This window comes from Cololabis saira, chromosome 2 (genome assembly GCF_033807715.1).
Source record: "Cololabis saira isolate AMF1-May2022 chromosome 2, fColSai1.1, whole genome shotgun sequence".
In the NCBI taxonomy this organism is placed as follows: Eukaryota; Metazoa; Chordata; class Actinopteri; order Beloniformes; family Belonidae; genus Cololabis; species Cololabis saira.
Genome location: NC_084588.1, coordinates 39,591,737 through 39,880,094, shown reverse-complemented (window position 1 = coordinate 39,880,094; position 288,358 = coordinate 39,591,737). Strand labels below are relative to the sequence as shown.

General features: G+C 39.6%; 13 protein-coding genes across 15 annotated transcripts in view; 6 read left to right on the top strand and 7 right to left on the bottom strand.

Moving 5' to 3' along the window:
- Positions 1-16,076: 16,076 nt before the first annotated feature.
- Positions 16,077-32,241, bottom strand: kcnk2a (potassium channel, subfamily K, member 2a). The gene is made up of 9 exons (XM_061710998.1): positions 31,934-32,241; positions 26,859-26,965; positions 26,636-26,748; positions 25,432-25,522; positions 24,244-24,361; positions 23,446-23,606; positions 20,752-20,938; positions 20,529-20,668; positions 16,077-18,644 (listed from the first exon to the last, which is right to left on the bottom strand). Coding segments are annotated over exons 1-9 (1,257 nt in total). The 5' UTR covers positions 31,935-32,241; the 3' UTR covers positions 16,077-18,305.
- Positions 32,242-47,361: 15,120 nt separating this feature from the next.
- Positions 47,362-53,002, top strand: cgref1 (cell growth regulator with EF-hand domain 1). 2 transcript variants are annotated; one of them, XM_061745376.1, is made up of 7 exons: positions 47,362-47,460; positions 48,709-48,808; positions 49,089-49,163; positions 51,233-51,306; positions 51,830-51,954; positions 52,087-52,188; positions 52,335-53,002. In XM_061745376.1, the coding sequence occupies exons 2-7, from the start codon at positions 48,717-48,719 to the stop codon at positions 52,539-52,541; spliced, it is 675 nt and encodes a 224-aa protein (XP_061601360.1). In that variant the 5' UTR covers positions 47,362-47,460; positions 48,709-48,716; the 3' UTR covers positions 52,542-53,002. The 2 variants fall into 2 exon arrangements, with proteins under 2 accessions (XP_061601360.1, XP_061601370.1); XM_061745386.1 differs by lacking the exon at positions 47,362-47,460 and adding an exon at positions 47,502-47,648.
- Positions 53,003-55,353: 2,351 nt separating this feature from the next.
- On the top strand, positions 55,354-62,391 carry efcab2 (EF-hand calcium binding domain 2). The gene is made up of 7 exons (XM_061735084.1): positions 55,354-55,360; positions 57,422-57,500; positions 57,614-57,686; positions 57,909-57,985; positions 61,805-61,847; positions 62,082-62,148; positions 62,239-62,391. Exons 1-7 carry the CDS (start codon positions 55,354-55,356, stop codon positions 62,358-62,360), a joined length of 468 nt encoding a protein of 155 aa, XP_061591068.1. The 3' UTR covers positions 62,361-62,391.
- A 2,244-nt stretch (positions 62,392-64,635) lies between these two features.
- On the bottom strand, positions 64,636-75,300 carry adpgk2 (ADP-dependent glucokinase 2). The gene is made up of 7 exons (XM_061745366.1): positions 75,062-75,300; positions 73,020-73,179; positions 70,549-70,739; positions 70,286-70,382; positions 69,988-70,124; positions 67,545-67,681; positions 64,636-66,843 (listed from the first exon to the last, which is right to left on the bottom strand). The coding sequence occupies exons 1-7, from the start codon at positions 75,255-75,257 to the stop codon at positions 66,286-66,288; spliced, it is 1,476 nt and encodes a 491-aa protein (XP_061601350.1). The 5' UTR covers positions 75,258-75,300; the 3' UTR covers positions 64,636-66,285.
- A 1,465-nt stretch (positions 75,301-76,765) lies between these two features.
- ctsba (cathepsin Ba) lies at positions 76,766-83,665 on the bottom strand. Its single transcript, XM_061745356.1, has 11 exons — positions 83,565-83,665; positions 81,045-81,172; positions 80,874-80,959; positions 80,535-80,649; positions 79,814-79,929; positions 79,486-79,571; positions 78,933-79,079; positions 78,488-78,604; positions 78,170-78,298; positions 77,707-77,788; positions 76,766-77,386 (listed from the first exon to the last, which is right to left on the bottom strand). Exons 2-10 carry the CDS (start codon positions 81,165-81,167, stop codon positions 77,715-77,717), a joined length of 993 nt encoding a protein of 330 aa, XP_061601340.1. The 5' UTR covers positions 81,168-81,172; positions 83,565-83,665; the 3' UTR covers positions 76,766-77,386; positions 77,707-77,714.
- A 10,415-nt stretch (positions 83,666-94,080) lies between these two features.
- Positions 94,081-103,109, bottom strand: xkr5b (XK related 5b). The gene is made up of 13 exons (XM_061710987.1): positions 102,880-103,109; positions 101,411-101,500; positions 101,229-101,334; positions 100,967-101,133; positions 98,614-98,747; positions 98,375-98,453; positions 97,430-97,599; positions 96,535-96,646; positions 96,194-96,358; positions 95,911-96,101; positions 95,659-95,754; positions 95,128-95,311; positions 94,081-94,799 (listed from the first exon to the last, which is right to left on the bottom strand). Exons 1-13 carry the CDS (start codon positions 102,986-102,988, stop codon positions 94,081-94,083), a joined length of 2,322 nt encoding a protein of 773 aa, XP_061566971.1. The 5' UTR covers positions 102,989-103,109.
- Positions 103,110-113,061: 9,952 nt separating this feature from the next.
- Positions 113,062-124,326, bottom strand: eva1a (eva-1 homolog A (C. elegans)). The gene is made up of 4 exons (XM_061710973.1): positions 123,722-124,326; positions 118,430-118,626; positions 116,625-116,981; positions 113,062-113,829 (listed from the first exon to the last, which is right to left on the bottom strand). The coding sequence occupies exons 2-4, from the start codon at positions 118,530-118,532 to the stop codon at positions 113,717-113,719; spliced, it is 573 nt and encodes a 190-aa protein (XP_061566957.1). The 5' UTR covers positions 118,533-118,626; positions 123,722-124,326; the 3' UTR covers positions 113,062-113,716.
- A 6,040-nt stretch (positions 124,327-130,366) lies between these two features.
- Positions 130,367-170,701, bottom strand: itsn2b (intersectin 2b). The gene is made up of 40 exons (XM_061745344.1): positions 170,496-170,701; positions 159,281-159,342; positions 158,397-158,489; positions 158,151-158,214; positions 157,823-158,010; positions 157,390-157,635; positions 155,751-155,850; positions 155,478-155,614; positions 154,451-154,514; positions 153,787-153,924; positions 153,183-153,271; positions 152,682-152,944; positions 152,393-152,542; positions 151,755-151,895; positions 151,495-151,582; positions 151,140-151,279; positions 149,778-149,959; positions 148,856-149,640; positions 146,595-146,716; positions 146,248-146,502; positions 145,941-146,137; positions 142,950-143,005; positions 142,583-142,749; positions 142,358-142,388; positions 141,521-141,642; positions 140,748-140,844; positions 140,445-140,639; positions 137,484-137,605; positions 136,874-136,980; positions 136,605-136,788; positions 135,576-135,674; positions 135,384-135,467; positions 135,191-135,274; positions 135,022-135,084; positions 134,525-134,674; positions 134,314-134,432; positions 134,150-134,232; positions 133,978-134,061; positions 132,914-133,087; positions 130,367-132,513 (listed from the first exon to the last, which is right to left on the bottom strand). Exons 2-40 carry the CDS (start codon positions 159,285-159,287, stop codon positions 132,365-132,367), a joined length of 5,619 nt encoding a protein of 1,872 aa, XP_061601328.1. The 5' UTR covers positions 159,288-159,342; positions 170,496-170,701; the 3' UTR covers positions 130,367-132,364.
- Positions 170,702-173,473: 2,772 nt separating this feature from the next.
- Positions 173,474-182,534, top strand: gcfc2 (GC-rich sequence DNA-binding factor 2). Its single transcript, XM_061745316.1, has 18 exons — positions 173,474-173,831; positions 175,315-175,416; positions 175,663-175,857; positions 176,045-176,293; positions 176,599-176,699; positions 176,923-177,074; positions 178,061-178,244; positions 178,863-178,986; positions 179,093-179,144; positions 179,303-179,400; positions 179,682-179,881; positions 179,968-180,112; positions 180,675-180,796; positions 180,995-181,071; positions 181,358-181,424; positions 181,556-181,702; positions 181,811-181,947; positions 182,218-182,534. The coding sequence occupies exons 1-18, from the start codon at positions 173,513-173,515 to the stop codon at positions 182,348-182,350; spliced, it is 2,604 nt and encodes an 867-aa protein (XP_061601300.1). The 5' UTR covers positions 173,474-173,512; the 3' UTR covers positions 182,351-182,534.
- A 1,551-nt stretch (positions 182,535-184,085) lies between these two features.
- Positions 184,086-194,103, bottom strand: LOC133463650 (saccharopine dehydrogenase-like oxidoreductase). Its single transcript, XM_061745304.1, has 12 exons — positions 193,825-194,103; positions 191,505-191,617; positions 189,768-189,848; positions 188,597-188,726; positions 188,458-188,507; positions 188,106-188,236; positions 186,038-186,155; positions 185,421-185,540; positions 185,248-185,304; positions 185,032-185,143; positions 184,838-184,919; positions 184,086-184,723 (listed from the first exon to the last, which is right to left on the bottom strand). Exons 1-12 carry the CDS (start codon positions 194,021-194,023, stop codon positions 184,633-184,635), a joined length of 1,284 nt encoding a protein of 427 aa, XP_061601288.1. The 5' UTR covers positions 194,024-194,103; the 3' UTR covers positions 184,086-184,632.
- A 1,344-nt stretch (positions 194,104-195,447) lies between these two features.
- On the top strand, positions 195,448-202,202 carry tfb2m (transcription factor B2, mitochondrial). 2 transcript variants are annotated; one of them, XM_061710952.1, is made up of 10 exons: positions 195,448-195,564; positions 196,821-197,155; positions 199,471-199,660; positions 199,791-199,882; positions 200,024-200,177; positions 200,524-200,672; positions 201,118-201,207; positions 201,374-201,433; positions 201,514-201,662; positions 201,816-202,202. In XM_061710952.1, exons 2-10 carry the CDS (start codon positions 196,889-196,891, stop codon positions 202,003-202,005), a joined length of 1,341 nt encoding a protein of 446 aa, XP_061566936.1. In that variant the 5' UTR covers positions 195,448-195,564; positions 196,821-196,888; the 3' UTR covers positions 202,006-202,202. The 2 variants fall into 2 exon arrangements, with proteins under 2 accessions (XP_061566936.1, XP_061566944.1); XM_061710960.1 differs by having other exon boundaries at positions 195,454-195,564; positions 196,825-197,155.
- A 968-nt stretch (positions 202,203-203,170) lies between these two features.
- On the top strand, positions 203,171-223,565 carry cnsta (consortin, connexin sorting protein a). The gene is made up of 13 exons (XM_061745331.1): positions 203,171-203,264; positions 207,161-207,225; positions 207,420-207,809; positions 209,182-209,840; positions 214,325-214,355; positions 215,799-215,885; positions 216,110-216,194; positions 217,181-217,202; positions 217,421-217,487; positions 218,369-218,934; positions 219,282-219,464; positions 219,685-219,838; positions 220,645-223,565. The coding sequence occupies exons 2-13, from the start codon at positions 207,216-207,218 to the stop codon at positions 220,851-220,853; spliced, it is 2,463 nt and encodes an 820-aa protein (XP_061601315.1). The 5' UTR covers positions 203,171-203,264; positions 207,161-207,215; the 3' UTR covers positions 220,854-223,565.
- Positions 223,566-228,335: 4,770 nt separating this feature from the next.
- The window catches only part of smyd3 (SET and MYND domain containing 3), an 84,964-nt gene continuing 24,941 nt past the window's right edge, over positions 228,336-288,358 (top strand). Inside the window, exons 1-5 of the mRNA XM_061710938.1 lie at positions 228,336-228,559; positions 248,056-248,119; positions 248,385-248,492; positions 248,781-248,838; positions 250,840-250,994. Coding sequence (XP_061566922.1) covers positions 228,363-228,559; positions 248,056-248,119; positions 248,385-248,492; positions 248,781-248,838; positions 250,840-250,994 — 582 coding nt within the window. The 5' untranslated portion in view covers positions 228,336-228,362. The remainder of the gene's footprint in view (positions 228,560-248,055; positions 248,120-248,384; positions 248,493-248,780; positions 248,839-250,839; positions 250,995-288,358) is intronic.

Here is a 288,358-nt window from a genome sequence, read left to right as displayed (position 1 = left end):
GCCATTAAATTTTCCTAAACCTAACCAAATTGTCTTTTATTGTAATTTTGAAGCAAAAATGCTCTTATTTTCTTGCCATTACATTGATTATAACATAACATTTTGTAGATTTAACTTCTGCTAAGTTAAGTTCAAAAAGTGCTAAATTTAACTTTTTAAGTAATAATGACAATAGCCTTGTCGCTCATTCATATGAGTAAACTGGAAATATTTTTTATTTTCAATTCAATTTTATTTATATAGCGTCTATTACAACACAATTTGTCTATAGGAGCTCTCCAGAGACCCAAAACATGACCCCCCGAGCAATTATTACAACACTGGTAGGTAAAAACTCCCCTAGTGGGAGAAAAAGCTTAAGCCACACAGTGGCAAGAAGAATTCCCCTTTAGGAGGGAAAAAAACCTTGAGCAGGACCTGGATCATAAAGGGGGGGACCCTCCTGCTGAAGGCCAGCTGGGCAGAGCAGGAAAAGGGAGATAAGAAAGAGAGAATGAAGAACAGAGGGAGGAGGGACACAGATATTTTGTCAAAGGTACAAAAGACAAGATATATTAGTATTAATTATCTGTGAGCAGGACAACAAATAGTTCTGTGTACATGTTACTGATACATGGTGGTTAGTTGATGTATTACTATATAAACAGGTGTAGACAGCAGACACTGAGCTGGTCAGAGGGGGGGACTGCAGGGCAGCAAGCAGCTCTGGAGGCTCGGGTCTGCATACATGCACAGAAGAGAAAAGGAGGGGGCAGACCAGCACAACAATCTACAAGAACAATGGAGAACAATTATGGTTATGAGCAGTACTCGAGTTGTAAAAGAAAATCAGGGGGGATGGTGGATTTTATCATACGGGGACAAATAATTTGTGCTGATTACAAATAATTTAATATATTACAAATAATAGCACTGACCAAAACAGCTGCAGAAATACTGCAGGAATGACATAGCAGCAGTTAAATGCAGCCTTCTGTAAGCTTTAAATATCCACTGGGCTTACATCAAATACATCAAAACACAAAAATAAAAAACAGTTTTATGAACTTATCAATATGCCTCTGTCCTTCACAGGATAAGTAAAATGGATCACTGCAAAAACTCAAAATCTTAACAAGAATATTTGTCTTATTTCTAGTTAAAATGTCTCATTTTAGTAAAAATGTCTAATTTTAGTAAAAATCTCATTACACTTAAAACGAGACTCATCACTGGAAAAAACAACAATTTTCTGTTCCAAGTAGATTTTCACTTGAAATAAGTAGTGGAACAAATTTTTTTTGCTTGTAATAAGAAGATACATCTTGTCCCACTGGCAGATTTTCCTACTTATTTCAAGTGAAAATTTACCTGAAGAGGTGAAAATTGTCACATTGTTCTGGTGTTATTTTTCTGGTGATGACTCTAAATGTTGAAATAGCAGTAAAACCACATTCATTGATGAAATGACATAAGGGATGGAAAGGGGGGATGGCAGTTTTACAGGGGGAATGATTTTGACCGTTTTTATTTCAGGGGGGATGCCATTCCCCCTCATCCCCCCTCAACTCGAGTACTGGTTATGAGATACTTGTTATTACTAACTGTGGATCGAGCTGAAGAAAGGAAAGAGAAGGAGAGGAGTGAAGGAGGGGTGATGGACCCGCTCAGTGGATCATGTTGGTGTCCCCCTGCAGCGCAGCTCTATAGCCGCTTATCTACAATGAAGCTATGTTTAAGACAAGCTGCTCTAGTCTTGTCCTGCAGCTGCAGCTGTGACTACTGGCTCTAACACACTAGAGTTTACACTAACTACAGGTTTTACTAAACAGAAACATTTTAAGTTTGGTTTTAAAGGTGGAGGTGGTGTCAGCCTCCTTAACTCAAACTGGAAGTTGGTTCTATAGTAACGGTGCCTGGTAGCAGAATACTGTCCTCCAAATCTACATTTGGAAACTCTAGGAACTACAAGTAAACCTGCACTCTGAGAACGGAGGGCTCTATTAGGAACATAAGCTACTGAATGAATCAGAGTTTAACGGGGAGTTATGACTGGAGAGACGTGGTCTCTCATGGTGATTCCTGTCAGCACTCGCGCTGCTGCATTTTGGATCATCTGGGGATATTTAGCAAATTACTTGAACAGCCTGGTAATATTACATAACAGTAATCTGGTCTGGAAGATACAAACACATGAATTAGTTTTTCTGCGTCACTCTGGGAGAGGATGCTTCTAATCTTTGTGATATTACAGGGATGGAAAAACGCTGTCTTACAAACCTGATAACTTATGATGTTTAAATGGCAAATCCTGATAAAAATAACACCAAGGTTTTGCACATTAGTACTGGAGGCTATCGCATGTCGAAGGTGAGCTCATGAGAATCAGTGTTGGACAATGGCTTTCTGACAGACTGCATCAAACTTTGTTACCACTCTGTGTAAAAGGTGAAAATGGATCCAAATTTCATCCAGTCTGTCTGGATTGGTGGAGTCCAAACTCTTAAGAGATTGTTTTCTAAACTTTTCCAAGCCTAATAAACCTAATAAACACTGCAACTCTTCAGACAGGAACGCGGTGCATGGAGTGCTGCTTGGGTATTTGCAAAAATAGTATCCCTCAGGTGCCATCAACCCTAAAGTTTCTGAAGAGTTGGTTTGAAGCCAGTTTTTTAGGCCAATGGAGGTGACATGTTGGCAGGAAGTAACTCAACCAAGCCCTGGTTAATCCAAAAATCATCAAATTGGCAGAAGAAAACAAGCCTGGCAATCAGATAGAGCACACCCAACTAAACTCGGTTACCACAAGATACCCATGTTAATTTCATTTGCCACATGTCAACCTATGACGCTAATTAGAGGTGCCTTACATTGATTCTGACTGAATCAGGCCTTGCTTCAGGTGTCTGGACCAAAACAACATCTGTCAGAGCGGAAATGTTGATGCTGGAGTCCCAGCTGGACTCTGCTGGAGTGACAGCGGCCCTCTGCCACTAGTCTAGCCTTGGCTGCAGCAGAAAAATCAAAAAGAGCAGCAGATCTTTGCAGGTTGGCCTTGAATGGGGCAAAGAAGCCTGCACTAATTCACAAGTGCATACATTTGTGGTTTAATATCTATTAAAATCCCACCACCCCAAAGCTTTCAGTTGTCGGGAATGGGAACTCTACCTATGGAGACCAAAACTGTTTTGTAGGCTATATTTTTAAGGTAAAGCTGGACATTTTAACATAGGAGTCAATGGAGATGAATGCACGATTGGCTATTTGTGCTCAGTTGATCAACTGCAGGTTTTTCAACATTTGTGGCAGACTATCAAGCTGGATGTAGCCCCTTGTTAGCAATGTGGTCTGTGCTCGACCATGAAGTGACATAGTCCAGTTCTGGGTCCACCAGAAATGGGCTGGAAGTCTATGGAACTATTATTTTAAGATGAACATTAGTATTGCAACGCAGTAAAAGTGCTGCAAATTTGTGTTTAAGCTCAATTTAAAATGCACGTGCAAAACACAAACAACAAGTACAGTTTTTCTTAGCCTTTAATTTCTGAGCTTACTGTCCTTGAAAATAGTAAACAAAACAACAAAAAGAAACAGCAATAGAGAACAAGGCAATATGTCCTCACTTAAAATCTTTTGCAAATAAAATGAAGCACATGTGCAATAAAGGTGGTGAAAGTGGGAAAAGTCCCTGTGATTCGGTTCCATTGTCTGTCACCAAGTGTGACTTATTCATACGACTCATTCCTTCATGAGAATATTCAGTTGGGTGGAAGACCAACAATAAAGAGAGAGGCTTTAAAAAGATTTGTTTTAAATATCCACACTAGCACACTGAGGATTTTAGGTTATTTTCATAGCTTCGTCTTAAATGATAGTTGATGACGATGATGATGATGACGATGACGATGATGATGATGATGATGATGATGATGATGATGATGATGATGATGATGATGATGATGATATGTTCACATTATTAAGAACAAGAAAACCCCACCTTTTCTTCTATACACATATTTTCTAAAATTAGAAATGCTTGAATTGACTCAATCTTGAAGATTTAACTTGGTATCCTTACACTAAATGTATGGTTTGTGAAGAACTTTTCAATAAATGCAAAAATAATGGGTAAATTGGGTTTATGTACAGGTTCTCCCTAATGTTTTCGTGTGGCGGTTGCTCCGGGGGTCAATGAGGTTGTTCCACACTCAGAGGCAATGGAGTTTGATCTTTTAATAGGTCTGCTATAGCTGCTCTGATCAACAGCAACAAGAACCTCCAAAGCTCACTGCAATGCTTCACTTTGGCTTTTCTCAAGAAAATCTGAAGCTGCATTTTGACTGAAGATTGTTTCTCAAACTTGAAAGATATGATGGGCTTTTCCATCGGAGGAAATATGGTGAGCCAGTGTACTGTATCTGTGTGGTGTTGATTCTAAGCTGTACTTCCTGCTTTCATAACTTCACCTCACGCATCATAAGATCTGCTGCCTTTGGATTCTCGCACTCCATGGTTGAGGAAGTTTAAACACTAAAAACTACTGAGGGGATCAGTGGCTGTGAACCCCATGAGAGAAGTGAACGTGCCGGTCAGTGTTGCTCCAAACGTGAGGGTATATACAGTAATAAAGGCAGGGTCATTTCAAGCCACATAGTTCATTTCATTTGATGTATAATGTGCTGAATATTCCAGGGTCACTTCTGAAATAAAATGGAAATGTTTAGGAACAACAACCGTTCAGCCATGAAGAGCACATGAAACCGCTAAGCTAAGGTGCATGGTGATCGTCAAAGGTCATCAATGTTGATTGATTCTACTGATGTGCATGTCCAAAAACTGTGCGGCGAGAGCTTTATGGGATGGGTTTCCATGGCAGGGCAGCTGCATACGAGCTTCCCATCACCAATTAAAGCAGCACAATGTAACTTTTAGCTTTTGTTGAGTTTGGCGGCTCCTTTGGACAAAAGCGGTAGTGCTGTACCAGAAAGAACACTACATTTCCCATGAGCACCAGCGCGTACTGCCGGAAAAATCCTGTCCCCGCCGCGTACATTTGTTTTAATGAGAGAAGACGGGACGGACTTTCAAAACTACTTTTCTGTTTTCAGCGGTTGTTTGCAGGATGGATAGCGAAGAGGTAATGTATCTATTTTTGGCTAAACAATATAATATGACGATGTTGAAAATCACTAAGTTCAACATGGTTTTATTAAGTTGTTTCAGCGAGATAATGCGCCCTACAAACTCATATGCTCTGCACCTTTTTCCTGTCACGTTTTTTAGAGGGACTTCTTCATAAATTAGTAGTCCAACATACTTACTGACAAAATTAAAAAATACTTTATAACCTGTGAATAACTGAATGCCCTTTCCTTATATTTTGCAGATCAGCCCTGCACAATTTTATACTCACTCACTCATCTTCTCCCGCTTTATCCGTTACCGGGTCGCGGGGGCAGCAGCCTCAGCAGGGATGCCCAGACTTCCCTCACCCCAGACACTTCCTCCAGCTCTTCCGGGGGGAGCCCGAGGCGTTCCCAGGCCAGCCGAGAGACATAGTCTCTCCAGCGTGTCCTGGGTCTTCCCCGGGGTCTCCTCCCGGTGGGACATGCCTGGTACAGATGCCCAAGCCACCTCAGCTGACTCCTCTCAATGTGGAGGAGCAGCGGCTCAACTCCGAGCTCCTCCCGGGTGACCGAACTCCTCACCCTATCTCTAAGGGAGCGTCCAGCCACCCTGCGGAGGAAACTCATCTCGGCCGCTTGTATCCGCGATCTTGTCCTTTCGGTCACTACCGAAGTTCATGACCATAGGTGAGGGTAGGGGCGTAGATTGACCGGTAAATCGAGAGCTTCGCCTTTCGACTCAGCTCCCTCTTCACCACGACGGTCCAGTACATCGACCGCATTACTGCGGACGCTGCACCGATCCGTCTGTCAATCTCACGCTCCATTGTTCCCTCACTCGTGAACAAGATCCCGAGATACTTGAACTCCTCCACCTGAGGCAGGACTTCTCCACCCACCCGGAGAAGGCACGCCACCCTTTTCCGGTCAAGAACCATGGCCTCGGTCTTGGAGGTGCTGATTCTCATCCCTGCCGCGTCGCACTCGGCCGCAAACCGCCCCAGCACATGCTGGAGGTCCCGGTCTGATGAAGCCAACAGGACAACATCATCTGCAAAAAGTAGAGATGAAATCCTGAGGTTCCCAAACCGGATCCCCTCCGGCCCCTGGCTGCGCCTAGAAATCCTGTCCATAAAAATTATGAACAGGACCGGTGACAAAGGGCAGCCCTGCCGGAGTCCAACATGCACTGGGAACAAGTCTGACTTACTGCCGGCAATGCGAACCAGACTCCTGCTTCGATCATACAGAGACCGGACAGCCCTTAGTAGAGGGCCCCGGACTCCATACTCACTCAGCACCCCCCACAGAATGGCACGAGGGACACGGTCAAATGCCTTCTCCAGATCCACAAAGCACATGTAGACTGGTTGGGCAAATTCCCATGAACCCTCGAGCACCCTGCGGAGGGTGTAGAGCTGGTCCAGTGTTCCACGACCGGGACGAAAACCGCATTGTTCCTCCTGAAGGTTCGAGGTTCGACTATCGGCCGTAATCTCCTCTCCAGTACCCTGGCGTAGACTTTCCCCGGGAGCCTGAGAAGTGTGATCCCCCTGTAGTTGGAACACACTCTCCGGTCCCCCTTTTTAAACAGAGGGACCACCACCCCGGTTTGCCACCCCAGCGGTACTGTCCCCTTCCTCCATGCAATGTCGCAGAGGCGTGTCAACCAAGACAGCCCTACGACATCCAGAGACTTGAGGTACTCAGGGCGAATCTCATCCACCCCCGGTGCCCGGCCCCCGAGGAGCTTACGAACCACCTCGGTGACCTCGGCTTGGGTGATGGATGAGCACGCCTCCGAGCCCCAACCCTCTGCTTCCTCAGTGGAAGGCATGTCAGTCGGGTTAAGGAGATCCTCAAAGTATTCCTTCCACCGTCCGACAATGTCCCCAGTCGAGGTCAACAGCTCCCCACCAGCACCATAAACGGTGCCGGCAGAGTACTGCTTCCCCCTTCTGAGGCGCCGAACGGTCCTCCAGAATTTCCTCGAGGCCGACCGAAAGTCCTCCTCCATGGCCTCCCCGAACTCCTCCCAGACCCGAGTTTTTGCCTCCAAGACTGCCCGAGCCGCGGCCCGCTTGGCCTGCCGGTACCTATCTACTGCGTCAGGAGTCCCACCGGCCAACATAGCCCGGTAGGACTCCTTCTTCAGTCTGACGGCATCCTGTACTTCCGGTGTCCACCACCGGGTTCTAGGATTGCCGCCACGACAGGCACCGGAGACCTTGCGTCCACAGCTTCGAGCCGCCGCGTTGACAATGGAGGCAGAGAACATGGTCCACTCGGACTCGATGTCCCCCGCCTCCCCCGGGATCCGAGAGAAGCTCTCCCGGAGGTGGGAGTTGAAGATGTCCCTGACAGAGGGCTCGGCCAGACGTTCCCAACAGACCCTCACAATCCGTTTGGGTCTGCCCGGTCTGTCCAACCTCTCCCTCCGCCAGCGCATCCAACTCACCACCAGGTGGTGATCAGTTGACAGCTCAGCCCCTCTCTTCACCCGAGTGTCCAAGACATGCGGCCGCAGGTCAGCTGAAACGACAACAAAGTCGATCATTGACCTCCGGCCTAGGGTGTCCTGGTGCCATGTGCACTGATGGACACCCTTATGCCTGAACATGGTGTTCGTGATGGACAAACTGTGACTCGCACAGAAGTCCAACAACAAAACACCGCTCGGGTTCAGATCGGGGAGGCCGTTCCTCCCAATCACGCCTCTCCAGGTATCACTGTCATTGCCCACGTGAGCGTTGAAGTCCCCCAGTAGAACAATGGAGTCCCCAGTTGGAGCACTATCAAGTACTCCTCCCAGGGACTCCAAGAAGGCCGGGTACTCCCCACTGCTGTTCGGCCCGTAGGCACAAACAACAGTGAGAGACCTTTTCCCGACCCGAAGGCGCAAGGAAGCGACCCTCTCGTTCACCGGGGTGAACTCCAACACATGGCGGCTGAGCTGGGGGGCTATAACCAAACCCACACCAGCCCGCCGCCTCTCACCCTGGGCAACTCCAGAGTAGTGGAGGGTCCAGCCCCCTTCAAGGAGCTGGGTTCCAGAGCCCAAGCTATGTGTGGAGGTGAGCCCGACTATCTCTAGCCGGTATCTCTCAACCTCACGCACAAGCTGCGGCTCCTTCCCCCCCAGCGAGGTGACATTTCATGTCCCCACTGTGAGGGTTTTGGTCCAGGGATTGGGTCGTCGAGGCACCCCGCCACGACTGCTACCCAACCCACATTGCACCGGCCTGCCATGATCCTTCCTGCGGGTGGTGGGCCTACTGGAAGGCGGACCCACGTGTTCGTTTCGGGCTGAGCCCGGCCGGGTCCCACGGGCAAAGACCCGGCCACCAGGCGCTCGCCTACGAGCCCCAACCCCAGGCCTGGCTCCAGGGCGGGGCCCCGGTGACGCCGATCCGGGCGACGTAACGGTCCTCCGATGTTTCCTCTTCATAACAAGCTTGTGAACCGCTCTTAGTCTGGCTCGTCACCCAGGACCTGTTTGCCATGGGAGTCCCTACCAGGGGCGAAAGTGCCCCGGACAACATAGCTCCTAGGATCACTCGGGCACACAAACCCCTCCACCACAGTAAGGTGGCGGTTCAATTTTATAGTTCTCAGGAAAAATACTAGAACCCAAGACGAATCCCCTGTATGTGAAAACATGATTCTTATTGAACATAGAACTCTACATTTACATTTGTATCATAACAATTCTGTCTCTCTTGTCGGACATCCCTCCTCGTCTTTCAGCTCATGTCAGCGAGTGAACGCCGGGCCAATGTTTATTCTTGTCCGGGCATTTGTTTTTATTTTTAATTTTTTTGTCCGGGCATTTAGCTTGTTACTCTCCCGCTTTCTTTTTTTTCGCCTCCTCCGATAAAACTTTTATTTTCTTCATTCTTTTCGCTGCTTCAGCCATGATACCAGCTCCTGCTGAGCTCTGCGCTCCACGCCCCGCCCAGCTTTCGTCTCGACTACGAATCGGGAAGGAGGGGGAAGTGACGTATGCCGTAAAGCAGTCAAAGCCGTAAAAAATTGTAGTTTTTTAGTGTGGAAGGGTTCCTACCATGCTCCTCAAAGTCACATAGTGCCAGTGAAGGCGATACAGACCCCTCAGACCATGACAGAGGTGTCATTAAACCTGTTGTAAGTTGATGTACCATCACAATGACTCTGGAAATATTATATTAAGGTGGACAAGTTACATAGTGCTGCTTTGAATGGACTGTTGTAAAGCATATAAACACTGGACTTTAGAGCAGTGGAAGCATGTCCTTTGGAGTGATGAAATATGTTTCTCCAAAGGAATATGGCATCCCATGAGTCCTTGCACCATCCCACCTGACAGTGCCCCTGCATGGACAGTCTCCACTACAATAATATGTGGCTTGTATTGGTAGTTGCACAATTAAAGCAATTGAGATTAATGACTAAACACTTCTCATAGCAAACAAGGAGATTAAGTAGCCAAACATATCAAATTAGATGTTTCACTTGCTGGAAGCCATGTTGAACTGAATGAAATTCACATGCATATAGTGGTTTGAATGGATTATTGGGATTGGTTTATGACTAAATTGTCCCCCATGTGGGGTGTGTTCTTATGATTGGCCGAAACAAGAAAGATATCTGATTGGTTGCAGGTGTTTAGAAAAAGACAGTTGTGGATTGATGCAAGTTAGGGGAGTCTCAAAATTCGCACACAAATGCAGTGAAGTCCACCGACCAGAAACCGTTGGTAAATCAGGTTATATTTGTGTGTGCATCAGAAATACATTTGCACTCTCTTTGGTCCCCGATTATTGGCTTCGTTACCTAGTGGGGGCGGGGGGGTTGTGATCTCGTAGCCCTTGGGGTTGGGGGTCGTCTTGGGGGGTCTGGGGCGCGGGCCTCCGGTGGCCCCTGGGGGGCGGTGGGGGGGACCGCGGGGCCCTGTCCCTAGCCGGTGGGGGCCTTGGGGGCCTATGGGGGGGTTGCCTCATGGCGATGGGGGGGGTGGCTGGGGGGGCTCGGGCGGGGGGCTGTGGCTTGGGCGTCTCCGGGTCTCCCGGGGGGGGCTGGGCCGTGGACGGGGGGGGTCCCACTCGGAGGGCCCGGCCCTGCCTGGGTGGGGGGTGGCTGTCTGCGCTGGGGGGGCATTGCTGCCTTGGTCCTCCGTCGCTGGGCGGGGGCCGAGTGCCCCTGCGGATGTGGGGACTCCGTGACCCTTGGGGTGTCCGCCGGGGTGGCCTCGGGGGGGGGTGGGGCCGGGTCCGGGGATCGGGCCTCCCCTGACCGGGGGGTGCACGGGCGGGCACGGCGGCGGGGTGGCACCATTCCCAGGTGTCTATGTCTTATGTTGTCAGTATGAATGGGAGGATGTTGGACCGTTTCCCCCTCCGTCTGGGGGCTCCGGCGGCGCCGGGGGCGCCCGTGGAGGTACGGTGGGGCCCTGGCCCGGCTCGGAGGGCCGGCCCCCGTCTACTGGATGGCCGGTGGGGGGACGCGGGTGTCTTATCAGGTGCGTGATTGTGTGTCTGTGTCGGTGAGAATGCGGTATGGAAGGGTCCTGCCATGGAGGATTCGGGCCTCCATTGGCAGGACATCAAAACTTAATAATTTATCATTATTATATTATACAAAGATGGTTATTATTATTATTATTATTATTATTATTATTATTATTATTATTATTATTATTATTATTAGTATTATTAGTATTATTAGTATTATTAGTAGGGGTGTAACGATACACTAATCTCATGATACGGTACGATACACGATATTGAGGTCACGATAACGATACGATATTATAGCAGTATTTTTTTAACAACCTTGAATGAGGAACATATGACTGGAAAAAATTCTCTTTTATTTGAAAGACACAAAATACAAAACAATGCTGTACGTTTGCCCTATTGTTACAGTTTGTAATGCTTTATAACTGTTTAAGTTTTAAAGAGAAAGCCAGGCCAACCATTTTCCACAAACTGAACTAAAAGTAAATGTCAGGTTTGCATTATGCATCTTCAGTAAACATATTTTGCCACAAACTGAATAGTTTCTCTCATGTATGATTTGACTTTTTTTATTTCTAATTTAACAACTAAAATTAAATAAATAAATAAATAAAAGTAAATAAATACATACAATTTTGCATCATAAAAAAGATTGATTCATGCTCACCTTAGAAGTGAAAGAGGAGATTTATTTTTGTTAAGAAGTTTATTTTGGTAATTCAGGGTTCATTATTTTATAAATATATTCTTTATATTCTGATGTAAATCAGGGACTATAATGACACTAGTCAGTTTATCTGTAGTTGTTAATATGTTTTAGATTGGGCGGAGTGATACAGCACTATGTTCTGTGTTGACGTTCTAAAATCCTACACTGTTGAGGGACATTAAAGTACACTGGAGCTCAGCAGAAGTTGCCCGCGTGTTTATCCTATTCACGACCCAAAAAAGGTTTAATTTAATAAGGTAAGGCTTAACTCTACACCAGCCTTACATAAGTAAAAGTTCAGAGCTCAAAACGGGACCACAAAACGGGACTAGTTTCTCCTGAGCGGAGTAAGATTTTGGTCCGCGGGTCGAGGTGCGGTCGCGTTCTGATGCACGTTTGTAGTCAACACAATAGATTAATATTAATAACCCAATATCGCGATACACTTTGTCATCTCCACGACACGTATTGTGACGTTTTTGTATCGCGAAATTTCGTGGCACGATATATTGTTACACCCCTAATTATTAGTATTATTATTATGTATAGTATATCATATTATTATTAGTATAGATATCGGATAGGTGAATGGATGAATGAATGGGATGCCTGGGTCTGGGGCCCTCCGTTGTCGGGCCTGCACGGGTGTCGCCTTGTTGGGGGGTTCCCTCTCTCCGGGCCCGTCCCCGGTCCCCCCCGCTGCCTCTGCGGCGGGGCGCCCCTCTGGTCTTGGAGGGCCACTTCGTGGGGGGCGCGTGCGCCTGCCCGCGTCGGCGGCCGGGGCGGCTCTGTCTCTCCGGGCAGGCTGGCCCCCTGCCGGGTGGGGGTCGTTGGCCTGAAGGGTGAGGGCCTCCTGGCCGCGTGTCCGGCCCGGACCGGGTGGCCGGGGATTGCCTGGGTCGCGGTCCGCCGCCGCGGGATCCCTGGCTGCTTCTTCCCGCGCCGTGGGGGCCCCGCCCGCGGGCCCCCTCGGCCGCCGCCGGGGGGGGGGGGGGGGGTCCTCGCAGGCGGTGGGTTGCCTCCCTCCTACTTCTCCCCTCTGTGGGGTTGCTGGTGGCCTGGGTTCCGGGCTCTTCCACACACACACACACACACACACACACACACACACACACACACACACACACACACACACACACACACACACACACACACACACACACACACCCACACACACACACACAAACACACACACACACACACACACACACACACACACACACACACACACACACACACACACACACACATAGTCACTTAGTCATACGCATATACACACACACACACACACACACACACACACACACACACACACACACACACACACACACATAGACATACACACTGGCTTGTTCACCTGCATGCTGGCTCTCTAGTTTTTGGGTTTAGGTAGCGGTAGCGATAGCTTAGCTCAGACTGCAATCAGATCTCAAGATTTAGGTCGATTGCTGTTATTGTTTTGGTTGGCTCCGTGCCGGTTTCGTGCTTTGTTTGTGGTCTTTTGTTGCAGATTTCCAGTGCTTGACGTGTGTTTCCGTGTGTTCCTGCTTCCTGGATTGGCAGTGGATGTCGTCACCGCCCCCCCCTCCCCCCCCCCCCCAAAAAAAAAAAAAAAAAAAAAAAAAAATCACTGGGTTTGTATGTGTATATTTATGTATGTGTACGCATATGTATGCGTATATATATGTATATATATTAAATATAGTAATAATGCACATATATATACTTTTGGTTTCTACCATCATGGTATCAATCATTAATATGTGTGCAGACAAGGGAAAAAAAACAACAAAAAAAAAGAAATACATTTGTATATCATGTTCTACGCACGTGTGAATTTTCCTTGCATTTGCAAATCACCTGTGCCTTTGTGAATCTTTTCCTGTGCATTTGTGAATCGCCCACACAGAACCCTGACTACACACCATCCAACTTCAGTACCTGATTTCCTCTCAGAATTAGTCGGCAGAAATGACCACAGAAACTATCCAAAAACTTGTGGTGAGACCCCCAAGAAGAATGGCAGCTGTTATAGCTGTAAAAGAGGGACCAAATCGTATTAAAGTATGTAATCATTGCACTCCCTGTTCATATAAAGGTCAGGCATCTGATTATTGTCGATATAGTGTATTTTAGTTCCATCAATTTCTGCTGCTGCTACCTGCTGTCTGGCACCTGCCACATGCACACTTACATATGAAAACATGTATGCAAATAGCTACATAGTTTAACTTACTTTTTCAACCGTATACTTATTTATTAATCTTTTAACCTTATGTATATTTATTCTTGAACTTTTTTCACAGTAGCGCAGAAAAAACTGTTCAATTACCATGTATGTCTGGAACAGCAGGAATTTCACTTTTATATTTAAAATGCTGCTAAGTTACATGACTTAGATAAATATTACATGTTCAAATTGGCAAGCTGTGGCCATAAAATGTTCTGGGAAGTGAATGTGGAAAATGATCCTTGAATGAACAAAAGACTGATGATGCTCAAGTTTGCAGGTTCAGGAGTATTTGTTTATTTGTTTTGTTGTTTCCAGGTGTGTTTATTCACCTTCATTTAGAGCTGACGCTGAGGATAATTATTGAGATAATAATATAATATGGCTGCATGGTCGTGTGGTGATTGGGATTGTTGTCTTGCAGTGCCAATCCCACCTGGAGCCTTTCTGCGTGGGGTTTAAATGTTCTCCCGGTCAGTATGATTTGTTTTGTGGGTTTTCATATTTCCTCCCACAGTCCAAAACATGCATGTCAGAATGGATCCATATTGTCTGGTACAGGATTGACAACCTTGTGTGCCCACATTGTGTTCATGATTCATAATTTTTCAACCTGTTAAATACAACAGCTATAGAAATAGAAAATTATCTTACTTCAATAGAGGATGCTGCTGCCTAATCAGAGGTGTCAAGTAACAAAGTACAAATACTTTGTTACCTTACTTAAGTAGAAATTTTGGTTATCTATACTTCACTGGAGTATTTATTTTTCAGACAACTTTTTACTTTTACTCCTTACATTTTCACGCAATTATCTATACTTTTTACTCCTTACATTTTAAAAACAGCCTTGTTACTCTATTTCATTTCGGCCTTTAGAAAAAAACTATCCATTTAAATTGCATCATCCGGATAGAGTGAATTTGGTTGTGGTTGTTTCAGATGTTCTTGTCCAGTTTTGTTCTTACATCCGTTGCCCTCAGATTCCTGCAACTAAACTTGGATGTACATTCCAATAAAGGTTAGGATAAATGATAACATGCCTCTGAAGTTTGACTTTTTGCACCATTACAATACTTATAGGCAACTAGTCATATCTCCTGCTCTCTGAAACACATGTTAATGCTCAATAGTACACATATATGGTTCTTTAATATATTTGCATTATACTAAGATGCATTTATTTTCAATGGCTTTTGTCCTTAATGGCTTTTTCTCCCTTACATTACTTTACTTTAATACTTTAAGTAGTTTTGAAACCAGTACTTTTATACTTTTACTTGAGTAAAAAGCTTGAGTTGATACTTCAACTTCTACAGGAGTATTTTTAAACCCTAGTATCTATACTTCTACCTGAGTAATGAATGTGAATACTTTTGACACCTCTGTGCCTAATGGACTGAGGCTTGGTTAGCAGTTTGGGCTTTTATTCCTTATAAGTTCCGTAATGGCGGTCTTATGATTAGTCTTTCTATTCAGTCATCTACTTTATATTCAATTATCAAATAATAACAAAGAAAAGACTGGACATTTTGCAAGACAGTTTTATATGATTATGGAAAACAATGCTTCAGGTAAAGTACTCTTGACACTAGTGTTTGTTATGGTTTGATTTGGTCAGGCTTAATTTTATATTTAGGTTTAAGCTTGGGTTTACTGCTGCTCTTTTACTTTTGGACTCTTGTGCCTAGATTTCCTGTTTTTTATTTTGAAAGTGTTTTCTCCTGGTATGTCATTTCCTTTGGTGTTCTATTCTGTCTTGATTGTCTTCCTTTGTGTCTTCCTACAGCTTGTCTGTGTGTGTTTGTATGTGTGTAGGTATATATGTATATATATACATACAGTATATATGTTGTGGTACCTGGGTTCCCAGTTTGTGTTCTCGTGCTCTTACGTTTCCTTGTCAGTTTTTGAGTTTTATTGGAGTTTTTGACTATCCTGCTTTGGCAGCCCCTTTTCTTCTTCAGTTTTTGTCAAAATAAAAGGACAGTATTATTATTATTATTATTATTATTATTATTATTATTATTATTATTATTATTATTATTATTATTATTATTATTATTATTATTGTTACAATTATTACGATTATTATTATTATTATTACACTTTTTATTAGTCTTGCAGTCTACATCATTTGGTTGCTTTACTCAGCACTAGTGGAGCAAAAGTTGCTCACTAAGAACTTTTTTCGAATGCCTAAATGGTTTAAATCCAAAACACTCCAGTCATAATAAATGTACATGCTACTTCATAATGGTACACGTTTAGTTTTGTGTTATTGCTGAAAAACGAGGACCACCAATGCACATTGATGGAAAACTCCCTATGGCAGCACTATGGACTAATTGATCACATGACACATATCCTACTATGTAGATCAACTAGAAAAGCAGAGGACTTTGAATTAAAGGAAACACAGAAAACACTCAAAGCCCTTAAGTTGGTTTATTTTAAAATGATACATTGTTTTAAAGTCTTTTCTATATCTGACATTAGCCGTACCAATATGATTATAATCACAATGTGACTCATGTTGTATAGTTTATTGAAAAAAAGACTACAAAAACATTAACATATGGAACAAAGAATAACATGAAAAAAACAAAAAACAGTTTAGTTATAGAAAAAATAAGAAAGATTGTTTCGTGACAAAGGCATTTTAATAGTGAAGAAGGCCACAGCTGTTCAACATAAAGGGGTTACTTATATTCAGTGTTAGTGCACAAAGCAGATATAATAAGAACTCTTCTACAGTTATGTGAAAACCTCTACTTCCCCTCAGTCTTCCCATGTCTTTATTTGTCAGTTAGCATGCTCAGAGGGAATATGTTGAAATAGTACATCCATAGATATTAAACAGTACGAGGCAAATATTAGTCTGAAATGATTAAATACTTTACATGGAGTGGATTTTAGCAGCAGGTTTTCTACGTCATTCTGACATCAGCCTTTCTCCTGCTGATCTCAGTATTCGGTATTTCACCTCCACTCTGTAATGTTCCCATATCATTGTTTTGATGTAAAATATTTTTTCCTCAATGCTTGTACATAAAGAAGGGAGTTGTGAAATTAATTGTCGTTGTCATGAATACCATATCACGACTAAAATCAAAGACTCCTGACTGAAAGAAACAATCATGTCACACTCAAAGGCTGTTTACACAAAGTGCATTTCCAATGGCAGGTGCATTAAAACCCTTGTCACGTATGTGTGTGTGTGTGTGTGTGTGTGTGTGTGTGTGTGTGTGTGTGTGTGTGTGTGTGTGTGTGTGTGTGTGTGTGTGTGTTCAGATTTTAATAATATTGTGACAATAATTTAACATTCATAATCTGTCAATGTTCATGACTTTTTTACCATCATAATCCATCATCAATGTTTTTTTTTGTTTTTTGTTTTAAACAGAATAACTTCCATAACATGTAAACAAGCCACACATAAATGCTTTGTCTTACATATCCATAAACACTTGATTATATCCTTTTTATCACACAATTACAGAAGCAATGTCTTCCAGCGTTCCTGGTATGTGGCAATGGGTAAAGAGTGAATTTATATTTGACTAAGTTTCCTATTGCTAGAAATGAAATGAAGAAAATTTGATCTTCAAGTCCATGTTCAGTTTCTCAGGAACATCTGAAGTATTCGAAACATTATGTTTGACATACCTGCAAAAAGTAATGGCTGAAACAGTATGTCTTGATAATGATGACAAAGATTTTAACTAAATGACTGAATTACACGTATGATTTTTTTAATTTAAAAAATAAAACAAAAATTCTGCCCTTAATACCACATAGTTTGTTGTAGTTGTACGTGTTAGTTACTTTACTGTAATATGCAAAAGATAACTTACAGAATAGAAACCTCACTTATATGTGCTAATTGATTCAAAAGAAATAAGCAAAAAAGTTTCAGATAAAAAACATGAAACAAAACGTGCTTTTAAATTTGTACACGATTGAAATTGCAAATCTGTTTTCATCCAGTGAATCACAGAAACAATACAAATGGGAGCTCAGTCCAGAGATTCTCCCTGTCAGAGACGTATAAACTCTCATTATCATCATTACACCCTACAATATAACCAACACCCCCTAAACAGTCTCAGTGGACAGTGATACATTGATTGTTATCAACAATCAGATAAAAAACAGTATGTGGGTTGAATCCCTAGTTTGATGCTCAGTTGCAGGTCATACTCATCTTTCTCTATAATAACCCCGTCTATTTCTAAAATGGCTGAAAGAACAGGTTTTCAAGCTCTAAAGATGTGCAGTAAAAACCATCTCCACACTCATAAGAATATAAAACGGTGAATTTCTGCAAACACAGACAGGCACTGTGACACACCGTCCAACTTGTCAATATCAGGTCCTGAATACTTCAATCTCTTATAAAATATGCTCAAAATACATGCTTTGTTGTATTTTTACAGGTGATCCCATTATCAATTAAAAATTTTGGCTGATGTAGGAGATTTTGGTTAATAAAACCAGATTTAAAAAAAGCTCTGCTTTCTATGTTCTACGGGATTTTTGTCTTTCTCATGATGGCGAGATGGTGAAGTGATAAATCCATTGCCAAAAATCCATTGAAGAGCTTCTGAGCATGGCTTTAACTCCTCTGACATCCTTGTAGAGGGATAGATATGTCTGTCATGGAGTGACAAACACTGGAGTGTCATTAAGTAATTTGAGAGTGTAAACACTCGAACGCTGATACCACAGATGACGACAGTTGGAAGGGCCACAGAAGGATTTTTCTACTTCAAATGTTCAATGATCGATATGTCCCCTTGTTCTGGATCCAGCCCATTTAGGAGAAAACTGCCATTTCTAGCCATAGGTGATGTCGAGCCTTGCATCCCAAGCTCCCTGTCGTTTTTCTCGCGTTCGTCATTGACACTGACCGACGTGTCGCGCCGGGGCAGAGTGAGCTCAGGTGCTGAGCTGAAACCCAGCTCTGAGGACAGTTTACGTTTAATCGATGCAGCACGCTGGAACTTATCATAGATCTCCACGCTGACACGGCGGCGGGTCTCTTTGAACTCTGCCGAGACATTAGCCGTCCACTCTGCAGCGTGTGCTCGGATCTCCCCCACCTGCAAGGAGATGGAGACGGAGCGGTGATTAGAGCTGCAGTAAGGCTGATGAATGGTGACTGGTTACAGCGGTCTGTGACAACTGTTATGCAAAACCAACAACTGTTTTGATGAAATAATAGACATTAAATAGACCAGAGTAAACCTTTTCACCTTTAGGGCTACTAAAGTAGCAAAATGACCTTTATATCGGGCAGAATATTAAAGTTGCATCTGTCTTAGCTTGGCTCTCTACTAAATCTTCCACCTGACTTAAATCCTGCTGAGGACATGTGTGCCCTTCACAAGCATGGCATTTACAAGTGAGAGATGAGAACACATCTCTATGCATAACAATAAAGAAAACGTAGTCACTGCATCAATAAAAAGAAAAAAATAAACTGATAAACTCTGCCACCGGAAAAACATATTCTCTACTAAAGCCTGAATATTGATATTTTTGAAAGGCAAATGTTGTTTACATGTCCCTGAAAATATCAATCCATAGGAGAGGAAATGAATCACGGTGTGAGTGCAATACGACAGATCAGGAAGTCAACTCAATTACATTAAAACTATGTATCTTTATTTAAACAGGACTGCACATGGGATGCATTCCCTCAACCACGGTAAATTTGAGATATGCACGCATTACGTTGCAGAAAGAAATCTGACACATTACTTTTATTGCACCTTTAGACCAAAAGTAATACAATTATAACAGTATTTTTTTTGTAAGATTCACAGCACAGACATGTATTTAAGGTGCTCGCTTTGGTTTGTTGATATCATCAAGGCGTAAATGATACCTGTGCACCAAATTACCATTGTCTCTGTTTTTAACTATATTAAGCTGACCAACAATAAGAAAATAAACACATATTTACAAGCTGGTGAGCTCTCAGCAGGACTTCAGCATGAGAAACCATGAGGAGTCGACACACACACACACACACACACACACACACACACACACACACACACACACACACACACACACACACACACACACACACACACACACACACACACACACACACACACACACACACACACACACACACACACACAGCTGTCCTTATAAGGACATTATATTGAATTCCTTCCTCCAATTCTATGTCAAGAGGTTTGGGGATTTTTGCTTAAGCTGTTGCTCCTGTGACTTGTTAGCTGGATGGATGGATGGAATTATTGATTGATGGATCTGACTTTCAATTACTGTGTACAGTGTAACAGAGACCCCAACCCTAATGCCTTAACGTTTATACCTTACCATAACTGTAATCTCAATTAAAACTTTAGATCTATCCCTAACCAGAACACCATAAATGGTATTCTGCCTCAATAGGACTGGGTCTTTTTTTTTCATTTAAACTACTGGTACCACTAAAATCCCTCATTAGGACAGAAAAGATCCTAATGAGGAAACAAAAACAAGAACACATACACAAAGTCTCTCAAACATCCCCCCAGCTGCAGATGAAACCTTGTATCACGCCAATATCACTCATTTATGACTAACTAAGGGGAGCATTTGTCGTCTCATTGTCTCATCATGTTCTTGCTAAAAATGCATGTCCCCTGACTCTTAAGGTTAACAACCACCTGTGATGTATCTCGTATCTCAAAATCTTCATTCATGCTCATCAGTGAAATCAAATTATCAAACAACATAAGCTCTATCTTTGTAAAGGAAAACCTCAGGGCTTTTTTCTTTCTTAATAAAGGGCTGAAAACCTCCAAATATTAACAAGTTAATTATTTTCCACAACTTTTGCTATATTTATACCTGCAACAGATCTATAATAGTTGATGAAGAGCTATACATCCAAAATGTAAAAAAGGTTACAGAAACAAGCTGTAAATGATGGAAAACAAAGTCACTGAGGGGGGATGAGTTCTTACCTCTTCTTTTGTCCGCTTAGAGATGACCCTGAGCCAGTCTCCTATCATGCTGAGGATAGCAGCAAAGTAGGCCAGGCCCACCAGAATCCAGAACCACACGACTGGTTTATAGTAGTCCAGGTACTCAATTTCTGACCCACCTAGAAACGGAGTGATGGTGAGATGCAGCGACAGGATGCAGAGAAACTCACGTGTACAAAAAAATGTGTATTTGATAATTCACCTGCCACAAAGTCTCCAAACCCAATGGTAGTCAAGGTGATGACCACAAAGTAAAGGGACTCCAGCGCAGACCAGCCCTCAATGTGTTTGAAGATGGCTGCCGGGAGCGCCACAAACAGCAGACAGCCAAACAGCACAAACAGGAGAGTAGAAATAACCCGCACCTTCGTCTGGCTGATGTCCCAGTGCTGCAGGGGAGACACAACAACAGACGCTCTGCTACTTGAATAGTTTAGTCCTAACTAAACTAGTCTTAATAACATGATACAACTTTTTTTTTGTTCAGGTCATGATTTAAAAACTCTTGCTAAATGTATAGAAAAGGAAATGGTGAAATTAAAAAAATGGTTTGATGAGTTGAAGTTGTCTTTAAATTAAAAAAACCATTGGCCATTCAAGAAGAGAGACAAAATTATCACTTACTTTAGAAGGAGTTTTAATTGATAGAGTATCACAATTTAAGTTTTTAGGCGTTATTATAGATGAGAAATTGACATGGAAAGCTCATATAGCTCATGTTAAAAAAAAAGTGTGCAAAAATATTTTTGTTTTGAATAAAGCTAAGTTTGTGTTAAATCATACAGTAATGAGAATTTTATATTGTTCATTAATTTTGCCTTATTTAACTTATTGTGTTGCAATCTGGGGCAACACATACCCAACTACTATGAATCCTTTATTTTTGTTACAGAAAAGAGCACTTCGAGTTATTTACGATACGCATTTCAGAGAACACACCAACAGATTATTTTTTGAATCAAGATTACTGAAACTCGATGATTTGGTTAAGTTACAGACACTCACAATCATGTACACAGCTAAATGTAAAGCATTGCCAGAAGGCTCTTACAATACTTGTTTACTTTCAGTTCAAATAATGAAGAAAGTCATAGAAAATTTAATTTTAAACATTTATTTGCCCGAACAACATTAAAGCAGATGAGCGTTTCAATTGTTGGAATTAAGTTATGGAATTCATTACATTATGATTTAAAGGGCTGTATAAGGAAATTTAAAGAGAAAAAAATAGCAATGTATGTATGAAATAGTAGATTTATAATATATGCGTATGGAGACAGACAAGTTATCTTTGATTTTTTTGTTTTTCTTTCCTTGTGATATTAACTAAGTAATTGTGCAGACCATCTGTTATTATTGTTCAATTTTGTTTTGAGGGAAGGGCAGGTATAATAAGATTTTCTTCTTCCTGCTCCTTTCTGGTTATGGAATATGGTTTTGATTGTGTTGTCATTTTGATTGTGTTGTCATTTTACTTGTTTGTTTCTTTTGTTTGCATATTTCCATGATCGGAATAAATAAAAATGAAATGAAATGAAATTAAATGAAATAAGTGAAACATTCAAATTAAGGCAAGATGAGCTTGTGTAGAAGTGAGTAAGAGAGTGGAGGGGGAAATACCACTGGTGGTGATGTTTTACACCACTTTTAAATTAAATGTTAAGCTTTGATGGGTGTATTGATATGGTATTAAAGTCAATTAGCAGCTTTAGAATGCATAACCTTGTGATCAATACAGTTTAAAACATTTCTGGTTTGTGGAGGCATATCATAATTGAGGACCAGCTGTAAATCACAAAGCATCCAAAGGAAGACAAAGCAACCTGAAAGTATAAGCTCGAACTGCATTATTCAAAGAAACGGCCCCTTGGGTGCTGCATAAACAAAAAGACTTCCACCGAGGATAAGACTTCAGTCTTACACAATCTGTGCAGACCACTGAGGCTTTTTGTAAATACACAGCGATTTTTTTTCTTTCCACAATCATGGTATCCATTAGTGACTCCCCCAGGAGCTCTCGGAGCAGCAGAAGGAGAAAATCATTCTTAACTACATTTCTGCATTCAGATTTCTGGCTTCAGATTTTGCATCAAATGGTTCAAAACTACAAAACAAAGTAGTCAGCTATGTGAAGTTTGAAAAGCTGACCACAAATTGAGTTAGTTTTGATGTTTTTGATATTTTCTGGGTTCTGATGGCTGGATGCAACACAAACAGCATCTTAAATTCTGTATTGGCTTCTAAACAAAGTCTTAACCCAGGAATATTGCATTTCTACATTGTTTTTCTTTATTAATTTTCCAACAACGAAATTACTCTTCAAGAACATTGGTTTTAAGCATTCTACAGTATTTCCCATTTAGATGGTTTAACTATTTTAGAAAAATGTTAAAAAAAACAAAACTCATGTGTGATGGCCAGTGATGTCATTCACTGCCCCTAAAGTGGCTCAGCCTGCAGAATCTTCTGCTATTTTAAACTGCTACAAACTCATTAATTTGTGGTCTGGACTTATTAGTCCTGTTGAACAGTTTCACAAACTCATGCTACACAGTAATCATTTTTAACCACTAAGGCTTTGTACAACTCATTGATGAGCTGAAAGTTTATCAAGAAACACAACAAAACCAGGATGATAGAGTACTTGAACTGACTTAGACTATATATGTATAGTGTAATGTAAGTATGCTATAATGTAAGATTTATTTAGTGTCTCACAAGTGGGTCGGTAATTAGATAATGTTGGAGCATTTTTGTAAACATGAACTGATAGAAATGGATTGATGTGACTCAGTCACATTTGATGACAAAAATCTTGTAAAGCGGTTTGTGTAGCAGTTTGTGATAAATACCTGTGTTTGTGCACATGTACATATATGTGTTACTTCAAACTCACCATAAACATTTTCTCCACTTTGGCAATGCCCTTGCCAAAGATGGTGCCGAGCTGATCCCCTACACCAGCCAACAGGAAGCCAAACAGAGGTATTCCCAGCAGGGCATAGATGATGCAGAAGATTCTTCCACCTTCAGTGTGGGGAGATATATTTCCAAAGCCTCCAGAGGTAAAAGAAAATGAGAGAGGGTAATGTATAAAAACATCTGAATGATTATGGCTTTTAAATGACTATAACAACAGATGGGATCCTGCTGACTGATGTAACATTGTGGTAAAAGACACCAAGTGCTCCACATGAAGATATTTTTGTTACATAAAAAAGGAAAAGCCAACTGCATTTATTTATATTCAAGGAGCCCAACACCTGCACTTGTTGAATTAACTACTGCTCAATACCCTTTGTTAATGTGTTTTGAAGAAATACAATCAAGGTAATCAAACCAACAGAAACTGATTCATTAAAAGTGATCAATAATGAGATACTGACAGGATACACAACTATTCAAAGATACAAGCACATTGTAATTGTAAGGAGATGGTATGTTTGCAAATTAGATTTTTTTACAACAGAAATTCAACTTCCCACTGCTTCAGGTCAACATCACTGTTGTGTAATCAAATATCTGCATTCAGAGGACTCCGTAGACTAAAGCAAGAACAACTAATTCACTACACTAGACAGGTGAGTCTAATGTTTTGAATACATAAGGATATACGTAATAAGAAGCACACAGGGCAAGCTTGTTTACAATGACATTTATACAATGTTTTCTCAATTAAAACTGTGTTTTGTACCAATGGTGGTGATGACAGTCCCAGCAAAGAAAAAGGCAGAGCTCAGGTCCCACAGACTGCTGTGGTTACCAAGTGTTCCTGCAGGATTCACCCCAGAACGGATAGCAGACACAACTTGCTGAAGATGAAAAAAGAAAGACAAGGAGAGAAGTTACCGCATGGACACTTTTGAATTTAGTTGAACAACATGAAGTGCATGAGTGTTTTCCTGTAGATACATAGATAGAGGTAAATAATTTATAACTGTATATGGTAGAGGAGCAGCACAATATGTTTTTTATGAAATATGGAAATAGTTGATGTGAGGCTTGAGGTGGATGTGATTGTGACAGAGCAAGAAAACCTGAGCTGTTAATGAGAATGCCTTATAGAAACATGGTGTTCGTGATGACCCAGTAGAGCTTCTTGGTTCAGAAATGAGAGTAAGACCAACAACTGTGGTGTAACCAACAAGTGAAACATACTTCCCTTGCTGTTCTTAATGTATGCCTGTCAAGCTGAAGGAGCTGTCCATGGTGCTGAAACCTCTGCCACTACGTTTCAATCCAGTTTCTCTAAAACATGCAGAATTGTCAACGCTTCAAACTTAAGTTCATAAATGGTCCAGCCAGAGACCTCTGTAATCAGGTCACAAGTTAATGTGATCTGGAATATGATCTTTGTTAGTCCTCATAAATGTTCACGTATGTTCTTTAGTCCACCAAAGAGGTGAGAGAGTACCATACCAGTTACATTTATTACAAATGCTTAATAAGGATCTAAATTAATGTGTTAAATCAAAAATGTAAGTCAAGAAAGTCTAGATTGAAAATGTTATCCTTTTAAAATGTGGGTAACGTTGTGAAAGTGTCTCTTTTCATCCAAAGCTACAGCATGATCTTTCAACGAATCAAAACAAGATTGGTTTCAGTGAAAATATTGAAAGGAAATTAAATTAAGTTAAAATTAATGAAAAAAGTTGTAGTAATTTATTTTGTTCAGCTCATGTCGCTTGTTCAGAACCTTAAACTTCAATTATCTAAAAAGCTTATTTATGCTGGTTAACATTCATCCATACATGAAATCATTTGTTCTTGACTTTGTAAGCTATAAGGACTGGCTCACCAATCTGAATCTGATATATAGTGAATGTGCATCTGTATTTTGTGCTCAATATTACGATTATTTATAATGTGAGGTCGGGCTCACCTTGACCAGCTCCTCCAGCTGGCTCTGATTGACACAGGAGTGTCTAGACAGGAACTCCAGCTTCTGGGACAGGATAGTGAAACGCTGGGCACTAAAACAGAGAGAAGTATTTGCTGCTCTATGTTTTAAAAACCCACATTTTGTCAGAGTGGATGAAGAGATGGCTGCAGTTGGAGAATGATGAGGCTGGCATCTTTTAAACTAGGCTATGCTGATTTGGTTTAAAGGTGTGTTATTAATTCTTGAGTAACATTTTCAACCACAACATTAAAACCAGCACCATAAAAGTGTGTTAGTTGGGGAAATCTGTGTATGTTCTCCAACAGAATGCTGCATTGTAACAAATCAATCAGTGTTAGTAAATGTTCATCTGTCAGCAGTTTAATGTTGTTGTTGATCAGTGTGTCATACTCAACCACTGTTAAAATATCAAAATGGGTGATCATGATATATTTATGTTCTCTAATGGAGCTAGTGTTTAGATTTTTCCACCTGGTTAATTAAAATAATCTAAGTAAAATAGTCTCATCTGTCATTTAATAAAGAGAAACTTATTCATATGAATGACTTGGTTCACCTAGGAGATCACCTGCTGCCACACACCTTGCTATCCTGCAGTAAAGAGATTGAATTTTAGAGGCCAAATAACTGAGAACTGTGGGACTTCAGAGGTTCCTGTACTTTACCTGGATTCATAATCAGAATTTGCAGCATCGTGCAGTCTTGTTTTTCATTCAAGTGTCATAAGGTTTTAATACCTTTATTCGTTAATCAGTATTCACAATATTAGTGAAACAGTAGTAAAGACTAAAATAACATCCATATTGTGTTAAAGATAATTATGTTCCAGTTAGGATTTATTAAAAAAAAAGAAGAAAAAAGCTGGACTCTTGAGTTACAGTTGAATGTAATTTAATACACGATTAGTTTCATATTTCATTTATGTTGATAGGTTTGGTTAAATGTTCTGCTACCTTAAATAAACATTCTGAGTAAAAGATATTATCAGAACATATCAGTGTGAACAAAAGTAGCACATGGAATATCACAGCTTGAATGCAACACACTGTACTTTTTGGTGCTGTATTGCATTCATGAATTGTTGGTGCAACAGTTTTCAGTTGAACTCTGAACTGCCTGAATGGTGTTATCTACTTCAGGTGGACAGAATAACAGAAGGGCAGATGCCTTTAACCTTCCCTACCTCTCGTGAGGCTGCTCCAGGGCTCTGAAGACTGCTGCTCCCATCACCAGATACATAACCACCAAAAGAAAGATGGCTGTCACTGTCTTCCACTTCATCACTGTGGCAACCATCTGCAACTCAACCATATACAAACATAGAATATCCTAAATTAACTACACAAAACTTTTAAATGGATATTAAAAATCCCATTGGTGACTTTGGCATTTATTTAATTACTCACCTCACTTTCCTCCCGAGGAGTCAGCGTGATTGGCTTTGTGGAGAAGGAGAGGCGGGGCTTGGTGTTGTGAGTGGCGGATTTAGGGTCCAATAAGTCTGGAGCTGCCACTGTCAATGAATATGATAGAAAATAGAGTTTTTTCCTTTATTGTTCTCCCATGAACTTTTGCCCTGCCTCCCTCTGCATACATACTGACCCGGTCAACACATTTGAGTTATCAACTTAAGAAATCCTTATAAATAAATCACCAACACAACTTTTAAGTGCGCACTGAGTGGTGCCCACTTAGTAAGACATTGTGTGCAATATGTGTGTGTTCATGTGTGTGTGTGTGTGTGTGTGTGTGTGTTCTCTTACATAAAAACCACACTGAGAGCAAAATGAAAGAGGAATGTGAAAGAGAGCAAAGTGACTTCCAAACATTGGAAATTATGAAAATATAAATGTTTGGCCTGAAAAATAAGTACAGTATGCAGGGTTAGATGTTTCAAAAGACATAGTACTGTGACCTGTTTAGTCTCAGAATGAATACATTATTTTGAACATAACCCTCAGTCACAGTTGCATGTCAAACAATAAACTGAAGAAACTGAAACCCCAACTGCCACCGTAACACACAGCAGAATAAGAATTTAGTAATCTAAGTGACACAACAGTCATTTTAAACCGAACACACTCCCATGAGTACTTAGACTCAGTTCTATTCCTTTTCTGCAGGGTATTTGAAGATTAAATTGAAATGTTGAAACAACTGAATAACTCACTTCACTTATGGACACCATAAACTTTTTCACATCCTATTCAAAGTAAATTCAAATCAAGCTGAAGAGTACAGGCCACACAGTCACTGAAAACAAGTGACAATTTGATTGTTTTAAACTTAATTATTGTATTAGTTGGTAAATATACTGGACGCTAAGGTATATGCAATAGAGAAATGGGCGGCATGTCATGATGAAGCTCAATGGTCAAACAAATAACCCAAGCAAGGAAGAAACAAAAATATCTGTTCAATATGACACAAATGATTTGAAAAACAGCATGCGCGATGAAATTGAGTTTGTGTTGTTATGTTTCAAGAAAATTAAACTTTTTGCTCTTAGGAATACCTATTCCACCTATTGCACCCCCGTCCATCATAACAACACTATAGTGAAGTTTTCTGACGACACCACAGTGGTGGCTCATCTCGGGGGGGGATGAGTCTGCATACAGAGACGAGCTGGTACGGCTGTCGTCGTGGTGACGAGAGACAATAACCTCCTCCTGAACAGCTCCAAGACCAAAAGCTGGTAATTGACTATAGGCGGAAAAAGACAGAGATTCCTCCGCTCATCATCAGCGGGGATTGTGTAGAGAGGGTAGCCAACTGGTACCTGGGAGTCCACATCGAGGAGAACGTGACCTGGACTGTGAACACCTCTGAGCTGCAGAAGAAAGCCCAGCAGAGACTGTACCTCCTCAGGATCCTCAGGAAGGAGAACATCACACAGAGGCTGCTGGTGTCCTTCTACCGAGCCTCCATCGAGAGCATTATGACGTACTGTATCTGCATCTGGTACAGCAGCTGTACAGCAGCTCAGAGGAAAGACCTCCAGAGGGTCATCACCACCGGCTGCCCTCTCTCCACACTGGAACACCTCCACCACTCCCGTTGCCAGAAAAAGGCCCAAAATATAATAGAAGACACTTCACACCCCGGACACTCGCTGTTTGAACTGCTGCCATCTGGGAAACGATACAGACTCATGAAAACAAGGACAAACAGAATCAAACACAGCTTTTACCCAACAGCAATAACCACTTTCAACAAAAACAGGAGCTAATGTGCAATAACAAAAATGATTGTATGCTGATGAAGGTTCTTGTGGGGTCTGTGTGTTGATGTGTGTGTGGAAGGGTGAATGTGTCTAGAGATATATATATTCATTTTTCTTTGTTTATATTTTATATTACATTTTATTGATTTATTTTTCAGTTATATTGATATATTCTATTCCAAAGCTGCATGTAAAGTCAGACAGGAATTATTAGAGCAAAACAAAGAAAAACCTGTTTGTGGGTCAGATCAGCCGGAAACTAAATCATACTGTTGATAAAATCAGAAACATTATGGCAACAAAACAATCTGTTAAAAAAGGAAAATGGTAGACAGTCTGGCCCATCTGTGACACAAGAGCACACAGATGCGCTGCAGGGCCAATTTAGTTCCTGATGGCTTTTAATTGTTGTTACACTCTGATTTTGGCTGTCTGGTTAGAGTAGAGTAGTGAGTATGTTTATTGCAGCTGCACGATATTAGGAAAACACACAATATTCAATATCACAGTTGGAAATTGCAATTATGACTTGAGACATTTACACCAATATTTCAGTGTATGGTATTAATGTCTGTCTGCTTTGAAGCTAAAGTTGACCCCTGACACTAAATATCCAATAAAGATATGTCATGGTTATAAGAGTTAAAAAAGAGATTCATAATTAATTGTTTTCATGTGTTAAAATAAGAGAGTTAAAAAAAGAGATTAATAATGAATTGTTTTTATGTTTTAAAAGGAGTTAAAAAGGTTAAAACAATGATTGATCATCGGTTCTGTGTTCAACTGTTTTGCCTGGCCGACAACAAACAGTATCAGTGCTGCACAGTGAATTATTGAAAATGCCTGTTTGACGTGTTGGATGAGAATCAGTGTAATGTGATGGTGAACGGATGAACAATACACACTGGCTGCAACGTGTTGTTTTCGCGTCTTTTTTTTTTACTTTTATCTTTTCCCCGGCAACGGGGCGTAACAGATACACACACACTTAAAAGTATTAATTCTAGTCCAGCAATATGGCTTTATTAAAGATAAATAAATATGAAAGAACACTCTTCAGTCTTTAAACACACCGTTTCACACTTGCTTTTCCTCTAACTTGAGCACTATAACCTGGTTTTTATTTTATATTGCATATATATCAATAATATTTTATATTTTCTTTGTGTTTTATCTCTTAATGTTAGTACTGTTGGTCTAACAATTTTAGTAGATGTTGTTTCGCTGGATTATGTTAATGTGCAGCCCTTTTGGTTATTGTCAAGGACTGTATTTGGATTTCTGCCGCCTGCTTCCACTACTGCGATCCGAGCATTTAGGTCCAACACGACAAATTTGACATTCAGCTGTTTTGTCTTTGTTTTGTTTGTTTTTTAATGTGTGGATATTTCTTTTTGTGGTTAAATGCTATCTTCTGTTTCAGTTTCAGAGCTTTCTCTGTTAGAGTGGTTTGTTTGTGAGCTCTCGGTCTCTTTATTCCTGCCACAATGTAAACATTTTCAGCCTGATAAAGTACTAATACTGGATAGGATGCATAAGAATTCACCCCCCTGTTCAGTTGTCATGGGCCTGAAATCTATATTTGGAGACAAAACCCATGCAGCAGGCTGTGAATATACTTCATTCTGTTGTGAAGTTGAAGATTTTCATTTACTGTAGGGGTCAGACTGACTCACTTTTATATCCAGCCTCTAGTGGTAATTTGGGGGACTTTACATTCTTGTGCATAAACAAGAACGTGCACTTGTAAACAAAAATCAGAAGTTACCTTTTAAGCAAAATGGCTTTCAGCACTTTTAGTTTCCATTATGACTAATTTGTATATTGCTGTGTGTTGGTTCTCTGTTTGTGTGCTATGTTAAATGTTTTCATACCACAAATGTAAGAGAACAGATCTCATGGCCGTGTTGCACCTACTAGAGTGTCTGTGTATGCATGCATAAACAATCATTCTCCACTTTAGATATACCACGTGTACGTAATAAAGCGGCCAGCGAGTGTATAAACTGTAGTTTAGGTGTAAAAGGTGTGAAAGTAAAAAAAAGTAAAAGTTATGACAACTCAGCTCCAATAGTAGCATGTCAAGTGATCTGTGATGTCATCCCATGGGAATCTTATAAAGTGAGAAATGGCCAAAAGTAGGCCAGGTTCTCCTTGTTGAAACGTTGAATGGTGTCTGTAACTAAAGCTATGCACAATGCAAAATTTGAAGAGGGTTTAAACATTTCTCCAAAAAGGTGAAGAATATATCAAAATGTGATCTGCAATCTTCTTAATGAGTTTAACAAGTTCAAAACTGAATGGGTTTCAGTACTCAAAGTATGTGGGAGGCGTTAGGGACCAATAATCTACATAGGATTTTGAAAAGGTGTTAAAGCAACAAAATATGATATCACTTCTGGTCAACAGAAATAAAAGCAAGGCTGAGTTTTTTTTAACCATCTGTCAGTAAGATGTGTGAGAGCCATAAATAACAGGTGAAGTGTCAGAGGATCAAGGAACAGGAATCATTTCAGAGGCGAGGAAAAAAGGAGGACAACAGATGAGACCCCTGTTAGAGTTAAACTTTAAATGTATCCCAATATTGTATGTATATCCATATGTATCCATATTTATCTGTGTTTCTTTTTTCAGATCTTGATCTTTATGCCCAGTTTACAAAATTACATGACGAAAAAAAAATTCAAGCTGATGTGACTTCCACACTACGTTTGACTGAACTACACATGCAGTTTTGCAATTGCACATCTAAATCTGAACTTGGTACACTGTTAACTCGAATAAGTTCACAGAACTCAAACATTTTTGTGTAACTGATTACACCAAAATATTTTTTAAATGTTTTAAGTTTCCACAATTTAAAATGTTCTATTTTCCTCAACTCATAGTCTGTGGGAAATACACAATTTTTTTTTTTTACAAACAACAGTTAGGGAAAACAGTGTATCTGGCGTGGATGTTGTTTTTTTAAGGAAAGGGTTCAGCAAATGATCATACAAACACAAAGTCTTGGAGCAGTGAGGAGCTACTGGATCACACAATCTGATGGATGATTGTGTGAGATCATAGATTAAAACTTAAGTAAGCATCTTCAGAGATGCGTTGAAAAAGTAGATTCCGGTGATAACAAGTGGAAGAGTTTCCACATACAGCCACCTGTTTGCTTCTGACTGCAAAGTGCATCAGGGTGTGCGTTTCCTGTTCCACCCCTCCAACACAAAGTGCAATCCCAACTTGGAGAAAATGTGCACTTACTCGTTGCTGCTGGCTATCCGATGCCCTCGGCTCTCCTGTTCTCCTCATCCGAGTCTCTCTCTGCGTTGAGGGGAATGTTTCCTCCTCTGCGTGTCTCCTCCCTGCGGCGCTGCGACGCGGGGACGGACGGGCGCTCCGTCTTCGCTCCGCTTCTCTTCTCGGCTCTCACCGCGGACAGGACACCGGCACTGCGCCTGCAAACTTTCCTCTTTTGTTTCTGTTTGTTTGTTTTATTTTCAACTTGCCACAGCAAATAGTTTTCTACGGTGTGTTTTCTCTTTGCCCTCCTGTCCTCTGTCAGCTCTCCAGCATCCGTCCGCGCTCCGTCCGCGCTCCGTCTGCGCCCTGGGCTTTTGAGAGGTGGAATATCCCGGAGAGGAGGAGGAGGGGAAAGGATGGAGGAGGAGGAGGAGGAGGAGGAGGTGGAGGAACACAGGGGGGTCCCCGGTTTGAAAAGCCCTGCACTGTCTTGCAATGTATACTTAACAAGTTACCAGCATTACACTGAAAAAATAAATCTAAGCGCATGTCAATATAACATATTTAAATCTGTGATATTAACAATTAAAAATGAAGTTTGGTGCTTTACATGAATACATCTACTTTTGAACTTAATCTGCATTTGTTCAAAAAGCAAGACATTGTGCATTTTTTCCTTAACAAGCAGTATTTATGTAATCCCAATCTTTTCATTTACACACAAACAACAAGCAATGATCTTGTTGTATTTACTTTTCCTTTAACAATTTTAATCTATTGTGCATATCTTTCTTGATCTACTTTAAAAAAATGAAGGCAGCTTTTTCGCATGAGATTTTTATGTAGATCAAGAAAGACTAGTCTTTGCAAGTAAAGTCAACTCAATTGTTGCAAGTAAAGTCAACTTAATTTTTTTTTTCCTTTTTTTAATTTTTTTTCTCTTTTTTCCTTTTTTCCCTTTTTTCTCTTTTTTCTTCTTTTTTTCTTTTTTTCTTTTTTCTTTTTCTTTCTTTTTTTCTTTTTAAAGTCAAGTTAATTTTGATACATAAAGTAAAATTAACACAATTAAGTTGACTGTAGTTGCGAAATGTATTATTTACATACATAAAATTAAGTAGTTTATACAAAGACTAATCTTTCTTGATCTACATAATAATCTCATGCAAAAAGTTGACTTTTTTTTTTTTAAGTAGATCAATATTTGTATCAGTGTAGGCTACATCACTCCAAACAATCCCCCAGCATCAAATCTGGAGGTCTTAGGAAAATGCTTTACTTTGAGCACTATTAACATTGTTTTGTTTGAAATATTTCAAGGGAAGAAGACATTAAACTAGAGCAAATGGGAAAACACACTTGAAAACATCCTACCTTATATTAAACATAAACTTTGAATTCCTTTATAATTATCTCCATGATGTTTATTGTGGATAGCAGATTCGCATACTTACAAGCAGTTATTTGATGGTACTGTTTTGTAAAAAAAAAAAAAAGAATAAAAACAAAATAAACTAAAAAAAACTAACCCAAAACAAAACAAAAAAACAAAGACAAACAAAAAAAAAGAAGATGACCCAAGTCTTTATACTGTATGCCAAGGGAATGTTCTCTAAAGGGTGAAAATAGACGAGGATCTCACTATATATATTTAAATCAAACACAAAAATGGTCACAAATAACATTCAAACTCAAATAACCCTAACCCTATTTATTTACTTTTAGCACATTGATCTAAAAGTTTAAGGTTTTAATATTTTTTCTTTATATATTAAGATTTAAATGAAGTTTAGGTGAGACAGCATTGAACCAGGATAAATAGTAAGTTTGAAGCCATGGAGGTCAACAATAGGATGTCAAAATATGCTCAGTTAATCAGGAATACATTTAGCTGAGCTGTTTGTGTCATGGTGTGTATAAAAAAAGCTTCTGTTTAAAGACTAATTAGGGTCCCGAAGGTGCAGCAGTAGAAAGTAGCTGCATATATGGAGTGTTCAATAGCTAATAATAAGTTTCAGCTGCTTTCTGATGTATTGCAATTGTTATGTTTTCCAAAAACATGTTGTCTTTTAAGTATACACTTATCATGTCTCTGTCTCCCATTTTGTCTCTGGTTCAGACACCGGTGAGAGATGCTGATTGATCTGTGCACACAAAGGTTTCTGTTCAGAAATGATCAGTTCGGATTATATTTGCAGAATCAAGTACTATATTTGTGCATCGCCTTAAAAAGAGATGTACAGAACCGTGTTTTAAATTAATTCAATCCAAACAGATATTCACATGTGTTTTAACGTTTTGGCAGTGAAATGAATGCTATAAATCACTGTTGCCTCACAGTGCAATTCCTGGAGATATTTGAACCACATGCTGTTCAAGTTCCTTGAAAATTAAAGAAGAAACTACAATTGTTTTTCAGTCCAGTGGTTTTACCATTTTATATTTTTATTTCTTAAAATTGCCCCCATACATTTGATAAATGAGGATCAAGTGTGGTCAAAGGTAGATGAAAAGTAACCCATGTGGTCATGTCTCTCAAATGTACTGGTTGTCATCCTTTCTCTGCCACTTTAGGTCACCTGATCACCTGCCCGCTGAGCTCTCCTTAATCAATTTGTTTACTTCAATCACTGACCTTCAGGTTTACACCAAGAACTGCATCACCCCCAGTTTGGTACGGTGTATCGGTTTATTCATTTATGGTTGTTAAGGACTCAATTTCCTATGTTTGGAGACATTTTCTTCCAATAAAACCATTAAACTTGCTACTTCAGCTCAAATGTACTGAACGTTTCATTTCAAATGTCTTCCTGATCTCAATAACTTAAAATTTTCAGTCTTGAAATTGCTCAGTTGCAATAAAAAATACCAATAAAAAATTTTTATGGACATATTTCCATATTCTCTCCTTGCCTGCTCCTCACAGGATTGTTTTGATGACTACCAATCAGTAGAAATATTATTTCAGTTGCAGTTTTCATGCTGGCGTGTCTGTGTATGTGTGAGGAGTGATTCATGCTGCTGCAGGTCATTTACAAATGAATTCCTTAATGATTGCAGTCAGTCTGCTGTGTGATAATCAGTGTTGCCGATATTTAGTTCTGGTCAATTTACACAGCTGTGACCAGATTTAGAACTCTATTTTGAGCTTATTTTCCTGCCATTTGTTATTAGTGATATATAGTTTTGTCTGGAGGGCAAAATGGATATAAATACAAAATAGTCTCCTGCTATGGAGGAATGTGTTGTTACAGTAAATATTGAAAAAAAAAATTCTGCTGATGATAAAGTAAATTTGGAAAAAATAGGCATATTTTGATGATATGTTAGTTTTACAATTTCTGGATCATAAAATCGGAGGTATCGTGCAGACTTTTAATTATGAAATTACAAAGGAAAAACAACAGCACGCAACCATAGTGTTTTTTGTTAATTATGTGCAGCTGTGTTTATATTTATTTTCAAACATAATTGACTTAATCAAATAAAAGCATGCAGTGTCTTTCTCCACTCAGTCTATAATTAATTGAAAAAGTCAACTGTCACACACATACACATCCTTAAAATAGATAAAGAGAACCCAATTAAGCATCCGTTCATTTTCTATACCCACTTCATCATGTTCAAGGTCACAACTGGCTGAAGCCAATCCCAGCTGTCAGGCGAGCGCCATGAATTAGACAGGACAAAAATATTACACTTCATCATTGAGGGGAAAGGTCTAATATTACAGACCTGTGAGTGGAAAAGTATCTAAGCTGTTGCTTTCACTCTGATAGTTTTGCACTCAAAACAAGGGCTTATTGCTTCCACTGACTGCTCAGTTTTGCACATCATCCTGAAAGAAGTTTGGTCCATTCGTCTAAACAAAAAGATTTTGACTCAGTGATGCTGGTAGGTTTCCTCACATGAACCAGCTTCAGGTCCTTCCACAATATTTCTAGTGAATTAAAGGAGCATGAGGCAGGATTTATGAAAAAAATTCGTATACGTTTTAAGTTTTCTACTAATAATGTCAGATGAAGTGTTCCAAACCAAAAAGAATGAGCCCTCTAGCGTATCTGTCCGTTGCCTTGAACAGGCTGCGTGCTGCAAAATGCGCTGCAATTGTGACCGGAATTTCCCGCGCTGTCCTGCGGATGTGACGTCACATGACGCTGCATGCGCGTTCTCCCCGTTCTCCCCGTTCTCCCGTGCCGGCTTCGCTGTTGGTTGCAGTACCCCCGACGGCCGTCGTGGCGAAGGGTGGCGCTAATGAGTCTCATTTCTTAAAAAGAGCCTCATGCTCCTTTAAGTTCAGGACGTAGACTTGCCCACAACACTAACTTTGTTCTTTAAAAAAAAAACAAAAAAAAAACGTTTCTACAGTTGAATGAGTTGAGATCTTGGGCTTGTTATCTCGGTGCCTAAACCAGTATACATATATGTATATATATACAGAGATACACAGAAGATTGTATCACAAGTCCAGCACCATGAGACTCTACACAAAGTGAAAAGGGGGATGCAACCATCCAGGATGAAACAACAATCATCCATTAATACAAAAGATGGCCCCTAAGGATAAGATGCTAAGTGAATGTCTCAGACAACAGAAATCCTGAGCAGAAGAAGATGTGGAGGAGAATTCGTCATCATGGGCAGAGAAGCCCTTGTACAGCACGTAACATCGAGAGATTGAAGAAGCAGCTGACATTGAAAAATCCTACCAGTGGCTGGAAAAGGCTGGACTGAAGGACAGGAAGGAGGCATTAATCATAGCAGCACAAGAACAGGCCTTGAGCACAAGAGTAATAGAGGGCCACACCAGAGCTGAACCCCAGCTGCAGACTATGCAAAAATGCCCAAGAAACAATACAGCACATAATAGCGGGATGCAAGATGCTGGCAGGCAAAGCATACATGGAACGACACAACCAGGTGGATATAGTGTACAGAAACATCTGCACTGAATATGGGCTGGAAGTCCAAAAGCCAAGGCGGGAACGAAGAATGAAAGGCCGATAGATGGCTAACAAATGGTACATTATGGTGGTTAACAAACTCCAGAAGAGAGCAGTGGTGATTGACGTGGCAATTTCAAGTGACAGCAAAATCAAGAAGAAGGACTACAAGAAACTGGAGAAGCATCAACTTTTGAAAGAGAAGATAGGGAAGATCAGGAAGGTGAAGCAGCAGTGGTGCCGATAGTAGAGCTGAATCCTCCAAGCTGTCCAGCAGATCCCAGCAACAAGGTCAGAAGATGGCAGTCCAAAAATACTGTGCAGAACCCCCAAGCTCCCAGGGAGGACCTGAGCTGGAAGAGGACGACCACCCACAGATGAATGGGCAAGGGAGGAGTTCATATGTCAGGGGTATTCAACTATGTTTTCAAAGAGGGTCAAATTCCTCAACTCTCTCCCCGTGTGGAGTCTGTAACCACTGTATTGCACAAAGCTACGATTCATGGGAAAACTTCAACATTTTACAGGTTAATTTTCAAACAGATATTTTATCAAATCTATAACATGTACCTTCAAAACTTCACTTCCAGTTCCTTAAAGAACCTTTTTTTTTTAAGTCTTGTACATTCTCATGTAGATAACATGACATATTTGGCAAAATTGAGCAGCTCATTCTTCTCTTAGCTCCTTTCCGTGGGAGAAATTAGCTTTTCCTTTTCCTGCCAGCATTTTGAACCTCGTGAGCAATGGAGTCTGTGATTCTCAAGTGGACATGCAAGTGCTCATCGGTCATTTTGGATATGTATTTAGTTTTAATGATGTTCTTTGTTGAGAGTGCTGACTCACAACTGTAGGTAAATCCAAACATGGTTAAAGTGCACCTTGCTACTCTGACAAGTCCAGGAAAAACAGTCTCAATAATACCTTGGCTTGCAGATTAATCAGTTCCATCTGTAGTGATGCAACTTGTGCCCACTTGAAGGTTTTTTTTAGACTTCTCAGAAGGCGATTCTGGATGAAGTGGATGAGTTGCTTTCCAAGGTTGAAGGTGTCAAAATGGTCACTGAAAGTTTCAATAAGTTTCTTAATGAGTTCAACAAAAGAGGAAATATTTCTCTCTCCAGGAGTTCGATGTTTTGCTGATGGGACGTGTGTCATCATTTTGGACATAAATCTTGAAAATATTCCGTTTCCTCTGGAGAAACTGCAGAGCTGAAGTCAAATCACACACTGAATTGTAAATGGATCCCAAGTGGGTTTATATGTTGGTTCCATCTTAGCCTTGCCTTTGTCTTCCCCTTTTCTCACTTAATGCTCATTCAGGTCCATAATCACTTGTATTCCTTGTATAGCCTACCATATAATTGGCCCACTTAGGCTCTCCATTTGGGGTACATGATGTAGAAACCATAAGGGATTTACACCATTTTCCCAAATCTAGCCCAGATCCATTCGGTACCCAAGAAGTGCACTTTTAACATGGATGAATGTGACATTGTCATGCTGCTTGGTGATGCTTACAATGTCGGTCATTATGATTATTTTTTATAGTTATTTGTGTCTATAGCACAAAAGAAACATGAGAGAAAATGGCAATCTATTTCAGTTATGTACTGATTGTTCTTTCATGTTACCACATTGAATATTTTTAACTTTTCAAAGTGGGAATTGAGTAAATGTGAGTAAATTATCTCCTACATCAATCGTATTCACGAAACATTTCTCCAGCCTCTATTAAGCACATCAATATACTTTAAAAAAGAAGAAAATAGAAAGGTAAAAACCACCTCAAGTGAGCGTAAAAAATGTTTCCAGCTGTTTAAATTGTCCCACTTTAAACTGGGAGAAAAAAAAAGATAACGAAAAAAATGCATGCATCTATCTGCGTTAAAAATAGTTTCTGATGAATTCCAGTAATTGTGGCAATGAATTAGTATCGCCCCACTTCTTATGAACACTTTGGTCTAACATGGCTTAGCAACAAGCTTTAGCTTCAAGAAATAAAAACAGACTCATTGATGGGCTTAAAATAGTTCCAGATTGTGCCGTGGCAAAGCTTTGAGTCGTTTCCATGAACTGACAATGGCTGTTTGTGTTGTTATGGGAGGCCCCAATGATGAATATGTCAGGACGCCATGTCCACATGAGCAGCGCAGACTATCGATGTACCCGTTATTGCGGTAAGCACATGTTGAAATTACACTAGGGTCCAGAGGTCAAAAATAGCTCGCACAGTTTTGACTGTTGGGGGCCGCAAAACAGCGGAACCTAATCCCTGTTACATAACCTAATGGAGGAAAAGCCCCTGTTTGGTAGCTGTGTGTGTCTGTCAGTGCGCATACTTGTGTGAGTATGAGTGTGAATGCACTTGGGCTATGCAAAAGACAAACAGGGCCGCGCAGTTGCGTGACATAGTGCTGGGAAGGAGGGAGCGCAGCCAGAAAACGGCAGGTAACGCTGATGTGACATCTTGCTGCTGCCGCACTGTGTTGTATATTCAGTTATCAGGAAGAAGGTTCACAACTAATGCTGTTCTTTACAGTGCACAGCATTAGCATCAGCATCAATGTTGCATGCAGAATATCTGGACCTATGTGTAACACTCTTTGGACTACAACTGATGTCAGTACTTTCATGCTGCTCTTCAGTTACTATGGCAAAAATGTGTCACAAGGTTAATTGGACATTTTTACTAAGTGAGAGTGATATGACATCTGTAAGGAGGATGTTTAATGGGTTTATGCTATATATTTTTTTAATTTTAATTTTAATTTCACTCTGAGAATGCAAAACATCTGCAATGTCACATTAATAAGAGTCCATCAATAAGATGTACGGTATTATTTACCACAGAAGACACAAGCAGCTATCACTCCTTTTTATCTTCACTTCCCCACTGGAAACTTAATTTGTATTACAGTGGAGACTGGTTGTATCATAATGAAGCATGTTCTCTTAAGGAAGAAAAGAATAGAAAATATATGAATGAATAAACTTGACTTAAACTGGAACAAAGGGCAAAAAGTTGAGTGATTCAGCTTTGAGATGGGAGTTCAGGGAGAAGAAATGTGGACAGGAGGATGGAGAAGACAGACCTAGAAAATGGCTTCAGTTTGCTCTTCATTAACTAAAGATCTTGCTCTGTTGGGTTGAGATCAGACAACTGACTGGGCCATTTGAAGAATAATCAATTTATTTGCCTTCCAAAAGTCTTGAACTCTATTGGTTTGGCAGCATGTGGTTGAACGTGAGCAGCAAGTATAGCTGTGTAGACCTCAGAATTAATTTCTCTACGTCCATCAGAAGTCACATGATCATTAAACACTAATGAGCTCCTTCCACTGGCAGCAATAAATGTCCATATCGTCATGCTCCCTTGACCATATTTGACACATGATGTGTGACATTATGTGTCAAATATGGTTGATGCGTTTATATTCATGAGGACGTTTCTTTGTCATAGATTTTGATAATGACACGCTTATACCTTCACCATGATCATTTTGACTTCTATTGATCTAGTAAATGGGTTTTCTTTATCAAGGAAATGATTCTGTTATCATCCACTTCATTTGTCCACCGGTCTTTCAATGGGTTTGGATGTTGTTAAGCTCACCAGTGCTTTATTTCTTTATAAGAAGGTACCACACCAGAGGTTTTTGCTACCTTTTTTGATAGCGTTATGGTAATTTCAGAGTAATGACGTCTTCCTTCATTTGCATCGAGACAATCTTGGACTTAATATTGGGAACTCCAGTCAAAAAGCTGCCCAATGCCCACTCAATACCTGATTTCAACTACAGGCCTTTTATCTGCTTGATTAGTCTTGAATTAATGAGGGAATAACCCAAACCTGGCCAGTTAACTTCTTTTCAGTCAACTGTCTACATATCTTTGAGTCCCTGTAAGTGAAGGTACTTTTTTTGAATGGATGTAATTCCTGCATGGTAAATCCCACATTTTTTGTGAAACCTCTTAAATGAGCGCTAGATGTCAACACTTTGTATTCACAAAGTGGACACTAGAGGTGGGTATGCACAGAAGAAAATTACACTTTGAGAATACGTTTTATGAGACTGTATCCACAAAATACTATTAAACACATATGAGCCCTGCTAGTATTTGTGATAAATTTGACACTTTATTGCAGTGTTTTTACATTTTTATTTATTTTTTTTATTTAACCTTTATTTAACCAGGCAAGCAAATTAAGAACAAATTTCTTATTTACAAGTGCAGCCTAGGGGGGTAAGGGGAGGGAGCTAAAGAAAAAACAAAGTTATATAAATACACAAAAAGACATTAAAACACAATACAAAAGATAAAACAAATAATCAAGTAAAAACAGTCAGTATGCATGAAGGAGGACTAAAGGCAAGTGCAGGAGTCGGTTGTACTTAATAAAAGATGTAGTTTGAAGGTGGAGATGGAAGTGAGAACAGAAAGTTTAAGGGTTTTTTGTAAGGTGTTCCAATCAGAGGCTGCAGAGAACCGGAAGGCATTGCGCCCAAAGGTGGTGCGGACTTTGGGGATGGAGAGATTGATGAAGGCGCTGGACCTTAGAGTGCGGGCAGGTTGTGAGAGGTGCAGAAGAGAGGAGAGGTAGGGAGGAGTAATGCCGAGGATAGATTTAAAGATGAGCAGAAACCAGTGATGGAGCCGTCTGGTGTGAAGGGAGGTCCAGTCTACCAGGTTATAGAGGTCGCAGTGGTGAGTGGTGAAAGGAGCCCCAGTTGCAAAACGGATGGCGGAATGATGGAGTGGGTCCAGTTTACTGAGAGTAGAGTGAGGTGCGATTCTGTAAATGGTGTCACCGTAATCGAAAATGGGCAGAATGGTCATTTTGACGAGTGTGTGTTTGGCTGCACAGGTGAAGGAGGCCTTGTTCCGGTAGAGAAAGCTCAGACGAGCTTTGACTTTGGACTGTAGGTGTTTGATGTGGGTGGAGAAAGAGAGGGACGAGTCCAACCAGAGGCCAAGGTATTTGTAGCTGGATACGAACTCTAGCTCAGAGCCGTCGGCGCAGAACAATTTAGGAACAGTGGTGGGAGTGTGTTTCCGGACAAAGACAATGCATTTAGTTTTTTTGGTGTTGAGGAGGAGCTGGAGACTATGGAAGTGTTGTTCAACGGAAGTGAGGCTGTGTTGTAGTGTGGCTGCAGCGGACTGGAGGGACGGGCCCTCAGAGTAAAGGATGGTGTCATCGGCATATAGATGGATTTTTGAGTTGCCGGCAAACATGTTTTACATGTTTTACACGTATGTGCTGTGCACATTCATGGATGGTGAACTGTTTGTATACATGGTCAGTCAACAAAATAACAGAAATGTGAAGACAAATCTACCAAACACTGGTCAACAAAATAAGTAAACGTATGAAAAACAACATGAACGTTCTCAGCCTCAGGGTTCTTACTGTTTGGACCAGCTTCCCCTCTTCCACCTCATCCTCAGCCAGGTGAAGGCTCCAGTACTGTGGACAAATTCTTGTTGGAATAATTTGCCCTCACATCCCGCATCATCATAAAAGTCCTGGAGAAACAGGGATCGGCTCACTCACAGTTGTGTAGTGAGCGATTCTCCTGAAGACATGAGTGGATGCCTCCACAGTCAGCCCGATTACTGACTCCCTGACAAACAGACCCAAGGTTGTCCAACTGAAGCACCGCGTGTCTGTGTGGGTGGTCAGCGGCACAGGAGCATAGGAGACTGTACTCTAAATCTTTTTCTTAATGTTCTACACCTGAGACTTCCAGTACAATGACCAGCCCTTTCGTCTGCAGAAAGACTCAGATACGTCTCACAGCTGTGGAGTGTGTCAGTGATAGATACTGAAAGAACGAATGGACCTCTTTGTGGTTTGTGTTGTGGGCACAATTACCTTATACTGAATGACTGAAGGCCAAGGAATTACCAAATCAGTATGATCCGGTGTGCAGGTGTTCTCTGGGACTGGAAATGCAACATTGATATCTTTAATAAGAAGGGGTCAAGCAGACCTATTGGAAGCTTCTGTCCTTCAGTTTTTTGAAATAACATCCATGTTTCATCCCAAGCTTTCTGGCACTACAGTGACTTACCGCAGTAGACCACAGGGAGCTTCTCCCAAAGCACACCACCATCAGCTTGATAATCTTAGTCACCCTGATGCTTCTATTTATCCAGAGAGGGCATACAGAAACAGCAATACGAAATCTGTACTCTGAAGGAAGGAATATTCAATTCAGTTTATTCATATAATAACACTCATTTGAATAAACATTTATCTCAACACACTTTACACCAGCCTGCTCAGCCATCCAAAATCTCTCACCCTAATTTTCCTTTTTGATACAAATAATTAGTCGGGTTCCCCAGGATTGGATTTTGATTTCCAGGCGGCAGTATAAACAGATGCAGAACTACATTTGATGCCACTGGATTGGCATACAACCAATCAGAGAAATGAAATGTGTGATGTAGACATAATAACAACCAGACAGGTATCAATAAAAGACATCCAAAAAAAGCATTGCAAGAACTGTTGTCGGTCAAAACTTGTGTTGTTAGCAATTCTGCAGCCAGCTTGGTTGCTTCTAATCGTGGCTCTGGAAAGGTCCCGTATAAATCATTGCATAAAGCCCAAACCTGCCTCACTACTATCGGTTCAGTACATTTTGTACTGCTGGAAATAACTGTGAATAGGAGGAGTATCTCATTTCATGAGAGATTATTTTGTGAAGAAAATTAGTATGACTGACCAGGCTGCTTTCCACAGGAAGGAAACACATTCATAACAGTCTAGTTAAATATCGTTCATTATTATCCCATTATATTTCAGTTAAATTCAATGTATTGTTATCCATTTATAACCAATTCATTCCTATGTATTCCATTTCAGATGCATGTAATACCAGTTCAGAAAAACAGTCTTGTTAAGGAACCCAACAGTTTCATCAAATATTCACTTTTGATTCCTGTACATGATCGAGGTGACAGAGGAGAGAAAGAGTGAAGTGGAGACTTCCCATGAACAGGGGGAACCCTCCAGCATATCCCATATGATCTGTAAGAACAACCCTGGAGCCTTACACACACTTGAAAAAACTCAGGCACAAGGCCTAGACACTAACTCATGTTAACAATTACAGTGTAATAATCCCCCTTCCTGCGAGCGACTGTCAGCGGGATGCTTGTACACCAACCAGCTGGGAATTAATGAGCTAACATGACGTGAAGCCACTCATGTTGTACGTCCGTATGTGACGTTAAGTCACATACGGAGATGAGTGAATACTATTTTTGGCCTGAATACAACCTGAGGAAAATCTTATCGATCTTATGATGTCAAAAGCAGCGTGATTGTGAAGGTTAACCTGGCACTGTCCTGTCATCCTGCGATGACTCAAAATCTTTCTCATTTAGTAAAGAGAGACATCTTGACCAATACATTTTCAAACAAATGTTTCATTCTTTTTTCTTTTGGCAGTCACATGCTATCAACTCAATACTCACAAGCTACTCAGTGAGTGAGGTTTTAAAGTACTGGGAGGTAGCATGAGTAGATGTGAAATCACAAAAAGATGGAATTCTGCTTCAGGAGAGCTTGACAGTTTTGCGGGATTCGAAAACACAAAATAAGTCTGAGTCCAAAATCAAATGAACACAAGTAAAATCTAAAAATAAAACGATAACAGGCTAAAACCTAAAAAACAAGACTCAAATAAACTCAAAATCATAATAACATGACAGAAATTAATCGTATAAAACCATAGAACCAAAAAGGGGCACTACTGTTGTTTTAACTGTTGTTAAAAAGGTCACACATGCTGTTGTGGGGATGTAAACAGCAGGGTCAATTCCTGACATAAACACAGAATTTATTAATACAACAGTCAGTTTATTCAGTTCTATGCAGTCTTTGTGTGAGTGTTTTTGAGGCCAGAAAGAAAATCTTGTTTAGGGCCACCAAAAAGCTTGGACCGGCTCTGGACTTAGAAAGAGTATTTACTGAACATTTGTTATGAAAAGATATTTTCCTGCAAATCCAGGGACTAAAAGATGAAAATAGGGTAGATAGAGGATCTAGATATATTCTGCGGGTCCTTGGGGACTGGTCTGTTCAAGAAAAAAAGGGAGATCAATAGAAAAATCTTTGTCGGATCAATAAAATAATCTCAAATGTGTCAAGGAAAATGACTGGTGATTAGTGTTGTGTGATTTACAGAAGACATAGATCTCACACACACTCCTAGAGCTCCACAGGATAATTATGCAGCCATGATTAAAAACGCACCTTACTTTGACCTGTGTGTATGCATGTGTGTGTCTGTGTTTATGTGTTTGTGCATGTGTGAACATTAAGTGTACAGTCCAAACAAATGTGAAGTTCTAAGAGTAACATAAGCCCTATGCTAATTAGACAAACAGTCCTTTTAGTGGCCATGGTTGGGGTTGAATGGAAACGGTGTGATCTGAGGTTTGGTTACATTTGGACTAATATGCCCATGATGAATAAGATTGGCCATAATGTCAAAATATAGATATAGTTTATGCAGAAGGGGCTGACCATACAAAACAAAAAACAATTAAGAAACATATATTTACTTATGAATATATTCACACAAGCCATAAGGGTTGAAGGATTTTCTTCAGCTGGTAATAATAGGGATAATAATAATAACACAATGTTGATTTTACAAAAAGATTAAACACTAAAAACAAATTATTGAGTTTTTCCTTATTAAGAAATTGGTTGTAAACATAACATTTGCAAATACAAATGTAGACAGAATATGAAATCAACTTTAATGTAATATCCATAAAGATTATGGTGGCGCTTGACCTAAAACAACCTGAAAATCAACAAAAATATAAAGTTACAGGGACATCTTGTGGTTAAATATTAGTACTGCAATGCATCGGCTATTTATGTCTTTTACTGCCAACCAGCTGCTCTATGACAGTAAAAGAAGCCCTAGTTTTTTTTAAACATAATACTTGTTATCAATTTGTCTTATTACTTGGATTTATGGCATTTATGTATGTGACGGTGTGGACAGTTTGTTAAAGACCTAGAGTGGTCCATTAGCCATTCTTTAATTTGGATTAATTCGGGCCTCTCCCTTGTGGACTTCTGATCTCTCGGGTGGCGAGGTTGTGCCCTCCCTCCTCCACTGTAGATGCAGTTCAGGTAAAACCTTGTTTTCACTTTGCACACACACAGTTACACAGACATACACACCTGAGTGCTCACTCACCTACATACTCACTCCACAGTTTTGGGGGGCAGATAACCAGCAGCCAAGTCTTGATTCAGTCTCAGAGACCTGGAATGGTTGCTGTTTGAGTCTCTGCCTGTTCCCGTTTCTGTTTGTTTGTTTGTTTCTTCTCTTACAGATTTCAAAGCCGTGTGTGCCCTTTATGCGTTTCCCTGTGTTTCTCTCATTTCAGACTAGCAGCGGATGCCACCCCGGCCCCCCTCCCCAGACCTCCTCAATTATTTAAAAAAATGTATATGTATGTATATATGTATATGTATATATGTGTATGTGTATATATATATATATATATATATATATATATATATATATATATATATATATATATATATATATATATATATATATATATATATGTATGTATGAGATTCTGTTTGATAGTATACGTATATATTCGTATAATATCAAACAGAATCTCATAATTTGGTCTGTCAGCCCATAGTCATGACGAAGGAAGTTCTTAAAAATGTCTCCTTTTGTGATATGATAATTAGGACATAAAAACATGTTATATTAAGCTTTTTATTTATTTATTTATTATTTTTATTTATTTTTTATTTTTTAAATTATTATTATTATTATTATTATTATTATTATTATTATTATTATTATTATTATTATTATTATTATTATTATTATTATATATGTTATATATAAATTGATTATATATTAAAATGCATATATATACTTTATAACAATTGGATTAATTGGGATTCCTGCCGTTGAGTGTCATGAGTTTAGGAACTGCTCTGCCAAATAAATCACACACACACACACACACACACACACACACACACACACACACACACACACACACACATACACATACACACACACACACACACACACACACACACACACACACACACACACACACACACACACACACACACACACACACACACACACACACACACACACACACACAGATACCTGCAGGTAGCTACTACACAGCGGGCTCCACCTGACTGTGACGGGAGTCACGGGACATTGGCTGGACATGACGGCGCTCTGGAGCCCGGCTGCCCGGGAGCGGCGTCCTCCAGCCGCCGCTTCAGCAGCCCCGGCCCCGGGGTGTGTGTGTTTCCTCGGTGGGGACGTGGCGGACGGAGCAGCACACTACAGCCCGCCCCCGCACTGCCACGGCGGCTGCTCTTCCACGTGGACCCGGCCATCGACCACAAACACGCTCCGGTCTCCATGGCAACCGGGCGGGGATGGGGCGGGCGCGTGCAGCCTCCGCCGTTGCGCAGTGCAGATCTGAGGAGGAGGCGGAGGTGACCGACTTTCTGCCTCCTGGCATGAACCTTTAACCTCTCACGGTCCACACGCTCGCCACGAGTTACAGGTAGGCTCCCTCTTCCTCCGAGAAGAGATACAGCTGGTTCTTCCATTACCTGCAGGGCTGCTGCAATGAAGACTTCAGGGTTTTACTTCATGAATAATGAATTTACGGCTACCGTGGCCGCTGTCATCGTGACAGCCATTACGCACCGAAAGCTGCGCCGGTCCGGCTTCTGGTTCGGGTTGGAGCAGGTAGGCTGGGTTGTTGTGGACGGGTCTGAAGGCGCTGCAGAGCTGCAGCTGCGGGCCGGGCCGGGCCGGGCCGGGCCGGACCTGCATCACTGCCACACAACAGGATGCACCGTGTCAGACGGGGATCGGGGCGATCCAGCACACAAATCACACATCCACCCGGTCAGATGCAGACAAAAGATAGTTTCAGTGTTGGGAACGGCAGGAGGGGGCTGTGCTGAATTCTGGACACAATTGTGTTTTAAATTTATGTTTATTATAATGGAAACTCCTCCCACTAACCGCGATTGAATTGGTTTGATATTGGATATATTGGATATTATGAATTCAACACCCATAAAACTTGTGATACATACCACTGATTTTGGTCAAACCATTTGTGATGTGTTCATGGTCATCTAGACTATATATCACAAAACAGTAATTATTAGAAAATCATATATATGGGCATATATATGGGCTGATTTAAAAATCATATTAATGTGGTTTAATGAATTCAACACCCATAAAACTTGTGATACATAACACCGATTGTTTTCATTAAACCTCATTAAATCAGCCCATAATATGATTTTATAATAATTACTCTCTTGTGATATATAGTCTAGAGATGACCATGAACACATCACAAGTGGTTTGACCAAAATCAGTGGTATGTATCACAAGTTTTATGGGTGTTGAATTCATAATATCCAATTTCCAATATCAAACCAATTCAACCGCGGTCTCCCAATAATGAGAGGATGCAGGGAAATCTGCAAACACTGTATTTGGTTTAAAGGTAACATAAATGACATTTTACTCAACATTATGCACTGTGATGTTGTCCATGGTTATTAAAAGTTAAGAAATATGTTCTTCATTTAAATGAACAATTTCCTTCTTAAGACACCAGTTCACGGTGTGCTGCAAATGGTCGCTTTGCTTCTTTACTCTGCAGGCATGTAAATACTTTATTCATTCAGTGTTATACTGAAACTATTCAGTGTGGGTACATTACATAATGGACATGGCCTGTGAGGGATTATATGAGGTTAACAGCATTATTGTGTCCTTCTAGGTGCACTCATGGAGTCTCACCTGGTCTGGTATGTCCCATGTGTTCTGTCTCTGGTCATACACCTGAGCCTGGCAGCACCCGGGTTGCCCGGGACACAAAGGTAACACATATATTATGCATATATTTTTGACCTTTCTGGAAACCGCTTACATAAATATGTTTATTACTGTACGTACCCTAGAAACATTCTTATTTTCAAGATTAATTTTCACAATAAAGGCACCACAACAGAGATCAAAATATTTGAATGCTGAAAGATTAATACAACTGCATGTTCTAAGTATTGAAGTGTTGCAATTGTTTAAAGTATAAAAATGAATCAAAAGTAAAGAGAAAAAGGAGTGGATCCTTTCATGTTTTAATTGGTTTTATATCGACAGAGCGGAGTCAGAAGATGCTCATCCTCCTAAGATAGCTCTACCCAATCCCTTTGGCTCTGGAGAAGAGGAACGCAAGTGAGTAGCTCTTGGATGTTCTACTAATACAGGTGAAGGCTCTCTTTTTGTTTTTTTGTTTGTTTTTTTTAACCCAAGATTTGTCTTTTCATTGCTGCTTATATAAACCAGGGATTGCACTAAAGCAGGGGTCTTCAACTAGATTAGGCCGGGGGCCACATCTGCAAAAGGACTGTATGGAGAGGGCCACACTGCGTGCGTGCGCGCGCGGAAAATCTGGGGCAATCATTTTGCACTCAAAGATGAAGATTTATGTATATATAATACATTTGTGCACAGGAATGAGCAGGAGAATATATCTGTCTAGTTTACATATGAATTTATGTATTAATTATCTCCAGATTTAGTCATTGTGAATGTTAAATATAATATTCAGATAAATAATATTATTTTAAATGCAAGTTCATTTTGAAACCATGCATTGTGCAAACTTAATGAAGTTGATATTGACCTACTTTTAATAAAACACGCCATAATGACAAAGCACCACTTTCCACCAAGATTTCCTTATTTGAATATTATATTAAGCATTGAGCACAAGCATTTCAGTCCATAGTAGCCAGTTTGATGTTATAAATAAGCAACCGAAATATTAACCATAAGCTCCTTTATTTATGACACATCTGTGCATTATATCAGCAAAACAAAACAATCACATGAAATTATAGGAGGCTTAGAAGTTCCATCTGAAATGCAAAGTCCTCATTTAGAGATTCAAATTAAAAACATTTCCGGCCAATCCTAGAAGCCTAATGATGTAAACAAGTCCTCTATAAACGGAGGTTAATAACAAATAATGTGACAAACATTATCACTGTGCAACACTGGCAAAAAATCCAAAGTAGTAAAAAACATCTCCAACAGAGATTAACATGTACAAACACTGTCCAATGAATCATTAACCAACTGAAAAGGCTACCAAGCATCTGAAACTTTTATTAATTAACAAAATGCGATATGTAACCATGTTAGTTCCGCTTACTTCGTCTCTTCCGGCCAGAAGTGACATTAAATGCAACGATATATAAAACGATTTAATATATGTTAAAAACATTAATAACTAGGTATGAAATATGACCAGGGGCCACATAAAAACTCCTGGCAGGCCGCAAGTGGCCCGCGGGCCGCCAGTTGAATATCCCTGCGCTAAAGTGTTATTTTTCCAACGGTATTCCTTATTGTTAAACTCAAAATCAAAAGTGAAATGTAACCATTCAGGTAAATCATCTGTCAGGTGGCATCCTGCTCTAGTGGGCTAAGAAGCTACTGTCTTATCACTGTGAACTTTGGTTGCTCTGACGTGTTAATGATGTGGCCAGACTCATACACAGATACAGTTATGAGCACTAACTGTGTTTTATCTTGTATTTATGAAGCAGTCCCTTAAGGAGATCCTAACAACCAGTATATTAAAAACAGCATGCCCGTTCTCATCTTTGTTGCTTAACTGTAATTTCATTAATCCATCCATATAAAATTACAGACTCAGTTCATTTAGGTAACAAAATAACTGAGACTTTAGGGATTTTTGCATAAGACTGTGACTGCAGCTTCCACCTGTTGGCTGATAAGACATATGGATATGTGTGTTTATCTTCCACATAAACTTAACAAGGACGGATAATTGTAATAAAGCAGCTGGTATTCACATCAACCTGCACAAACAAGGCAGGTTTGCGTGAGGCAATAGACCTGTGTAAAGTCTGAATCAACACGGACGGCTTTTTGAAACACCTTAGACAATGTTGTCATAGACATGAACATTGTCATACATATGAAATATATTAAAGCAAATTATACCTTACACACAAAAGTAATGCACATCAAGGTCAAATCTTAGAAAAACTGAATAGAGCATAACACACTCAGTATATACTATGTTATTATTTATCAGTGTATAATTACACAACTCAGAATGGATGCACCAGATAACCAGATTTCCTAACAAAAGGCCTATAATGTATAACATTTGTTCAAGCTTTGTCTTTCTAATTCATCTTTCAAAGTTTTGCATCCAATTGTCACAAAATGTTTTGGTAAACTGTACCATGTGCTGTATGTAACCACAGGTTGTTGCAAAATTATATTCAATCCACTCTAAAGAACGACCAAGGACGACCAGAGATCAGTTCCAGGGAACAAGGTACGAACTTGATGTTGATAAGAATCTTGTGGACTATTTTATGTTTTCCATTTTAAGCAGATTGCCTCTAATCATGAAAACTTGAAATGAATGAAATGGAAAAAGTTAAAACAAAGATTAGTAAATACAGCAGTGTACACAAATGCCCTTTCTATAACTGCACACATGGATGCTTCCAACAATTTCAAAGCACGTAGTTGTAATTATATAAGTTGTTTTCTGTCACAAATATTCCCATTAATTAATTTATATACAGTTTGATTTTTTTCATTGGAGGTTTGACTGGTGGCTCCTCAGATACCTTATCTCATTTTCTGTTGTGGTACCTACCACCCATCTTGATTAAGACACTCTTACTAATTCTCAAACAGCAGTGGAAAGAAACACATATATTTAAACTTTATTTAGTGGATTTTTGTTTAAATTTGAGATCCATTTGGTTAGAAATTCAGCCTCTGATTGTAGTAAAACATTTCATTCAGCAGTCTGGTTTAATTGTATTAGTCGTTCTGCTTCTTTGCAGAGGTGTTCTTCCTGTTTCGTCTGTATGATTTTGATCGAAGTGGGTACCTGGATGGCTTGGAGATGATGAAGCTTCTGTCTGATTATAATTCCCATCATGCATCTGGTGCAGAGGCTGGTGACCTGGTGAGCAGGAGTGACTGTGGATGTGTGTAGGCAGTGTGTTTGATCGGTTATTGCAGTTGTGTGTACTTGTCTAATTAGCCTGTCTACAGGGCCTTATATGTGTGTGTTCTTGCATTGTTTTTTTTAATTCAGGTGGTCTCCATGGTAGATTTCTTACTTCAAACTCAGGATCTAAACCAAGATGGACTGCTGAACCCTTCTGAGCTGCTATCGCCTGCATACATTCACACAGAGGTACCACAAACACAACACAGACCAATTTTTACCGTATTACATTTTGATTTCTTGATTGTTTCTTGAGATAGATATAGATATAGCTCAATCGTTTTTCTAGTAATTTTATATAAATCTTGTCTAACAATAACAATACACCTCATCAGGAGCAGGAGGTGGCAGTGGAGCACACAAAGGAAGAGGCTCATCAAGAAATTCAGCCTCAAGAGGAAAACATACTTCAGCAGGAAGTAGAGACGGGACAAGACAAAGCCATACAAAAAACAAATGAACATGAAATTGCAGAAGCCGTTGCAGAAGGCCAGGGGCAGCTGCATGAAGTCCCCGTACACCAGGGCCAGCCAGAAATATGAATACACTTACAGACACTATAGAAAGCACCACTCCACCATTATGGCCTCTTGTGTACAGCTTGCTGAAATTGACCATTGAGTTAAAAGTACCACTAGAAAGGATTTCTAAATCTGCATCCCCACAAATGGTTTTTCTTCACTGAGGACTACAATACAAGGCTAATACAAACATGTGCCTGTTTTTGTGTCCCAATAATATGTTGCTCTTCCTATGAATGCAATGATTCCTAAAGCTGGAAAAGGTTAAAAAATAGATTTTCCTCAAAGTAAAAGCCATTATTATTATTATTAGAGACATTCCTTACAAATAATTTTTTTCTCTTTTTCCTAGTGCATCAATGTTTTATTTGCAGTTTTTCACCATTTTCTTCCATACCTGAAAATTTGACTGTACTTTTCAAGTTTTTGAAATTTGTTATATTATGTCAAAGTTTAAGCAACAACTTAAAAAATGCTTAGTTTCTTGATAACTGTGTCATTTTATGTGCACCATGCGAGATGTCAGAACGCACTTTGATTTCACGCACACAGTGGTGGAATGTATTTACTTTTGTTAAACTCAAGCATTTAACTATTATATGCACTTAATACAATTAGACTGCTATTTATTTAAACTTCTCTGACTTATTATCACCTTGGTGAAGCCAATGAGCTGAGATGGATTATGTCTTCCTGCAAAATACATGATATGTAACTTCAACTTTTCTGTTCATTGGGATAAAAGAATTTGAACAAGTAAGAATCGTTTGCCAACAATCTTGAGACTCCAGACAAAAGCTTAATCTCTTGTCAGGTTAGGTCAGGAATGCTAATCAAATCATAAATAATCTAAGATTCTTACATTCTAATAATGTAAATTAAATTGAAATGTGTTTATAGGACAAAAAGCTTTATTATTCGTTGAAATTTTTAGTTTTCTTATTTTCTCAAGTTATACCTTTGTACAGCTGAGGGAAAAATAAAGAAAATATTCCTTTATTCATGTCCGTTGTCCTTTTTTTCAGCATAACTTTTCTTTAATCTTAATGAATTTTAATGTTACAATTTAAGGTGAAATGAAATGCACATCGATTTAATTATTTATTTGTCTGGTTGTTTAGTATTAAAAGTATTTTTTGTTGATAAAAGGGAGGCAGGTGCAAATGACAAATTAAGGTATTTTGATTTTCTGGACTGTTCCTGCCCTTTTTGGATGGAAACAACTCAAGACATTTGGCTGGTTGCTCAGTAGGGCTTGTGTAGTCAACAAGTTGTGTTGCAGTCTGCCATGTTGCTAGCCACATGTTTGGTTTTGTACCTCAGCAGAAGAATGAGATCTAACAAGACAACCATTTTTGAGCCAGGCTGTAAATACTGTTTATGTATTTCTGTTGCAGTAGGCTACTGTTGCAATTTTGTGCATATTAACATGGGGTTCCAGGGAATTTGACTAACCTTTTGAGGAAGCCTCCAATGATCAGTTGATGAAAAGTATTTTTTTTATCATTTTGATACGACTCAACTCGGAAGTTAGAATGTTTGGCACTTTATATAGTACTTTATATCTAAAGCAGGGGTCTCCAACCTTTTTCCCTCTGAGAGCTACTTTTACAAAAATGAAAGTGGACGAGAGCTACTCGTGTTTTGTAACATTTATTCCATACTGTATTTTAACCCAAACAAACTTAACTGTCCACAGTAAACATTTTGTATCAAAACACCACAAACAATATTTAAATCATCTGCATGTGCATTTTGGCTTTCTGTATGTACTTTTTGTGTGTATCTCTATTAAATATATTATATCTATTATCATCATTATTATTATCATTATATCATCATTATTATTATCTATTATATATCTATATTTTCCATCATCTACTATTAAATGAAATAAGAATGCTATCAAAACAAAATGCAATTACAAATACAGATATTGTTAATTCACTCATCATTTGTTATATCTGCTCATGTCACAAGAGTATTCACATGCATAGTGATATGTGTGATGTACACAGTCTTTTTTAATTAGTGAGATGATTGGCACTGCATGGAGCCAACAAGAGAGGTGTATGCTGGAGTTTACCCACTTAGGTCTTTTATGGAGTCATTCAAATGTTCATCAGTCAGTCTTGTTCTGAACTTTGATTTCATGACATTCATATCAGAAAAGGCTGACTCACAGAGGTATGTGGACCCAAGCAAAGCAGACATTTTCAAAGCTGCTTGGTGAAGGTTTTTGTAGTTGTCTGGGTCTGCTAAACTCCAGAAATGTTGAGATTATTCTTTAGATTCTAAAGTTTATATCATCCTCTCTTCAGATTATCTGAGGCCAATTAAACTCTGATGTTTTTACTATATGATGAACAAAACGTAATGCAGCACCCGTAAATCTTGATAACACCCATGCTTTCAACTTGAACCAGTAACTTTGCAGATTTTTTTTTGTTTGTAAACCAAAAGGGGGCGTGTTCACCCCGGAAGGAGGGACGTGACGTCGAACTCATCGGTTGCTATGCGACTACAACAATCAATACAAGAAGAGGAGAACTTACGGTGTTCTGCCATTTTTTGCTGCTTTGCCAAAAAATGCTACCTAATGGTTTTCTACCTTTTGTACAGCTACAATTTTACTGTGTTTTTCTCCCTAGCCAACTTCTTTGCCCCCAAGTGATCCCTGTATCTGTGTGTTTTGAAGGATCAAATACTCAACATCCCATATTATCAATTTAGCGTGGCAATCAAACGTTGAAAATCGTCTGTGCGCATGCGCAGAACCACAAAGCAGCATTTCTCGGCAGGTAACAGAAATTGGCAGAACACCGGCATCCAAATGGCAGGTTTGTACTTGGGTCATTTTATCGTCTTAAAACTCATTCAAAGTTCCGCGGTGCGTTAGGTTTTCCCACATAATCATAGTTCAGTGCTGAAAGTCACCCTAACGATATATTCAGAGAAAAGCTGTTATTTTTCTTTGAAAACATTGCTAGAATTAAGGGGTTTCAAACTTCCTGTAGATGTAATGGTGATAAAATGCCTATTAGTTCTGATTGGAAAAGGCTTGGATTCATGATGTTGTAGCAGGAAAAAAAAAAAACTAATATCATAATCCATCACTTTGTAAATAATGTTTAACCGTCGTTTTGTTGATCGTTTGTTAAGGAATGTCTAACCATTGTTTTGCTCACGTTGTTTTGAATCAATCCAATCAATCAATCAATCAATCAATCAATCAATCAATCAATCAATCAATCAATCAATCAATTTTATTCATTTTATTTATATAGCACCTTTCATCCAGGTACATGAAATACAAAGTGCTTTTGACATTTTGACTGAAAAATAAGCGTAATAAACAAAACATTAAAAACTGGGAGACCAAAAAAAACTAACACTAACATACAATATAGTTAATTAAAATGAAAAAAAAATGATAAAAGTGTCTGTGTGTCTGTTTCACACCCCCCTTTACAGGTAAGAAATTGATATTATTTAGCACTGTGTATACTTTTTTTTGTAAGAATACAGGCAGCAGTTAATATATATAGTCAGCACTCGAGTTGTAAAAAAAAATTAAGGGGGTGGTGGGTTTTATCATATGGGGACAGATAATTTGTGCTGATTACAAATAATATAATATATTACAAATAATAGCACTGACCAAAACACCTGCAAAAATACTGCAGGAATGAAATAGCAGCAGTTAAATGCAGCCTTCTGTAAGCTTTAAATATCCACTGGGCTTACATCAAATACATCAAAACACAACAATAAAAACAGTTTTCTGAACTTATCAATATGACTCTGTCCTTCACAGGATAAGTAAAATGGATCACTGCAAAAACTCAAAATCTTAACAAGAATATTTGTCTTATTTCTCATTTTAGTAAAGAAATCTCATTACTCATTACTTAAAATAAGACTCATCACTGGAAAAAACAACAATTTTCACCTGTTTCAAGTAGATTTTCACTTGAAATAAGTAGAAAAATCTGCCAGTGGAACAAGATTTATTTGCTTATAATAAGAGGATAAATCCCACTGGCAGATTTTTCTACTTATTTCAAGTGAAAATTTACTTGAAACAGGTGAAAATTGTCAAATAAGTTATTTTTCTGGTGATGACTCTAAATGTTGAAATAGCAGTAAAACCACATTCATTGATGAAATGACATAAGGGATGGAAAGGGGGGATGGCAGTTTTACAGGGGGGATGATTTTGACCGTTTTTATTTTAGGGGGGATGCCATCCCCCATCATCCCCCCTCAACTCGAGTTCTGTATATAGTATAGTTGTAATGATTTTGAGAGTGAGATTTTATTTACCTGCGAACTTTTACTGGCTGTGTGTGTGTGTGTGTGTGTGTGTGTGTGTGTGTGTGTGTGTGTGTGTGTGTGTGTGTGTGTGTGTGTGTGTGTGTGTGTGTGTGTGTGTGTGTGTGTGTGTGTGTGTGTGTGTGTGTGTGTGTGTGTGTGTGTGTGTGTGTGTGTCAAAAGACATTTGCCGTTAGACAATGTTTGATGTTTAAGAAATATATGTTTGAAAAAAGCAATACAGAACTGGACGCTGATTAACAGCATCGTGTCTGTGTGTCTGTTTCACACCCCCTTTACAGGGGTATAACATCAGCTCCTTTAAATCAGGGCTAAAAACATTACTATTTACTCAAGCGTACTCTTAAACTAAATACTTACCTGCTGTAGCCTACTCTACTGCCCTTACTTTTTAACAACTTGAGCTTTTTATTATTTTACTTCTTTTCTTATAATTGTATTTCATTTTATTTGTTATTTACTGTTTAATTGGGTCTTGCCGCTTTTAATATTGATGTAAAGCACTTTGAATTACCTTGTGTTGAATTGAATTGTGCTAAACAAATAAACTTGCCTTGTTCCGACAGAGGCACGAGAGTCAGACGTCAAAAAGAAGATCAAAAAAGCTTTTCAAGTGTTTGAGTTTGAAGGCAAGGTGGACGTTCGGTGAGGAGAGGCTGCCATTCAAAGCTAAAATGTTTGCAATCATAAACATACATTTGTGTAATGAAGACTTCCGCTGATGGTGTTTCTTATGATTGCATGTGTTTGTTCTCCAGCGAGATTGGATCCATCGTCTCTACATTGGGTTGCTTCCCCACTGAGGCACAGCTGCACAACTTCATAGCTCAGGTCAGAGCAGTTTTTACTTATCTGATGAATGAATTAGGCTGTCAGATAAATCATGGTAGATTTATTTTACAATGCACAAGTCACAATTACAGTTACAGTGTCCCGTACCTGCTGATGCAATCAAGAGTTACATGCCCAAAAGAGAGTGTCCAAGAAAAACTGTTTGGACTCAAGAAAACATGTTTAAAGCCATTTTATAAAATCAGGATTCTGTCCACTCAGGTGGAAGAGGACGAAACCAAATATGTCCATTTCGACAAGTTCCTTCCGGCGATGACTGAAGTGTTACTGGAGAAAAAGTAAGCTATGACGTTGGTTACTATTTACTAGTTATGGCTTTTTAAACATGCTCTGGTGACTGAAGGTTTGAGATCCCTAATATTTTTTTAATATTTCTTCATGAATATGAGCCAGAGCTTTAACACAGGATGGCAACACGGATGACAACTTATGTTGGAAAATGCAGAAAGTAAGCTAAAACTTATTATATTTTAAGTTACTGGCTCAGATCGGTAATGTCTTGAAACCTGGCACCCTGCTTATTGAGGGATACATCTCAGTTACCAAATATATCCCAATCAATGGTGGAAATACAAAACCTCCTATGGAAAATGCTCTCCTTTAACAGGAGAGGGTAAGGTGGATAATGACCCCTTCTAGGATTTTGGTTGTATCTGTTTTGTTTTGTTTTGTTTTGTATTGTTTGTGTTCTTTTTTTTTAATTCTTCTTCCAAGTGGGATCCTGTAATAATGTATACACCTGCAAAATGTTTGCATGATGTGTTAATAATCATAATATGATAAGGAAGTACATGAGCTTTCCATGTACCAAGCCTGCAAAAAGTTCAATAAATATTTACATAAAAAATAAATAAATAAATAAAACAATAATATTTTACCATTATCCATTCATCTATTTGTGTTGGGTTTAAGTTATAAAATTATTATATATAGTTTTTTTTAACCTTTCTTCGTTGTCATGCTGCATGAGCTCTTCTCTTGAGCTTCAGCCCAAAAACAGACTTTCTGCCATTTCCCTTGAGAGCGCCTGTGAAGAATTAGAATTAATTGTTCCATCAGTGATTACATAACAGCGAACAAATATAAAACTATAATTTTACCGATATTTAGCTCATTATTTGTTCTGAGAGATTATGGACTTTGTCTGAAGGGCAAAAATAATTCAATGAAATCCAAACATTTTCCTGAGATGGATACAAAACGTTGGTACAATAAACATCTAACAGTCTGTGCTCTAATGAAACAGATTTTCTTTTCATTAGATAATAGTTTCATAATTTGTAGATCAATAAGTCTGAGGAATCATGAAGACTTTAAATCAATCAAATTAAATGAAAAATAACATCATGCAGCAGTGTTATATAAGTGTATCAGTTGTAGAAAAGTCCTCATTTTTCTTTGTCTGCACCCGCTCCTTAACAGGAAAAGTTGATACTGATACTTTAGATTTAGCTGATGCAAATCTTAATTCATTATTCCATGAATAAAGGCAAGCAGACTGGCCCAGATGACGCTTAATAGGCCCAAATATTTATAGTGGAGAAAAAATATAAAAAGTTCTTTGTTATTGGACTCATCTGCCCACAAAATATTTTTCCAGCGGCCCTCTGGCGAGTTCACATGACCTTTAGGAGGCAGGCAGCAATGTTTGATTTGAACAGAAGTTGTTATTATTGCAGTCCTGCCATGCACATAAATGCTCAGTGCTCTTGTGATAATGCACTCGTTAACATTGATGTGGGCAACTTTAACTTTCACTGCCACTGCTTGTGCAAGTGAATAGTGCAACAACATTAGCACCATAGCAGTAGCGGTGCAACTACAGTTGTAAGAGAAGGTATGTAAACCCTTCAGATTAACTAAATTACATAACATGTGATCCAAGCAGACAATAATACAAACTGCTTTATGGAGATAACATAATTACAATTCCTTATCTAAATATGGAGCACAATCGTAAAAAGTTGACTGTGGAACAGTAAAAAGTAAGTGAACTCATACAAAAACAACAACAATAAAAAAATGTTGTAGCACATTTCAATATTTGTCTAAAACTACCTTGGCAGCCTGCAGTGGTAGTGGAAAAATATTTTTCTGACTGATTAAATAAAAGTGGAATTATTTAGTAAGAATGCTTGGCACTGCGTAAGGTGGAAGAGTGAAGTATTATGGAGGGATCATCGTGTTTGGAGCAGGCTTTGCTGAGGACAATGAAACATGTCATGGTCAAAAGATACGTGACTTTGTCTAGTGGTGTGATGAATCCTTCCTGCAGATGAACATCTCTAAAACTAAAGACATGCTGAAAAAATACCCTAGCACAAGAACTTACCACTATAAAAGATCGGATAGTAGAATGTGTTGATAAGTAGAAATATCTTGGGACAGGCATTGCCAGTAAACTGACATTTGAGGCAAATTGAGGCAGACATGCAGTTTTGCAGACAGATACATAGGCTGTCTGGATCTATTTTAAAAGACACCACTCATCCACTAGACGGCCACTTCCAGCTACTTCAGTCAGGACGCAGATATATGGAGTAACAAAATGCAAAACCAAAGATTTTAAACATAGTTTTATACCTACTGATATAAACCTCCTACATAAATAGATAAGGTTTTAGCTTTTTATGTTGTGATAATGGTTTATGTTGTATGTTGTATGTATGTACTGATGGATTCTTGTTGCTGGACTCGCTAGACCACCTTATTGCAAGGCAAATTTACCTTTGGGTACAATAAAGTTGAACTGAACTGAACTGAACTGAATTGAACAGGATCTGGACCACATGACATGCTTCAGGGCGATAAAAAAAAATACATTTTTTAGGTTTACCAAAATATCCTGGAGGATGTTGAGCTTGATGTCTGTTAGCTGAAGCTCTGTAGAAACTGGGTGATGCAGCAGCACAATGACCTTTTTATGATTACACCTTTTAGAGTAGCCCAGTCAGAGTCCAGACTTTAACCCCATGAAGATGTTGTAAAAGGACATCAAGAGAGCAGTTCACACCTGGCATCGTACAAATAGGTCTGAGATGAAGCCATCCTGGGAAGAGCAAAGGTCAAAACTTCCTCCTCAACATTGTGAAAGCATCATCCAGAGCTAACGAAAAGTCATCGCTGCCATGGTACAGACACACCAGAACAGACATGTCAAACTCAAGATTATGGGCCATAAATGTGAGGTGGCAAAACAGACCAGGAACATCCAAAGACTATTACGTACTTACAAAAAAAATGTCTCACAGTCCATCTTGATTTTGTTACCTGTGCCATGATGACATCTACCCACCAGATGGAAGAGTCTCTTTCTTACATCAGATAAATCATGGATTTGAAATGTAAAAGAAAAGAAAAGCAAAGCTTAGAAATGAAGCTAACCTAACCCTAAATAAAAGAAGAGAAGCAATCTGCCAAATGGAGACAAACCAGTATTATTTTTTTTGAAGGCAGATTTGTCTGTCAAGTGTCTGCTACACCTCTACAATACAAATGCATTTATGTATTTTAGTATTATTTAAATGCAGAAGCAAATACCTAAAATGATACTGAAAAAAAAGGTAGAAACATATAAATCGGCTGGCACTGGCTGTAAAACCAGTCCTTTGACACCTACCCACGTGACTGCAGCGACCAGGGATGATGCATTATAAAGATTTGTCACTGATCGAAGTTTTCAAATCATTCTAACATTTAGTAAACACCGTAGTGCCAATTACTATTGTATTTCATGAGGTCCTTTGGCTGTGTGATGACTCCTTGTTCTGCTTTTCGATTGTAAATGATGATAAATGAGTACTAAGGTTTACCATTTACCCCATAAGGAACCATGGTGACACAGTGTCACACTGCCTTTAAATTTCCTGGAAAGTTCCTTACACACATAGTCAACTCAGCCTGTGTTATGCACTTCATATTTTTTCTTTAAGGAGAAACGGGTCTGGGTTCTGATGATTTAATACTTTTATAATAAAGCAAGCCCAAAAGTCCAAGATGTAATCTGGACTCTACATGAATAACAAACTATTTAATTAATTTAAATGTGATTGTGGTCAGTTACTTTACACATATGTTTGTGTTTTCATGTCTATAAGGTTTCCTCCCATCTCTGATGAATTGCTGATTCAGGCGTTTGAGGTGAGAGCAGCCACTGTTTCCTTCTCTTGTTGAGCGCTGATGTTTATGAGTGTTACTTGGAGTCTGAGATTAATCTAGTGACTACAGATCTTCTTAATCCACCTCCTCAGCATTAGCTCCTGAACATCAAAACGAGTAGTTTCACCGGTGGCACAAGCCATACCGGCAGCGGTTTCATCAGCATCAGTGTGCCTGTTGTTCAGTAAAACATATTGATATTAACACCCTTTCCAGGTTCTGGATATAGAAAAGAAAAACTACCTGGATTATGACCAACTGGTGCAGTATATGACCACGGAAGGTAATGCAGACATTTCAGATGTTATACAAGTGTGTGTTGGGTTTTGAACCCTTGCTATGTTGTGTTTATTTGTGGTTGTGTTTGAATCAGGTGAGCCTTTCACGCAGGAGGAGATGAAGGAGATGCTTGAAGCACATGGCGATCCCGAGAAGAAAGTCTTCTATTGTAAAGATATGATCAGCAAACTGACATTTGACCCTGACACTAGGTAATGTCAGTGTATGTCTGCTGAGAAGCATCACAAACACACTGTGTGTGTGAGTTTTCTCTTGATGGTCCAGACAAATGTACTTTGTTCTGGCTTTGTTTCTGTTTTTATATGACAAAAATGAATAGTTTGCATATACTTACCTTTGTTATAAAGTCCTGCGAGGTGGTAAAATGCATTAAATAGTGCAACTTATGCTGATATGATGCAGCACACAATAAACATATTTGAAACACATGGTGCGTCCTGTTGACGTGCTTTTCTGAGCAAACCTGAAGGGACTGAAAGATTCCTCTGCACTTTATGAGACATCAGCTGTGTTTTAGAGGAAAAGATAAATGCTTGTCGTCCCAAACCCAGAAAAATGGCTTAAAATAGAGTCCGAGGCAACATGCTTTAGTGGACCTTAAAATAGCACCGCCTCTTTACAATCCCTGAACTGGGCCTACAGCATGTGGATTTTTACGTTATCTTGGATGGAAAATGTTCATTTTTAATGTCATCTACTCCTGCTATATGCTGCACAAATGGTATGCAGCAGTAATAAAACGAGGGCTTTATGTAAATAAAAATCAAATAGTTGTCTGAAGTGTTGTTAAGCTGTAAATACAAGCCTTCCACATCAGAGAAATCTCACATTTGTTAAATCTGGGCCTAATGGTGCCATGAGTAAGGATATTTAGAGGACAAAGTCCAAAAGTAGCTTAAATACAATTACAAATATAAAGAAAACTACACATGTGAGATGAAACAAAATAAATTAAATATGTTAAATGTCAGCAGTGAGAAGAAAAGAAACAACTTCGAATGTGGTGCATAAAGTTGTGACAACTTCAACTTTAAACACAGTAAACCCAATTCTTAACTGTACGCAGCACTTGGAGCTTGCAGCCAAACTGCCTTAGTCAAAGAAAGAAGAAAAAAAAGCAATGATCATTGATGAGCATGACATTTTATCTCTGAGGTGGCATTGACTCAACATGCATGACAGTTAAAACAGCTTTACAACATGGTTGGTAAGGGAGCACGTCCCTCTGTGAAGACAAATTCATACAACAGTATGATTTAAATCAAAAATAAATCCCTACATGCATCTTAATCACCGTTCAAAATGTCAAGATGAGGAAAAACACGGAAGCCTAAAGCGATAGAAAAACTATGTATTTAACATTTTACTTTCACTCAACACCAACAGTAAAACAGAATAAGGCTCATTTATCTCCTGCTCCACCAAACAATATTAAATAGCTACAATTTTGACGTACAGGGAAGAAAAAGATTTTAAAAAGATTTCCACTTTTAAATTCCACTCATTTTCTTGACCACTTGTCAGAAAAGCATCTTGTCCCTTATTAAGAGCACAGTAAGAGCGCAGTAATTGTGTTTCATACTTGATCCATGAGAGGAAAACAGCTGCAGCTGGATCTTTGTGGAATGTCTGATTTGTACATACAAACAAAAATAATCAAGTTGTATCAGTAAATACAGGTTTGGATCAAATGAGCAACGGTAACCCACCGTTATCAAGATCTCATCATTTGGTAATGGTAAACTATAAACACCTCCTTCAACTTAAAGTGAAACTTACAGGCTAATAAGTCAAATGACTAGAGACTAGAGTAGAATTTCAAAACATCAAAAGAAAAACGTCTCAAAAGTCCCACCGCATGAGTGAGAATGCAAAGACAGGTAGATACGGTTCACTGAGGCCAAAGATGGAACAATATGGACCTGCATGGGAAAATGGACACTGAAGAGAAAATGTAGAAGCACATAGATGTGATGGACCACAGCTTGGAAATGATGAGGCTGACACATGTCAGAGAAACTGGAAATTGATAGATCAGAGAAGAAAATGGATAACAAATGCATAACAAAACATGCAAAAAATGTTAAAGCGGGGCAGAGAGGCTGGATTAAATACTGGCTCCCCCAATTGCAGAGAAGCAGATAGACATTGAGTATAGGCTGAAGCTTAACAGGGAGAAATCAAAGACGACTCTTAAATCAGAAAGGACTAGTTGCCGTGCACTGCTCTTGTCATTGACAATCCCCCAGCCTTGAGCATTTGTGTCCTGACCGTACAGACGTGTGTGCGTGGATTGAGCTGCTATCCTGTATCAATCTCACTATTCTGGCTTCTGCATCTCACCTGAAGATGCATCAAATCTGAGAATACATCATCATCCTGTCGCACAAAGAGCTAAAGCAGAGACACTCCCCCATGGCATGTACAATGTTGTGAGAAAAAAATAATTGATAGACGTTGATAGATGTTAATAACACTTCTACATGGTTGTGTCATTTAATAAGAAAATATAATGTATATCATTTGTAATTAACACATCAGAAGCTGCACTTAAAAGTATGGATGTAAAAACTGCTGGGATTTCTCACATCAGCGCACCGCGTTGATTCATTTTTATGACTGATGGCTGAGTCGGCTGGTCTCTAATCCTGTTTCAAGCGAGACAAGGAGCAAATACAGAAAATATGATTTCTGATTGGTCAGCTAGGCCACACGCTGAGGGACTCTGGGTTAAGTACTGCGGCTTCAAGTACACATTACAATACCCGGTTGAAAAACAAGAGCAGCTCGTGGTACACTGAATCCGTCCACAGATTTACACAGTACATGTTCTGAGACACATGTCAGAAGAAGTAGTAAGAAGAAGTTATTTGGTCCTAAAACAGTTATAATTTGACAATACATGAAGAAAATATGAATGTAAAAATATGATGAGGAAGAAGAATAAGACAGGTTGGGAGATTGGAAAAAATTAAAGAACAGAAAGGAAAAGTGTAGTGGATATTGACATCATAGTAAAACTCCCTTTAGTGGTCCCTTAAGGTTGATTTTACATTATTGCACAGCAACTGAACGATGGAGAAAGGACAGTAACAAACCAAACACACCAAAAATACCAAGCACACGATTCACATAACACTGGGAAGAACGGGAGCTTTGGGCCGTAAACCTTTCTTTGCCTTCGTGAATGATACAGGAGAGGGAAGAGGCAGGATAGCCTTTCATTGAATAGTTTAAATCTGACATGTTGCGGCCGAAGCTTGGCTTGGCTCGAAGGCAAATGAGGTCAAAAGGTTGTTCAACACCTGATAAAACATGCTGCTAAGAAACAGAAGAGTTAGCCATTTCTGAATCTTCTAGAAATGTTCGCTGCATAGCTGCTTCCCTGATTTAAAATAATACAAAGAGAATTTATCCTATAGTAGAAGTGCAAAATATTGGTATAAAACACCATAGCTACCCAGGGCGGTGCAATAAAAACAACCTAGATCCTGTGTATAACTTTATCCAAACCTCATCCCTCCTTATCTCATTCTGACTTGGAGTCAAGCTATGTAAGGCAACAGAGAAGAAGAGAAAGCCGAGCCAGTGAACTCACGAGTCAGATGATGGACTACAGTGAAGAGACACTGGCGGTGCTGGGTTTATATGGACAGTTTACTTCGGCTCTAAAAATCCATCTGGGGACAAATGGTGTGTGCACGTGGACAAAAACAGCTTACTATATGTACACTTGATGCAAGAGGGAGTGAATATGTGACCTCAAAGAATTTAATTATACTAAACACTAACTGAGTGAACTGCGGAAAGATTATAAGGAGAGAATTCAAAAAGCAAATCAGAAGTTTTTGTGTTTACTTGTTTTCCATGAGATCTTCTATAAAATCCAAACTGATTCGATGTGCATTATTTATTTAAATGTGGGCTGTTGTTCTCCATCATCTGACTTTTCTCAGTGATGAGCGAGTTTGTATCGCCGTCAACCTGGGCCACGAGCTGCAAAAGGGAAAGCATGAGCCTCATACCTGTGTCGATACGTGACGGCTAGAGTGCGGATACTACACGGGTTTGCCAACGTCTAGTTAACCCCACTTTCACAAAGATCATTTAGTGTCCCGGTTCAGATCTGCAACACCAGGCCAGCAGCTGAGATGTTGTCCCCACCCCCTGCAGTCTGGTAGACCTCAGTACACACCAGGACCGGTGCCACGCAGATCTCATAGTCCTCCTCGTCCCAGCAGTTGACGGGCCTGGTCTCCTGCAGAAGGATGCGCTGGCTTCCCTCTCGTCGGCTGACGGAGAACGAGTCGTCCATGATGAGCCTGGCCTTACTGGGGTCGATGTCGTTGGAGCCGCAGACGTGGCGGTTAGCCGTGAGCGAGGCCTTGGCGATAGCCGACATGGTGTTCTTCCACTGAGAGTCTCGGGTCACGATCATGGCCTGGAAGGCCAGCGTGTGGACGTGGAGGCGGGTCAGCGGCTTACTTGTTGACCGGGCACTGTTGCCGTCTGCCGCGGGATCTTTGGAGCGCTGGTTGAGAATGCGGTAAACTTCCCTCATCTGGTCGAGGACGGTAGCCACGCGAGGGTTTGGGTCCGACAGCACTGTGATGTTGGAGCCTTTGAGCAGGCTGAGAAGATTGGGAAGTTCCTGTTCATTCATCCCCAAAGAGTCCGCCTGGGAAAAAAGTTATGATAAATAAATAATTAAACTGGGTCGAACTAAACTTAGTCTTTCAATAAATAAACATTCCTGACCATTCTAGAACTTATTTTGTCTTTTAGATATCTGTTTGTGGTCCACACCGCACTAAATTATGCATATTTCTCCTAACAGACGATGTAGATCTGCTGACTGGGGGGAAAAATAAAATACAAGCCCTTTTGCAGTACATGCAACGCATAAATACAGCTTCTGTCTCATTGCTTTTATACTACAGGGCTTTATAAAGACAAAATAATTACTTCAACAGTTACAAATGATTTGCTTCAGTAGTTGATTAACTGCCATAAACATATTTCCACATACAGTGCTTCTGTTTCGGTTCTCAGCGAGCACAAAAAGGGAAGTGAAGAAAGGAGGATTCATTAGGATTTTTTTTCCACAAGAGCAAAAACACAAAATATGAATATCCGAATAAACAAAAGGCAAATTCAGCTCCATCAGTCTACTGAGTCACGCTTATTTGTTTACAAATGTATTCAGAATGCAAATCTAACTTCCCACTCCCTGGTTTTATCTGGACCTTTTCAAAAGCTCATCTTGTTCAGCTACAAACAGTTTGTATCAGAACAAACATAGTTAATTGTACTCTCTACTCCGTGTACTAAACATTCATTTGAAAATGATTATTAACTGAACTATTCAGTCATACATACGTGAGGGATGACGTAGTTGAGAAGGTCTTGCATGATACTCTCCTCTACAAAACTTGCCATCTCAAAATGTGTCCCGATGTGAGGAGATGAGGAGGACAGCAGGTCTGCCAGGTGAGAGAGGACGTCGTCTCGCTCACCTGGAATGAAGAGAGAAACAGGTTTGAGTTCAAGCTGGACGATGATGACTGAAGGAAACCAAGAAAAGAGTCAAGTGATGCGTCAGTGAGTGAAGTTTTTTTTTTTTTTTTTTTCGTTTATTTCGGCATGTTTATATAGACACATTTCATCTCCAGAACATTATACACTGCATACTCAGCACATGACGAAAAGGGTACGGGAGAAGCTGACGCTTATCAAAGTCCCGCCCCGTTCTATGTAAGATTCATGATCACATCAACAACAGAATTCAGTAAGATACATAGTTTACCACATAGCAATTTGTCTAATTTCATCCTTCACAGTCCAGATAGCATGTATGTTTGTACACGTGTCCAGTCCACTCATCCTGATCACCGTTCCTGTGATTTACTACTGTGTCCACTGTTCAGTTATTTTAATGTCCAAGCCTCTTTTTGCATGCAATCCACTTTGCAATGGAGGTGCGTGTGTCAATGCAGATTTTGATTAGTCGCCGTCCTCTGGCTCTCTAGCCGCCTTTGCCCCCTCCGCTCGTACTGACTTCATCTCCTCCCGAGCTTTGGACACCTCCGACCATACACTGGTCAGTCTCTCCTGGATGTCAGCGAGGCCAGAGAGCAGCTTTGCCTGATCAGCTCTCACTTTTCTCAACTTTTGTAGCATCCAGACCCCGCCAAGCCCTAGGATCACTAGGCCCACCGTCATGCCCGTGAATATATAGACGTCTCCACGTCTTCTATATCCAACACCCCAAGACACACTACTTTCCACTTATTCCAGCTGTCCATGGTGTATCCCGCCAAGAATGTCCCATCTGGACAGGCCGGTTCCCTTGTCCCAGCACGCCGTGTAGAAAAAATCTTGTCAATAGCATTTACTGACCAGTTCAGAATCTCCATTCTTGATTTTATGTTCTGCTTGGTCGTGATATCTGCTGTGCTGTGATAGAGCTCAATGTCACACACACACATTTTATAGTGACTTTGTTTAGTCTCCATGTTTTGTTTCCATGCTAGGTGCTCCCGTGCTGAATTTCCCACATTGCCATTGTTTTGTACACATAGCCAGACATTGCCTTCGTGTACCTAGGTTTGATAATCCTTCAATAGTTGTAGAGATAAACAGGCCAGAGAAGTAAATGTACCAGTGACTTAGAGAAAGGAAAAAAGGAAAGTAAGCAAAGGTAAAAAGTGAGAGAAAATAGAAATAAAATGAAGAACACAGACAGTCACATGATCTGCTGCACGACAGTTCTTTGTTTTTGAGCTTCTGATTTTAACAACTGTCATCAAGCCATATTAGCCATAATTTCTACAAGTCTTTGAGGTGGAATCATAATCACAGTTGTATATTGTACAAAGATAATCCCAAACTTTCGTGTTTTCCTGCAGACCTGACAATTTACAAATACAGTCTGAGGTACACCAAAGAAAAAAGGTAAATATCTCACATTTGTGTAGTAAAACCTTTATAAAAACCTACCATCTAATAGATATCCTCTATAAATGTTGGACACTATTCCAAAATATTGTTATCAAAAGGCCATAACCGTGAGTATTACAGAGTTTATACATGTACCATATACTATATAATCACAGAGGGATGTCATCATCCAGCTTCAAATATGAAGATGTGGAAATTCAGGTGGATGATAAACGGTAGTGGACACGGTGTTGAGTCTTCAACCAGGTGAGCTCTGTTCAGACTGCAGCCTGAATCTGATTTTGAGATCCGATCTGATCTGTGTCCTTGCTGGCGTTCCCTAATCCACTAATCCAATCTAAATTAACGTGCTCACATAGAACAGGGCGATGAACTGGTTTTGCTGCCGTTGCAAATTGCTACGTGAGTCTGCAACGCAAATTTTCTACAAGTTACAAAAAAGCCACAGAAACATCTACGTGCTACTTTGTTCTGGGCAGCTGGTTTGAATCGACATTTCATGTTTTTTCCCTTTTTTAGCTGTTAAGACTCTGAGAAAATTATCTAGATATAATCTGAACATACGTTGGAGTGAACGTAGCCTTAGAGTCGAGGTGTTTACAACATAAATTCATATCATGGTTAATTATAGAATAACTCTAAAAGACCAAGATCAAATCCTTTAACTGTATATTATTAATACCACATGCTATTATCCATAACAACTGCAGGCGTTTCCAATAAGTCAATGCACATATATTTCACATAAGTCAAGCTGCTGCATCACAGGTTGATTTACAAGAAACTTTAGTTATTTTTAGCTCAGTTAGCTTGACTGCAAAATCTTAGCAGATTCACACTTCACTTCTGCGTTTGGTTGTACCTGAACGATATGGGAAGTTGTCCATCATTTGTAGCCCACCCACTATCAGCAGATCTGGTTTGAAATCTTGGAGTTTCTCAGCGAACTCGTCCATGGAGGTCAGGTAGGGGTTGTGGTCGTCACTGTGGATGATGTATCTGTACGACACAAACAAGTAAACCTGATCACCCCCAAACACAGCTGGGCCTTAAATGAACGCACTCATACGTGTCCACACAGACTGAAACCTTCATGAACTTCAGCTTTAAAGGTGTCAGGGTTCTCAAACTAAATTAAAGAACATTTTATTCACGTGTACCTGTTAGCTCTGCGTGAGGTAAAGCGCCCCCAACTAGTTCCAGATGAATACTCCAAGATCAGGTGAATGTCTGGCTCTTCTATCACTTCTCCAGCAACTGGAGTGAAAGAGAAACGACACGGGGCTTGAATAATAGTGATGGAGTACAACCAAAACCCAGCAAAAAAAAATACAACAGGATTTTCTTTTTGTTTTAAAAAAAAAAAGAATTAAATGCTGAAACATTTGAGGTTCAAAGGTGTGTAGACTGTAGTTGTGTGTACCTGTAATGTGCTTGGACAGGACCTCGGTAAACTCAGGGCTGAAACTCCCCCCCAGCAACACGTCACATCCCTCGGTTGCCATGCGACCAGCCATGACAGGAGCATTGCCTCCAATGGCCCATCTGTTTCCAGGTGAATCACGGGCGCTCTCAACCAGCTCGCTAAAAAGGGTTTCATTTATCATGAAGCGCCTGGAGGGGGAAGAAAAGACCAATTATTCATGCTTCTGTGTCATCTTGTCTAGACTACTGCAACAGTTTGTTTTCTTGCTTAATCAAGAAAAAACTGGCTCGTCTTCAGCAAATCCAAAACTCTGCAGCAAAGCTGCTGACCTGCTCAAATAGAGTCAACCCAATTTTAAAAACTATTCACTGGCTCCCCGTCCCTTTTTGTTTTAACTTTTGTTTAGCCCCCTCCCACATCAAGGACCTACTTTGCCCCTACACTCCATCTCGGAGGCTGAGATCGTGTGACCAGAGCGTGCTCATGGTCCCTCGTACCTGCTTTAAGACGCAAGGAGATGCTCCTTCCAGGCCGTAGAGGCTCTGAACGATCTCCCGCTGTCTCAACGTTCTCTGGACTCCATCAGTGCTTTTAATTACAAACTTAAAACCTGCCTGTTTCTCCAAGCTTTTAAACATTAGTAGTGAGAGGGTTGTTTTATGACCACCATGTTGATTTTATGTACTTTTATTCTAGGAGCTTTTATCGGCATTATCTTGTTTTTAATCGTATTTGTACTTTTATTCTAGTGTTTATTTGTGTTATTATTGATGTTGTTTCATTTTTTGTGAAGCACCCTGTGACATTCCGTTGTCTGTGAAATGTTCTATAGAAATAAAATTGACTTACTCAATTACATGTTCAATAAATGTCACAAGACAAACTTATTTTATGTCACAAAGCTCCAGGGAAAGTAAAAACGTATGGATAACTTGATATTAAGTTAATTTATGGATATTGAGTTTGGGCTCTTAAACCGACTTAGTTTCCGCATGTAACTGAGAATTGTATTGTTCAGGCTGTCACACATTCCCTCGCTCTCTCTCTCCCTCTCTGAGGATTTTGTAGGTTTGTTGCTTTTTGGCGTTTGTTCCAGACAATGAACAAGACCCACAGCAGCCACGACGGCACCGCTCAGTGACTGACAGAGGAAAGAGGAGTTAATTCCTTTGTCTAAATACTGCATACCTACAAAAACAAGTTGATTGAGTCCTTTGTAAAATATCAGCAGCAAAAAGGTTGGAAAATTAATTTGTTTCCTATGCAGACTCTAATAGTGGGACACATGTCCTTTGTTAAGCAATAGTTAAACAAATATGAACTTCAAGATTTCAGAGTAATTTTTTTGTGTCCTCATTGTGGCATTAAGTTCAAAACGTTTGAAAATGAACACCCAAAATGCCGATGCATTTAGGAAACAAGTCTTGTGGATTGATAGAGTTAAAGCAGCATTTCTTGATGGCAAAGTGCAATATTTTCCTGCTTTGGAAAAAGGAAAAAAAAAAAAAAAAAAAAGGCCACTGGAATATCAAGACAAGAATCTCCTGAAAAGAGCACTGCTACTATTAGGTTTAGGGATGGATCTATTATCCCAAAACCAGTTACTAAGTTACCACATCAATGGTATAAGGAGAAATTGAGTCTAACAAATGACATCAGCAGTAAAAAAAAAAAAAAAAAAAAAAAAAAAAAAAAAAAAAAGGTTAAAAAGCAAACTAAATAATTTCAGGAGGACAGCTCAAATTCCACATTGGATTCTCAGAAGCTGCTGCACAAACAGAGATGAACCGCTGTGGACTCCTGAGCAAGGCCCTTAACCCCCAGACTGATCCCAGTGCACCAGAAAAGTAGCAGCCACTGCTCCTAAGAGTGTAACTCATACATTTATACTCTTCTCTGTCCTTCCTGATCTTCATTTAAAATCTGAACATGAGAGGTTGTAGATTATACAAAAGAGAGGAAGATCTCACCTAACTGGAAGTATTTTGAAGGAGGAATATGGGAAAACCACCAACGTACAGAGCAGGGAGACCATAAGCTGCTTGTAAAGAGCATTCACGTGCCGGGGAACTTGCCGGAGGGGATTTAACTAAGAACTGGCCATGCAGGTTTCCCTTTCCTTTGTATGTTCAATACTGGAAAAGGTGGTCATGGAAAAAAAAAACACTATATGCTAAAGAAATGTTAAAACAATGTGTCGTCATTAACTGAACATTTTTTGTGAACTTCAGCTCACTTAGCTATTCACACTAACAGACATTTGACCACACTGCAGCATGTAATTGTTGTATAAACAACTGGTAATGTATACGAGTAGACTTTGTGCTAAGAGAGAAAAGACAAGACTTCCACATCCCTGTGAGACCACTGATGGATGTGAATATTCATTCTCACATCATCCATGTGCGGTTAGGATGGATCTTCTGAATCAGACAGCAAAGTTCTGCTTTTTATTGAGGATCACTTACTCTGCAGCAGCTCCTGGTGCAAAGAAGTAGGCGAAGCTCTGGGCCAACTGTTCAGCATTTTCTAGGTAGTCGTGATGCACAGGTGTATCCGCCTGAGAGATGCCTATCTTATTTAGGTATGACACACCATCTACGATCAGGTCAACACACCCCCCAAAGCCTAAGGAGAAAGAAGAAAACAAAGTGAGAAACGCAACAAAACCACTATGGTAGTAGGTATGAAACAAGATATTTTGGCCAAGGTGAAAATGTCAGAGATAACATGAGAGAAAAGCAAGGCGGGGGGGGGAGTCTGCAGCTACTGCAGCCAGAACTGTGACATTGAAACGCCGCCACAGATGACCTGTCACAACCGCAACATCAAACTTGTGCCATACTGACACAAAAAAAGCCAGCGCAGAGGTCAACATGCTGGATAAGGCACCAGACGCCATGACTAGATTTGCATTTAATGAAAAAGGGAAACATTGGTGTAGAGTTTACTTTAAAATTACTTTTGAGTGTTTGACTTACTCAGACCTAAAGTCCCTCTCTTTGTCCGTGCTTTTCATTTCTTTTGGATAACTCTTTTTTCCTGACCATTTGGAGTACAGACAATTTACAGTGCAGGCCTCACTTATCTTTGTACTGCCACAATCAACTCCTTTATGAACACGTCAAAAAGAAATGAATGTTGTTATATCAAAGTCTAGATGATTACCAGCAATTACAACCTAGCAAAGTGTTTGTGTATATCTGAACTTTCTATTGAGCTGGATGGCGGTAGGACAGATATTGATTTCTTTATTGTGTGCTGGTATCACTGTCCAAAGGACAAGTTTTTTTTTTAGGATGTGATCATAAGTTACACCCAGTTGGACGTCCATGTGTGGTTACACCTCATCAGTTCAGAGACAGGTCTGATGACAGCCAGTGATCTTCTGGAGGATCACTGCTCAGAACAAACTGTTCAAGCTGCTGGTCTGGTAACTGTGCATTCATGGTACCTCTTTTAGCCCCCTCCTGTACTCCTAAATCTGACTTACACTCAAGCATATTGAATCTGGCCTCAGCGCCAAACAAGATCATCTCACCTTGCTGCCTCTTCCTCAGCTGACAGACAAATAAATCCTGGATTGCCTACGTATGCACTTACTTATAATAGTTAATGTACTGCTCTATGGAGGATTTTTTGTGCCAAAATTAAATAAATAAATAAATAAATACATCATTAATTAATTAAAATGGGAATTAAATATATCATTAATTAATTAAATGCTGAAATAATAAATATATATACTTTTACTTAAAATGAATTGTATTTTAATTAATTAATGACATATTTCATTCCCATTTTAATTAATGACACATTTAATTAATTCATGATACATTTCATTCCCATTTTAATTAATTCATGATGTATTTATTTATTTAATTTAGGCACAAAAAATCCTCCATACTGCTCTAAGGGATTATAAATCATTTAAAAACTCAATTAAATGTAAACTTTGGCAAAGTTACAATATTAAGGGTTATCATTTTTTTCTGATATCGAGGAATGAATTAAATCGACGCTTTTTTTTTTAGATTAGATTACATTAGATATATATATTATTCATCCCTCAATGGAGAATTTGCTTTGTGCAGCAGTAGAACACACAACACACACATGCAGCGAAAGAAGGATAAAAAAGTAAGAAATATATAATTACAAAATATAAACAGTATATACAGTGGAATAAAAATAAAAGTAGGGCAGTAGGAGAATAAAAAAAAATGCAAAAAAAAAAAAGCAGGTAGGATGTATATGAGGTAGGGAAAAGCAGCTGACGTCATTCATTTTGCAATTAAATCATTATTAACCTCCAAACTCCAGATTGAGCCTCTAATTCTGTTCTGATCCTATTTAACATGAGCTGGCTGGCTCTTCTCAAGCCTGAATTATGGTTCCGCGTTAAATCGACGGCGTAGCCTACGCGGTGACTCGCACCGTACGGTGCGAGTCGCCGCGTAGGCTACGCCGTCGATTTAACGCGGAACCATAAATCATCCTTCAGTCCTACCAATGGCCACTTTGGGTCTTGCGACGTCGTTGATGCCGACTTTGCTCTCAGCCCGCAGCAGCGACGACAGCACCAGGTCCAGCCGGTCGTCCAGCCCCGCGTCCTGCGGCGAGCGGGACCACAGGGCCAACACGAGGACCAGCAGGGACACGAGAGATCCGTATTTCATCCACAGAAAACCGCCTCCCCCCTCCATAGCTCCCTCCTCGCCGCGGATGCTCCCCAGCAATGAAGCCGCACGTTTCCGCCTTCTCTGTTGTGCTCTCAGAGGTGCGATTGTTTTCCTCTAGAGTGTGTCCCGGATGTACCTCAAGTGGGCGGGTACAGAAGGGTGTCCTGGATTTTAGTAGTTAGTTCGAAATATCAGAGATTAATTTATTTTCATATTTCTAATAAGAAAGATATATATTTTTTAAAGCAGACTTCTTTTAATATTGTGTTTTTATGTAGCTCTAGATACGGTGAATGGGGAGATGCCGGTGAGAAAAACGAGTAGGCCTCGCTCTAACGCTGGGGGAGGAGCGATGTTTGTTTTGACACTGATGTGGCAAAGGCGCATTTACCTGTGCATGGATGATAATATGTGCAAAACACATTGGAAAAACTTTAAACCCCCTAAGTTAAAGATTTATTTATTTTAACTTTCCGCCCCATAGTATGCCTTTCGTCAACGATACATGACTATACAGGTCCAGAGAGTAATTTATACCTCCCTGGTGGGCAAATTAGAGCATTCTGAGATCCTGGTCAGATAAAATCCGCTTTATACGTCAACATTTGGACACTTAGAAAAATAGAAAATTGGCTTCAGTTTAAGTAAACAAATTGCAAACAATTTTTACCAGTAGGTAGTTGTTTTACATATATACACACACACATATATATATATATATATATATATATACATACATACACACACACACACACACACACACACACACACACACACACACACACACACACACTTATGTACATATATAAACTTTGCAGGAAAAGTAAGGTCATTTGTGTTTGGTAGATTATTATACCAGCATGAGGAGGCGGTTCCCGGCTGTTGTGACTGTTTATGAGTCTTGTACAGGCTGCCCAGGCTCCTGTTTGTTAAACCTATACATTTTTAAATGGCCAATGTATGTTTCTTCAAACCTCAATCATCTAATCCACCAAACAAGAGTCAAAGTTGTTTGGCATTGGCAGAAGATTAGGAAAATGTTTCATGGTCACAGGTCAACATTTGAAACAGATCAAAATCTAGTGGTTCCACTGGATTAAAGTTGTCTTAAAACAATGGCTATTGTTGAAAATGATTGCATAACATGTTTGTAGAACTGCAAAAGGTTGAGTGTAGAGTTTACTTTAGAATTATGTCAAATATTGACTGTTATTTACACCTACGCACACCCACACAAATGTCTCCAGGTTTTGGTACTGCATATATAGAGGGTTGTGATCACTTTGGCTTCCAACCATTAATATGAAATTTTAGAAGAAATAAACATTTCAGGGAACATTTTCCCTGATTTTCTGATAATTCATCAGTATTGGAGCTATGAAGAGACATCCAACACCCAGCTACCCAAAACCTTCAGGCTGCATTTACATTAAAAAACAAAAAAATGCTTTTAGATACCTTGCAACAATATTTAATTACAGATAGTTATGAAGAATATTGCATTTAAAGTAAGTAATTGTGAACCCGAAGCTAGTTACACACACAAACCATAGATCCAATGATTTATTTATGAAATTCAGAACATTACAATTTGTACAGGCAGTGCAAAAAAACCTCACTTGATCTGTCATACTAAAGTTTAAAACCAATAACAGATACCACTTACAGACAATACTTGAGTAAAACGCTGTAATCACTAAAAAACAGTACACATTTAGATACACCTCCGCTTATTTGGGTAGTTTTAAAATCAGTTGCAAGGTGCTAACGCAAAATGTCAATCTTATCGTGTTTAACTTCTAAAATGGCACAAAGTTTCATTGCTAAAAAAAAACAAAAACAAAAACACTGACATATCTACTTTAAAGCGACTGTCTTAAAATTAAATGCATGCGAGATTCAAACTCTTCCCATTCAAATTTTTACAAGGCGACAAAACCTGTTAACAGGTTGGTCTTGAAGACCCATCCGTCAATTGGTGATTTGTGCAAGCCTCATTGCATCTAGTTCCATCTTCAAATTAATGTAGGCAGCTCGAGTTTATAATGTCATGCTGTGTGCACTTTAAGGACAAAAAGCAGTGAATTGTTTTTTGGCAGGTGAATGCAGTCTGTTGCCCTCTAGTGATGAAGCAATGACACTTCAAGTGAAACCTGCAAGAAAAATTAGGCAGAATTACAAGACTTGCACTTCAAAACAGCTGCTCAGGTGGTATGTTAATCTATTTAAACCAGTCAGGCTTGTGTACAAATCTATACTCATCAATAATTGAAGTGAACCAAAAATACACATGTTGTGCAAGAGTTCTGAACAACATCTGTTCTTATCTTAGGACAACTTTGTTTAAATGTTTTGATCTACTTTAAATGCTGACTACTGTATTTAAGTTATTAGATGAGTTAACACATGGAACACTTTTGTCTGGTTACAGTAATCACAAGTGTACTGTGGTAAACAACTAAGATCATCTTACCTTGGGTTTTATTTGGGGATTCCGGCCACAATCTCAGATTCAATACCACAGTGATCAGATCCACGCAGGATTTTAAAGAAGCCTAAAGAGCAAGGAAATTAGCTCAATTTCACAGAATCAAGAAAAACATGTACACAAGCTCTAAATAGCCATCTGAAGGGTGAGGGTACACAGTATACTATATAGTGAGTAAAATCTGACCAAATTTAAGTTCAGGAATACTGTAATGCAGCATGAGTATATAAAGCCCCTCTTTAACTCTCTGCCTCACACACACACACACACACACACACACACCTTTATGATCAGTGTTTTTAAACTAATGTCTCTTGAGGCTGCAGGTGGTGTGTTGTGAAGGATTATACTGAGAAACCTCTGCACCATTTAAGTAGGAGTTCTGGATAATGGAGGAACAACTACTTTAGAGTAAACGTGAGCTCAGTGGTGCCATTTCTCGTCTCACCATTATCGCCCCAGTCAGTGTTCCAGGAGTTGGCGCAGAGCCAGTAAGGAACACTGCCCTCGACTCCCCAGCCCAAGATCTTGATAGCATGTCCACCAAGAAGAGAACCTGACACGTGCTGATACACTCCTGAAGAGGAAAAGGAGAAAACAAATGGAACCAAGTCAGGAGGTCAGAGACCGTTTATACTGCAAACGAGAAAAAAAAAAAAAAAAAAGTGGAAACATACACACTTGGTATTCACCCCCTGCATGACATCAAGAATCAGTCATTCAGTGTTGCGTATTAATCCTGTCAGATTGGTACATATATGCTTACCAGACTTGTACATAGGGAAGTCCTCATAGACTGTAAAGGCTCCCTCTACTGGCCCATTCTTGTATATCTCAGCCTGGATCTGCTTCTCATTGGGTGACACACTGTAAGATGTTTTACCTGCAAACAAACAGTCAGCCTTCAGCACAGCATGTTACTATTGTCTTCTACCACATCACTACAACTGGACCAATAAACAAGACAAATATGCTTCTTGTAGCATACACACACACACAGCTAGTGAGGCTAAGACAAATGATCATGTGTGTATGTATGCTCTATAGGCATAACACATCAAATAATAAAAACAAATATACTTGCAGAACATTTTACTTCAATAAAATTTTGGTCAATAATTAGGTGTTGTACAATAAAATGTAATTTCTCTTTCCATCAAGTAATCAGTTGCCAGGAATGGCATGCTAGTTTGTTGAAATTGCTGACTTACCATAGTATTTGTCCTCCTTGTAGCCTGGTGTGTATCCAGCATCACACACATTGACGCACTTTGGCGTCTCCCCTCCCTCTCCAGTGCAGGGAGGTCTGCTGCCTTTCACGTGGTGTTCACACGGAGGAATAGTATAGGGCCGGCAACCTGTAGATGTAATAAAGTTACCACAGTGCACTTTCTGCACCACCCGCAAACTCAGGAATGCTTAAGAGCAGGGAGTATGAGCTCTCTAAATTCATTTCCAACAGTGGGCACAAATGTAGTTCATGTGCTATGTGGAATATAATGCTTCTACAGGTTGACATGAATAAATCTTATTTGATATGAATCTCAAAATTTGCCCACGTGCAGGTTAATGGCAGTACAAATAAGAGGCTGGATGAAATTGGAAGTGAATGTATTTTAAAGTAAGTTAAAGTTCACTTTCTTTGTCCAGCATCATCTCCAGATCCTCATGCATTTTCATGAGCAAGAATCGACTTTCAGAAGCTATCAAAATCCTTGTCTTGACTGAACTGCGTTTTTATTTAAAACATACACACAAACTCACCAACATGGGAGTCATAAAGACCTCCAGTAACTAATCCTTCTTGTGTCCAGAATTGCCAAGCTGCTGCAGGGTAACCGCCATTGCATCTAGAGGAACAAAAAAAAAAGTTTTTTTTTTTTTTTTTTTTTTAAATAATATTTTTCCTCTATCCATACCTACACATTTGCCACGAATGCGCATTTCTATACAATACATTAACAGCATGTTAAACTGTTTCTTAGTGAACTTGTACAAATGATTTTCTCGACCACACAGTAATGAAAATCAAAATGAAGACATCTGAACAGCACAGAGCAGCCAAAGTGCTCACACATCAGCACCTCCTTACCCGTAGCCACACTCACTGCAGCAGGTCAGCAGATCCTGAGACGAGATCTCGACACTGACAAGTGCGTTGCTGTGGATGCAAACACGGTCAGAGATGGCCTCTGCAGCACCAAATGCCTGTAAGCAGAACCACCACTTGAAATGACAGTTGACAGAAGTGATAGGTTCATGCGCAGTATTAACCAAATCTTTCTAGTTTTAGCACTATACAGGACTGTCTCAGAAAATATTGTGATAAAGTTCTTTATTTTCTGTAATGCAATTAAAAAAACAAAAATGTCATACATTCTGGATTCATTACAAATCAACTGAAATATTGCAAGCCTTTTATTATTTTAATATTGCTGATTATGGTTTACAGTTTAAGATTAAGATTCCCAGAATATTCAAATTTTTTGAGATAGGATATTTGAGTTTTCTTAAGCTGTAAGCCATGATCAGCAATATTAAAATAATAAAAGGCTTGTAATATTTCAGTTGATTTGTAATGAATCCACAATGTATGACATTTTTGCATTACAGAAAATAAAAGGACTTTATTACAATATTCAAATTTTCTGAGACAGTCCTGTATATTGGAAACAGCACTTCAGTCTACCATTCATATTTTCATTCATGGCTTAAGAATAGATATTTTATGCAATCCAGATTGTAAGGCAAATATTTCGGCTTCTTTTCATAGCATCCTTTCAGCAATGATTTTGTTTCTGTGTGCGTCTCACCCAACAGGATCCACAGGAGCCCTGGTCTCTGATTTCCTTCAGAGTAGGACAGTTAGGCCACTGCTGTCTGGCATCAAACTCTTCAGGCAGCTTCATGTCTCCTGCATACTGAACCCTGCAGTGACAACATTTGTGTTAGTTCTTAAAACTTTTCTCTGAAGCTTCCCATATTTTTGTATCTTATAAGTGAGAAGGTGCTACAGTGTTTTGCATGGTGGCATTGAAACAACTGTTCCATAGCACATGTAAAACAAAGCAAAAACATGCACACATTCCTAATTCCAAGTTGATTTTGATCTCTGTTTTAGTGCAATGAGACACTGGAACCGTGAGACTCACATGGTGGGCAGTTTAGGTCCATTTAGCTTTGTACCACACAGTTTCTGGACATAACTGTAGTCAGCACTCTTGAAGTTATGAGCAGCCTGCAAGACAGAGGGGTAATTAAAAATTAAACAGAAATCACCTACAGATGTCTGAGGTAAACTTGATGGAAAAATTACAACTCACTTTCCAAGTGGTATTCATCTTATTGATGTAGTTGACCACATCGCTGGACAGTGGAGGGAGGCTGGGCCTCGCCACACTCACTGACAAGATGCCAGCCAGTAAAAGGATGGCTACATGCAACATTTTACCTGACAGGAGAGAAAAGTCAAGATATTATAATAATAGATATAGATAGATATATTTTTTTCTATTTTGCTTCATAAAAACCCTCTAAAGACTCCAGTGCCACTATAAAGAAAGATGCTCACAGTTGTGGCAAAAGCATTCCTGAGTAAATGCAATGCTGCACTTGAAAACATGATGTTCCTCCTTCAGTTCCACTTTTCAAGCTTTTAGACCAGCAAAAAAGAGTTCAAAGTCAGCAGGCTAAAATCATGTTGGCTGAAGTTACAAGTGGAACCTGCAAGGAACAGAAAACCCCTCACGTCCTCAGTCATGCTTGTATAAAAAAGGGCCCTACAGTGTTTAAGCATGCTGGACCAGTACACGCTACACGATAAGAATTTGTCATCTCGCGGTAAAAACGATAAATTCCCGTTGATGATGTTTTTGTGTAAAGCTGATTTTTGAAAGAAAGAAAGAAAGAAAGATTCCTGTTGATGACAAACATGGCGGATCTGAGAGCGAGATAGATTCATAGTTAAAAAGGTGGAGTTGAATTGGTATTTTTTTTTTTTTTTTTTTTAAATCGTCATTTTTATCGTTATCGGGATAAATGCCAGAAATAATCGTGATACATTTTTTAGTCCATACCGCCCATCCCTACTCCAGACACGGCTTTAGTGTGTGATAAAGTATAGACTGTGGGTGAAGTTAAAAGAAAATATCCTCCAAACCCAAACTGCATCTGTACGAGTGTGCTGGTGAACATCATCCACAGAATGACTTAGCAGCTAGGAAAACGTGTAAACAGTCTATGCTTCTTACAGCACACCGTCACAGACTTTCCTAGTGGGAAAAGGTTTTGCTGGGCACCTGTCCAATCTTTATGCCTGTTCAGGCAGGACTTCTTTGTGCCAGAAAGTCGTGTGTAAAAAAAAAAAAAAGAAGAAAGAAACTGAGGGGAAGTGATTTCATCTCACATGACTGAGACTGTCATCAGTAAAAATCAGTTAGCAGTGAAAACACAAATGTCCACTCCTCATCATCATACTTGAGCAGGTTTTGGGAAGTTTTTTTTTTTTCAAAGTACTGCGGATTATGTCGTACTGAAATAAAAATGACTCCTCCATCTCCACGAACGATTCCCTTGCTCAGTTTATCTCAGTTGTTGGAGGAAAAAACAATCACACCTGAACAATGAGCTCAACTCGATTTGAGGAATTGAAAGCAGAGTCTGCTGATCCATAGAGCTCTCAGTCTCTTCCCTACATGCATCAATAACTCAACAACTTCTCACCACAAATCCAAAGCAACTTTGAGCTGCTGAGTCATAAAGTTTAGTTCTGCAAATCTATGACAAAACATCCCACCCTTGTGTGCTCACACCAGTTTACATCCTGGTGTTAACTGTAAAGGTTAAGGGGCCATGTGTTGTTCTACAGGCGTGGGAGGTTTTCAGTTGCTTTGGTGAAAAGCAACTTTAAAAAAAGCATTCAAGTCCTCACCAGCTCAGTAAAACCAATTATCTTTCTATAAACCCTTCATTGTTTGGATTTACTTTAGTAGAAACGAGTAGACTGGACTGATACGTTTCTCCAGGTAATGCTTCACTTACATCTTATTGGTTTGCTGTGGGTGGGAAAAATAAGTTAGTGCAATCTGCTCATAAAAGCAACATTGATAATCAGCAAACACTGCAAGATAAATCTGGTTCTGGGTGATTTCCTCATTCCTTGCTTTAAGAGCTCACATAACTTGTAATTTGAAGCAAATCTGATAGTTCAAGCAAACCCTTGCTCGTTTTCTTTTACTCCTTCAGTGCCAAACCCTATACCACAGAAACAGGACAGAAACAGAAACATATTGTTGTAATTCAGTACAATAATTAGTATTCTCGTCAAGTGTCCCTCTATCTCTCTCACTCTTTGTTCTTGAATCACCTCGCCTGTAAAACACAGCTGGTTTCGCTTTCCATTTCCGTGACTGACTTCAGTATTGTGTTTCATAAACCAATTAAACCTCATATTTAAAAAACGTACTGAATGTAATAGTAGGACTCCAGAGGGGATTGGGCAATCAGAAAACACCAAAAACAGCATGGACGACGAAAACAAATATTCCCGTATCTTATAGGTCGACGTCAGTCAAATAATTAAAACCTGAATTGACTCTTACAGTGTTAAATGTACTTATTTGTGTTAAATTTAACAGATTGAGCTCGCCTTTCCCCCTGTAAAGCAGTGTGGCAGTGACGTCACTAGCGGCTCACAATGAACGGCTCAAGGCTGATTTATGGTTCCGCGTTACACCAACGCAGAGGGTACGCGTCGCCGTGTACCCTACGCCGTAACCTACGGCGTAGACTCTGCGTCGATTTAACGCGGAACCATAATTCAGGCTTCAGTGTAAATCTGTTACCTGTACTTGTTGCCCAGGTGTTGCCGTGAACTTGGTGTAACTCTGCAGCTCCAGACCCAGATCCTCTCCCTGCCGGTCCAGGTCCAGGTGTGTGCGGTAATTCTTCTTCTTCTTCTTTGGGGTTTAACGGCAGCTTGCATCCAGTTAGTTGCATTGCTGCCATCTTCTGGATCTTTCAGGAACTCATATTCTCCTCATCAGACCAGTATTATTTAAAAATTTAAACAAACTCCGCCTCCCTCTTCCACTTGATCCCCCTTCCAAAATACTTCTAACTGTAACTTCTTCCACACCCACTTCTTGCAGCTCTGCCACTAGCTCAGCTCTTTCCCTGTGGTATCTCCTGCAGCAAATAAGCACATGTTGTACTGTCTCAGGTGCTTGACACTCGGAGCATAGTCCATTTTGATGTTTTCCCATGACGTGCAGCGTGCTATTAAGAGCAGTATGCCCAATCCTTAACCTGGAGAAAATGACCTCTTCCTTTCTCCTCCCTCTTCCTCCGGTGTTCACTGAATCTGTCACTTTCCCCATTACTGAAAACAAATGCCTTCCTTTATTTCCTTCCTCCCACTCCTTCTGCCACTCCACGATGATTTGTTTCCACACTATGCTCTTCCCTTCACCCTTAGACAGGCTTAAGTTGGCATCCACCCTCTCCTTTTCCACTGCTCTCTTAGCCAACACGTCTGCTTCTTCATTGCCCCGAATGCCTGAGTGTGCTGGAACCCACATCAGCACCACTTCAACACCCCTCCTTCTCACCATCTGGTTTGCCATCAGTATTTCATATACCAGGTCGTTCCGCCCCTTGGACATCCCCATCCCAACACTCTTCACCGCAGACACGGAGTCACAACAAATCAGCACTCCACAGTTCATCAGCTGTTCTGCCCATCTCACTGCCATTAAAATTGCATACAACTCAACAGTATGTACATTTAAAAAATCAGAAGTTCTCACATAAGAGTCAACATTCTGCCTGAGCACGGTAAAGGCTGCACCCGTAGTACCTGTCTCTTGGTTTTTAGACCCATCTGTGAAAACCAATACATGACTATTGTACCTCTCGGCTACATGACAGTGAAACTCACTGACCAATTCTGCTCCCTTATTCTGTTCTCTCATTTCCAGTAGTCTCAGGTCAGTCATTGGGACCTGAAGCTCCCATACAGGTACCACAGGCCACAACACCACAGGACAGAACTCTTTATCATGAATTAAAACTTCCCGAGCCACCCTCTCCCCCGTCCATCCAAAACTAGACCCCCCCCTCATTCCTCTCTCCCATGTTGCCTGCATAGCCACTCTGACCGGATGATCTTCCCTTTGACCCATCAGGTTCACCCAGTAATTAGCCTGAAGTTTGTGTGCGGTAATAGTCGCCCCCCCGTGTTATGTAGCCCCGAGACCACGTGAAGCAGTCACATGAACGCAGCTCATGTGATCTACACAGTAAAAATGTGCTTCCTGTTTATTCATCAAACAACTATTCAACAAACACTGCGAATTATTATGCAAACCTGAGATCTTACAAACAAAAAAAACAACAACAAAGAAACAACAACCACAATAAAAAAAAAAAAAATCAGTGATCAGAACTTCTTTAATCTGACCACCAGGGTGAGAGATGACGCTGTTTATTTATTTATTTTTTTTGTATTTTTTATTGAGAAGAAGTTATATACAAAGAACATCAGAAAAGTGCTCCAATATACAGGACTGTCTCAGAAAATTAGAATATTGTGATAAAGTTCTTTATTTTCTGTAATGCAATTAAAAAAACAAAAATGTCATACATTCTGGATTCATTACAAATCAACTGAAATATTGCAAGCCTTTTATTATTTTAATATTGCTGATTATGGCTTACGTGTTAAGATTAAGATTCCCAGAATATTCACATTTTTTGAGATAGGATATTTGAGTTTTCTTAAGCTGTAAGCCATGATCAGCAATATTAAAATAATAAAAGGCTTGCAATATTTCAGTTGATTTGTAATGAATCCACAATGTATGACATTGTTGTTTTTGTAATTGCATTACAGAAAATCAGAAAATAAATATAAAATTCCAGTGAAATTAACAAAAATGGGGAGAATGACACATAAACGAGTGAATAAATAAAATATGAAAAAAAAGTAAATGAAAAAATAAATAAGTAAAATGTAAATACAGTCTTCATCTTTAACAAAACGTTCTCGTATATATCGGTGGATGTTATACTTTGTTTGGTGTCAATTAGTCAATTAGGGATTTAATGTACTCTTTAAACTCAAGTAAGAAACCTTTAAAGTGGGGTGGAGTTTTGGAGTATTTACATTTGTGTATGTGAAATTTGCCATACAGAATGAACAGGTTTATAATAAAAGTGATGTCAGGTTCCTGGGGTCCACCATCTCCAGGGACCTGAAGTGGACCACCCACATCAACTCCGTCAGAAAAAAGGCGCAGCAGAGGTTGTACTTTCTACGCCAGCTCAGGAAGTTTAACCTGCCACAGCAGCTGCTGATCACCTTCTACTCTGCCATCATTCAGTCTGTTCTCTGCTCTTCCATCACTGTCTGGTTTGGATCGGCCACCAAACTGGACAGGCACAGACTGCAATGGACAATTAGGTCTGCGGAGAGGATAATTGGGACTAACCTCCCATCTATCCAGGACCTGTACCGGTCCAGGACCAGGAAACGGGCAGGTCAAATCTCTGCTGACCCCTCACACCCAGGACACAGTCTGTTTGAACTCCTCCCCTCTGGACGGCGCTACAGAGCTCTGTGCGCCAGAACCTCCAGACACAGGAACAGTTTCTTCCCGCAAGCGGTTGCTCTGATGAACTCTCACAAATAACAGTCTCAGAGTAGCCAAACACGTGCAAAAAAAAAAAAAAATCATCTAGCACCCTCTTTAATAATCATGTCTGCCTCACCCTGCTGCACCTCTCACTTTGTATTCACTACCTCAAACTGCTGCACCTTTAAAATGTTTATACTGTACATAGAAATACCACATTTGTTTATTGTTTATTTGTTTATTGTTTATTTCTTAATACCAAAGAGCGAAATTACCGGAGTCAAATTCCTTGTTGGACAATGTTCGAACCTGGCCAATAAAGCTGATTCTGATTCTGATTCTGATGTCATTTTCTTCATGGGCAAAATAAATATTGCACTCTTACAGTCAATTTAGATGTTTATCTTCATTTTAGATACTATATATTGTTCAAATTAAGACCAGAAATTGAGAGATCGAGCACAGTGGTAGAATAAATGAGTTATGGTTTCTGGTTCCACGTTGCAAAAAGTGCAGTTATTTTCAATCTCTAAGAATTTAGAAAAATATACATTTGTTGCATATATAGTTTGCAGAATTTTAATGTAAACCTCTTTTATTTTATTGGAGATACAATACTTATAAAGCAATGTCCAGGCCTTCTTCCACTCAGTGTCCGTAAACATGTTATCCCAAAATGCCAAAGCTATTTATTTAACAATTTAGTTCATGGTTCCCGATGACCACTGCCCTGCGTGTTATAAATGTTTCCCTGCTCCAACATACCTGATTCAAATGAATAGTTCACAAAGTCTGTCAGTGATTGATTGACTTGAATAGCAGGGACACATCACCAACAGGTCTGCAAGACAGTGGTCCTCTGGGACCTGATTGGAAACCCGTCAATCTAAAACGACATTTCTAAAACTATGTGTTCTTTTTATGTTGTACCAGTTTTTTTTATGTGCTTTTTCTAGTATTTGAACTTGCTTAGGAGAACAAATGAAAGTAATCCTAATGTTAAAAACCATCAGGACCAAGACAATGGTATATAGCCTAAAAAAATAGATAAAAACAAATATATTACTCCTTTTCAACCTTTACAATCACCATGATTATTCATGAACATGATCATTCTTTCAAACAGTAGATTTGATTTAGTGTCACATCTTCCGCCCACGTCATTCCTCAAAATATAAGAGATATGCTTAAACAAATGTCCAACCCATGTCTTAGCACAATTAGTCATTGTTTGCTTAATGTGCAAGGGATTAACACTATGATTTGACACTGTGACAATGACGTTTTTCCTCTTTACTTTCAATTGCTATTGTCTTACCTCTCCAGTTGTACCCCCACTTTTCACCTAAAGACTACTGAGAAATGTTCCAGCAGGTCTCTGTTCCCCTGAACAAGAAGTAGCAGGCATAAATGATGGATGGGTAGAAAATTGTTTTATGCCAACTTGAAAAATGTTTAAAGGACAAAATAAGGTTTAAAGTATCATTTGTGTTATAGTGGAATTGTCTGTTGTAAATGCAATATATAGTATATACAGTAACACTACGGTCTGACACCGTGATAAAGTGACTGCCACTTGATTGTCTTGTGATTCTTATGTCACTCTTTTTATTTCTGTCAGTTTCAGGTTATTTGTATTTTTTTTTTTCATTTTCTTTCGCATTGTTTTACTGTGGATTCCCAACCACAGAGAACATGCTGACTGTCTCGCTGCTTTCTCTTCCTTTTAACCAATCTGTCATCTGACTTTCAGACTGATGAGACTGTGAAAAAAAACCTCAAAAATCAAAGGAAACCAACTTAATCGGAAAAAAGCATAAGACCTGGCACTCACTGAAAGTTAAAAAAGGTTGTTACTCAAGCTGACAAAACCACAAAAATCACATGTTTCCTTCATCACTTACTGAATAAATAACCTTACTGAACTATTATGGAGAAACACATGGGTAGCATAGAGTTGCGCTATTTCATGCTGAATTTTTGACAATCTACCTTTAATATGTTTTTATTTTTTATTTGTGATAATTAGACACTATATTACAACTGTGAAAAAAAAGAAAATCTTACCTAGTGTTTCCCAAAAAGTTATAGACATGTACTGTCAGAGCCGGATTAAATAAATGGACTACACTAGGCAGACTGTGATTTTTGGGCCCCCCTCCATCGATGTTATTTATGAAATCTTAAACTTACCAAAGTTACTAATAAAACTTAATTCACATTTTACATAGCAAAGTCATAGTCAAGTTGGTTCTTTGTATTCCAAAATAAGTCATGTGTTGTATAAACAGTCAGACTATTTTTAGATTTTTATTATTTATACGTTTTTACAATGCTCTATTAAATGCTATTAAATTATCCTTATCTTATCGATTGTGAGCATTTTGCAGAAAATCTTAATTAAATGTGTTGATTAAATTGAATAGTTAAATAAGAAGTCAAATCTACAAAGACCAATACAATTTGCAGTAAGACAAAGTGTGCTGTAGTATGTATGTCTGTATGTGTATATGTATGTATGTGTATGCGTATGCAGAGCCGTTTGAGAGATTTGCGAGGCCCTGTGTGAAATAGCCAGGGGGGCCCTCGCGCGTGAGCGTAGCGAGCGCGCGCGAAATTTTTGGGTTTTTCGGGTCGGATCGGGTGTCTATATGCGCAATTTTAACTCTCCAATTAGCAAAATACTGGATACCTTCCCCTGCCTCATCATCATCTGGGCTTGCCTCGACGCGGGGCCCCATGGCTGCTTGAGACCCGGGCGGATCGGTGATTTTTGTAACAAATTTATCAAACGTGCCTTTCAGAGAGGCATTAAACTCCATTTTCTTTTGTTTTTTTCTTTTTTCATCCCCTGATGGAAATTTCCTGAATCTGTCTCGTTCTCTCGACATTGTGTGACAGTTTGTTCCAACTCCACCCGTCTGGATCAGAGCAGCTTGTGTCCGCGCTTGGTCTGATCAGTTGTATTGAACAACAGACACGCGTCATCATTGCACATATATTTATTGATATGCACAGACTAGTACACATTTAGGTCTGTAATGGAACGTGACTGTTGATATTTATAAGGAAAAAAAAATAAAAAATTGGGGGAAAAAAAAAACGGCCCATAGCGCCAGGCCCCTTGGGGCGCCAGGCCCCGTGCGGTCGCACGGTTCGCACATCCCTTGCGGCGGCCCTGTGCGTATGTATGCGTATATATATATATGTATGTATACTAAATATAGTAATAATGCACATATATATATGCCTTAGGTTTTTACCGGCATGTTATCAACCATTAATATGTGTGCAGACAAAAAAAAAAAAAAAAAAAAAAAACATTTTTTTTTTTTTTTTTTTTTTTTGTTTGTCCCTCTGTCTGGGCCCCCCCCCTGTCGGGCCCTAGGCACGTGCCTAGTCTGCCTTTGCGTTAATCCGGCTCTGTGTACTGTAAGTGACATAAGACATTTTGGGTTGCGGGCTTCTGTGTGCAGAAAACAACAGAATTTCTTTTATTCAGGAAGACATAAAAAAAATGATTGAACTGGATGAATTTAAGGGCAGAACAGTCAACATACATGATCATCTTGCATTAGCACAATTGTTACTTCATCATCTTATACTGATGTTTTGTTTTGTTTATTTATTTTCATGGAACCCAATCTGTTGTTTGTTCATTGACAACCTAATTGATCAGAAAACAGTCAGTTATAGGAATACAGTACTGTGTGCAGAGCTGTGACAGGTAACATAATCAGTCTCTTTGATTATTTGAAGTAAGGCTTTGCTCAAATTATCAATGTACACATTTCCCATTTATTAAGATACACTGAACACACAAAGAGTATTTTCTTTGTTAAAAAATTCCCTTTTTTTAAAAACTATAATAATAAATAAAACAGAGCATGCTGTGCTTCAATTATGATAAATGGCTTTATTTTGTTTGACACATCAATAGCACACTTTTTGAGTCAGTCCTACCAACCACGGTGGCTTTGTGGAAAGCTTTGCAGAGATGAGATGATACTTGATGAACAAAGAACGTCTAGTGACCACAGTGACTCAACCTGCAAATCTGCAGGTCTGTCAAAAAGTTGACCTGCTCTCTACACTTCAGCTTCAACACAAACCTTGAACATACATTTCCTAACAATAAGTGGAATCAAATATAAAAGCAAACATACAAAAAAACCCTAAATGAATTAAATGATAAACAAGAAAAAAATCAGGATATAGCGCAAATACACAAAGCTAAATAGGCAAATGTGCAGCTGAAGCAGTTTCTCTGGAAGGCAAAGTGCTGACTCATAATGACCAAGCAGGTTTTGCTGAGAACTAAATCATGTGCATGTATTTTTCTTTTTTCTCATTAGTGCATTAAGACACATTCAGTAAGCTGGATTATTGCTGCTGCATACACATACATTCTAGGCTGTGTGCTAACTACAATAATGTGAATGTGCAGTTCAGTGCTATTTTTCTCTGCAGGAGCAAGTACAAATCTTTGGCGGACTCCGTGAATGAGCAACATGCGGCGAAGCTACAGCAAATGAATCATATTGACATGGTTCAATAAAGCAGTTCTGCCAAAAGAGTTATATTCTCAGTACTTTGTTCCATAATGCTCAATTCATTTCCTCCTAAAGTGCTGCTAAGGCTTTCAAACCTTCAAACATGAGCAACACAGCCATCAACCAGCTCATTACACAGACGATACAGTTACCATTTACAGTTATTATTTGGTTTAGAAATAAACAACTAATGTTAGTAAGAAATAGAGAAATTAAAATGGAAGACTGTCATAATATATCACATTCTATGATTACACTTGCAAAACTATCTATATAGTGTGACTGTATCAAGACTGATGTCTGATTTACATATTTTTATCATCAGTTAATAGAGTCTTGAATCGTTTTTGTCCCGGTGACTACATTTTTAAAGCCACTATATGGAGCAACACAACTTCTGGTCACATGGGGGTATATATGTCTGCAGTGATGACAAAAAAAGCTACTGACAACACTGTAAATGAGTGGGGATGGGCCAACACATCTTGCTATACCACGTTTCCCCACTAGAGTTACATTTCACGGTGTTTGGAATTACAGTATGTACTTGGTTATTCATACTTGCCAAGTACAACTCAGGGGAACATACTTCAGAGGACTGGAGGACGCAGTTTTTTGTTTCTGAAACTGGAACTGCAGCTCGGCAAGTGGGCTAACTCATAAATAAAAGTGTAGTTTAATTGATCATAAAATAAACACTCTGAACATCAATATTGTTAATAGGTTTTATAATTTTGTATTTCAGCCAATGTATAAATAAAGTAAGCTGGAGGCAAAAAGGAAAAACATTGAACAGTACTTTGGCTGCAATTGATGATACAAAAACATGAGTGCAGACGGAGCTCCAACAATTTAACTTCTGGGTTGAAGCTCATGTGGAACTAAGATTCGTTGCAGTTTCTGAACTGACCGTTAGAGGCTGGCTGCCAAAATCAGTCTCCACTGACTCCTATGCTATAATGTCCAACTTTAGAGGAGAAATAAACATATTTCAAGCCTGTTTTGGTCTCAATTGTTTGATTTCACATCCATGACAACTCTGTTTTTTTGTATCACACCGGGAGACTGTATATAAAACATTACATTTATATCTAATATGACTGATTGACAGTCGGCTCAGCCAATATCCGTCGTTATCACATCCTCTTCCATATTCACCATGCTACCGTGCTTAGTGAAGCAACCAACCGCCTGTACGAACCCAGCCTCAGCCAAACGCAACAGGAGTTTTGGATTTTTCTGTCAAGTCAACATGTTAAACGGTATATCCCGCTGTAAACGTCTGCCGGTGAATCTGGAGATATTTTGGTGGGGATCCACTGAAGGAGCTGGTGGCCAAAGCTAACTGTGATTGACATAAAGTGGGTGTGTTCCCTCAGTTGTTTTTTATAGTCTGTGGTACAGACTAGCAGCATACTGGGAAACAGAGTTTCCTTGTGATATGCTGCTCCCATGTGGTCAGAAGTGGTTTCAAATACTGTAGGTTTCGATATGTTTTAAGACATTAAACAAAGGTTCAGTGTTTTTCTGAAGTTCAGACAGGTACATGTAGCACATGTTCCCTAAAAACAATCGGATCCGTTTCATCTCTTGAAAAAAATGCTTGACTGAGGTAGGACAGTTGACAGATATTTGTATGTAAATATAAGTTGAAGGAAGAGAATTGGAGAAGAAAATTAGCTTTTATAGTTTTACAGTTGAACATTAGGTCTGTGGGCCACTATTTAGTAAAAGGTGCAATGCAACTTTATTGATGTGCCACATGCCTCTGTGGGGTGTGTTGCTGAAATCTTTTTTTAGATATAGTTTGTTAAGGAACTATTAATGCAATAAACTACTTTAATTCCTATCCCAAAATATACATTTGTATTGCCACATTGAGTCACATTAATTATGCACAAGCCTTAAACAGTGTCACTGCCCTTATTATCCTGTTTCATATGTTATGTTTGACCAGTAATCCTACTCTTTCCTTCCTTTATCGTAAAAAATAATTTTTAAAAATGCGCCTGACTCAAAGTATACCTTTGTACATGTATGTATATACAGTATGTATGTAATATATATATATATATATATATATATATATATATATATATATATATATATATATATATATATATATATATATATATATATATAAAATCAATATCCTCAATACATTTTTAATGAATGATTTGTTTGCCTGAGAGTGTCAATAACAATAGAACAAGGACGGATACATCATGCTACTGTATTGTACTATTTCACAGATGTTACATTACGACTGTTATGAGTGTAAGCAGCAATGTGGTACTCTCCTACTGACATATTCGCTAAAGTGACTGTTCGTACGAATGAGTGGGTTCCTCTGCAGGATTTAGACGTACTGCTTAAAAAAGGTACAACAAGAAGAATTATTTCCAAACCTAATCAGTAACTTTGAACGCTTGCTTGGATTTAGGATACATTATTGTGGAGCTCCACTATGTACCGTATTCATTCACAAGTTTTCTCTTAGATGGACAACCCCCAACATAAAAAAGGCTGATATGGTAAATATTACAAGAACTTTACAAGAATCGCCACAGCAGACTGAAAAACAGTATGCTTGGTTTTTGTAAACCGATTCTTTTGTAATCTTGGGGCTATGGGATCCAATTAGCAGTTTAATATTTTACGTGAATTGACATGCTTGCTTATGCTTTGTTTTTAAGCCACAATTACAATGTTGTGCAATTAATATCTTTTCTTAATAATTCTCCCCTAAACTTTTATGGCAAGTAAATTCAAGCCAAAGGTTAACTACCTTTGGTTTACTATTACAGCCAAATGTACAGTACAGACCAAAAGTTTGGACACACTTCCCCATTTGTTTGAGAAGGTGGGTCCAAACCTTTGGTCTGTACTGTATTAATTGCTGGAATTGGCAACGTCATTGGTCCCTATAGATGATTCAATTGCCCCCTATTTACATTTCCTTTTTATTTATGTGATTTTGTCAACATTTTCTTCATATAATATAAAAAAGTAAGCATAAATCATACGATTAATATCCTTTTGCGATTCGGTTAAATGGCCTGCAAACCCCTGACCAAGTCTTCCCCAAGTGTGTTAATGCATGAATTATGTGTATCCTGAACGGCTATACAGGCAACGACATCTTCTTCATCCCCATCTTCTTCATCCTCACCTTACACCATCCTCTCTTTACTGTCCACGAACTGAACCATCTGTTTGCGAGCATGGGCGATGACTGGAGTGAGCGGGACGATTGGGGTGCCCGGTGTAGACGCACCTGGGGTCGGGGTACCTGGAGTTGACGCAGCGGGAGTTGAATCGTCGGGAGTGGAAATGGCAGATAATGAAGCAGCAGATAATGAAGCGGCAGGAGTTGAGGCTGCAGGAGTCGAGGCTGCAGGAGTGCTGGCTCCAGGGGTCCCACCTGGAGTGGTGCCTGGCGTCGTCCCAGGAGTTGTGCCAGGAGTTGCTGGGATGACCACAACAGGGGCCGGACCGGGACTTTCAGCTCCAGCTCGAGGCTCCAGTCGTGGTGTAGATGTGATAAAACGCGCTTCTCTGATCCGGTAGGGGCTTCGGTAGATGGAGATGGGTGACAACTCTGAGCCCCAGCCGAGATAGCTCCCGCTGGAAGGCGAGTGCGCATCTGCACTGAAGTAGAGAGTAGCGCTGGATTCTCCAGCAGTGGCTGACTTTTTATCCGGGGATCCAATCAGGAGTGGGGAGCGTCGCTCGGGTGACCAGGCAGGAGTTTTGATGTCCAGGGAACCCACAGAGGACGACGCCTCTGACAGGGAGGCAACGTTGCTGTCGATGTGACGGAGGCTTCCAGCTCGTTGAGGAGATGAGAGTGATGGTGAGCCGTAAACAGCACTCTGAAACTCGTCATCACCTTCAAATTGAAAGTATATTGAAAGGATGTGAATTCTGATAACAGTCAAAAAACTATATTACAGTATTGTATTTTAAATGCAGCAAAATGCATCAAAGTGTCAGAGAATAACATCACTAAATGCTGGCAGACTTTTTTTAAAATATAAATATCTGCAGCTATTATCTAAGGAAATAAAGTAATTTTTCAATGATAGTTTAAAAAGCATAAAATAATGAATCGAAGAGGATCTTTTAGTAGACAATGTTTTACATTTCTGTGTTCATTTTGTGTAACTATGTTAGAGTGCTCAAGGTCAGCATGGTTTGGTTTTAGAGAGGCATTTAACCTTTTTCATCTGACAGCGGTGCGCTTGATTCGTCTTCTCCAGTCTCCTCGAGAATAACCTCCTGGACTGGGATGATCTCCGGGAATCTTCTCATTTCCTGGAGGGCTGTGGGTGGAGCTTTCCTGACCGGTCGGGCTATAGCCGTGCTGGGAGTTGGCTTTTTTGGCTGCACAACTTCCCTGACCTGGGCACAGGACAGGAAACGAAGTATTGGACTTGATCTTCCTAACCGCTCTTAAAAGATACAACTTTGCAGTGGCAAACTTTATATAAGAAAAAGAAGGTTTTAAATGGACAATTATCTTACACCATTCGTAAATATATTTACAATAAAAATGTGTAATAAATTTAATCTCATTTAAGTTTTTTGTAAAAAAAAAAAAGTCTGAGGAAATTAGTATTGTCTATTATCATGATGCTTATGTCTTGTTTTTCATACCTTTCATACCCTGAAACACACTAATGTTGCTTTAACAATTAATTTATATTGTTATTGTAAAGATATAATTAGATAAATGAATCATGATTTGCCTGTGGGGCTTGGGTCTCCTGTGGTGGAGCTGGGGCAGGAGGAGGTGGAAGAACTGGCTGTGAGATTTGAGGAACCTGTGGCTGAGCAGGTGGATACTGTCAAATCACAAAAAATGATAACATCCCATTACAAATCCATTCCAACTCCTTAGAATTATAGATGTTTTGCTTCTCAGTCAACAGGAGTGACAACATTCACACCATTTAAGGAAACCATATCAAGGAGAGTAAAAGCTGAGATGAGCAACAAACCAGAGGAACACGTGGCAGACCAGGGGAGTGAAATTCTTCAGACAGACCCATCAGTCCGGCCAGCCCTCCTTCCCCATACGCAGACCAGATCATTGGAATATTCCCCGTCTTAAGAGCTAAGCGAATCAGCAGCCAGTGGTGATGCTTCCAGCCTTCCCACTGCAGTGGAAGGTCCATGAGTGTCCCACCTCCTGATCAGAACAGTCACAGTCATCTAATAATATCAAGTTATTAGACATAGATTGGCAGGCATATCGATACAACATTGATTCATAAAACGGACCAGGCAGCGTGGCATGTTGAAAGGTTGGCGAGCATTTCTCCTCCAAGGACAGTGATGATCCACGGTCCATGCAGGCTCCGCTTATACCCCTGTGACGAATGCTTTGGAAGATCTCAAAAGATTTAGAATGGAGGAAGCGATAATAAAGCACCAACGCTATCACCCCTACGAACAGAAAGACAGATGACAGGAGGAGAAACATCACGAGGAGATTTGGAGAAAGTAAAATTTAATAAAGGAAAATAAGTCTAGGGGCAAACACTTTTTTTTTTAATTCCCTTTTTGGAAGAAGAGACATGACCATTTACAGAGTTTTCATATTTTTATGCAAAAAGTCTCACCAATGAGGAAGCTGCAGAACACGGCTGCTGGGATCCCCACGGTGTCCCAGGACACCATCGTAAACATCCAGGAGGAGGCCAAAAGCAGGAAAGCATTCTCTAAAAACATGGCCTATGGAGGAATGAGCAGACTTACTTACACACATTTAGAAGTTAAAATAGCTGAATTTTTCTTTCGCATACAGAATAATTCACCCATCTTTTTGGAAATCTTCTATGAGATTGTTCCACCTTTAGTGTGTTATGTGACATTTTGTCTGTGTTAAGTCTGAAGAGTAACAAACCCAAACGTCTACATTGAGTGTTTCAGATAGAGGGTGTCAGTGGATGTTGCCGCAATGTAGAGTGAAAAAATATTGAGCTCTTTTTACACTAAATTATAGATTTTAAAGTAATAATATTCCATCCCCAAATAAACACAGTCATGCCTCTATATGACCTTGAGTGTAATGCAACCCTCTATTTAGAGAGCAAGACAAATTTAAAAAGGGCGATTTGTACTTATTGTTGTGTCTTTATATTACTCTTCAGAAATAACCTCCCAAACACAAGCCCATCCATGGCCAAAGAAAGGAAGGAACAAGGTGAATTAAAACAGGAAACGAGATCTCCCCGGAGAAATACTCCTCACACACCTCTATTGGGTCATAAGACACGAGGATTTGCTTTAAAGGAAGTCTGTATTTTTCAAGAAGTTCACAGGACTACAATAGTTCATCAAGTCCTTTTAAAAATCATGTATGTTTCTTCTGTTTCTAATGATTTAAAAATAGGTGACACCTTTTATGTTTTGAAACGCTGTATCGTTGATTTTCTGTTTTTTTTTTCAGAGCCCCCCTGCATCTAACATCCCTATGTACTGGTATATGGGATGTGATCGCAGACGCACACGTACCAGGTAGAACCCAGCCATGCGGTATCTGGATTGACCGTACTTGACATTCAGGAAGAGAAAGATGTGAATGGCCCCCAGAACCAGGTTGAAGATTCTCCAGCGACTAGTTGAGCGTATGATGTCAGTCTGCTGGGAAACCATCCAGAACGTTGCACCCAGCCAGTGCACACCTGACACACAAAACACACAAGACACATCCAAAAGGATTTTTAACTTCAAATACCTACAGAAAAATGCACAAAATTTCAAAGGATATCTCTTCAAAATGTCCAAGATGTAAAAGAATCGATGGAACATTTGTTTATGGAAATCAATTCATTCCTTCACACAATCAGTATTAGAAATTCATTTTGAGTTAAGCTCCAATTTGTATTTATTAAATGACACACTGGATCTTCAGTTAGACCGGAAAAAAAGCAGGATATTAATTATGATCACATACTTCGCTAAGAAATGCATACTTTTACTTTGGAAAGATGATTCCCCTCCAACTTTCAAGTTTTTTTTTTATCACATTTTTTTACCATTGGAAAAATTAACTTTGGAAAAATACAACCGTGGTCATATTTTTCAAGAATTTTGGTTTCCATTATTTTCAAAACTGGAGAATTTTTCCAAAGGGGACCAATGAGTATCTCTATTTTCGAACTTGTGCCGAACTTGTGCCTTTTTGTTTTTGTTCTTTTCCCTAGGGTAATTATGGAGAGGGTAGGAATTTGGGTAGAATAGAAATCGTGAATGTGAAAATGTGAATTGTGAAAATTATTGTGAAATAAAAAAATCAATATTACCTTCTGAAAAAAAAAAAAAAAAAAATACCTACAGAACATCAAGAAACTAATTCAGAATTATGAATAAATATGGTCGACAAGTTGGACCATTGATGTTTGTCACTCGGGGTGGGGGGGGGCATGTCACAAATAGGGCCATGGCATCAAGACTTACCGATAACTCCCAGCACCCACTGCTTGAAAATACGTGTGAAGAGCATTAGGACAGCAAACCTAGATCCCAGCATCCCGACCTGCAGACAGAAAACAGAGACCTACTTTACAAACAAATAAGAAAGCTCACACATGAGATCAAACACAGAATAAGTAATAAGCTACTAATCACACGGATACTGTTACAGGTGCTTGTATGTCGTGCGTATCGGTTGATAGAAGGTATTAAATTTGACCCACCCTCCAGAGCAGTCGGCAGAGAATTGCAGCGGGGGTCATATGCAGGTGTCCTGGCCTGATGAGTGAACAGGCTCTGGCATAGAGGACCAAGGCCCAGGCCAGTGATAACAAACACACCACAAAACACACCGAGGCTGGAGAGAGGAAACAGAAGAAAGATGCAGAGATGAGAAGAAATCTGAGTGTTCAAATACACTGAACAGGTTACTAGTGATACATATCATAGAGCAGATAAAAGGCTGCTACTGCTGGTGATTAAAGGTAGTAATTTCACTGATGTCAAACTCATTACCGGGACATATACAGGGGATATTGTTTGAAAGAGAGGGAGGCTACAACCTCAAGGGTCAGTTTAATTTTAAAGTTCTCAACAGATGCACAACACTGAAGAGCTTCTGTATGTCGACCGATGGAGTGAAACTGTGGAACAGCCTGAGCAAGGAGTTAAAACAAAGTCAAAACATATCACAATTTAAAAAAAAATACAAAGAAACATTTTTTCAAAATACGATGCGAATAAACATGTAGATATGTACATTTATTAATATATGTAGATATATAGACTTATTATGGATATAGATATGTTATAGTACAGTATTTGTGTATCTATATCTCTATTAATATATATTGATTTATAGTTATATATAGATATGTCGATATATAGATTAATAGTAATTTTTATGTATATAATTAGAAGTAAACATATGAACCAGTGTATATATAGCATATCTAGTCTTATATAGTTATTCAAGTATATTGTTATACCATTGCTGTCTATTGTTCTCTTTTATATTGTAGTATAATAGTAAAGTAATGATAATGTAATACTATGCATTATAATTACTTCTATTATTACATACATACATAGTAGACCAACTAAATGCTGGGCTTTTCTTTTCTTTTCTTTTGTTTGTTTTGATTTTGACTATATTTATATATACATACAGAGGTGGACAGAGTACTCGACCCCAGTACTTGAGTAAGAGTACAAATACTACTGGTCAAAATTTACTCCGTTACAAGTAAAAGTAGCTCAGTCAAAATATTACTCGAGTAAGAGTAGAAAAGTACTTGCTTTTAAAGGTACTTAAGTATCCAAAAGTAAATGCTTTTAAATTTACTTTAAGAAAAAGTAAGAGTAAGAGTAAGAGTAAATTTCTTATTTGCGACTATGTCTTGACTTGTTGCGGCTCTGTCTTGACAAACGTAAGCTACTTTGGCGGTATCGTTTTGAGGAGGCTTGACGTATTTCCGCTTTACGTACATCCCAGTGGAGCGTGCACTGTGATAGGTCTCCTCCTTTGACAAAAACAGCTTGTGTCCAATAGGATTTTAGGGAAGAAGAAAAAAGAGCAGACCTGAAAGTAACGAGTTCTTTTCAGCCTTCCTAGAAATTTACTCGAGTAAAAGTACAAATATTTGTCTTGGAAATGTATTCAAGTAAGAGTAATAAGTACCAAAGAAATCTCATACTCAAGTAAAGTACAAATCCTCTGGATATGTACTTAAGTAAAGTACTCAAGTAAATTTACTCTGTTACTGTCCACCACTGTATACATATAATTGAGTATTATATCTCTCAGGGTTTGACACTTCCCCCCCAGTCTTTGAGTTTCTGTTTTGCCCCGCCTGTGTCCCATCGGCCGTATTGTCTGCACCTGTGTCTCGTCGTGTCTCGTTATCCCCTGTGTATATCTGGTCTTGTCATTCCCTTGTTCCCTGTCGGTCCGTACTGTGCTTCCCTCCATGTGCTCCAGTTTTTTGATCCCTGTTCCTGTTAGTTTTTATCCTGCCAAGCAGCGCTTTTGGTTTTTGCCTCCTTTTGTGGAATGAATCCTTGTTTTTGAGAACTCCTGCCTCCGGCCTCCCTCTCTCTCCTGCATCTGGGTCCTCACCACACCAGCCTGACAAAGGCTTGACAATATCACTGTATTGAAGAGTTATTCAATTAGGGGTGTTTTATAGGTAAGCTTATTGAAACTCGTCTTGTTATATGTAAGAATGTATGTAAGATTCAGAGGTAGGACTCGATAAGTGCTTACTTCAATCCTACTCCGTTTCGAGCATGTTGGTGGATCCGTGAGGTCTGCCCAAGTGCTGTGTGTGTGTGTGTATATATATGTGTGTATTTGTATTCTGTTTTTTTTTTTTTTACTTTTTTGTATTTTTTAAACATGCATGTTTGAAATAAAATTTGAACTTTGAACATTTATATGGCAACTGCCTACTAAAGTGTCAGGATCATAACAGACCAACACAAGACCAACTGGTGGCCACCTGAATCACAGCATCAATGACAAACAGAAACTCATCATTCACTGGCTATCATTTCAGAGCCAGCCTCTCTACTTACCGGGAGACTTGAGTCCGATATCAGTACAGATGAGCACATAGGTATGGAGCAGGGTTTCTGGGAGAGTGACCACTAAGGCCTCGAACAGCCGCAAGGCAGAAACATCAGCCTGCTGCATGATCTCCCCGTACACGTCCTCGTCAGGCAGGTGCATACACTCCAACAATCTGTGAGGGCATGAAGACAGACATTAAAGGATACGCACCCCCAACCTAACCCTCCACCCCAGCCAGAGCCACATACATGAACAGGGGGAGCTCACCTTTTGAAGATACCCAGGTGCAGGATGTGTGTCCACCTGAGAGACTTCCTGCGAATCCGTCCATCTGACAGGTACCACAGGTAACTGAGCCACTGAGGAGCCCAACCTGAGACACAGTAAAACAATGTAATCAGTCACTTAACCCATCTATCACGCTATCTGGCTGTTGCTATGAGCGTTACCTGGTAGCAGGAACAGCGCCGTGAAGCCAGCAAGGTAGGCATAGCAGTAGTTGTGGCCTATCCAGAGATAGTACACAAAGCAGTAGATGACTGTGGAAAGACAGAAAAACACACAAATGTGATCATTTATAGGCAACACGCACATAGAAATAAATGATCAGACGTTCACACTGGCTGACTGCAAATATAAAACCTGTATTATCAAAACATGTAGATATTTAGTTTCTAGTTACGTGTCAGACTAGATGAAGTACTAAAGTGGTTTTTCAAATTTCTATGTAGGGCATTCTCCACAGTACATAACTCAACATCATCTCCAGAGTAAATAATTCAAGACAGTACAGTTTTAGATCTTTATTTTATTTCCCACTGTTGTAGTTACTTAGTGGGCAACGATTTTGCACACGTTACCTCATTCATTGACCCAAGAAATGGCCTTTCACTTGTTAGTGTGTCATAATCAAACAGTGTGAGTAACAGTATAATGACGACATTATATGTATAGTATAGTGAGTAACAGCATTATGACATTGTATTAAGTATTTGCAAATTCAAGTGTCGATACTTTTATTCAGCAAAACCTCACCAGCTCACACAGTTACATCCTTATTGATTTATTCATTCAATCCCCCAGCAGGGGCCCTCTGGCTTCAGAGGGGTGTTGATATATCTGCAGTGTTTACAATGTTATGACAGAGGCAGGGGACGTTGGATTTTACTGTTAGTGTGTCCACACTGTTTTAAATGACCTCTGTTCTGCATCTCATGGCTGCACCTCCTGTGCACCCTCCATCCCTCCCTCTGCATCTCCGCCTCCCTGCCTCCCTCCATCCCTCCATCCCTCCATCCCTCCATCCCTCCAGCCATGAAACCTGAACCTCTGTAGCTGCTAAACGGGCGGGCAGACTAGGCCCCAGTTTTGGGGGGGTATACGCCCATCCCATCGACCATCCCTCCACTTCAAAAGAGAAAAGAAAAAGGCGCTAAAATATAACATGGCATGGCTTGGTTTTATTAAAGAAAAATCTCCCAGATCCTGCAATGATCAAGTTTAAAACAGGAATACAGGTCTAGTGAGTCAGCAGTATTTTCTCGGTGCAGGATTTCATAACACCGATGGCTTCAAAATAGGAAAGAGATGCAGACACACCGCGGACTGACTGTTATCCATCACAACACCTGAAATCAGTCTTTCAGTACACTAGACAACAAATGTACGATTAGGGAATGTAGATCTTGCAGCATTTACATCTGCCTCCCCTCTCCTCCGGACACAGCCTCTATAGACGCAAATAACTTCACTGGAATAAAAACAAGGATTGGACTCAAGTGTATCTTCAACCAACACAAACTAATGTCGCATCCAGTCGCATCAGTGTGTGTGTGTGTGTGTGTGTGTGTGTGTGTGTGTGTGTGTGTGTGTGTGTGTGTGTGTGTGTGTGTGTGTGTCCCAGGTAGGCAGGACTCACGCGCCGTCCTCTCTGCAACGATGAGAAATGCGGTAAAGGCGAAGACGCAGACTTGGCAGCAGGGCATGCAGGCGCCCCCGCTGCTCGGCGTGGGCGAGTAGTCCCTCATGCTGGCCCTCGGACCAGACCAGCACCGTGGATCCGCTCACAGCTCAGTCTGCAGGCCCGGTGGCTCCAGCTCCAGCTCCAGCTCCAGCTGCGGCAGCAGCAGCCCCGCTCTCAGCTCCGCGTCCCGGCCAAACCTCGCCGAGCCCCGCCCGTCCCGTTAAAGCCGCACTGCACTGTGTGCGCGCACAGCGCAGCTTCCACTACACGAGCACCCAGCCCGGACTGCTCTGCAAGGAAACTGGACCACATTACACCGGTCATGAAATCGCTACACTGGCTTCCATATGGAGGTAGATTTGTGTCTTAATTATTCAATTAAAAAAAAAGATTGCTTCAATCAAAAAATATATTTTCAATTTAAAAAAAATTCACTTAAAAAAAAAAAAAAAGATTTCAATCAAAGAAAAAAAAGTGTTTGAATGCAAAATAATATTTGAGACTCAAAAAAATGCATTTGAACACTGTTTTTCTTGGATTGGAAATGTTTTCGTTGATAGAAGTGAAGTTTTTTTTGTTTGAAGCAACTTTTTTGATTGAAGTAGTGTTTTTTTGTGTTTGGGCCATATTATGGGTAGGACATTTGTGTCTCAACAGTGTTCAAATGCATTTTTTTGAGTCTCAAATATTTTTTTGCAATCAAACACTTTTTTTCTTTGATTGAAATCATTTTTTTTATTGAAATTATGTTTTATTAATTGAAAATATATTTTTTGATTGAAGCAATCTTTTTTTTGATTGAATAATTAAGACACAAATCTACCTCCATACTTCCAGTGAGTCAAAGGATAGAGTTTAAAATCTTACTGCTGGTCTACAAAGCACTGAATGGTCTTAATTTAAGAGTATGCTTCAGTAAACAGTAATGTTTTTAGCCCTGATTTGAAGGAGCTGACAGTTGGAGCAGACCTCAGGTCTACAGGAAGTTTGTTCCACCGGTGAGGAGCAGAATAACTGAACGCTGCCTCACCTTGCTTGGTTCTGGTTCTGGAACCACAACAAACCAGATCCAGATGAACCTCAGGGGTCTGGGAGCTTCATAGGGAACTAACAGATCAAGCATGTAATTCTGTCCAAGACCATTCAGTGCTTTGTAGACCAGCAGTAAGATTTTAAACTCTATCCTTTGACTCACTGGAAGCCAGTGTAGTGATTTCATGCCCGGTGTAATGTGGTCCAGTTTCCTGGTGTTTATAAGGACTCTGGCGGCAGCGTTCTGGATCAGCTGCAGCTGCCTGATAGATTCTTGTTAAGGCCTGTAAAGATGCCATTGCAATAATCCAACCTACTGAAAATGAATGAATGCATAAATGAGTTTTCCATGTCATGTTTAGACAGCATCCACAAGCACCCAGTCTGGACTGTTGTGGCCTTTTCTTTGGCTTGCTTTCTAAAACAATCTAAACAGGCCTTAAAACCTTTATTGAAACTGCTTCAAGAGATAAATAAACTGCAAGTTAATTTCTAAGTTCAATGTTTATTTTCTGTAAATGTCGGCAACTGAAATGAAACTTGTTTTGTGATACTGCGAAGTGTGTTCATAATATTTACAAGTCAACTGAAATGTTTCTGTATTTTTTTTAATTGTCATTGCTACAAGTTTGTTGTTTGTTTGTTTTTCTTACTGCAAGTCTGCAAAGTCACATAATAATGAATAGCCTATGATGTATGTTTATTAGAGAAAAAAAGCAAGATGACCTTTACATTTATTTGTTTTATCTTATTTTAACAATTGGTAGAGCCCTGGTGCAAAAATACACTTGTAAAACCACAAAAACAGGTGTTTCATAACATGTAACAAGTAGTGCCTTCATCCACCAACCTGAAAGTTGCTGGTTTATTCTTGGTCTTAGGCAGTAGATATGATTAAATGTCCCTCAAGAAATTCCCCTACACATGGCTTCATGTGTGAAGCCATGTGTGACAGCCAATACGGGTTCAGAAAGCAACATTCGACAGCACTTGCCCTCACAGAGTCCATAGAACTGATTAAAGATGCGCTTGACCACAAATTATATATAGTAGGCATCTTTATTGACCTCAAAAAAGCTTTTGACACTATAAATCACGATATTTTGATTGAAAAATTATATGATTACGGTATCAGAGATACAGCTTTAAGATGGATCAAAAGCTATCTATCTGGTAGAGTCCAATATGTCCAGATGGGAACAAATAGGTCTACATGCCTGGACGTCGTCTGTGGGGTCCCACAGGGGTCAGTCTTAGGCCCTAAGCTATTTACTCTATATATCTATGACATAATCAAAACATCTGATGTATTAAAACTTATTTTATTTGCTGATGATACAAATATTTTCTGCTCAGGAAACGACTTGAATATACTGGAAAAAGTGATCAACAGAGAAATGACAAAACTAAATACATGGTTTAATATAAACAAATTATCACTAAATCTGGCAAAGACCAAATTCATGTTATTTGGGAGAAATAATGTAAAGAAAAGCATAAACTTGCAAGTAAATGGAAACAATATAGAAAGAGTGAGGGAACATAAGGTTCTGGGTATATTAGTGGATGACCTCTTGACATGGCGACCACATGTAAAAATAATTCAAAATAAGATGGCAAGGAGTGTGTCCATTCTGTGGAAATTGCAGAAATCTCTCAATTTAAACTCGCTTAAGACCATATATTCGGCACTAATAGTCCCACATATGAGGTACTGTGTAGAAAATTGGGGTTTCACTTACAAGGCCATTACAGAACCAATATTTAAATTGCAAAAAAAAGCGCTTCGCATCATACATTCTGTCCCAGCCAGGGCACATACGAACGAACTGTTCATAAAGACGAAATATCTAAAACTGAGAGAGATACTTCATTTTCAGATGCTACAAACAATTTACAAAGCAACACAGGCGGCATTACCAGTAAATGTTCAGAAATTGTTCACTCTTAGTCAAAGTCCTCACAGCATGCGCAGCTCGCTGCAGTTTAAACAGAAAAAGATAAGGACAATGATGAGAAGCCATAGTTTGTCAGTAGCTGGTGTGAAAATGTGGAATAGCCTAAACAATGAATTAAAGTTAGCAAGAAATTTAACAGTTTTCAAACATGAGTTAAAGAAGCTGTTATTGAAGGAATATCAAACCTAGGTACAGGAAGGCAATGTCTGGCTATGTGTACGAAACAAGGCAATGTGGGAAAATCAGCACTGGAGCACCTGGCATGGAAACAAAACATGGAAACAAAACAAAGTGACTATAAAATGTGTGTGTGTGAAATTGAGCTCTATCACAGCACAGCAGATATCACGACCAAGCAGAACATAAAATCAAGAATGGAGATTCTGAACTGGTCAGTAAATGCTATTGACAAGATTTTTTCTACACGGCGTGCTGGGACAGGGGAACCGGCCTGTCCAGATGGGACATTCTTGGCGGGGTACACTATGGACAGTTGGAACAAATGGAGAGTGGTGTGTCTTGGGGTGCTGGATATGGAAGACGTGGAGGACGTCTATATCTTCACGGGCATGACGGTGGGCCTGGTGATCCTAGTGCTTGGCGGTGTCTGGATGCTACAAAAGCTGAGAAAAGTGAGAGCTGATCAGGCAAAGCTGCTCTCTGGCCTCTCTGACATCCAGGGGAGACTGACCAGTGTATGGTCGGATGTGTCCAAAGCTCGTGAGGAGATGAAGTCAGTACGAGCGGAGGGGGCAAAGGCTGTGGCGGCTAGAGAGCCAGAGGACAGCGACTAATCAAAATCTGCATTGACACACGCACCTCCATTGCAAATTGGATTGCATGCAAAAAGAGACTTGGACATAAAAATAACTTAACAGTGGACACAGTAGTAAATCACAGGAACGGTGATCAGGATGAGTGGACTGGACACGTGTACAAACATACATGCTATCTGGACTGTGAAGGATGAAATTAGACAAATTGCTATGTGGTAAACTATGTATCTTACTGAATTCTGTTGTTGATGTGATCATGAATCTTACATAGAACGGGGCGGGACTTTGATAAGCGTCAGCTTCTCCCGTACCCTTTTCGTCATGTGTTGAGTATGCAATGTATAATGTTCTGGAGATGAAATGTGTCTATATAAACATGCCGAAATAAACGAAATAATAATGTGCTCAGCGGTGTGTGAATGATACCTAACCCTAACTTGTATAGACCCATTAACTCATTAAGACACTTGTGTGTGGGCTAATGTTCATTTACCTGTTAGGATTTCATGAAATTATTGAAGCTCAAAACTGTCTGGGCTCTCTCTTCAAAGTAATCTCATTCTGATTAAGAGCAAAGGGTAGACAGAGATTAGATTAGAAGTTAAATACAATACACATATTGTTGGAGAAAAGACTGGGGAAAGGCGACACCTTAAGGTGACTTTCCCTTGAAGCTGGCTCTTCCAATTAAATTAATTAGCAATACACATACAATTTGTTGAGATAAGACAATGGAGAGAAACAGATGTTTAGCATTGGGGGGTCTGGTCTGCGGTCTGGTTTGACACCTCAGATGGGAGACAGTTAAAGGAAATGTAGAGCTGGAAGTGACAAAGTTCGGGGGTCTTTTCCCGTTCCCTCCACCAATGAAATTCACTTGCAAAGAACACCCCCCTTTAGAGTATAAAATCAACTGGACTCATGAAAACGTTGTGCATTTCTCTCCGACCCACTTTCCTACCCATGAGAGAAGTGTACCTCCAGCCGGAGACAAATGTACTTCCGGCCGGAAAAACCTTGTGCTTGACATGATTAAAAGTTGTATTAACCTGTGATTCCATTCCACTAGTCTTTCTTGGTTCACCAGACAAAAGAACACATATCTTTCATACCAAATGTATATACATCCCAAAACATCATTGATCATCATTCATTTTTTCTTGTTATCTTTTTCTTTTTAACCTGTCCCCGATTTAAGATCAGGAATTTGTGTGCCACTACAAATGTGGCTCTCATTTGATGAGGGGTTCCTCCTCTTTGACGTCGACCTCTTCACACATTATCCATCACTCATTCTAACATCTCTGCCTCCTCATCCATGATGATGCCACTGCTGTCCAGGCTGTTCATTCATCTACTGTCTTTCATCTTCTGAAAAGACAGGAAAGTAATAATACCGAGTGTGCTGTAGTGTACAACATAGGTGAATACATCCTGCCCAACACCATGTAAAGTGATTTAAAATGTCATCAACTCACCGTAATTGTCATTAACAAATTGGACAGCACAGAAAGGCAGCTGCTTTTATGTCAGATCCAAAACCGATCTCTTAGACTTACCATGTAGTAATGTGATCCAAAATAAAAACTCAGAAAACTGTCAGGGTTTGACATTTCCCCCAGTTTGTGTTTTCAGTTCTGCTCCTCCTGTGTTCCATCTGCCCTGATTGTCCGCACCTGTGTCTCGTTATCCCCTGTGTATATCTGGTCTTGTCTTTCCCTGCTCCATGTCGGTCCGTACTGTTTCCTTCCTCCATGTGTCCTGTCAGGTTTTTGCTCTAGTGTTTTTGTAAATCCTGCTCTGCAGTGTTTTTGTTTCTTGTTTTTGTTAAATAAATCCTGCTTTTTTCCAACTCCTGCCCCCTGCTCTCCTGCGTTTGGGTCCTCAACAAAACCCCACCCGTGACAGAAAACACTTCAGCACTGTATAAAAAGTTTTCTTTCATGTTTTGATAGATTCAAAGAATATAGTGTTGCTCACATTTATTGTGAGGCGCTCTATCACACATTATATACATTTTGTTTTTAGATGCTCATAGTCTAAAGCAGGGGTCACCAACCCTGGTCCTCGAGGGCCGGTGTCCCTGCAGGTTTTAGATGTTACCCTGCTTCAGCACACCGTGATAAAAGGAGCTGTGTCATCAACAGAACTATCCAGACCTTGATGACAAGCTAATGAGCACCGTTAATTAAAATCAGGTGTGTTAAAGCAGGGAAACATATAAAACCTGCAGGACCCCGGCCCTCGAGGACCAGGGTTGGTGACCCCTGGTCTAAAGGGAAAAAAGCAGGGATGCAATGAAGCATGTGTGAGTGCGGTGATTCCTGTTTGACTTTTATTTCATTAGCAACTGTACAGACCCAACATATTTCATCCAACTTCCATTAATTCCATCAGCCTGCAACATTTTACCTAATTTAAGACGGGAAATGATTTTTTTTTTTTACTTTTTGATATATACCTGATATGTGTAACTTATGATGACATCACATTTGCATTTTTTTAGAGTTAAAATAGGGTGTATTTTGTTTTTCACATCATTGCATTTGTGATATTTTTGAATATCCATTCGGAGTTCCTATTTTGTTGTCTCCTTCCTGAGTCTAATAGAATAAAAAGTTTTTCTGTGATGAGCCATTAATATAATGGTTAACATCATAGGTGGTTTTTGCAGGGGGATATTTCTGCCTCCACAAGAGGGTTTTTCCAACAAAACAAAAATATCTGGTCATTCAAACATGGGTATCTGTTTCTGGTAATTACGTCTTCGTTTTTTTTTTCTTTGTGCACTGCATTTAACAATGTAATGTACTTAATGTTTACTAAACATGAGCTCACATTGAAGCTTAAAGGAGAGTTCTGTTCACAGTTTTGGTATCTTTACAAACCTAAGCACATACCCAGGTGTATATTTCTGTTTATGAGCAACGATAGTGCTGTAGAGAGATTCTTTCTTTCACTTAATGTTTGCCGGGTAGCTGCTGGAGCTAGAGAGTTCATTGTGATAAAGTAGCATCCAGATTCACATTTGACTACAAAACAGAAGGAAAATGGTTAGATATTACAGGAATATATCACATAGAGAAAAAATTAAACAACAAAGACAAAGAACAAGATCTAAACAAAATGTGATCTAAGCCAGGGGTTCTTAACCTTTCTGACCTTGGGGCCCAATTTTTTCAGTACAGAGCGGCCCGGGGCCCATTAAATATTAACACTGTATAGCAGGGGTATTCAACTTTAAGAGATCCATTTAGAGAAAATGTACTCAAGCGAAGGTCCAGAACATCATAATATATATATATATATATATATATATATATATATATATATATATATATATATATATATATTCAAGTAGCCTCATAGTTGTATCAACATCTGCATCTGACTGTTATATTAAAAAAGTACATATTTGCCCATTAACATGTGTAACTTCAATTACACATATTTTTTTCTCTTAAAAATAAAATAGATTTTATTTTATTTTTCAAATGCTATCTTATTTTATTTCTCTACCAGCAGTTTGAATTTCCCCTTTTCTTTGTTAATTGTCTCAACACATTTTTATAATAAATGAATATAAACACATCTTAACAATTTAACAGTTTTGCAGTTTTTTTTTCTTCCCCTTAATCTTATGCCCCCACTTTCTGTCGTTCAGTGAGAGAACTGAGCTCTAATTTCTCCTGCCAGGACTTTAAATCTGGGCTGGATGGTGTCAGGTTCTCATATGCATGAGAAGGTGCTCATTGATGAACCTGGAACGATATTTAGTTTTAATTATGTTCATTGTGGAGAAATCTGCTTCACAGCTGTATGTGGAGCCAAACATGTTTAAGATGGTCAGCTTATTTTCTGTGACTTCAGTTCAGACTTGAGTGGATATGTTTGATGAAAAACTTTGTGTTTTGTTTCAGTGGCGTTTCACTTTCGCACTTTGAACGCCACGGTCTCTGAACGTATGAAACACTGGTTTTGTCCCAGTGGGAAGACTGAACAGGACGAATTTGTCCATTCCGGGTTGAACTTTCCTTTCCACCTGTTACGCTTCTCATCTCTGTATATAGTCAAGCTAATTACTTACTAAGTAACTTACTAAGTTTTATTTACATTAATAAGTTGTCAGGACTGCGTGTGTCGGATTTCATCCGAGCCTGATCAGCTGTGACGGGCACAGCCCGCACCGCAGCTCTCTGGTCGCGCTGCAGCAGTTACTTTCCGATGCTTTTGCGAGCCCGAACAACAGTCCAGTCCAGCAGACACGTCAGCCCACGCATCTACATGTACAACCCTTCAGCAGTAACGACGGAGCCCGCAAGCCCGAGTGGCACCGACCTCCCCGGCCGCGGGGACGCGTCAGGATAAATGAACACGCCGCGCTTGCTCGCTCTGGGCGCAGACCCAAGTAATCGATCCCTGATCCTGGCGGATCTAAACCTACTCTGTGCAAAATGAATGATTTTCTCTATAAATACACACCATTTCTCTTACTATTACACGTACAGCTAGCTGAGGGTCTTCTTCTCCTCATTTGGTCGGGAGTTGTTATGCAGTCCCGCGGCCCTCGCGGCCCACATGTACAAAACAGATTTTTTTCCGCGGCCCACTAGATGGCGCTCGCGGCCCAAGTGTGGGCCGCGGCCCTATGGTTAAGAATCACTGATCTAAGCCAAACATAAAAACTCCAAGGGCAAATTTCATTAAACTTGGAGTTAAAACCATTCAAATGTTTGTGTAACCTTTGGAGCACAACATAGAACTCCTGAAACTGCGCTTGTTTTACATCAAATGAACATAGAAAGATTTTTTTTAAACTTATATATTTAGGAGTTTGCATGTTCTCCCCGTGCTTGCGTGGGTTTTCTCCGGGGATCCGGCTTCCTTCCACAGTCCAAAAACATGCATATTAGGTTAATTGGTGATTCTAAATTGCCCATAAGTGTGAGCATGAGTGTGAGTGTGCATGGTTTGTGTGTTTATATGTTGCCCTGTGATGGACTGGTGACCTGTCCAGGGTGTAACCCCTGCCTCTCACCTGAAATGAGCTGGGATAGGCTCCAGCAGACCCCCGTGACCCTGAAAAGGATAAAGCGGGTATAGATAATGGATGGATGGATATTTAGGAGCATAAACTAGGTTTGCTTAAAATTAGCCCAGTTTTACGCAGAAACCTATTTGCAAGTGGTTATTATAAAAAGTAAGGACATTTTATTTTTCTTCTTTATTGATAAAGAAACAATAAGTTAAAAGAAGAATGTGTGCATAAGTTAAATCAAAAGAAAAAATAATATTAACCTGTGGTCTAAGTCATCACAAATGATGCTCACTGATAAGGTTTGTTGACTTGTGTTTATGTTTTTCCGTTCAAACACATTTTTCGGTTCATCATTTTCATGACTTTTGTTGCACTATACTTTACAACTTTGCACTGATTCTGTGACCACACGTAATCCCCATTCTCACCGTTCTTTTTTTGTGTCTTTAAGGATGATCATGTGATGGTGTAGGGATTGTTTTCACCAATAAAAGAGATGTTGTTTTAAATAAATAATTGTCTATTTGAAAAAAAAATAATTATCAAAACATATATATCAGGTTAATTAGGGGTTTTAAATCGCCCATAGGAGTGAGAATGTGTGTAGGTGGTTGCTTCTCTCTGTGTTGCCCTGTCATGACCCGTTCAGGGTTTACCCCGGCCTTTTGCCCGAACAGAGCTGGAATACGCTCCTGCAGATCCAGAGCCTTGACCTAAAAAAGGAATAAGCAAGTATAGATAATGGATTGATGGAATAATGAGTGAAGGATGTGCCGGAGGATGCTGGAAAGCAGGCAGTAATACTTTATGGACACTAGATGGAGTAACTAGCACTCTGGCAGAATATGGGTACTCAATGTTGTTAGAAAAAAATGTTGTTCAAATAGTAGTATTAATTTGTGTAAAAGTCTATGCAAATTGTAAAATGCGAGTTCCTCAGTCATGATGCGTATGTGTCACCGCCTCCTTGTTCACCCTCATTTTACTTGAGTTTAAGGCTCAGATGGAAGTTGCGTGAACTCCAATGCTGTGGACAATTTGACCATCTTTGTGTTATTGGATTCAGTAAAAATGTCGGATATAGCAGGTGACTTTGTGGGAAACTGATCGTGTCCTTGCTTCCTGCTGACAATAATCACTTACCTCATTTCTATAGAGGTGCAACATAACCTGAGATGCGTATATGAGCTGAAAGAAATGTGAACTTTGATTTAAGTTCAGGTTTATTAAGTTAATCAATTCATGAGCAAAGACTGAACCAGAGCTCCTTCAGAGCTGATAGGCTATCCATGGTGCTTTGTTGCTTGTTTACATCAGAGTGCAGTCATAGCAGATTCAGAAATGCAGCAGTAAAAGCACCAGTACGCATTCCTTCATCTTTGTTTGTATTATTGTCTTCAGAGATGACGTTTTAGATCCAACCCTCTCCAGCTTAGTCTTCTGTCCCCCATCTGTAACATTTAATTTAACAGTCTCCAGTATTCACACTGTAATTATAGCAAGTTTACGCACAATATGGTGCACGGAGAACAGGGCAACAACACGGTATATCCTTTACATTTGAACTTTACTGTACACTCAAGAACTGCAATTCTTGTTCTACCCAAAAGTACTTGTTAAAGGGGAAATGTCACATTGTCCTTGTAACTTCATGAAAGCCGTTACGGGACATATGGCAGAGTCAGTAAAACATCTGTCACAGAGGACAGCAGTGTTGATGGCTCCCTTTGTGCCACCTTCCTGTTCATGAGGATGTTCTTGCTCCAACCTGAAAACTTTATCCTTTATGTGAGGACGGAGACATCCCAGTGTCCATGTCCCTGTAATTCACATGGTGGAGAGGAGGTTTCAGGCAGAACTTTCAATAAAAGTTTGATTGGGGTTCCTCTGGCACAGCGCTGACTTAGTGAAGGGATGGTTTCACCTGCCATCCACCTGTCTGCCCGTGTGTCTCAGTCTGTCTCTGTGTCAGTCTTCTCCAGTTCACTTCAGTAATATCTGTTCAGGCTTTGAGTGACTGTACTGATGTCTGGCTGTCCATTCATCCAGATTTCTCGGAGGATCCTCTCACGTTCTTCTAGCCGCTGAGCCCGGTCCAGCTCTGAAGGCACAAACACACACAGACATATAGCTGGAACACCTTCACACTCTTGTCTAGTCACACAAAGTCCAAGGCTTTCCTTTGAAATGAAACGTTGTCCAACTAGGACTACCGGTATTTGTGTGTCTCTATATGACTGTGACTGAGAGTTGAGCATCTTCAGTGTATGAAACTTCATCTTGTTCCCTCGTTAGGATAAACACTAAAAGAAAACCCCTTTAAAAGAAACTTTAGACCTCAAGTATCCTCCTTTGAAGATATCTTCCATTGATTTCTTTTGACTTTCATGTGTCTTTATTCTGTTAGTGGGTGTGAACATTCATGTGTTTCTGTTCAGAGGTATCCTTTGGACAAAAGCGGTAGTGCTTTACCAGTAGTGTGGAAGGGTTCCTAGCATGCACCTCGAAGTTACATAGTGCCAGTGAAGGTGATACAGACCCCTCAGACCATGACAGAGGTTCATTAAACCTGTTGGAAGTTGATGTACCATCACAATGACTCTGGAAATATTATATTAAGGTGGAAAAGTTACATTGTGCTGCTTTAAGTAGAAATTTTGGTTATCTGTACTTCACTGGAGTAATTATTTTTCAGACGACTTTTTACTTTTACTCCTTACATTTTCACGCAATTATCTGTACTTTTTACTCCATTTTAAAAACAGCCTCGTTACTCTATTTCATTTCGGCCTTTAGAAAAAAACTATCCAGTTAAATTGCTCCATCCGGATAGAGTGAATTTGGTTGTGGTTGTTTCAGATGTTCTTGTCCAGTTTTGTTCTTACATCCGTTCCCTCAGATTCCTGCAACTAAACTTGGATGTACATTCCAATAAAGGTTAGGATAAATGATAACATGCCTCTGAAGTTTGACTTTTTGCACCATTACAATACTTATAGGCAACTAGTCATCATATCTTCTGCTCTCTGAAACACATGTTAATGCTCAATAGTACACATATACGGTTCTTTAATATATTTGCATTATACTAAGATGCATTCATTTTCAATGGCTTTTGTCCTTAATGGCTTTTTCCCCCATTACATTACTTTTACTTTTATACTTTAAGGGGCCTGATTTACTAAAGGTTTGCGTGCGTAAAAACCTGTGCAAACTTGACAGCACCCGCAAACCAAAGTGCCAGCTGATCTACTAACAGCGTGCAAAGAGGATTGCGTCTCTGAAATGCGCAAAATTGCACACGCAATTCAGTTAGTACTTTTGCCCCAATGAATAATCAATATGGGGCGTACCCGGCAGAAATCCTAAATACTGGGAGGGGAAGATGCAAATTGCTCCATTTACCACGCGCAATGAGATTTACCAAGCCTGAAAGTAATTGCGCGTATTGTGATTGCGTCTGTATTTAATACGTTCGAAAGGAAGGTGCTAATCTGCTGCTGCCGTTATTGTGGCAAGGAGGCGACATCCAAAATCAAAGAATACGCAGAGAGAGAGAGTCTTTATTCTGCTGCATGCTATTTTAAAAATGGTTGCACAAGTTTTATTAAAGGCCACTTTTTATTTAGTTCTTTGCGTTATATCTTGCCACCTTCTTTTAATGTGCCCCCCTCCACTCGCCCACAAGCAGACCAAGCCTTTGTGCCAAAACTTTGTATTTTATTGATTACTTATCTTATTGAACGTGAAATCATCCTTCGTAAATTACATTTAATTAAAACCCGTGCTTATTAATCACAAAACACAGGTTAAACATCATGACCAAATCCGCTCCGACCCGCTGTGTCAGGATCAGCGCAGAGACTGCAGCTTCGCCTGAATTATGCTTCTGCGTTAAATCGACGGCGTAGCCGACGGCGTAGGGTCGCGGTGCGGTGTGCGTCGCCGCGTACCCTACGCCGTCGGTTCTGCGTTGGTGTGACGCGGAACCATAAATCAGCCTTTAGTGTGCGCTCTGTCTTGTTCTGAACACTTCTCTTCTTTTGGTCATATGCTGGTCCCGTCTGTCACACATTTACTGTCAGTGTTTGCTATATAATATATAATATTTGCAATATACTGTGGACATCTGAATAAAAACTTAACTCATAAATAGATGAATCAAAGCGCTCTCCAGCTCTGTGTCTGATTGTCTTTTTCTCCTCAGATCATGCCGAGCACCGCCGGGTCACGCAAACCCGACCAATTCAATATTAAAATCAAATTCAGTCCTGTGGCCCGTTTTTCTATTTCGTATTTTTGATCTGTGCCTAAAATTGAAATATGAAAAACCAGACGTTTTTCAGTTTTTTGTGTTACCAACTGCATTTATTCTATCGCAGGTTTTCTCCGATATTGCGTTTCTTTTGGTAATGTTTAAATTTCTTTGCTGTAGTTCATTAATGTGTTTATTTGCCTCTTCCACTAATATCTCTAACTCCAACTCGTCAAATTTCATTTTGCGCTTGTGACTTGTGACTGTGCTTTCCATCCAGACTCTCCATGGCGCAGAGTTTGCGCTCGCAAACCTTAAGACGCGCAACACCTCATTTAAATACTGCTGTTTGCACCTGTTATCAATTGCGCACGCAATCTTAGTTGATCACCCGCAAACCATGCAACAACAGCACGCGCAAACTTTTTCAGTGCACACGCAATTTAGTACTCTTTATTTAGGATCTTAGTAAATCGGGCCCTAAGTAGTTTTGAAACCAGTACTTTTATACTTTCACTTAAGTAAAATACTTGAGTTGATACTTCAACTTCTACAGGAGTATTTTTAAACTCTAGTATCTATACTTCTACCTGAGTAATGAATGTGAATACTTTTGACACCTCTGTTTCTGTTCAACGTACCCTCAGATGACGTGAACATGGTGGCGTTCAGCAGAGCTCTCTCGAACCGTCTGCGTCTCCGTGCTGACCGGTCCGTGGAGTCGTCCCAGTCCTCTGGCTCGCTGTCTCCAGTGGGCCCCGTCCCTCCCGGGACCAAGACAAGAGCAGCAGCGTCAGCCGGGTTACCGTCTCCAGGCTCATGGTGGGGACAGCTATGCCGGTGACGGGGATGATGTCTGCTCCTGTGGCGGTGGTCTTTACTGTTGCCATAGTGGCAGTCTGCTCGACAGTGTATCTGGAAGACGATGGCGCACAGCGTGACAAGAAGACCGGCACACACACCGCCCAGAAACACCAGCGCTGTCCTCTCAGGTTGGTCTGTGACAGAGGGAATTGACACACTTTGCATGTCAGATTTGACCTATGAACAATAACCCAACCACCCGCCTGGAACCTGTTCAGCTCTTGCTGCCAGAAGCATGTTGGCTTGTTGCTACGGTGATATTCTTCTTAGTAAGGCCCAATCCCAATACACCCCCTACTTTCTTCCACTAGCCCTCCCTCACTACCACTACCCCTAAAAAAGAAGCCACAGATTTTAGGGCACTTGAAATCTTCCCAGGGCTCTGTCCCAATACTCCCACTACTCCTACTTTCAGCACCGCCCCTAAAATCAGGAAGCTGAGAGCCAAAAGCTGTTTTAATTTCAGCTGTAGCGCTGTTAATATGCCACTTTATTAAGTTTTAATATTTTTTCAGGAGTAAAAGTAACCATTAAGATCCCCAACCTGGGCTCAGTTTATCCAAATAACGCCTGTTAAGAAATTTGACCCGATGTTTTCTGAGAAGATAAGAGCCGCCGGCTCGGAGCAGCAGCAGCCGGAGTACAGACGTGATCGCCCTGCGCCGTCGTCCCGGGGGAGAAACCTGCAGCTCTGTTGAGAATTACCGCTGGCTGAAATAAATCATTTAGGAAGATAAATGTTGGTTTAATAGATGAAATCTAACAGTTGTAGCTACGTCTGTTAAGAAATTTGCTCCGAAAATTTCGAGATTTCTGCCTGCCTGCCTGCCGGCTCCGGAGCTGATTTATGGTTCTGCGTTAAATCGATGCAGAGCCTACGGCGTAGTAGGGTACGGCGTATGGCGCACATCGCCGCGTAACATCGACGCAGAGCCTACGGCGTAGGTTACGTAACCTACGCCGTAGGCTCTGCGTTGGTGTAACGCAGAACCATAAATCAGCCTTTATTCTGGTGTGATCTTCGCAACAACGGGCAAACGAGTGATTATGTACATTCACTGAGTGAATATTATGAAAGTAAAATATATATTTCTCGCTAGAAATGTAATCAAAACGCATTTTTATGCAGAAACTAACTCAAAATATTGATTTTATTCACTAAAAAATAAGAAATGTCCGCCATGTTTTTTTTTTTTTGATTCAGTCCGCAAATGACGACGAAAAGCATTCTGGGAAATTTTCCTGGCACTAGATCAACTAATGAGCATCCGAAAACCCTTGATCCGTAGGGACAGATTCATAGCCACTACACTAGTTTTCTTCACTCCCCCTAGGTGGAAAGATGAATTGGGACACCATTACCATCACGGGAACGCGCAAAATTTAGGGGTAGGGCTGAAAACTAGGGGTAGTGGTAGTATTGGGACAGGGCCTAAGTTACAAGCTTTTTGGTCCAAATCATGATTTTTCAAGAAATTTAAGACAACATGCTAACATTTTGAGGAAAATTCAGAAATAAAACTGGGACCAGATAATAGCTTCACGTTCAAACAGACTAGTTTTCTTTCGTGTTTTGCTTTACCTGCGATGAAGGTATAAGCTGCCAGCAAGTTGCTGAGCATGGCCATTTCCTGGGAGACCACCTTCACCTCTGCGGTTGGGCCTTCGGTCGTCGGGGTACTCATGATTTTGAATAAAAGTTCAGAGTTCAGATCAATTCCTCATCACTTGCAGGGTTGTTGAGTGGAGGTGCCAGAGAGAAGGATTCTGTGAGGACAACTGCAGGAAAGAGGCACAGAAAAGGAGAACTGTGAGGTAAATTCACAAGATATGAAATGTGTTGAGATTTATTACCTTCATCAGACAATGAGTGCTTACACAGAAAGAATTGAAGTCATCCCAGACTGGAACACATTCTTCTTCTGTCTGAGGAGTTTCATCCAGCACATAAAAGCAGCACCATAATAGACACGTAGAAACCCTTTACGATTCAGTTGTGTTTACTCAGTTGATCGTGTTAATAAGCATGTTTGTGAAGATTCAGGTGGGCGCCTGTGGTCACGTCTGTCATTTTTTTACTCGTAAAATCTTATCCACGTGGTATTTTCTAAGCTCTTAAAATCTGCTTTAATCATGTGAACCGATTGTTCTTTAGGAAAGATGTTTAACAAATCACAGGTTTTTCCATTCAGACACAACTGGGATGTGTCTTCTATTCAGGTTCAGTTATATTTAACAAATTAGGAATTACTCTGAGAGCACTTTGGAAAGTATGACACCTTAACCATCCGTCTGTTGCACTCAACCTAATTTTCACATTATAGTAATCGTCAGCGTTGTTATTAGCATGTCTGAGCTGGTTCCCTTCAGGGAAGAGAGGCATTCTTGATAAGACCTCATAAAAACGGGGGGGGCTGAATCTTTCTACACATAAATCATAAGTGATGTATTCATACATCTAAATAAGTTCTGCCATATCAGTGAAGCGCACATGAAAAGGAGCACAGACGCACACATTATTACACATCACGTAGTAGCCTGCAGGTAGTTGAGTGTTCACGTGTGTGCAGTCATATGAGTGCTTAACAACATTGAAAAAAAATTTATTTTTACATTTATGATGCAGTTGAAAATGAAAATACTGTCCACCCAGGCACTACCAGAGGAAAGCAGCATCTTTTTAATTGTACAGTTGTATCTTTATTGAAGATAACCAAGTCTGAACTGCCCACTTGATCACTGTGGAGTCATTTCTAGGCGACACATGACCTTTGTGTGTTCACACAGTGACAATGTCATCATGGAGGAACCGCTCTGGTATGATGAGAAGGAACCCATGACACTGCTGGGCTCCACTGCTTTGTGAACTATCATCTACACCAGACAGCCATTTACAAAACTGATACTGACTTTTCTTGCACTTTCCCATAAACAATGACGTAGTTAATTATTTTTGTGTGTGCAGACTTTTCTCAATAAAGTCAAATAAGTGGACATATTTGACCTTTTTATATTTTAGCCCGTTACAATGTTGCACTTTGCTTACATCTTGACTATTTTTAACAAAGTGACAAACTTATTTTTCTCAGTTGCGTGAAAGAGCACATGAAAACTATGAAAAAGGAATACAAAAATGGGTTTCAAAACCATTCAAATGTTTGTGTAACCTTTGGAGCACAAAATAAAACTCCTGAAACTGCGCTTGTTTTACATCAAATGAGCAAAGAAAGATTTTTTTTAAACTTATATATTTAGGAGCATAAAACAGGTTTGCTTAAAATTAGCTCAGTTTTACGCAGAAACCTATTTGCAAGTGGTTATTATAAAAAGTAAGGACATTTTATTTTCCTTCTTTATTGATAAAGAAACAATAAGTTAAAAGAAGAATGTGTGCATAATTTAAATCAAAAGAAAAAATAATATTAACCTCTTGACTACATCTTGACTATTTTTAACAAAGTGACAAACTTATTCTTCTCAGTTGCGTGAAAGAGCACATGAAAACTATGAAAAAGCAATAAAAAAATGGGTTTCATTATTCTACCACTACGTAGCAACAGATTGCCAGCAGCTGCTTGTTAGTGAACACACAAGCTTTATTGTCTCAAATGACCTGTTTGCAGCTCCACAGACAGATCAGACTATAAAATGTTATATCTAGATTTATCTAACTATCTAACCAGAGTAGGAGGATGAGTTTGGTGACGGTCAGCTGTTATACCTGTAAGTTGTGATGATTACAAATCAGTCACTGGATGTTAACCAAGTATAGTTACTCACATCCTTCTGTCCTCTGCAGACATGAACGAATATAAGTGAGAATGTGCCCACTAAGTAGCTTTACTCTCCTCATTTACATAATGGTGAAGCCTGAATGACACATTCTCTTCATGAGTAACACGTTTAACGTGACTGACGCCTTCATCTCAACTTTCTAATTACACTTCAAGTTTGCAAAGCTCCTCAATAAACAGACTTCATAACGCTGCATCTTTTGATCAAAACAATCACAATAATCAAGTTCAGTAGATGTGGAACGCTTTCATTTCATAAACATGTTGATTTCCCCTGCTGACATTTTTAAACGCTCCTCATTATTTGCTAATATCGTCTCGCTCCAGCCTCCCACCCCATTAAGACCCTTTCATTATTGCAAACTAGCTGAATCACTGTTTGAAATCTTCATGACAAACAAATGAGAACGTATCACAATAGTCTTAAAAAAAAAAAGAACGATTATGTATTTGAAAACTAAAACCTGAAACTGTGTCACAGTAAAGATGATAAAAACCTAAATGCTGTATTTTTGTGATATGAAGCTGTAAAGCCAGGATGGAAGTTATAACCCTGGCACATAAAAAATGAATGACGCTCTCAGAGAAAATCAGACTGGCCTAATTTCCGAGGGTTTTTTCAACTGTAAAAATGCACAAGTGCAGCACTGTTCACCTGACAGTCAGACGTAGGAGCGCGCTGGAGAATAAAATGCACATTTTGTTTGGTACAAGATGGGTTTTTGTCCCACCCTCACCCACTTATTTGCAACCCCGCCCCTTCTCCCAGACCCAGATAGATGTGGCAAAACCAACTTAGCAGTCGGAAAGAAATGCCCTGTCGTCACTTGTGCACCAGGAAAGCAGATCATATAACATGGCAGTGCACTGAAACAAATAAACACAAAGCAACCTTCTAGCACTTCTAAACTCACTGACTGTCAGGGTCACTTTGTGATGTTGTGTGGAAATGCTGCAGGACACAAATTCCCTTTTCTGTCCCACTCTGCCGGTCTCTCACCTCTGCTATCAGACCTGACAGTTTAGATTGCTGCATGTTAACTCCGAGGGGCATGTCATTGTCCCATCACACAAGATTTAGATATACTATAGGTGTTGTATGTGTTTGTTCTTTAATTTAGCATTTCACGGATCAGCAGCCGCAGCTACAATGATGTGACTTGATGTTTTTGCTTCAGATAGCTATTGCACAAGCTTTATGAATTAGCAGAGAACAGATGGTTCTCGTTGTCAGAGCAGGTAAGGGTAGTGAAAAATCACGCCATCATTTTCTCTCAGGCAGATTAACATCACAGTTACGTAATGGCATTAGTATGAAACGCTTGGCCCGCAGCCTGCTCATTAGGGCTGCTGTGACTCAACTGTTTTGACAAAAGAAGCTGTTTACACTGATGTACGATGTCTGTGTGTCTGTCAGAGGATTTATGTCGTTCTCAGGTTTGTCCACTTCCATCTGTTTCGGAACAAAATGCCCCAAATTGCCACTTTCTCCAACCACAGGTATAACCCCAGACGGGTGAGAGGATCGTAAGAAGATGTCCACTGAATGGAATAAAAAAGGAAAGTATTTTGGATTGGAAATCACACAGCCCTACCTTTCAGTGATACATTAACATTTGCTGCTGATATTCTGCCTCAGGTGTGTCTCAGGTGTGTTTGTGGAGAATGCAGGGATGAAGTGTGCACGGCCTCGCTCCCGGCACCTTAGATTCAGCACATCAGCCGTGGCACAGGAACAGCATACGGTAAATATTTCAGAGCAAAAGAGAAAATGGGAAGCAGAAGGAACTAAAGTAAGCGAGTCTGTGTTTCTGAACAACATATAAAGAGTCAGGTGGTGTTTTTTAAACAAAGATTAATAACATTTTCTCCATGGCTGCAGTTCACACCCTGAGTGTGAGAGTCAAGTGACTGACACTTTTTAATCTCATCTCATCTCATCTCATGATGCTGCTACAAAAAAAAAAAACACACACACAGCGGACGTGCTCATATATGAGGACAGGGAGCTAGTAAATCCCCCATAGTGCACGTGTTGAATTAAATATTACAGATGAATTCTGTTGTGGTGATTGAAAACAAGAAAGACAATATCATATTTCTCCTCTTCGACCTTCGTGTAACAGTCTATCTCTACTCTTTTAAACTCAAATCTATGACATTTATCAGATGCTTGGTTGGTAGATTTTATTACTTGGACAGAAGAGGCTTATTATCCAGTTTATGCAACTCTGAGTCAACCTGCAGGCTCTGGGCTGGCGTCCAAAAGAATGATGTCCTCCTAACCTTTAGTAAGAAAACACTAATACTTTCAATGTAGTTCAATTTATCTTTCCACATGTCTTACAGCACATATGTCGTGCTAAATCCTCAACTTTTATTACTAGGGTAATTCATACAAAGCTAAAAAATTCCCATAAAGCAGCTCTCGTGTGCACAGCAGAGTTTGGTCCTCCATGGAAGAATCCCGTCAACAGTGGATCGCTCGTGCCAACAAAGTGCAAAATACTTTTCCATCCTTGTCTATTTTACATTGACGCTCATCTTTCTGTCTTTTGTTCTGAGTTTGTGCCGTGTGACCAAACTCTTGTGGATGACAATGGCTCTTTGTTTCTCTCCGTGTGATTATTAAAAGCTATATAGCTCCTCTGACCGTGTATTTGCTCGGCTCAAACAGTGCTCTGACACACAGCAACACACAGCAACACACTCACGCACACAGATCCCCTCACACATATCCTCCACATCACGCTCATCATGCTCATACCCCATTTCTCTCTGTAAGAGTGTGTGTTCTTACACTAATCTAATGTGACAGTGGCCTTTCCCTATCCTGCTGCTCCGTTACTAACATGACCTGCAGTGAGAGAGTAGTTTGTGCACAAAGAATAAAAAAAAACCCAACAACAATTAAGTAGGGTGAACAGAATTAAAGCAAGAGAAAGGAAGGATAGTTGAGAGGAAGAACGATGAAGGTAGAACACAGTGAACACATTATTAACATAAACATAGTTGTCAGAAGAGGCATCAGCATAATGTACAGTTACTACCACAAACAAATTAAAATGTTTATTACTCACAATTCACTCCTGCCAACATCCCATCTGGAGTGTGGTTACTCCTCTCTCCTCCTTCTCTGCTTATTCCTCCTCTCTTCACCCCTCTGCTCCACACTCGTCTAATCTCTACACTCTATACTCTCCTCCCCTCCTCTCTCCTCTGCGCTCTTCGCTTTCCCTTTAACAAAAGCCAAAAGAGCACTAAGTGTACAATTAAATTTGTAAATCTTGTCCTTCCCCCCCACAGTTGTCACAGTGGCACACAAGCCTCCTCTTCCTCTTCACTACTTTATGCAGATTCAAATTAAAAACGTCTGTCATTCTCTCCTTCTCCACCTCAGCTCCTCTGTCTGGGATGCAGAAGCAGCGGCTGAGGGAGGAGGTGGAGGAGGAAGAGCTCTGCTTCTCCAGCTGCTTTCCAGAGGGCAGTTTTCCGATATTCCATTCCAGTTTTTTTCCCAGGTTATTTTTCCAAACAGAAACTGAAAGAGGTCAGCTCCTTGGGGTGCGAGTGTGACATGAGAGACCCGGACTGGTTGACTGAATCTCCCTCCTCTCTCTCTCTGCCAAGCATCGCCTCCCTTCTCTCGCTGCCTCTAACCAACACAGACACATGTGCAGTTGTAAAGGCAGACTCGCTGTCGCTCCGTTCTTGCTTTTTTCGCTGTCTTTTTGTGGAGAGGGAGGACAGAGACAAACGGAGGGAGAGAAAACAGGGGAGGGAAATGTGAAGAGCAAATTTCTCAAATAAATACAGTAATATTTCATGTGTTCATGAGTAGAAAGAGCAACACGAGCCACATCAACTTTAATATCAGAGTATGTGCTATGTAAAATGATAATAAAAATGACTTTCCTATACAGACAGAAAGTAAAAAACAGGAAGAAACCAGCACAAGAGGGAGTTTTTATTCAGCAGTGTTGAGATCCACCTTGTCTCCACATGCTCACCAAAACACTGTACATCCCACTGCTGCTGCAGTTGTTTACTGGACAACAGCTTTACCTGCGTGCGTGTGCGTGTGTGCTTGTGCGTGCGTGTGGACACTTGACTGAATTTTATTGCAGAATGAGACCGATGTTGAGTGCATAGTCAGGAGTTTTGTAAGAACAACTTTATATCAGGTGACGTTTATAAAAATTTGATCAGTCAACCTGTCGATCTGGCAGGTTATTTTGGTGCTGATGTTACGCAAGAGGAAAAGCTAGAGAAACCCTCCTGCTGAGGGCCTTTATCCAGGCAACAGCTCTCAACAGGTGTGCGTAATACCTGAAATGGCAAAACTTTGCTTTTAGGCTGAATTCGTAACAACTTGGGGAACTAAACGCCTTTTTTCCAGCAGCACCGGCTCACGCAGGAGGTTTTTAAACCTAGCTCTGAGCAAAAGTCCTAAGAAAGGAAAATCAGATGATTGAAACAATGACCTGCGCTCTGTAAAAGTTTACCCCCCCTTTGCTTTTTTCCTATTTTGCTCTATTACAACCTGAAATTTAAAGGGGTTATTTATAGTTTTGAAGATAATAATAATACATTTTATTAATTTAAGGTGCCTTTCAGGGCAGTCAAGGTCACCTTTACAGCGCACACAAACAACGATTAAAAGGACAACAAAATAAATGTAATAAATGAATCACAACGAGCTGTCAAGGACGACACCAAGATGGGAAATATTTTGAGGTACACAAAAACAAGAGAAATGAACTGGAGTGTGTAACAATTCAGCCCCCACTCATGACTGAAAGTCTTTGTAGAGACACTTTTTACAACAATTACAGCTGTAAAGCCACATTAGGTACATTTTGCCACATGTGAGCCCTGAGCTGGCTTGTGTTTGCGCTGTCAGGTGTGTGGGCATGATGGCCGTAGTTACCTCTGCTACATAGCAACGCAACATCATTTTGATGGGACAACAAAGTAAAAAAAACCCCAGCCCAAACAAACATAAAAAAAACAACAAAGAACTCAGGAAGGGCAGCAGTGGAGGACATCTAGCACATCATATTCTTTCTTCTTGGTGAGAAAAATCTGAACTTTGTTTAAAGGAGCATGAGGCAGGATTTATGAAAAAAATGAGTATACGTTTTAAGTTTTCTAGTAATAATGTCAGATGAAGCGTTCCAAACCAAAAAGAATGAGCCCTCTAGTGTATCTCTCCGTTGCCTTGAACAGGCTGTGTGCTGCAAAATGTGCTGCAATTCTGGGAATTTCCCGCACTGTCCTGAGGATGTGACGTCAAATGGCGCTGCATGAGCGTTCTCGACGGCGCTCGGCTTGGATACAGGAAGAAGACGAGCGCGGTGGATCCAAACTTCTGTTTGGGTAGACATGGATTCTTCCACAGCCGGCAAACGACCCAGCGCCACTCAAAGCCCACTAAAAAGTGCTACCAAGAAGAAAACGAAGCCTTTATCAGAGACAAGTCGCGAGTCAAAAAGAAATTACGAGCAAAAACGGGCAGGCACACGAGTAAACATTGGATACACGTTTGAGTCCTGGAGGCAGCTTCAACTTGAATTGGGACTGAAAACAGTTGCTGACATGGCTCATTTCCTACTGACCAGGTAAGATAACATTGTAAGTCATATTTAGAGCTTGGTTTGAAAATCACATGAGATTACCAAGGAGTCGGAGTGGCCTAACGTGCTAAGTAGCGTTAGCCGCAAAGAAGTAAGGAGTCCGTGCGCGCTCCTATGCCGGCTTCGCTGTTGGCTGCAGTAACCCCGATGGTCGTCGTGGCGCTAATGAGTCTCATTTCTTATTCCTGCCTCATGCTCCTTTAAGAAAAAAAAGATTTCAAAATGTTGCAACTTGTGTTTACAGTACGTCCATGTCTGAGAGGGACATCACCATTGATAAGAGCAAAGTGGTAAAAAGGTTTGTGGCGATGAAGAACCGGCTGATGGTTCGGAAATAGTTCGGATTTGAAAAAGTTTTAAAATTAAAAACCCGCCAAAATACAGCAGATGAAAGAAGACAGCTACATGTTAGTCTTCCAATTTTGATGCCACAGCGTGTAGAATGTTTGTCCCATTTGGGGTTTTATACAAGTCACTGAGCATGTTTCTTTATTGCATATTGATGTTATATGTCAGGAATTATTTATAGTTTTCAAAAGATTTTTAATTTTTTTTTAGCTTTATTGTTGTTTTTCTCTCTCTGACGTCTTAACACCCTTTGGTTACTCTCCATCAATAGACTGTACAATAAGAGAGACATCATTACAGTTACACCTGGTCTGAGCAGGTTTGCACACAACAAAAGAAACTGACACTACTCAAGCCTCCACCATGTTCGATTGCAGCCACAGTGTCAATAAAGTAATATCAGAATCAGAATCAGGTTTATTGGCCAAGTCAGGTCAAACACATATGTTAACAAGAAGCAATCCTATAGATCTAGGCTGCTCCAATATGTCTGAGACGGTTATAAAATAGAGTCGCTGTTATTGGTCATCAGCATCATTAATACTGACAAAATGAAAAAAACATGACTAAATGTTCTACATGTAGAGCACTCGTATCAGGCATCACTTTGTATCTGGCTTCTACTTGTCCTGCTCAGGCTGGTGAAATATTAACCATCTTTACTCTGCACAGCATGTCCTGGGAGAAATAGTTGTCAGTTATTTCTGAAACAACAAACTCAGAAGAGGACAGGTCAGCCTTAGTGTGGGAACACGGGGTCTGCACAGCAGCAGTCTTTGGGCTTCTGGCACTTTTACTCCATAATTCATGAGGTGAGGCTTCAGGTCAGGGTGGATGGACTCCTCTCAGTTCATTACCAAAAATACAAACTTCATTATGAATGGAAAGTAACTAATATCTATTACGTAAAAAATAGAGAGTTACTAATGCACAAGGCTTTCCCCCTTCATGTGTTTTAAACCCGACTTTTTCAGTCTTGTGTGGCGCTTCCTTTTAAGAGCGCACTTCTCCAAAATTGGACCACAAATCTACAGTATATCTTAACTTTTACAAAAAGCTGAATAGCTTCATAAAAGAGTTGTGCACCATTTTTTCTAGCAAACCTTTCTGAAACAGACTGTATTTTTGAGGACTATATTTGGCTGTACAATAACAGAAATTTGACTCTTTCAGTAGTCTTTTCTGGTTCATGATAATACCTGCAAACAATGTCCGTATAGATTTTGTCTTCTTGATTCCTTTGACGTGGATTTCCTCTCTTATTGTCTTGTTTTCTGTTGCCGTGGGGCATTTTTGCCCAGTGAGGTCATTTGGCCAGAACACAAGCCTCATCATTTTCTTGTTATCTTTCTGTATGTTTTTTTTGCTTTGTCTTCATATCTCTGTATGGACTTTAAACTGCTAACACACCAACCCCAAGGGGACTCTTATCTGGTCCAGACGGCTCTTTCAGGGTGAAAGGTGTTAGGTGGTGTTAGGGTACGACTTCTGTTGTTGTGGTGAAGGGTTAGGGGTGAAGAGCTTTAGACAACATTATGGTAGTAAGTGTCCCCATGAGGGCAGTGGAACAAACAAATGTGTGTGCGTTATATAAGACAGCTGCTCATGTGGTGATAATCAAATCATTCCCATGACTGAGTCAAGTGGAACTGGGGGCCTCTCAGACTCATCCTCTATGCACATCTCTCTTTCTCTCCATACTTTCTTTTAGTGAGCCTTCATATGTGTTCATTTCCCAATGCTACTTGTTTTTCCTGCTGTCTTAAAACTGCACACTCCTTTCATACTTTACTTCATGTAAAAGCTCACTCTACCTGCTCATCTGCCTCTCCGCTAATTGTAGTTTATTCATCCTGTTGGATGGTCTTGGAGAGAAAAGGAATATTTTACCTCTTCACCTCGGTGTCCACATGTCATGACACCTTTAGAAAATAAACTCTTGGGTGGACAAGGGTAAAGACCAACATTACAACCTTTAAAGCTGATGATTTAAGAGGAAATACAATAACGAATCATGGACTTTATAAAGTGGTACGCTGTTGGGGTTTATAAGACGGTGTCGTAAGGGTAAATTGCATAATAATGATAAAGTATTTCTGGATAAAAAAGGTCAAATATTTTAATAGATTACTTTGCTTGATAAATAAACTCATCTTTACATGTTTCACAGAAGTGTTGAGGTGATTTTATTCTGAAATGAATTTTGGCAAAAGGTTGTATTTAGTTCATATATCGTGGCCTTTTTTTGTTTCCTTATCAAGGTAAAAGGACTTTAGTAGCTTATGGGTTAATGGGTTAAATTAGAGCGTGGCTGATTTCCTTATTTGCCAGCTATAGGTTGAATAGTTTAAAATAATCTGGTGTGTTTTTTCCAGTTTGGTTTAAAGAATAAATGGTCGCGTGTCTGAACACACTTGAGAGGAATCTGTTACGGATAAACTCCAAAAATAGCAGGATGTGATGTCCCCCATATCTCACCAACAGCTCCAACTCCACAAGTTCAAAGGTCGAGAGAAAGGAAAAGCATTTTCAGCATTTTAAGTGCATGATTGTGACAACCTCGTTTCACACACATTTTGGCTCCATTTCAGTGTATAATTTAATCATGCAATATTTCCTCGCAGTTTCAAAAGCCAAACCCGCGATCTGCAGTGAGTCATTGAAGTTATCAGACAAAAGTAATGATATAACTTGACATTTTCCACTGGAATAGAACAGAATATGAACAAATTGGATATTTTCTTGAGGCTGTTCAACTTGTCTGCTTTTGAGGAGTCAATTAAGTAAACAAACTAACAAATACAGCGCATAGAGCATCCATCCACATGATGCCGTCGGGCAGCATCCATTCCCGCACTCGGGTATCTATTTTATATCCAAAAACTCAGCTTCACTCTGATATTCTGTATCCTCATTTTGCTCCATCAAGACAAAAGGATCATACAGATACGTTTATACTTCAACTTGACTGGTTTTTGAGGGCATACAATCATTAGGAAAATGTTGGTATTCGTACCTTTAATTGAAATGTGTTGACACTTTCTAACAAAGGGTAAACAAACTTTTTGGTTCTGTACAGTTGACGCAGTATTATAATCAAGTAAGACCAAAAATAGGAAATAGTGTACAATGAGAATGTTTTCTTTTACCAAGATGCCTTATAAATGTATGCAAATTCCCTCTTCTCTACCGAGAGAAATGGCCCCCAGTGGGGCAGCTACATCTGTAACACATTTGTTTTCAGTCAAGTGTAAAAATTAATCTCCACATTGCTACTGCATAAAATGCATTAGTACCACTTGAGAAGCTTGGGTTGGGCTGATGTAGTCGACTCAGAAGACACAGCTGTGTGTCAGCTCGTTGCAGATCCACTCAGCGTGGTTATGTAATGACTGTTGCTCTGTGGCCTCGGAGGACGACTAATGAGGTTTCTTGGTGTACGATGACAACCCGCCCCGAGCTCCACTGACTGAAGTCTGGACACCAACAGAAACCAGGGAAATCTTATATGTAAGCCTCAAAATTAAACATATTAAAATATTTGTTATGTGTTTCATTAGGTTGAGTATTTTTTTTTTTTTTTTTTAATAACTGCATCATGGTAAGATGTTGAAATTATGCACAAACACAGGAGCAAAGCATGTCACAACAGGTACATTCACTGTACTTGCATGCCATATTAAACATCCCCTTTTCTGCAACCAGACAATAATTTGACAGTTTATAAAATTTTAATGTCTTTATTTTGGCTTCAAAAACCCTGGTGTCATGTAGAGGTCAAAGTAAGTACAAACAGCAGGTTAGAGACCGACAGTTTAGATTAAAGAGGCAAAAGAGAACTAAAAAGTTAAACTAAAAGATTTTGACCCAACCAGGCAGACCAGAGAGGCCGTCCAGGCGTTGCATATGTTTCTACAAGTTCAAAAAAACAAACTGATTGAGCAAGACAAAGTGGATAAAGGAACAGAAGAAAAGTTTGTGGCCTCAAAAATAAGACTGCTGACCCAGTCTTCTACCAAAAGAAGTCAAAACATTAACAAAAACCGTAAAGTCCACGTTTTATTAAGTGACATCACATGTGTAAAAACAAAGAAAAGAAAGAAAAACCCCAATGAGACCCAACTGATTATCCGAGACGACACAGCAGAAGCGATCCAAGCTTTCGGATGGTCACACGCATAAATTAAGAAATAAATACAACACTATTCTGGTTCTGTCCAGAGGAAAGGTAGTTGAAAAAGAAACCGAGCCCGGGACAACAGAGTAAAAACAAGGCTGAAAATAGAATAAAATTCAACCAATACAACACAAATGTACGATTTACGCCCAAAAGAAAAACTTTTATTCTTTAAATCTTTCATCCCATGTATTTATAAAGAAAAACTTTGAGGAAACATAAATCAACTGTATTGCTGTATATGAGGAAGAATCTAGAGAAAGACACTTAAATATGTCCAGTAGTTTAAAGAGTAAAAAGCAAAACACAATCTAAGAAAATGCTCTTTAATATTGCGGACGTCCTTTTTTTAAATCATATTACCCTGTCATTCAAAATCACTTGGCTTTGACTGAAAAGCAAACTAGACGACCATTATTACACCCAACGTCATCCCAATGAAACCGATGATCTTAAAAACCGAAAAGACTTTAAAAGATGACTTGCATTGAAGCCAGGAGTTGCAGCTAACTTCAAAAGCTGCAGCATCAAATGTAGGATAGTATGTTTCTCTTTCATTATGTCTACATTTCAAAAATCCTCACACACGCACACCGTATAAGAAAAGAAAGTTAAGTATTGTTGCAGTGACGCAGACTGGACCCAGAACAACACATCCTGAGATCTTTGTGTACAGTAGTAAACCGACTCCAGACCAGAGCTACAAACTAAAACTTCCTCTTCAAGTTGTCTGATGCATTTCATGTTGCTGTCCATCATCTGTCATCTTCTGCTGGACACCTTTAATGTCTCTCTGTGAGGACGACACTGAGCCAGACAGTGATGATCATCAGTGACAGCTCAGAAATCAGGCCAGCGCAGCTTCTCAAAAGCCATCAGTAACCATCACCTCAGGCCAAAAAGGAAGAAAGAAAAAATGTATTTTAAATTTAAAAAAATCTCAACTTTTACATGTCTTGATAATTAGGATAAAACACTCGTTACTTGGATGGCCTTGGTTGAGAAGACTTGGCAAGGTATTAATACTACAGAGGAGCGGGCATGGTTTTATTGTAGTTTGAAAATAATTTACTTCCAAGTGGCCACTGTCCATTTGACCCACATTCAGCTTTGTAACAGTGTCTCCGTTGCTTAAGAGGGTCGTGGTCGTGTGGCTAGGTTCTCTCTCTTAAGCACTCAAGAGTGTAAATATAGCTTAGATACAAACCGCTGAACGGGTCATGCTGCTCTTCCCGCCTGATGTCTTCTAGATGGCAAAAAGACAAGACTTTGACTGTTGTCTGATGTCTAACAAGCCCTAATGCCTGCAGGGGGGTCTGTATGACAGAGGAGGTAATTTTAGTGCTGGTTATTGTTACTTTTAAGGCATCATTTGTGAAACAGTTCAGAAATTACTAGTATTTTTCTTTTGAGGCATCTCCTTGGAGTCCAGATTATGCATGTGAGAGAAACCATGCAAGTCTGTACATGTGAAAAAAGCAGCCCGTCTTATTTGGTTAACAGCTCATATTTTGGTGCCTGTGAAGTGGACACAACGCATGACTTCAGCTCCTCCAGCATGGTTACTTGCTGCCGTACAGCTGCAGGTCAAGGCGAACCCACACTTCCCCCGTTGGAACCTCGTGCAGTAGAAGACGTCGAGTCACGGGTCCTTTGTTCTCCAGCTCCTTCTTTATGGTTGCCACGGGAACCTCCGTCCGGCCCAGAAAATCTGAGTAAAGAAATAGACGAGAATAAACGGGCTGAGTGGATGGATGGATAGATAGACGAGAAAAATACAAGCCAATGCAACAAAAGAAAAATAGAAAAAAAAAAGTACAAATAAAAATGACAAAAAAGAAAAAACAAAAACAAAGCAAGATTTTTTTTTAAAAGAAAAAAGAAAACAAACAAAAAAAGAATTCCATGGAGGGTCTGATTGATTAGAAGGTGTTGAAGAGTTAATTATTATTATTTTATTTTTTAAATCAAAGCATACATGAATTAGATACATAGATTTTTCCTGAGCAGTATGAAATAAGCTGTGAAAATTCAACCACTTCATTTTTCCCCCTTCTTCCTTTTAGGCTTAAGCATATGAAGAGAGGAGAAAATAACTTCTTGTTGCTGACCGTCAGGTGAAAACTGGTCTCTTTCAAAGATGGTGATGCAGAGGACGTCCTGGTACAGGTCTTTGATGTGAAACTGACAGGTGAAGCTCCACTTGGGATTCACGGTGTCGTTGAGTGTCCTGGATGTGAATGTCTGAGCTCCCATGGCCACTTCGCAGTAAGGATTACTTTTACCTAAAGGAAGAGAGGTGCAGGAAAGAGCAATTAGGATTATTAAAAATGGTAGCCAGAATAAAACAAGGCACATGAACATGCATGTTCTGAGAAGAAGAGGTTCACGTAGCAAAGATTAAAAACAGGAAGTAAAGATCACGATGCAACCTCAAACCAGGAAAAGTTGCGACACAATGAAAAATGCTTAAAAACAAACATGGTGATTAACATTCAACAATAACAATATTTCAACAATATTTATTTTTCCTCATGATCTTGTTTTATTTGTGAATCTATTTTTATTTGAAAAAGTTTCCACAAAAAGTTCACACAGCATTTTAGAGCAAGTAATGAGGTGAAAGAAGGAAATAATGATGGTAGTTAATGTCAATGTGTTACAGTAAAAATGATTTGGTGCAAGTACAGCAGCAGGTTGAGTTTTTGAGGAGCAACGTTTGGCAAAGGACGTCCAACTTGTCAATAAAAGCATTGAAATTTCTTTTTGAAATATTTATGTTCCTCAAAAAAAAGATGTGGATTTGCTCATTTTTCCTCCTGCAGTGTAAAATAATCCATGAAGAAGTCAAGAAAACTAGAGGAATTTGAGTTCATTAAGGAAGCTCATGATGCCCAGAGGACCCGTTTTTTCAGGGATGCCTGCATTTTTCAAAAAGACCATATTCTGCAAACATAACAAAGGCATGTCTGATAAAGAAGAGGGTATGAGTACTAGATGGGTCTGCTTGCAGTCCTGACCTGAATTTTGATGAAAAATGGAGGAGAACGAAGGAAAACTGTTGCACTGATTTTCTTTTGTCCGATTTTATCCTCCAAACTTTCTTCTGATTTGAGTTTGTACATGTTAATACACTAAGCTCCAAGTACATCCAGTAACATGTACTAATACTCACCGTTGGGTTTTGCTGCCTTGAGTTCAATGGCTTCCAAGATGGTGACAAGAAGTCTGCCGATTCCACTGGCCTTCACAGATCGGGCTGCAAACCCATGTACAGACTGTGTTAACGATCAAAATCACGCTTCATTGCAAAATTAAATATGGATGTCAGAGCATAAGAGACAAACCCTGATAAGCTTTTTCCCTTTTTTTCTTTTCCGTGTCAATAAACTCCTCAGACGCCGTCTTTATCTTCTGGACCCACGCTGTCCTGCCAACACAAACACACAGCGTCGGTAACGGCTTCCCAGTGTCCCCGTTTCTCCCTGCATATGCATGCGTGTGCAGCTACCGTTCGTTAATGTTGTCGGTCCGGAGGATGTACACCCTGTCGATGTGCGAGATGTGGAAGATGGGCTCGTCGCTGGAGGGATCTGGAAGCTTCACCAGGACTTCGTTTAGAAGAACAGGCTGCGGGAAAAAAACGAAGGATGAGACACCGTCACGCATGAAGAAACAAAAAGAGATCATAACAAAGCTGCCGTCTTGGTTGAGTCTCTTACCGGTTTATACATCTTTAGCTGTACATTGTTCTTGTTGCTGAACAGTTTATCAGGCCCAGATGAAGTGAACTGCTTTGTCGCGTGAGTTAAAAGCAGGAAGTCGTTAAAGAGGAAAGCCCAAAGCTCCTTGTTGCTCTTCACTTTGTGCATCTGGAGATGAGAGCGTGTTATTATCACACACATTTTGTTCAACAAGAAATTATTAATAGTTTATTGAAAAATAGTGTCATGACTATGAAGGCCTAAGAAAAGTTAAATGATTTACTTTTACAAGTCCTCTGGGAAAGTAAAGCCCATTTTCAAACATCAAAAGACCTTTAAGATGCAAATATTAAGACTTGCCTCACTACTCCGAAGTAGTAAAGTAGTTATAACATTGTGAATCTGTTCACGTTTAGAATTTCCCTTCCTTCTGTGCCACATTCTCCTGCTTTGTCTATTTAACTTTTAGAATACGAGGTCTCACCAGAGTCGTACCGTGTCCTGGCGTTACCCACCTTGCCACTGTGCAGCAGTTTTCTGGGGCCCAAACAGTTGGTGAGAGAGTTAAAAACCAAACACTGCAAGAAGTATGACCATTTATAATTATTTTTTGGAATTAGAAAATGTAAAAAAGCTTGTTAATAGAAGCCATTAATAAGAATGGGTTGAGGATGGATGCAATACCTCTGCAGCGCCATCACACTGCACGTGATTCTGAATCCACTCCAGTCTTTCAGAATTCTCCTTCTCCCTCACACCCTCGTTCACCTGGAAAACACCGAAAACTGTATATCAGATAAATCAAAAGATCTCATTTATCGATTGACACAGATGGATGATAAACAAGAGAATGATATATGTGTAAAGAAAAGCCAACCTGTTGACAGAGTTCCTCAGCCCTCTCCAGAGCCTCTTTCAGGGGGCCTCTGTCAGCATGGCCCTCTGCAGTGCAATCCAGGATCTACACACAGTCACAAGAACACACCAACTAGTTCATTACATCTGTAAATGAGGGCATAACATGTATATTTGAACAAGCAAAGAAATATTCTCGGACAAGGTGCCGTACGTTTCTGATGTGCAGTGGGTAGCGTGTGATCCTCTGCATGGGTTTCAGCAGGAAGCTGGACAGTGGCATGCCCTTGCACCGGTAGTCTGTGGCGATTTTCTGGTGGAAATAAGAGACAACACTGTGTTTACTCATTTTATAACGAATCAAGTCTCAGAGGCCAGTTTAAATCCATTACAAAGGCTGCAAAATACCTGATATTATTAGGCCTGTGTTGAAAAAATCGATTTCCCAAATTCTAAATCGATTCTCATATTAATTCCTAAAAATCGATTCATATGTCTAAAGATAGATTTTTTTTGTATTTTCTTTTCTTTATTTATGTTTTTTTTTCATCATTAAATTACAACTTTTGGTTATTTTTTTGTTTATCCCCAAAAAAGGAATGTTTTGTTGGACACGAGAATAACTGGCATTTTTGCCTTTAAATATGTTTAAAAGGTATGAAAACATTAAAGTGTTAGGTTTTAATTGCATAAATTGTCTATATTTCATTACTTTATATACTGTCTTTGGGTTACATTTGCAAAAAATGCTAAAAACCAAATGCTCAAAAATTAAAAACCAAAATAGACCGAAAATGGAACAAATAAAAACGGAATGTGGGAAAAAAATAAAACAGATTTCATACGTCTCTGTTTCCTCCCTGGATCTGTTTGGTAATTCTGACCCACATGATGTTTCTGAAAGCAGTTATTTCAGCATTCTGGGAGCTGATTGGTCCTTACAGCATCATTAGCTGCCAATACTTGCTGTTTAATCTCAATATAATACTAGTATTACTATTTTGCATAACTACAGTCATATAATTCATGCAACAGCTCAAAAAACAGTTTTAATAACACTAACCCAAATCAATATCGGAATCGAATCGGATTGAATCAAATCTTGATAATCGATTCTGAATCTTAAGAATCGAATCGGAATTTGAATCGATCCCCAGCCCTAGATATTATCGATTTAAAATATCCATCTTTCAGTGCAAATTAAATTAATGTATTCAAACACTTTCCTCACTCTTCCTCCTACCTTGAGGAATTCCTTGAAATCCGGCTCGTTGTCGGTGCGAGTCTGAAGCAGCGCCGCGCCGTTGATCTGGCATGAGCAGAAGCGGATGTAGGGCTGCATGTGGGACAGCTCGGCTGCCAGGATATCTCCAATCATCTGCACCGGCATGTTGTCCCCGCTTGTCTTCTTACGAACCCGGAGAGCCCTGTAAATATCAATATACGTGTAAATAAAAAAACTTTCATCACCGCTCCTTCTGTATCTTCACCATCGATCCATGTGATATTTACTTGACAAATTTCGTGTTGCAGGCCAGAAGCTCTCTCCAGTTGACAAAGATCATCGTCATCTCTGAATCATTCAGCCTTCCAGACTCGGACATGGGCTTGTAGAAAACCTAAAGGCAAGCACACACCGGAACGGAGGAAAATGGTTAGTTGGGAACAAAATAAGATATTTAGACTTACAGGACTGTCTCAGAAAATTAGAATATTGTGATAAAGTTCTTTATTTTCTGTAATGCAATTAAAAAAACAAAAATGTCAAACATTCTGGATTCATTACAAATCAACTGAAATATTGCAAGCCTTTTATTATTTTAATATTGCTGATTATGGCTTACAGTTTAAGATTCACAGAATATTCAAATTTTTTGAGATAGGATATTTTAGTATTCTTAAACTGTAAGCCATGATCAGCAATATTAAAATAATAAAAGCCTTGCAATATTTCAGTTGATTTGTAATGAATCCAGAATGTATGACATTTTTGCATTACAGAAAATAAAGGACTTTATCACAATATTCTAATTTTCTGAGACAGTCCTGTACACAAGTATGTGATCAGACTGTAATGCGTCTTACTCTCATAATCATATTCATCAGTATTTGTGTGCATTACCTCCAGCACAATCTGCAAGTCTTCCACATATTTCTCCTCGGTTAGTATCAGCTCATGGATGTAACCCTGTCTTTTCCTCTCCTGAGGACTCAGAGAGTCCAGACTGTTCAGGTTTGCACACCCTACAGGAGGTGAGAAAAGGGAGAAAAAAAAAACAAGCATGGAAACACTTCACAGAAGCACAAGGGACTGCTTAAACCACTGCCACACTTCTACACTGCCTCTTTCTCTCAGTTCTGCCATGGAGGAAAATACAAACAATCATTTATGAAGCTTTCTCCAAGGAAACAGAAAACAACAGAATAATAGAGGAAAAATGAAAAAGAATGAAACCCAATCCACAAAGTCACACTCACCTGGTACAGCGTGCCCATTCGGCCGGTCTGACATCCCCATACAAACGGCCTGCTGCTCACTAACCGAGCCTTTTCGTCCCTCTCCTCCTCGTTCCCTAACCTCACTGTCCGTCTCATCCCAGAGATTTAAAAAGTTAAACCTGCATTGTGAAGCCATTTTTTAATACTGATTCTGTTTTTCCAGGTATGTCAGTCTCTCAGAGTCCGTCTCCCATCTGGTTTGTCTCTTCCGTGCCGTTATCTCTCCGAGCCGGTAAATCTGTTTGTGCCAAAGCAGGAAGCGAGATCCGATCTCACATTTCACCCCCAGGGGCCCGATCAGAGTGAATCCAGCTAATATTTTTACGCTACTCTGTGACTACCTCTGGCAATAAACAGAGCTATGGATGTACGAGTATGTGAACTCAAAAAAGTTTTGTTTTCAAAAAGTTTTTTCCATTTTTCCATTCAACTTAATGGCATTTATTATGTTGACAATATAAACACTAGACGCCATAAGCCTACCTTGCACACAAGTTCTAGGGCTAAGTATATAAACAATAATTCACTGAATTCTCATTTCAAACCAACTTTATTTTCATTTCAGAACCAGAAAATATACTCCATTAATACATCTTCATCAAAAAATTACACCATCTTTTAACACACGTACTCCATGTATTTGTTAAGTCACTTGTGCTCGCAGCTCCTGCTGTTGCGTTAACGTAAGCAGCTTTGTGTCGGGGAGTTTCCTCCAGTTTATCCTGAAAGATTCCCCTGAAACCTATGACAAACCGAGTCTGGCATTATCTGTATTACACTGGGAGAAAAATGGATCGATTCTGAGAATTTGGAGCGCAACAGGTTTCGTGTATTGTACTTTTCACTTGCTGATCTGAGGAAAATGTGTCTTTACAATGACACTTACTTTTTTTTGTTTTGTTTTGTTTGCAATGAGGAGTCACACCATGAGCAGAAATACTCATCTATCTTCCCATTGAACGAAATCCTAACAGCAGCAAGAAAAACAAAAAACGACGAAAAACATTTGCTTATTATAAAGTGCAGCAACCATTTATTTATTTAAATTAAAACCCCTGGAAAGAAGGCTTAATCCCTGCATGGCGAGGAGCCGTTCACGTCAACACACACTCATACTGGGTTCATTAGTAGTAACAGCAGATCCACTTATGGCTTTTAAATGTACGAGGCCAACTGTGCACTTTCGCTGTGCTGTCTGCAACCAAAGTAAGTTTAAATTAAAGTTTCCATAAAGGGAAACGGACATCCCCAACCTTTAAATTGGACTAGTTTTTCAGAGTCTGGAGCTTTGCATATAAGGCACTCATCACTGTTATGACCCCCCCCCCCCCACACACACACACTTCCTAATTTTGCCAGGACTGTACTTTTTGATACAGTATTTGTTTGCTGAGTGAAAAGGGCTATAGACTTCATTATCAACTTGCCTCCCTTCACTGATCTCAAGAGGCTCCCCCTACTGGCCTTTAGACACAATACAAGCTCAAACTTCAGAATTGGCTTAATTTCTCAGACCAGGATTATCTATTTTTTGGTTGTTTTTTTTTATACATTAAAAAATGTGATTACCTGAAACAATCGTTCTCTAACTTCAAATTACTTAGGGCAAACGAGTTTTTTGATATTTATCAAATATAATGGCTTTTCAAAATATATTAACAAATTCGTAAATTGACATTCAATGACAACGTTCTAGTAATTGCGTGGTTCTGGAATCTGGAGAGACAATTCTTCCTGAAAATACCCCCAGGCTTACGGGTTAGCATGCTCCTCATCTTTATTTTAAAAGGCCAAAGGTTGTGCAAGTAAAATCTAAACATCATGTCTGAAAACATACTCATTTTTGGGGGAGAGACAAAAAGTAGCCTTTGTGTTAGCTGACTTCCCGAAAAAGAACAAAGAAAAACCCGTGATTCAAAAAGGAAAAGAAAAGAACGTGCCACAGAGTAACCCACTATCGCTCTGCTTCACACACTTTTGGTAGGATTCAGCATCATCAGTTCGAGATCTAAACAGGAACCAAATAAACCAACGAGGCAAGGAGGCTTTAACAGTTAACAGAATCAACACAGAGCAATAACGTTGTTTCATGGGGCCAATTCCTTGGATAAAGAAACTTTTTCTTTTTTATTTTCTGCTAACATCTGTTTGCGGTCCATTTCCCTCACAATGTAACAGTTTCTTAGTGGAAGAAATTAGAAGGCAGAGTCCAGGCACCCCACCCCTTCAGAGCAGAGTGTGATAGTGGGTCTCTGAGGCCAGGAGGAGGAAGAGAAGAGGAGGAGGAGGAGGAGGAGGAAGAAGAAGAGTCTTTCTACCGCCCTGGAAGGACACAGACAGAAGGAGAGGAATGAGAGAAAGGGAAGGTGAAGTACTGGTTTTAGGAAGGAGTGGCAAGGGCAAAAACACACGAAATGTAAATAAATGGAGAGAAGTGCTGAGGATAAACTATCAGAGATGGCCTGTCTGGTTAGATCAGTTGGAAAAGGGCAAGGATTAGTTAGTCACATATATTTGTAACACAGACTTCGTTGTTGCTTCAAAAAAAACACATTTCCTTTTACAATATTAGATATTTACTTACACTGCTGGCTGGGGTCACACTCCGCCGTTGTCATCTGAACGTAATTGGTGGGGAACAGTCCTGTGACCCCACTGATTTCTCCTTTCCACCAGTCTGGATTACTCTTGTCTAAAACGTTGATCAGCTGCCCTTTAGAGAAACTCATCTCGTCCTGGTTGGCCGCTGAGTAATCGTATACGGCGATCACCTGACAGACTGAATCAGAACAGCATGTGTTGTTATCATTTATCCACTCTGCACTCTATCTGAGAAGTAAATTTTGCCTCACTTCACCTCATCTTTTACATCATTTCCCATCGTTACCTGCTTGGGGTGCTGGTGTGGATTTGCCGCTGTTGGATCCCAATATTTTAACGTGACTGGCAGGGAACCAGCCCTTCTGACGTTTCTTACCACGTGCCTTTGAGTAAGAAAACATGAGGATTTCATCAGACAGCGGCGATGCTGAGAGATAATTTATCCTAATCAATGAACACACAATTCTCCACCACAAACCTTCAGTGCAAATGATGGTCATGAGCTCATGAGGGATTGTTTATTCCTCAGACATGACACTAATTTATTTTTTAACAAGACTGTTGCCAGGTAATAAAAGTAATCAAAAAGTCACATAGAACCCAAAACTGAAAAAAAGTCCAGATTTTGGCATCCTTGACACCACGTCTTTTAAATATTGTGACGTAATGGAAACATTATTAGATGGTAAAATAGTGGCACACAGTCACCTTTTATCTGTTTGTTGCCTCAAATACAGCAAAACATGTACCGTATGTTTAGAAATAAAATAACGCCGATGAGAATAAAACATGAAATTGCTTGTGTTCATACTGCAAAAGCCAAAGAAAATGAAAGAGTAACTGCCTTTACATTTCTCTATTTACTTTTTCTATTTTTTTTCTATTTGGGGGGGGTTCTATCATAATTAAATAATTTTGTTGTTTTTGAACTGCTTGAATCCAAAACAATCTCCAACTAAGCATTGTTTTTGTCACACAAAGGTTAGAAACAGTTGTGTTACATAGCTGCTCTGTAAAGTATCAATGTTTCTAAGCTTGTAAAAGCACAATAAAAGAGACCTGAAGTTCTCCGAGCCACCAGCCAGAGGCGCTCTTCCCAAGGACGAGGATGAGCTGGCCGTTTTCCAGATTCAGCTGCTCGGGTCCAGCAGAGGAGTGGGCTCTAATGACCTGAGCGATTTCTGTGAAAACACAATAGTAAAGTACAATAAACTGAAACTCCAGCAAGAAATGTGTTTTGTACAGTAACAAAGTATATTCAGTGGAAACCGCTGACATATCCAAACAATGAAACACTTGATACTTTTCAAAACAGTGCCTATTAATAAAGATGATTTGCGGAAATAATGATGCATAAAACAGACATTTTGTTTTTTTGCATGATTTAATTTCATAAAATAAAACATTTTAGGGGGAAGAATAGCTAATTTATCATTCTTTTATCACACACACACACGCACACACACACACGCACACGCACACGCACACGCACACGCACACGCACACACACACGTAAGTAATCAAGTAAGTAATCAAGAAATAAAGGGTTAAAAGAATGACCAATTAATGTGTATTTTGTTCCTTGGAAATATTGCGGGGTGGTTTGAAATCAACTAAACTTGTAGCTAATGTCAAAACCACATTTACTTTTAATGTAATGTCATTTTTGTTTAATCAATTATTAAAAATGTTACATTTTCTATGGGTAATAAGTCAAAGATGCAGCATTTATCAGTATGGTACGTTTTTTGTAACGAAGATAAAAAATATTTTTTACTTCAGGAATACATCAATCAATCAATCAATCAACCAATCAATCAATCAATCAATTAATTTTAAAGGTTTGAATGCAGTGTTATTCTGCATGATGCATGGAAATGTCAGAAAACACCTCACCTGGCTTTTTCTTTCCAGATGCACTTGATGTCTAGGGAAGAATATTTAAAAAAAAAAAACTGGTTAACAAATTCAGTATCATTTTCAGTATATTTTAATTGACACACAAATGAATGCACAAACTAAATTGTACATGACAACATGGCTTATTGACGACTTATTTGGAAAACTGTATTATATTAGGAAAGTGTCTTCCATTTGTTCGCGTATGCTGAGCATCCTTACATCTGTCTCTTTAGGTTTGACATAGTTGCTGGGGAAGAGGCCCTTGCGGTCTCCTATAGAGCCGTTCCACCACTCTCCTTCTTTCTTGCCCACCAGGATCACGTCCCCTTCTCTAAACGTCAGATCACCAAGCTCTGGAGACTCATACGTGTACAATGCCACATACTCTGGAAAGGAAAACGGGAGACAATCGATAAGTTAAACTCCTTAAACGGACTGGCTGTGGAATAAAGGTTTGGACCCCTAGAAGATTTGTCCACTCCAAGTTACAAAGCCTATATGAGAATTTTCAACACATAGGAATGCATGCTTTTGCTGATGGTTTAGATAGTTTGCTTGAGTTGATGTTGCTTAAGTTTTACTGCACCTTCAAACTGAAGGCTGTCACCAGAGTCTTGGGCATCAACTGATGAGCTCTTCATGCTGTGAACACAGACGAATGATATTACTGCACTGATTACATTCCACACTCAGACAAGTCCTTCAGCTCCTGCTGAGAAATGCTGATTATCTTAATTATCAGGAGATGGGGATTCTGATCAGGGCTTTTCAAACCTTCAGTCTCTTTTTGTCGGTTGTTTACCCGACTTACGAATGCAGGTGAACGCTGAAACTTGCACTGGATTGACTGGTAAAACAGGAGCTTCACCCTCAGGGTCACTTTTGTTACAGCTGCGTTGCAGCACTGGTTGGAACTACACTGTAGCACTGCACGTACTCATGTATTTCAAAAATATGCACAACACAAGATGTGCACTGCTCCTTCCTCAAATGACTTGAAAACCCCTTTAAAAAAAAGTGTGGTTAAGGGTTAAGGGTTCTAAAAGCATTACAAAAAAGGCATTTCACATGAACAAGAATGTTTCAACTAGGAACTAGACTAACTCAGGTAAAGGTTTTGGCTGAAGTGAGAAATCTTTTGTACTTTTTTTTTTTTTTTTAACGAAGGGGGAAGGGGGAAATCAACTTTCCTTTAAATAATACCTACATACAGGACTGTCTCAGAAAATTAGAATATTGTGATAAAGTTCTTTATTTTCTGTAATGCAATTAAAAAAACAAAAATGTCATACATTCTGGATTCATTACAAATCAACTGAAATATTGCAAGCCTTTTATTATTTTAATATTGCTGATTATGGCTTACAGTTTAAGATTAAGATTCCCAGAATATTCTAATTTTTTGAGAAAGGATATTTGAGTTTTCTTAAGCTGTAAACCATGATCAGCAATATTAAAATAATAAAAGGCTTGCAATATTTCAGTTGATTTGTAATGAATCCAGAATGTATGACATTTTTGTTTTTGTAATTGCATTACAGAAAATCACAATATTCAAATTTTCTGAGACAGTCCGTGATATGTGCTCTCAGCCTAAGACTTGCTGATTGGCCTCAGCTAGGTCAATCATATGATAAGTCAATATGATCAACACGCTGACATGGCCCACCAAACAGATTTGAACTATTTCACAGCGTCAGCTGCAGCTCCCATTTCTGGAAGACACAACAGAAGGTGAGATACATCACAGCTCTGGGTCTTGGGAGCCAGAGGGGCAAATGTATACAGCCAACCGGTCACCTGCACTAGACGCAAAGTGGATGTGACCGCTTACCCTTTTTACACAGAGCTTGTCTCCTCTTTGTTTCACCTTTGCTACAACTTACCAAACATTTAAACTGGAACAGAGGCACAACAAAAATGCACTGTGTATCGGTCCATCAGTTCTACCTTGAAATTGTTGTATGCAAGGGACTTTGTTTTGTTGAGTGATACCTTTCTATGTTCAAGAGGGACTGTGGGACTGATGTAGCTCCATTGTGTCATATGTACAAGTACAGAGATAGAAACAGAACGTTTAAAGTTGACGGGCCACAGTTACACCTCTGAGTCGGATAGGAGGGAGTCAATGAGCCAAATTAATGGCCATGTCTAAGAGCGAGTCAGCATGGTGGGAATGTCACTCAAATGATTATTCAAATCTAGCATGAAGTGTTTAAACTCGCATTGATGCAACCCTGGCTTGCCTTGTTTGATCCACCTGTATGTGACTTAACAACAGTGGCAGCTTAATGAGGACTTCTTTTTTTGCCACACTCTGATGCAACTCCTGTGTGAAAAGGGGCTACAGTCGTATCCATGTGAAAGCCAGGATGCAGGTTTTCCCAGCAGGACAAGATGAGTAACAAGATGAGCGGTGTTGCCCTCTGAAGCTGTCACTGGGTTCAACGTTACGCCCGATCGGGTGTATACTGTTACAGAAGCTTGACAGGTATGTGCTCTAGGCTATTGAGTAGGAATGGGCGATATTTTACCGTTCACGATATACCGTCAAACAAATTCCCCACGGTAAGAATTTGTCATCTTGCGATAAAAATGATAAATTCCCATTGACGAGGTTTTTGTGTAACAAACATGGCGGAAGGCTGATCTGAGAGCGAGGAGCTCGTTGTTAAACGAGGCTCCAGCTCCAGCTCTGGAACTGGTTTGGATTTATAAAGAGAGACGAGGAGCAAACATCATCTATTATATGCAGAGTCTGCAAAAACAGAAGGAAATGGTTGTTACATTTTGATATAACGTTTGACTATTACGAAAAAAAATTGCAATAGTATCTAATTTGTGGCATGTTCCAACCAAAGGTTAATTTGCACATTTTATTTATATTAGAAGGATATTAGGTCATCACTGATTGGATTTTATTTTCAGTGAACTTTTATTCATTTGTCCTGTTTCTTTATTTATCAGGTTGTATTTTTTTCTACTTTGTGATTTTATAAGCTAAGAAAACTTGAAGGACAATGGTACTTTTGTTATCCCACTGTTTAAGCCATACAGTTTGAATAAATGTTGAATCTGTTCTTACATTTCAAATTTGTTTCATTTGAGTCATTACAGTTTTGCAGTACAGGTGTACTAATTTAATTGGTTTTCATTAATTCAATTTAATTGGTGTAGTTTAGTAGCATTTAGTATTCTTTTAGAGCAGTGTTTTAGGGGCTCCAAAGACTGAATGTGGTGATAGATTTATAGTTAAAAAAGTGGAGTTGAATTGGTATTTTTTTAATCGTCATTTTTATCGTTATCGGGATAAATGCCAGAAATTATCGTGATAAATTTTTTAGTCCATACCGCCCATCCCTACTATTGAGTTGATATATAGCAAATTATTTTCTTAAAAGGAGATTAATGACTTTGAAAGAGTTATTATAAAAAGTAAATGTAAAATTTCAATTTTGACCAAGCTGGCAAAGTTCGTAGAAGGAACTCGAAAGAGAAAACATCTAACAACGATACAAAAAATACATAAAACCCCGCTCTTTCTTTTAGTTTCATTCGGGGGAACATGATTACTTACTCCGCACTCTCCTCTTCTCCCAGCAGGGTCACATATGTCTTGGGGAACCAGCCTCGTTCCCCATTGAGCTCTCCCAGCCACCAGTTCTCCTGCTGCTCCAGCACTTGAATAACATCGTCCTTATTGAAGTTCAGATGGTTGTCTGTCTTTGCCGTCCAGGAGCAAAGAGCCTGAGCCACCAGGTTACCCACCAAATGCTGAGACAAGGAGGACAGTGGGCTGAAAATGTCAGCGCTGGTATTCTGTATGTTTGGACAACTATCAGGTTGAGTAAGTAGGAAGCAGCAGCCCCTCGGTAAAGGCTCACCTGTCCATGCGTCTCAGAGGGTGCAGGGTTCGGGGAGTGTGTGGGTGTGAAGGCTGACTTTGTCCCTGCCGCCTTGGCAGCTTCCAGAGCGTTAGACAGCTGTGACTGGAGTGGTATTTTAGAAGGAACTGCAGGCGTATTATTAGTCGTGTCTGATGGCGCTGCTCTCTCGACGTAGCTCTCTGGGAACCAGCCCATCTTCCCCTGCTTGCTGCCGTACAGCCAGCCTTGCTCCCGCTCTGCAGTCTCATCAACCTGACAAGGATTTGCGAAGATTTGAGTAAGAAGACAAGTAAGAAGAGAAACGAAACTGGAAGACATGACAGAGGACGTGACGTAATTCTTACCTCAATGATGTCGTCTGCATTGAAGCTGAGTTCTTCGTTGTTTCGAGCGTTGAATGGATAAAGCGCCTTGAAGGCTGTAAGAGAAGCCGACTTCCTGTGCTGCGTGGCCTTTGGCTGTCCACCTGAAGCAGCACATGAGGTTTCATAAAGTGAATTAATCGAGAATTTTAATAACACTGATTAAATTGCAAAAGAAAGGAAAAAAACGCTTTAATTAACCTTATTTTTCGAGGCCAAGTACTTGACTGTTTACCATCTACCTTTTCTTACGTCTCGTTCTGTGGTTACCCCCTTTATTCTAAACACTTCAAGTAAACAACGGTTCTCATATAAATAAATAAATAAATAAATAAATAAATAAATAATTGTATTTTTTTTATTGCCGTTGTTCTGCCATTCCATGCTCCCTGCCAGAAAATGCTACTTTGTGGTTCTGCGCATGCGCACAGTCGATTTTCAAAGTTTGATTGCGACGCCAATCATTTCATGCACGATGTAAAAAGGATAATATGGGATTTTATACGATAAAGAGAGAAAAAAAAACAATTCTATCGCTTTATTTGATATTCATTCGGCTATTTACCGGCAGGTCATTAAGAACATTTTTATTTACAATGACGGCCTGGCAAGAGACAAGGACAACTTGGGGGAAAAGGACATCGTTTAGGGAGTAAAACACAATCAAATTTTAGCTCTACAAAAGGTAGAAAACCATTAGGTAGCATTTTTTGGCAAAGCAGCAAAAAATGGCAGAACACTGTTACATAATTCAGTGCAAATGTATATAAAATACATTTAAACAAATACTTTTGTACTTTTTTCAGATGCTATAAATTAATATTAATAATAAAAAAAACAAGTATTCATTGCTGAGCTCAGTTTATCTTTGGCTAAACAGAAACCCCCCAATGGCAGCTGGACAAAAGTGCTGCATGCCATTTCACGGGAAATGGCTCCAGGTTTTGTGCTCATTCAGTCATAGCTGCTAATAGTGAAAAATCTGTGGACATGTCCTTACAGACTTAATTTGCCTTCTGCTCAGTTAATTATCCATCTGCTTACACACAACCTTAGTTGTGATGGTTAAACGGTGACCGAGTACATCCCCTGGCCTTTCTAGGCTATTAGCGCCAGCCACATTAATGAGCCTGTGATGTTCGTTAAAGGGTTGATGATAATGAAAACATCATGTACAGTAGCCTAACTCTGTTATCCCCCCAGCAATATGACCTGCTAGTGAAACAGAGTTCACCAGATGCCCATTGTTTTAATTTCTCACTGGATGAGCATTGAATGTGACCTCCCTGGAGACTAACAGACTGAAATCCATTGTAGCGACACAGAACTTTGATCCCTGTAATCAACACTGAACTCCTGCAGACAGCAGATGTATATGGGTCAATGACGAATAAGGATTTTCAACAGGTCAATTTTAAAATAATTTAAAAAAAAGAATATCTATTGCAGTAGTTCAAACATTAAGAATGTTGTGTACACAAATTCATATAAAACTTTTAAATTAAGTGATTTTTGTCAAGTTGAATTGGCACCAGCCTTAAAAAAAAGTCATGTGGTGCAACCATGATTCATATTAAAATAAATTAATTTCCTTAACATCTTGACATCTTTTTTATTTTTATTTTTTTTAAGTTTTCAGTATTATACAAAAATGGTTATTTTAATGGTCGCGTCACATGATATTTCATAAAATGGACAACAGTCAAACTTTGTTTGTATATTATGATGGAAATATAAATATAAATCTGTATAAATCTTATACACTACAAGACATTTTGGAAATCATGCCAGATAGGGCAGAAGATTGATTTAAATACATTTAGAGTGATTTCAAATAAGTTTTCAAAACAAGAGTCCTGGTCGGACGGTCGCACCACATGACATTTTGACGAGTAAAACAACAACAAAATCCCAAATAACTAGTATTTTTTGTAAAATTCAAGTGTGTCCATATGTGGGACAGGTAGGTCATATATATGGTATTTATTTATCCATTTAAACCTTTTTTGAATTGAAAAAAACTCTGTTCTTCGGAAAATATAGGCGTCACGTCATTGACCCATATAGAAGTTGGAGTGATGAGCAGGCGCATCATATACAGAGTCTAGCGTCCTCGTGTAGCCGGCCCGGTTTGACTTCTGCCCCGTGACTCTTCTCTACACGTCTTTGCCCCAATGATCCTGTCAAGCTACTTTCAATAAAAGGCCACGAGAGAGAAAACTTTTAAGGTGTGTGCATCTTACCCTTTCTCTCCTCCAGCCCTCTCAGCAGCGATGTCAGCTTCTCCTGAATATCCAGCTTCCCTCCGTTTGGTTGCTTTTGTTGAGAAGTTTCTTCCTTCCTCTTTCTCTCCTCTTCAGCTTTTCTCTTCTCCTCTTCCTCCGCCTTTCTTTTCCTTTCCTCATCTGCCCTTTTCTTCTCCTCCTGCTGCTGCTGAAGCCTTTTCCTCTCTTCTTCCCGCTTCCTCCTGTCATCCTCCTCTTTCTTTTTTCTTTCTTCCTCCTGTCTCCTCTTTCTCTCCTCCTCCTCTCGCTTTCTTCTCTCCTCCGCATCTCGGAGAGCTGCGTCGGCTGCCCTCTGTCTCCTCTTCCCTTCCTCCTCCTTTTCCCTTCTGTGCTCCTCCTCTCGCCTCTCTTCTTCTAACCTCTTCCGTTCCTCATTTTCCCTTCTTCTCCTCTCCTCTAGCTTCCTCTCTTCCTCCAGTTTCCTCCTCTCTTCCTCTAGTTTCCTCCTCTCTTCCTCCAGTTTTCTCCTCTCCTCCTCCTGCCTCCGTCTCTCTGCTTGCCTCTGGCGCTCCTCCTCTTCTCTTTTCCTCTCATCTTCCTCCCTTCTCTTCTGCTCGGCCGTCTCCCTTGCTCTGAGCTCTCGTTCTGCCTGCTCCTTGGCGGCTTGGATGATAGCCTGTCTTTCTCTCTCTTCTTCCTCCCTCTGTTTGGCCTCTCTTTCCTCCTGGAGCCTCTTCTGTCGCTCTTCTTCATCTCTCCTCACCTTCTCCTGCCACTGACGCTCTTTTTCCATCTTAATACGCCTGTGAGTGCACAAAGATTACTGACATTACTTTTAAAAAAAGTTTTAGGTTTGTTTAAGGAATTGATTTCTACATTTTTATTGCTAAAGGAACACAAAAAACATGTAATGAAAAAACAAAGATGTGGTTCTCAGTACCGTTGATTTTCTTCTTCATCTTTTCGCTTCCTTTCCTCCTCCTGTCGTTTCCTCTCCTCTTCCCTCCTCCTTTTCTCCTCTTCCTGCTCCTTCCGTCGGATCAGCTCACGCTGCTTCTCCTCTTTGATGCTCCTGAGTTTTTCAAGCGCTGCCTGCTGATTTCTCTGGCTTTCTCTTAGTTCCTGATTGTACAGAAGATGAACATACATTTACTGGGAAGGCTAAAGAACAGCATGTGACTTAAAGAAAGGCTGATCACATAGCTGTAAGGGTCACAATTACATCATTAAAAAACTAAACAAAGCTTCATGCAAACAATTATCAGCCAATGTTATGCAGTTTGAAGTTAGTGCAGGCAAAACAGAAAAAAAAGAAAAAGAAATGCAAATATATCAAGTTACAAAAATGTATAACATTTCAAAAAAGACCTCAGGAAAATAAAAAGAAAGAAAGAAAAGAACAAAAGAGAGAGCTAAAGCAAAAACCTTTAGCAGGTAGAAGAGGTTACGGAGGCAGGCCAGCAGACAGAAGACAGCCTGAAGCATTGAGTCCTCAGCACCCACATACTGTAAAGTAGGGGACAGGGAATATAGGATGGAGGGGGTTGAGGGATCCGGTGTTCAACGGATGAGAGAGTTTTAAAAAGGAAGTCAAGTGCAGTGGAGGTTAAAATAACAAAGGAGTGAAATTGGTATTGAGGTAGAATCATGGGAAGGAAGGAGAGGGAAAGAAAAAACGGCCTCAAGGGCCAAGAAGCTGCCGTAAGTAGGAAATACTCGTGTTTGAGTACAAGGACTTTGCAGAAAGCTCACTGATTTAATATCAGGAAAGCAATAAGTTTAGAAGCGTCACGTTTAGTTTGCGAGGAAGAAAGAATTCAGTCGACCACCAACTGCTTGTCAAAGCTTCAGTCAGTAACACATTATGTAACTTAACACACTTCACATAACTGATAAGGAAACCATCAAAATGCATTCTTAGGTAGAAACCCAGTTTACAAGCTTGGTTTCTAATGTTAGTGTGTGTGAGCGGGAAACACCAGGCCTACTGCTGATATCAGCTGCGAGCAGAAACATGTAGAAAAAGCAAAACAGGACGATCAATACACATCTCTAGATGTGATCTTGGTTGGTATTCTGTAAGCCTGCCGATATAGATGGAGGATTAATTAAATAAACAGAATATCTGAACAGTTCAAAGCATTTCTGAAAACCATGAAGTTGAAATGAGGAGTCGTCAGATTTTTAAAAGACATGCTGATCCATCTATGCAATTCCTGGATAAATTCCTGTGTCTGCTATTATAACACCTGGTGCCGTGTTAAACATCTCCAAAAAAGCAGTATGTGCATTTAATTCCTACCTGCATGTCTTTATTATATTGGCCCATCTCTGCTAGTTTGGCAGCAGTCTCTTTCTCCAGAGCTTCCATGTGCTCTCGCAGTTTTCTACAGGTCCCTTTCTTCTCTGCAACACTTCCCTTCATGGTGGACATGGATGACACTACACACACATGAAATACAAATAACTTCATTGTCAATGCTTACTTTATATTATAGGATTCCTTTTTTTTAAATTCTGTGAATTCAACATCAGTTTAACTATCAAAACTTTATTTGTTGATTTGATTGTTGATTTGTTGATTGAACTGTTGATTTGCTTTTATCCAGGAATGCTGATGGGAGGCACAGCACTCATCAACATCCCTCAGCACTAACCCGCCATGTTATTCACAGCCATGTTTCTGAGTTTCTCTGTCAGTCTCTTCTGCTCAGGGGTCAGTTGGGACAGCTTCCTCTGGAAATCCTGACCAACAGGAAATGCAAACAAGAAATGCATCATTAAGGGGGAAAAAACATTTAGAAAATACAACGTCTCAATAAATGATTGATCAAACACATACATGCATTAGAAATAATAACTACAGCATGTCGTGAGTACTTTTCCACAATAAAGTAGTCCAAACAAGCGTACAGACCTCTATCTGTTTTTGCAGACTGCTAATGTCCTGTTGTCGTGTTTCTTTCCTTTGATTGTTCAGATCCAGCTCAGTCTTCTGAAGCTTTTTCTTGTTGTGAATATCGCGCAGTCGATCTGATATCTGACGATGTTTGTTTCCCTGAAGCAGACAGACAGAAGAGCAGAGAAAGGAGAAGTTATCGTTATGTTTGCATAATTCTGATCAAACAAAATGTGTCTTCTGTATAGGACTGTCTCAGAAAATTAGAATATTGTGATAAAGTTCTTTATTTTCTGTAATGCAATTAAAAAAAAACGAAAATGTCATACATTCTGGATTCATTACAAATCAACTGAAATATTGCAAGCCTTTTATTATTTTAATATTGCTGATTATGGCTTACAGCTTAAGATTAAGATTCCCAGAATATTCTAATTTTTTGAGATAGGATATTTGAGTTTTCTTAAGCTGTAACCATGATCAGCAATATTAAAATAATAAAAGGCTTGCAATATTTCAGTTGATTTGTAATGAATCCAGAATGTATGACATTTTTGCATTACAGAAAATAAAAGGACTTTATCACAATATTCAAATTTTCTGAGACAGTCCTGTATAAGCCGGACTGGATGGAAAATTGTTACTTCAACACTCACCACAGCCTCCAACTCCATTTCCAGACTCCTCTTCTTAGCCTTGAGTTTGATAATGTCATCCTGCTCCTGCTCCTTCTTAATTTGCAGCTCTCCACGCTTCCTCCTCTCAAATTCCTCCTTCCTCTGACGTTCGAGCTCCCGCTGTGCAGCCTGGAACGAATACGGACACGACAGAGGTACAAGCTGAATTAAATGTACATGCACGAGTGTAAAACGCCTCTCAGCAGCAGCAACACATTTATAAGCAGTGAACCTGCAGATTATTCACATAGCTGGAACACTCACTCACCTCCTTTCTCTCTATTTCCCTCTGTCTCTCCTCCTCTTTCTGTCTCTCCAGCTCCCTCTGCCGCTCCAGCCTCCTCTCTTCTTCTTTCCTCAGCCTCTCCTCAGCCTCCCTGGCCTCCCTCTCCCTCCTCTCACGTGCGTCCCTCTCCTTCTGAGCACGCCGCTCCCTCTCCCTCCTCTCTGCCTCCAGCAGCGCCTGTCGTCGTTTCTCCAGCTCAGCATTCCCTCGCTCCAGGTTGGCTTTGTATTTATCCTCAAATGACACTAATTATAGAAAAAGTAAACGTTTCAGTTGATGTTATCTCCAAATTTACTGTTAAATATCAGATGTTAAAATACTGAATACTTTTTTTTTTTAGTTTTTAAAAAGTGATTAAAAAGTAAATGATAAATCGATAAAACAGGCTGCTTATGACATTACTCTGCCGATAGCTGTGGTGTCTCATGACCGTTAAAGCTGCAGTTGAACATGTTGTGCACAGTTGACGATGACAGTACTCACAGTTGCTTTTAACTTTCTGTGGAGGTTCTATCTCCAGATCCTCAGCGAAAGCTGCGTAGACAGAAGAGCTGGAGCCGTTCACTGAACTCCTGCAATACAGTTTTAAAAAACTTCACTGAATATCAAAAGCAAAGCAATGACAAAATATCAACTAAATACTGTACGTGAATAAATATAGTAATTGTTTAAAGGAGCTTGAGGCTCCTTTTAAGAAATGAGACTCTCTAGCGCCACCCTTCACCACGACGGCCGTTGGGAGTACTGCAGCCAACAGTGAAGCCGGCACGGGAGAACGGGGAGAACGCACATGCAGCGTCATGTGACGTCACATCCACAGCCCAGCGCGGGAAATTCGGGACCGAATTGCAGCACATTTTGCAGCACACAGCCTGTTCAAGGCAAAGGAGAGATACACTAGAGGGCTCATTCTTTTTGGTTTGGAACGCTTCATCTGACATTATTACTAGAAAACTTAAAAAGTATACGGATTTTTTTCATAAATCTTGCCACAATCCGGCCTCAAGCTCCTTTAAGGCAGGTAGCAGATTAACTGCATATATATATATCCCAGGCGTGGTTAAAACTGTTTTTACTGTCCACATACCTCTGTGAGGGTGGCACCAACTCAGCTGGCAGCGTCAGAGGCAACGGTTGTCCACACTTTGCCATGTCCACAAGATGCATCGCCAGAATAAACTCGTCTGCTCTCAGCTTGCCATCCTTATCAACATCAGCTAAATTCCTGTCCGGGAGAGTGAAAGTACCTTCATTTAGTTCAGTGGAAACTAACATTAGCAGCAATGTCCAGTTACAATATGTAGTGTTTAGGTTACACTATAGGAAACATTGTGCAGCAGCACACATTTATTGCCCGGTGGTTGAGGTCACAAAATGAGTTGATTATATACTGTAACATTTTTTAAATAAAATTGAACAGGTCAGCAACAACTACCCTATAAACATTCTGCTCTGTGATTGTTGTGTCTATTACATACAAGTTCAAACAAACACAAAAATGACAGATTTAGGTTTCTTTGCATTTTGGAAAACTTCCAAACTTTCCTGGAAATTGGTTTCTATAACAACAGTGCTGTTTTTAATGGTGATGGATATTAAGAATAGCACTGACTTCTTAACAAATATTTCCTTGATAAAGGATTTCGGTCATACCAAATCTAACAGCACAAAGTTTCTTACTCATAGATCATGAAGCTGACTTCTCATTTTGTAAAATCATATGACATGTACGGACAGACACTGATTCTCACCAAATTGAGGCCAGCTGTGTCTGTGTCAGCATCGTGGTTGCCATGGCACCTCTCACTTGCAGACCTACAAAAGAAATATAAGTGACAAATGACAAAGCAGCTCTATGACAGATGTGTGAGGGAGCTGACTGAAAAAAGACGTGACGGGTGGGTGTGTAGGAGGCTGGGTACAGCAAATGCTGATTTTAAGTTAAATGTTCCAGTTGATCACCACAGCGTATTTAAAGGAACATTACGGATTTAAAACAACTCTAGGTCTAATGTTGGATGATAAGGAGTGTAAACCTTCAATAGGAACCAACACAATTTCAATCAAAGCAGGTTTGGGGGACAACAGACAGTTCATTTAAAGCTAGATGGACAAAAATGTTTGAATAGGAATCTTCTTCCAGTGGCCGACACCTTCCTATTTTGTCATAAATATCTAAGTACTGACTATTACTTACGTGGAATTATGTTTTTAAGTCTTATTAAAAGGTTAAAATATCAATGTACAGTATTTTTGACATTGCTTAACTGCCCCAAGTGCTAATTTTTGCTATTACACTGTAAAAGCATGCTCTGTTCTCACTCAAGACTGTTACAATTTATGTCATTTGAACCGCTTACAAAGGTTGACACTCCTTACCATCTAATAATAGACCTAATAATAATCATAATAGCTGACTATTAGTCAGTAAATCATCTGCAAGTCTGGTGGGAGTGAATGAGTGACAGAGCTTTTGTACATATACGTTTCGCTAAATCGTGACTCATTCAAGAGAACTAGCATGACAGGGCCTGGAGATCAAGAGTCAAAAGCATGCGCGACTGTGTGTGCATTGTGAAACCACCATGTGTCTAAACACACCCACAAGTAAAACCACGCATCCCTTGAGTTGCATAATTCTTCGCTCACAAGCCACAGTTGGCTCAAATGCACAAAAGAGCACGGTAACGGTTATGAAACCACCGGGGACTGTCGAGTCCCACACCTGCATTCCACACATTGCTCGTTTTGTACGACACAGATGCAAACACATCATACCAGTCAGGTGGCCGGTCATTTGTTTATCCAAGCTGTTGAACAGCTGTCTGTATTTCAGTCGAGAGGCGTGAGGCACGGCCCAGTCACTGGGAACAGCAGCCGTGGAGGACATCATTGACGGAGATAATGACGCCGGGCTGGAAGAAGGAAAACACCAAACATCACACCAAATTGTGTAGGGTTTTTGCACACTTTTAAATTAACAGCGCAAATGAGGCAGTCAATATACAAAACCTGTAACCGCTTCCCTACAGAGTTCTGTGTGTGTCTTACCTGCCAGATGCCATGCCCAGCAGTGAAGAGGTCATATTTGTACCAGGAGATGAGGAGAGTCCAAGCGGAGAGGAGTAAGAAGATGCAGAAAGAGGTAGGCCTGAAGTGAACATACACATTCATTTGCAACATTTTAGTCAAACACCTGACAACATATTCAAAATGCGACAACTTCCTTTCCTTTAATGTTTCAACCGTCTTTAGAAAAAATAAAAAAAAGGGCCATAGAGGATCATTATTGCACTACGATCCAATCACTACTATATCCTCCAAGAACAGGGTAGCAGTCTGTATGAAGATGAGACAGGGACAACAGACCCAACAGGATCAGATATCATTCCCTTTCCCCTCAGAACTTCATAAATAAAACATAATCTGTACATACAGGCAGAGCATTTCTCCTAAAACACTCTCATGCTACATTAAATATCAAGAGGGTGGTAATCAAAAGATGAGACCATCCTAAGCTACATCACAGGAGATCCAGCCATGCAAGTGTTTATTCATAAAAGATGTAAGTGACTGGATGTACAGGTAGTTATGACAGTGTTGGTGCTGCTGGTATGCTGGTATTTCCAAATAGCTACGCCCTCCTAGCACCTTATTCACCCCTCCCTGTTTCTATTTCAGTTATCCTCTGTTTTTAACCCGTCTCATAGCTCATAAAATCTGTTAAATTGAGCCCACCCCACCACTCAGAGACAAATTTTCTGTATAATAGCCTATTTGGAGCAGACTTTCTACACGGTTACTGTTTATGTGAACAGTTCAGTGTCTTGGATTCCATGTTCGATCGATAATGGTGAAAGAGGTTGCTTTCGGTGCTGTTTTTTGCATTATTGTCAAAACCACTGAACATATCCACAGGTAAAAAAACCCAGTGAAGCAGCTTTTCTTAACAGCATATTCGCTTATTCAAAATAAATGTGACTGCTAAACATTACATCACTAAGCGGCGTTAACGGCGTCTCAATTGGCGACCCTGTGGAGCATCTCTGGAGATTTTTTAGGGCTGCAGCGCATGTGTGAAAGCATTTCTGAGTCCTGCTACAGAAATAGACGTACTTATTTTTTACATCAGTTAAACATGACTGTTTAAGTTTGGTTTAAACATATGGGACAGTAAACAATATGAGATGTGGTCGCTGAGCAAGCTTTCCAAAGAATTAGGAGAAAGAATGATAACAACTCTAAAATGTATACCAGTACATTAAACTTTTTTTAAAATGCATAAAGAAAACAGATCATCATCTATGAAATCTGAGAAATGAAATGTTAATTTTTGATCGTTGATCGTTTGTTCCATTGTAAAGCACAAATAAAACTACGTACACCTCAGCCACCACCCTGACGGAAGCTGCTTCACTGGCAGACTCTGAGTTAATGCAGCTGAATTACACTTCCTTCCTCCACTGGCTCGCGTCTGTAAACTGTGGTTGAAAGATTTTATAATGAATTGTGTAATATTTACTCTATATCAGTCCTCAGTGGAAATGCAGAAAACCCAGACCTGAGTACTCACTTAAGCATTTCGGTTAATTTATAGGTGCGGCCATTTTGCTTTCAGAGTACTGATTGATGGATATTACCATGGGACAAAATAGACGAGCAAAAAGATAGAAATGACAATCACAACTACCAAGAACCAGAGATCCAGTGGGGATTGGCTGGAGAAGTCCCATGGTGCCATTCGACAGTGCAGTGTTTCCAACAGCGGGCATCAGGGGCCTGGTTGGCACTGAAGCCATTAGTGGGTTCAGTCCCGTTGCCGTGGGAACCAGATGGCTGAGGCCCGTCACTGGGGTCAAAGACGAAAGTCCAGGGGCTGCCACAGGAGTCAACGTCTGCAGATTTGGTCCGAGCATCATGGACATAGGACCAATACCTACGATGAATACACATCAATACAGCCATTTTAATGAAACTAAATACATGTGCATGTTTTTTGTCTTACATTTACATCTTATGTGACTCTTTGCATTTCTGCAGTCTCTTTAACCACCAAGCCACACTTAATAATTCTAAAAAATTACCACACAGTGTACAGTCTTATATCAATAAAAAGCATATACCATAGACAGCGTTGGACATGGATGAGCTGGGGTTATTAAGGGTGGGAACGGGCACTGGAGGCTGCCTCATGATGATTGGCAGCGCTGATGGAAGTGATGTGCCCTGGAGTTTTAGCTTTATTAGCTTCATAGCAATAGAAAACTCCAACCTGTCCATCTTCCCATCCTTGTTAATGTCAGCCAGAGCCCTAGGAGACAGAAGGAAACAAAAAAACATACAGGCAACATTGTGAAGAGTCTGTTATGCATTTCATTTCAGTAAACTCTTACAGAGAACTCATGATTAAGACAATGTTTCCATGTTGGAAATTGCACATTTGTTTCTCACCATATCTCAGCCAACACTGAGGCAGGCAGCCCCGACTGGAGGAAAAACTTCCTGGCTTGTTCTCCTGAAGAGAGACGAGAGAGAAAAAAATAAAAATACTGGAAACTAACGTTCTGCTGCTTTCAAATGTTACTTTGTCACTTTAGCTTGTTAACATGTGCTGCATGTCATAGCGGTTTATGGTAAAGGGAATATAAGTACAGGAGTATATAGAGCACCCACGAATGAGCGTGTGAATGTTTGTACCTGACACACAGCCCATGGACGGGGACAGAGTATCAAACTTTTGGTCATGTTTGGTCCTCTCCTCAGGAGATATTGCCCAGATACTTGAACCACCTACAAAAAAAAACAAAAACAAAATGTGATTCTCCAGACAAATTCATTGAAAGGAAACGATGTCCCAAAGTGTTTTTATCAGCACAGAATAAATTGAAAGTAAGTCACATACAGAAAACACTTAACTGCTAAACATGAACCAGAGCAAGCCAAACAAGTCTACACTTCCCATTATTAAAAAACAGTAAAAAAAATAAATAAAATAAAAACATTTTATAACACGAACTGACAGGAACACAGATGCTCACACTGATGCTGACGCATACACACACAGACGAGATAAGGGAGCACCCTGAGGCCAGCGTCCATGGTGGGAAACAACTGATATTGACAAAATGATAATGAAACTCGGTGTGGGAGGGCAGAGCAAGCTCACATCTTTTACTGGTATTTACACGTCTGAGATTGGACTAAACCCTCCATGCTGCATCGGTAAAGAATGTGATGTTATAAAAACTTAGACTAAGTGCAACTTCGGACCAGTAACTGAAACATTAACAACATTGGTGTCAAAATGCATAATAAATGGGCTCCTTTGACCCAAGAGTACAACAACAAAACAACGACTGAACATGGAGCCTCAAATTAACAAGAAACAGCAAGAGCCAAACTACTAAAACACTATGTAAAACACCGGCATGAAACTTGGACTGTTAAAAGAACTGGCACTGTGTTGGCCTCAGCAGATCTACCCCTCTCTCTCTTTCTCTTTTTCTCTCTGTCCCACACACACACACACACACACACACACACACACACTTGCCTTTGCACACAAAAAACAGTGGTCTTACCATTCATGTTTGCAATTGGAGAACTCCCAGTGGCGTCCTCAGACACTGCTCACAGCCATCTGCTGAACACAAAGTCACAGTCCAATCATCAGTCAATACTGCAGCTGAGACGTGATGGTGCTGTCACTGACGGAAAAAACGGCAGAGAGGAACACAGAGACAGATCAGGGAGGGAGACTGATTCTGGTCAGTCAGCAGTCATAAACAGGGCTTCTCCTGTTCCCCTCCTTCAGGAGGAGTCTGGCCTTGTCCCAAACCTTTTAAACTACTGGGGCTTATTTCAGTACTATCCACACTGACACTGCAGTGAGCAGTGCTACAAACACTACAAAAGCTAATCTGGCACAACAATTAATGGATTCAGCCCCCTGCTCAGTAATATCCCAGACACCAATTTGAACAAAGGACCGGCAGTGTCCTGGATTGAAGCTCACACAAACGTCTTTAAGAAATTTCCAAAGTTTTTTGCTGAGCAGCTAGTCTGCCGTGTTCGTGGTCATCCCCATCACTTAGTCCCCTACAAACATCACCCATCCATTACCATTGAGCACTCTGTATTCAAGCCTATATTCACAAATTATAGTCATAAGTACTAATACTAGTGTGTTATTTTGTAGGTGACATCCTGAACAACCATTTCATTTAGCCATGACCTGAGCAGTATACCAGGAGCAGCGCAAAGAACAGAGTTGCAAACAGACATGTTGATAATCCGCAGTCTGTAATTTAACGTCAACACAGATGCAGCACATATCTGTCTGCATCACATTTTGTGTCAATCAAGACAGATGTTTATTGGGTTTTCTTTGATGAATAAACTTTCACTTTCACGCGATTTGTCATACGATTTCAACCTTCCATGTATTGACATCTAAATGCTTTTCTGCTTTTTATGGCCATGGAGGGAAAAGCAAAAACAAGTGGGCTGGAATCGTTAAAGCCTCTCATGTAGCTAAATAACCAGAATAAATCTAAAGCAAAGACATGCCTTTTTTTCCAATATTATCCGTTTTCTATTGTGATAAGCCAGAGATATTACCGTACAATTCTATTTTGCTATAATGAGGAACATGACTATACCAGATTTGTAAAAGGAACACCAAGGTTCAATTGCTATGGATCACCTTGAGAAACATTTTAGTTCTGCGCTTTGTGTCTTATATTTTAAAGCTTTGAGACTTCAAACGTTCAATTGATAGTCTTCAGTCCTAACTGACCTTTCTGTAATACCCACCCTTCAAGCACAGATGAGCCAAATCCGCTGAGTATCAGTTTCACAGGAACTGCAGCCTGGACATCTGCGCTTTTCAGCTCCATAGAAAAACATTGGAAACTCTCTATACCGAAAACATTTTTATGTGATGTCTCTGGGGAACGTATAATACCAAGTCCAGGTATCCCGAGAGGACGCGCAATGGAGTTTATTTTATTCCATTTCTTGAATCCAAACAAAATAGGGCTAAACGTCCAGAAGATCAACAAGAATGTCTAAAAATGTTCAGGAGAAAACAAACAAAAACAAAAATGCTTGAAGCTGTGCTAATTTTACCAAAGGTTAATTAACTGCATTTGATAAGTAGCAACATAGCCTTGCCTCTGATAATTTAGCTAGCTGGTGCTACAACTAGACAACTTTAATCGCTATCAGCATTGTGGGTTTACATTCGATTGCGGAGCCATCAAGCACCAGACACAAAGCTAGTTAGCAGTATCATATCTAGTCCTATAGACGAATCCGGCGAAACCCGGAAGTCGAGCGGCCGCCATTACTGCGGTGGCGGCTCCGCTCCTCCGCTCCAGCCCATAGACATATATACGTATGGATCTATTACTCCGCTCCCTGCCAGGCTCTCTTAATGTATTTGTATCATCGGAACACTCCTGTCCCGTCACGTGCATTTGTTTTGATAGTGAATGAAGACGGGAGGGACTTTCAAAACTACTTTTCTGTTTCACCAAGTGAACAGACGGAACGCAAAAAAAGATGTTAAACTGCTGGAAAGGAACTGGAATTTACCTGGATACCTTAAACAAGGAAGCCAGGGAGCAGTATATGGAGAAAATAATGATTATTAACGGTTTGGGTTCATATGAAATCACTACTAAAGAATGACGCTCCGATGAGGATTTACTGCCGCAGTTCTGCAGAACCACCGTCTTACTACCTTGTTTAGTGTTTGGCAGCTGCTTTGGTAAATGTTTGACTCGCCATGTGTTTCAATAAATTAGTATAATATAACAACATACAGTAGCCTACATCTTTTTTATTACTCTTACTTCTCTTTTCTTTTTTTTTATGCTGAAGAGGCTCCGATGGCGTGAGCAATATTTTTCTTTTCCTCGTGAGATTATTTTTTTCTTCTGCAGCTACAAATAGAGTTGATATTTTTTCCTCAACAAACTAGTTTTATCTGCAGATTGGGGTTATGTATGTATGTATTCTGTATCATCCGGAGCTGAGATAGTTCTGCCCTTCAATTAGAGACCTGTAATTGCGTTTTTTTTCGTCATCGGACGCCAGGCGATCAATAAAATATTCTTGGATACCTAAAATAAAACAAAACATAAACAGGTAATATTTAATTGTGCAGACGTGCCTCGTAAGGAGAGGAGGTGGAGAGAGCTATATTACAGTGTTTAATCATACACTCCCTTATCTCCCTATTCCTCTATTCTTTCCTGCTTATCGCTCAAACAAATCATTATTTATAAATTAACATCAGCATTAATTTAAGATACCTTCATTATTTATGGAAGGCCACTGTCTAACATCATCAATCCAGCTATAATGATGCTGTAGAGCGTCAGGTTACAATAACAGCGCTGCGGTGGCAGATTGACACCTGCCACCGCAGCGATGGCGCCGCCGCAAGATGGCGGCGCACACAAACCGGTCGCCGGATTCGTCTATATGGGTAACATCCATCCATCCATCCATCCATGCATCCATCCATCTTCTACTGCTTATCTGGGGTCAGGTCATAGGCAGTAGTCTAAGGAGCAATGCCCCCACAGAGTCCCCTCTCCCCAGAGGGGACTCTGCATCTAAACAAGTCTTTTTAAGTGGCATGTAGATGTCATTGTGCTTCCAGAACTGTGATCAGTGTTTCATATTATAATTCAGCATCTGAAATGACATTTGAGACTAAAACCCCAGCAAAAACTGCCTGGCAACAGCCCTGGCAGCAGTTTAATATGGATGAAGATCTTTTCTGACTCAGAGCGGAAATTCTAATGTGGGTGAGGATCGTTTTGGTGCAAATGAAACCAACAAAAGTTTTAAAACCACAATATTGTAATATGAATGTGACCTACAACTTTAAAGCTCTCCAAAGCAACTTGTTTTCAGATTGCGTAAGCCCCTTAACGTCACTTTACCTCATAGTATGCAGTAGTGAGTTTGACAGCTCAGGAAAGCAAGTACACACTACCGCACACCAAACTGATAAAAAATGCAGTTCAGTCTTAGTCGGTTGGTATTGATTCATCTTACAAGAAAGCATGCTCACACATAACTAACAGTTAACTAACGTTAACAGTACAACCACTTAACATAAGCACACTTGCACAATAATAGTGAACGGGAATGTTGCTAACGCAGCCTTGGGCTTAAATTCTTGTTAAATGTTGCAAGGGACAGCTGGAAAGAAGCATGTGGTATGTCTCCTAAACTGTGCCTGGTCAGGTTAAATAAACCATGTTTTCTTGCTAACAAAAGACCAGTAACCTGTGCTGAGTCTTACTGGTATATTTATAGGTCTCATCGCAGGCTGAAATGTTGTTTTGCCACCGTTTGAAATCAATCAACCATAAAACCTCCATATTTATACTTCAAACACCTTTTGCTGTGGAATTGAGAGCTTGAGGAGGTCACTGTTGAGGACAGGTGAGATAACTGAAGAGCACTTAAAGGAATACATTTTATGCATTAAATCCAAATCCTAGTGAACAAATCTAACACATAATACTCCTTTCATCTCTAAATCAACTATTTTCTCGAAGTAGATACACTCAGCCGTCACTGGGGACACTGGGAAAGAAGTTGTGACATTGTTTCTGAAGCTTTAGTTGTCACAGTTGTGCTGAACACCTGTTTCCTCTGTGATTATCTCTGCTGTCAGCCAGTCACACTCACATGATGAAGGTGGAGGAGGAAAAGGAGGAGAGGAATTCCACTCTTTTTACTCAGCACTTCCTGCTCGCTACTGCAGGGACGCAAGCTGTTCCCCGTCCAACAACAGCTGACTGGCAGACATGATTGATTTTAGAGCAGGGAAAGCTTTGATGCTGGGGGAAATATATTGGCGTGGAAGACATGGGTCAGACTGGGTCAGACATTACAGAACCATGAGTGAATTTTAGGAAGCAACATGGCAGATCTATGACTTGTCTCCTAATGCAGAGGGGAAATAATTAGATCAAGAATAAATTATAGTGTGGTCTGGCTAATGCTTTCACAAAAGCAAGGAACAGTAGGTCAGAGCTACTCGGCTGACTGCCATTTCTATCTCTGCATCTCTCCTTCATCCCTCCTGGAGCAGGTCCTCCACTCTCTACGTCCATTTAATCACCCTTTCCTTCTTATATTTCTTTTTTTCCTTTTCATTCAGCATTTTTATTTCCAACTTGTACTGTTGAGTAGCAGCTCCACAAGTAACTTTCAGCACCATCGAAAAACATTGGAAGATTCTGCACTTTCGTCTGTTTAAATCTGAAATCATTTTTCCAAATGAAACTAACTAAAAGCACATACATATTATCTTACTCTGTGGTACATGAGCAGTAGTGATCTTCGATGTTGTCATCTGCAACCGTGACAACGTTAAGACGAGGAATCTCCTGCTTGCACTCTGATCTCTAAACCCTCTCCTCCAATTAAATCGTATTAGCAGCTGTATCTATTATAATATTTTGCACATATCCTTCCATATTATATTTAAGTCAATTTTTAATGCAATTCAATAAAAGATTGATCTTAAACATTTTGGGATATGGTTTTAATGCAAGCAGACACCGTTGTAAAATTGCACCAAGAGCCAATGGATTGTCTGACGCAACCGTAACTAAGGTGATCAGGATTTACTGATAAGTCAATTGCTTGTGAAGCTGATTAAAAGAGTGCTCAAGCTGTTCAGTGCATTAGGAACAACTTTTACTTGCTAATGTCTGTAAATGACCCCTTCAAACCCTGCAATTAGTGGACAACCTGCTCTGTTACCTGGGACCCAGATAAAAAAACAAAAATAAAAGATTTGTCAGATTTACATTAAAAAAGCTGGCAGCCAAAAGGGTATATAAAGACCCTCCTCTGCCCAGGCATCTCCTCCGAAGGCGAGGAGTCGGTCCAAGCCATGTATGACATGCATGTCCTGTGTTTACCAAAGAACATTCTCAGCCGACATGACAGAGAGGTGTCCAAGACACCAGATCCTCGTACCTGAACTAGCTTCTCTAGATGTGGAGGCGCAGTGCTGATTGAGTCATCCTACAGAAGAAACTTATTTAAGTTACTTATTGCCCTTTCTTTAGGAATACCATCAAATATATAGCCAAATGTGCGCTGTAGCACTGACATTTGTATGAAGCTGCAATTATCTGCACATGAACTGAACTTAATGCAGGCTCCACAGAGCAAACGTCCTTTTATGTAGTCCAGAAAAATGTCTAAATAAACTTGCACAGTTCCAGAATGAGTCAATCCATGGAGTGACAGGGGAAACTGGAAAATTTAAACAGGTGGGTGTAAAGATAAAGTAACAGCAAGTACAGTAAAATGTGTCTTTCATTGCAAAAACTCCCACATACAATTTGTGTAATAAAATACACAGTGTTCTGTAAGTTTAAGTCACTGGCCTCTTTTGATAATCTTGGTCTTACGTAAGCAATACTATTTCCAATGTACATCCCGCCTCATGTGTGCTATACCTCGATGCCTATCCGGAGTGGTGAGAACAAATGTAACACTGAGAGATTCCTGATGTCATGTACATGAGTAAACAGCCAACTGTGGGCCTCAATGACCACTGGACACACCTTAACCCAGTAGGACGTGTTGCAACACGAGGATTGTAGCTTTAATTCTAAATGGTTTAAGAGTGATAAGCCAACATCAACATCAGTCTGACATCACTAAATGAATAATCATCTGGAACAAGTGTGGGAAGTAAAATGAGCACATTCATGAGAGAAGTGGTGACATCAGCATTATATCCAGCTCTCTAAAAACTGGGATTTAGTAACAGCATTGTGTCACAACAATCTGAGACAAAAAAAAAAAATTTAATCCAAGAGAAGACATGTTGCGAGTCCAGAGAGCAAGCCCAGCAGGACATCTGTACACGTTACGGTGTATCTGAGTGCAGAAATACAGTTTAGACGCCTAGAAAATTATGTTTTTAAATAGAAACAGTTGTTTTAAAAGGACACAGTACAATATCTGATCATGAAAACAATGACGCTTGCTCTCAAGTATAAAAAGGACACAGTTTATAAAAAGATACCCATATACACCCATACAGTCTCAGCCATCTGGCATTACTGAAGCTCTAGTCAGGAATTTAACCTCTTGTAATCTTACACGGCAGGAATTTCAATGAATAAATGAAAAATAGCAGCAGGTTGTCTGCTTTCAGGTTTAATGTTTCCAGAGTGAGAGGGGCCTGACTTTTCCTGACGGGGCAGTCTCCTGACTGCCTGACCTGCTGAACCAGTGACTTGTGTGGCAGACTCAGCTTTGCAAACCTTATGCAAATCCTTTCTGAAAACGTCCTGCACGTACACTTACGCAGAAAAAAAACATTCTGCCTCAGTATCCTTAAACTGCTAAATGAATACATTACATTACATGAGTTAAAAAATTAAATAAAAAAGGGTTTACACATTATTGATTAAGATAAGATAAGATAATCCTTTAATAGTCCCACAGAGGGGAAATTTGCAGATTATATCCTCGTACGGACAAGGACATTTAGACAGACAGCGAATTTCCCCGCAGTGGGACTAATAAAGGAATATCTTATCTTATAGTCATTAGAACAATAAAATACACCCTTTCAATTCCAAAGTTTTTACACATCCGATTCTTACGGGAATTGAAATTAGTTAAACACACTGGTAAATTAACAGAAATACACAAAATATTACACTGTATCATTGTGATTTTTTTTTTTTTTAATTAAGTCGAATTGAAGAAGCAATGTGTAAGAAAATATATCCTTACTGCTTCCACAGAAATTAAATTTTTCCCGGATCAGAACTCCACAAACATAGTCTACAGGTTGTTTTTTTTAAATATTCCTCACTTATTTGATCTTTTTTTATGTCTGAATGCGTGACTGTCATGTCAGAAAAGTGCTTAATTTTGTATGTTTGACTTCTTAACTTCACCTGTCCGACAATAAAGCGAAATAATAATTCAGAATCATTTATTGAGATACGGATCATGTATAAATACCAGCGATGAATAAGACCTAACTGGAAATATAAGATGGAACACCATTTGATCAGCATCTGCAGATGTTGTGCAGAGGCATCACAGGCAGGTGGTTTACTTATCATAAAGGAAGAGACACCACATGCACTTATTTTAACATGTATTTTTAGTGTTCAATATGAAATTATTATGAACATTAAAAATGTTTCCTCCTTATTTCTCCTGAATCTCATATTTAGCTGCCAGGTCTAACATCATCAGTCAAATCAAACTTCTTCTCAATTTTTTTTTTTTGGACTAAAACTGAAGACGTTGACAAATTTTCTGAGGTCAGGGTGAACCGGCTCGTGGTGAAATGGTACCTCATTGGAGTGTGCTGGTAAAACAAAACCAATACTTCCTCTGAGCCTTGTCTATATCTGGATGGATTTTGAGGGTCAGCGCTCACCTGCTTCGGCTTTGCTTTGGATTCGCTGAAAGAGCGTAACGTTTCTGTCCCAGTTAGTATATACACACACAACATTGAGACTTGTTGGATAAATAATGTGGCTGGCCCCGACCTGACTTGCTGCGGCAGCTCTCAACCAATCTTTGAGTGGATCTGTTTATCTCTTAGCGCTGAGCTATAGTGAACACTTCTTAAACTGCATCTTTCTGACAAAACAATTTAGCAGTGGCAAAAGTTTAAAAAGATAATAATAATACAACTGGAAAAGAAACATCTTGCCCACTCTTGATGTCATAATTTCATTATTCCACCTCTGTCTTGATGACAATCCCTTTTTCCTTTCTCCCACTGACTGTATTGTTGCCCCCAAAAAGATACATAACCAGCTATGCTACTGTCTTCATAACTCTTCTTATAGGCTCCGTCCGACAAGCGAGTCATTCTAGGAAATTATTAATTCTCAGCTGCGTCACTCACTGACCTCACACCAGTGACCTCAACTCCGACCACAGCTCTGCCTCTGCTTGATGATTCTTCTGTTTGTGTCCTTTAACCATTTATTCCCTCTTTTAATCATCCTTCTCTGTTATTACTTTGTTCTGTCTTCCCAGACGCTTCCTACGGTGGTTAAAGTTAAAGTGAGGTTCCACCACATCCACTCGCTCTTAATCTCCCCGTCCACAAGCTGTGTTTGTACATTGGGAAGGCTGCTCAGCACGATTGGACCACTTGGACTGTTTTAAATGAATTCTGTTTTCCACACTGGCTTTTGTTTTCTTGAGAGGCAAAGCTTGTCCCTCCGTCTTTAGCCTCTATACCCACCAGGATTTGTAAATTGGAGAAATTGATATTAAACAGACATGCAGGCTCCTTTCAGAAGCTTAAGATACTGTATGTGCTTATGCTCCGTTAGCATGCTTTTGTGTTTTTAATGAGGAAGAAGAAAAGAAAGCTGCAGGAAATGTCTGAAGAAACTCACTGGCAAGTTAATACCAGCCAAAACTCTTACGAACTGCAAAAATGTAGTCCTTTGGATAGTGTCCAGTTAGGCTGATAGACCAGACCTTCCTGAGTAGCTTTTGTGGCAAGGCCGTTTGTAGCGTGTGCCTTTGATTTGGAACAATGTCTAGGTGGGTGTTGCTCGCCAAAACAACATCCACATGAATACCAAAGCTGAAGTTTCCTCAGTGGACCCTTCATGTGACAAGAAGATCGCCGCCATCTGCTTCACCTTCTTCTACTGCAGTAACTACAACAACAACAACTCTAGCTATCTGAGCTATTATAGCAGACAAATTCATCAGAATGAATAACTTGTTAAAAACAAGAATTATAACTGGGCTGACATTTTTCTTGCTTTAACATATATAAAGTGGTTTCCCCTCAGCCTGCCAACTCAGAAAAAGAGGAAAGCAACCAAATTCTGCAGTGTCTGTACAGCCGCCCGGATGAGCCGTCCAGTGTGATGTGACTTCTACGAGCCGTTCAGATTCTGCTGATTTTCGTTACGTAACCAAAATGCAAACCACGCCCACAACTAAACACTGTGTCCTAACTGCATGCGAGCGTCCAGCTATCACGTAGCACTGCGTGACATCGGACGCTCTCTGTCCATCTCCCTCCAGCCAGCTGCCACTTTATTGAGGTTTTTGTAGTGAAATGAGGAGGAATCATAGAGATAACTTCTCATTTCAACTAACTGGATCAGCAGTTCCTCATCCATGACTGTTTTCTACAGCGCTTTCAACTGGCTTTCAACGCGAGCGGCAGGAAGAAAATAGAAACAAGGCGTCCAACAAATGTTCAGCTCAAAACGGCGCGCAGCACTGCAGCGCTGCGTCGCTCGTGGCCAGTTAGGACAGTCCAATAGAAAATAAAGCAATGGAATTGATTTTGTCGCTGACACTCACATCGACACGGTGTATAACTCCGCCGGCCGGAGCTTCCGCCATTTTTCCGTAGCGGTGTATCGCGTCATTCAGGCAGCAAATCAGCACAGTGCCTCATTATCATAGCCTCCCCACCACTCAGAATCCCTCATAGAGAATGAGGTTAGAGAATGGGAAGATAAAGACATGGCTCAGAGGCTGAATTTCTAATTTACTTAGCAAAAACAATCAAAAGCTTGTTTTTAAGACATTCAAGGCCTGTTTAAAATAGGTATTAGATGCCATAATAGGTCCCCTTTAATCCTACTCTGCCGTCCATCACAATCAGTCCTGTGATAAACTGCCGACCTGTCCAGTAGGAATGGGCGATATTTTACAGTTCACGATATACCGTCAAAAAAATTCCCCACGAAAGAATTGGTCATCTCGCGGTAAAAATGATAAATTCCCATTGATGACGTTTTTGTGTAAAGCCTGACTTACAACGTACGTGTGCGTGAAAGAAGGAAGGGAGGAAGGAAGGAACGAAGGAAGGAAGGAAATGAGCCAGAAAAGAAAGAAAGAAAGAAAGAAAGAAAGAAAGAAGTTACAGTTTTGCAGTACAGGTGTACTAATTTAATTGGTTTTTATCAATTCAATTGGTGCAGTTTAGTAGCATTTAGTATTCTTTTAGAGCAGTGTTTTGGGGGCTCCAAAGACTGAATGTGGTGATAGATTTATAGTTAAAAAGGTGGAGTTGAATTGGTATTTTTTTCGTATATTTTTATTGTTATCGGGATAAATGCCAGAAATTATCGTGTTATATGTTTTAGTCCATACCGCCCATCCCTACTGTCCAGGATAAACCTGGTTCCCACCTGACTGACAGTTTGGAGAGACTCCACTAGACATCATTGAAGATGATGTTGTTTCAGTGGTGATGGGAGTAGTGCTCTGTGGGACTTCAGCCCATCAAAAAATACACACAATATCAGCACTATCACTTCACAGAGAGCTTGTGTTTGCAGTGAGAAGGTCTTGTAGCTGGGAGATGAACTGATAGAGTTACATTCCCTGATCACTACTCACCTCCAACCTGCTCGACTAGTTTAACCGAGAGAGAATTAAGACCTGAGTTTGCCAACTTTCCTGCAAACGGCTCGCCTTGCGGAAACACTCTTTATTATTCACACTTACAGTATGTGTCCATAAAGATAATACTTAATGAAAAGTGAAAATATCCCAGCTGGACTGGAGATAAACAGAGAAGCATCACCCCTTCAAAGACTTTTCCTCTTCATTCATATTCCCGCACCCAAAAAAGGGGACACAAACAGCCATTTCCTGCTAAAAGATCATATTACAAGAATTCACGAAAGCTACACGTTTGTATATGTAAAAAAAGCATGTGCCATTACAATTTCAAACTTACACTCATGCTTAGATAAGCAGTTTTACTCAACATACCTCTCTTACCACCAGCGGTGGAAATACACCAACTTCCAAAGCGCCCGAGTTGCCCCAAATGATTAAATACACCACTTTTGAACGATTTCCGAGACACTGTCAAGCCTAGTTTCCGCGGAGGTGTTGCAGTTGAGGCAGAAATGTGGAGTTTTGGTCACGGAAATGGTGCGAGCGAGGACCTGTTGCTGACAGCAGTGTCACCGCAACAACATGGCTGACGACTGGAGCAGCAATTATGGTTCCGCGTTAAAACGACGCAGAGCCTACGCCGTAGGGTGCGGCGTAGTCTACAGCGTAGGGTACCGTACGTTGCGCGTCGCCGCGGTGTCCTACGGCGTAGGCTCTGCGTTGGTGTAACGCGGGAGCATAAATCAGCCTTGGCGGAGCCTGCGGGGCGCTGCTGGCGGTGGGAGGAGAGACGGAGCAGGAGAAACCATCACATGGATGTGGGACGATATGAGCTCTGACCGGACACTGACACAGCCCTGCAGTAAAGGGTTAGATTTGTGTGACTTTAAATGTACTAACAAAGTCATTAGAAACATTTTGCTAGAAGAACATTACCCTAACCCAATAAAAAGATGGTATATCCTAAAGGAATTTGGAAAAGATTAGTAAAATAAGAAAAAATATATTTCATTTCCACTTCCACCGAAAATAAAAGAGGTAAACTACGAGTTTTTTTTTGTTTTTTTTTTTATTGTATTTTTATATTTTCAACCACAAAAAGAGGGGTATAGCCGCCTACCTTAGATACATAGAACACAAACCCCCCACAACTCAACTTCCACAAAAAAAAAAGTCAAAGTCCATACATACCAAAACATACGGTATTTCATAGTGCTATAATCATGCCAAATATACTAACCAAAAATTCTACTCACTGCACTAATTGAGAATACCAGATAGTACTACCATATCTGTTCTATCAACGACTCTGAAATAATAATTAAATAGTTAAATAATATTCCTACCTTCTTGATGAAGGGGACTTATCAAAAAAAAAAAGGAAAAAAAGGAAATACTTAATGTCATTACTTTCTTATCCTAAGTTGGGGCAGGTCCGTTAAAGAACCAAAGATTTTTGTGACTTTAAATGTACTAACAAAGTCATTAAAAACATTTTGCTAGAAGAACATTACCATAACCCAATAAAAAGATGCTAAAGGAATTTGAAGTGGAAAGATTAGTAAAATAAGAAAAAATGATATTTCATTTCCACTTCCACCGAAAATAAAAGAGGTAAACTTCAAAATTTTAAATGAAATTTACCCAACAAACGAGTTTTTAAGATTAAAATTTAATTTTGAATTGAATAATTGTGTTTTTTGTGAAAGGGAAATTGAAACTTTGCAACATCTTTTCTTTCAGTGTGATTCAGTGCAATATTTCTGGAGTGAGATGCAGAGCTGGCTACAGTCCAAGGACATTGATGAGCTACATTTAACAGTGAAGACAGTTATATTTGTTTTTTTTGTTTTTTTTTTTTTTTGCTGAAGACAAGAATTTGGACTTTGTCCTTAATAATTTGGTGTTATTGGGAAAGTTCTTCATTCACAAATGTAGATATTTTAAGACCAAACCGTAACCCATTGGAGAAATGAGCTAAAGGTCTTGAGTCTTGTTAAAGAAAAGAAAGCCCTTAAACTATTTTCTTTACTTGAAAGATATGATTTAATATGAGATAACCCTTGTGAGTTATTTTTTATTTTATTTATTTATTTATTTAATGTTGTACTATAATTATATTATCAGTGTATATTTTGTACTACTGATGTTGCTCAACCCAAGGCAAAAGTTTCAATAAAAAAAAAGCTCTGACCGCACACATGGGGACAAGAGAGGGCGACACACTCAATTAAGTCATATTTCTCACATTGAGTCCCATTTTGACCCACTACGGTGGTCATGAATCACTGGTGGAGGCCCCAGAATTAAATATTCAGAGACTGAAAGGAATCACAAAACCCACGAGTATTTAATTTTGAAAGTAAAAAACAAAAAAATAAATAAAAAATAAAATTGTGTTCTTTATAACATGTGAAATTTGAATAACTTCGGTGGAGGCTTCAAATAAGCCCATTGGGTTTTTTGCCTCTTCCTGCACCGTATAGTATTTATATTTGATATTTTCTTGTATATCTTTAAACTGTGCAAAACAATAAACTAAACTAAACTAAACAAAAAGAATTGGCTGAAGTATAGATAGATTAGATTAGATTAGATTAGATTAGATTGTCCTTTATTCCTCCCTCAATGGGAAAATTATTTTTGTGCAGCAGCAGTACACTCAACACACACATGCAGGGAAAGGGTAAAAAACGTAAAAAATATATAATTACAAATATAAACAGTATATACATTGGAATGAGAATAAAAGTAGTGCAAAAAAAAAGATAATAATAAATACAAACAAAAGTGGCAGCTTATTTCTCTCCAGCTTCAGTCAAGTTAACTGACAGAAGAAAACTGGTATGGTTCAGATACTGGATATGGCTCAAGAAGAGAAGTATGAAGATGTGCAAATTGGTTAAATACAAGATAATGAGAAAGACACAATGATTACATTGTTGTCTAATGGAGAGAGCCTGGAACAGTCTTGTTATCCATCTGTGGATATGTTAGTAGATGTTCATTTTTTACTTGAACTTGCACATCTTTTTACCACTTACAACCTAATAATTCAAGAATGACATTAATTTCTTTTGAATATATTGCTACTTTGGGTTTAAGTGCCTAAAGTTAACTTGACCTATCTGATTTAAAATAAATAACTTCATTATTTGATCAAATGTCTAATTTTTACATTTCTATAAACTGTGACATCTTTTAATTTCCTATGGAAATCAAGATTTTTAGAAATGTAAAGCTGAAATCATGAATTATATAAACGTGTATTTGATAACTACATTTCCCATGGTGCACTGCGGTGGCTTTGCGACGGTTTCCAACCTGACGTACAGCGGTTTATTTCCCCTTCACAATTTCTTCCGTAAATCGAGCAGAAATCGAGCAAAATGTTCAACAAGAAACCTCGGAGAAACTTTCGGCAGAGAAAAAACAGTTCGAGCGACGAAGATGATCAACAGAGAAACAACGCGGACGGAGATGAGAACGAGAAGCCTCGAACAGCGGTGAATAAGTCCGCTAAAGTGGCACAAGTCCGCGGCATCAGCTGCAGCTCCAGGCGGGAGGAGACGCCTCCGAAGTCGGACAGCTCTGATGGAGAAGACGGAGACACGCTGGAAGAGCCGAGAGAGGGAGAAGAGAGGGAAAACAGTGATGAGAGGAAGAAGAAAAGTACCTCCATTCTTAGCTTCTCTCACGATAAAGAAGGTAGGCATTAATGAGATAACTATTTGTTAAGGTCAATCAGTGGCACTTGAAAAGGGATGCACTTTGTCCCGTATTATATTATATTACTGAGAGTGGTGAGAGTCAAAACATGGTCAATAGTTATTTCATTTTATTGGTTATTTACTATTTAATTGTTTATTGCTACATTTAATGTTGATGTAAAGCACTTTGAATTACCTTGTGTTGAATTGTGCTATACAAATACATTTGCCTTGCCTTAAAGATCTTAGAACTAAGTAAGCACAACTTCAAGTTAAAATTTTTTATTTTTTTTTATTTATGTTTATTTGATATGGACATAGCAATTACATTGGACAAACCAGATGCATTGTTTAAGTGTTTTAGCACAAGTGCTAATTCGTAACACTTGTCCATAGGCAGCTTTTGAAAGAAATAGAGAGCAATACAATATTAAGATAACAAGCATGGGGGAAAAAAAGAAAATAAATAAAAATAATAAAATAAATAAATGAAAAATGAAAAAAACAAACAACAAAACAATTGGAAAGGAAATCAAAGAAATACAAACAATTTTCAATTAGAAACATAAAAAGACAACAAAGCAAGCAGTCAACTATTCATGTGTACACTGCTGATTAGATTTTAACCACTGTTTGAGTCCTTTGTTAAAAGCTTTTGTATTGGTTTCTAATTTTAACTCGGTGAGTAGAGAGTTCCAAAGTTTTGCCCACTTTACAGAGAGAGCAGACTGGCAGAAATAAGTCTTGCATTGTGGGATGAGACAGTCACCACTAGTGGTGACTGTTTGGTCATTTGGTTAACATTTGGCATGTTGTGTTAAAGTTCATGACAGTACAAGTCAATAAAGACCGCACAAGTAGGCTATGGCTTGTTTTGAAAGAGTAGGTGGGAGAAAGTAGCTTTGAAGACCTCCATCTGAACAAACAAAAAGACATGACTATGTTCAACTTGGAGATCTGGCAGTCATTGAGTCAACTTCCTTTCACAACAAAATACTCTACTGTAGATTAAAATTTCAAGTCAAACCTGAGGCCATCAGTCCAGAAACTACATCTTGGCTGTATTTTGGTCATGATGGGCAGTGATGCTGAGGAAATAATTAAATCTACAATAAAATGGCGGGAAAGAAAAATTGTTAAACTGTAACGACGGTTCAAAGTCCAGACTGCAATTTGATTGAAATGCAAAGAGAGTGTTGCATAAACTCATGTATCCAAACATCATTCATAGAAATTGAGGTAATGTGTTAACACATGAGCCGTAAGAACTGATTTAAAATGTATATTATTTTACACACGTGCATATTATCTTGTGGTCAGATTTATCCCATGTGTTTATGTATCAGCTGTCCAGTAAGGCCTATACACCTGTGAACTTTATTATATAGGAGCTTCAAGCTGACATTGACTCATTACACAGATGCAGTCTTCATAAAGTTGACTGAATATATGCTGCATGTGTTGTATTCTTGCTGTTGTAGTTGAAGAATCCAGTTTTAAGCTGAAGAGGTCTTCTGATAAAGCTGTGCTGTTCCACGTCAGGAAGAAGGAGGCTCCACCTGCAAAGGTCACTCACAGCAAAGGTTGGTGTATCTGCTTTTAAGTTAACAGGTTAACTTTATTTTCAAAGTTAACTTCATTTTTTTTGATTATCTCATCTTTTTTTTTCCTGTTTCCACGTGCCTCTGCCTTTGTTTTGTCACTTGCATTACAGCAGAGGAGAAGTGAAATTAGTCAGAATCATTAAATCAACAAAGTTATCAATTCATTTTATTGTTATAATGTGAACGTGCTTGACAGCGTAATTTTTTTTCCTTTTATGTTTCTAGATGTTGGAGCGGTCCCATCATCTAGTTCTTCCACACATGATAGTGATAGTGAGGCTTCATCACAATCTCCTCACCGTGATGATGAAAACAGCGGTGACAGTGCTGATACTGATGACAGTGACAGTGATGGACGGGGTCCCGGATCTCCTTCTGCAAGCTCAGACTCCGGCTCCAGCCGCTCTTCTGCCAAACCAAGTATGTGCTCTTTAGGATGTACTCCATGTTTATGTCTAAGAAATTTATTTTTTGACTCACAGAATATGATACAATTTTGGCAAGTACACATTTAGCTTATTAGGGCTTAATAATGTCGTGGGATTTTGTCGATTTAATTCATGTATATTCAAGTTTGTGTCTTGATATGTTTTGCATTTTTCCACAGTATTTATCCCTAGTGCTAAGCAGATTAAAGCAGCCAAGAAGCAGCGTCATGCCACTCGAACCCAGAAAGAGTTCATTCCTCTCGGCAGAGACGGCCAGCGCTCAGCCGGCAGCACACCGGATCACTACAGCAGGGACGATGAAGAAGACAGAGTTGATGATGATGATGATGACGAAGATGATCATGAAAAAAGAATTGAGTTTGCGCCACGATTAAAGAGCATTAGGGAAAGGATTGCCGAGAAGCTAGGTATGAATAGGAAAAAATAATATTTGAGTAAATGGGTTGGATATAGATGGTACTACATGAAAGCTAGAGGTGGACTATTCCTCTTTGTAAAACGTTTTGAAAACAACATATTCATTGAAGAGCTGGAAAAAAGTAATATTGTCAGAGTGGAATTAAAAGATATTAAACAACCAAATGCTGCATAAGTAGATGAGGAAAGGAAGTTTTGATTGTTAGGGGGGACGTTTCCTTATTCTTTGTCAGACTGAATAGTCGAGTTTTTCTTTGAACTGAAGTATTTTACTTTGTATTTTTGTGTGATACAGGAGGAAGTGATGACTATCTCTCAGGCTCTGATGGAGAAGAGCAGGAACTTTGGGAAGAGACACAAATTGGAAAAGGAGTCAAGAGGCGACCAGGGGAACAGGTAATAACACTTAAATCATTTTTCTAATACTCCTGTTCAGGATTATGTTTTCCCTCTGTCTGGCTACGTGTATTACTATCATGTCTAGTGAAAAGATTATCATTTTAGAGTGACAGAATAATTATTTAACTTTCCAGAAAACTCAAGCTCATCATCAGTGTTGCAAGTTTTTCTGTCACATGACTTTCTTTTGATTTATTTTATTTATTTTTCCTGTCCTCAGAGCCCATCGGGCAGTGAGTGCAGCAGTTACAGCAGCAGTAACGGCAGAATGCGGGATAGAGGACGACAGAAGAAGAAACCAACGAGGGTCAAAATCCCAAAGACTGTTTCTGACATTTCGGTGTCAATGGTCAAGAGACGGATCACTAGAAAGTTAGTTTCCTGCGGATGCATTTGTCCTGAACAACATAGAATTATATAGTTTAATAGAGTAATATAAAAGTATGAAGGAAACATTTTTTTGTGTTTTAACTGACCAACGTCATTGTATTTAGGAGATGTAAACAAATCTATAACTTTAGGCCAGTTACAAACTGAACAGTTGGGAGAGACGTGTTTACCATTCTGTTAGATCACCCTTCAGGGCAACCAAACGAGAAAACACGCCATTTTTAAACTATAATATATTTAAGATAAATGATGCATTTTAGTACACTTCCAAGCCTTTCTATAGATGGGATTTATAGGTTTAAGTCAGATGTTGAACTTACTCTAAATCTTGGAACATTTTAAAAATCTCTTAATGGTCTCGGGCCAAAATACATCTCTGATCTCCTGGTCCATTATGAACCAACCAGAACCCTCAGGTCGTCAGGGGCACGCCTACTTTCTGTTAGAACCAAACACAGTGAGGCAGCATTCACTTTTTATGCTCCTCACCTTTTTTTTTTTTTTTTTTTTTTTTTTTTTTTTTTTAAATATATTTTTATCCCAGTTCTTTACCCCTTTTATCACCCAGTGCTCCTACCTAAGTCAGTCCTGGGCATTGCCATCCTCTACCAACCCCTGGAGGGCCCTGCACTGAGCTCAGGTCTCCTCCTTAACCTGAGGAGTGAGCAGGCCGCTTCTTTTCACCAGACAGGGTGGGGCTTCTCTGACCGGACGTAGCGCGTGGAAGGATCACGTTATTTCGGCCAGATCCTCCCCACCCCATCTGGCGCCTTGCCTTAATGAGTCACAATAACCGTTTCACTTACATGTATTTATGCTATTTCTATTGCAATTTTAGTTGTTTGCTATAATTCAGTATGCAGTGCCAAAACCTGACTCCATATTTCCATCAATCTGGTTTTAGTGAAACATGCAGGTAAAGGCATAAAGGTTTTACTAATTTCACCCTTAACCTCTGCCCCCCCTAGACTGGATTCTCTGAAGGAAGTGCACAGAGCACGCCAGGCAGAGCTGAGGAGGATGGAAGGGGATGCTGAAAATGCTAAAAGTTCTTTGGAGCTGCTGGAAGAAAGTTCATCAGAGAGCAGGCTGAAGTTTTTCAGGACCATGACCCTCTATATCCACAATCTGGTGGAGTGTCTGCGGGAGAAGGTCAGAATTTATGAAGCCAACTGTTCTCCTGTAAACTGTCAAATGAAGCTAAATATGTCTAATAAGTGGCTCATGTAATGTGGTAGGACCTGGAACCTTTCTAAGATGATTACTTATGAAAAAGCATTTGAGTGAGAGAAGCCAACAAGCCACAAATATATATATTTTTTTCCATTCAATTTAATTTGTGATTTCTGAGTTTTATATTTGTACTGTATCTATGAAATGATGTTACATATTACAACCTGAAATTATAATAAGTTGGAAGGATATAATGCTGCTTTTGTTTATGCAGTTTCTCACATTATTTTAGTGAAAAACTGAATTTATCGTTGTAGTAGGTAAATGGTCATAACTTTCTAATCAACTACCAATGTTTGTTTAATGCATTTGCACCAAAATGTTATTTCTGTTGTGAAAAAATGTCGCTACAGACATGCTGAAGAAAGAATGATTTAACTGACTGTCAACTGCCAACATGTCAGATAACATATAGTTATTTTCCAAGACTTTGTATTTTATCAAAATTTGTACATTTTAACTAACTAAATAACTAACTATATGTATGCTGTTGATGAGCAATCAAATGAGCTATTGAATATATTTCTTTAACTCCAGGTTGTGGAGATCAATGCTCTGGAACTAGATTTGCAGACTCTGTTGTGCGACCAGATGGAGGCGCTGTTGAATCAGAGACGAGAGAGCGTTAGGGAGCAGGCTGCCCGCCTGCAGCAGCTCAGCTGTGAGTGACGTCTTTTGTGTATCCGAGTTATACAGCAAACTGTTCAGTGTGTATCAGTAAATTATCTCTGGATAAAACATTTGCATTCCTTGAATGTCACTTGCAGATAACACAGATGTGCAGAGTAGCAGTCCAGCCAATGGAGCAGACACTCAGTGGTGAGTGTATAAAAATAACTTTACTTAAAACGTCTTTACTTACTTAACTGGTTTAATACAATTGTGAATTGTGCTAAATATTATCTGTAAGACTTGTGAAATGGATGCTCCATTCAGCTCTGATGTGGACATTTTTTATATGTTAACCTGACCTGCAGTGACACAGAAACTGGCATTAAAATGGAGGAAGACTTTGATTTACCTGAAGATACACAGCCTTCTACAGAAGAAGAGGAGCAGATGCAGAAGAGGATAGGTGAGATGGAACTAAACCTCAACTTCTCCATTCATTATAAGCATCCACCTACAAATTTTTTCTGACAGTCCACCTGCATCAAGCGTAATACACCTACCATTCGTCGTACTGAGTTTGTACTCACTTCCTTGTGTTGCTATTTCATTTAATACTTTTATGTCCAAATATTATATATATAATATTATTATATTATCTTAAATATAAACCCTCCAGGTACATTGATTTTTATTTTTATTGTTCTTCTGCCTTGACTAAATGTGTTCTCTCTGTTCTCACACTAGCTGATATCCTGGCTAAGTCGAAGGGGGTGTTTTCTGATGTGCAAGACGACTTCTGTGATGTGAAAAAGATTCTCTCTCGCTTTGAACAATGGAGAGGCTCCCACTCGGAGTCCTACCACAACGCTTACATCTCCCTGTGTCTGCCCAAGCTGCTGAACCCCATCATCAGGCATCAGCTGCTCGCATGGAACCCTTTAAAGGTACTCCAACATGTAAACACAAGGGCTTATTTCCACAAGCACAGCTGTTGTTACAATCTGTGATAAATGTTGTGTCTGTGTTTCAGGACGTCAGCGGAGACTTTGAAAACTTCCCATGGTTCTCACCAGTTGAGACTTTTTGTCATGGTCATGGTCACGAAGAACTAGAGCACACAGACAGACAGACGCTGTCGAACATTGTAGAAAAGACTGTCGTGCCAAAAATGACCGGTAACATGTCCAAAGCTGTATTTTATTATACAATTTGAAAGGTAGTGTGATGTAGTGGTTTTTTTTATATGTAATTTAATTTAAAGGAAAAAAAGGCCATTCAAATCTGCTTTTTTAATTCACAACATACACTACACTGGCTTGCTTAGTTATTTGAGTTATTTGTAAAGTTATTTGTAAAGACAAGTATATGAGTTTCAGAAGGAATTGGATCACATTTTCTGACCCACCCCATTTATTTTGCAGTTTTGTTCAGCTTCCAGTGAATGTGCATGATCAAATCACAGTAAACAGTTTAAGGGAGGAATGCACAAATAAATCCTCAACTCTGAGAATTTAGATTCTTCTTCCTCCCTGAAAACAATCTTTTTTTTTTTCTTGCATCCATGTTCCATCTCTGTTGTCTATCAAACATTATTTCCAGTAACATGGCGGTTCATCATTCATCATCTTGCTATCCAGGTTTTGACCAGTCACAGTAACATGACTGTTTTAAACTGCAGATGTGTGAAATAAGAAGGTATGCTGATAAGGGTGTCTGTTTGTGTGTTTCTCTTTGTAGCCTTTGTTGAGCTGGTTTGGGATCCCATGTCTCAGCAACAGTCAGTCAGTTTGGCAGGTGTTTGTGACAGACTGAGGGAAGACTACTCCATCTTTGAAGGCGAGCAGAGTAAACCAGTCAAGGTAAAGCCAGCAATATTATGTAGCAGTCAGTTTACTAACACATTTTTACAAATAACTATCTTTCTTAAATCGTGCGTTGCTATTTGTTTGTTATATATTTTAAACGTGGAGTTACACAAATGCTTCCATGATGAACACAATACCAATATAGAAGTTAATGTAAATGTCTGATGCATTGTATGTGTGTGTCTTGTACAGGCGTTCGTCGAAGCTGTGGGCCGCAGGCTGAGGAGCTGTGTGGACGAAGATGTCTTTATCCCCCTGTACCCAAAAAAGTCAGTTTCTTTGAGTGTTTAAATGAGTAAATATTTGCATGCCAAAATAAAGAACAAATTTTTAGTTACACATCAAAGGAAAATCTGCTTTAACGACAGAATAACACATTGATTCACATCTGTACAAATGTTCATTTTCTTTGGCGCAAATTAATTTGTTTTTCCAAATGTGTATGTTATTTAAATAAAACTTGGTATCAATGATTAGTTTAGATCTTGTGCTTTCTAAAGATGAAGTCAGTCATACTACTGTTTGTATTATGTTTCTGTCTGTTCTTCTGTTTAGGTGTTTAGAGGACAGTTCGTCCCCTCAGCGTCGGTTCAGGGATCAGCAGTTCTGGACAGCTGTAAAAGTAAAGTTTAAAACACTTTCTATTTCTTTTTTTTTTTTAAACCATGCATTGTTTCAGATCTGACATGTTTTGTAGATTAAACTGTTCCCAGGCTGCTGTTGTTAATTAGTGTTGTACTATGTTTCTGTTAGCTACTAGGCAACATGGGGAAGTGGGAGCTGCTGCTTCCCGAGGCCGTTTTGATGGAGCTTATGTTAGACAAACTGTTGAATCGATACCTGATGATCACCTTATGCAGTCAGACGCTGTCCAGCAACCCTGTCTCTCCACACCGAAAGGTACTTAATGATCTGGTAATCCTTCAGATGATGGATTGCTTTTGATAATGATGCAGAATGCTTTTGTCTACAGTCTCTTTGTACACCAAACTCTCTCTCTCTCTTCAGATTGCAGATTGCCTCCCTCTCTCATGGTTCAAAGAAGAGAGTGAATGTTTGCCTCAGCTTCAGATGTTTAAGAACCAGATAGTTCAGAAAGTGCAAAACATCTGTAAACAGCAACGTCCAGAAGATCCAAACACAAAGTAAGAACACAACACGCGTTCAATTGATGTCGAGTTACTCAGGAAATGGAAAAAATATTGACCGTTTTAGTTCACCAACACAGAAGTTATCAAGATAAATGTTTTGTCTTTAATTGAAGACAAAAAAAGATTTGCTTCATGTTTTTCTTAAAACAAAAACTGTACTCGCTTAAAATACAGATAAAGAAATTGTTCTCAGAAAACTATTTAAATGTTGTGCTTTTCTCCTACACATTTTCAGCAACATGTCTCCTGTTGTGTCTGCTGTAGGTCTGCTGTGATTGAAGAACTGAAGGTCCTGAGTAGAATCAGGTGCTACGACTCCATCATGGCTATCGCTGAGAAATACCGCTATGAAGATGCTATCTACTCTCACCAGCTGCTGAACCAAGAGACGGCGTGAACCGTAAACGCTGATGGGGAGACGGACCAGACTAAAGTATCAGACGTGTGTGAGAGCCAGAGCACACAAGAATTACAACCAATTTCTTTTTCATACACTTGACAGTTTAAATGTGTTGTTGAAATAATGCACAATTTTCGTAAATGTCTTGCCCTTTTATAAATGCCTATTTTTATGAATAAATGTGAACTTTATCGTATGTTGTGTCGCATTAATATTCTGTCTTGTCAGTGATTGATTTTGTGTGATCGACTTATTTGCATAATCTCACCTCTACAGTTGAATATAAAAGTGTGACACTGTAAGGTGTCACAGTTGAAACCAGAATCTTCAGAGGTACATTAATAAAATCCACTGTAGCCTCACAGTTGGGCAGGAAAGTTCCAGGCTTGCTCAAAACCGTGTATAATACACGTTACTGTTGCACTGGTCATCTTAAACTGTCAAATTTAGACGCAACGAATGGAGAAAAGGGAAAATAAATTCAATTCTTATTCTGCTTCTCTTGCAACATCGCCAAGTGGCAGTAATTACAGTATGTAAGTTGTGAATGCTGTTGGTTTTGCATTAAACTGAAAACTGAATCTGTGTTTTACACTCAAACATTTTGTAGTTGGTAGACAGAATAATTTGCAGCTGTAAGGAAAGAAACAAAACAACCCTGAAACCACAACTGACATTTTTGTAGATGTGATTACAAACTAATCTTGTGATCATAACAACCTGCCACTCTAAAAATTAGACGCAATGTACAACACCAAGTCATAAAAAAGGAAATACAGGAAACAATTCTTACAAACTTGTATTCCACTTTCTTTTGTATGAAACCAAGATATTAAATGTTTTTGCCTCATCTGGTTTTTTTATTTGCATTTTAGACCTTCAAAAAAAGTTGGTATGGAGTAAATGTTTTTCAATATGGGCCTTTGTACATTAAAACACCCAAATCTTCTGAATCCAGTTTAGTTTTGGAGCTTATGTTAGAGTTTTGTTTAGTTTTATGTTTAGTTTTATTGACATGATTCCATACTGACGTTTGAGAAAAAAAGGAGACTTGTAATTCTTTGCAAATCTGGCTTTATTCACGAAGGCCACACAGAGCAAAGCACACCAAAACAAAACCCCATAACACAGTTTGAACCGTGCAGTGTGCTCAGACAGGAAAAACAGGTCCCACATTAAAATCAACGCCACTTTGTCAGTGAAGCTTTTCTGGTCCTACTTCAGACTTTATTAGAACAAAAAAAAACAAAACAACAAAAACAAGATGGAATCAGTTGAGTTTCACTGCGTAACTCATGCTGCTGGGTGCGCAAGCAAAAGCTAGCTAAAATAAAAAACCTATTTGGTTGGACCATCCAGATTTTCATCTATCAGGGAACAGCCATTCATGAAAGTAACTGGTTTAGTTGTAGTCTAGTTATGAAGTAAACAAGCGATGAAGACCAAAAACAGACCAGGAAAGAGAAGCTATAGACAAGCACGCAGCAGCTTCTGTCCTCTACTGATAGATTTACTCCATCTAACCAGAACAAACATGTATGACTATTGCGTTAGTGACACTTTGATGTCCTTGTACATATATAGCTACTGTATGCTACAACAACTACATCCAGTTTAGAATTGTATTTTTTATGTCAGTCGCATCTGACAAGCTGTAGTGATGCGATTCATATGAAGTGACCTGCCCAATTTATCTGTCAAAATAAATGATTAATATACGAGTAAGTAGGAGTTGGAGGGAGTGTGGGGTATTAACTAAGTATCAATGAAAAATTTAGCAAACTAATATTTGGTCTGATAATATGCTAATATTTTCTCCTTTTCCCTTTGTGCAGAGAGGACTGCTGAAGCTTTATCAATACAATTCGATGACTAAAACATGGTTTTGTTTCATTATTACATCCGAAAAAGATATGAAGTGAACCAAATTCTGTTGAGAATCCTTTTTTATTTTATTTTTTTTTGCAGTAATGGTATTAGTGGAGGACCATGCTGAACCTATTACCACCGTTAATTTACCATCTTTGGTGGGAGGACATTGCCACAGTTGTGTTTTGTTAATGAGCAGAATGTTAATAGAGCATTCAAGCTGAAGGGAGTCTGGAAAGTTTCTGACTCCAGCAAAGGGATCAAACCTGTAAGCACCACCAACAACTATTTTTGGACTTCAAGTTGATTAAAGAGCCCTCCTCTACATTTGGAAACTTTCCATGTGTTAAGATGAGTGTTAGTAAATGCTCACAAAAACCTGGAATATGTCATCAGGGCCAAGAAAAACTTTAGACGACTGAGAATTGAATGCCGTGTTTGTTGAGGCGGTTGATGAGAGTGGTTTTTGAAAAAACAGCACCTGGAGTGTAAACGCCTCCCCTGGAAAAGGAGTTAAGAACAATTAAAAATCAATTTGAAGTTTGTGATGCATTTGGTATTTCAGTGTACCGTCATCTCTGTGTTAGGGAGTTGAACAGACTAGTAACAACTTACTTCTTAGGCAAGGATGCAGACTCAGTGAGCATGGTTAGAGCGGCCTGTACCATGGCGATGGGGGTGGCCACATACCCACATTCTGGAAAACAAGATAAAAAATTGAATAACTATTAAACCTAGACATTGCAAGTTAATCTTTGTTTTGACAACACAAGACCAAACACTTCTTGGAATTTCTAGTTTCCAATTACCTGGTCCTTGAACCAGTGTGCGGATCTTGGCATTGGGCCTGCCCTGGGCGGGGTCCTGTTCCTCTGCGTAGCCCTCTCCGTGGAAGGAAATTTGGAAGGATGAACCCTCCATCTAACATACATATGTAGAATGATATTATTTTAGACAGGTTTTGATATCTGATGCTGTCAACATTGAATGTATGATTCAATTATTCGTTTTATTCTTCTTCCAACCTGCTTTCTAGTTGGTCCGGCCTTTGAGAAGAGTCCAAATGAGAAGAACTCTGGGTACTGAAAAACACAAGAGAAACCATAAGAGTTGTCTAATCCCAGCTGACAATCATGTATTTATAGAAGGGTGTGAAAAGGGGAATGTTTTTATGCCACATGCATTGCATTTTGTTTACCTTGATGAGCAGGTTGCGTCCAAAACTGAACTTGACAAAGAACCAGAACATCATCCCAGCAAACATCAACTTGATAATGTTCCCCAGACCTCCGATTCCTGCATATGCTCCATACTGGACCTGTGTTTGATAATAATGATCAGAATTAGATGATTTTTTTTTTCCAACAATCAAAAGCTATACAGGATTGTCTCAGAAAATTAGAATATTGTGATAAAGTTCTTTATTTTCTGTAATGCAATTAAAAAAAACAAAAATGTCATACATTCTGGATTCATTACAAATCAACTGAAATATTGCAAGCCTTTTATTATTTTAATATTGATGATTATGGCTTACAGTTTAAGATTAAGATTCCCAGAATATTCTAATTTTTTGAGATAGGATATTTGAGTTTTCTTAAGCTGTAAGCCATGATCAGCAATATTAAAATAATAAAAGGCTTGCACTATTTCAGTTGATTTGTAATGAATCCAGAATGTATGACATTTTTGTTTTTGTAATTGCATTACAGAAAATCACAATATTCTAATTTTCTGAGACAGTCCTGTATGCTACCAAACAAAAATGTTATCCTCAGTATTAAAAAGGTGTTTAGAAAAAATCCCAGCACTGACCGGTGATTCCTCATGTTCCTCCACGAGGAAGCGCTGAGTTCTCTTCACAACGGAGGGATCAGAACCCATGAAGGGTACTGCGTACTGCTGGATCTCATTGCTGAAGAACATGGCTCCCCTACGAGTTCACAAAACAATCATGCTGAGAAAATACATTCTCTTGTGTAAACTAAATGACTGTAGAACTCAAGTCTGAAACCAAACCAATTTGATACCTAAATATTGAAGCACTGCAGTATTGCTTCAAAAAGACCTCTGAAAGTGTCCTGTTGCATCAAACATCACAGTGTTATCCTTCAGGACTTGTATGATGCAAGTGGGCACCTCCATAAACTAGTAGATTAGATTAGATTCAACTTTATTATCATTGCACTTGTTAAGGTACAGGGCAACGGCATGCAGTTGTGTAGTATTTCCAAGCACCTCCCACAAATACTTGACCAGATTGAGATGCTAGGAATTTGGAAGCCGAGTCAACACTTTGAACCTTTTTACGTCAATAAAACTAGGGCTGGGCGATATGGACCAAAAGTCATATCTCGATATTTTCTAGCTGAATGGCGATACTCGATACATATCGATATTTTTTCTGTGCCATAATTGGGGTTTCCCCCAAAGCATTATAGCATAGCATCTCTGTTAGCTTAATTTTTTTCTGAGGCAAACCTTTAAAAAAAACAGTCAGTTTTAATACAAAGCCTCGTGCCAAATGTCACACAGGTTCCTTTATTAACAGAGGTCTGCACAATATCAAAAGGTATAAAAGAAATGAAATAAAAATAAACTGCCTGCATATATAGAATAAAAATGTTTCTTGAATAAAATAAAACAAATATCCCTTTCCTGCATAACAATTAAATTAAAATACACTGTGCAATTAATACAATGTAGACAGTAACAGGCAGACTTTTCCACTGAGGTTGACAGTTGTGCAAATAACAAAACATTTGTGCAAATCTCAAATAAAGCATTCAAGTCAATTTGTCACAAAATAAGCTATATCAAAATCATAAAAAAAAAAAAAAAATTTAAATCGATATAAACGATATTGTCTCGTACCATATCGCGTTTGAAAAAATAAAGATATATATTAAAATCTTGATATATCGACCAGCCCTAAATAAAACCACCCGTGAATTATTTTACGCAGTCTGACAAGACGTCCTTCAGCGACGTGATTAAATAGGACTGTTACCACAGAGGGGTGCATGTATAGAAAGTGTCATGTGTGAAAGTAATTTCCACGTGAATGTCAGGCTCCAGGGCATCCAGGCAGAACATAATCCCGGACGTGATCTACTCTCCAAGTAAGCAAGTATCTGGTGAAAATGATTAAACAAAACATGATTCATGAGACCAGGCCAGCTTTTTTTCCCCCATCGATCTGAAGTCCAGCTGTGTCTTGTGGACTTTTCACTGATGAACAGGGTCACCGTGAGTGCACTGTCCCTTCTGCAGCTATGGAGGCTCATTTTAGCGGCATGAAGTGCACTTGGATTCACTAAAGTCAATTTGTGTTACAGTAGCTCTTCTATATGCCAGCCTTTAACTGTCCAGGGAAAAGTGTGACACTAGTCTTCATAACCTCACTTTCTGGTTCAACCACTGTCCCTACTTAAAGCCCTTCTGTTCGGTACTAAATACTGTACATTGCTATTATTCTATTAGTTACATTATTGGTGCTTACTCAAACATGGGCTGATTTGACTTTCAAATTTAACTGAGACATGCCATTTGACAAATTTGCACAGAGAAAATAAACCCTGTTGGAGGCACCGTGCAAGTCAGTTATCTGCAGTTCCCTTTCTTTGACATGAACACGTTTACATTTTTACAATCTTCTTTCAACATTGTAGAGTCCAAGCTGCAGAAATTAAAACTTGCATATTGTTTATTCATCCTGTTAAAGTTTAACAGTGATACCACACTATCAGCAACCTTTTTCTTGGGGATATGGAATAGTGGATCTCACTCTGTAATATTGCGAGGTGTGGAGCTTACAGTGATATGTGCCCTGAGGAGACAATATTTCCATTAGGTGATGTATAAATAAAAATGATTTGTGTACCTGCGTCTCAGCTTTGAGCCAACAGTAGCGAGGGGTGCGTGATTAAACTTCCGCCGAAGACTCCGAAGCTTCTGGCTGTCAGAAAAACCGTAGATGGCTGACTGCCATGTGCCATCGTGGATACATCCACCCTAACAGACAAACAAAAGCGAGGAAATATGGATACCCAAGACGATGTAAAAATGCCAAATAAAGATATCTTTGTGATTTAAAAAAAAAAAAAAAAAAAAGCACTTAAATATTTGAAATAATTGAAGAAAGAAGTCAAAGATATGGAGTAGTAAATGTGATGGTAATAAAATAATAATAAACTACTCAATTTTATGGACTTATGGATAAAGCAATGACATACCTCAGGTCCTGAGCCGACGGTTAGAAAGCTCTCCACAGCAGTCAGCGTACCTGTGGATGCAAATCATCAATAACATGATTCTGAAGAGTGCACGTGTGTATAGTGTGTGCTTGTGCAAGTCATTAGATGCGGTGCATACCCTTGAACTGCTCTCTGGTGTAAAGAACCCCCATGTCTGCAGGAATGGAGTCGAAGCCACAGCTCCCAACGACGTACACCCCTTTCTCAGCTGCCTGGCTGTTGTAATTCAACTGCATGCCCTCCAGAAACTGTACAAAGCCAGATGAAACGCATGAAATGCATTCAGTGTTTTCCTGTTTATTTTAACTTTTCAAATCTTTAGTATCAACACTGAGCGTGCCATCACTATGAAGTGCAGATTGGAGGAAAGACTGCACATTATAGCTGCGTTATGCCTCAATGAAGAATACAACATCCAGTGGAATAGAAATATATTTTATTCTTAAAAAGTTGTGCCCTGTTGTGATGATGGCAGTGGAAGGATGTTGTGTTACATTAACATTTAAGCAACACAGAGAAACCTTCAAAACATCATAACCCTTAGATCAGGTAATGTCTGAGATGCAGGTTGCTCTCAACCGAGCATCTGAGTGTTGCCTGACAGCTGCTGTCATGTGGCCAAGTTAGAGATAATTTTGTTTAACAGGCTCCAGCATGAAACTCAGCATGTTTCCAATTTAATCCAAACACCAACAGTTTGAAAGCCAAATGACAGAACATCTGCAGGACAACATGCAATGTTCAGTCAGCATGGAGCCATCTCTTTAGTTTTTAAGTTAAACCTCTAATGCTAAATGAACGATGCAAGGATGTCAGGTCCCCCCCTCACACACTGAAGTATATACATTATACATCATACAAGTGCATGTGCATATATACTGTATATTTTATATACATATATATATATATATATATGTATGTGTGTGTATGTACATCGCAGGTCCTTCCTCCCCGCTGCCATCAGACTGTACAACCAGGCCTGCTCTCAGTAGCCAACGGACAATAACTTGTGCAATAACATAAGATGTGCAATAATCATATGTGCAATATCTGCTAGTCTCCCTCACACACACTCTACCTGCTTTTTTGCACTGTTTCTACTGTATATACTGCTCATATTTCTGTAATTATACATATTTTATATATATTTTAATTTTTTACTTTTTAGTCTCTTTTTACCCCTCCCCTGCATGTGTGTGCTAAGTGTACTGCTGCCAACAAAATAAGTTTCCCCACTGAGGGAGAAAATAAAGGATTATCTTATCTTATCTTATCTTATATATACATACCTGTGGCTCTCCAGAGATGTCGATGTGGTGGGCTCCGTTCTCCACACAAGCTTTCACCACTGGCTCACCAAAGAATCTGTACTATAAAACACACAAATACAAACAAGGTCATGTCAAACAACTCTACACATTTTAAATTTGATTGTAGTACAATGTTGGCACAGCGCTAGAACAACATACGAGTGTGTACTTCCATGCCAGTACACACCACCAGTTTACCAGATCCAGCTCCATGAGCGGCAAATACACACCAACCTCAACCATGTGGCTAAGACGAAGATAGTAGAGTCGAGAGATGCAAAGGCTTTTTCTAAGCCTGCATACCATGAAGTCTTTTTATGTAATAAATCGCTTTCTGATTGTTACTGTTAAACAATCAGAAACAATTAAACAATTACTGTTAAAAGGCATTCAGCTGCAAGCAGGATTTGTGAATTCATGAGTTCAATTTTATTTGGAAATATCAATTCTGCTTTGCGCATACAACGAAAATGGTAATTCAATGACACACACACACACACACACACACACACACACACACACACACACACACACACACACACACACACACACACACACACACACACACACACACACACACACACACACACACACACACACACACACACACACACACACACACACACACACACACACACACACACACACACACACACACACACACACACACACACACACACACACACAGGCCTAGATATACTGTATCCTGGTAAATGGGTGTTTTTTTGGATAGAAAAAAAAAGCTGAATATGACACTAACTATTTTTTTTAAAGCAAATATTTTTACGTTTGAACATATATAAAATTGAAGGGGATATTTGAGATTGGTCATATTAGTCATCATCCTGTTCAATGTTATTTGATCTGATATTGACTTTTGTTATCTGGTATGTTCATATGTTATTTTCTGTGCTTTATAAAGAAAGTTGGGTTGGATAGGATTAATCATTTGATTCTCACGAGGTCAGTTTCCCTTTGAAGATTTTTGAGATAATCTTTGTTTGATATTCGACCTTAGTTTGGAGGCTGTTGTATTGCACAAAGCAAATTGGATCATTACTAACGCTTCTAGTTCCATAAAACCTAAGGCAAACATAACTAAGATAATAATGTGCTCGTTCTCCCCAGAGTAATAGCATATTTAAAACATCCATGTAAATGAATGAAAAAGATAGCGGTGGAGGCAACACAAACCAAGTCCTTGTTCTTTTGGTTTCAACTTTGTACTTGAACCAACACTGGCAACAGTGGTCATTACTGTGAGGGAAGAAGTTTTTTTTTTAAAAACACAAACCTGCACAAAAGCGGGGCTGAAAACGGATTCTCAGCTCTGACAGTCTGACAATACAACTTATTGTGCCATGCAAGTCAGTAGATTTCATTGTCAAAAGGACGCCTGAAGAGAGAGAGTGTGTGTGTGTGTGTGTGTGTGTGTGTGTGTGTGTGTGTGTGTGTGTGTGTGTGTGTGTGTGTGTGTGTGTGTGTGTCAGAGAGAGAAGGGAGAGTGGAAGCGAGACAGAAAGTGCGAGCAGCATAGAAAAGATGGAGACAGGAAAAGAAAGATGGAGATGGACTGATAAGCCCCACTTGCCAGCATGCCAATGTTGTGAGACAAAGTGATGAAAGACTGATCTATGTCATAAAACTGAGCAGATTTTGTGCGACAAAGATGAACAAACCACCGACACAGAAATGTATTCTGAATTGTCTACTTACAGGCCCAACACAATTGAGGACAATCACAGCCTGTTTGCACATGGCTGCAAGGGAGTCGGGTTCTCCTACATCTGCAATGATCACGTCCACCTCTGTCCTCAGCTCGGGTTTACCTGCAGACGCAAAAGAAAATCCACAAGACAATCTATTTATTAATATTTCACAGAGACAGATGCAAGACAATGAAATACATAAATGAAATGCTCAGAGGAAGTGCAAGAGAAAGGAAGAAAATGGCTCTGGTTGAGCAAATAAAATATAAATAAAATGACTACACCATTTATTTAAAAAAATCTGAAGTAATACAGAAAAAGCTAATACTGTATGTACCACCTACAAGCTTCTGTAGCAGTTGTGATTGTGTGGCAGACTGAAACAGAAACTAATTGGTTTGTTGTGGCTGGGTTTGTAGTTCCAATCAATGAATGGATAATTGCACGCAGCAACTACATTTGCCACACTGTCTTCACTTCTAATAAGTGTGAAAACGAGTCTGCACCCTACCAGAAAAATGAGTACAGTGTAAATGAATGAAGAACAGCACAAAATCGGCTACAAGAAAGCAGATAATGACTGAATTGGATGAAATGTCTTGGATAAGCCTTGTGGAAAGATTTGGAAAAATGATACAAGTTAAATAAAGATAAAGTCTTACAGTTTGGAAGGCAAAGGAAACAAATGACTGTTTGAACAGGATAACTTTGGTGTTCAGCGTTCACTGTGAGGCTGGACAAAGTGACTTGTCTAAATGCAAGTGCTGTTATGGATGGGATTGAACAGAGAGCTGGTATGTTCCATCAGCTGTTCTGCTCTCCCCGAGGAGACCGCCGAAGAGGACGAGACAACAGAATTATAACCTGATCCCCTGGAAACTTTTGTCATAAAGACAACAAGAGAACAGCTCCCTGATCTGGATTTTCCATGTTTACAAAGTCACAAAGATTCAAACTGGCAACCTGGAGAAATGTGATTAGTAAAATACCCATTATCTCATTTTCCATATTAAATTAAGTAAAATTAGATATATTTCTGTTTATGTTGGAGATAATCAGGGAATTAAAAAGGCTAAATTTTCTTAAGTTTTCTACAATGCATTAATTAAAAATGTCTCTTGGACTGTTTAGGAAAACAAATTAAATGAAACGGATAAGTAGTAAATAAACAGATAACTGTATCGCATTAACTTAGTTACCTCTATCTTTGATGTAAAGAAATACAATTAATGACGATCAAAGATGTAATGAATGAGTGATTAGAGTATCGGATACTAATATCAACTATATAAGTTTACAGTAAAATATACTTAAAACACAGTTATAAAATGGTCAATTCTTTATTTTTTACAATAACGATAATAATAAATACTCACAGCCCACATAAACAAGACAAAAATAAAAGTCAAGCTTGAAAGCATTTATGTTATGACAGCCTGGTGGAGGTACAATGTGAGTAAAAACCTCTTGTCAAGGTTCATTTAAAAAAAAGCTGGCCTTGTCTTGTCTTGTCGTATTGTTTGATAAGAGACTATATTGAAAGGTCAGAATCAAAATGCAGAATAGAAACATCTAGCAGATGTTTCACATCATACGAGGTCCAAAGGTTGAGCCACCCTATCTTTGCAAACTGCTGGCAGGGATGAATATTGTCATTTTCACAATCAATTAATAGCTATGGAGTTCAGCTTCTAACTAAGCAAAGCTGTGCTGAATGACAGTCTCTGCAGCAGCACAAAACGGTTACTGATGAAACAATTAAGCCCTTTCTATAAGCAGAATATAAATTAATCAGGGAAATAGACAGTACCTCTTTCTGTCCCAATGTGTAATAATAATGTGATTGCTGCTCATTCCCTTTTTGTAATTTATTGCATCATTTTCTTTAGTAATAAAAATAATTATTATTATTATTCACACTACCACTATTAAATGATATATTATTGCTGACTTTCAGTTGCTCTTTGAAGTATAAGTATGTCATGGGTCAAAGTCGCACCTAACGATTCATTCTGAGTCAAAAGTGAGCAATGTTGCTTCACCTTCAAGGCTGATTTATGGTTCCGCGTCACACCAACGCAGAGCCTACGGCGTAGGTTGCGCGTCGCCGCGTAACCTACGGCGTAGGATACTCCGTACCCTCTGCGTCAATTTAACGCAGAACCACAATTCAAGCTTCAGTTTCTGCAAACTTATTGAAAAGGTCCCCAGCTACCGACAAAATTATTGCGTTGCCTAAAACTGATTAAATAAAATGAAAAGTGACTCCTGTTTCCTTGTTCGAACACTTTTAAGTGAACCCCAAGAGCAGGTGTCCAGATACGCACTGAGCACTGTTGCAGCCTGCTCCAGAACGGTGTCCAGCTTCTGCCTGCTCCTGCCGGCGATGGCCCACTTCAGGCTCCCGCCCGGACCCTCGGACACGGTCCGGGCCACCTCCTCCACCACGAACTGTCCCGTGAAGCCCGAGGCTCCGAACACCACCAGGTGGTACGGCCTGCTGGGGGAGGTTTCTACGCTCGCCATGATGACTGTCAGGCTGGTTCAGCTGTGGCTGCAGGTCTGGCTGGTGCGACGCACTGACGGCTGCTTTTCACGGCGCTGCGCTTCCCTAGCACGATAACACAACACGCCTGGGCTGGTAGCGTAGACATTTACACAATAGACGCCTCAGCGAGAAATACGGCCGCCATCTTGGACAGGGCATCCTCCTTACCCATACACGACAGCATGAGACAGAACAGGATTGAAGATGCCAGAGCACTGTGCCGCGTATTCCTGTATAAATCAAATAAATCTACAAATAAGGCTACACCACATTGCCAAACTCACCTCTCTTGAGAAAGAAGCTCTGCAAAGCAGTCCTCTTTCAGGGCTTTTAGGCTTCCTTTGTGTGTGCAAAATAGCCTTCCTATCATACTCACACCAGAATATTCTATTATATTTATATTTGTTTATTTTATATTTTATTATCATTATTACTTTTTTAATCTCATTTTGTTATTGAGATTATCTTGCATTATTACTATTGCTGTTAAGGTTGTTTTATTTGACTGTTAAGTGTGGAATATCAGTATTTGATTTGATTTGATTTGATTTATTTTATTTTTGAACATGTAAAAAAAAAAAACAAAACAACACTTCATGAGAAGTTTAAGAAAACAAAACAAAAAAAATCAACAAAGAATTTCATCCTTTAAAACTAGTTATCTTGATTTACATGTGTCAAAAAAGGAGTAGGAAGAAGTGTAAACTTATTTAGTCCTACCCCCATTTACTGATCATTTAACCTGTATTTATAAATATTCACACACTGAACTCACACTGCTAAATAACAGTATTATTATTATTATTATTATTATTATTATTATTATTATTATTATTATTATTATTATTATTATTATTATTATTATTATTATTATTATTGTTGTTGTTGTTATATACTGTAATTATACTCACACACATACTTGTACATGCATACATACATACTTACATATAGTTGAATATGGATCATATTGTTTCTGTACTTGTAAATGTATATTGATATGTCTGTTGGTTATGTGTTGACCCCAGGAAGAGTAGCTGATGTACTGCATCAGTTAATGGGGATCCTAATAAATTCATAAATTCATTACTGTTAAGCCTACTATGAATATTAAAATACACCGAATCATGTGTCCGGTATCATGCCTAGATGTATGACGTTTGCAGAAAAAAGCACCGTGAAAATCAGTGTTGTATTCTGTGAGTTATGACTGATTAAATGACACTTAACTGCGCCAGACAGATGACACTGAGTGGAGCGGGCGCCCGCACCAAGATGGCGGCCCCACGGCTCGTCAGCGCGTTTATGTATATTTTTCTATAGCTGTCAGCCCGTCCACTTGTGTGAAAGCTTGTGATTGGTCCTCACTGTAGTCGCCCGCCTATGACGACACAACCGATGCGACCGCAGCACCACGAGAATTGCAAAAACACGAGAGGAGGGTCAGCATGGCGTGTGTTCAATGTCATGGGGTTTTACCGGCGATCAGAGACGCGACACCCCGGTTTAACGCACCGACATCGTAAGAATTGCAATTAAAACACATTCTGCTGTGGGATATATTAGCAGTTCTTGTTATGAAATCGATGTTTGGGGGCGGTTTAAGTTGTGTAAGTGCAAGGCTAGTCAGGCAGCTAACGATCGTGCAGTTCTATGTTCTATGTCTTATTTGTTTTTACTCTGTGGAGGCTGAGGACTAAAGTTAAGCATTTTGAGTGTAACATTTGCAGTGAAGTAAGAAAATGTTGTGAGTATCATCTCGTGTGTGCACGTTTTGACTGCAGTCAGACTGCATTAACCTTAATTTTACCTGCAGGTATTTGTAAGATAAGAGATGTTATTATTTTACAGTCACATTATTCTTTAAATACCATATTAGGAAACCAAAGTAGGTTCGTGAATAATATTTGAGAACGGGTTCTGTTCTTGGAAGAATGTAATTACGTTATAACCAGTACTCGAGGTATAAAAACAAATCAGGGGGGATGGTGGATTTTATCATATGGGGACAGATAATTTGTGCTGATTACAAATAATATAATATATTACAAATAATAGCAGTGACCAAAACAGCTGCAGAAATACTGCAGGAATGACATAGCAGCAGTTAAATGCAGCCTTCTGTAAGCTTTAAATATCCACTGGGCTTACATCAAATACATCAAAACACAACAATAAAAAACACTTTTCTGAACTTATCAATATGCCTCTGTCCTTCACAGGATAAGTAAAATGGATCACTGCAAAAACTCAAAATCTTTGTCTTATATCTATTTAAAATGTATCTCATTACATTCAAAACAAGACTCATCACTGGAAAAAACAACAATTTTCAGCTGTTTCAAGTAGATTTTCACTTAAAATAAGTAGAAAAATCTGCCACTGGAACAAGATTTTATTGCTTGTAATGAGAGATTAGGCAGATTTTTCTACTTATTTCAAGGGAAAATTTACTTGAAACAGGGGAAAATTGTCAAATAAGTTATTTTTCTGGGTTTTTTTTTGTGATGACTCTAAATGTTGAAATAGCAGTAAAACCACATTTATTGATGAAATTACATAAGAAATGGAAAGGGGGGATGGCAGTTTTACAGGGGAGATGATTTGGGGGGGGTGATGTTGACCGTTTTTATTTCAGGGGGGATGCCATCCCCCCTCATCCCCCCTCAACTCCAGTACTGGTTATAACTGTATATGAGGTTAAAACCATTAAAACATTTCTTATTGTTATACCAAATCATTGATAATTCTTGTCCTCTCTCCTTGTCATTTTTAAAGGCAGTGACCTCTGAAAGAGATCCCTGAATCTCCCACCCTCCACTGTATTTTACGTCTACTGGTCCACCATGTCCACCCAGATGTGCAGAACGGTGCAGCTGATGCTGCGATCTACTTGCTGTCACACCATCAGAAGTGTGTGGTGTTTGCGAAGGACAGTATTGGCCCCTGCAGCCGCCTCAGGCCTCAGCGTTCCTGGGGTTCCTTGGCCTCATAGAAGGGCCTATAGCCTGGACTCTTTGGGTCCTGGTCGGCCATCACTTGGTTCAAGTTCAGATAAGACGTCTCCCTCCTTAGCACTTACACAGAGAAACCTGTCGGCTGCAGCTGTAAAGGTAAGGGCTTTTCTTTGTGTGAAGCATAGGTACGTTTCTGTATTTTGAACCATTTGTTAAAATGTCAAAGCGATTGATAAACTAATCAGCTCTTCTGTGCTGTAGTTTACCTTTCTCTGGCTTATTCTATGTTTTAGTGTGATATGAACTGTCATCTTTTACCTTACAAGGAAGACAGCGAATATAAGATTTAGGCGATCGTCTGATATCCATATTGTGTTGCCTAAAGCTATGAGTTTTCAGTTTTTTTTTATACCGGAGGGTACACATGGGGATTAGGAGTCATGATTGCAATCAACAATGGTCACTCCTAATGAGATTGTTGTAGATTCTTGTAGTATCAGTTATATCACACCTGAAAAGTCAACTTTATTTATATAGCACATTAAAACAAAAGTATTTCTCAAAACAAACATCAAACACAATATATTATACATAATAATGTTAAATATAATGCATCACCAACCTTAGAATAACAACGCTAATAAAACTAATGAAAATTTAAATGATATAACAAACTAAAATGAATGAAACTGTAGGGATAAAACAACCTGTGCCAAAAGCCCAGGCGAATAGATGCGTTTTCAATAGAGATTTATAAAGTCCTAACGTGGGAGCAGATCTTATGTTCAGTAGAAGCCTGTTCAACAGTTTAGGTGATGCAACCTCAAACGCTTAATCCCCCTAAAAGCAACTGATCAGATGACCGTAATGCTCTGGCTGGAGTGTGAACATTAAGTAGCTCAGTCAGAAATTTAGGCACCAGCCCGTTCATAACTTTAAAAACCAATGATAACATTTTAAAGTCGATCCTAAATGGAACAGGAAGCCAACGGGGAGAACGCAACATCGATGTGATGTGGGCCGTCTTCTTCTTACCGATTAATAGTCGCGTAGCGGCACCAGCTGCAGGCGTCTGATGGAAACATGGTCCATACCAACATACAGGGCATTGCAATAGTCAATAGCCATGCATTACTTTCTCCAGGTCATGAACAAGGAGATTGGCCTTGACTTTAGGCTTTAGCTGCATTTGAAGAAAGCTTGAACTCACCGCAGATTAAATCTGTTTATTGAGTTTAAGTGTCATCAAAATTTATGCCAAGAGATTTATATGACAAGTATTACTGAAAGACTCTACATACAGCAGCCCAGGGGCACCGAACATAATTACTTCTGTTTTGCTTTCATTTAAAGTTAGAAAGTTAAATGACAACCAGCATTTGATGTCTTTTACACGGTCCAGCAGAGGCTGTAGTGTAGTGAACCCTTACTTTTTAAATTTAAGGGCAAATATGTATTTTCCCCTCTCCTAATTGGCTTCAGCTTATTTTTGAGTTGTTCCCCTGGTAGTTCTTCCTTAAGGAAAGTGGTTGACGTACGCTTGCGGCCAGTACTCGAGTTGTAAAAAAGAAATCAGGGGGGATGGTGGATTTTATCATATGGGGAAAGATAATTTGTGCTGATTACAAATAATATAATATATTACAAATAATAGCACTGACCAAAACAGCTGCAGAAATACTGCAGGAATGACGTAGCAGAAGTTAAATGCAGCCTTCTGTAAGCTTTAAATATCCACTGGGCTTACATCAAATACATCAAAAATATAAAACAGTTTTCTGAACTTATCAATATGCCTCTGTCCTTCACAGGATAAGTAAAATGGATCACTGCAAAAACTCAAAACCTTAAGAATATTTGTCTTATTTCTAGTTAAAATGTCTCATTTTAGTAAAGAAATCTCATTACACTTAAAACAAGACTCATCACTGGAAAAAACAACAATTTTCACCTGTTTCAAGTAAATTTTTTTGCTTGTAATAAGAAGATAAATCTTGTCCCACTAGCAGATTTTCCTACTTATTTCAAGTGAAAATTTACTTGAAACAGGTGAAAATTGGCAAATAAGCTATTTTTCCGGTGTTTTTTTTCTGGTGATGACTCTAAATGTTGAAATAGCAGTAAAACCACATTCATTGATGAAATTACATAAGGGATGGAAAGGGGGGATGGCAGTTTTACAGGGGGGATGATTTGGACCGTTTTTATTTCAGGGGGGGATGCCATCCCCCCTCATCCCCCCTCAACTCGAGTACTGCTTGCGGCAGACAGTGAGCTGGCTTTTAATAGATTGTCTGCTGGCTGCTACCACTAAGCTTATATTTTTGGGAGAACTTGAAACTCTTGCTTTTTCATACTAAAATGTGTGATTTTATTGAAAAAGAATAGAAGAAAGGGGTGCTCAATATTTGCTATTTTTCACTCACTTTGGTGATTCTTTTCAAAGTGTGTGCGTGAATTTCTCTCTCTAGGGCCATTCTCGACCTCTGTGCCGGTATGACTACCTGGACCTCGGGGAGGTGGAAGAGAACGTGCGCCGTGCTCAGGCCTGCAGAAAAATGGGACACTTCATAGTGGATCCAGAGCTGGCCAACCTGGTTGCGCAACATTTAGGACCCGATCTGCAGGATGCCAAAACTGTCATCTTTGAATGTAACCCAGGTATGTATCGATATTTCTGCTGTGTTATGTCATGTAGAGTTGATCTGCATATCATGCATGTAAGAGTGTTGTGTTTTTTTTAAGCAAATTAGCAGTTATTAATTATCTATATTGTATGTGCCTGCTTTAGGTCCTGGGGTGCTGACCAGAACGTTGCTCAATGCTGGAGCTCAGAGAGTTGTGGCTCTTGAGGGCAACAAGTCATTCCTACGTGACCTACAGGTAACGCCAACACCTCTAAGCATGCACTTACGCTGAGCTTTGCCAGTTCTGAATTGGAATTTTCTTTGATATATCTGCAGTTCATAATTTTCCATGGAAGCAGTAGCAAGTAGAAATACAAATAACAATTACATTTTGTAGGAACTGGAGGAACGCCTTGATGGTCAGTTGGAAGTGGTTCACTGTGACTACTTTAAAATTGACCCCATTGGAATCGGCAACGTGAAACCTCCGACGATGTTCTCTGACAAACTGTTCACCGACCTGGGAATATCAGAAGCTGGTTGGACCGACGGTGAGAAAAACGATTGCAATTAGACTGAAGATGCTGTTCGTTCGCAAATTACATCCTACCCACATGCATGCACACAAAAAGGCCTTTTGGCCTTGACTTGGGAGAAAATATTCTCAAATCTATCTTGCATCAAGTATAACCCTTGTGCTTAGCAAAGCTATAAGTTCCAACCTAGAGCATTCCTAAAATGTTATTTTTAAGCTTTTAGAATCAACAGGGTTATTAAATTGTGCTCGTTATACCGTAATACTGTTTTTAGCAACTAATTCTTTGCAAGGCATTGCATAGAGTAGGAGTTTTTGGAAGTGTGTGGTGTGTTAATGTGTTCATGTGGATGTCTCCTCAGACGTCCCAGTGAAGGTGGTCGGGATCATGCCCCAGCGCAATGAGCGTGGCCAGCTGTTTAAGATGGTCTACGCTTTGTTTGAGCGGCTGTCTATCTACAGATACGGAAGGATAGAGCTCAACCTCTTCATTAGTGAGAAGGAGTACGAGGTGAAGTTTTGGAGAGAAAAAAAAATGTTGTAGTTTACGGAGGACCAAAACTGACATAATTTAAAATAGAAGCAGAAAAAAAATATATGTATATACACTGTATACTGTATGTGTATTTAGTTTTTCCTTTTCCTGGGTCTTAATTTTGGCCTAGTCCTGCAAAAAGGAGGAGAGGAGGGAATGTAAAAACAAGGTATGCATGTATAAGGAACAGGAAAAACTATATATATATATATATATAAATATATATATATTATATAAATATGTATATTTCTTCTTTTATTTTTAATTCTGTCAGTTTTGGTCCTCCATAGTAGTTTAATGTGATGTTTGTGTTCATCAGTAGGATAAAATACACAAAATCTCACACTTTCTGATTGTTTTGCATTGAAATGACAAGGTGTATATTTGTGTAAAATATTTAAGCCTGTTTTTCCTCCATCAGAAAATGGTCGCACATCCTGGTAATATGATTTTCTACAGAGCGTTCAGCGTCCTCTGGCAGATGTCCTGTGAAATTGAACTTCTGCACAAGGTACAGCAAGAGAGGGAGATTAAAAAGAAAAAAACAATTATGTTCAAATATTTTATTGTTTTTGTTTGTGGGCTTTTGCCTTTTATGTTTCTACACCTCTTCAAGCATAAAGGGGGGAAATCTGTCAGTTTAACAGTTGTCAGCCTCCTTGTCTCTGTCTATGCAGGAGCCCTGGGGGTCTTTTGTGGCGTCCTCAAGACAGCCTGTCCGTAGCTCCAAGAGCAAGGTAAGGCCGATGGCAGGCCCAATAACGGCAAACCCAGCCTTGTCTCTTTAATACAACATCTGCCTTCATCCTCCCCTCAGCTTCCAAACGATCACATGTGCTTGGTACGCCTGCGTCCACGGGCTGACCTGTTCTCAGGAGGCCTCACTACCTCCAACGCCTCAACTCTGCTGATGATGGTCAAACAGTGTTTGGCAAGGAGGAAGTCAAAGCTCATCGACAGACTCAAGTTAATAATTCACACAAACACAAGCACTGATAGGCCTGCAGGCCAAACATCACAATCAGATCACTGCTTTTAAACAGCTGCAATTATGATATGGTAAAATCATAAGCTGTTGTTGTATCTTGCTTATCGTGCCTTTGATGTGTTTTTATCTAGTCTCTGGTCACCTGACAGCGGGAGTAAACTGTTATCGGAGATGGGCTTGCCAGAGGACGTACTGACGGGCCACGTATATCCCGACGAGTATCTTCGACTGTTCCAGCTGATGGACAAGAGCAAAGAGTTCACACAGAGCTGGCTCTACGAAGAGATCTTGGAGAACACACAGAGGGAGGGTTGGGGCTAAAACATGGACAAATGGGTCATTAACAGATATAAATATGTGAGAGAGACATTTGAAATGCAACAAACGTGTATGAATATACTGTGTTATTTGAATGAGAATAAAATCATGTGTTTTAATGAAATGCTAGCAGACAAATACAAAACAGTTGTATAAGAAATGAATTATTCATGAAAACATAAATGTTTTTGTTACTGAAATGAATGACGTCTGTGACAATACTTTGGGTCAAAGGATGAAGTGCTTTTAAAGGATTTTTTTTTTTTTTTTAATTGAATGTCACTGAGAAGATTTCAGACAAAACCTCAGTATATTCATCTTTGGTCCTCATTGTTAAAAGCCATATACTTTTTGCTTAACCGGTTGAGAAGGAAAAAAACATTTTAATACCTCAAGTCATGCAAATTATAGTATAAACCAGAAATGTGCATATTAGACAGCAATACTACATCTATTACCTGGCAAGTTGGTAAACTGTTGCAGCAGCATCACAGATGACACACCCTGCATTCACATTGTCTGCTGCAACTTTTTAAAAGGAGGCTACTCGATATGATTTAAGATATCATATATTTTTGTACGTCCACTGTGGGTGCACAAGCTTGCCCAAGTGTGAGAAATGTCATGCTTTGTGGAATATGTAATATAATTTACAAATAGATAACAGAATAAAAGAAAAATCAAATGTAATGTGTGGTAGATTGATTTCAGATCAGTTTCAAAATTGTATCACACTTAGTACTTCTATTTTGATGAGTGGCTCATCTGACCTGACTAATGAAGCTTAGTTCGTCTCTATTTCACACATTGAAATCCTCAGAATCAGATTATTGGCCAAGTCAGGTCAAACAAGACAGGGAATTTGACTTGGTTATTTTCGCTCACTGTACAGTAAATAGACAAATGACAGCTCTTATTAACATAATACAATTTAAAAAAAAAAAAAAAAAAAGGTGCAGCAGTATGAGGTAGACATGGTTATTGAAATGTGCATTGTTATGAATGAATACTTTATTACAGACTCAAAAGGTTCCATATATAATACATAAAAATAAAAAAAAATACAAATTCCCTGTCTTGTTAGACCTGACTTGGCCAGAGCACCTGATTGTGCCCCTGCAGTAAGAGCAGAGCGCCAGCAGGGGGCGCCAGAGCGCCGCGCCCAGGCCCGCTGACAGCGGTTCATTTACTCTCCCGACAACAACATCTCCGGCAAGGTGCCTGATGGTCAACTCTTCGTTTTTCAGACACTCTCTCCAGCCGTAAGTACTATTTCATGATTTTGATCCACGACTTTAAGACAAATCTACGAGCAGCGAGCGACAGATGTGCAGCTGTGCCAGATGTGGCTGCCGGTCGTTCGCGCTAGCCCACGTTAGCCCGATAGCAACACACCGACATTAAAGTCACCTTCTGCAATCTTTCCACGGATCGATATGTCCTGATGTTGAACTAAAAGGGGTGAAAGCCGCAGTTTGGTCGTAGGCAGCTCCAGCACGAGTGTTAGTAAAGCCTGATTTATGGTCCCGCGTTAAATCGACGCGTTTCTGCGTCGATTTAACGCAGAACCATAAATCAGCCTTTAGTCTGCTGCTGCAACGACTGTCAATAAGGTTAAAACTAAACCAACACCGAGTCTTCAGCGCAAGGACTGCGACTGATTTCATTTACCAAAGCCAATTTGGTAATTAAACAGTAATTGTAAGTCATGATTCACCTCAAATTCATGTCGTAAGTGACATCTATTAATTGTTTTACAGGAACCATAAATGACATTGTGGGGAGGTGACAGTCTGCTCTCTGTCACTACTTCTGTGTTTATGGTTAAAACTTCCGCACGCTTTGCATTGAATGCAGATGCAACGTTTATATTGTTATTTTAACATTAAATTGGGTCAGATAAGTCATTAGTAGCAGTATGTGTAGCTCCAGAGACCTTTGCTACTGATTAACCTGAACACCAGCCAACTCTGGGGCTCCACCTTTCCGACTGGAGCGTACTGTACATTTAGTTCTCATTTGCACATTTATTTAACTTTCTTTTTATCTTTAACGGAAGTATTATTAGATAATATATCAAAGTGAACATAATCCCGCCAGTACCCTTAAATGTTCTGCATGTGAATGCTCATTTTGAGTGTTTTTCTGATGCAGCAGCCTCACACACTGAAAAAACTCAACATCTTACCAGGAATATTTGTCTTATTTCTAGTTAAAATGTCTCATTTTTAGTCAAAAAATCTCTTACACTTGAAACAAGAGTCATTACCAGAAAAATGACTTGTTATTTGACAATTTTCACCTGTTTCAAGTAAATTTTCACTTGAAATAAGTAGAAAAATCTGCCAGTGGGACAAGATTTATCTTCTCATTACAGGCAAAAAAATCTTGTTCCACTGGCAGATTTTACTACTTATTTTAAGTGAAAATCTACTTGAAACAGGTGAAAATTGTTGTTTTTTCCAGTGACGAGTCTTGTTTTAAGTGTAATGAGATTTTTTCTGGACTAAAAATTAGACATTTTAACTAGAAATAAGACAAATATTCTTAAGATTTTGAGTTTTTGTGCATTCCGGGGTCTGGTTGTGTTTCCACCTTCGTGCTGGTGTTTGGCTGGATTACCTCGTCTGTTCGGACTTTCTTCTGTCTTCTATTATTCATGGTGTCCCTGCAGAGCAGGGCACGGACAACAAGAGGAGAGGACAGATGCTTGTGGATGGATGGCTCTGTAGGAGAGGACCATTAAAGGATGAGATGCAGTCGGACACAAACACCGTCAAGACAGCAGAAGGAGCTTTAGTTTTTTTTTTTTAGTGTCTCTGTGAAAAGGCTTCATGTTGTGAGGGTTGATTGCTTTGACCTGGGATTGCTCGTCTTCCTGAAGTGCATTTAAAGGTTAAAAGCCTGACTTTAAGCTAATTTAACGGAGCACTTTCAAGCACATGTATAAATCGGATTTTGGTGTGTATATATATTTTATTTATATATATATATATATATATATATATATATATATATATATATATATATATATTTTTTATTAAATGAAATCAAAACATTTTCATTCATACCATTATCTAAAGAACTCTGTATCTGTGTTAAACTGAACATTGAAAAGTGGAGTTGATATTAACAGGATACTCAGCCTATTTTATATGATCAATGCAAAACCTAATTAATTTAAGTAGCTGCTCCAGGCAGCAAAGCTCTCAGGTCCACTATCGTACAAAATCCAGAGAAACCTTAAAAAATTGTAGGCACAATGTCTTGCATTAAGTGTCAACATTGGACAGATAAAAATGGAAAAGAAACGGCAGTGTTAAATTGAACCCAAGACAAAAATGAAAGTGAAAAAACAACAACAACTGTACTCTTAGTATCTTAAAATGATATTGATGATTCTTGCTAACACTGGAAAGATGCAGCTTTACTTTTTGAAAGTGTTTCATCTCCATGCAGTTGTTTCCATACAGGTGCTTTCCAGGGTAACCTGTTTGCTACTGTACCGTCTCTCTCTGACTAATATTTGTAAAAAGTTTAATAGGAATACAAACACAGTGAAGAAAACTTTTGACATGTGTGTTCTTGCATCTCTTTCTCTCTCTGAATGTTGGGGTTGTGCCAGGTCGGTGTTAGAGGAAGTGTTTGAGCCCAGTGCTGCAGGAAACCAGGGCAACTTTGTTCCTCAGAGAGGGCTTTTAATTAGCACAGATCTATGCATTTGTGGAGTTTTTCTTTTTTTAGTTTCATCATCACTATGGAATCATGTTAAATCATTTTTCATCATATAACTTATTCTGCAAGTATATATTGAAAGTAGAGGGTCATGATGACGCGACAGCCTAAAATAAGAACCACTTGGCAGTAGATTTCAATGCTTTGAATCCCATCTAGCCAGACCTTTTCTGCCAGTCATCCTCTTTTTTTCTCTTCTTTCATATAATTTCCTGTCATTACTGCATCTAACAAGTAAAGGCTAAATACAGTTGAGGCTTAGATTTCTCTTGTCAAAAGTCAAGGTGACTTTGCAAGACACATTTTTGTCCATAACTCAAGCCGTCATATATGTAATTATCACTGATATGTACCTATTGCCTTTAAAAAAATCTTTTCTATGGGCCTTATTCAACACAGGCGTACCGGTTTCCACATTTAGAGGTCAGGTCAGGTCTTGATTTTTCAAAGACATGACTGTAAATATTCAGTATATTTTGGACAAACATATACTCTGGGGGACAAGACCTTCAAAGGAAAAGTGTTTTTTCTAGTTTTTCTAGTGTTGGTCATACTTTTGCTGAGTCAACTGTGAATGTTAAAGAGGCAGTAAAAAGAAAGACCAACTATTGCATAATACTGACTTAACATCCTGAACTGATTTTCCTGTTTGTTTACCTGACTGCTTGATGTGGTCTAGTGTTTCAGCTCCGCAATAAATCCCGTCTCTGGCAGTTTTACAAGTCTTCATTCAGTCTGTCAGAAGTGTTGACTTATTAATAATTTTGGATAGCGCATGGCGTTGTATTGTGGGTTATAATATTCAGGTTGATTTATATGCAAACAAGGTGGGACACTTGAATTTACTGTCTCGTTGTTTTCAGTAGTTAGTCAGTAGTTGCTCACGTGACCTTTATTATTTTTCTCGCTTTTTTTTTTTAAAACCAAAGGATTGTGACATTTTAATCTTTAATCCCAAATATTTCCTTGAATTGCCCTTTGAGCTGCATTCTTCTGGGTACGTAGATGTTTGCATGTGTGGTTACTTACTGATGTGTCTCACAACCACTATAATGTGCTCAAGAAGACGTGCTGGACCATGTCGTCTTATTAGTTTAGAACATAAATTGTTCAAAGGTTTTTTGTTTTTTTTCCATAGTATTTTTATCTTTTTATATGAAGAATTAAACATATGTACCAGTCCGCATGAACACATTTCAGAGTAACTAATTATTTCAATGCAGTTTGCGGTGTTGGAAAGACTGTTGTGTTTTTTTTGTGTTTTTTTTTATGTAACTAAGTCCCAGGGTTTGTTTGACAGTTTGGGAATGATGCTAAACCTGTTTAGTGTTTTTTTTCCTTTATCTCCCTCAGAGTCTTGCTACGGTACTGTTTCTCATACTTTAATTCATTTGCGTTTGTCTGTTTCTTCTCATCTCTGCAGGCTTGAAAAAGGGCTTCTGTAACTCGCAGCATTGACCCTCGAGCTGTCCAGGCCAATGGATCATGGTGATTAAAATTCCTTATCAAATACTGGCTCACATATCACACCACAACTGCAATGAAAGGACTATTTGTATGTGTTTACTATATGAATAACATCTGAGAATGCAGAAAGCTGTTTAAATGCTGTGAACAGAATGACTTTAAGTTGCTGTTTTGACTTCTTTCTGACCAGTTTTGTTGTCATTTTTGATCCTCAGGTCAGTTTGAGCGGGAGGGCAGAGTAATGTCACAGGCTCATGTGGACAAGGTTGACCTCTGTGATAACTTACCCACCTCTCAGGCTCAAACTCCAAACCTCAACTCCCTCACGGAAAGTCGAGGTCTCCCTCTTTCACAAACTGAAGGAAAAACATGTGACGTGATTACAAAAACTTCTCTAAACAACAATGGAAAGGAGGAGCAGAAGCTGGAGATGGAACAGGGACACAAAGAGAGTCCAGAAAAAAGCAGAAATGAGTATGATGAAGAAGACACAGATGAGATGATGAGGGAAGAGGAGGAGGAGGATGAATCCGAGGGATCAAGCTGTATAACACGTGGCAAGTCTCCAGACACGCCTATGACTGATTCTTCATATTCAGAAACCGGTAAGGGATGCAAACAATTGAGCACAGTGTAGAAATGACATTGCTTGTACGTGCAAAAGTATACTGGTAATACAAGGTGATGTGTATTTTTGCTTTGAATAATGTAATATTTGCCACGTGAGGGCAATGGAATATCTTACATGGCTCAGCATAATTTATGTTCTTTTTAGTTAACTTATTATTCACACACCAGCTGGAATAGAGGTAACATTAGTTTTACATTTGTAGTTACTTTTCTGTCATGAAAGGAACAACCTTGAGAGTAATAGTTAGTTGTTCACCTTGTCTGCGTTTGTTTATCAGCCAATTTTAAGAGCTATTTATTCAAGAAAGATGCTGATAGTGTGAAAGCACAATACACAGATACATCCAAAATAAATGATGAGGATATATATATATATATGTATATATATATATATATATATATATATATAAATATTATTTAAGTGAATAAATTCAATTCCCAACTCGGGCATGATCCTATCCAGTGCATTCACTGCATCTAATCCTGTTCAGGAGTTGTGAAAGTGTCTTTGTGATCACTTGACTCCTGGTATTAGAAGGGTTAAAGTGGATGTATCAAAGTATCTTAATTAGTACGCATGCACAGTTAAGAAACCAAACTCTGTTATGCTTTATAGAGAATCTTGGGCATATGAATGTGAAATGAACTCATGCATACAACTGAGATAATGTCCTGCGTTCTGATTGACCCTATTTTTCAGAGGTCCGCTCTGCAGACCAGATGATTTACTAGGACTTAGATTTATATCCACTAGCTGTGAAGAAAGTTGAGCAGGCTCTCATCATACAGGTTGAGTTTGAGGTCAGTCACGCTGCACATACATGGCTCAAGGGCGGTCTTTGTTGCCTAACTATATCCAACCTGGAACATTTAGTGTGCTAATCTGTGAATGCAGTCTTGAAATCCGCAATAGATGAGGTAACAGCGCCTGCTGCACTGTGAGGCACAAATCAGCAGACTAAGGGCTAAGTTGGCATAGTTGTTTGAGTGTGTTTATGTCTTTTCGTTGGATATTAGTAGTTTTTTCCCTTTTAGACTGCCTTTTAGCATTTGTCACATGTCACACTCCTCGCTCCCCATTTGATTGCTTTGGACCTGGTCACCTGAGACACTTTCTCAGACTCTCGTACACCAACGTACCTGCTGTGTTGGTAATCAATGTATATTTCAAATATTAAGGCCTGAAAACAGTCAACAATTGTCCAAAAAATTATTGACATAACTTTTGTGTGTTTATCCATCGAAGAAATAAAGTGGGTGAAATATTTTTGAGCCAGGAAACGTTTGAAAGATTGATATGTGGTTATGATATGTTTCTTTTGACCGCTGCCTTTCCTTTCCTCATAGGCAGTCTGTTGGAGACTCCATATCCTTTAAGCCCTGTTGCCAGTCCGGAGCCTACCTCTCCTGTCATTCCAGCGGTCAATCCAGAAGCTGCAAATCTCATCGATTCACCGGGGCTCAGGCATAGTGACACTGAAGCGGAGCCTACTTTCACCGTGGGGCCTGTAAGCTTAACTACACAGTCTCTAACCTCGGTCAGAAGCCCGACTCAGCCTACAGAAGCTTCTGACGGGACAGCAAAAGACTCATCTACAGAACAAATTACCTCATCCGCCGAGCCCGTCTTCAGCCATGGGCCCGTTTCTACCACAGACCCCACCACGTCATGTCCGGGACCAATCATCTCAGCTGCAGAGACGCTTACTTTAACTGCACTAGCAAAGCTCAACACTTCCACTACTTCTACTACTTCCACTCCGGCCAGTGCAGCAATGGAAATCCTCTCCTTCACCCCGGGGCCAATCACGGCCGACCCAGAGTCCAGGTCAACTACATTAGCTGTATTATCAAATCAGGAACAGATGGCTTCTACTCCACTGACCGCTGGCGTCTCAGTCTCCACCATCACAGCAGGCGCTGCTTCCAGGCCTGCTCTGTTGGAGACTCTTGAGCAGCTGGCACAAAGAGGAGACGACACCCACCTCCCGCAATACCTTCACCAGGTAACATCTTTTATTTACAACAAACCCTATGGACTGTGCATCACCACCAGTGTCTTGTTTCACTATATACTCTTCTCTTTAATTGTATGTTCACATTTTGATTGCTGTACTTCTGTCATTATTCTATCTTTAAACTTTTGCTTTCATGCATGATCTTAAAGCAGCTTTCTTTATCCACTCAGTCTAATAATTTAGATGGCACTTTGCACCCTAAGGCATGGGTGTCTTCCGCATCTTCCAAACTTACTGCGCAGTCTTTCTATCTTGACTTCTCTCAGATCCGAAACTACGTGACTGAACTTGTATTTTTTTTGAGGCGTGTGAATGTTTCTGTCAGTTTGACTTATAGTATCAATCCTGCCACAAGGCACACCTGTGATCTGTGTGTTCTTCCGGGCAAACAGGTGTGTATGCAACTGAGAAGAAGCAAAAATGAGGACAAATTTCACACAAAATGCATTTTCCCACTAACATTTCGCCTTAATACTTAATCAACTATAGCACAGCTGAGGTGTACTGTATCGCTCATAAATCAAACAGAAAAAAGATTTCACTTTTGTCCTGACGAAGGCCAGTTTGGCTGAAACGCGTAGACACGCTTTTAATGGATTAGCCATGCAATAATAAAGGCATTTTTATTAATCTTACCCTCATGAGTGCCTCAGTTCTCTGTCTACAACAATTTATGGATCTCCCCGACTGAAGAGCACCTGAGGGATACTATTTTTGCAAATACCCAAGCAGCACTCCATGCACTGTGTTCCTGTCTGAAGAAAAAAGATTTATCACATTATGATGTTAGATAAAAACGCTTATAGTTAATTATCAGCTACCATATGCTGCATTTATATAAATTTAGTTGCTTGAAACATAATTACAACTCCTTCTACAGTACTATCTTTATGCTTATGAAGGAAAAGCTTTTACTGTGTGGTCATTTATATCCATTTTTGTTGTTCTGCTTTCAGACTGAAAAATGTTCACAGTCATAACAGGCAGCTTACAGAGAAGGAAACATTTAGGCGTGAAAGAGTATATTTGTAACCCCAAATCAGAACGAGACCATATGAAAAATATGGAAAATAATTGTTTAAATTATTAGGGCCCGAGCACTGACAGTGCGAAGGCCCTATTGTATCTGTAGGAATTTTATTTCTCGTTTTTCTCATTTTTATTTTTATTTTTCTGACGAAATGAGGGCCCTTTTTGCCCCCCTAAACGTGCCCCAAAAGTCACCAAATTTAATGGTTTGCATTAATGGGCGTGGCCTGATGGCTCAACAGTGCCCCCTAGAAAACTTGGTGCCTCAAGCCCCACAATATGGTTTAACGTACATGCACGAAAATCTGTACACACCTGTATCATGTCGCAACTTAAAGAAAAGTCTCTTGGCGCCATGGCCGAAACCGAACAGGAAGTCGGCCATTTTGAATTAATCGTGTAATTTTGGCGCAATTTATGCAATTTCTTCGGCCGTTTCTTCGCCTGAACCGTAACGTGCACCCAGGTGTGTTGTACATCAAAATGTGCGTCTCGATCCTGCGACGATGCGCATTACTTTTCTCAGTCAAAAGCATTACTGTGGCGACGCTAGACGCCAAAAAGCGTGCCCCCCCTTCATCTGATGGGTCCATATTTGATAGTTCCTACTTTCTGCCATAACTTTTGAATGGTTTGACATAAAGAGTCGTGGGTGGTGTCATCTGACCGTTCATTGCTGCTTGCAGCTTTAATTATATATTACACTTGTATTTTCACTGCCCAGTACAATGTATTAGTCCTGCGAATATAACTATACTTTAGAGTATATAACATAATAGAATAGAATAAACTTAGGTAGATGCTTCTTGGCAACACATCTCATACTTTTGGAAGGCTGATTATTTCCCTTTTAAATGGTGCCACATTTGTAAGGAACATGCATTTATGGGATGAGCAGCAGAGCTGAGTTAGTGGGTTGTATCCATGAATAATTTACCAAAATCTGCCTATGCCAAACAACTTTAACTCTTGTTTGGTGGATTGGATGATTGAAGTTGGAAAAAAACATTATTTGCAATTTAACAGTTTATCCATTTAACAAACAGGGGCCTCAGTAGCATGTGGAAGAACCGTACACAGCCAGAACAGCCTGGCACCTCCTCCTCACGCTGGTCACCAGCCTGGTCTCACACTGTTGTGGCATGGCATCCCAGTCTTCAACCAGCATTTGTCGCAAGTCAGTTAGTTGTAATCATTTATGTTTTGCATGTGTGGCTTGCGAAATATTTGTGCCAAAAGTAACCTGTGACTTGTGTCTTAAGATGCGAGAGCAGAGGCCCACACCATCACACTGCCTCCACCAAAAACTGTTACTCTATCAGCGCAGCAATCAGCATAGCGTGTAGCTCCGTACTGTTGAACTTGACACAAGTTTCCAAAGTATTCCTTTGCCCGTGCACGTACACGAGCTACTGAAGAGGGACATTTCTTGATGCAGTTCTGTCTGAGGGGTCGAAGGTCACAGGCGTCGTTCTCAGGCTTGCACCCTTGACCTTTCATAAATATCCCCCAGATTCTTTGAAACTTTGACATTTTTTAATGACCAGAAATTGAATTACCACTTCCCTACCAGAAGTTCAATGAAATTATACGTGACTCTCTCTCTGTCTCTCTAAAAGAAGGACTGCACACAATACTGATCAAATAAAAACACAGTAAAACGATTTAAAATGGAATAAAAATGCATTTATCATATCAAGGCAGCCATAGAGGAGCAGCAAACATGGAGATCTTGAGGTGTTCAGTAAAGGCTGTGAGCTTTCTTTCTGATCCTGTTGGTATAGATGGAGTCCAGTCTTGGATCCATGTGTGAGAAGCATTTAAAAAAAAAAAAAAAAGATTTAAATGATTTATCTCACATTTATTGACACATTGAAGATTAAAAGAGTCAAGATTCAAGAAGTTTATTGTCATATAAATAAGAAAATCAGGCATCTTTCGTTCATCTATATAGCCTAAAAATGAAAACTAGATTAATTAAAAAGGGAGATTAAAAGATATTTAATAAGAAAAAACTTTCATGAAAACTGCTTTTGTGTCAAATTATCATCCCAGTCAGTTTTATCGTTAGTCTGACCTCACTGGTCCGAGATTAGCTCCGGCTCACTTTAACCGATAATCTATTTTCACCAAGGAAAAAGACATTTTAATCATTTTAATTGTTTTGGACCAATTTATATTTAACTTTTAATAAATGTATGTCCAGAACAATGCATCTACTAAAAAGAAAAATCTAAACATTTTCATTATTATTTATTGTTTGGGTTATTATTACTTAGTTAAAATTTGTGGAAGTGAGTGTGCATCAGTTATCAAGATGACCTCAGGCATCAAGGCCTGCACTGGTAAAACTATTAGTGTTATGTTTGATATCTTTGGGTACGAAACCAAAGTTAATGTTGCTCCCTATGTCGTTCTCACCTTCAAAAAAAACATTAAAGTAAAGTGTCAATTGAATGAATAAATGTAATATTTTCCATGTTTGGAAAAGAAGAATGATTGTGTTTTAGTGGTTAATAAATAAATGCTTTATGTAACAGCAGTTTCCCCTTAACGCTGCACATGAAGGCAGCGGAAAAATGGAACGTTTTTTTGACGATTAATTATTTATCATGTAACTCTGTGTTTTCCAACCCTGGTCCTCGGGTACCCGTGTCCTGCATGCTTTAGATGTTTCCTGCTACCTTGATGACAAACTGATGATGACCGTTTAATTAGAATCAGGAATGTTGACACAGGGAAATATCTAAAACATACAGGGCCTGAGGGCAGGTACTAGAGGACCAGGGTTGAGAATCACGGGTGTAATTGATGATTAACTATTGTAATTAGAAAAAAAATCCGGTTTGTGCCAAGTCTTGTCTCTAACGTGTATCAGTGCAGTACCATAAAAATCCATTTAGTTGTCCCTGCCCTCCCTTCATCAGATATGCAAAAGCCTGGCGTTCCCTCCGTGCCTCCTCCCCGTCTTACTCCCCCTCTCCCTCTCCCTCTCTCTCCCTCTCTCTCGTGCACACACACTTGTCTTGTTCCGAGATCAGCTGAGCAACATGAAAGCAGCACTTGGTGAAAAGAGGTAGCGTGTCCACCACAGTCTCTTGTTTTCCTCTCAAGCTGTGTTTTTCCGCTCACTCTCAGTTTCTCAGTTTTCGTATTTCAATGTACCGAACAGTTTAGTTTAATATGTGGCATTCTGGTATTTTTCTCTGTGTTTTCTGCATAGAAGTTACTGTGGCTGTACAGTTAATCTGTTTCAGTGTAGTGGGGTATATTGTATATCTTTTGTTGTTGTTGTTGTTGTTTTTCTGGTCATGCTATAGACCACACGTGAGGATTAGTGTCTGATTTAAAACCTTATTGAGTCAGTTTTTCTGATGTCCTGTGTGACAGCAAGTAAGATCACACTCTCTTCAAGAAAAGCTGTAAAGTCTTTCTCTCCACAGATTGCTGAGGCCTTTTTCCTTCAAGAAGACTGTATCCTTGTTGGGCATATTGTTTTATGTGCTGCATGCCTAAATATATATATATATTTCTTAAGAAGTAGTAAGAATAACTGTTATTCTGTAGTTGCACTGTGGTAACTAGATGCTGCATGTTGAGTCTGTACGTCCATACATGTACATACCTGATGAGGCTATAGACTCTAAAGTATGAATGGCATTTATGCTCGGAGACGTTCATAGGAGGAAAAGGGAGTCTCTTGAGAAAAATGAGGGAAAATGAAAGGCACAATTGGACGTTGTAATAATAAAGACAGAAAGATGTATGAGTAAAAATGAGTAAATGGAGAACACTAGCTTTGCTATGTCATGCATGTACATGGCGTTGGTTAGTTAGTCAGAGAAAGCATTGAGCCATGTCAAAGAAGGATTGTGTTTTGGTTGCTCACATCCATAAACATGAGACTGCATCCTGAAGCCCTTTTTCTCATTCGAATTCTCACTCCTCCTCACCCCGTCTCTCTTTGTCCCCATATATTTCCACACCCATATATCTCTGTGAGCTGGAACGGTGTGTGAGCTGAAAACCCAGAGTTTTAAAGTTCATTGGGGGTAAGCTTCTAAAATGGACATTTCTCTGCATTCACTGGGCTTATACTACAAAGTGAGTTTAACAAATGCAGACTTTCTTTAAGAGTGTAAACACGGAAGCCAGGACCAGAAGTAATTGGAACGAGGATGATGGTGATTATCCTGTTTGAATGGGTTCAATACAACCATACTTCCATACTAACTTGCTGTAGCTAAGCAAAGCTTCTTTGGATGCAAAACACCACTATTACTTTGGAAACGACCCTCAGCTGAGAGTTTACATCAAACAGTGTTAATTAAAACATTGATTTCTGGTCAAAAGCATTGACTTTTGATTAAGGTTGAAATCTCTGCAGAGCTGAAAGTGAAGAATCATCATAATTTTGATATTTAAATCTGGCAAATAAAATATATGTCTGAAGACTGACTTTTAAGATGATGGTTGAATTCCTGTCAATCATTTTACAACCCCATGTTTATTTAACATTGATCCTTCAATTTGGTTTTATTGCAAGACATCAACATTCACCACTATTACCTGATGACATTTAAAAATGCTTTTTCTACATGATTTGTTTTGGGATGTGAGCTTGAAAAGAATCAATCAAAGATTTCACATGATTCTCTGAATATAACTTGCTCAGGTTATGTCTTTAATAATAATAATAATAATAATAATGACTTGGATTTATATAGTGCCCTTCAAGGCACCCAGAGCGCTTTACAGAGATCATTATTCAGTTTAGTTTAGTTTAAGTTACCAGGGTGATGTGGTCAGGCCAGTAACTCTGGCTTTAGATGGACCTTGTTAAACTGCTTATCCACCTTCATCATGTACCTGCTCCACAGTTGTGTTTGTATTTATTTCTTAATGATTGCTTACAAGACCAGCGAGCATTGTGGTTCATCCAACTAGAGAGACTTTATCACCAGAGGGTTTTGGACAACCTGAATGCACTTCAAGAGCAGTGGGGTAATGCACTTAACACACTCTTCAGTCATACACATACACAAGTGTGTTTTTATAATCTTTCTCTTTCCACACTCTTAAACACTCAAGAGTTTTATATGCACACAACAGGCTTACGAGAGTATATTACTGCACATCACATATGTCACTGCATCTGCCCACGTGTCGTCCCCCCCCCCTCCCTAGTCTCTTATCAAATGTTTCTTTTACATGTCTCTTCGTCTTAGAGAGTCAGTGTAGAGTAACCTGCTCGTCTGATCTGGCAACCCGCTGTCTGGATACTCTCAAACACATCTGCCAGACACACAGTCGGTGAGTCCACCTGCTTGTTTGTTTTGTTTGTTATTATCGTCATTAACAGAAAATGTTAAAAGAAAATGACTAGATTTTAGCATTCTTTTAAGTTCATCCCATTGCAGTCAACATTTTTATAAATGGAGTTTGACAAATAAAAGATAGAATTACTCTTATGAATGTTGTAAATTGTATTGTTAGTTTTGTCTGGTACTGTGCAAAATATCAAATTGTTTGGTATTTAATGTCAGTAAGGTGGTCATATTTAATGGCTTTTCTAATAAGATGGTGAGGCTTTTTGATCATATTTTAAAACTCAGAGCCTTTGTAGACAGTATTTAGAAGAAACTCTCTCCATGTAGGAGACAAACTTTTCTCTAGAACATGATTGAAGGTTTCTGACTGTTTGTATCGCTCTGGTCATACGTATCTTAGTACGTGCTGAGCGCTGCAGCGATGGTTAAAACATATGGACCTTGGCGGCTGCTGCTGCTTCACTTTCAGACATTTGAGCCATCTCACTGCTTGGGTTTCACTTTGCTAAAGTCATGCACATACACTTATGCATGAACACACACACACAGATTTGTATTTCCTACACTTTGTAGTACTTTACATTGACTTGCATTCATTGTATGTAGATGTATTCTTATGTTAAACCATAATATGAATTTTTAACTTATGTTAGAGTGACAACACAAACCAGTACTAAAATCTAAGTTTACAATATCACTCAACCTAAAACTAACCTTATTTCTTGTTAAATCATAAAATGTAATAAATGACATCACTTGGACTTTGGCTCTTTTTACTGTGACTGTGAGCTGCAATCTGAGTTACACGTGGACCACACACTCACAAACACACGCGTTTTACTTGCAAGAGAAATGTGTGCAGGCTAATATTAGATTTGGAGAGTAGAGAGGGTCATCTATCTTTTGCGTCTTCATTTACTAAAACCAAGAAGTGACCTTTCTTACTCTCACCCTCTCTTCTGTTCATAGACCAAGGACAAGAGATGCTGAGGTAAGACTTTTGTTGTGTGTGTGCGTGCATGTGTGTGAGAGAGGGTGATGCAGGAATAAAGCACATAAATATATGATAAGGCAGCTTTACCTGCACAATATCTGAATTCAAGTAATACTTAGCCATCAGCATGTTTTCCAGTTATTTGTGCAAACTCGTGTAAATGTGATGATACAAGCCCAACGCTACATATGTAATTATTGTATATCTTTGAACAGAATGCATCTCTGGATCTGCTGAGACCTAAGTCTGAAGGACATGGTGCATGGCCTTCGTGTAACTCAGGTAAGTGTGTGTAAGCATCTTGAGATGAGTGTAAATTGCATGTTTGTAGTTGTGAATCCAGAGCATGCACTACCTCTTTCATGATGTTAAAATCTCCAACTGAAATGATGACGATGTAATACTTTTGAAGCTTTTTACATTCTCAGTGATTTTCTTTGCTTAATGGTTAATGAAGTAAGGTTTGTAATAGTTTCAGGGTCGTTGCTCGCCATACTGTGTGTATGTTTCAAAATATTTTGTAGTCATCTGACACTGAGATTAATTGAGCATCTTTTAAGGCAAGCTTTGTTTGAGGGACGAACACAATAGCAAATAGAATACCCACATGTCACAAGTAACTCTGGTTTGTCATACAGTTGATTATGGTGACTGTAAGCACACGTGAACACATACTTTCTGAAATATAGGTGATATCAGTATGAAGTTATCACATTAAGACACCGAATTTCTATCATTCAGACCGCTCTTACATAGCTGAGAGTAAAAGTCACTTTAAACATGTGCTTGACATTTTATGTTGTCGTAGCTCATCCTGGTAACTTAGCTGGCTTGGTTTTCGTTAAATGTCATTCACAGTGCAATTTCTACACATTTTAGTGATTTTGTTGTCATATTTTGTGACACAGCATCACTTAATTGAGTTTTTTTTTTAAATATTCAAATGCTGTATTCCTTTATTTATATAAAAATTGATCTTTTAATGATCTAACACCGCATGTACACAGAGTAATAAACGGTTGAAAATCAAGTCTTGCTGTACTTAAAATTGTATTTTACAGTACATTTTTGTGTTTGGGATTTGAAGCTTGATAGCAGTGTTCCCTATCTGTAGTAAGAAAATCATTATGGAGCTTTTTTTGTCCTCCCCATCTTTCATCCAGACCACCAGGTTGAGGGAAGGATGGAGCAAAAAGCTGAAGACTCCTTATGCCCTGTCATACCTTCTATTCTTTCACCTGAAATTTGCAGTTCCCTTGAAATCTCAGAAAAGGACGGGGAAAACCCTGCCAGGGAATCAGAGAGGCGGGGCATTGTTTATGGATCTCCCCGAACTGAGGAGCAAAGCCAAGTTGGAGAGGGTGGAGATTCAGGAGGAGGAGGAGTGGGATGCACCATATCGGTCATAGGAAATGGGCTGCACCCCTCCCCAGCTGGGGCAATGGATCAGTCCAAGTCTGCAGAGCAGCAGGGAGATTTATATCAAGCACGAGAAGAGGAGGAGAAAGGGGAAGTGGAGGAGGCCGCAGAGGCTTTGGAGATGGAAGATGAAGGAGCAGAAGATGAAGGGGAGGAGGAGCAGAAGGAAGGAGGCCCTGATTCTCGTCAGGAGCCTCTCCCAGTGGAGACTCTGGTCAGTGGAGCAGAGGTGGAGCCACAGCAGCTAAACCAGAACGCTTTAGGTCAGGAGAAGCAACACGATGAGTCCCGGCACTGCCAAAACCCCCAGGTTTGTCCTATATATTGGATTACTAAAGACTCCAACCACTTAATTGTTTTTGTCAAATATATTTATGAAACAAATAGAAGTAATTTAACCATTCAGTTTACCATCAGCCACATGTTTAACTTTACCTCTGTTATATTTCCTTAAATGCAGCTTTTTGTTGGAAATACAAAGGAATTGCTTCCTTTTATTACAGTCTGAACAGAACAGCTGAACCGAATCTTCCATGATTCATTCAAAGCATTGTTCCAGTATTGCACATTAGAGTAGATCAAAAAAATCAATGACCCTCTCTGGAAATATATGTTGCTATAAAATGTATAACTGTTTTCCCAATATCACTGTCTAAGGGCTCTAAAGCAAGCCTGCATGACGAGGTCCCCCCACCTCAAGAGGTCCACATAAAGCAGCGGGATGAGCGTGGAGAGGAAAGAGAGGTGGATGAGGAAGAGGACTATGAAGTATACCAGGCTGACATCATCAGAGAAGCTCCCTCACTGGACGACATGGCCAAACTCATAACTATAGAGGAGGTATGAATGCACAGTATACAACACTTTATGTAGATATATAACAAAATGCTTTTCTAAGAAATACAGTACTACTTACTGTTCGGTGCACATGCTCATCACGATCACATTGGAACTGGTTGCAAATTGTGTTGTAATACTTTCATGCTTGCATATGTGTCAGTGTTTTCTAATGCCCCTGCTTTGCCTATTTGTCTGTTTGTTTGGTTGTTTTGCCTCTCAGATCTCCCCTGCCTCTGGTCTTGTCTCCATATTGAAGAAAAGAAACGCTTTTATGGACAGCATGAGCGTGTCGTCACGTACAGAGCTCCAACCTGACAGACAGACCGCTAAAAGACGCGTCCGCTTCAAAGTTCCCGACGACGGCTATGACAATGGTACGTTTTTGTGTGATTTCCTGCAGCGTATAAACAGCAAAATCTCCTGATCATACAGTCCACAACTGTTTTATTTCACAATCAAACAAGAAAGAGAAGCACTCTGAGATTCTCTGAATGAAAAGTGCTCTATAAATACAATTTATAATAATAATAATAATAATAATTATTATTATTATTATTATTATTATTATTATTATTATTATTATTATTATTATTATTATTATTATTATTATTATTATTATTATTAAGATAAGATAAGATATCCTTTATTTTTCTCCCTCAGTGGGGAAACTTATTTTTGTTGGCAGCAGTACACTTAGCACACACATGCAGGGGAGGGGTAAAAAGACTGAAAAGTCAGAAATAAAAAATATATAGAAAAATACAAAGAATATATATAAAATATGTATAATCACAGAATATGAACAGTATATACAGTTGGTTGGAGGAAGAAACAGTGCAAAAAAAAGCAGGTGGAGTGTTGTGAGGTAGACTGGCAGATTGGAAGATATTGCACATCTTATATTATTGCACATATTATTGTCATATTATTGTCCACTGGCTACTGAGAGCAGGCCTGGTTATTATTATTATTTTTATTATTATTAATATTTATTACTGTGTACTCAATTGTATTCTGTATTCTGTGTGTATGATTTTTGACAATTGAGGGATAAACTTACAGCAGGCGTATTAAACCAGTATGGTTTTGTCTAAAAATAATCTATGAATACAGCACGGACACCGTAAATCTGCTCTTCTGTACCTTCCCCTCTTAACTCCTGGTATGTTTTTCTTTGCAGAGGTCGGCGGTGGGGACTCCTGCCTGCTTCTCTTCCTTCTTTGTCTGGTGACTGTAGTCATCAGTGTTGGGGGCACCGCCCTTTACTGTGCAATCGGCGACGCCCAGTCCTCGGTCTGTCAGGACTTCTCCAGAAACGCGGACTTCTACTTTGATCAGATACATCGTGGGATCACTCAGATCCAACACTGGTTTGCTCCTGGGTCATAACGGAAAACGGCTTTTCAACATGTCGAGCCACTGGAATGTATACTCTGCGGTTCCTACTTCTTCCAGAGACTATGATTTTTCAGCCGTCAAGAGGAAGCAGATACAGTTGACATTTGTAAGCCTGTGAACTGCATTTTTGATGCTTTTGAGTACAATTCCAGGACAAAATCCCAACTTTTTTGGCCACGTTTCCCATGAAAACTATACTTTGGAAGCGAAATCAACACAATGAGAAACAGTCAATTCTAACAACAAAGATGTCTCCACTCTCCCATTCCAGAAAATGGTCCCTCCTGCTTCCCTGTGGGCTCTATACGGACTGAAAAAGTCAAAAATTCTCAAGCAAGGCTTTTAAATTCTTGTGTGATTTGAAGTTTGCGATCGAAGTTGCTGCCAGAGGTTATGACGTTTAATATTGAAAATTCACTAGCAGAAAAATCAATCATGGCTGCAAACAAACTTACTTACTCCCACTCGATTCCAGCTCCCTTCGTGTGAAAGTTAAAAGAGCTGAAAATCATTGAAATAAAAATAATATAAACATTGATGTAGAGTTCGTTCACTAGGATGCACCAGTGAGGTAAAAAGCCCGGTGTGTGTTTTATGTACTACTGCAACAAATTCTGTTGCTTTTGTGTCAGATTTTTTTAAATAACTTAAGAAATTTTAACCTGTCTGTCTTTACATTGGAATGAAATCATTATGTCTTAATTGTGTCTTAAAGTTTTGAACAACTGTTTGGAGTTTAATCGTAACTTTATTTCGTGTCATCCACGGGGCATCCGTGTATTATCAGAATATATACTGAAGTTTTTATTTTGGTATATATGATACTGAGCTGCTAATGTTATACAATCAAATCAAAACCTTTTTTTGAGGAGGAAATAACATTAATTGCATATAATAAATGTTATTTTAACTTATGCATTGCTTTTGCGATGAGCATTTTGCTGAAGAGCTCCTTATCTGTACAGTAGAAACTTGACCTGATGTCCTTTTCTGTATATTTCTAACAACGGGTTTACAGCTGGCTAACGCAGCTAACGCTGGAGACTAAGATCCACTTGACCCTTTATGGGTTTCAATGAGGCAAATGGATCTTTGTGTAGCACATGTGACATGTAGAGGGACGCAGCGCTCTTCTGTATATGTAGTCAAAGGAATGTTGAACACATTGTTCATACCATTGGTACAGTTTTTGTTTTTAAAGATTTTGCAATATTTCTACAGGGATTGTTCTGCTGGACCTAAGCACAGGCTTGCCATCACTTTCAGAGACAAAACATCCATATGCACTTAATGTTTGCACAGTCCATTTGAACAAAAAAATACTCTATATACCTAACGGGTTGTGTGTTGTTATGAAATATTTTATCGGTGATTCTTTTTTTTTTTTTTCAGTTTAAAAAAAAAAAACTAAACAAGAATGATTAGGTGCAGATAATCAGTGCAGGACCATGTGAAGCATTATTTGCTTTCGTGTTTGCACCTTAAGAGATTCTGGGCATCATCCACCACGGTTATCACTGCTTTCTTGTAGGTTTTTTTTTTTTTCTCCTATAGATGCCTCATGGTCTTCCGTATTTGTTACCGCAATAGCATTTTCCACATCTTATTATTTTCCATGTGTTGAAATTTGAATATGGATTTAAGATGGAGAGAGTTTCTGCTATCCTTTGAAAAGATAAAGAAAAAATAACTTTTTATTTGACAGGGTTACAGTACATTTTATCAATGCTTTGTTTTTATAGCAGTCATTGTAAAGCAGATTTTATTCTTGCCGTGGTCACTATTATTGCTGAATATCACTTTTCGCCAAGCACCCATGACTTTGTCTTTGTTCAGCATATTGCAATATTTGTTTTCATTTAATACGTTTCATCCATTTTGCTGTTGTGGTGGATTAATAGAAAGTTCTGTAGAAAATCCTCATATCCTGTGTCATGCTCTGCACTGTCAGAGAGTAAAGATGACAAGTGCTCCAACTAACCTCTCAAAGACTAAAAACATAGATAGTTTTATCTCTTTCATGATGTGTCACTCTCCAAAACCCAATGATTTGTTTGAAATATGAGGATTTTTTCCAGGACATAAGGAGTCGTCTGTTCACCCGTGTTTTGATTTGCACAAGTCATCTGGCTGGTTCAGATGAAAATTCTTCAGAAAACTTCTTATTTAACCTTCTTTGTTCATTTTAATTATTTATGGTACAAGAGTTATCAATTTTATGTGATTATAGGGAAAACAACAGATTTATCATGTGGTCTGCGTTTGTCTTTTACTTATGGGTGTTACGTTTTTCATACTGTTTTTACCAGTGTTCTTCCGGAGGCCTTGACAGAAACGTGTAAAGGTTGTTTTTTTTGTTCTTTTGTTCATTTTGTATCAAGTGATTTGAAACCTATGAGTTTCTGCTATTGCTGACGGTATCTCCTCTCAAGGAGATTGTTAAACTCTCTTCTTATGTTTCATTTGAAAACACTATCCATTTATTTGTTTTTTCACCTTTTGATTTCAGCAGAACATTATAGATGAATTATTAATTGTGATTTCGGGGTGGATCAGTATGTACCACTCATCAGGCTGATGACAGAATTTTATGAATAATTTGTTGAACTCTCTTACTTTCTTCTTACTGTATGTAACAACAAGATGAGGTTTTTATTATGTTATTAAAAGCCACCGCTTCCATGTTATGTCTCTTTTTTTTTGGTCGGTCCGGTCTGTCTTGTTGAGAACAGGATGCCAATCGTTGTCTGTTGGGATTTGTGTGGAGCTTTTTAGGGTAGGATGTCCCATTTTCTTTTTCTTTTTTTTTTTAGAGGTATGGCTGCCACAAAATCCACAAAGAAAAAATGGAAAGAAAGAAACTCTTTCTAACCCTTTCTAACTGACATCATGTCAGTTAGAAAGGGCTGTTTGGGGTCAAGGGGCCACATTCTCATTTTAGACTGCTCTACCGTTTCAAGTCAGTAAGTTATTATTAATCTTTGGTTAATCAAATATGTTTCAGATAGTTAAAAACCCCCAACTCTGTTACATGTTTCAATCAGAGTGGTTTCAGAATGTTGCTCTGCTTTGGGAACATTTCATTTGTCCTAGTAATAATAAATCAGAAGCAGGGTGGAGTAGTGGTGAGCACTTTTGCCTTAGAGCAAGAGGCTTCCTGGTCCGTACTTAGCAGGGGTTCTTCGGTGGGGAGTTGTTCCCGTTCTTCCAGTGATTGTGTGGATTTTCTCCAGGTAATCCGACTTCCTCCCACAGTCAAAAAACATCTATTTCAGGTTAACTGGTGATTCTGAATTGCCCATACGAGTGAGTGTGTGTGATTGTTTGTCCACATGTGACCTGTGAGGAACTGGTGAACTAAAGTGTACTCCTACCTTTCACCTAAAGAGAGCTGGGAAAGATACAAAGATTCAAAAATGCTTTATTTATCCTGAGGGAAATTGCTGTGCAACAGTTGCACTACAAAGTGAGGAAGTAATACAAGAAAATAGTAAATAAATAAAAAATAAGTACACACTAAATAAGTAATAAGGAGACAAAGTGGAACAGTGATAAAGTGATAAGTAGCATCAATTAAATTAAATGAACAGTACAACCAGTAAAGTGATGAAGTGATGATTGTTAGTGAAGATTGAATACTGGGTGACATCAGGGCACAGTGTGTCCACTGTCCCTGTCATGGCGGGAGGTAGCTGCGTTATAGAGCCTGATGGCCACAGGAAGATAAAGACTTTCTCTGGTGTTCTGTGTTACACCAGGAGGGGAGGGGGGGTGAGTCTGTTACTGAAAGAGCTTCTGCACCTGAGAGGTTGAGCGTTGTTGTCCAGGACACTGTGCAGATTAGGCAGCATCCTCCTCTCAGACACCACTGGTGTCCAGCTGATGATCCTGCTGATCTTGTTGGAGTCTGCTGCCCTCAGCCTGCTGCTCCAGCACACAACAGCCAAGACAAGTGCTGGCTACCAGCGACTGGTGCTATTTTCAGCATGATGTTACAAACGTTGAATGACCAGAGGCTCATCCGGTCATTTAAAGGCTGTAGCACACACACACACAATTAATACACTTCTTCATCCTTGTACCTTGTGGAAGTTGTAAATTTGTATCACTTTTTAAACAGGCTCATATTTGGACATTGCTTTCACCTTATGTTTTAAATCAAATCAAATCAAATCAAATCAAATCAAACTTTATTTATATAGCACTTCTCATACAAATAATGCAACACAAAGTGCTTAACAAAAAAACAAATAAACATAAAACTTATTAATGCCCTGCCCCCCTCCCCCTCCCCTCCCCCTCCCCGCACACACAAGCACACTACAATTGACCTAGGTTATACACACAGACACACGGTGCAGACATGGCTAGGCACAGAGGATCCAGGTGAGGAAACAGTAACAGGGAGCCGTCCACGCCAGGAGGTCTCATAGCCCGCAGCTACAAGGGGGGGGGAGACCATCCCGGCCCGGACGGATAGAGGAGTCCACACCACAGCAGTGAAGCCGTGACGACCCCCAGGACGACCCCCGGACGACCCCCGGTAGACCCCAGGACGACCCCAGGACGACCCCAGGACGACCCCAGGACGACCCCAGGACGACACCCCTGCAGGCCAGAGTCACTCCCAGCATGGAGGCTCCCCATGAGGAAACACTGGAGATAAAAGCTACAGGAAAGCAGGATAAAATACACTAAAGGAGTTTAAAAAAGTATAACATAACATAAAATCCTAAAAGTATGTCTAGAAAGCAAGACATTAAAAACTAAAAGAATAAGACAGTAAGATGTATAAAATAGACCATACATAACGACTGAAATATTTAGATAAAACATTGAGATTAAACAAAAAGAAAATATGATAAAAAGAAAAGGATAAACTAAATATAAAACAGAGCAGTAAGATCCAATAAAAATAAGAGTGAGCATAAGAAATTTAAAAGAGTTAAATGAGTCAGTTAAAAGCCTGTATAAAGAGATGGGTCTTGAGCCTCTTTTTAAAAACATCAACAGTCTCTGCGGCCCTGAGGTTCTCCTTCCCACAGCTTCAGTCCAGAGATGATAATGTAGATTCACATGCATTATTCCAAACCTCTGCAAAGTAATTTAAATTAAATAAAAAATATAATATTTTTATATAAAAATAATGTACAGTAATAATAAGACCAATGAGCGGCAGAGATTGTGGAGTTGATGATTTGTTTTGCTTTTGTCAGTACTGTGATGATTCTTGAAGTTTTATTGTTTACATGTTTTATTGTTCATGTTTTAAGCATCTTTGAGATCTTTTAAAAGCGCTCTATAAATAAAATTGATTATTATTATTATGTTTATGAGTTTTCCAGTTGATTTTGTCCTCTATTATCACATCCAGTTTCCATCCACTTGTTTTTATGAACTCTTTCAATGTCAAAGTACTTTCAAAGTACTCCTTTTACAATGACTAAATGAAATGGATTCAATTTTATTTAAGTTTAATGACTCAAAGAATTTTTTTAAATGTACAAAGGTTTGATGTGACTATCCCCGGTAGCTCACTTGAATTCTCTACAGAACAAAAAAATAAAAATATTTCACCTGAAAATAGTGCTAACTTAGACATCGAAGACACCTTGTAAATATCATGGATATAAAGAATAAAATAACTTTGGACCCAAAGTGAATTGAACATGGCAGCAATAATTGAAACCCATTGTTTAAATGTAGCTGCTGGTTTTAAAAGCACACCACTCCATGATTAATTTCAAAGTTAAACAAAATGTTTCTAATCTTTACAGAGATTATGAACTGTGTGTACCCTCCAAAAGGGGTCACCAATCCTGCTCCTCGAGGACCGGTGTCCTGCATGTTTTAGAGTTTTCTCTGCTTTAACACACCTGATTCTAATTAATCATCGTCATCAGCTTGCCATTGAGGTCTGCACAATTCTCTTAACGACACAGTCACTTTTATCACGGTGCAATGAAGCAGCGAAACATGTAAAACATGCTGGACACTGGCCCTCGAGGACCAGGATTGGTGACCCCTGCTCCAAATCAACCACCTCAAACTATATAAAACAAGGGGAAACAGCTCCATCTATTGGCCAATGTGAACTTGTACATATGGAGAGAAGATCTGAGTGAGTCCATCCAGTTATTATCTATACTTGCTTCTTTCTGTCCCACACCAGCTGACACCAGACACATAGTCAAGAAAACCACACTCACACCCCTATGGGCAATTTAGAATAACCCAAAGTGAGAAAAAGTGTTCTAAGTTTTAAATTACATAGAATCACGCATTTAAGAGCTGGTGTTTGTGTGGGGTTAAGTTTTTTTTCTTCCTCTGCTTATGTGGCGCTTTCTTGGCACTCTGACTTACTCCCAAAGTCTGAAGGCATGAAATTTCCCATGACACCTCTCACCGATTAACAGCTATGATAGGATCCCGTGGGCTCCTACGACCTTGACTGCATTGAAGCAGGTACTGTATAATGAATGAATGAATGAAATGTACCACAGAATCTGTTTCAGGCTGGCTAACTTTACATTTAATTTACTTTCCTTTCTAACCAAAAAGAAGGAAATTAACTATTTATGGGATTATTTTTTCTTTATATGATACTGGAAAATTGGAGTTTGAAAACCTTGCATTTTAATATAGTAAAATATCCATCTATCCACTGTCTACATACGTTTCATCCTATTTAGCGTTGTGGGTGGGCTGGAGTCTATCCTAGCAGTCTTAATGATCTAATATCTAATATATTCTAATGCCTTAGTCACATTGGAATCATGAATCTGTTTGCATTTCCAGTTAGAGGATTTTTCCATGATTTGCAGTGATAATGGACAGGACATGAACTCCCACTGGACTCCTTGTCTTGTCTAAGAAAGCTGCTGAAGTGTGACAGCTGAGCCACTTCTCTGAAACAGACAAGCTTGGCCTCATTGTCTTCTCCTTAGTTTTTGCACTGGTGTTCAAAGGCTACTTTTCTTGAATATAAGGCTTATTTTCCCAAAGTTCCCAAAGTTGAAAAGACAATCAGGTGACCAGTTATGCACATTTAAAATAATGCAGTTTTGGTTTTGTTGATTAGTAATAACGATATACCCCTGTCAACAATTACATAAATATGTGATATCAACAAACCTTGTAGATCTAAAACTGTGAAAGTTATTAGAAACTAATCTAAGTTCTTTATCACCTTTTCACAGCTGTAAAGGGTGTCAGTAACATCTGTCAGATCAATGCAGGATAGACTATAGATAGATAGATAGATGGATAGATAGATAGATAGATAGATAGATAGATAGATAGATAGATAGATAGATAGATAGATAGATAGATAGATAGATAGATAGATAGATATTATTAAATTGATTTTAAATGTAAAGAAAATATGAATATGTCCTTTATAGCGTACTTAATCGTTTTATACTCACTATAAACACAATGTTTACGTATCGACTACGTGATGACGTAGTTGTAAATGCGGAAGTAAACAGTGGCAGGTCCATGTTGGTCCATGTGGAGGGAAACCAGGGAAACCCAGCGATGGCACCGGTGGAGCGCTTTGTCAGCCCCGGGAAAGGGAACGGCCTGCGGGCAACAGCCCGGATCCGGAGAGGAGAGCTGGTCACATCTGCGGAGCCGCTGGCGTGTTGCGTCTCCAGGAAACATGCCAGATCCGTCTGCCATCACTGTTTCACCAGGTAAGACCGTTAATATAATACATACATGGGTAAGACAGAAGCCTCGTCCTGCTCTGGCAGCAGAAACCTGCTCAGCCTCCAGTGGGTTTGTTAACTAGTTGTAAAACAGTCCTGCTCATGTGTATATTTGACAGATGGCTACTGTTATTGAGTCAAATTTAGGACAGTTTTGTGGCTGGCCAGGAGATGGCAGCATGGCCCTTCAGTGGTAGAAGAACACATGGAGGTTTCAGTAGTTTAGTTTAGTTTAGTTTATTGTTTTGCACAGTTTTTAAAAATATAGGCTACAAGAAATATCAAATATAAATACTATATAGGTGCAGGAAGAGGCAAAAAACCCAATGGGCTTATTTGAAGCCTCCACCGAAGATATTAAAATTTCATGTGTTATAAAGAACACAAGATTAACATACAAAAACAAAAAGTATAATTACACAAAAATGATGGCAAACTAATAATGCAATATATAAATAATAAAGAATAAAGACAAAAAAATAAGTGTGTGTAAGTGTGCATGGGGTATTGTTTTTACAACTTATATTACTTATATTGACTCCTGAGCAAATAAGACGGTACATGTCACTATGAGTGAAACACAAAAAAAACTCATTATTCTCAGGAGTAGAGTGATTTTTCTGAAAACCATACTGATGTTTGTAAAGAACTGAATTAGAATCTAGATGAAAAAGAATCCGTTTCTAAATAATTTTTTCTAATATTTTTGAAAAACATGGCAAAATAGAAATGGGTCTATAATTATTGAAACAACATGGGTCATCTGCTTTAAACAGAGGAATAACTTTTGCAATTTTTAAATCTTCTGGCACAATGCCTGTTTTCAAAGACAAGGAAAAGATATAAACAAGTGGCTGCAGTATTGTCTGTTTCACCTGTTTGACAAGGAATGCAGGTATATTGTCATGACCGGCTGATAGTATTTCTATTTCGTGCTGTAGCTTCAAAGAGAATGAAGTATAAATTAGTGAACTTTTTAATACATATTTACCGACCTCAATGACAAATTAAAGAAGATTTTTAATGGTAGTTATAATGCAGACATCTTCTGGTGGAAGACGTTCCCAAAGTAAGATTAACATTTATTGAAGTCTGCGATATTTCCAAATTTTTCACATTAATAAAGTCACATCTGTAAGTCAATTCAGGGTTTATTATGTATATGGCACAATATGTAATATGAAAAAGTAAAAATCCGACCTTTGGTCTATCAGTATGTTGTATACGATTAAGTCCATTTAGAAGACACAAACACCTTATTATAGGGAAAAAACGTAAACTTGTGGGAACAAGTTTGAGTGTTGTGTGTCGGGGACCACAGATTTGGAATGAGCTGAATGACAACCTTAAAAAGTCACAGTCCATCTCCATATTCAAACGGCAGTTAAAGAATCAATTATTAAGCTCATATATATAAACGTACACTCCGGGATCACAAAATGTTTCATGTTAAGTGTTTGTAATGTGATATGTTGCATGTAAGTGGTAGTCTAATATAATGTGCATGTTGTTTTGTCGTGTTATGTGTGTATTAAGTGCAAGTGTATGTATATATTCCTGCCTACTGTATGTATGTTCATTGGCTCCTACCATAAGCTTTTGATAGCTTCTCCAGGAGACCAATTCACATGTGTGTAAGTGAATAAACTAAACTAAACTAAAAAAAAAAACTAAACAAACTAAACTAAACTAAGACAAGGCTGGTAATTACCTTATTAAGTGTAAGGAATTTTTTATCCAAATATTATCCGGAATCATGTAGCACAGCATTTCTATAAAAGTACTGTGAAAAATTAGCAACTGGTTTAACTAAATCTAGGTTCAGAAATTCAAACTTTAAAACAACATTTATTACAAGATAATTTTCTACCCAAAAACTTCCACTTTATAACATAATTATATCTCCCATCGTTTTCATTCTCTTGTAACTAAATATTTATGCTACGTGGTATTAAAAGACACATACTCTATTTTAACAAGTTGATAACATTTTTAGAGGTTAAAATACAGCACTGATAGAGAGTAGAGAAGATTACTTTCCAACAATGTCTTCACACCTTCCTTGACTTCACTTTCATCATCCTTTCTGCTAAAGGGATCTAGACTGCTGAGAAATGTGAATCCTGGTTTTGGTCAGTAATGCATCACACAGTCATGCAGTATCTTTATTCACTCTGACTACAGCCCCCTAAAAGCAATTTGTGCAGCTTGTTAGGTGAAAGTAAGTAATGTTACAAACTAGTTCAACACGCAGTCAGCAGTCTTTGTCATCTTTCCCAAGTATTCACAGTAATTAATAGTTTGGCAGGTCCAGTTTATAAGGGCTCTAGGAATATAACCAGTGGGTCATTCATATACACTCACCCAGCCACTTTATTAGGTACACCTGACCAACTGCTTGTTAAAATTTCTAATCAGCCAATCACAAGCACAAATGCCTTGTTGATGTCAGAGGAGAATAGCCAGACTGGTTCGAGCTGATTAAAAAAGGCAACAGTAACTCAAATAACCACTTGTTACAACCGAGGTATGCAGAAGAGCATCTCTGAATGCACAACACATCGAGGCGGAGGGGATGGGCTACAGCAGCAGAAGACCACAGTGGGTGCTACTCCTGACAGCTAAGAACAGGAAACTGAGGCTAAAATCCGCACAGGCTCACCAAAATTGGACAATAGAAGATTGGAAAAACATTGCTGGATGTGATGAGTCTCGATTTCTGCTGCAAAGTTCGGATGGTAGGGTCAGAATTTGGCGTCAACAACATGAAAGCATGCATCCATCTTGCCTTGTATCAATGGTTCAGACTCATGGTGGTGGTGTCATGGTGTGGGGGATATTTTCCTGGCACACTTTGGGCCCGTTAGTACCAACTGAGCATCGTGTCAACGCCACAGCCTACCTGAGTATTGTTGCTGAACGTGTCCATCCCTTTATGACCACAGTGTAGCATCTTCTGATGGCTACTTCCAGCAGGAAAACGCGCCATGTCATAAAGCGCGAATCCTCTCAGACTGGTTTCTTGAATATGACAATGAGTTCACTACTCAAATGGCCTCTAAAGTCACCAGATCTCAGTCCAGTAGAGCACGTTTGAGATGTTGTGGAACGGGAGATTTTGATCATGGATGTGCCGCCGACAAATCTGCAGCAACTGTCATGTCGATTATGGACCAAACTCTCTGAGGAATGTGTCCAGTACCTTGTTGAATCTATGCCACGAAGGATTAAGGCAGTTCTGAAGGCAAAAGGCGGTCAAACCCTGTAAATTCTCTCTCTCTCTCTCTCTCTCTCTCTCTCTCTCTCTCTCTCTCTCTCTCTCTCTCTCTCTCTCTCTCTCTCTCTCTCTCTCTCTCTCTCTCTCTCTCACACACACACATTCACTGTTGTTTCTCTACATGGTTTTTATCATACAGGTTGTACCAATTGCTACCCGTTCTTAGATATTCTTTACTCAGCTAAACACCGTCCCCCTCACCTCACTAGAATTAAGTATAATTCAAGACTGAATATCATGCCTGTGCTGATGAAATGGTATGAAAATCAGCCGTTTCCGATCTCCAGCTGATCATTCGATGCATCTCCAATGAATTCCAAACTGCAGTTCGGTGAGTATCATGAGAGATTAGCAGGACCTAAGTGTAATTGAGAGAGGAAACTTGAGACAATATGTTGCTTCTGTTGTAATGCAGATAAGTAATCATAAGCGTAATCTGATTCTGCGGGAAACTGATTAGCAGTGGAAAAACAAGAAAGGCCCTCCTGAGGAAAATATGGAGTTCTGGGTATGAGCTGATCAGTCATTATGTCATCAAGGCCCCAGATATAGCATTATGTTCAGGAGGTGCTTCTACAACATTGTGAAAGGAGAAACCTTAACAGATGTTTTGGATCTCAGATGAAGTCCATGTTAATGTCTAATCTGCTTAGTTTTTATTACCTAATACATTTGTTTTTATTTGCAAAAGTACAAATGTAAAGCTTAATTCTAAGATGGGACATTGTGTTGATAAGAACAAAAAAAAGTGATTTTATTATAAAAGAAGAGAAGACAGTTGAGGACCTGTAATTTGGGGCTTTAAAGGAAAAGCAGTGTGATTACTTTTACTGCTGGATTTTAAGTACTATCTCTCCAGCTCTCTGAGTACCTTGAGGTGGTTGTGGTTGACTGGTAGAGCCCTTGTCTGTCAGTTGTTGGGGGGATGGTTCAGGTCCTGTTATACTTCACACGTTGAAAAGTCCTTGGGCAAGACACTGAACCAAGAAAATTGCAGTGAGTCTGCCACGGGGTGACGGGTACGGCTGCACACTGGTGGACTGTTCACTGGAAGCAGCTTCATTTTTTAAACCATTTACTGCTCAGAATTATTTAAAACGGGAGCCTCAGGTCTGCTATCTCAGAGCTGACACACTCTCACCGTTGCAGGACTGACAGGTACAAACTCTAACATTGTAACTCGAATGGAATTCAGTAAATTATATATAAAAAAAGCATCCTTTGATAAAAGAAGATAGAGTCATGACAAGGAGACAATAAAAAATTACAGCCGCTTTCCAACTGAAGCTCATTCATTACTCTTAGATTTGCTCGGGGCAAACAGCGGCAGATGCATTTGTGTGGCCATTGCAGCGGATGACAGATGATGGAGGCCACAGGTCAAAACTATGATTGTATTTTTGAGATATTGAATACATGTTACGGAGTACATCTGCTTGGCCTGCAGCCGGAACTCGTGTTGATGAGTTCTTTATTGATTTTGACATTACGCTAAGACATGTAAGCATTGAGAATGATAAGACCTTTTCACAGGCAACATAAACGCCGGCCGAGAAGACGTGCAATGTATTTTTCTCCCCTGTTTTCCCGAAAATACAATTAATCTCACAGCATGACTGTTGAAGAATGTGAGTGCAATTATTAGTGTGACTGTATCTCATTGTGAGAACAGAGATTGCACTGTGTGCGTGCAGGAAACGAGCAGGTGGTGGGGGCATCAAAGCTGGAGTAAATTACAGGCCTTGAAGGCTGTGTGTAAGTAATGAGTGATAAATGCACACACCAACACAGACGCACACATCTTGACAGGATCAAGTCGCCATGGGTCAACAAACAAACAACTGGGAGGTTGTGAGACCCACGGCACGCGGAGTGGGGTGGGGGTGGGGGGATGAATAGCGAGAATTAAGTAAAACACGAAGATGGCTTTTTCTAGTCCAGGTATCAGTCCTCAGTGTTTTCTTAGTGTTGATGTCCTGCGGTGGTTTCCATCTGAATAAAAGAGAAATTGTTTATTTTAGACGTCTCATGCTATTGCAGCTCAGTATCCTAAATGTGTATTCACTGTTATAAATCATGTTGTACCACTTCACATGTCAGAGGTACTGCCTCTCTCGTTCTGGGAGATTATACAGACGTGTGGTCACAACCATTTTTTTTATTTTTTTTTTATGTCCGGCACTGATTAACTGGCAGTCTGGAAATACTTTCTGGTGTAGTCACAGTGACAGTTACAGATTTGTCTGTCTGCCTTGAAACTGAAAAAAAGAAGAGGAAGTTCCAGAAAAAGATGGAAGCAAAGGCGACGCGGCACCATCTCTCATCCACAGAAGACGTCAAACACACACACAGATACAAAAAAAAACAGCTGGAATATCTTATTTTTTCCGCAGTCATGCTGTTTTATGCGTGTGTCGGGTGGGGTTGTGAAGTTGTAGCAACTGCCTCGTTCAGATTAACTATTGATGTTTGACACCAATCTCTCACTCAGGGTCTCTTTGGACCACAAAGAAACAGACACCGCTGATGAAAACATCTCAGACCATTGTCTTATTTATAGAAAGAAAACTTTGATTGAAAGTTATATAAACCCATCTCCATGGAGACTTACTTATTTCGAAGATAATAAACACAAAATATTGACTGGCAGTTGACTTGAGAGTTTTGCTCCAATTTCAGCTCAATGTAAATATCTGTGAGCTGGAGAAAATCTACCACAGACTAAGCGGCTCGGGGGTAAAGGACAAAGAAAAACCAAACTTAAAGCTAAACATCAGCGCTGTATCGTCCATGTCAAACCCTGAATTAACATTTTTTAGTTAATGATGAAAAGAAGTAATTCAACATTTTTACTGTTAGGTACCAGTTAACCTTGTAAGTAGTTCAGTGTTGGTAGTTGTTTAGTTCCATTTAGTTAATTTAAACATCCTATTTAGTTAATACACATCTGTGGTAGTGAGGCTTGTCCTGGTTGTACAGGTCTTTGTTGAGCCCCTTGATATCCAATAGCCTTTGTAGAGAGATTTTGTGTACCTTTCCTTCAGGTGAGATCACATATTGGTGCATATCTTTCCAGATCCCTGGTTTATCTCCAGCTTTACGGACATTGCAGACGTCTCCATCTTCATAGTCCTCTCAGTTTTTATTGCTGGTTTGTTGTCACTTTCCAGCCATCTGCAGTTGAAGAAAAAGCTAATCACTTACTTTTTGTTTTTAAATATGATTTTTTTTTTTAAAGATGAATATACATGGTCATTTGTCAGAGCCTTCAGGGGATGTATGCGATAGCAGAACATTCCATGGATAAATGTCCATACTAGTTCTGCTGGACCTCAGCGCTGCTTTTGATACTATAGATCAAAGCATTTTACTGCACAGGTTAGAGCATGTTGTTGGGATTAAAGGGACAGCTCGCGGTTGGTTTAAATCATATCTATCTGACAGATTTCAGTTTTGTTCATGTTCATGAGGTTTCTTCAGTACAGACGAGGGTCTGCTATGGTGTCCCGCAGGGTTCAGTGTTTGGGCCGATGTTGTTCAGTTTATACATGCAGCCCTTGGGGAGTATTATCCAGAACCATGGTATTGATTTTCACTGCTATGCTGATGATACGCAGCTGTATTAGTCCATGAAACGGAACCATTAGCCAAATTTCAGGAATGTCTTGAGGACATTAAGACTGGATTTCCATAAACGTTTTGCTTCTAAATTCTTTTAAAACTGAAGTTATTGTTTTTGGTCTCAAACACCTTGGGAAGGGATTAGATAGTGTGGCCTCCAGTACTACTGGGTGAAACCTTGATGTTATTTTAATCATGTTTTGCTGTTTAAACAGCATATTAATCAGGTTTGTAAAACTGTTTTTCCATCTCTGTAATATCATAAAGTTTAGGAACATCCTCTCCCAGAGTGATGCGGAAAAAATAATTAATGCGTTTGTATCTTCTAAGCTAGATTACTGTAATGTATTATTAGCAAGATGTCCAAGTAATTTGCAGCAGCGCGAGTGCTGACAGGAATCAACAAGAGAGACCACGTCTCTCCAGTGTTAGCCTCCCTCCATTAGCTCCCCGTAAAACTTAGAATCCAACAAACTTAAAACCGTAAAATCCAATTCAAAATTGTATTACTTGTATTACTTTGCAAGGCTTGATAGTACTTTATGTTCCTAATAGAGCTCTCTGTTCTCAGAGTGCAGGTTTACTCGTAGTTCCTAGAGTTTCCAAATGTAGATTTGGAGGACGGTATTCTGCTACCAGTCACCTTTACTATAGAACCAACTTCCAGTTTGAGTTAAGGAGGCTGACACCACCTCCACCTTTAAAACCAAACTTAAAACGTTCGTGTTTAGTAAAGCCTCTAGTTAGTGTAAACTCTATTGTGTTAGAGCCAGTAGCCATAGCTGCAGCTGCAGGACAAGACTAGAGCAGCTTGTCTTAGGGCTGGGCGATTTTGGACAAAAATAAAATCCCGATTTTTTTCTCTGAAAACCTGATTTTCGATTTCGATTTTTTTGGTAAAACAACTACAAAAGACAATGGAATAATTTGTTTCAAATATTTTATCTTTATTTTTAAAGAAAAATAGCAAACAAATTTCCCTATTGGGAATGAAGTGCATTGAAAGATAGTGTAAATCCTCCTTGAGTTTAGTAAAGTAAAGTAAGTAAGTAAAGTACATTTACAATTTTCTTGACCAAACAAAGATAACTAGACGGGCTCTGTCTGTAATGCAGTCAGCTGCAAAAAAGGAAAATCGATTTTCCTTTTTTTAACATCGATTGTGATTAATAAATCCGATTTAGATTTAAAATCGATTAATCGCACAGCCCTAGCTTGTCTCAAACATAGCTTCGTTGTAGATAAGCGGCTATAGAGCTGCGCTGCAGGGGACACCAACATGATCCACTGAGCGGGTCCATCACCCCTCCTTCGCTCCTCTCCTTCTCTTTCCTTTCTTCAGCTCGATCCACAGTTAGTAATAAGAAGTATCTCATAATTGTTCTCCATTGTTCTTGTAGTTTGTTGTGCTGGTCTGTCCCCTCCTTTTCTCTTCTGTGCATGTATGCAGACCCGAGTCTCCAGAGCTGCTTGCTGCCCTGCAGTCCCCCCCTCTGACCAGCTCAGTGTCTGCTGTCTACACCGGTTTATATAGTAATACATCAACTAACCACCATGTATCAGTAACATGTACACAGAACTATTTGTTGTGCTGCTCACAGATCATTAATACTAATATATCTTGTCTTTTGTACCTTTGACAATATATCTGTGTCTCTCCTCCCTCTGTTCTTCATTCTCTCTGTCTGTTCTCTCTTTTCCTGCTCTGCCAAGCTGGTGTCCGGCAGGAGAGTCCCCCCTTATGACCCAGGTCCTGCTCAAGGATTCTTCCCTCCTAAAGGGGAGTTTTTCCCTTGCCACTGGTTTTGTAATAATTGCCCGTGAGTCATGTTCTTGGTCTCTGGAAAGTTCCTAGAGACAACTTGTCTCGTAATAGATGTTATATAAATCGAATTGAATTACTTGTGCAGTTATCTTTAAATTACACTTGGCTGCAGTACTTGATTACAAGGCTGCTTTTCTTTACTTAACCAGGGATTCTCTGCTGTATCACGCTATCAGTGAAGTTCATGCTACAGCTTTACTCTTGTTTTAAACCATAATTTTAGATGAACTCAGCATCTGGAATCGTCTCTCTCCGTCCTTGTACACTGTAACAGCACAAACAGTAGCTGCTAGTTCAGTTGTCAATGTTATATTGCTGTTGTTGAAAGGGGGGAATGGTTGAGATAAAATGGTTTGAGTACAAGACACGATCTGTGATTATTCTTATTAAAGCTACATACAGTATATGTGGTTGTTTCTACAATGTTAATTCAACAACACCATACACACAAGCCAAACAGAGCACAGAGCAGCAGGCATCTCTAGTATGGACACAAGCCCTCTGGATTGTTTTCAGTCAGTCTGCTCATTCACACATGGGCACGTTCAGGGCCTTTCTGTCTCTGCCCAGTTTGTTCGACAGACAGAGAAGGTGAAGTCCACACTGTGTTTGGTCCGTCTGATAAACGTTTGTCTGTTATTGCATGCTGCTTCTCTGGGTAATAAGCAGAAGAATTCAGAGCTGCAGTTTTTGTGAAAATGTTTGATCCAATCCAGTTTGACAAACCAAAAGAAGAAGAGGAGAGGGAGAAATGGTTGAGAATGGTTGTCTGCAACAGTCCTCCTCCTTTTCTCCTCTACCCCTCCCATGATACATTCTCCCATCTGCCTCTACCAACATCTGTCTTTCAAGCTTTCTTCCATCCTTTCACATTCCTTTTATTGTCACCCCCCCCCCTTCTCATTCTGCTCGTTTTTCCTCATCCTTCTCATCCACCATCTCCTCGTCCCTCAGATGAATCATTTTGTCCCACCTTTCTCTGCTTCCCTCTCTACTCGCAGTGGTAGATTAGTTAACTTGCATCGACTTCCCTGTCTGCTCCTCCTTTTCCTCATCTCCTTGTCTTTGGCTCCCAGGTGGCTCCAAACGCACACAGCTGCATCATTTGCCAAGCAACTGATTTGCTGTACACAGGAACACACCGTGTTGTCTTTTACTCAACTTGTGACGACCATATGGCTTCACAAAAAAAAAAACCCAAATGTTTGTTCTCCAAAGGATGGACATGGTTTTTTTTCATGCTAAGCTTTGTTCATCAAAGTTAATGAAAATCAGCCCCCCCCCCTAAAGGCTGATCCTTGAGTGTTTAACATAAAAAATTTGGATAAACAAAAACGTCTCCCCACAAATTCCCATTATTCTGCAGATCATAGACAAAACATCTGTTACTTGTGAATGGTAACATCGTAGTGAAACCTGGAGGCAACAAGCAAACAAAACAACTATAATTTAAGCCCCATGTGGGCAGGATTAGTTGTGAGTGACGGCTAAGATGAAATCACTAACACATGACTTTGTTCTTCCATTTACTCGGTTCCTTTCGGACCGGTCTGGGCGAGGCTTTTCCTTTCAGTCAGATATTGATCAGTACTGCTCGTGTGTGTCCTTTTGATCTTATTTCACATTCACTTGGCTCTCTTTTGGAGCGATGGAGCTTGAGATCTTTTGTGAGTTCTTGTTTGCATTTTCAGTCAGCACAACACAAAACTGCCTCGGCCGTGATGATCTTTGATTAGATTTCTTACTTGTTATTTGAAAATTCAACTGCCAGGCATTTAACTGAGATCAAACCATATCTGCTCATGTTTCTCCTTGTTTATTCTCTTTACACTGAGTCTCGGTAAGTGTTAGGATAGCTTTTTTTTTTAATTCTTGTGATATTTCCCAATAAAGTACAATCAACAGTTTTAAAACTTACCGGTATTTATTCAGTCTATTTTATATATCCATGCTGGCATTAGGAATGGGCGATATTTTACCGTTCACGATATACCGTCAAAAAAATTCCCCACGGTAAGAATTTGTCATCTCGCGGTAAAAACAATAAATTCCTGTTGATAAGGAAGGAAGGAAGGAAGGAAGGAAGGAAGGAAGGAAGGAAGGAAGGAAGGAAGGAAGGAAGGAAGGAAGGAAGGAAGGAAGGAAGGAAGGAAGGAAGGAAGGAAGGAAGGAAGGAAGGAAGGAAGGAAGGAAGGAAGGAAGGAAGGAAGGAAGGAAGGAAGGAAGGAAGGAAGGAAGGAACAGGTGGACTCATTTAATTGGTTTTCATTAATTTAATTTAATTGGTGTAGTTTAGTAGCATTTAGTATAGTTTTAGAGCAGTGTTTTGGGGGCTCCAAAGACTGAATGTGGTGATAGATTTATAGTTAAAAAGGGGGAGTTGAATTGGTATTTTTTTTAGCGTAATTTTTATTGTTATCGGGATAAATGCCAGAAATTATCGTGTTTTCCCTTTTTTAGTCCATACCGCCCATCCCTAGCTGGCATACAGTATTCATTCGTATAGTTGCCCCCCCTTGGATAACGATGACATCAAAACTGTCTTCCAGACAGTGCATCGCTCTCCTATTGCCGATGAAGCCTCCCGGACCCTGTTGGACCCTGTGTTTGGTGCTGGGAGACCGGCATATCCTTTTGCCCAGCGATGTGTCTTTGACCTCATTGTTGTGCTGCTCGAGCCATTCCTGATTATTTTTGGAGGTGTGATGGCCACGTTGTCACGCTGAGAAGCTGTGGACACGTGTGCACACGCTCTCACCTCAGCAAAACCAAATCACAAGATGACTTTTCTGATACAAGCGCCCTCAGGTGTCAGTGATTCATCCTCCAAACTAACAATTAGGAACTCGGTGGGCATTGAGGACCTCTCAAGATGCAGCTGGCTTTTTTCCTCGCTCTCAGACGAACACACACAGACACACATGTAGTGACCAGCAGCAGTGCTGTACATATCCCTCACCAGTTTATACAGACTCCATGGGTCGTAGCTGTGTTGAGAGTGCCTGCAGTACACACCTAAGTAACTGAGCCTTTACAATTACTGTCAGACATGGGTCTAACAGTAGATGGCACTGGTGTCTCTTGAGATGGCGCTTCCAAGTTGTCAAAAGCTCGTTCTTACTTCTTTCATGTTCTTTGTCAAGCTCTGCAGCTGCAGTGCTAGTGAGCAAAGTTTGCAATTGGATTTGGTTTCTTGCGGAAGAATTATTTTGACAACTGATATTTTTAGAAAGGGCGTTAGAAAGTCACAAGCGCTGGAAAGCAAGAGAAAGAAAAAGATGTGGCCTAAGCAGACCAACATACCATCAACACCGTGGTATTTAAATGTGATGAAGAGTAGTGCAGCAGATTTATCTTAATCATTTTTATCTGTCAAACATCTACTTTGACATCACAAGTCACATTTCTTTCTTGGACAGCCAAGGAAAAGAAAAAATGATTTAATTACAGACACAAAAAAAAGATGCAATGGACACAGCAGCAAATACTCATGGGGAATTAATTACCATGTTATATACACCCAGAGAGATGCTGAGGTTGGCTTAATTGGGTGTCTCCTAGCATAGATTTGAAAAAAAAAACTGACCGCATATGCAAACATGTGAAAAGACTTATTTTCTTGCATACCGATGGACAAACCAGGGTTTTTCAGGCATTTCTACTTCTGTTGAGTGACAGCTTTGATGTCCTCCTCATTGTTATTTCTGTTTATGTTCCTGTGTTTCTTCACTTTCTTTCTTACTGATTTGCTGGTTCCTCCACTTACGCCGTTCATGTCGTGATCTTTGTTTTCTTCTTTTGGAGATAAAATACAGAAAGAAACACACTTGCTTGCCTATGCTTATTGTGTTTTACTGTCAAGGAGATGTCTAATTTACAAGGTCATCAAAACATCCAGCTGTCATGTGGCAAAAAAAATAAAAAGTAAAAGAAAAGTCTTACATGGCCTCTTATGTTTCAAATATAACAACTGATATTTGCAGTAGATCGATTACACTAACATTATTATTAATATTTATAAACATAAACTGTGAAGAAATTGTAAGACAAGGCTCTTTCTTAAACTGAGCAAATTTGGATCAAATCATTTCAAGTGCACAAGTTTTCAACATATCGACACACAACCAATGCCACTTTTCTGTGTTTCTTGTAAATGAGACAAACATCTGAGATCCTTCATTACATGTTCAAGCCAGAAAAGGATTAAGATATGAAAGGATGAGCGCCACGATGAGCACAGTGGCAAAGATCTGAGCCAGTTTCTGTTCGACACCGTGGCTAATGCAACATGTTTAGTCACTTTTTGTCTTCATGTTTTCCTGCCACATGTTTTTCTGCTTTTGCTACCAAGTGTAGATATTGATTGTGTAGTTTAATGCCAACACAGTCAGAAAATATTAACAGCCAAGAAATAGAAAAGCTAATGATACTGTTGTCAAAGTAGTTTGAAGTCTATAGATGCCAATAATCAAGGTTTTTTCAAGATGCAAAAAATCTGTAAAATCAAGCTAGTAAGCCAAACGGTAACAACGGGTCACAGAACCAATGATGTTCATGCTAAAGTCTGCATTCACACTGGCTTTCCACACTGCTCCGCTTCTAGCGTTGGAGCAGCATTGTGCTGCTCTTTACCTTGTTTGTAAAACAGTGAAATATTGTGAAAAAAACACATATGTTTCCTCCATTGTTGGCCTGGAAGACATGCAGCATCTACTGAGGTGGTTGGGCAACTTTCCCTCACAGCCAAAGAAGTGAGAAAAAACCTCTTCATTTAAATTTCCTCTACCTTTTCTGCCTCTTTCCCAGTGTAATAATGACACATGTGCTGGATATAATGATCAATTGATTGATATTTGTTAGATCAAGAACTTAGATAGACCTTACCCATAAAGAAGAAAGAGTCCAGACCAGGAGAACAGCAACGTTTAGGTGGATGACACGCAGACAGCATGTGGCAAGAAACATTCTTTCGTCAGGCTTAAACGCTATTCTGACAGCAGAAAAAGGTTTTACTTCAACAAAAGCTCCGCTTATATGATATCCAGTTATGAAACTGAATTGATTCTCTGTGATCCTGCTTTGGATTATATAGAAAACTGATGGATGATTCACAGTTACCGTTCTGTTTACTGTTGCCATGGGAACATGAGCACATATGTCATTTTCAGAGTTTCTCACTATATTTCCATAATTGTTCACATCATTTTATGTGTCAAAGTTTATGTAAATGAAATGTTAAGTGTTTTAAAAAACAAGGTCCTGGCAGAGCCTCTGTGGATTCATGTGTATGAAGTGTAAAACACTGACTTTTCCCATATGAATGCACTGTATGAGGCACAGATGTCGTGGTGTAATTCTTTAATTACTTCAAGTCCCGAGGTGATGCTAGTCCCGTGTGAATCGAGCGCTAGATGAGGGATTTCTCAGAATAACAGTGAAGATGAGTCAGAAAACACCAAAAAGCATATAGTACTGGCCACCTGAAGCAATATTGAGACGTGTTGATCATATTTTTCTGAAGACCAAGATAATATCTTTGTGACGTTGCACTGCTAAATTAAAGCTAAACGTTATATTTGAAAAGCAAATGCAGCTCAATTGCATCACCTGCAAAAAGTCACAATAACTTACCCACAATGCTCACTAAGGTGAAGACTGTTTTTAAAAGAGAATTTCTAGATAAAGCAATGAAAGACATGAAAGAGCATACGCAACCGAATGACACAGTGAGAGTTTTGGAGAAAAAAGAAGCAAAAAAAAATCCCAATAAGAAAAAGAATATGACATTGAGAGGTGTTGGAGAGTGAGGAAAGTGCTAATTTAGTAGTTTGTATGCTGCTAATGAAACCCTTGTAATGTTATTCATGAGTTTCCTACTGTGCCTGCAGTCCAAGCATTGGTCTGCCAACGACAAGACTGTCGCTCCACACGGAGTCGCAGGGAGAAGAAGAGCAGAACAAAGGGATGAAGGGAAGGAGGGGGTTGAATGGAAGGAAAGAAGGAATATAGCTGAAGACGAGACAGATGTACTTCATAGAAAGACTCATATTCTCTGTATTAAAATGAGCGTTTAAAAAAAAAAAAAAAAAAAAATAAGAAAGGGCGCGGTTACTAAATTCTAATAAACCAACAGAGACTCGAGAGTCTGCTTTATAATTATGTATCTCTTTATTTTGTTTCCCTGTCTGCTGTTTATTTAGTAACTTTTCCTGACTATGTACTAAGGACAGCCTTGTTCCGCCTGGAAGCCAGAACTGGGTCGTCTTTGTCTCTCTGGACCATGAAATGAAAAAGCAACAGTTTAAAAATGGAAACAAGTGGATGCCTCTTGATTGTTTATTTATTTTTCTAAATGAATTATATCTTATAATTATATATTTTTCCTTTTCTTTCGGTGCGCCAGTCAAGCGTGGCACGGGGAAAGCTGAAAGTATTTACCAGCACATCCACAGACCTGCGAGGTGCCTGGATGGTGGGACCGATGATAACTCTTATAATGTGTGTGGGTTTAAGTGATCACCCCCTGAACGATGGGAACCGATCACCATAACAACAGTTGCCGTAGTGCAGCTGCGTAACCGCGCACGCTGCAGCAGGTTTCCATCATCCAGCATTTTTGTGTCTCCTAACAGTTGTTGCACTCTGTTGTCTCAGTCTGACAGATGTTTTATAAAAACTGTTTATTAAGCGTCTTCTTTAAGCCATACGTACTAATTTCCATCTATGTTTCATGCACTTTCCCCCTTGTAGAAAATGTGGATGTATCCCACAATAATCACATTTACCTTTAACTTCTTCTAATATCAAGATATCCTGCAGCACGCGGTTGCTTCTAGAGGGGAAGCTTTCTTTGCAAAGTTGAGTGACGACGTACAGAAATAAAAATAGGGTTTTGGTCAACATATGCTTCCTGTCTGGTCCGTAAAAAGATGGGTGATCTTCCTGTGTGTGGCAGCATCTGATCAAGTTAGTGTACGAGATCCATGTGATATTATCTGGCTGTGTTTACGTCTGAACTGGTCGTATCTGTTCCTATTGCCTCATGTCTCGAACTGCAGGCGTGCATTTCTTTAACTGTGGGTGGCTTTCCCCGTTTCTGGACGGTCTCAACATGACAAGAAAAGCTTGTGTTTTCCTGAGCCCACATCCAGGGGCGACATTTAAAATTTACCACTGGGTTCCAAGCTGGAAAGGTCATCGCAAATTAGGCTCAACGGCGTAACAAGAGCGGGAGAAAAAGATGAGACAGATGGTGAGGAAAGAGGTTAAATGTGGAATAGTGAGCTGTAGAGACGAATGCTTCGGAAAAATGCATGAACCCTGTGGGGGCCTGGAGCCAAATACAACAGCCCAGTCTGGTCTCACACTGATAGAGGAAACACTTAACCTCTGTTAGCGTTGACAAGCAACAGCCTTCAGTCAGAGTTCTGTGTGTGTGTGTGTGTGTGTGTGTGCGCGTGTTCATATTAAATCCCAGGATTTGCCTTTAAGGTTCTTATAATGTCATCTCCAACATTCATAAGTATACATAATCTAATCAAATGTGCCATTCTCCGTCCGATAAGCTCTTGGCTAATGTATTATCATCCATCATTACATGTTTCCTCATTACCTCATTTTCTGTGTTTAAGCTCTTATTAATGTTTAAACTTGAATTATTCATATTCTGTATTTCAGTAATTACCGTGTGTGTGTGTGTGTGTGTAAAGATCACTGCATACACAATTCTAAGACGTGATGAATTCTTAACTTATCATCATTTTACACCTTATACATGTATTCAAATAAGCCAAATCATATTGGACTTTGGAGTTTCTAGTGGTATGTATTTGTGTAATACTTGCCTAAAGTAAATTACATCATATTTGCTCAGACAGTGCAACAAAAAAAGAATGGAGTAGTTGCTGCCGGGCGTTTCCTCTACAAAGACCCGAGTGCTCAGAGACACGGTCAGGGTCAGTACACCTGAAACATGACTGAGGTCATTACTTTAATTTGAGCTCCCGTCTTAATTAATTAAGGTGCGTACACATGCTGTGAGATGTACGTCCTCGCTGCAGCTTTAGCGTCGGTGCAGTCCTGTAGAGTTTTGGAGGGCTGCCTATTTCTCATGGTTAAAGTAAGTGACAAGGATGTGTTTCTCAGCACAGTCCAGTATGCAGTACCGCAGTGATCTCATCAACAGCAGTCTAGTGTGTAGGCAATGTATCACACATATAAAGAATGCAGCTTACCTGTCACGATGATGGCTTTCTTTTATTTGACTTGAATCAAGGCACACCTGGGCAACCTTCATGTTTTGACTTTTCCAAGCATATCAACCCGGCTTACACAAAACTGTTTGTATACAGGACTGTCTCAGAAAATTAGAATATTGTGATTTTCTGTAATGCAATTACAAAAGATTAAGATTCCCAGAATATTCAAATTTTTTGAGATAGGATATTTGAGCTTTCTTAAGCTGTAAGCCATGATCAGCAATATTAAAATAATAAAAGGCTTGCAATATTTCAGTTGATTTGTAATGAATCAAGAATGTATAACATTCTCGATTCTCGATTTGTTTTTTTAATTGCATTACAGAAAATAAAGAACTTTATCACAACATTCTAATTTATCTGAGACAGTCCTGTATTCATAATCATTATTAAAAGCATCACAAGATATCGTGCAGGCTGCAGCTGCGGCACCGCCGCAGAACAGTGTGAGAAAAGCATGCACGACACGCGCGCCAAGCAGCTAGTGTGAATATGGTGAGATTCACAAGCTCAAGTGTTAAGCCTGGGCCAAGTTTCTGCAGACAGGTTTTTTTATGTAGAGGTGAAATGATGGCGACTCCGGTACTGGTATGGGCTTTTATCTATGAAGATGAGCTAGTTAGATGTCTGGTGTCAAACATGGAATGAAAACAATCTCCCACACCTGCTGCCCGTTTCTGGAATGTACTTTCTTCAAATGGTAGTACGGGTAGAAGTGTGCAGCTTTTAATAAGGCCATGATCTTTATGCAGCGTGATATGTGCCATTACGTCTATCTTGGTAGTCATCTGCTGTACGCGCCTGCAGTGGGATCAAAGATGACCGAAGGATGACCTGGCTCTCATTCTTCCCTGAGTTAAACCCTGATAAGAAATTCTAGACTCTTCTTAAAGATGAAATGTACATCAGGAGTTCATCCTACAGCCACACACCTCTGTGCACAGCTGTGGACAGTGTTGATTGTTGATCATAAAGTTAAAAAGTAAATTATCTTTTCGAAGTATTTTCAAATTACCAATTATTTGACATACTTATCTACCATTAAAAACAAACAACTGAGTTGGGAAAAGCTCTTGCAGTTTATCAACCCGACATTTCCACTTGCTTATAAATGCCCCCTGCGGGAGAGAGAAATGCATTTTCAGTAGCTGAACCTTCACGTCTGAGGCTCAGTGTGATTTTTAAATTTACTGAGGGCATTGGATACATTGGCCGATTAAAGTTATCTTAAGAAATACAGTTTGAATTATATTTGCCTGCATAGTGTCGATACTTGACCTAAATCAGTTTGCTCTCCTCTGTGAACCAGAAACATTTTTGTCATATTTTACTGTTGGAATAAAGTCAGTAGTGCAGAAAACTGAATGCAAAGCAGTAAGCATGCAGGGAAAACAGTTTTTGGCGGTGCAGACACTTTTTCATGAATCCACCTATTCTCAAGATGTCTGAAATAGTCCTACATGTATACAGTTTGCTCTCCACACTATTTCACGTCTGTATTTTTCTGTTCTATTTGTAAATACTTTGCGTGTTATCTGTAGAGAACTTGTCCTGAGGCTTTTTGCTACAGGTTGTAAATACATCATATCATTGTCAAATCATTGGTTGCTTACTGTACCTTTACATCCATCAGCTGTGTGCTCATGTCAGGAAAGAGTTGTCTACCTGCTGCATGCTCCATTATAAATATCACTTTAACTGCACTACCAGAGCAGGTAGTGTAGCGGCTCCTAAGACCCCCTACTCTTTCCTAAACTATCCTCCTTTAATACCAGATATTTAGAGCACAATAACTTATTAGATTATTTGCTTGGCTCATATTACACACGCACACACACTGGCAGGGTTCCTGTGACTCATACGTCGTCTTTGTGCGTTTATTTTAGTGGTGCGTCCTCCGTTGGCAGTAATTGGCCGCGTGAAGCAAACAGACTCTGCTCCGGCTTGTTATCAGACTGACAGCCCAAACTAGAAAAGACAGCAGTATCACTCAGAGAAACACAGCAGACCGCAGAGGGTGGAAATCTACGTTTGCACAAAACACACAAACGCCACAAGTGGACGCAGAGCTGTTGCACACCAGCGCTCACGCATGCAGGCGCTGTGACACTAACGGGCAGCGACAGCCAATAGAGTGCACAGCAATGCATTACCCTTAGATGGCAATCAGATTGGTGATGGTGTAGCTAGATAAAATGAGATAATGGAAGCCCACAGTCATCTTAGTGCAACAAATGCAGGGAGAGACAAGGTTGTTACGTGAGGGAAAAGGTCAAGATGAAGGAAGACACGTGCTTAACTGGTTATGGTGCTGTTTGCTAGTCTGTTACGTCCAAAACCCTTCATAAGTGAAGACGCTCATTCTTCTTCTTTCTTTAAAACATTAAAACTGTGTAAGAGTAATACAAGTTTGATTTCTGATGTCTAAAAACATTTTTTTCTTTGTAGAAATGTAGTTGATAAGGCATGTTGTGTTTATTTTTTCTGTCTTTTTGACTAGACAGGAGACTTTGTTGAGATGTTCTCAGTGCAAAATGGCTCGCTACTGCAATAGCACTTGCCAGGTATGTATGTATCAGTGTGTGTGTGTGTGTGTGTGTGTGTGTGTACTTGTACTTGCATGACTATTATTTGGAACATTTATCAGTCACCTTGTGGGGATGAGCTGCTTCTTTTTGTAACTAAAAAGGTTTATAAACCTAAATATTTACATATCAAAACAAGTAGCATGAGTGCATATACGTATGAGAATATATATGTCTGTGTGTATTTTTTAATTTCTATGTATTTATTTCTATGACCGTGTGTTTATATGTCTCTGTCCTGCAGAAACAAGCGTGGTCCGGTCATAAGAGAGAGTGTAAATGTCTCTGCAGCCTCCGGCCTAGACTTCCTACTGACTCAGTCTGCCTCGCTGCAAGACTCATTTTTGCCTTGGTATGTTTTTTAACTTTCTCAATGTTTATCTCACTAAAATTATGTATACAAAGAAGTTTACAAAGAAAATCACCCGGTGGACCATCTCCTTTGTCAGCCATACTTGCTGGGCAATCCCAATGTGCTTGGCTTTTTATGACTTTCAACCAGCTCTTACAATTATGACAACCGCCCTATGACATAGTCCCAGGTCTTCACCAAGCAACGTCGCGACGTGTTACACATGTTTAACAATGGCAGAAAGGACAGGACTGGCATGTTAATCCTCCCGCCTTCTTTTCCTTTTAGTTAAGTCCTTCTCGGAACAGCAGCGAAGAGCTATACACATTTGATGAACACGAATCACGTAAGTGTCTCCTGCAAGATTAAGTGTGTAATCCATTGCAGTGAAGTATTTTCATACATTAAACACTCGTGATTATAATGTATTTTTTATAAATTGTCAAACCATTTGGGGATTTTTATACAGGTTTTTTTCTTTAAAGGTATTGTGACATCATTTTTAACATGCTTTTAACACTATTAAAAGTCTTGGCCAACATCCCTCAAATGTGTCTAAAAGAGTGTAACAAGAAAAACTTCACTCTAGTACTCTTTTCCTGGCTTTTTATTACAGTGTTTTTTTGCGCCGTGAAAAATGCTTCCTTTCCCCCCTTTCCTGTCAATCATTGCTCCGCTCCTCCTCCAAACCTCCTCCTCCTCCAGCCATACGCTCACAGCGGCGTCGGAGAGTTAAGCCGGGAGCGACAGGCGAAGCATGCACGGAAAAGCAGGAGGGCGAACCACAGCAAACAATCATAAAAATAAAGGCATGCAAGCAGCACTGTCCCCTTATCTTAAGTCCAGTCAGTGGCCGCGGGTCTTCTTAGCAGTTTTCCTCCGGTGATTAGAACAAAAGAGGCTCTAAACGGCTCCCTGTTAAGCCTCATTTATGGTTCCGCGTTAAATCGACGCAGAGCCTACGCCGTAGGGTTCAGCGTATGGTGCGCGTCGCCGCGTAACCCTACGCCGTAATCTCTGCGTCGGTGTAACGCGGAACCATAAATCAGACTTTATGGTGCGCTGGAGAGGAGAGGAGGCAGGGAGCTGGGTGGAGGGGGCGGTGATTTAGCGGGCCGTTACGTAACGATCCGCCACCAAACCACATGCGCCGTTTTTGCACAGTTATGCGGAAAATCCCAGAAAGCACACAATACACTGAATGTTAAAAGTTTGTTGTTTTTTGGGTGTAATTGATGTCAAGACACCCAACAAAACACAAAAAATCAAGAAAAATGTGTTTTTCATGTCACAATCCCTTTAAGGCCTTTCAAAGAAGAAAAACAATTGCAGTGGGGTTTTTAAAAGAAGTTAAGGACAAAGTCATACAACAACAACATCATAGTACATTTCTCCCTGATTCAGTGGCCTGTGTAGCCCAGTTCATAATTGGTAAATTTTTTTTTGCATCAGTTTTGCATTCAGACAAATATTGTGCCAGAGTCTGAGCTCCACAACTATCACTATGTGTAAATAATTTGTTTCTGAAGGCGCACAGACAACAACCTAGAATAAATGAGGGCGATGTCCACGTTAGTTCGTTTTTGTTTGAAAATGCCGTTTTTAAATAAAAGTGATGGATGAAATTGCGTTTCAACTTTGTGTGTAAAATCCTTGCGTAATCAAACACTCATCCATGCTCAAAGTGAGAATAAGCTGTACTGTCTGCAGGACGGAAGAAAAAAACATAATAAAAAGCCAAGCTTTCGTTCTTTGTTGCAGATTGCTCTTATAACGTGTTTCTTCCCACATTGTTAGGCATCTGCAGTGTTAAAAGCTGATACAAAGAAGAACAAAGTCACTGCATGCTGTTCCATCTCCATTTTGTTGTTTGCATCGTAACTTAGACTTTTTTCTGTTATCTTCCGGAAATTGTCATATAACACAGGCTTAGAAAATCAAAGGATATGTTGCGGATATGTTGTAATTATGAAGTGAATTTGTTATTTTCTAAATGCTGTTATCTTTGCTCATGAATCTCCAGCAGTTACACACTAAAACAGGGTCCGCAGGAGATCAACAATGTCCTGTTTTTGACGGTACATCTTGACGGTGCACCGTAGACACCAGGCATAACCATCATAAAACGTTTATAAAAAGTAAATGCACTGGTGTGACTGCAGCCTGAGTTTAAACTACAGAAGGTTGTAGGTTGAGTGTAAGCAGGGAAACCCAGAAGAAATTTCAACAAACATACATCCATTATTATTTTAATTAGTTGTTTTGGGCCCAATATTCTCTTGAAGTGTTAACCCCAGATGAGAATGGCTCAGTAATGATGACTTTTTTATGATTTTTATTTTTACAGACTTGAATTCAATGTCTGAGGAGAAGAAACAAGGACTGTCTCAACTGGCCTTGATGTTAGAGTTGTACATAAAACAAGAGGTTCCTGACCTGACGCAGGAAATAACTCCAGCACTTCCACTTTCCTGCCGAGAAGCCATCAGCGTGATTGCAAAGGTTGGTTAAATGTCACTAAGTGCAATGTACCTGTTTGCTTTTGTACACACTACACAGATAGTAGCATAGATATCTTGTTGCTACCTTTTGCCGACCAACACCTGTAAAGTTGTCCCAACATCTGTGACCACATCTCTCCTTTTGTATCTTCAGGGTGCATTTCTTTTTCTCAAGCTAGCAAGGTGTCCTCTACAAAGTATGATATATACAAGAGGATGTTTTTACATTTAGTTTCCTCAATCTTGACATTGATTGCACATCTAGTAATGAGCTAAGAGCATTTGTATAAAAACCAGCATAAACGTTGCAAACGTGCAGTGCTATATCAGGGGAAATTAATCTTCTGCTCTTAGATCAATAAGTTAATGATTCAATGAGCAACATTTTATTAGATCCAAGACTTTCTGTTTGTCGCTCTTTTTTGGCAGACAGTAACGTGCCCAGGAAAACGCAATAAACGAGGGTTGACTAGACTACCAATAGGGGAGCACTGTGATTGCATGTGGAACGTCCTCTAATTGCAGAGAAGTCCTTCGCTTCACTCTTATTATTCTGTGCATCTCTCTGTCATCTTTCCCGGAGGACCTCTGTCTCTCTTTACAGTTCCTTCTTCGTCTTTCCTCATTATTCTTCTCTGCATGCGTTGCCCACTCTCTTCCTTCTCCCCCTGTCTCCTCCTCTCATGTGCTCCTTCTTTACATCACAAACGAGGAGTTTATTATTTTGTGCTCGGAACATTCAGTTTGCTGAACAAATAAGGTGATTACTGTGTAGGGTATGTTTGTTGCTCTGTGTGTGTGTTTGGGGACTGTTATTGTGGGCAACAGTTGTGTTGTATGAAACCATCCTTAACCAGCTAATAGCTGCTAGCCTGTCTCCAGTACAAGTAGTGGTGCATGAACATACATGCACAGTGCAAAAAAACACACAATATGCACAGTGAAACACACAATATGACGAGGCCACAATTTTATTCCTGCTATTAAAGCACTCCAAGGAGCAATGAGTGAGGGAGGGAGGGAGTGTGTGTTTGAATGTACTGTGGAAAAATGTGAGACCTTGAAACTGTTAAGGTGCATGTGCATTAAGTGACAGTTTCAGAGAACAGCTGATCAGTGTCACATTTGTGATTCAGCTCGGGACTGACGCTGGACCTTTGACCTCAGTAATAAAGAGCAGTCCTCAGAGGCATCATCTCAGCAGATGACATGCATCTGTGTCATACAGGGAGACAGCTGTGCTGTGCAGTTATGCCTGTATGTATTTTGCCTTTAGTCTAAGGCAGGGTTTTATATATTTTCTTATTTTTTTTATTTGTGTGTGGCTGTGGTATTGTAATATACTGTGACAGAAAATGAGATCTGTCTGTTGCACATAGTGATGCCTGGCACACACACACATGTGTGTATGTAGGTATGTGTATATATATATATATATATATATATAAATATGTGTGTGTGTATGCATTTGTTTGTGTACTTTGTTCCTGATATAATATGAACTTCATGTTACATGAGCTTACGGCAATCTTGTTATTGTTATGCTGCATCAGCTCTTATACCTCTAGGACCTATTTTTCAGACTCCTGACATGACCAACATGTTACCCCATAAAAAGCACAAATGCACACATACACACCTTGTTTTCTTAAGAATCTCCTCTGATGTGTCCCATTTTGGCTCTGTCAGCATTCCCTCTGCACATTGATTCTGTCTTTCAGTCTGTAGCTTTTAACAGGAAAGAGAAACATCATTTTTGAGAGACATATTTTACCCACGGCTTTATTCAAGAAAGTTTTACCTGTCCCAGCATCTGATCTGATTCAAATAGTAAACTATGTACCCTTTTGCCAGACAACACAGCAGTCATCAAACCACTGTTGAAAAAGAACAATCCGGACAAGCTGTGCATGCAAGATTATAGACCCATCTTGAATCTTCCGTTCATCAGTAAGGTTATTCAAAAAGCTGTGTTTTGACAGTTAAATACATTCTTAACCCTGATCAACCACTTTGACGTTTTCCAGTCCGGTTAGGTCAAATAATATTAAACAACAAGATAAGTTACCATAATTATGCAGATGACACACAATTTTAAATTACAATGTCACCAGGTGACAATAAGCTCTACGAGCTTTGAATACATGCAAAGAACAAATCAACAAGTGAATGTGATGTCATTTTCTTCAGTTGATCATTCAGCTACAGCTAATCCAGAATGCTGCTGCCCGAGTTTTCACCAGAACTAAAAAAGTGGATCACATCACTCCGGTGCTGAGGTCCTCACACCGGCTCCCTGTTTCAGAGAATAGACTTTAAATACTTTTGTTAGTATATAAATCATTGAATGGTTTAAGACCAAAATACGTCAGACACGTGTTGCCATATCAACCATCCAGAGCTCTCAGATCTCCTGGTTCAGGTCTGCTCTGTGTCCCCAGAATCAGAACCAAACATGGAGAAGCAGCATTCATCTTTTATGCTCCACCAATCTGGACCAAACTTCCAGATAATTGCAGGAACGCTGAAACCCTCAGTTCCTTTAAATAAAGGTTAAAAACTAATATGTTTACAGCTGCCTTTGACAGAATTATTGAAACCATTCTGAATTTATATCTAATCGATGTTAATTTAAGTGCTACACTGTTACCGTAGTTTACATCTAACTTTCCTTAATCAAGCCTTTGCACTGTAATTCATAATCTTATTTTTTCTTTGCTATACTTTTCATGTTTTTATTTATACAAAGCACCTTGAATTCATTCATTCATTCGTTTATTTTTATGTCAAGCTCTTTTAACAGAATGATCAGCATATGACAGCATCTGTTGAAGCAATTATATTCAACAGAATAAATACAGGTGCAATGTTCTAAATATGTCATTAGTTAATAATTTAACTGATATGTGAGAGGAACCTGGATTTTAATGGGGTTGTACCAATGGGCACGTATGAAACTGCTCCTTGACGCTATTGGACGGGCATACAGCCAATCAGAGAAACGAAGCATGTATATGATATAGACGGAGCAAATACCAGACTCAATAAAACACATCCAGAATGGCATGCAGTGTAATAGGAATGCCAGTGAATAACTGTTGTCGGTTCTGCAGAAAGAAACTTGTTGGTCCAATGTGTCATTAGCAATTCTGCATCCATCTTGGTTGTTTTAAATATTGGCTCCTTCACAGTCATCGCATAAAGCCCGGCCCTGCTACCTTTAGGTTGGTGTATGATCTGTACTGGTGGAAATGGCTGTTAATGGAGGACGTGCCAGATGTGAGAAGTGAGAATTTCTGGAAGTGAATGAGTGCAGTTGACTAGACTAATGAGAGACTGGCTGACGGAAAAACGAAAGAACCTTAACAAGAAGGAAATTGTCTTCACATGGACTTACTGAATGGAAAATTGTGGAATAAGTAAGTCCTGGATATGGTAAATGGATAAGAAGGGGAATGAGGTAGCTTAATGAAAGGAGGGAACAGGAGGAAGAAGAATAAGAACACTGAGCCCATATCTCAACCAATAAAAGGTTAGCAGTGGATATACGACTCTCTGTGGAATAAACTATAACTGGGTTTGTTACGCACGCACGCACGCACGCACGCACGCACGCACGCACGCACGCACGCACGCACGCACGCACGCACGCACGCACGCACGCACGCACGCACGCACGCACGCACGCACGCACGCACGCACGCACGCACACTCATACCTACCTCTCAACAGTATCTCATGGTGGAGACAGGATGGCTCTCTATGGAAAAGCATGTTGTTTTGTTTATTACCTGCACATAGAAATGGTTTATCACCGACTACACACACACACACACACACACACACACACACACACACACACACACACACACACACACACACACACACACACACACACACACACACACACACACACACACACACACACACACACACACACATAATCACCTGATGTCACATGTGAATGTGGAGCAGGGGTATCAATAAACCCTTCCTGTAAACAGTTTGGGCTTCAATTACTGGCACCTGAATGAGGAGTGTGTGTTGTTGTTTTTTATGTGTGTGTGTGTGTGTGTGTGTGTGGACTTATGTTTTGGCAATAGGGATTAAAAAAAAACAAAAACAAACTGTTTGCAAGTCTAATTTGTCATGGCTGGAGCAATATGGGTAGGTGTAACTCTGTGAGGGGACAGATGTGTGTAACACATGTCAGATCGTGTCACTTCCTGTATACGAGTAATCATTCATTCTCAAGGCCTCTTTTAACGTTTACTGGCCATCTGTGAAGATGCTAAATGGTGCAGACCCCATCAAGCTTGTATGCCTTCCCAAATGGAAACATTATACTTCTCGAGACTTTGTACATGACTGTGTGTGTGTGTGTGTGTGTGTGTGTGTGTGTGTGTGTGCCTGTATGTAGCACACAAAGTCATAAGGATAATCCATGTGTGTATGTGTTGGCATCATCAGCCTTATCTGCACAGCATTTCCCTGATCTGCCATTGTAGCTGGCAGTACCAGGGGTGCCACCTAATTAGCTTAGACCAGAATCTCACACAAACAGCACACATGGAGTAAAACCTCCCAATCCATCAGGTATATCGTCACAGACAGTAGGTCATGAAGAAGAAAAGCATTTGTTTAATTGGCATATATTAGCTTTGTGCGTGTGTGTGTGTGTGTGTGTGTGTGTGCGTGCGCGTGCGTGTGCTGTTGGAGGGGTGAATAAAAAAAAAATGAAGAGGGTAAAGAAGGGAATGATATAAGTGACATTGGGGAAAGGAAAGGGAAACTCAGGGGGAGGAAAGCAAATGGCGAGAAAAAGGAACGATGAGGAGGAAAATGAAAAACAGAAACCACGAAGGACAAATGAAAAGAACTGAGAGGACAACACATGGAGAAGTTAGGAGAGGAAGATGAAGAGTGAGGTGGTAGTAAAGGGAAAGACTTCAAGAAGTGATGGCCGGGGGGAAATCAAGAAGAGACTGCAGCATGAGACTGAAAATTAGATTTTCTTTTTCAGTAAAAGTGGGTGTGTGGTCTTACTCTGACAAGTGATTTGCACGGCAGCATGTTCCAGGAGATGAGTATGTACACGGGACATGCGCTGTGAGGCTTGTGTGAGTTCAGGGAAGGGTTTGCTTAATGAACAGCTTTTGGCTCCAGCCTCTGCAGCCTCTACCTCCTCTGTCTTCTCCATCATCCAGCATGCCGCCTGCTCTCTGCGATGCTGCTGCCACATATTTCCTTCGTTCAAAAAGAGTTCAGACAGGCGTAGATGGTGATTATTTACCAAAATGTGTGTGTTTGTATATATCAATTGTAACCACTCTAGTGGGATATTCCAGAGAGATGGATTCTGAAGGCAGGTTTAGCTCACATATTAACCTTTCCACAGATGTGATTTTTGTATCTAGTGCAGGGGGGAAATGGTGGATCTTCTTCTCTGGCCTTACAAAACATTTGAACCAGCTCAGCTGGTCCAAGATCCACCAGGAGGTTTCCTTACAATAATTTTAATGAAATTGAAGCAGAATCCAGTGGAGTAAAGTATTGCCTCCTCATATTGGTCCTTGTTGGTGTTCTAGTCTTCTAGTTGCGGCAGAAGATGTCCGGACAGAACAGAGCCGGATCAATGGTGGAGCATGGGCACTAGGCCTGTGTTGAAAAAATCGATTTCCCAATTCTAAATCGATTCTCATATTAATTCCTAAAAATCGATTCTAATGTCTAAAGATCGTTTTTTTTTTTTTCATTTTATTTATTTATGTATTTTTTTTTTCATCATTACATTACAACTTTTGGTTATTTTTTTGTTTATCCCCAAAAATGGAATGTTTTGTTGGACACGAGAATAACTGGTGCCATGATTTTGCCTTTAAATATGTTTAAAGGTATGAAAACATTAAAGTGTTAGGTTATAATTGTATAAATTGTCTATATTTCATTACTTTATATACTGTCTTGGGGTTACATTTGCAAAAAATGCTAAAAACCAAATGCTCAAAAATGTAAAACCAAAATAGACCGAAAATGGAACAAATAAAAACGGATTGTGGGAAAAAAAAAAAAAGCGATTTCATCCGTCTCTGTTTCCTCCCTGGATCTGTTTGGTAATTCTGACCCACATGATGTTTCTGAAAGCAGTTCTATCAGCATTCTGGGAGCTGATTGGTCCTTACAGCATCATTAGCTGCAATACTTGCTGTTTAATCTCAATATAATACTAGTAGTAATATTTTGCAGAACTACAGTCATATAATTCATGCAACAGCTCCAAAAACAGTTTTAATAACACTAACCCAAATCAATATCGGAATCGAATCGAATCGGATCGAATCAAATCTTGATAATCGATTCTGAATCTTAAGAATCGGAATCGAATCGATTCTTGACATTTGAATCGATCCCCAGCCCTAATGGGCACACTAGAAAAAGTTGCCGTTGTGTTTATACATGAGCGCTCTGGTTTCACAGCACCTACAGCCTTTGTTTGGTCAGTGCGGTTGAGCAAAGGCGGGCAACAGAAAAGGGAGGAGGGGATCTCTCTTCTCTCAGTGTGAAATGGGCTTCCACTTTACATACAAACCTTGAAATCTGCTTTAAAGGTCGCTTTCATTTCATTGCCTTTATTCCACAGCTGTAGCATCTCACAGCAGCTTACTTTCTCCACACTCGGTGGAGAGTACTTTCATTTATTATTAATATTTTCTAATGTGCTGTTGGGAGCTTATGTTGCTTTAATAACCTAAATGGTTTTCTGACGGCAAATAGCAGAGTGGCTGGGCACAAATTCATGGCTGCACCCGAGAGCATCTCACAGAAATCAATTCTGATTAGAATCAATCTGATGTTTTCTGAAAAAAACTCCAAGTATAGTTTCGGAATTGATTTGATTAGATTTTTTTTCCCAGCTCCGTCTGATAATTTCAGTGTTAAAAACCTCTATTATATGTGTTTATTGCACATTTGTCAGCTGTGGTAAATGTTATCACGGTTCTTAGTGAACACATTTGTATAAATGTGTAAATGTTGCATTTCATGTTCACATTCACCAAACACAACGTACGTCAGCACTGAAATTTCTGGCCGTCACATAAATGCTAAATTGAACGTTTTTTCTTCTTCCCTCCACGACCAGATCCAGGCACTTATCGGCCTGAGAAAAATGCTGAGCAGAGAAGCGGCTGCTTGGCAGCCCGTTCGCTGCTTCATTAGGCTCGTATAACATCTCACATGTGTCCATGGCTCAGATGCTGGAACAAGTTCAAGTGCGCATTCATCCATCCACCCGTCCTCAATCTCTTTTCACCTGTCTGTAGGTCATTAGCGTGTTATGTAAAACCTCCATGTTTTTGAATCAAAAGCGATGCAGCATGTAAAGTTTCTGGCAAAACAATGCTTAACCAACCAGCCTTTTATTTCCATCTGAATATAAATGCTTTCCCTAAAATCAAGGGATACATCCCCTCAGTCTTGTTCTCATCTCCGTTTCTCTGTTTTCTCTTAAGGCACCGCCAAGCTCTCTCTTCAGAGACACCGAGTTACATCTTTCCTGACTTTGAAGTTGTCAGTCTTCTTTGTGACATTTATGTTTTTGCCAACTTTAAAAGTGCAAATGTGCATTTTAAAAAAGCTTTGAAACCCCAAAGTCTGTTCACTGCACCTCATTAGGAGCAGAGTTATTTTTAGAATAAACAACTGCCAAATAATCCGCTCGTTTCCAGAGGACAGGCTTGCTGTCCCTCACTTATCAGAGCATAGTTACTTCTTTTTCTTCTTTTTAGTGGCCTTTTCTGCAGCTCCTCTTCCTCTTAAACAACAGCAGCTTATGATGATCACAAAGATAACAACTGATTGTGAACCCTCATATGATATTATGCATTTTTATTAATTAGGTTTTTATTAATTAGTTTAAATAGCTGAATGAGCATCCTTCAGGAGGAGTAAATCTATATTGGTACATAATTAACAGAGTGCACAACATTCACAATCAATTTCTTCTCACTTCTGGGAATTACAAGAGTTTGAGTACAAAGCAGCTGGACTTTTAAGTGTTTAACTTCTCATGCAAGAGTTCTGCATTGTTTTAATTGACTGGTATTGCAGGAATTCATCTCCAAGCACTGCTAGCAGCAGATGCACCAAATGGGCCTTCAGCAAGTCATCAAAAAACAAAACAAAACACCAAACACCAAACAGTGAGGAAAAGAAAAAGAGTTGATTAAACTCTTTATCTGTGCTTTTGCGTTTCACACCTGGAGGGACACAAAGGTTGGATCAATATTTCTTAAGAAACTAGAGCCATTATATACCATTTGAAAGATATTGATCACAAAGTAAGTAATAACCCTAAAAAATAGAAGGTTTAACCTCTACATTGGTTTTTATTTCATGTTTTGAGTTCATTTTAGAATGTCAAACTTTAGTCCAGTCTTCGATTATTGGAGAGGTTAACTTTTTGATCATCTGCAGACTCATTCTAGTTTGTAAATGCGACTTTTGCAGCTGAATGGACATGAACAGATCTGAAGCCATTTGGAAACATCAATGTTGTCGCATATGTGGTTACAGGACTGGCTTCCTGGTTTCTCTCCTGGATCATTTCATATCCTTACTTGAGTCACAAAGCCTAAACAACATGATGATGGAACAGCAGGCAGTGCTAACCTTGTTGTTATGCAGCCAGTCTGCATTCAGTAATACAGCATCTGCCTACTTGCACACAAGGACATCTGTTAGAAGAGCACCCAGAAACAAATGTTATTTTCAGGAGAGTTTTCAATGGTGCATGCATGCCCAGTGAGCATGCATGACGGTGTAATATCCATTTACAGTGATGCAATGTGAAAAAGCTGACATGGGTGTGGTAATGGCCTGTATATGGCTGCTAGAGCATTTTTACTATACCATATTTAAATCCCCATTAGTCGTGATAAACTAGCAGCTACTCTTCCTGAGCTCCACATTCAATGATCATCACAAAAAATTTTCCAAAATGTAGACACAAATTACGACAAACAATGGAATAAATCAATTTAAATGTTAAATACATCAAAAATATCATAATTTAATGTGATGAAGCATGCAGAAAAATATCACATCTACTTTACTATGACTGTAACTTATTACTGTATAGTATGTTCATAAAGAAGCAGTTGAAGCTAAAATACCCAGACATGGACTGGTTTTGTGGCTGCACTTCAATGCAATGAAGCGTGTTTAGTGAGGAGACTAAACATCTGTAACACAAACCTGTGACTCAGAACAGAAGAGCCCATTTCACAAGTTGAGATCCATCAATCAACTTTCACTTGTGGGATGAGAGAAACTGATTTAAGGGAGGTGATGCATACACTCTGGGCAAAGAAGACATCTGGTTTGATAAAAGAGCAAAGGAAGGCAGCTATTCTAACCTTTAGTGACTAGACCAGAACACCGAGGTGCTGACTTACAGCTTTATCCATCAGCCACATACACTGGAGCCTTCACATCTTCATGTCCGTCCCCATTTAACCCCAACATCTTCCATGATGGGAATAATTTCATTTTATTTATCACTTAATGTTTGTTTTTGTAGACGCCTTTTTCAGCAAATTTATGGTAGATGACTGCATTAGTGTCCCTAAGCTGCAGAGAAGTTTCTTCTTCAGCACAAGCAGCCAACAGTTTTTTGATTTTCTTTTGATTAGTTTCCTGTCTGTCTAGTCTCCTGTCTCCAAATTTGTCTCATTCCATAACCCTTAGAGTTTAGAGGATTTAGACTGCTTTTTCCATTAGTATGTTAAATGTATATACCGTATTTTCCGAACTATGAGGCTGACTTAAATTCTTACATTTTTCTCAAAAATCAGCAGTGCACCCTATAATTCGGGGCGCTTTATGTATGAATGTTGTGCTTACTGACCTTGAACCAATTTTATCTGGTACACTGCACTCAAAAATCTGTCAAAATGTTTTACTGCGACTTTGGTAGTGACGAAGCCGCTCCGCCTGACTGACTGTGGATCATTCAGCTGACACATTAAAGTCGGCCCTTGGTTGATACAGGTTGAATACACGTCAGACAACGTTAGATAACTAATCATGTAGCGCTGGCAAGAAAGTATCATTCAATATCTAGTGCATGTTACCTTACTATAATTAGACGTCAAACCAACGATTTTAGCATGAACACAATTTTCAAGTCTATATCATAATCCAATTTTAATCAAATGTTGGAATAAAACGTTGTTCCATCCTCACACTAACTTCAGGTGTCCGCTATCCCTGGCAACCAATCAGAGAACAGTACGTACAACGCTTACCTCCGTCGTTTTTTATTGGTGGATTCGTGGAAAACAAATGATTTTTCTGTATTAGTTACAACTAAACGGTATTCTGAATTATTGTGAAAGAGTTGAATAAAGTTCGACTAACCAGACTGTTTTGTTTCGCTTTACATATGTTTTATCATGCGCCTTATAACCCGGTGCATCTTATGTATAAAAATAGACCCGTTCATTGATGTTAGCCTTATAATGCGGTAAACCTAATGGTCCGCAAAATCCAGTTGGCTATAAGACAATATAGAGTGCCTTATGTTTTTATTCCCATATGAAAACACCTGAACAATTAGAAGTTCATATTTAGTGTCAATAAAATATGTCACAGTTTACTTCGCCCCTTTTTTAAGAGCAAAATTAACAGAGAAAACGGCCTATTTTGTGAGTTCTGCAAAATTATTGCCACTTCCAGTTTAAAAGAGAATATTTGATGTAACATTAATCATACCTTAAACACATAATTAGACAAAAAAGGCATTTTGTATAGCTGGAAGATTTGAGTATAAATACACACATCCACGTCCTTATAAGGAGTTGTCTGTTATTACCACAGCAATTTATCAAGGACCAAGGCTGCACCTCCAGCTCTGAACCAGCTTAAAGAGTGGGCTGTTAAATTGTGATAATTATTAGTCTGTGATTCCTCGCACTGGAACTTTCATTATTCATTTAAATTACACACCAAACACTGCTTTGATTCAGGTTCATCATTTTTAAAGGATTATCAGAGAGCCATGCTCACATTAGTGTTTAGGGCACATTCAGATTGACCAGTTTAGTGCTAAATTAGTAAACTCCATCCTCTGTCTGAAAGTGGTAAATAATAGCTTCCAAAAATGTATACAAAACCGGACTAGACCGGCAGTGAAGCCCATGGGTGACTGAGCATGTATAACAGAGAACCGGGGAATTACTACTTGATTTTGACTCATCTGTTGATCGCTGATTGGCCATTACCGTACATCAGAATTCCTATCATTCCTTCGAGGGGTGACATCCGCTGCTAGTCCAAGACTGCTAGTCCAAGACCCGAAAAACACATGGAAACGCACAACGAGCACATGAGCCCTGGAAATCTGCAAGAGAAAAAACAAACAGACACGAGAACAGGCAGAGACACAAGCAGCAACTATCCCAGGTACCCGGGACCCAATCAAAGCTAGGCTACCGCGACTATCTGACCCCCAAAACTGTGGAGTGAGTATGTAGGTGATTGAGCAGGTGTGTGTGTGTGTGTGTGTGTGTGTGTGTGTGTGTGTGTGTGTGTGTGTGTGTGTGTGTGTGTGTGTGTGTGTGTGTGTGTGTGTGTGTGTGTGTGTGTGTGTGTGTGTGTGTGTGTGTGTGTGTGTGTGTGTGTGTGTGTGTGTGTGTGTGTGTGTGTGTGTGTACTTGTACTTGTACTTGTACTTGCATGATATTTACATTTCAAAACAAGTAACATGAGTGCATATTAGGAATGGGCGATATTTTACCGTTCACGATAAACCGTCAAAAAAATTCCCCACGGTAAGAATTTGTCATCTCACGGTAAAAACAGTCCAATCGATGCTCCACCTGAACTGTAACTATGGTGGAGGAGGGGGGGGCAACCCCGCCACCCGAGAGACCAGAGGCCGACAAGGAAGAACCCGAACCCAGGCCACCAGCAACCCCACAAAGGGCGAGAAGAGGGCGGGAGGAAACCCACTGCCAGTGAGGCCCGCCCCCTCCCAGCGGCAGCCGAGGGGACCCGAGGGCGGGGCCCCCACGACCACAGGAAGAGGCAGCCAGGGAACCCACGGCGGCGGACCGGGACCCTGGCGAACCCCGACCACCCGGCCCGGGCCGGACATGTGGCCAGGAGGCCCTCACCTCCCAGGCCAACGACCCCCACCCGGCGAGAGGCCAGCCTGCCCGGAGAGACGGAGCCGCCGACGGGGGCAGGTGCACCCGCCCCTACGAAAGCGGCCCTCCAGGACTAGAGGGGCAGCGGGGCGCACACTCACCGACAAAGACATGGACACTCATTCACTCACCATTTCCCACTCCCCAGGGGGGTCCAGCACCGCCAGGTAGCCCCCCGGGCTGCACGGCGAGCCCCGCCAGGACTCGGGCACCGCGACCACCCCGTCCCAGGCCCACGAGGGAACGCTGGTGCAGTAAGCCCCGAAGTAATCTCAGAATTTAACTGAATTTAAGATGTCATCTCCACCAGTGGTCCTCAACCTTTTTTCAGTGATGTACCCCCTGTGAATTATCTTTTCAGCCAAGTACCCCCTAACCAGCGCAAAGCACTTCTGGTTGTAAAAAAAAGACCTAAAACAGAGCACTGTGCCATCAGTAACTGATTTATTAAACATAAAAATATTGCTGCTATGCTTCAACCACGACTCCATCGTTGGTCCAAGTGATTGACAGGTGAAGCCAGGTGGCATTTGACAGGTTGGTGGAACCATCCTGGTGTGGGGGATACTCTGCGGTTTTAGGATAATACGTTGAATAGCCTACTCCTGAAGATAAAATTAATTTTATAACTTATATTTTCCTCAATTATTTATGAAATATTTATTTTTAAAGGATTTTTGCATGGATGCTACTTTTTAAATATATGTATATTTTAAAATCTCACCTACCCCCTGTAGTGCCTTCACGTACCCCTTCACGTACCAAATGGGGGTACGCGTACCCCCATTTGAGAACTACTGATCTACACTGTCTAGACAATTTACTGAATTATGTTCTTCTCTCTTTATCTAATAGAGCAGCATATATCAAGTTCAAGTTTCAAGCTTTATTGTCAGATACGCTATATGTTCGACATACTGCACAAATGAGATTACAGTCCTCTCTGACCCAAAGTGCAAAATACAAGTAATAGAATGGAAGCATAAAAAAAAACAGTACACAATTTAAAATGACATAAACTTAACTTGAATATTTACATGATGAAATAAAAAGGAATAGGAAATAAGAAATACATAGATTTGAACTAAGTATATAAACAGGTGAGGTAGTGCAAATGAGGGAAAGTAAAATGTGCAGTCCCTGAGTTCTTGAGTGGGGGTGCAGTCCTAATCTGTAGTAGGGGCAGAGGATGGAGTGACGGTAGAGCAGGGTTGAGTGTCCTGACAGTGTCCTGGAAGAAACTGTCCTTGAACCTGCTGGATTTGGCCCGGAGACTGCACACTCTCCTCCCTGGCGGCAGCAGGCTGAAGAGGCTGTGAGATGGGTGGGTGGGGTCACCCGCAATCCTGATGGCTTTGCTGGTGCTGCGGGTGTTATAATTGTCCAGAGGGGGAAGGGAGGAGGGCACCAATGATCTTCTCAGCTGCTCTGACTATGCGCTGCAGGGTCTTGCAGCAGGACACGGTGCAGGCGCTGTATCACACAGTTATAGAGTTGACAAGATGTTCTCAATGGTGCCTCTGTAGAAGGTGTGCATGATGGGGGGGGGGTTTACAGAGGAAATACAGGCGCTGTGTGGCTTTTTTGGCAAGGATGTGATGTTGTGGCTCCAGGACAGGCCTTCAGGGATTTGCACACCCAGGAACTTGGTGTTGCTCACTCGGTCCGTTGCAGCACTGTTGATCATTAGTGGTGGATGCTGGGTGTGCACTCTCTTAAAGTCCAGAATAATCCTATACTCTGATTCTGGGTTATAAGGTAAAAGACAACATAACAATTAATTAAATGTAAACTATCGGAATTGTCTCCCTTTATTTGTTTTTAAATCATCCCAGTAGCTTCTTTAGAAAAAGCTTATTTTTTTTATTGTCCTGTTAAGAAGACTATAAAAGTGGCACATGAAAAACTGTCCTTGTGACACATGATGTAATGGACACGAAAATGCTCAAAATGTTTTTATTATGTTTTGAATTTAGTTGTGTAAGGGCACCTACAAATCTCCAGCTACTCCACCACCATAAATATTTCTTATCTGAGAATTTTTTTTTTTTTTTTTTTTTTTTTTTTTGTCAAATCAATCTGGCAGTGCAGGTTTGGATACGAGAAGTTTTTCTTACTTAGTGTGAACCCAATATAAATGAGGAAAAGCACATAGAAAGATGAAACAAAAAATGCAAGACAGGTTTTATTTTTTCTGCGTTTTTTATTGTCCCAATTTTACGTGATCCTAAATTTAAGAATGAATGGATTTGGATACATTTCTCAAATGACCCACTTTGCTCATGTTGTCCTCAAAAACGAGCCCACTGTCGTGATATTAATGATCGGCCTCAGTTAAAAGCACCACAGTGCTTGAACAATCATTGTAATCTGCCTCTTAGGGAGGCCTAAAGAGAATTCAAGATCATTAGATCCCCCACCCTGGAAACACCCCTAGGTGGAGATGAAGACGGTGCAACAACAGTAGGAGGAGGTGATGACAGGGAGAGGAAGGACAAACACCGAAACACTGGCGTCCCACTGGGCTAGTATAGCTAACAATGTGCAATTACAATGGGGGGCTCCTTTAATTGACTCCATCTGTGAGCTTGCTGTAATGTATATTAGAGAGAGAAGTACCCATTATGAATTCCCCTAATAAACACTGGTATGACTCTTAATGCAGTGAACTCATTTTAATACCGCTCCTGTTTTCAAATGTTATAAGCTTCTATTTTTAGGCTGAATACAAACACTATAACATCTGTGTATAAGATTAATAAAACTCGGCCAGAACCTTTTATAAATGTATAAATGTATATAATGCTTCATGACTAACAAGCATGTCAGTCAGGATTGCAATTCTAACCCTTAAAAATGGCTGTTTGGATCCATCCATCCATCCATCCATCCATCCATCCATCCATCCATCCATCCATCCATCCATCCATCCATCCATCCATCCATCCATCCATCCATCCATCCATCCATCCATCCATCCATCCATCCATCCATCCATCCATCCATCCATCCATCCATCCATCCATCCATCCATCCATCCATCCATCCATCCATCCATCCATCCATCCATCCATCCATCCAGCCTCAGCAGAGAGGGCGGGACTTCCCTCCCTCTGGCTGCCTTCACCAGCTCTTCCTAAACTACCACGGCATTCCTTGGCCTGCTGGAAGACGTAATCTCTCCAGCATGTTCCGTGCCTGCCCTCCTCTGCAGGGAAGTGTGGTTACTAACCATAGTTGGGGAAGTTACTTGAGTGTAGGAATGTAGATTCACAGAGCTAAACAAAGAAACTCATATTTTGGCTCAGCTCTGTGTTCATCACAGAGGAAGATACAGTATTAATTTATGAAAACATGAAGATCCTTGAACTCCTCCACTTGGGGCAGTACCCCACTCCCATGCTGAAGCAGGCATTCTACCCTTTTCCACCTGAGAACCATGGTCTCAGGTGTGGAGCTGCTGACGGTCACCCCCGCAGCATAAGTCCCTGTCCCAATACCCCCCCTACCCCTACTTTTCATCCCTACCCCTAAATTTTGCGCGTTCCCGTGAGGGTAGTGGTGTCCCAATTCCTCTTTTCACCTAGTGGTAGTGGGGAAAACGAGTGTAGGGGGCATCAATCTGGCCCTGCACAGCTAGGGATTTCAGATGCACCCTAGATGACCGAGGGCTAGAAAAATTTCCCAGAATGCTTTTCGTCGTCATTTGCGGACTGAATCCCAAAAAAAAAAACATGGCGGACATTTGTTATTTTTTAGTGAATAAAATCAATCAGCGCTGGTTGACCCGGCGATCACGTCTGTACTCCGGCCGTGAGCTGCTGCTGCTCCGAGCCGGCGGCTCTTCTCTGAAAACATCGGATCAAATTTCTTAACAGGCGTTATTTGGTACAGTTACTTTTACGCCTGAAAAAATATTAAAACTTAATAAAGTGGCATATTAACAGTGCTACAGCTGAAATTAAAACAGCTTTTGGTGCTCAGCTTCCTGATATGGTGTGACATATAGGCAAACGTAACTACGCAGTCGCTTACTTACCCAAACGTAAACCACGCAGTGACGTAGCAAGCAAAATTTAGGGGTGATGCTGAAAAGTAGGGGTAGTGGGTGTATTGGGACAGGGCCCTGGTAGTGGTAGAAAGTAGGGGGTGTATTGGGATTGGCCCTAAAACTAATTTTGCAATCTGCTCAATGAAACTGACATGCTCACATCATCTATGAGATGGAATCCTGACACCATCAAACTGGACATAGTGACAAAGGGCAACTTCTGCTCTCACAACAGAAAATTCACTTGTTTCCAGTTTTACATTTGCAAACAGCAAACAATGTATTTGTAGAGAGAGTTGCGTGAAGAGGCCTATAATGATTGAACAATGAACCAAGTGGTATGAGACAGATGGGTAGACAGGTCCTTCATGGATGTCATTGTTTTGTTATGATTTTTATAACAATGTTCACAGTAATGCAATTATTTGTGTACCATGTGCACTTAGTCACTAAAGAATCTTCCTGGCGAGCCGGGTGTACACTAGCTGTGTTAAATGGCTCGTTGCCAGAGTTCAGGTGTATTCATCAGTCTTGGCAGTCTCCTCAGCTTCAGCTTACTAATCCAATTTTAAAACATGGAAACGATGTCTCATAATGAGACCATAACTGATATTGATTGGGCTGAGAGGATGTGAAGGTCCTGACAGATGGAGGTAAAATGTTTTAAGCTGATTTTCCTCACAGTGCTCCCCCCGACCAAACACATGCAGATGTAGAGCGCTCCACCGGCTTTGCAAGTCAAGGACATCCCCTAGTTTCACAGGTGAGAGAACACAGACCGTTTCTGCCATTTATGAGATAGAGGAGAAGGGCAGAGATGAAGAGGACAAGGGGAAGGTGAAGCTGGGTCTACGCCTTGTGAACAAAGGGGAATAAGAAAGCATATTAAATGACCTGAAATCATCCTGCTTTGAACTGAGAAGGATGGGCACATGAGCTGGATAACAAGGTGTAGCAGTGAAATGCACCAATCATCAAAGAATCATCATTCATCGCTTCAGTCCTGCTTTAAATTGTGCATTAAAAGATTGGTAACCCTGGATCTCATTTTGAACTTGTGGCTGTAAAAACTTAAAAGCAGAGCTCTCTCGCTCTGTCTCTCTCTCTCTCTCTCTTTCACACACACATACACACACACACACACACACGCACACACACACACTCTGTCTGCTGGTGGGCATGTCTACCAGTTAGCTGACATTTCAGAGCTTAGATGTTTTAGATCTTTGATGTCACGTCCCAATCTCGGCTCATCACACTCTCCATCCCCCCACCTTCGTTTTCACTCCCTCATTCTTTCATCATCCCAGTTTTTTTTTGTACAACTGGATCAGCGGACACCTCTCTGAAGGAATGGGCAATGAGCTGAACAAGAGTCGAGAAAAAGGGGGGTGGGGGTAGGGAGCGAGGCACACGAGAGAGCAGAGAGGGGGATTAGGATAGATTATTTTATTAGAAGAAAGGATGGGGGGCATCTGAGAGAGAGAGAGAGAAAGAGAGGGAGAAGGTTGAGAGAGTGAGCAATAGATAAAGGTGATTGAGAGAGGTGTTTATTTCACCAATTATCACTTAAAATGATCAACTGAAGCGACCACTACTGCTGTGACCTCCTCTCACAGCACATTCTTGTTTCTTGCTTTCTTCTCTCCTCTCGGAAGCACAGTGAATTCTCGAGATGCTGCAGAGGCAGAAAGCAGCACTAAGCCTGCTGTTATGAAGCGATCTGGATAGTGGTGGGGTTTTATCTGCTTAGTATTCACAAATTTGCCTGTAATAGTCTTCAAGTTCACATGCAACCCCTTCTTGGAATTCTTGATATTAAGATGCTTCTCCCTTTTCCTCACCTTCCCTCTCTTCATATTTCTGACATTTCATATTCTCTGTAAATTTGATGCAGGAAATGTAAATTCTGCTTTCATTACTTTTCTCTTTACCTCTCTATATTGCTGCCTGTTAGATGCAAGTCCAATGAGGTGTGATGTGCTATGGTGTGTGACAATGCTTGACTACTTTATTCTGTAATCTAGCTGTGGTTCGTAGTCGGATGAAGGCTGTTTAGTATTATGAAACAGTATTCAGCATTAATATGAGTATTGGTCTTAATCTATCGTCATCTATCATGGTATACTATCTCCTTTGACCTTCTCAAAGACATACCTCTTTTCTGAGAGGACACTAGTTTCTTCCTTTCCTCTTTCTCTCCCATTTTCCTTTATGTCCTTCTCTATATGGGTTACCATTAATGTCCACTTCCCTCAGGGAATCTATGAATCAATATCTTGCTTGACGCACAATGGAACGAAGTTGGATCTGCATTTCTCTGTTTTTATCAATTTTCTTTCTTTCCCTTACCTTTTTAAAGTCTTTATCTTTTGGCATTGTTGTTAAACATTTTTAAATCACTGTAACTGAGGATTATTAAACCCCAGTACGGCGCATATTCTTCAAACACCCCCGATGTTTACATGGTTTACCCCTGCAGCTACTGCACTTCGGCACCATGTACAGCTTGTGTGTCGGCTTCACTGAGCAGGAAAAAAAAATGCTCTTGGAGCACGCCGCACAACACACACGCACACACACGGGTCACTCCAATCATGGCACAATCTCAAGTGTTTTCTAGGAACACTATACACTGCTATTTTTTTTATTTTTTTTTTTAAAGTAGACAGTAACGTGATAAAATACATTATAGCCTGTCAGTTGTAACTGATTGGATAACTGAATGTTTAGCCTGGAATGTTTACTGCTGCATACGTCTAAAATGACCACATTTAAGTCATATGATGTCTCTGGGGTGCTTTGTTCTTGGATAAAAGCCAACTGGGTGGTGTCATTATGTTCAAAAAGGCAGCAAATTGAGAGAAAGATGTATAGATTTAATTTCTGGAAGGGGGGTGGTAGCCGTGGCCCCGATGCTTGGGTTTAAGGGTTATTTGTCTGACCAAAGCGAGCAGAAAGTATAGGTGAACGTCCCCGCAAGGAAGGACTTTGTCATGTTTCCATCAGGCTGTTTGAAGCTGCTGGTAGAGACTGGCCTCCAGTCAGCCACCTGCTTTCTTTGAATCCAACCCACAGATCCGAGTGGACGTGAGTTCATTATTTGGTTTCCGTTTTTTTTTTTCTTCGCCTTCTATTACCTTCCTTTTTGTTTCTCTTCCACTCCATCATCCTTCTCTTTTTGTGCCTCCTTCATCTCTTGCTTTAATGACGCTCTCACTAACTGCCTCAGGACTTGTAGATACAGAAAATATAAAACCAGCTTTCAGGAAGCCTTTGTTTTTTAAACACTGTTAAAATTGTGATGCAAAAGATAGTTCGTGACTTGAATATATTTTCAATATTTTCTATGATGTGAAAGCAATTCAATGGAATTGGAATATTGCATCAGTCTATTTGATGGAAAGAAAGTGACACGATTAAAGCTCCCCTGTAGTGCAAAACAATGTGGCATCCAGGATTAAGATGGATAGATAGACAGATAGATAGATATAATTTATTGATCCCTAGGGGGTAATTTCAGTATCACACCATACAATGGAATAGACAACAATGAAAATAAATAAAGATGAAAAAAGTACAAATAATTACATACTCACAGCAACAGAGTGGATGGAAAATAGAAAAAAGAAAAAGTCCATCCAGAGCAGAGAGAGGTAAAGTCAAGCTGTTATTATAAATACCTTTATTATGCACAAAGATGATTGATTCGCTTTTCCTTTCCCAGCTGCATAAATGGGGAACACAAAATTACAATAAAACTTCTGTATCTTTAAAGATATTTTGTTACTGGAATAGATTACCTTTCTTTTTTTTCCTTCAGTAGTTGTTGTTCATAGAGTTGGTCAGTGTCTGATGTTCACCGGCAGCTTTCAGGGAAGCTGCAAACACATCCTCCCCGTTGTCTAAAACATGCATTTTTATTCCTCGCAGTAAATCTAATATTTGAGGAGGATACACAAGTCTTCAGTAGTATTCAGCCCACATGGAAAGCGGGGACGGGGAGGTGGAGGTCATTATTTTGTCATCTTTGAGTACTTCAACTCCAACAAACGTATATTGCTTCCAGACACCACCACGGGATCATTAGCTATGCACTAACCACCATTCAGACTCATGTGTATTACATGGAATTAGAACAATGTTATTTTTATTATTGGTATACTTTTTAATTGATTGATTAAACATTTTTTCATTAACATCAAATTAATAATAAATCAATAAACGATTACATAAGGAAATCAAGGTATTAAACTTAAAGAGGAGCTACAAATATTTAGAGAAAAAAGGCATTTTTATTTTGACATTTAGACGTCAGGGTCAAAATGTCTGTCGTAGAGCTGATGCACTTGTTTAAGCTGACATGAAATTTGGTCGTTGAGCCTCATACTATTTGGAGAGAGCAGTTTTGGAGCATTTCCAACCTGGGAAACCGTATCGGAGCTACATGTTCAATTATCCTGTGAACTCCAACAATTTCAACTTACAGGAGCTCATCACTTAGGGCAGCGAATGCTGCAGTCGTGTCTGTTATTACCCTAAGTTTATTGCTTTCTTTGGGGGAATTTCTCTTATTTCTGAAAACATCGTACATCTATTTTTTCCTTTGACTTGAATAACACTTTTTTTATCAGGTGATGGCTCCTTAAAGGCTTAGTAAGGTTTTACTCGTGTTATATTTAACAACATTTGTGCTACCTCTGGAAACAGCATCGTTGCGTAAGTTTCTCCTGGTGGGATTTTTCAGCTTCAAATAACACTTTATTGCCAATTTAAAGCTAATACTAATTTAGATTAGGCTGGCTCATTCTAACAAATCACGTGCTGCTGTTTCTTCACTTGCTGAAGGTGCTACTGAACAACTTCCCGTACCGGCTTTTAGCGGAACAAGCAAGAATTGTGATTCTGTTGTTAAAAATGACACAGCATCAGTGCATAGACGTTAATACTCACCGATGTTTATACCCTTATTTTCAGCAGTATGGGTGAGTATTTCTAACACTGGTGTGAGTATTGGACCAACGCTACATGGAGCACTCTGACCCATGGTGAGCGTGAAACAGTGTGAAACAGAAACCTATGGCTTTCAGACTTCATGCATGTTATGGGACGGCGCCCCAGGGTCACACTCGGACCACCCTAGCACTATTTTAATGGTCTCTGCCATCTGTTTGAAAGGGGTATAAATGAAACTGCTGCTCTTTCATGGTCTGCATCAATGATCTTCCTCATTTTTGTTTTCAATTTGATCACTTTGTTTTCCATTAACAACATTAAGCTTTTTTTCCCCACTCTGTTTGTCTTGCTCTGCATTTATTTTCTCTATGCTCCCTTGTTGTCAGTTTTTCTCTTCATCTTATCTGTTGTTTATGTAATATTCTCTGTCTACCGCACTCTTTTCTCTACCCCTAAGGCTCATAGTTTTTTTACTGAGATACAAATACCATCCCTAGAGTTTCGCTAATTAACCACCTCAAGTGTGTGTGTTCGTGTTTGTATGTGTGCGTATACATATTAGTTATGCTGACACGGCACTCTGCTTTCCCAGTGTAACAATCAGTAAGAGGTTATTTCTGTTTGTTGTATTTGTTCTGTGCAGTTTAATAAATAACTAAGTGAATTATTGAATATTATGAATTTTAAATGGGATTTTTTTTTCATAACAAAACACAATGAATGAATAATGGGCTGTTGCATAGCTCCTCAGTTTCATCTATAAAATGTCCTTGCTTGTCAGAAGATAGAAAACAAACAGGTCTGTTTGTTTTTGTGAGACAACCCCCCCCCCCCATGTCATGATTTTGATGTGAGGAAAGTTTGATAGCGTGGTACAAAACCACTTCAACGGAGCTGATACTTCCACATTCTATCATTTAGCTGGACAGGACCAGATGTTTAACCCGAAACTGCAGCCTGTTTCCTTTTTGAACACTTGGTCAGGAACCAATGCATGTGGTAACGGGCTGCAGTGGGATTTGAATGCTGTCAACTCATGTAACCTCTGCAGAAGCTGGTTGTTTTAAAACTGTGGTCGGGAATATTCGATCAGAAAATAGTTTGACAAAAACTGGATAACAAAGACTGCTACTTGACTAACTGTACACAACCTGATGGAGTCAACAAACAGGGTGTAGAAGGGGAGGCTAAAGCAGGACTTTATAGTAGTGCTGGGCGTTATGACCAAAAATTTATATCACGGTATTTTTCTAAATTATATCGGTTTCACGGTATATCATGGTATTTTTTTTTTTTCATGCACAACTGGGTGTTAACCACATTTTCTAATGATTTGGAAAGGAATTGCAGCAGTAAATTGGCTTAGAATGGCCTATTTTACTGTCATGAGGAGGATGCATAAATCAAATAAATTTGATTTAGGCATGCTTTTCAAAGAAAAAAATCTTTTACAAAATTACAAGGTAGAAAATATTTATTGAACATAAAAAACTGAACATTTTTTAATTTCCCAGCATTATGTTGTTTTGGTTCCACCTCCTGGTGAATGTAAAATTCTTATGTGGTTACTTTTTGGTTGGCCAACAATATATTTTGTGGTGCGCAACAGTTATGGGAGCGGCCAGTCTATTTCCTTATATTAAAACGTTATTAATTGTTCGTTTTTTTTCCCACTTATTCCACCGAACACCGAAAGTGTTTTTTTGCCATTTTCGGCCGAACAATTTCGGTTACCAAAAAATCGGTGCATCACTACTGCTAAACAGTCCCCTCACAAACAGTGTCCAGCGGCGCTACGTTCCGCTGCGCGGCGTTCCCAACGTTGTGTACGCTACTGTACATATTCACCAGTATTACGATATATGAAAAATTCATATCATAAGAAAAATAAACACCGGTATTCGGTATGAACCGGTATACCGCCCAGCACTACTTTACAGTACAGATGCAAAGATTGGGCAGTTTTTTTTGAATTGTCAGAAGGTGATCAAGTGGTAAGGGTCAGAAAAGCAGCACAAGTTAATGGGGGTAGAAAACCCCATAGCCATTTAGTCGGACATTTAGAGCCTACTTGACCGAACGTATATCTGCTTTTCAACCACAATTTCACATTGGCCACCAGCTCAGATAAAAAGGTAATTGTTTACATACTTGCTACCCTTGTAACAGGAGGATGCCCTGCAGGTAGCAGAGGACAGACAACTCCAACTCAAGAATACCTGACTGATTATTGAGGTGAATAAAGTTATGTTGACTTGTCTAACTTGCTGGGTAGTACGAGATATTTGAACATTTGAGCATAATTTCTGGAAGGCAGATGATGAATGACTTTTTACATGACTTGGTATCCGTGACTGTTGCTGTTAGAGTTTCTCCTCGTCTGTCCTCTTCAGTGTGTCGTATTTGCACATGCTTGTGCACTGCAGGAGATGGATGAGTGTAATTTCCATTGTTCCTTGGACCACTTTATCACCATAGGCGCACACAGTTATTGTTTATGCCTGCACACATGGCCCAAGGCTCTACTTTATCACTAAAAGAAACAAACAGGGGTTTAAACCAGAAGCAGATTACATTACACCTCTGTGCATGTCAGTTTATAGTTGTCGGCAAAACACTGTACTCACATGCCCAATCCCATTTCTACCCCTTACCTATACCCCTTAACTATACCCCTAGAATTTTCACATGATTTTCACATGAAGCATAGTGGTTTCCTGTTTCTATTTTGGATAAAGGCGAAGGTCAGAAGCAAAGAGATTTCCGCTCCACACTTCAAATATGAAACTTAAAAGGGGACCTATTATGGCATCTAATATCTATTTTAAACAGGCTTTGAATGTCTTAAAAACAAGCTTTTGATTGTTTTTGCTAAATGAATTAGAAATTCAGCCTCTCTGAGCCATGTCTTTATCTTCCCATTCTCTAACCTCATTATCTATGCAGGATTCTGAGTGGGCGGGGCTATGATAATGAGGCTCTGTGCTGATTGGCTGCCTTAATGACGCGATACACCGCTACGAAAAAATGGCAGAAGCTCCGGTCAGCGGAGTTAGTTGTGGGCGTGGTTTCACGCATCGGAGGCCAACCGATGTAAATCGCATTTTCGTTACGTAACGAAAGGGAGCAGAATCTGAACGGCTCGTAGAAGCCACATCAGACTGGATGGCTCATCCGGGCAGCTGTACAGACACTGCAGAATTTGGTTGCTTTCCTCCTCCTCTGAGTTGGCAGGCTGAGGTGAGGCCACTTTATATATGTTAAAGCAAGAAAAAACTTGTTTTTCATAATAGGTCCCCTTAAAGAAACCCAGAAATGTAATTATTTTCATCATTGATAAGGATTATTACGTTACATTCAATCAAGCTAATTAAAGACTTTCTCTAACTAGAGAGAACAATCTTGCATATTTTTTGTCTTATACTTCGAAGACTCAATAGGAAGCCCAGCAATTGTATTCGGCATAAACTGATCCACCAGCTTTCTAAGGTTTCACAGAAATCTTCTTCTGCGTTTTGTTGACAAAAGCAAATAAATGCCAACAAGCAAGGCAACTAAATTACTACACGTGAAGTCCATACTGTGGAAGCTACAATCATTCATTGTGTGTGTCACGAAGCTTGCTTTGACATTTGTAAAACAAAGCTGGCCCTCTTTCTCACTGGTAGAGGTAAGGCCGGGTTCATGCTGTGTGATGTTTGCAGTCTCTTAAGATCAATGCAAGCCACACTGTACAACTTGGATCTGCTTAATCTTGGGTAAGACGTCAAGAACAGTTTGCACAGACTGTATAACGATCCCCTCTTGAGTTGTAGGCTGCGACGTGATGCGCTGGGATGTAGGTTGCGTCATCAGCATGCGAAGCGGTAAAGAAAAAGTGAAAATGAACGACTCTGTAGTGGCTTTTATCTGCGCCACAAAGGAGAATGATTTCCCGGTCATGATTCTGGAGAAGAGACTATTTTCTGTCAGTTTTATAAAAAACGAGTGCTCAGAAAATGTGACATGAGTCAGGCAGCAGATGCAAACATTATGTGCAATAACTTGCAATGCCTTCATAGTGTCAACTCTGTTACTGTTACTTCACTAAATCTATTTCTTTCTCAAAGTCTCTTAGTTTCTTTTATGTTCCGTCTTTTTTTTAAGGAATTGCACTGGGTCACATTAATACGTCATTTCTAGTTGTATTTTAATCGGCTAGTTAGTAGACAAAGTCGAAGGATTTCAGGCTGTCAGAAGATTATACCAGTCAGTCTTTCACCGATGCTCCCGTCTTACTCTGAGATGTACGGCCACCGTTTTTGAGCTACAATGGCTGATTTTTTCCCCCCATGATTATGCAACTGAAATCGCAGTGGGATCTCAGCCTAAGGGGAAGGGGTGGACAGAGGGGTAGGGGGTAGAAATGGTATCAGGTCATAAGCTACTTTTACACAGTGATCGCTCTATAAGGATGCAGTGGTGAACTTTATTTTGCCTCCTCTCTCCAGATGTCCATTCACAGTGATCCAAGGGAGGTACAATTTTCCCTCACCAATTTATGCTTTCACAAAGCACACAGTGTTCTGCAGTCCAAAGATGGTCTTTTTGCTTTGCTTTGTATTTACATCTACGCACCATCTGATACTGTGTAATTTCTATCAACAGAATCCCAATCCTCTTCGGTTTAAATAAGTAAGAAGTGACATTTGGTTATTCCCAGCATGGCTGACCTCAGTTTTGCCATCGCTGATGGACTTTGTGATGTTACTGCAGCTGGAAGTGTTTCAGCAGGAGGGAGACACCAGCTTGGATTCAGTAAGCGAGCTAATGTCCCAAATCCAGTGACCACATTCTAAATATGGCCTGTCCAGCCAGTCTCTGCCTCTACCAGTATGATTGAAAACCTGGTGTTATTTGTTTTGCCTTTGTCCTCACCTGAGTGCCAGAGTGTCTCTCTGTCCCTCCGATGGACTGATATCAGCCTCTGCATGGAGTTTGCAACCATTTTTGCACTCTGTTTCATTTCACCCTCCATTATGGCTCTGTTAGTACCTACGAAGCTGCTACAGCTGCAGAACAGTAATGTTCCACTGTTGCATGTCCTGTGCCATTCACGTAGTGCAGCAGGACAGAAAAACAGTGGCTTCAATCAGTGCGGTTATATGCACATTTAAATCAAGCTATTGGCAACAATCTAGCTATGGATTAAACTAGAGTTTTCAGAGAATCCAAGTACACGTGCGTGAGAAGACAATCAAATTATTGAGGGAGGTCCGTTCGACTCCGCGACGTTAGGTGGCACCACACGCACTTTTGCATTCGAATTCTTCCGGTACAATGAGTAAACTCTGTAAATTGCGTACATACTAAGCCTGATCAGGTTTATTCACATAAAGTCTCCCTGTTCTTCTGTTACCGTGCTGTTGTGATGCTGTGACTGTTATTATTCCCGGTCCCGCGGCTCGTCACTCCGGAAGGGCGAGTCCCGGGACAGTCAGTAGCTCGGTTCAGCGTGGGTTCAGCTCCATCTCAAGATCTTCAGTTCGGTTCGACTACAACCTGACTAAGGTGTATACATGGCTTTTAAAACTTAAATATCGGTCGGATTAAGGCAACAATTTGAATTTCTATTAGTGCATGTAAATGTACTGAGTGGCAGAAGAAACTTGCTGTGATTGAGGATATACAGACATACCCGCATGTTACAATTATGTAGACATATGGGTGGCAGTCACAGATGGCCACAGTTTATATGTGCACACTCCAGCAGTCAGAGTTGTATTAGATTTATCTGTTTTTCCCCCCTAACAACTTGTGAAATACAGTGTGATGCTTTTAAGTTAGTGTTTTGCACATTTTAAAAGCTAATGGAAGTTACTAAATCTGTTAAAGAAAATCCAAAATTATGTAAAGAAAATTCTCATGCACAACTTTATATGTTGTGCATGAGGGCAGATAGAAATAATTTTTGCAAACAAGTTGAATAATTTGTTCTTACCACTTCTGGTGAATAAATATGGCCAATACTTGCTGACGGCAAAGAATCTCTGTAACGAACCCCATCTGGGAAAAAGAAATACACAAGGATGCCTATCCGCTTCTTTAGTACATGTCCACTGCAGCTGGTTTTGTTTACGTGCTCTTTTTGCGGACAGTTCCACAGCTCTGTTTCTTGCAGCCTTGTTCCAGATCATGTTGCCTGTATCACCACCTTTCACCAGTTCTACGCAGCCTAGTTTGCATACTCCAAACCAGTTGATCAGAAAGGGGCAGGGTATGGAATGAAAATGGTACTTGGTTTCCACCCATTAAGTTTTACATACTCCAATTTTTCTTCTTTTCATTGCATTGATGTGTGTGTTTGTTGTTTTACTGCCAGGTTGCGTTGCACCTTGTTTTAGTGCTGTGATATGGAAAGCTAACAACACTGGTTTCTAATTGTGGCCTAATGCTCTGGTATGGGAAGCCTGCATGAGACTGTTGGCCCTCAGTCTAACTATTCTTTGCTAGAATCTCCTGTCCATGTTAACCTTTTCTAGCCAGTGTTCAGTTTATATATAAAAGTCAAAAGTTTTCTGTATTTTGGTAGAAAGCTTAGAATCAGTGGAACTACTGTTTAAAAAGTGAAAATGTGTAGGAGTGAGTGTTGTGGAAAAACCTGCTAAACATCTTTTAACACGTTCTTTCCAACTAGGTGAATAACTGCACTGAAAACTGAGTGTTGAAGTTACCATATTTTCACAACCATACGGCACGGCGTATGAAAAAGGCGCAGTCTCAGTTATGTGTGTCATTACTGTATTTAACACACACACACAGCGCACCGTACGAAAAGGCGCCGTCTACACACACAAATAGCGCACTGCCTTGCAACAACACACACACACAAGCATACAAGTGTGCGTATTTAAAAATAGAGCGGGAGCAAAACTGAGTTTGATTGTGCTTTATTTAAGTCTTTATTACAAAGTACTAAAATGTTTTAAATTACCAATGAATAATCAAAAATTAAAACAAGCTTCATTAATCAAACCCATCGAAGACCTCATCCTCCGTTTCTGAATTAAACAGCTGCTCTAAATCAAATATGCAACAGTTGTCAGGACTCAGCCCGTCGGGCTTCATCCGGAGCCCGATCGAGCTGATACCAGGAGAACTGCTCAGCGCTGAGACGGGCACGAGCCGGGCGCACAACTCTCTGGCCACGCTGACCAGTTCTCCCGGTCTCAGCGCGATCGGGCTGCGGATGAAGCCCGACGGGCTGAGTCCTGACAACAGTTCTACTTTCTTCGCTGTCAGAGTCACTTTCCGTGCCGTGCAGCCCCTCGGAAATGATGCCGGCTTTTGCGAAAGCTCAAACGAAAGTGCCAGCAGACACGTTAGCCCACACATCCACAATCCATCCGCAAACTGTAACTTGCCCGGCGCTGCCTTCCACTCTTTGTGAAACTGTGGTCTCCATCGTCATCCATCGCTCCCACGCCGCTCGCAGGCAGTTTCTGTCCATTAGCGTGGCAGCCAAGCACAACAGTAAACGACGGAGCCCGGCGCCGGGCAGGCCGACCTGCCCGCCCGCAGGGGCGCCGGCTGCCGCTCGGGCGGCGGTTCCTCCGGAACGCACGGTGTTTCTCAAAGCGCTCCTGAGGGAGCCGCGGTGAGAGCCCCCGACAACACACATCCGGCGCACTGCACTATTGGGCGCGCCGCACATTTTGAAAAAAATATAAGGCGTTTATATGCGCCTTATGGTTGTGAAAATACGGTACCAAGAATAAGATTTAATCGTAGATTTAATTAAATAATTGCATGCAAAAGGGTCAGAACAGACATCAGGCGTCTCGATGCAGAATGACAATGGATGAAGGAAACATACTGATTTTAAAGAGTAGAGGATGATTCATTCTAGTAGACAAAACATTGTTAAGGTATTCTCATTGTTAATCTTTGTTTGGGGAGAGTACTAGTCTGCACATTCAGACGGTCAAAGCTATATTCTGCTGCTCTCAGCAGTTTGGGTTTCATCAAGTATGGGAAACACTTTTTTCCCATCACAGTGAGCAGCAATGGTCAGAAATCCAGTGGGAGCAGGATTAAGAAAGCAGTTGTGTGTGTGTGTGAGGCTCGAGTTTCTTAAATGAAGGTGGTCTGACAAGATCACGATCCTGTTGTCATGATGGCAACAGAATGAATAACTACTGGACTATTAGTTCACTATTTTGCACTTCTCATGTTGCTAAAATACTGAAAAGCGTTTGATAACGTTTGATAATGTGACAGCAATGTGAAGACATTTCATCATACCTGAGCACATAGCACACACATTCATTATCACACCTACATGTGGATGCTGTAACTGGCCTATAACCTGATGTTTATTCCGGAGCAGGAAATAAGAACAACTTTTACAACCCCAGTGATGATGTGTGTAGGTAAGAGAGGGGGAAATTAGCTAAATATATAAATAAATACACAAATAAAGGTTTTGATTGATCATGAGACCGAGTTCTCCCTAGTGAAAACATAAATATAAAGAAACAACACAGAAAATAACATTTATTCACAACATTCTTAATTCCTTAATATATAGCTACATAGCTATTATAGCGATGCTGAAGATTATTACTGACCTTCATAACATTGTAGAGTTAAAGGGATTTAATTCTCTGAGAGGAGTATTTGACCTTGCAGCGGTTCACCCAGTAAAATACGAGCTACAAGAACAAATGTCAAGAAAAAAAAAAAGAGAAATAAGCATAATGTTATGGATTTTTGCCTGACAGACTATTTCAGTCTGTATTCGCGGTGCGAGTGCACTGCGTTGAAATTCCAAAAGTTTAAAATGCCCAGAGGTTAAACATTAATTGGCAGTAGATGATGCGATTGCAGAGGAGCCCTGGAACTGATTGAATGAGATAAGCGGTGCTGAAAGTTGATGAGATGAATTACTGGTTACTGGGCAACCATCACCGTGTTAACATTGCAAACGTCTGTGGCCATAAGCTTGTCCAGAGTCAACTTCTGTAAGCACCAAGTCTCTAAAATATTAAAAACCAACAACTCTGCCATATCAAACACTATACCAATGCAAGTGCAAATTGATAACAGAGTGAGAACATACAGTAGGCTACACTTATGTTCAGTGTATCCCTGATGTCAAATAATTGATTATACCTGACTTAACTACAGTTACAAGACAAAGTGTGTTACTTGGAGTTTACTTTATTATTTAACAAATGCAATGCTCTTGCATTGCATTGACCAAGGATTAGGAATGAAAGGAGGCTTTCGATAAAAGCTGCGAGTACACGACCTGAAGAATGAGGGAAAACCTATTTAGTAGGGACTGCTTGCTTCTCTCACAATGGTCAGAGGAATCGCTATTCCCCCGTGAAACACCCTCTGATTCACACTGCGGCAGAGCAGTCAAGCAATAAAAACTGATTTCCTGCACTGAGTCTTGCTCTTTTTGTCATTACTTACCCCTATTGTTCTGATATAACCTGCCTTCTCACTGGCCGCTCAGCTAAACTTTGTTCTTCTTGTGTCCCTGCTTTCTTGATTTCTTGCTTGCTTATTTTAAATGTTTTTTTTTTTTCTTGAGCTGAGAATCTCTAGCTTAAGAAAGGGAGCAGTAAGAGATGAAGTGGAAAGAAAAAGAGTGACTGACCTCTCAGGTCAGTGGTTTAGGAGGGAGAGATTTGAAATAGAAATAGTGGGGTGCTTGAATCCTACAAAACCCTATTAAAGAGTCTGTGTTAGCTGTTGTTTTACCTTTACAAAATGTTTAGCAATATTTATATATGTTTCAGTTTTCCTCTGAACTACTTAATTAACTGCCTATTTTATAAGGAGAGATCAAATCTATATAGACTCTTTGCATGCATATATTGATTTTCATGATTAGACATGAGACAAATTAATTTGGAAAATGCAACAATTATTTTCGTTTCTACTGTTATGTAAACAAACTGAATAATATCGTGACCTCAGTTGTTGGTTTGAAGCACCAGAATCCTCAGATATGCTAAAAATCCTATTATCATCCTAGTGAAATGCGAAATTCAGCATTAACTTGACAGGACAGCTGAGTAGGTGATATATTATTTTTCCTCTGATGGGTAATGGCAAAAAACTAACCAAGGAATGAGTTCAGCGGTGTCAGAGAGGATTGCTGTGAAGGAAACTGAGCTCAGTATAAACATTATCAGGACATCGCTGTAACTTCCAATTAATTGAGGATGACCTACCAATGCCCTTGCAGTAACCAATTAATGCCAGGCTGGAACCTCAAGTAAAAATCTCACCCTTACTCTGACCCTAGCTTTTCCCATTAGCTGCAATATTTTGCAGAAACTAGCATGCTCATGTTTCTGTTAAATGTGAGCTATAAACAATAAGTACATTAAATCTGCTGTTTTATACAGTATATCTCCCATTCTCATCCTTTCTGTGCACCTGTGTATTTGTGTAGATATATGTGTGCGATGGGGCGATTCTTAACGCCATAGCACCTGAAAATGTGACAAGTAAACAAAAACACATGTTGACTTTTGTTTTTTATTCCTCTCAGGTATGATGAGTAATCATTCAGGAGTAGAATACAATCTTAAATCTGATTACACCTAGCCTGGGGCTGATGGTATATGTGCGTGAGAGAGACATCACATACCATATGTTTGACTGTGATTACGTGTACACACACGTGTGTATGCCGTATACTGCACAAATAAAAAATTACATCACCAGAGTTTTCTTCTATAGCAGCTTCCTCTGTTTGTCCTTCATGCCTCACCTACATTAAACATCAAGATCAACATCAAACTTACATGAAACATCAACAGCATTAATCTTAAGGTTTTGTTTTCCTTCCCTATTCTTCGCTCTTTTAATTTGGAGCCTTTCTTTGTCACCTACAAAGCACTTTGGTGTCTAGTTGTTTATGCTTTAATAAGTTGTTTTTTTGACATTAATGACCTCAGTTTAGAGGAGCAGATCACCTGGAAGTTATAGTACTAGCGTACTAGCACGTAGGCTGCACATTTGTATTTCATAAGAATGTGTGAAAATGGACAGAAATTTTGACAATTATGAGGTTGGTTAACAGATGGAAGCAGTATCACTCATAATAAAGATATGGATAACAGTACTTCTTTTGTAAACACAACTTTGCAAAGTCAGAGGTTTATATAGCTTCTTTTTGCTAAAGGTTTTTTATGCACTAAAATCATTCTGTTAAAGAATCTCATAAAGTCTTCACTGCTGAGAGCTGCTGGAATGCACAACAGAGTTGTGACTCTTTGTCAGCCTGGCTACAGTGCTGAACAGAAAACCTGGGTTGACATTGTATTTAATTTATAATCTGAAGATATGACCAGGACCATGTGATTTTTTTTTTTTATGTCCCTATATGTACAAACTAATCAATATGGTCAGGCTTTGGTTTTTATATCTTTTTTATTTGAATAATTATAGTTTTTGACACACTGATGTGAGAGTGAGATTAAAGTAGTTTTATTTCATTTTAGTAATTCCTAACCAGTTGATGCTTACTTCTTGAACTGTACTTTCTTCACTGTATTGATAAATGCGTAATTGACAGTTGAACTAATATGGTAACCTGCATTGCAACAGCAGCTTGCAATGCAGTTGCAACAACAGCTTTTCCACTGAGTAAACAAAATCAACACAAAATCAACGGTCGCATACAATTTCCAAGACCTCTTGAAGATTATTGCGCTAAGTTGCATTTTCAAAAAACATTTTAATACTGTGATAAAGCTGGCTCTCATGATGGCTCATGAAGCCTCAAACATATGTCCATGAGGTTTCTCTGCTGGGAAAAGATCATTAGTCTGAGAGTTTTACCAGTTACGGGCATTTCAAACTGAAGTCCACATCAGAGTTCAAGAGCCAGATGCATTTTGGCTCATCAGGCACCCATAGGTGGGGTCCTCCCAACAAGCACGGCAGTGGGAGACCAGTAGTACGAGAGCTCAGGCCAAGAGGGCAGATGACGATTACTCTGAAGAACCCCAAACACTTCACATTTACATGTCTGGCACATAAGTTAAATTGTGATGTCTTTAGGATTATCTGATAAAGAAAAACCTCAGAATATGTTTGAATGCATGTCTAGACTTTAAACTGGTGCTGCACATGCAGGCAAGAGCGTTAAAGTGAATGGGATTGATGGTTAACCTACTTTTATTTTTTGTCTTTTTATTTATTTTTTTTATTTTCTGTCTGAGATGAAAGGAGTACGATCAGGTCATGAATACTTTATCAAAGCTTTAAAATTACTTATGTACACACACACACAGAACAAACAAATGCAGCCTTTGACTGCGTCTGATGGCCTTTGTAGTTTTTTCCAGAGTGACACTAATTGAACCGATTCCAGCAACGTTTAAGATATAAACTTTTCAGTCAAAAGTTTTTCGAACCGATGTGACAGGACAAAGCAATCCCACCCAAAGCCTCGACAGGCGATGACGAGGGCCCCCCGTCCTCAGCTTGCAGCAGGAGAGGGGCCATCTGTAAATGTTTTCAAAATGTCACTGAGATCATTTTGATCTGCCAACACCCCCACTACCTTGCACCTGTCTGACTTTTCAAGTCAGTATATCCTCACAGTGGCTTTCTAGTGAAAGGATACTGTTGCTTCATATAGGTCTTAAGGTATTTACAGACAGTTCTTTTAATAATTGATTTATTTTTTGGTTTAGATCTGGAGTTAAAATATTTAATGTAAAGTCTAATCAACCAGATATCCAAAGTTATATTTGATTAAATGTAACTCTTTGACCTGCCTGATAACAGAACAGGGCTTTAAAAGTGGCACACAAACATATTCTGGACATTAATTGTTGTCACTGTTACATTTAAGTATTTAATTCATTGTAAGCATCATTTGTTTTTTGAAGCATTTGTCTTCTTTGCATTGATGTGTCCAATTGGCATATTTTTAAAAACATATGAATTATGAATTAAACTGCAAGTATAACATTTATAAGTGTATGGCATATGTATTTATTTTATTTCTTTTCTTAGTGTCCAGATCCCACCACCCTTTGCTTTCTTGACTGTTTCTCTGTTTGACATGTACAGTATCATTCACCACATTTCTTCCAAACCTAATCAGCAGAACAGTCTTGGCATTAATTGATGGAGAAACGAGATGCACTTTTTTGGACCATTGGATAAAATCCTCTAAGAGTCGTTTTGAGTTGTCTATAGTCATTGTTGTGATTTTGAATAATTTCAGGCCTTTTTCTCACGAAGAACCATTTGTTTAGTTAAGAATTTTTCATTATATAGGGTTCAGTGTACCCACATAAGATGTATAGATGGCAGGTCCACAGATGCTGAACCATCTCTCTCTGGGCTCCTCCTGAACCGGTCCGTCCTCGCTAACACTTCACCGCAGTGTCATCTCATATGAAGTCTCACTCGCAGGTGTGGAGGGCTCTCGTTATTAACAGGGAGGTTATAAATAAAACAGGTTAACTGGAGGAGGCTCTCACCCTCTCCCATAATATGAAGGCAGCGGCTATCACCATGGTTACTGTTGGACAATATGCTGAACCAGCTGTGCAGTTACATTATTTGCTAATCCTGCCAAGGAATGAATTCTCCAAAGCTTAGCACATTTCATAAACAATCTGAGCTGTAAAATACATGATACAAATGTTGGTATAAAATCTTTCTCTACAGCCTCATGCAAAGGTTTGGGCATCCCTCGTTAAAATTCTTGTCAATACTATTAGAAAATGATCTGATGTTAAGAGGATAAAAAAGCTAAAAAGATCAAATAGAATTAAGCATTTTGAAAAGGATTAGTGTATTGTTTTGTTTTCTTTAATTATGTGCAAGGATTTGGACACTAAGAAATCTGAGCTTAAGTACCTTTTGTGGAGGACTCAGGCTTTGGTTGAACTCGTTAAGCTTTGAGTCCTTGTCAGAAACAGCCACTTCAGAGTTTATAAATCATTGATTTGATTACTGAAATCGTGTTTTACTTAGTTAGCAACAACTGGCTCTTTATAGCACCTTCCTAGCACTCTTACATACAGAAAATAAAGAATAGATAGATGGATGAAGGGATGTATAGATAGATGATTGATAATTACAAGCTCAGAGCAAGATTGGTGTTTTCAGACTCCGGTGTGATGGTGAAAAGCAGAAGCAAAGCCCTCCTGCTGCCTCACCACACAATTACAGGAGATAGAAAGGGGAAAAAATCATGAAAAGATCACCTCTGAATATGATATCCGATCATGCATGTGATTATTGTTGCAGCCAGTGGCATAGGCAACATTTCACTGGTAGAAGACTGGGCTCAACAAAATATCAGCAAATTTCGGAAAAACATTTGTAAAGGTGAACATGAAAAGAGGGTAAGATATACAACAGGATCATCATCTCTAAAACTCTCAATGAAGTGGTTGAAACTGGATGATTATCCATGGAATTCATACTCTTCTAACCCAAAAATCCCCAGAAATCTGCACAGGGACCTTAAACCAGCAGTCTATGAATACCGCAGAACAAGAACATCAAGCTAAAAGTCTGTTCGAGTTACTGAATAACAATGAATGCTTATATCCTAGAGAGAGTATCTTTTTTTTTGCATACAGTTATGAATAAGTTTAGTAAAAAGCTTTTTAGCTTCTGTGTCACCTGAATCTACTGGTGTTTACGGCAGATGCAGATTTAAGGCGAAACGTTCTGATGTAAACATGAGTGGGATGGGAAACATCTGCTTGTCTCCTTCTTTCTCGTTATCCATCACATAAATGCTGAAAACAAAAGTTACCAACATGCCAACCATGCACTGGATGTAAAAAGTTTTAGAGTTTGCAGTTTTATAATACTAAGAGATCAGCAGCAACAATGAAGGAACTACAGGAATTTCTGGGAGGTTCTGGTCGCTCCTTACTACCACCTGACTACCGTCCCTGTATTCAGTAAATCTGGGCTGACTGCAAGATGGAAGCTGTTATGGAAAAGATCATACAAGCCCAACTGAGTTATTCTAAAGGTTTAACTTAGTCCCCCCAGTACATGTGCGATAGAGTACACTCTAATCTAAGGAACACAATACTGAGAGTGAAGCATGGTGGTGGTCTCATAATGGTTTGGAGTTGCTTCTCTTCAACAGGGCACTTGCAAAGATAGATGGGAAAGTGAATAGCTCCAAATATCTAGATATTTTAGCACAAAACAATCTGTCCTCTGTTAGAAAGCTGAAAATTAGAATTAATTTCAATTCCAATGTGGCAACGACCCAAAGTACACATCAAAATCAACCACGAGATGATTTCAGAAAATCAAACACCTATCTAAAACCTGTGAAATCTTCTCATAACTTTAAGTAACTTGAACTTTTTTTGTCAAAGACTAGTCAAATCAGAGTCTAGACGTGTAAAGTTCACAAAGACCTGATAATCTATTCAAGAAAAGGTGTACAAAGTATCACTTGGGCGCGATCAGATTTATGCAATCAAGCTGTGGTAATTTTCTTTTATTTAAAGTAATTCCAATACGTTTTTTTTTAATAGTACATTTAAAAATGTAACAAGCTTGACATTTATGATGTTGTTTTTCTGTCTTTATATTTAAAAAACTTGCATTTTCATGAAGGTGTCTAGACTTTTTATATTATCAGTTTTATATGCATATATGCTCGGGGTAAAGGGATGTGTGCACATGATGTCACCATCAACATCTGCCCAGACACGTTTGTTTATCAGCGCCAGTTCAGAACCGCTTCATCACCGATGGTGCTACTGTATGTCCGTATTTAAACTTTCATTTCTTTTATTAACTTATTGTATTTTTGAGTGTATTGCTGGTTCCTGCTTCACCGTTTCTCTGTCCATCTCTTTTTAAACAACTTCTTCAGGCCTTTTATTACTCAGACCATATCAGCACCCTCTCTGCTGGTTTAAAGAAACAAACCATCCCTCTCAAGTTTGAAGTTTCTCTTCTTTGGCTTGTTTTGAGTTTTGGGTTGTTAATCACCTTCCTCCAGACATGTGTCCTCTCTGTCCCACAGACCACCCAGGTGCATTCTGGGAGGTTAGTGTACACAAGTGCTGAAGCATTAACACAGTTTTGGTGTGTGCTCCAATAAAATTAAGTATGTTATATGCTATCTTGTTTAAT

Coding starts and splice junctions, on each gene's coding strand:
- cgref1 (XM_061745376.1), top strand. CDS start 48,717: ATGGAGTCTCACCTGGTCTGGTATGTCCCATGTGTTCTGTCTCTGGTC. Junction 49,164..51,232: donor TCTGGAGAAGAGGAACGCAA/GTGAGTAGCTCT, acceptor ATGTAACCACAG/GTTGTTGCAAAATTATATTC. Junction 52,189..52,334: donor CTGCATACATTCACACAGAG/GTACCACAAACA, acceptor ACACCTCATCAG/GAGCAGGAGGTGGCAGTGGA.
- xkr5b (XM_061710987.1), bottom strand. CDS start 102,988: ATGAGGGACTACTCGCCCACGCCGAGCAGCGGGGGCGCCTGCATGCCC. Junction 97,600..98,374: donor GTGGGTGCTGGGAGTTATCG/GTAAGTCTTGAT, acceptor TTTGTGTGTCAG/GTGTGCACTGGCTGGGTGCA. Junction 96,647..97,429: donor GCATGGCTGGGTTCTACCTG/GTACGTGTGCGT, acceptor ATTCCTCCATAG/GCCATGTTTTTAGAGAATGC.
- tfb2m (XM_061710952.1), top strand. CDS start 196,889: ATGTCCACCCAGATGTGCAGAACGGTGCAGCTGATGCTGCGATCTACT. Junction 200,673..201,117: donor TTAGTGAGAAGGAGTACGAG/GTGAAGTTTTGG, acceptor TTCCTCCATCAG/AAAATGGTCGCACATCCTGG. Junction 201,208..201,373: donor AAATTGAACTTCTGCACAAG/GTACAGCAAGAG, acceptor CTGTCTATGCAG/GAGCCCTGGGGGTCTTTTGT.
- efcab2 (XM_061735084.1), top strand. Junction 57,501..57,613: donor GAAGGCAAGGTGGACGTTCG/GTGAGGAGAGGC, acceptor TTTGTTCTCCAG/CGAGATTGGATCCATCGTCT. Junction 62,149..62,238: donor GCAGTATATGACCACGGAAG/GTAATGCAGACA, acceptor TGTTTGAATCAG/GTGAGCCTTTCACGCAGGAG.
- ctsba (XM_061745356.1), bottom strand. CDS start 81,167: ATGTTGCATGTAGCCATCCTTTTACTGGCTGGCATCTTGTCAGTGAGT. Junction 79,930..80,534: donor GCTCCTGTGGATCCTGTTGG/GTGAGACGCACA, acceptor TTCTGCTTACAG/GCATTTGGTGCTGCAGAGGC. Junction 77,789..78,169: donor CACTGACTGGGGCGATAATG/GTGAGACGAGAA, acceptor CTTGCTCTTTAG/GCTTCTTTAAAATCCTGCGT.
- gcfc2 (XM_061745316.1), top strand. CDS start 173,513: ATGTTCAACAAGAAACCTCGGAGAAACTTTCGGCAGAGAAAAAACAGT. Junction 173,832..175,314: donor CTTCTCTCACGATAAAGAAG/GTAGGCATTAAT, acceptor TTGCTGTTGTAG/TTGAAGAATCCAGTTTTAAG. Junction 179,882..179,967: donor TCGCATGGAACCCTTTAAAG/GTACTCCAACAT, acceptor TCTGTGTTTCAG/GACGTCAGCGGAGACTTTGA.
- itsn2b (XM_061745344.1), bottom strand. Junction 154,515..155,477: donor AATGACCGGCCACCTGACTG/GTATGATGTGTT, acceptor TTTCTTTTGTAG/GTCTGCAAGTGAGAGGTGCC. Junction 149,960..151,139: donor AATATAATAAAGACATGCAG/GTAGGAATTAAA, acceptor CTGTACAATCAG/GAACTAAGAGAAAGCCAGAG.
- cnsta (XM_061745331.1), top strand. Junction 217,488..218,368: donor ATGGCCTTCGTGTAACTCAG/GTAAGTGTGTGT, acceptor TCTTTCATCCAG/ACCACCAGGTTGAGGGAAGG. Junction 218,935..219,281: donor GGCACTGCCAAAACCCCCAG/GTTTGTCCTATA, acceptor TCACTGTCTAAG/GGCTCTAAAGCAAGCCTGCA.
- eva1a (XM_061710973.1), bottom strand. CDS start 118,532: ATGAGTACCCCGACGACCGAAGGCCCAACCGCAGAGGTGAAGGTGGTC. Junction 116,982..118,429: donor AGCTTATACCTTCATCGCAG/GTAAAGCAAAAC, acceptor CCTCTGTCACAG/ACCAACCTGAGAGGACAGCG. Junction 113,830..116,624: donor CATGTTCACGTCATCTGAGG/GTACGTTGAACA, acceptor TTGTGCCTTCAG/AGCTGGACCGGGCTCAGCGG.
- adpgk2 (XM_061745366.1), bottom strand. CDS start 75,257: ATGGAGGGGGGAGGCGGTTTTCTGTGGATGAAATACGGATCTCTCGTG. Junction 73,180..75,061: donor AAGACCCAAAGTGGCCATTG/GTAGGACTGAAG, acceptor CTTTCTCCTTAG/GCTTTGGGGGGTGTGTTGAC. Junction 66,844..67,544: donor TCAACTACGTCATCCCTCAC/GTATGTATGACT, acceptor CTTTTTTCCCAG/GCGGACTCTTTGGGGATGAA.
- kcnk2a (XM_061710998.1), bottom strand. Junction 24,362..25,431: donor AGCTGGAGGAGCTGGTCAAG/GTGAGCCCGACC, acceptor TTTCATCTTCAG/CAAGTTGTGTCTGCTATCCG. Junction 18,645..20,528: donor CTAAGCGGACAAAAGAAGAG/GTAAGAACTCAT, acceptor ATCTCCTTGCAG/GTGGGGGAGATCCGAGCACA.
- LOC133463650 (XM_061745304.1), bottom strand. CDS start 194,023: ATGGCGAGCGTAGAAACCTCCCCCAGCAGGCCGTACCACCTGGTGGTG. Junction 189,849..191,504: donor TCCTCAATTGTGTTGGGCCT/GTAAGTAGACAA, acceptor TGTGTTTTATAG/TACAGATTCTTTGGTGAGCC. Junction 186,156..188,105: donor GGCTCAAAGCTGAGACGCAG/GTACACAAATCA, acceptor GTGAACTCGTAG/GGGAGCCATGTTCTTCAGCA.